This window comes from Scleropages formosus, chromosome 24 (genome assembly GCF_900964775.1).
Source record: "Scleropages formosus chromosome 24, fSclFor1.1, whole genome shotgun sequence".
Lineage (NCBI taxonomy): Eukaryota > Metazoa > Chordata > Actinopteri > Osteoglossiformes > Osteoglossidae > Scleropages > Scleropages formosus.
The window spans coordinates 16,755,368-16,979,714 of record NC_041829.1 but is presented as its reverse complement, the minus strand read 5'-3'; the positions used below and the strand labels follow the sequence as shown (position 1 = coordinate 16,979,714).

Below are 224,347 nucleotides of genomic sequence, written 5' to 3'. Positions count from 1 at the left end.
AGGAAAAGGGAGTAGTATTTACAGCGTAGTAGAAATGTAGTATACATGGATTCTGGTGTCTTTTTAAATGGACTTGTCCGGTATCTAAATATTTTTGTGCATGTTCTTCAGAAAGCTTTGATGCCTTTTGTTTTGTACTGTTCTGTGTATTACTGTGCCATTGTGCTGAAAATTAGAAATGAGTTTTAATAATCAAAATTCATGTTGCTGTTCCTGAAACTTGATCATGATTTGTCTGGAAAAATGGGAAGGTATTGCTACCTGTAAAACTGAACTTTATATTAATATATAAATCTGATGTGTTGATTTAAATTTTTTTTGCAGTAATGTTGCCATTTGTTCATTATTTATGCTCTCTGAATAGATGCTTTTGATTTATGGAGCTGAAATAATATAAGCTGATCTGTAGAGATGGCAAATAAGCAGAGTAGTGTTGTGGCAACTCAAAGATGAGGGACCCTTTTCCATTGGGTGGAGGGTGTTAGCTGTGGGACTCTGTAAAAGGTAACTGACACAGAGAAAACACCTCATTTATGTCTCCAAAGCTACTTACAATGTTAGTCTCCCCACAATTATTTACCCATTTATCCTGCTCGGTAAGTTTTACTGGAGCAATTTAGGGTAAGTACCTTGCTCAAGGGTACTACAGCCAGTGGTGAGACTCAAACCTGCAAGCTTTGAGTCTAAAGGCAGCAGCTGCAACCACCCCACCATCAGGTGTCCCTACATTTGGTGCCTTTGGGCAACATGGTTGCACAATGAGTAGCTCTGGTGTAAGAGGGCATGGGTTCGATTCCCACTCAGTCTGTGTGGAATTGGAATTTGCATGTTCTTCCTGTGTCTGTGTGGGTTTCCTCTAGGTGCTCTGGTTTCCTCCCACAGTTCAAAGACATGCTGTTCAGGTGGATTGGTGACTTAAGTCACCCGTTGTGTGTGTGACCCAGCGAGTGTGTTCCACTAATGTAAGGAGGAGTAACTCATTATAAGTAGTGTGTCTAGCAGTGTAAGGGAATAAGGTGTGTGTGCGGCCTGGTAACACTACACAGAGTTCATTGGAAGTCGCTCTGGAGAAAACCGGCTGCTAAAAAACAGGCTGTACTCCTTGGTCGGGAGCGTATCCCTAGATCCCCGCTGTCAGGGGCTACACTACTGTGAGCGCTTGTTCCCGGGGGGCTGAGGTTCTCCCCCAACGTAGCTCCCTCTAATGAATGCTACTGCTCTCGTTCAGAACAAGCCTGACGGGGGAGATCCATCAAACCGGGCGGGCAGATTGCCTTGGCGGCGTTTATCCGGCCTCTGCCGTTGGCGCTTGATGAGAATGAGTTAACGAGTCGCCCTGGAGACGTGCAGGGAAGTGCCTTTGGACAAAGCTTTTATTTATATTTACATTTATTCATTTAGCAGACACTTTTCTCCAAAGCGACATACATCTCATCGAAGATGCAATGTGTGCATTATATTAGCAGGAAGAGAGACTTAGATGCAGTTTCTTTCCACTATATAAACCAAAGTTCATCACACAAGTAGCTGCATAAAAATATCTGTATATTGATTCCTGATCACTTTCCTCTTTTTTTTTTTTTTTTTTTCTTTTTTCTTTTTTTCTTCCTTTTAAGATACACAAACATTTTATCCAGGCATCATCATAAAGTTATGATGCACGAACATCTACACCTTACATCAACTTAAGAGATCGGGGGCGAAGTGAGTCTGGAAGAAGTGAGTTTTAAGAAGATTTAATTTCATATTTAGGTTATGCTGTTGTCCTGCTTCAACTGAGCAAACAATGTGCTTGAACTGAGAATTTACAGTTTTGAAGGAAACAGGAGTAGAATTATATTGTATGGCTATCATTGGTAGGGTAAAGGACTCAAGTTCCACTTTTTTTTTTTTTTTAAATTTTTTTATTATTATAAACTCTAGAAGCTGTGTGTGTGTGTGTTTGTCAGGATCAATCTGTTTAGCCGTATGGTGTCAAAGCCATTACAGTATTTCCTTGGGGGATTTATGCTGGGAAAAGATTTTATGTCCTCCTAAATCATTAACTCCTCAAATAAGCTACATAAGTGCTTTGTTACATTGGCGCGCACTCACTCGCTCACTCACTCACTCACTGTCTGAACCCGGGGTCGCAGTGAACTGGGCAATGCGAGGGGGGAGGGGGACACCCAGGGCAGGATGCCAGTCCATTGTAAGGCACCCGAAGCGGGACTCGAACCCCAAAAACATACTACCTCACATGTTAGTATTTTCCCCCATATTGTTAACTAATGGCTGATTGTACTTTTATTGGACCTACAATATTTAGGTGATACTTTACTGTATTACTACTGCATTCACTCAGGAGTGAATATAATATAAATGTTTAATCGCCATAATTATGATGGTTATAGAAAACTTTCTCGGTCTGAATTTGTTCAGCATTTCATACTAAGTGGTAATGGCTAAATGTTGCCTTTTTTTTTTTTTAAATTCTGTTAACAGGACAGAGTCACAGCAACATCGGCGAGACAGCAAGTACACCCGAGGGATTGCACGTGTGTCCCTTGACAGCGTCAAAGGGTTGCAATATATCTATCGCAGGTGTGATTGTGCGGCATGTTTAATAACTTCCAGAAGGGTCTGCGGACGTTCCGGAGTCCTTCGGAACTGTCGTGCAAATTAAATCTGAACGCTTCAGCCGTCCACAGACTATTTAAAGACGGAACCTCCGGAGTCGACCGCAGCGCTGAAATACATTTACCTGCAAGTGCGTGACACAGTTTCTCCTACAAGCTACAGGATCATCACTAGACAAATCTGGGTTGTGGTTTAACAAGAAAACCCAAGACAAATTAGGGGCAGCTGGTAGTATAGTGGATCATGCTGTTGCCCTTGGCTCCAAAGGTTGCAGGTTTGATCCCCACCTGTGGCTGTAGTTCCCTTGAACAAGGTGCTTACCCTGGATTGCTCCAGTAACATTACCCAGCTGTGTAAAGAGGTAACTAATTGTAGGTACACTAACATTGTCAGTTGCGTTGGGGAAAAGTGTCAGACAAGTGTAACTTGTTCTTGGGTGGGTGTGTGTAGCCTGGTTCAGCAAGCCTGTATGTGACCATCATGTTTGCAGTGATTGTTCCTGGATGCTGAGGGAGGTGCAGGTGGTGAAGACCTCGACACATATGGACGACCGTTCACGGTCACCGAAAGACATGTAAAAGGCCTCCGTCAGGGAGTTAGTAGCGGTGCTTGACAAACAGTCTGTAATGCAAGGATCATAGGGGGTGTGGTGGCACAGCAGGTTGGACCAAGTCCTGCTCTCTAGTGGGTCTGGGGTTCGAGTCCTGCTTGGGGTGCCTTGCGATGGACTGGTGTTCTGTCCTGGGTGTGTCCCCTCCCCCTCTGGCCTTATGCCCTGTGTTACCGGGTAGGCTCTGGTTCCCTGTGACCCCGTATGGGACAAGCGGTTCAGAAAATGTGTGTGTGTGTGTGTATGCAAGAATCATGTCGTTTCTGGAGGCCACTTTCGGTCAGGGCCGAGACCGCCTTACTCCGTTTCGCACCCCGTCTGAGTGACGCAGCGAGTATTTGGCTCCGCGCTCCCCCCCCCCCCCCACATATTCCCCAGCATCCCACTACATGGCATTTCCTCTATCTGGACCACATGGCACCTGCGATGACGCCATCCACGTGCGGTGCCCACGAGACGGGCCCGTGAACACGCCACGTGACTTACGGCGAGCGCACCCGCCCTCCGGGGCTTCCTGCTGGGGAATCTGAGAGCGTTCGGTGTATTTTCAAGCGTAGCCTTAACGGATCGCCTGTTTTTCTTTCTTTTTTTTTTTTTTTTTTTTTAATACCTCAAACAGCATGAACGAAGAGCGTGAAAAACACGATAAAAGCGGACAAGCGCTTCGCGACTCAGCGAGTAGCAAGGAACCATTTTCGCACCCGTGTAATAACACTTGTGGCCGCTGGGTGGCGCACTCGGACCTCGAGATGCGCCACGTTCCCCGTCCAATGTGTCTCGTACGTTTTTCTTACTATGATTATTAGGGGCATGTATTAAAAATACATCTATTTAAGAGTCCTCTTAATAGAAGGCGCAGGTGATGCTCTTGGGTAGGGGAGTAAATTCCAGCATTTAAGGTTAGGGCTAAGTGAGGGTTAGGATCATCTGGTCTAGGCCAGCCCAAAGAAAAATATCTTGTTGTTGGGGGGGGGACGCTGGGTTTGATTTGTGCCCGCTGTGTGGCAGGTCTGGGGTTCGAGTCCTACCTGAGGTGCCTCGCGGCGGATCGCCGTCCCGTCCGGGGTGTGTCCTCTCCCCTGTCCAGTGGCAGCTCTGCGGAAGGTGACCCTGAAACGGTGAATGCGCTAAACCGGTTGTGCGATGGCTTTTGCGGAGCATCCTCAGCTTCGCTACAACAAGCTAGTCGGGAAGCCTGGTTCAGTCCAGGGAGTGAAGCTGGACTCCCAGGTGGACCAGACACAGGCACTAAACTCCAGTCCAAAGAGCAGTTTGGATGTGCTTATATATCCTCTGTCTATGTGTATGTTTGTTATGAATTGTGTGCTTCTGCAAAAAAGCTGAATTTTCCTCTGGGATTACTAACATTTTCTTAAGTCCATTCATTCATTATAAATATTTCACAGACACTGACCTTTTCACCTTTTCAAAGCCAGTGGCAAATGTGCCGTTACCGTGTTGTCCATCGGGGGCGCTCTACCCCCATCGTGGCCCTGGGTTTCGTTCTCTCAACACAGGGCTTGGCAGGTGGAAGAGATGACTCCACCGGACAAACGGTTTTGACTGTATGCTGTCAACCCCGAGAGAAACTCTGGCCAAGAACAGCGATCCTGTCGCTTCTTGGAACAAGAGTGGCTGATGAATGAGAAAAGTCTCCGCTTGCGCTTCGGTTCGGACCCAAGGTGACCCTTCCCCACATTCGGGTACGAAACTCAGGTCAACACGTCCGGAGGACTGTCTGCCGTTGGCACTGTTTGTTCCAGGCAGATACTATGACGGCAGGCTTATGAGAAACCGCTTCTGCATTTTCTCTCAGGACGACAGTGGTGAAGAACCTGGACTTGGGTTGTTTGGGTCAGACCTCTTAAGGGCCCCGGGTTCTTAACAAGTGCAGGAGCCTCAAAGCGCAAACTGCTCATCTTAAAACGTCGGCAAAGCAACTAAGTAACGCAAACAAAAGGGCGTCTTTCTGTCGCTGCTGTGCTGCACATCTGGAAGGTGACTCACGAGGACCTTTGAGAAATGCAGCCCTGTCCTGTCCTGCCCTGCGCTGCCCTGTCCTGCCCTGTCCTGCCCTGTCCTGCCCTGTCCTGTCCTGCCCTGTCCTGTCCTGTCCTGTCCTGCCCTATCATGCCCTGCGCTGCCCTCTCCTGTCTTGTCCTGCCCTGTCCTATTCCTGTCCTGTCCTGTCCAGCCCTGCCTTGCCCTGCCCTGTCCTGCCCTGTCCAGCTTCGTCCTGCCCTGTCCTGTCCTGTCCTGTCCTGCTCTCGCTAACCTCAACACAACGACTTTATGAAGTACACGATAAGGAATGACTGCTGGACCCGAAGGGTTTTGCCAAGTCCTCGTATGAAGTCATGCTGTAGTGCTACTGAGTTCGGTTCGCACCCACGGGGGGGGAGACGGGGGGGCGTCGCTCCCAAGTGCCGTCGGTCTGCTGCGCTCATCTCCTGCCCTTGCTGTAACCCCACTGCAAACAGGGAGGACTGCATGGGAATGTGGTTGTGACACCATGACGTTAAACCAGCCCACAATTACCGCGGTCACACGGGCATTTTATTAAAGAGGAATGGTGTGTGTGTGTGTGTGTGTGTGTGTGTGTGTGTGGGAACAAGGACCGGGGGTCCGTGATGGACCTGTATGAGCATGACATCTGTTCCCACCTACCGCACTGCTAAAGCTGATTGGAAAGAAATGATCATGTAAACCAGATTGCGGTTAGGGTTTGGTTAGGGTTCGGTTAGGGTTAGCGTTAGGTTGCTCGAACCCTTGATTAGGTTTCTTTCCATGATACAGTAAAAGTTACTCAGTTATATAAACTGATAAATAATAATAGGGCTAAGTACTCAAACTTAACATTACGAATTGCTTTTTACCAAGTGTGATAATCATAACAACAACCTCAGGAACAACAACAGATATTTTCCATTGGGTTAGGGTTAGACCAGACAACCCTAACCCTAACCTAACCCTAACCGTCATTACAGGAATTTACCCCCTCATGTGACAGTACTTTATCTTCAACAGTAACTGTGCAGCCAAACATGATGTATAGAACTTCTCGCTCTTTATTTCACTCACACACACACACACACACACACACACACACACACACACGCACACACACACACTCCCATCCACAGAAACAAAAGTTCAAGAAAAGGTCAGTTTTACCGACTTACTCGCTCACCCTGTTTTTATCCTTTCCTCTGAGTGTTTCTAATAGAATTTATTTTTTTCTCTCAGTGGTCTGTCACCACCTTGAGACTGCTCAGGTGGGTGGGACTCTGTGTGTGTGTGTGTGTGTGTGTGTGTGTGTGTGTGCCCTTTGCATTTTGCTGTCCTTGAAGGCTGTAGGTGGTGATGCTGGGGGTGGGCTGGGTGGGGTGGGTGAAGCAGTGTAACGTCCACACTGACCCATAGATGAACTTTTGAGAGATTTCCTGTGACGGCCCTAGACAGCGTGCACCCGGAGCGGGGGGTGTAGCAGGCTGGAGTGGCACTCGATGCGGAGTGGAAACATCATCAGTCCTTGCGCTGCACATCTACAAGTTGCGAGACCGAACCCTTCTTTAGTGCTGCTGCTTCCTGTGGCCCCCCCAGCCCCCAGCCCCCAGCCCCCATCCATAGAGGTTTGCTGCAGGGCAAACATCCAATCTTCCAATACACACAAAAACACACCGAGTCTTCTTTAGAAACAGCTATGGTAACCCACATCATCCCTAACCCTAACTCAACATCGTCCCTAACCCTAACCCTAACCATAACCTACATTGGCGGAAATCTAAAGGGAATCCCTGAAAAGGACCATGAAAAGCAGAGCAGTTAATGTGTAAAAGCGACATCAATAATGCATTTCTCCACCGCTTCCGCTAGACAGCAAAAGCTCCCTGACAGCCTATCTGGAGTCGGCGGAGCAGAGCCGCCGGTGGACGGGTGTGTCCCGAGACAGCGGGGCACCCAAGGCAGTCGGTGGAGACAGCGCAAGCGAGACGCCCCTTCAAAGCGAGCGGACGTGGCGCAAACTGAGGCGGGCGACGGCAGACGGCAAACCTCTCTGGCTCCCGGTTACCTTGGCTCATCCCGGTCCCGTCGGACCCGACTGCCTCGGCAGTTTGGGTTAAGGGTCAGAAAGTGACCGGAGACCCACACAGGTGGACCAAGTAGAAGCACCTTATGGTTTAGATTTCTTTACCTATTATTATTATTATTATTATTATTATTATTAGTGATGAGCTTTCCTTCAGCAACCCATTTGGCTCTGGGTGTGTCTGCAGTGTCCTGCGCAAATCAGAATTTTGCCCAAATGGACCCAGCTTCCACAAACGGTAGTCATTTGAAGCCCTTGACTTGACGGCCAGCAATAAAAGAACAATGTGGGGTCGGGACCTCATCCTAATTACAGAGCGAGGAGCGGACCTGCGGTAGAGCGCTCTGCGACCACCCCCAGCCGCAGCTCTGATTCCCGCCTCTCCCCCCTTCGCCCCTTTCCCAGGTGAACAAGGGGAGGGGGGGGTCGAGCGTGTCGCTCTCGGACCCGGAGCTTCCCCGGGGCAGGTGCCGCGGGCCCGCGGTGTCCAGGAGGAGGAGGAGGAAGGGGGGGGGGGTGCGGCTACGGGCTGGACCCGGTGACATGGGTGACTCAGACATGCGGCTGGGGTGTGAGGCCAGGGCAACGAAAACATGTCAGGAGCCCCATAAGTCAGCGCGCCGCTCTCGGTGAACTCCTGCACGCTGCGTGACCTGATGTTATCTGCCGCTTTCACACTCGCCGCAGCTTATGGTTGCAATTACACGGCGTAAAGAGCATCCTGTAGGGGGGGAGGGGGGAGGGGGGTGGTCTTGCAGGGCCGCCGCAGCGAGAGCGCCGTACAGCGAGAGGTGTGTGTGGGGTGACAGCAACCTCAAAGTGACTTACTGCTACATTCCTCCTGGTTTTGTCCTGAGCTGTTGCAGCACTAGTCGAACTTCTGAGTGTTCGGCCTCAGAGCCGCTTTACTCTTATTTCACCTTCGGGCTTCTTTTCGGTATGTTTTTCAGAAATCCTTTTTTTTTTTTTTTTTTGCTATAACCACAATGACTTAGTTACATTGCATTTATTTATTTAGCAAACTCTTTCCTCCAAAGCGACTTCCAATTAACTCTTTGTAGTGTTATGAGCCCACACACCTTATTCACCGTGGTGACTTACACTGAGTCACTCATCCATACATCAGTGGAACACACACACACTCTCTCTCTCTCTCACTCACTCACTATGGGGGAAGCTGAACAGTATGTCTTTGGAGTGTGGGAGGAAACCAGAGCACCCGGAGGAAACCCACGCAGACACAGGGGGAACATGCAAACTCCACACAAACTGAGCAGGGATCGAACCCACATCCTCTCGCAGCACCTTCGTCTAGAAGTAATTGATTGACTTGATGGCAAGTAGGTCAACACGACTTCATTTCGGTGAAAACGCAGTAAAATATCGAAGAAAGAGGGCCGCGAGGCTTTCGGTAGAGGAGCTCTGCCTCCCGTTCTGGGCTATTTTGATGTATTGGCAGTGAAATCTTGAATCCCCCGTCATCCTGAGCCCAACGGGCGGAATATGATAAATTTGTACGACTCCTTTGAATACATGAAGCATCGCGTGTCGGGCGTAAGCAAATTACTGGCAATATGGTAAGAAGGCGGAAGTGCCAGGGAGGGGGGGGTGGGTGAAGTCGGATAAGCGCTTCCTCGCGGTGCTCGGCAGGCGAGTTCTGGGAACCCGGGGGAGCTCTGCTGAGCTCTACCGAGGCTCCCCCAACCGTGAAGCCGCTTGAATGAGGTGGTCCAAGTCCAAATGTTACATAATCTGCGGAGGTCCAGAGTTGAAAGTAGTAAATAAAGGTTTACTTTATTCATCAGAGGTAATTTATAGCGAAAAAGGGGTTGCGTGGAATTCGGAGGCGCGGACTGTCTCGGCCCAACGCGGTAGGCTTTGAACGTGCAAAATTTATGACAGCTGATGCTTTTATAGAGATCGGTTTAAAATGCCGTTACAATCAGCCTTTTGTTTGCGACCAAGCTGGCAGCGCTGGTTTACTGCCGAAGTACAAGGGAACGTTTTGGGGTCACTTCACAAAACATCGCCGTATTTCTGCCAAAGTAGTTCAGTAGGATTATGCGGCTACCTCTCGCCTCTGGTTTCGATTATTGTCGAAGCCCGATTCGCTCGCGAATAGCCGAGCCGCGACACGGGGAGTTTTTGCGCTGCGATTCGAGGTCAACGCGTAACGAACCGCCGCTCGAGTCGCGAGAGGCGCCGGGTCGTTCGGGAGCAAAGCGGGGTTCATCTGCGGTTCAGGGTAACGGCATCGGCGCTTCGGAGACGGACGACGGACGTTCCGGTCGGCGCTTCGTGCCGAGGGGCCCTCAGACACTCCGGTCGGGGACTCGGCTCGACGCGGCGGCTCTTCGGCACACTTTGCCAACGCTCCCTGTTGTTCCGTGTCTGCGGAAGGACTTCGATTTCGGTTCTCCACCGAGACGATGATACGGACGCGAGGAGCCAGCGGCCGGACTCTCTGCGCTCCTGCATCGGCACCGACTCTCCTGCAGTTACGGGCTGCTAAGTTTATCCTTGATTTTTATTTCTTATTTGCAACAGGAGCTATTTTCAAAGGTGCTTCGATCGGAACATCGGCCGAAGGCCCACGGAAGGGAAACCTTGGGGCCGCTGACTCGTTTCGTTCTAAAGTTGGGCAATTGCCACGACGGTCGGGTGGGTGCAGTTCAAGGACAGAGCCACCCGTGCGCTTGCGTTTCCCCGCCATCTTCTGCAGGCTGTGAAAATATTATTTCTTTCATTCGTCTGCTTCACCGTCGAGAAGAAAGTGAATCCGTCGCTAATTCACGTCCGTAATCCCGCTCCACCTCCCCCCATCCGTACCTTGGTACCGTACCTCGGTCCTTTCGCTCGCTGAGCCACCTGAGGATCCCCAAGCCGAGCCGAACCGTTCGTTCCTGCGCTCGCGTTGATTTGCTTAGAATTCCACACAGAGTCCGCAATGACGTGAACTGCTGCGCTCATTGGGCCACCAGGTGGCGTAGCGGTTGAGGATGTTGCTGGTTCGGATGCTCCTGCTGCTCTATTGCCCTTGAGCAAGGAACTTACCTCACATTGAATTGAAATCATTACAAAGTTGCTTTTCTAACACTGTAAGTCACCTTGGAAAAAGGTGTCAGCTGACTAATAATAATAATAATAATAATAATAATGATAATATACTATGGTAATTTTAACCACCCCACTTTTGTAATACTGAAAGTCGTCTCCAATTTTTTTTTTCACAGCAAATGATCATTTCTGTGGAGGTATCAAATTGGAAGCTGCTGCTTCACAACACCTGGGCTGTTTGGATGCTGGTTCAAAAAACCAGCTCGGAGTTTGCGGGTTTCTGCCAAGTGCTCTGGTTTCCTCCCACATCCGAAGACATGCATTTCGGGTTGTTCGGTGACTCTAAACTCTGTGTGTGTGTGTGTGTGTGTATGGCTACCCTGCTATGGATGGCAGCACCGTCCCAGTCACACCTTCCTGGAAACCCAAACTCCTGCAGGTCTCCTTGACCACCAGAGCTGCACTGCACCTGTTGGCCTATTTGCTGTTATTTTTTTCTTTTAACAGACATCAGACCCTCTCACATCCATCCAGCCGAAACAATAGCAAATGATGTCCTCCTAACTTCCATCTTCACACGTTTCACTCTTTCAGGGCCCCTTCGCGTGCTGTTATTCGCTCGCTCAGGCCGAACACCAAGCGCAAGATCCATTTGTCATTTCCGACGACTTTAAATCAGCCAATCCGGCGTCCCGTTTCCCTTCCGACGTCTTCTTCTGGAAGCGTGCGTGAAATTCCTCGCGGCTGCCCTCTCGTTGCCTCTCCTTTACAGATCGATTTAGCTCGGCGCTTCCTCTCCCTAGATTAGGAAGAAACAGTTGAGGTTGAGCGCAACCCTTTGGGCGCTTGGCTCAGGAAGCGTGGAGGTGCACAGCTGAGGGATGCGGGGACGTGGCGGCCCCTCGGGCCGAACCGCGGGGCAAACGGGCCGCGACGACCGCGCCCCTGACAATCGCCGGGCGGTCGACGTCCGCTGCTCACAGCCGCCTCTCTGCTCTTGGACAGGGGGCGGCCGAGCTGTTTTCTTTCCCTTCTTTCCATCTTTATCTCTCGTTCTCCTCTGCGAAGCAGGCGGAGCGACCCTTTGATGGTGACAATGAAAGATGGGCGAGGCTAAAGCAAACAGTCCGCTATGATTGATCATGTGATGCGTGGCTTGAGCGAAAAAGTGAAAATGAATGATGAACGCTGTGGCAGGCGCACAGGGGGTGGGGGTCTCTCCCTCGCTAAGCGCTGATGGAAGTAGCGAAGCCTTCTTGGCCTGTTACCTGGAGAAGGTCTTCCGGGACTGCTGCGGAGATCCCTTGGGAATCAAGTGAAAGGGAGCAGCGTAGAGCTCTGGATTCCTGGAGCTGGGCGGGGCTTTCGGGGCTCCTTCGCGCTCGGCCCTGCGACCGAAGCGCGCGCGGGCCGCTCTCGTGCGGAAACGCACGCTGGCCGTAATCCGATTACAGGGCGCGGGAAGGAGCAGCGCTCCAGTGTTTATCTAAAGGCGTCTGAGTATTTTGCATCTCTTGGACATGTTCGGCATAGTGCACTACACACACGCTTTCTGAACCGCTCGTCCCATACGGGGTCGCGGGGAACCGGAGCCTACCCGGCAACACAGGGCGTAAGGCCGGAGGGGGAGGGGACACATCCAGGACGGGACACCAGTCCGTCACGAAACACCCCGAGGGGGACTCGAACCCCAGGCCCACCGGAGAGCAGGACCCGGTCCAACCCACTGCACCACCGTGCCCCCCACCATAGTGCGCTATTTTAATGGAAATGTTTGCAGTGGCGTCTCTTTCACAGAGGCACGTATTCCACGTGGACAGCCGTCCGCCCCAGACACGCGGGCATCACGCGCACTCGTACCTCTCGCCCCTCGATTTCCTTCACAAAGGAAGGGAAGCTGTTTCTCTCCCTCTGCACTGGAGGTCTCGCTTTTTACTCCTTTAAATTGCTTTTTATGTGATGTGTATTGGTGACATGTGACAATTGACACTGGGCCAAAGGGCACCCTTTAAGCTTTAACTCGTAGGGTGAAGTAGCGTAAAAATGTTGAAAGGGTCCGAGAGGGCAATCCTTCCACACGATAGTAATTAAGGGGGTGCGTCCTCTTGACCGCTGCGTCTCTACAACCGTTGAAGGAGCTTCACCTCCAAACAGACCCAAAAGTTCCGTCTCGGGCAGTAGAAGGACCTCCGTTACGACGTGTGTGTTTGTGTCAGGCGTCAGTCGAGGCGGCGTAAAATGTTCGAGACATAGTGAGAGTTGAGAAGGGGTCGAAAGGCCTTGGTGTCTTAATAGGTGGACCTGCATTGTCGTTAGTACCTCTTGATCATCCTCACGCCGGGTACGTTGGGGGAGGCGCACAATCGGGACTCCTGACACCTCTATGCAATGCAGACGCCTCCAAGAGAGACGAGAGAAACGACCAACAAGTGACCCACCGTCCGGCTTCCGTCCCCACCTTTACCATTGTTCTCTCGCTTGTCCAGTTACACCCCTTCGTCGTCCCAGAAGGGCGCTGGACAATTGCCATCTTCAAGGCTGACAGGAAGCTCGGTCACCCAGGCACAATAGCATCACCTACACACTTTGTCTCCTTCTTAATGACAGCACTCAAGAGGTACCACTTCAGACATCCGCGGCAAGAGCCAGACCACCAAACGACACCCTCCACAAAGTTATTGAGCTGTTGCCCCACCCCTTTACCCACCCCTCACACCCCCAGCGGTCACACTTTTCGCTTTAAAACAGTTTGATGGGCTCCTCCTCAGTTTACGAGTAAAACAAAGTGATTCCTGTGAGTTACCACCTTTTTCCGGGAAGGTTCCCTGCGTCCCTTTCAGCTGATCAAAAGTTCGGCGATACTCAAGGTCATATCCTGCATCGACAGTTAAAAAATGTCATTCGATCGTCATTCCGGTTATGTTTTTCACCGGAGTATCCCGAAAGTGTAGAGTCTATATTTCTTTCTATGACTTTACTTTTCATTTTCTGGTGACGAACAAAAGTGTTTTTTTAGCGCAGTAGAACTTTGAAATGTTCATCGCTGGTTTGCGGAACTCGTGACAAATGCAGAGGTGGTCAGTATTTTGGGGCGCCTGCAACGCATTCCACACGCAAGAAGCGGTGTCCTGGAGGTTGCGTCCTGGTCAAGAAACGGTGACCCGAGACCATACTGGCAGGACAGAGAGAGACACTGCACGCTTTCCCTGCTCACTTCATTTCCAGCTGCGTAACCAGCCCCCCGTCACCTGTCACCACCTGTCCACACCCGGGCTGCCCTGCAGACCCTGGACATTCATCAGAACAGGTCCGCTGATTTAATCAGTGAGCGCTTGTGGCTTTCAGTCCATTAAGACAAGCTTCCACCTGCCAACTCAGTGAAATGGTTAATCTCTAAGATTGCATTTGACAACGAATCCCTAGTAACATCAGGCCTCCAGAGAACCAGTCAGACAGGAATTGGCTTATTGGTTACCATGGAGAGTCCTGCTGACCTTTATTGACTCTGTCCCTTTTGGCAGCTGTTAAAATGCAGACGTGACAATCATACTGAACCTATCAAGTACATAGAGCAATTTTATGGAACGCGGGATGAACTGATGGATGGATGGATGGATGGATGGATGGATGGATGGATGGACGGATGGATGGGTGGACAGACGGGAACTTTAGTGATCCTGAAGAAAGTTGTACAAGGCTACTGCAAGACATGTACGACAAAGCAGTGTTAGAAGACACTGGAACGGCACAGCCGAATCAGGTTATTGCTGAAGGTGCTCTTGTCATTATCCAAAGTGGTGTGTAGAGGGTGAGAGATGTTGTCCATAATGGCTAATGGTTTGTTTAGTGTCTTTTTTTTTTTTTTTGCCATTTCCTCCAGCGAGCCAACCGCTTGTGTTCTTTTAAATTGTCGTTGAGCCTGCAGGGAGGACCACTACTTTGGAAGCCATCCTGTCTCATCCCAGGTCCAAAGAAACTCATTGTGTTTTTCTGCGAGATGTACTTCGCTTTGGAGAAAAGACTAGTGTAAGTGTAAATGTAAACGTACAAGATGTGCCTGTGCTCTCTGAATGACTACAAACCAGTGGCTCTCATGTCACATATTATGAAGCCCTTAAAACGATGGTGCTTGCATAGGTCACACCTCTTGATAGAGACCACCAAGAAACCCTGAAGTTTCCTTGTCAAACCCATATTGGTGTGGATGACTCAGTCACCTAGATGCCCTACCTTGCTTATTCCCACCTGGTGAAAGCCAGTAGCACAGTGAGATTTGTCTCTTGAATTCTCCTGTGCCTTCAACACCATGCAGCGATTCAAGTTCAACGACAAGCTCATGAAAAAATCTGTAGATGCACCTACAGTGTCCTGGAGTTGGACGTACTTTTGTTACGCTTTGGGACTGTGTCTCCGGCGTATTGGTGAACAACACCTGTGCGTCCCAGGAATCAGTCATTTGTCACCATTTGTGTTCATCCTCTAAACCTCCAGCTTGCACTGCATCACTTCCAGAAGTTCTCTGACAGCTCAGTGACAGTGGAGTGTATGGAGGACGGTGGTGAAACGGAGTACAGAGGTCAACTTGAGGACCTTGTTTCACGGCGTAAGGTAAACCGTATCCAACTCAACATCAAGACAAAGGAGATAGTGGTTGATTTTGGCTATGGTGAAGAACCTCTGTGCCTGGTTACCATCGAAGGTGCAGATGCTGAAGTTGTTCCCACGTACACGTACCTGGGGATCCATATCTACAGTAAACTGGACTCGTCTCAACACGGATGCACTGTATATTGAAAGGTGGAGCATAACTGCACTTTCTTAGAAGACTTAGGTGTTGGGCTACCTGTGTAGAATCATTCTTCAAATACTCTACCAGAGAGTAGTTGCCAGTTTTGTCTTTTATGCTGTTGTGTTGTGGGAAAACATCTCATCTGGGGAGACCCAGAGACTCAACAAACTTGTAAAGAAAGTGGGTTCTGTCATATCACCCCCGGCTCAGCGACGGCAGCGGTAAAGGCCAAGACGTGGAGGTAGCTGGTATCCAATACGGACAGTGGCTCACATCCCCTCCGTGAAGTGATCGCCGTGAGCTCCCGTAGCCACCAGATTATTCAACCCCAATGTGCGAAGAAGACTTCTAGGGGTCCTACTTACCAACGGCCATCTGCCTACATGATCTCAGTCAAGGACCTTTTAGTTCAATTAGCAGTTCATGTTCAGGCCTTTTACAGCATTCATCGCAACTCAGTTATTCTTTAAAGATGGACCCAGAGACACAGCGCTGCCAGACCATTGCTAGATCTACAACTAGTGACCATGCAGCACAACAGCATTTGATGTCACGCAGTGTCCCACAAGCCTCCGCATTTCTTTTATACTGTATTAGGGAGTATATGTCTATAGAATAAGGGACGTAGTGGCAGAATGGGCACTGCTGTTGCCCCGTAGGCCTGAGGTTTGCATTTTCTCCCCATGTTTACACCCCACAGGTATGTACAGAAGAAGACAATGGCAAACCGCATGTGTTCCCTCTCTTGCCTAGTAAACCACTCACGTGTTTGCTAAGAGATCCTGGTTATTGTCTACAGATGCATCAATAGCTCCCAGCTATTTACAAGACTTGATCAACCGCTACACCCCAGCCAGACCCCTTTGCACATCTACTTCTGCTCGCTTGGTGGCATGAAAGGTAAAGCACAGAGGTTCTCGGTTCTAGCTCCTTTGTGGTGGAACGACCCACCCCACTCAGAACTGCTGAAACTCTGTCCACATTCGAGAAGGGTCTGAAAACTCACCTTTTCCGGACTCACTTCGCCCAAGATCTCTCCAGCTCATGTACGGTGTAAATGTTCATGCGCCGGAACTTGATGAGCGTCACCAGATATAGCCTTTATTCAGCCACTACTGCGGCATTGTATTTGCTTGCTTGTGTATCTTATAATATTTAAAGAAAAAAAAAATTGGTAGGTGAGAATTTGTCTATCCTGTGTTTTATGCACCTACTTGAACGATGAACATCTGTGCAGCAACTGGAAGGTAACAAACTAGGTTTACTTGAGGCTTTCATGTCTGCAGCTACGTCTCCTTCTCTTAACGTAATGCATAGATTGTACTTTTGCTGAGATGTGCGTCGCTTTGGACAAAAGCATCTGCTAAGTGAATAAATGTAAATGTAAGAGTCCCCTTCAGCTCAACGGCACCGACACAGCGACTGACATCCCATCCTGGCTATACCCTGCCTTGCACTCAGCGGTTCCTGGAGTAGGCTCTGGACCACCATGACCCTGAATTGGATTACTGAAAATGATGCGTGGATAGATGGATGAATGGACACAGAACATAGTGGAATGTAAACGGTGAGTAATGCGATGCTTTGATGTCATGGCTTTCTAGTGAAGTGTGGCAGGTAAAGACTGATGATGAATTATTGACTGGCAGCCACAGGTTGCTCAGTGTGTGAGACTGTAAGACAAACCTTCCTGCTCGAGCGCTGCTTTTCCTGGGAGCCCGGAGACCCGTAACCGAACGCAAGCTCGCCTTTAAAATACACGACGACCCCCCTGCCCCACTGTCAGCCGCTCGATTCGTTTTGGTGACCGGAACCGAGAAAGGCTCCGCTCGTCTCGGGGCCTGGGTGTAGGATGGAGAAAATAAGGAGCTCTCCAACGATTAAAAAGTCGAATGTCGCGTGTGGACGAGAAGCTCGACGGGACGCCGTCTCCACACCTGAGCCTCGATGCGTGCCGCACACCTGGATAGTGCTATTAGGGACACGTCCTCCAGACAATAAATCCAGACAATACTTTTCTTTAAGTGCCGCGAGTTTCTAAACGTGCGGGCTGCTCTTTTGTCGAAACGTGCGTTCTTCTCCTTCGCCCTTGTAACTCAAGAAATTCCAGTGACAGTTAAAAAGCCGTTAAACTCTTTTCCCGGGTCTTAATATCTTTGCAAGTGCAAAACCGTGTTTTGTATTCGCCGGTAAAGACTGCCCGACAAACGAACCTGCTCCCTTTCCCTCGACACCACGATGAACCCATTAGGCACGGGAGCGCAAAAAGACAACGGAGGCTCGAGTCGGAGCCGCGCTGACGGAACGTCGCTGGAATGTCGCAAAGAGCGTTTCTTTCTCTTTCGGCCGACGGGAGGCGTGCGAATGTGAGCGGCTGTCACGGACTTGCTGCTGCCGCGTACTGCTCCTGCCCTCCCGGTGAACCGACGGCCGCGAACGGCGCCCCAGGCGGCGCCGCGGTCCTCGGCAACACGGGCCGCCGCGAGAAGCCGGCGAACCTTCGCGACTCCCCCGTAGCGCAAAGTCACGTATCGCAGCGGCTGAAAACGAACTGCCCCTATCAGATGGTGAGCGTGATGGATGGAGGAGCACGTTCGCGCTGACCGTTCAGAGAGGCGCGTCACCCTCTCTTAAAAGCCTTGCAAAAAGGTGGGCTTCAACGAGAGCAGTCGCCAAAGTACCTGTGCCAGGTGTCATGTTCACTGTAACAATGTGTGGTGCAGATAATGGTCCGCATGTATTTGGAGGGGTTATACGGTGCGGCTCGAAAGCATGCGAACCTTAAAGGGATGCTCTTTATTGTTGCGTAAAATATTAAAAGAAACCTAGAAAATCTCAATGTTTAATATTAAACTTATCATGTTAATAAATGACTGTGATTTACACTCCCGACTCTACTTACCTACTCGGTGTAACCAGTTCAACTTGGGCTTCGCTGATTTTTACACCTGCACTACTTGTGTGTTTCTACCACAGACACGATTTCCTCCAAAGCAACATATGGAATTGGTCATCACACACCTATTTATTTCACACAAGAAACACTGACTCTCTTTCAATAACCATGTACGTGGTGAGGATTGCTGTTGCGTAATACGGTATATTGCATTTTCAAGACACGTCTGACAGATGTTCTCATTTCGCTGGGATTAAATGGTTGCTCCTGATGTGTTTGTCATTGCTATGAGTGATTTTCCTTGTAGCTCATACAGAAAAGGTGGCTCAGCCTTTGTGCTACAAGGTACAAGGGGGAGGGGAAGGGGCTGGCTTTCGCACACATCTCCAGGTACGCACACTGACATCCACCCGGTGACTTCCAGTTGTTCCCAGCGGACTCCCTCCCTCTCTGCCGACCGAGCCACGGGATGAGCGCTGCGGGGTGGGGGAGGACACCTGCCGACCACGACCCCAACGGGGAGTCTTATCAACCAGCTGGTCCTCCTCAGCACCACGGAGAAGGAGGGAGGGGGGGGGGGGGGCAGCGAAAGGCGAGCTGAGCAGCTGAGTTCATGTGCGGGCCACGCCGCGCTGCGGGGAGGGCTGCGGAGCGACGGACGGGAGGCGGGAGGATCCTCGGGGCCGCAGACCGCCGGACCCCCGAGGGCACATCCGCACTAGCCGACGCGGCGCTGAGGTCACGGGGCGACACTAAATGAACAAGAATGTCATGTTATGAGAGCAACAACAATTAAGAGGAAGCCGCCAGCGCTAATAAAGGCTCAAGAATCATTCCGAATACTCTCACGCCGCCTTCGCTGACCGAATTCGGACGCCTGTACTTTGGAGAAACGGTTCTGGTTACACCTCCCTTCGCACACCTGGGTGCATCAAGACCGACAACATAAATCACGCGAGTTGCTTCGGCGGGACTTTCCCGGGACCCGCATCCTGCGCTCGAGGGGAAGGTCCGGCCCGGTCGACGTCCGTTCCCGTGGACCGACGCCGCGTTGTCTGGCAGCGGCTCCTCGCCGATGCCGAGATTAGGCTCGCCAAAATGCTTGGCCGGGACGCGTGGCCCTTATCTCCGCCCCGGGGTCTCCGATTCGCTCCTCGCCTGAGCGACGGGGTCCTCTCGGGGTTTATTAGCGAACGCCGGGGCCGACGCGCTCGTATTATTTTATGATGATATGAGAGAGTGGAGGTAGGTGGATAATTGTACTAAAGCAATTTAGGGTCGGTGCCTTCATTAAGGGTGCTACAGCCACAGCTGAGATTTGAACCTGTGACCTTCGGGTCTACCGGCGACCAGCTGCCCCTTCGCGTAGGGGGTCTGTACTAGGCTTGTGCTGGGTCTGTGCTCGGCACGTCGTGGGTCCGCACGGTGCCTTTGCGGGACTTTTACTGGCCTCATCGGGGCGAGGGGGCAGAGCCGTCGCGCGTAAATAAACACGCGCCACCTTTCAGAAGCGAAAGAGGACGACGTCAGAGAGTCGCTGTACGACCCCCCACGTGCGACACGGCACGGCCCGACGCCGAGCACCACCGCGGTCTGAAATAACAGGGCGGTAGGCTGGGCTTTTTACGGCTGGAAATAATGCCGGTGCCTTTCACGGCGGTGCGAGGACGCTTCCTGACGGGCAATCGCTCAGTCGCTTCGCTATTGTGGCGTCCTTCAAAGGGAGACGCTCACACACACACACACACACACACACACACACACACACGTCACGAAGGTGTCACATCCTTTTGCGGGGACTCTCTTCCGTTTTTTTACCGCTCCGATGGGGTCCCGGCGCAAGGAATCTGACCGGGGACCGAGAGCGGATCCCGAGACGTTTGCGTCCGTCGGCAGCCCAACTGGAAAAGCTATATGGCTGTATTATCTTTAAAAATAATTTTCTTCATTGACCAACATTTCCACCTCCAGCAGCCTGTTGTTTTGTCTCCTTTATCTCATATATATACATATTTATAGATATATACATAGACACATACATATACATATATATCCTTATCTATATACTTACATTTACATCGATTTACATTTATAGACTATCAATTTACATATTTATATAATATATACAGAAATATATAGTACCATTTACACATATTTATATTTAAGTGTTACGTATAAAATTAGAGGCATTTTAGGATCTTAGTGTAATCACTTGAAGCATTTTGTGTGCTAAGTGTAACATGCTTAAATTAAACATTTTATATATATTCTATATATATAATCCATATTTATATATTGATATTTATTTACATACTATCCATAGACACAATATATATGATATATACATATATACAGTATAATGTCATATGTAGGAATATATAAAATGTATAATATAATATAATATAATATATGTATATAATTGCACAAAAACATTAGCGAAGTGGGGCTGCAATAACAGCGTGCGTTTGTTTTCATTCCTGAGCCAGTTAGGCCCCGTCCCGGTTTGCACAGCCCGCTCAGACGCACCGGCCTGGAGGTGACACGCATCCTGGCTTTGAACAAATACGCAGGGGTCACGACCCTCTTGTTTGGATTTAGCTCTTCGATTCCAGACGGAGAGAAAAGCCACCCTCGGGACCCAGGGACGCGAGCGCGAGCGCGAAACGCGCGGAAAGAATGCGTCCGAGGGCAGGGCGAAGCCCGGGCCTCCCCGACACGAGTGGACCTGGAGCCGAAAGCACGCGCGCTCGCACACGCTCCGTCCCTGAATAGCCTTGACTAAACAGTCGAGCTTGACCCTCATTTGCTCTGACTTTTATTTGAACTCGTACCATCGGGGGGCTACGCGGCTTTGTCAATAATGTCAGAAATGCTTCACTCTGCTCTGCTGTCCTACACTCTTATGGTTATTTCAATCACACACACACACACACACACACACACACACACATTTTCTGAACCGCTTGTCCCAAGGGGGGGTCGCGGGGAGCCGGAGCCTCACCCGGCAACACAGGGCGTAAGGCCGGAGGGGGAGGGGACACACCCAGGACGGGACGCCAGTCCATTGCAAGGCACCCGAAGCGGGACTCGAACCCCAGACCCACCGGAGAGCAGGACCTGGCCAAACCCACTGCGCCACCGCACCCCCTTTATTTCAATCACATCACCTCATTTTGAATATTTTGGCTCCAAACAGGTACCTTGGGTACAAGTGAAGTCTGTGGGCCGGCTGGTTACACGGTGGTTAGAGCTGCTGCCGCCTTTAGACCCAAAGGTTGCAGGTTTGATTCCCACCTCCAGCTGTAGTACCTTTGACTAAGGTACTTACCCTAAATTGCCCCACTGTATATTGACATCATAAGTTGCTTTGGAGAAACTTGTCAGTCACGTATCGTAAATGTAATATCTCACGGGTTCGAAGGTGACTCAGTTTGTCCGGAGTTTGTGTGTTCTCCCCGTGCTCTTGCGGGTTTCCTCCTCCAGTACGAAGGCTTGTATTTCAGGCGGCCTGGTGTCCCACCCAGGGTGTGCACTCCCTTGCACCCTCTGCTTCTGGGATAGGCTCAGGACCACCACGCCCCTGAAATATATGACACCTGGTGCATTTTTGTAACTGCGCTGCAGAATTCTTGGGAAACACCTCTGCCGTGCTCAGCTGTCTTCGTTAAGAAAGCTGACGGAACGAGCAGTTGTGTGTGTGTGTGTGTGTGTGTGTGTGCGTGTGTGTGTGTGCGCGTGTGTCAGTAAGTGCAAGCTCACCTTCTGGGCCTCCGAGAGACTGTCCTCCTCCCCTCTCCACGGGAGAAGCCTGCTGAGCTCCGACAAAGTTCATGGTTACGCTGAACTTTTGAACCAATCACGGTATGTGACACAGCAGTACAGTCTAAATCAACCTCGCGCCGCTTTTATAGCATAAACAACAATGTTAACGACCCCGTGGTTTATTTGCACTGAAAGATATAGGAGATCCAACGTTTTCTTTCCATTTGGCCACACCACCCCACCCCGCTCCCCACACACACACGCAGCTCCAGCACATCCTCTTCTTTCGGAGCTCACGTGCAGCCGCTTCGACGAAAGGCGTTGCCGTAGATGCGGATTTACCGGTTGCTCTTAAACGTTTCGATGAACTCTGGGCGACCTCCCGGCGCAGGTTCCCCGGGACGCGCCGGATGGGCACTCGCGCTTCCTCCGGGCCTGGGAGGTCACGCTGGCGGTGCCTGTCGGGCACAGCGGTTCGCGCAGCCCGTTTCTAAACCGGTGAAGAAACAAGCAAAGCCGCAGCCGTGTCAACGGAGCAATCGCTTACAGGTGCTGCTTGCTTCTTCCCCCAGCAAGCTGAGCAAGTGTCCCCCGCAGGGGACAATTTCACTGTAAATGAACTGGTTGGTTCACATTTTCTCATTTGGCTCATGCTTTGGAGAAAAGCACCTTACAAGTATTTACCCCTTTGTACAGGTGGGTCATTTTACTGCAGCCGTATTAGGGTAAGTACCTTGCTCAAGGGTACTACACCCAGAGGTGGGAATCAAACCCACAACCTTTGGGTCTAAAGGCCAGAGCATTGACCCAGCTCCAGCTGCAGCTGGTTTAAATGTGCATATGAGAAGTCAGGTGTTTTTGGAAAACTTTAAGCTTCTTTCCATGCTCAACGCCACTTCTTTCTTCTCTTGAGTTGTGTTTGGGAACAACCTCACGTCATGAAACGCAAGCATGAGAAAAGTTGTTGAAACCCTTTGGAAATGGGTTTGACCGGTTTGCATTGCTTGGTGACAGCAGAAAATATATATGCAGGTAAAAAATAGCTCATGGAAAAAAAGCAATTTGCCACAATTAGGCCTTTATGCCAAATATCTTGAACTTTTTGTACCAATTCCAGAGCTCCGGTTTTGGATTTCAGAAGGAGTTCGCTCATACCGACACTCATCTGTTCTTGCAAAACGACAGTTAAATCATTTTTTATCTGGAAGGATCAATCTTTTTTTTTTTTTTCCTTCTCCTTCTTGTCACATTTTCATTTCGTGACTGCGAGCCTCGGAGACGTAGCCAGAGGCCTCTGTCGGTCGTGAACTTGCGACAGCGCCTGAACTCGCCTGCAGGATTTCAGCACGGCTAAGCGAAGAAAGGCAGCAATACACGATTCTGCGCGCTTCAAATAAAAGTGTTTCCTTAGTTTCTATCGGATCCAACTTTTATCGATTTCTCGCTCCCGTTATCAATGGTGGGTCGATGGGACCCTCGGGGTGGACGCTGTACAGGTTTTGCAGTCGCTGTGTCACGTGCGGAGACTGCAGGCTGGACAGATTTGGGGACGGCGGCGTGTTTCTTCCTAGTTCCAACCGGACACGAAAAACATCTAAACAAGAGATGGAAAAAAGACGCTCATTTGTTGGGTTTTGCCGTAAACCGTCACTCGCTGCTTGTGCTCTGGGTGCTGTGTGTATAGGACAAAACCCCTTTAGGACAAATAATTAGCTAAATTTTTATTCTTCCGATTAATTCTAGTTTATGAACACTTGTCTGGGTTATAAAATACAACATTTATTATATAAAGAGACTGCAATAAGGAAGGCATTATGAGTATTGCATTGTAGCATACATTAATACTTGCATTATAAATTTACAGCTCACTGTTTTGCAACAAGGGGGCACGGTGGCGCAGTGGGTTGGACCGAGTCCTGCTCTCCGGTGGGCCTGGGGTTCGAATCCCGCTTGGGGTGCCTTGCGATGGACTGGCGTCCCGTCCTGGGTGTGTCCCCTCCCCCTCCAGCCTTACGCCGAGTTGCTGGGTTGGGCTCCGGCTCCCCGCGACCCCGTCTGGGACAAGCGGTTCAGGAAATGTGTGTGTTCTGCAACATAAGATTATTTGTATGATCATAAAAAAAGCATAATTAAAAACATCATATCGTATCTTTAAAAAATAAAAAAGGCAACATTAAAAACATCATTGAGTGTTGAGGTTTATTTAAATTTCATTTACTACCACCCGAGGCCGTGTCCTTCGCCATTCGGAAATGATCCGACGCAGAGAAAGATTATAATATTTTCTAGGATTGCTTCAGTGTTACTTTACTTAATTTATATTTTTTCTTCTAATTATAATGGTATTAAACGGCAAAAACAGAAAAAAAAAAAAAAAAAAAAAAACAGGGGCTTTTGTCATTTGTTTATTGAAGTAAGAAGGTTTTGTTCTACTTTGTGTTTCAAAAGAGGGGGTTTTGTCCTAGGGGGGTTTTGTCTTGGCCCCGGGTCCAATAGATGACTATTTGTTTCACAGATACGTCTCAATACAGAGCAGTTTGGCTGAAGATATGAAACCGAAGTGGCACTGATGGAGAGGAAAGATGGACTCCAAGGGCTCGGTGTGAAGTACGAATGCGATCTGGCTGCGTTCCCAAACTCGTGTCCCTCGGAGACCCCACGGACCCGGTCGACGTACGAGCGCGTGCTGGACGATGCGCGGAGCGAGGCCGGACCCCGGCGCTCCGCTCCGCGCTCAGCAGCTGACGCACGCGGCCCTCAGAGGCGTATGGAACCGGGCCGTTCGTCCCTTTGCGACGACTCCGTTGCCGCGATGACGGCGTCCGCCTTTCGCCGCAGCCGGGGTCGCGTGGGCGGCCGCGAGGACGACGTGCCGTAAATGATGCCGTGGCTCCGGCTACCGCTCGGCCAAACCTGGAGCGGGCGGCATGCTGTCCATGTGGAGGGACGGAAAAAAAAAACTCGGCGATCCCCAAGAACAGCTGACGTGAAGTTGTTTGAAGAGGCACTCGCTTCTTTGCCAGAGAACAGAGACAAGTTGTTTTCCACCGGCAGCCTGAACCGCTGATGGACTGTTGTTCCCGCCCCGCAGATGCAGAGGATGGACGATGACTATCTTTCGTACTCCGGTCTCCCTGAAAAGGGAGAAAGCCGACATGGCGTCGGCACTCGAGCCTCGTAGGACCGGCGCAAACGCGTTCCGTTACCGTAGGATTCCTCGCCGTCGGGTCGCTCCCACAAATAAGTAACGAGCTCCTTCGGTTCCGGGGTGGACCGCCTGCGGTTTGAGGGAAGAACCGCGTTAATCTAAGATGCGCGGAGAGGATTCTGCTTCGGCGAGTCCTCGGGCCCGCCGTCGTCCGTGCTGCAGTTCCGAGAAGTTCCGCTTTCGGCCTCGGACGCGCACGCGACCCCATCGTTCGCTTGCGGGGCTTCGCATCCTCCGGTTGCAAATCATTTGCACGCTTTTATTTACGACCCGAAAATCTCCAGAGTACCGGATGACCAACCGGAAGGCGACCGGATGACCAACCCCTCTTCGATTCGCACCTCCCGTCGTTTCACGTCACGCCGTCAAATTTCCGGCCGAGCAACTCGCCAAAAACCGCGGTTAGACATCGGAAGGCTTACAAAATGATCTGTGCGAAAGCAGGCAAAGCACCTTCCGTTGAACCTTAGACACGGTGTGCTCCGACAGAACCCATTTCCCCACTAGTCGTCTTTGCCCTGAAGCCTCATCGTCAGCTTATTAGCGCAAAAAGTTCTTTTTCAAACGGAATGCGTCAAAAACCGGAGGGAAGGGTTTTCAGAGTGTCGTCAAATAAGTCACGTGACTTCATAATAAAGACCACACATGATTTGCATAAAAGGATTAGTAGCACCCCTTGATCTCGTAGCGGTCACTGCTCATGAATAATGGAACATAATATCATCTGTACAGAACATATCAGTTGAATATTCCAGATATATGAGCCGCAGGCAATATCAAGTTATGGTGATGTCACAGCTCCCTTTATCGCTGAACTTCATTTGACCCCGAAAAGGCTCCCCTGTGTATAAATAATAGCAACGGGCCGCTAACAGGTCGTTGTACCGAGAGTTAGAAGCTCTAATACGATTCAGAGGGAGGGCAATAGTGCAGCATACATGCAAACTACGTTACGTGGATTTCGTTGACTCTTCCCGTAGGGAACGTCGGTCGACGCGGATCAGTCGTCTCCGCGCTCACGGTTGTCTCGCTCGCTTGGCCACACGGGCCAAAATCCCTTCTGCAACTTCTGAGCTCCAGGCTCCCCCCACCTAAGTACCGTTACATTTACATTTATTCGTTCAGCTGACACTTTTCTCCAAAGCGACTTACAATGTTAAGGTTACAATTATTTACCCATTTATACAGCTGGGTAATTTTACTGGAGCAATTCAGGGTAAGTACTTTGCTCAAGGCTGCTACAGCTGGAGGTGAGGCTCAAACCTGCAACCTTTGGGTCCAAAAGCAATCACTGAAACCACTATGCTACCAGCTGAAACATCTGAGAGGGTGGAGGAGAGGAACCCGTGGCTTGTAGAAATGTACATTCCGTGGCGCCCTTACTTTAGAAAACAAGATGAACAGTAAGGTTGGTGGCATGGTGGCACAGTGAGTAGTGCTGCTGTCTCACAGTGCCTGGGTGGTGCGAGAGGATGTGGGTTTGGATCCCCATTTGGTCTGTGTAGAGGTTGCATGTTCTCCCTGTGTCTGTGTGGGATTCCTCTGGGTGCTCTGGTTTCCTCCCATGTCCAAAGACATGCTGTACAGGTTCCCCCATAGTGTGTGAGTGACAGAGAGAGAGAGTGTGTGTGTGTGTTCCACTGATGTATGGATGAGTGACCCAGTGTATCTAGCAGTGTAAGTCACCATGGTAAGTAAAGTGTGTGGGCTGATAACACTACATAGAGTTCATTGGAAGTTGCCTTGGAGAAAAGCATTTGCTAAATAAATGTAAGTGTGTGTCTTCCTGCCTGGGATCTGTTTCTGGTTCCTGCTCAAATACACTCCTCCTTTGACAAGATGCAGGGTGACTCTTCCCGTGGGATGTAAATGGCTTTCGGTACGTTTGGCTGCTGCATTTCGTTACAAACAAATGCGGCTTGTCCGCGCTTCGTTTCGGAGTCCTGAATACTTTCCGTGCTACTTTCACCGCTGCGATGGAACCTCTGGGCGAGAGCGAAAGGCCCAGCGGTTGGAGGGATGGAGACCGCGCCCTCCGAGGCGGGACCGCCCTACGGAGTCCGGCCTCGGCCGTTAACTTCGGCTGTTTTCGACACTTTCGAATATCGAGTTAAGAGTTTGGGTCTCTGTTAAAGACACCTGTTTCTAAAGAGGGGCAGAAGGAAAGGTCCACCCCAGAAGATGCCAGAACCTTAGCGTGCATGTATGAGTTACTGCACGTAACCACCATGTGTGGGCTTGTGCCGGCAATGAACACCCCCCCCCAACCCCATATTTAGAATCGAACCTCAGTTCTCATCCGTCCACCTCACGACTTGTGCTCTACTGTGCTAAATAACGAGCGCCAGAGCGCGCGAGGCCGGTCCCGCAGCAATGCAGGTCCAGTCGCAATTACATTGATTTACTCGGCACAGTGCTCAGCCCCGCAGACAGAATAAAGAGAAGCGTTTCTCGCTTCTTTCATTCCGGCCCTATAAATTACACGTATGCTCGCAGATTCAGACACAAAACCCCCAAAAGGCTCCGGCAATTGAAAGTTGCGAGAATAAAAGTTTTGTTTTCCCCAGAGATGTTAAACAATGGGCGGCGGCGGACGTTCTTTACAAGGTGATAGGAGGAAAAGTTCAGCTGCATCCATCACGGTGGCCAGACCTGCGGGGATAGAAGGGAGGGACATAAAGGTGTCAGCGGCAGAGCTGTGGGGGGGGTGTAAATTAGGCCGTCTGGAACGGGGCAGGGTTAGGCTGCAACGCTCGTCCTCCCGGCGTCGCACCGGGACGCGTCCCTTCCGGATGACCCCCGCCCGGGCCGGACTCGGCCGCCCGGCACAGCGGCGCCCCCCGGCATCGCCGTTCAGCTATTCGAGCGTTCGCGTCGCGAGAAGACAGCTCCCGGGGCTGCGGTGCTCCATCTTCTCAGCGCTCCACCCCGTTCCATTCACCCCGCTTATTCTCATGGCAGCCATTGGCTAAACCTTTATGTAAAGCTCACAGGGTCAGGATACATATTTTATGGGCAAATCTGCAACAGCATCTCTGCTTTTGCTTGGTTACAGCTGAGAGGGGGGTGTGGTGGCGCAGCGGGCTTGACCGGGTCCCGCTCCATGGCGGGCCTGGGGTTCGAGTCCTGCTCGGGGTGCCTTGTGATGGACTGGCGTTCCATCCTGGGTGTGTCCCCAGGTTAGGCTCTGGTTCATTGTGCCCCCACTTAGGATGAGCAGCTTCAGACACTGTATGTGTATATATATGGTTACAGCTGTTGTGCATTTTTTTTCCCCCCCACAATTCAGATTTTGCCTGTGGCTTGAAGGCCAGAAAATTAAATAGAATGAAAGCTTTTTTTTTTTTTTTTTTTAACGGCTATTAAGTGACGCGTTTAGTATTGTTGACATGCGTAGGAAGCACATGGAGTTCATCGATACGCCCCACGGGGGTAACATCCTCAAACAGCATACCCTCCTTCTGGAAAGGAAGGCACATTACAGACGGGAAACTTTACAGTGTGTTTGGTTCCCTATTGGCCTGTTTTAGCAGTGTAGAAGGTTCTAGATGGATTTTATGAATAGAGAGTATAACAATTAACCGCAAATGTTCAGCCACCCTTGTTAAGGAAAATGCGTAAATGCTGGTGGTGTGGTGGTTAGAGGTGCTGTCTTTGGACCTAAAGGTCACAGGTTTGAATCTCCAGCCGTAGTACTTTCCCTAAACTGCTCCTGCAAAATTAGCCAGCTATACAAGTGGATGGATAGTCATAGGTTGCTTATTGTTAAGCAACTTTGGAAATGCAGGGCAGGTAAATAAAATGTAGACACAGTTTTCCCTGAAAATGTTTAATAGAACCCATACAATGATTTAAATAAGTTGAGTAAATACAAAATGCAATACCCACATTACAAATGTACATTATATACACGTTTTAAAAGCAATGAGCGAGAGCTTCGAGACGCATTTAACTTTGTATACAAAAATACACGAGTTCATATAAATATCGATTAGATGTACACATCAAGAAGTAAATTACGCGGCCGATTCTAAAGCCGAGTACAGCTTTTTACAGCGCGGCGCTAACACTCCTTATAAATGTATTTCACAAACTTTGTAGGGAGGTTGTCCACCGGATAAACCGTGGGGCCAGTTTTCATTGTCGGGGGTCCGTTGGACAGAGTCCAGTTGCACCGTGAGGTCAGCTCCACTAAGAAGGTCTTCAACAGGACATTGGCAAACTCCTTGCCCACACACATCCTGGAGCCTCCCCCGAAGGGGATGTAGTTGAACTGCGATGAGAAGTCAGGAGATGCGGTCATGAACCTCTCTGGCTGGAACACCTCTTTAGCAGGGAAGAGGTCCGCAACGTCGTGGGTGTCACAAATGCTGTAAATGACATTCCATCCCTTGGGAATCTGGTAACCCTGGAAAACAATTTTTTTTTTTTTTTTTATTAGAAAGGAGAAACATTCAAACTTCTGAAAAGTAATTTCTACCATTGAAAGATTAGTTAATGGAGCTGCATTTAAAAAGTCTCCTACTGAACCCTTTGACAATGCATGCATCTCAGTGGGGGGGTCAAGAAACACACACACTGTCTGAAGCCACTTGTCCCAAGTGGGGTTGCGGCAAACCGGACCCTAACCCGGCAACACAGGGTGCAAGGCTGGAGAGGGAGGGGACACACCCAGGACGGGGAGGGAGGGGTGTCGAGAAACCAGACCTCAAACTAACCCACATGACCATGTCTACATTAATGATCACACACTTACATTGAGCTCAAATGTCTTGAGAGCCACACGGAAGCCTCCTGGCACCGGTGGGTTTAGCCGCAAAGTCTCCTTAATGACACAGCTTGTGTATTTCAGCTGCTGCAGTATCTCCAGGTTCAGCCTTCTCTCTTCTGAGCATTTTCCCAGTAACCCCTATGGATCGGGGGAGAGTAAAATAAAAATTCAGAAGTCCCTTTATCTAGGCAAGGAAAAAATGATCAGATCATGATCACTTGAAGCTTCACTTAAGTGATGAGCAGTGTTTCCACCCATACCTTCTCCTGCAGCTCCTGTCTGATGCTCTGGACAGCCTCCGGGTGTAAACTGAGAAACATCACCATGGAGGTCGCAGTGCTGGCTGTGGTCTCATGACCACCAAATAGCAGTTCAGTGGCAGACTCCTTAATCTCCTTTGGAAAAACAGTCAAGAGACACTGGCATCAACACTCCACTCGCCAGAGCGCCCCCCCCCCCCACACCCACACTCCCAAGTACCGACATCGCTACCTGCATGCTGAGCGGCTCCTGGCTTTTCTTGCCGTTGTCAATCAGCAGCTGAAGAGCATCTTTGTGCTTTGACGCATCACCTCTCTCCCGCATCTTCTTTTTTATGTTTTCTTCTATTTTCGAGTGGATGACGTTACGAGCCTTGAGACCCTTCGGTTGCAAGATGGGAAGAATTTAACGCGCGGCAAGCAGCGATTTTCCGCGCCAACGAAAGCGGGGGGAAAAAGAGGCGCGACAAGTATGAGGAGACTGACCCGATACAAGCCACTGAAGGGGACATCGATGGGCAGAGAGAAGAGGTTCTTGATCATCTCCTCAAATGCCTCCACCAGCTGCTGCTCGTTGGCCTTGATTTGCTGAGGCTCGAAGCCCAGCAGGATCCTCATGGCGATGCGGAACATGAGGCGCTTCATCTCGGGGTACACGAGCACGCACGAGTCGCAGTGCAGCCACTCGTCCAGGGCGGCCCTCACCTCCTCCTGGATGACGGGCACGTAGTGCTCGAGGGCGTCACGCGCGAAGGCTTTCAGGATCGCCTGTGTGCGCGAGACGGGAAGCTTTGATGATGGGCGCCGGCCGGTGCCTCTGATGAAAGAGGCTGGCAGGACAGACAGCCCACCCACACACACACCCCACGTAACAGCATCTTGTGTCGGGGGGAAGAACGGAGGCACAATGAAAGCGCGCTCGGCGTGGCGGCTGATGAGCGGAGACGGCGCAAAAATGCGCTCCATCAGCTTGGCGTCGCCCCTCCCCCCCCCACGCAACCCCCACGCGCCGGGCACCTACCCGCTTCTTGCTCTTGTGCTCGCTGCCGTGCATGTTGGACAGCGTGTTGGAGCCCAGGATGGTCCTCACGGACGCCGGCCACTGCACCTCCACCAGCCGGTGCTCTCCACGCAGGATGTGCCGCACGTTCTCGGCTCCCATGACGCGCACGGTGGGGTTGCCGAAGAGATGCGTCTTGTAAATAAATCCGTACTTCTGCCGCTTCATCCGGAGGAACTTTCTCCTCTGCAGCGGGGGAGAGAGAGAGAGAGAGAGAGAGAGAGAGAGAGAGATCGGCTTAGAAAAGAAGGGTGACAGTTCCTCAGAAGGTGACCCACGTGCACGGCAGACCCTTACAAAGTAGAGAAGGAGGAGATGATGAATGCATGCATGCACCGAGAAGCGCACTGCAGTGAGTAGAGCAAGGTTTACGTGCACCCCGTCCGACGGGGTCGCGCTCGATCCTGCCTGGTACTTTACCTGCAGAACCAGCTGGAGGGTCTCCCCAAGGAAGGGCAAGCCCATGGTTCCCGGGGGAAGGGGGCTCCGGCAGCTCGGGTCCCGTTTGCGCACCATGTACACGTCCCACAGTTTGACGGCCGCAAGGAAGAGCAGCACCGGCAGCACGACGGTGCAGAGGAAGGTGGCGAACAGCGTGCAGAAGCTCATCGTGGCGTGCAGGGGGGGGGGGGGTGGGGTCAAAAGCTGGAGATGCGCTCCCCCAAGACGTGACCTCGAGTGGTGAGTCGTTCTCTTTATACCTCCTTTTATACCGGTTCCCCGGGTCTCGGCCTCTTGTTACCTTTTGCTCCGATAAATTAGTTCACGCAAAGTTCATCTTTAATTGCGGAGTCATGCCGAGCCGCGCCGCGCCGCCAAGCCACGCCCCGTCGCCAAGCCACGCCCACCGCCCCTCTGCCCCGCCCACCGAGGGGGCGAAGCGCGCGGCTCCGCACCATTTGCGAGCGCTTTAGCGGAGACGCTTCACCGGGCTTTCGGGCAGTGGGTGCTCCTTCTCCAGCACAGCGGGAAGCGCCGGGCCCCTGTGTGGTACGATATGGTAAATGTTGCACAGTTTGCCCCATTTCTGTCTGCCATGTCCCAACAGCAAAGCCAATGACTGTGTCCTGGAGTGTTAAAAAGCTCTTTTGCACCTATAAATAATGTTTTATTGAGTGTATCCGTGCTTGTGCACTTGCTGTGTGGCTATAGTATAGTTTAAACTGCAGTGCTGCTGCCTTTAAACTTTATTCTTTTGCCTGCCACTGCTTTTTAGTTTTTTTTTTTTTTTTTTTTTTTGTATTTCCTTTTAGCTTCACCTTGCCCTCTCTTATTTTATTTTTCTTTGTCATAAGTACAAACTATAAAAATACGCGGAGACATAATGACAACACAGTGATGAATGTTGTTACTGTATCTTCTGGAAACACACCCTGCGTGTGTATCTTCTCCGGCATACAAAAGCTATAAAAAAAAAATAAGTTGTGCGGGTAAAATGAGGCCGTCAGAGAGCTGTGGAATTTTAATGAACTCGCGACATGATCTGTTTATTGTTGGCAATATAAAATTAGACTTTAGCCCCACGTTCACCCGTGGTTTACAGTGTCTTATTTGCGTGTCTCTCCGGGAGACTCTGATCTGGCTGGATGTATAAAAATAAGATGTGTCAGTTGTGTCGGGTTCAAACCCGGGTCAGTTAGGAAAGTGAGGGAGCACAGCAAGGTTACCGGCACACCAAAAGTAAACACTCAGCCCCTGTGCCACCCACGGTACGTGGACTCGCTTTTACGACGAGCTCTGATGTGGGAAAAACTCGCAGCCAGAAGCGACACGTTGTTTCCAAATCTCTATATTTAGCTTCTTTTGGCGGGACGCGGGGGACAGAGGACAGGGGACAGGGGACAACGTGGGGACTCGTCCCGGCGCTCACCCTCCTCACTAGTGTACCGAGACCCAGCAGGACGGAGCAGCTCCTGCATGATGATGACGACTCGCTCTCGTGGAGCCTTTTTTTTAAACGTCCGTTTCAGCCGCGCGGCGCGTCTCGCGCACACCTCGTGTCCTCTGAGTTGCCGGTTAAACCAGGAGGTCCCGTTGGCGAAATATGCCCAATAAATACAACTTAATCCTCACCTTGAATGCACCAAACCCCCCACCCACCAGAAAGCGCGAAATAGTTAAGGTATTAATATCCAGCTCCAGCCAAGTGCGCCCATGCAGACGCTACCTGAAGTTCAAGTGTAGTTCATTCCTGCCATAAAAAACGAATTCTCGGTCATAAGTGACAATGATTGACCTGCCAGAGCGCGCGCTCAGCTGAAGGCGTCACCCACACGTACCGTATGTTTTTTTTTCTTTCTTTCTTCTACTGTATAACATGTATTAATGCTCTGACGCGACTTACACTTATTTACCCATTTGGGTAATAGAGTAAGTACCGTGCTCGAGGGTACTACACCTGGCTGGAGGGGAGACTCGAACCTACGACCTTTCGGTCCAAGGCAGCAGCTCTAGCCACTACACTGCAGCTTTATAGCTGCAATATTAACGGTGATCGAGTTAATGCCGTTGGCGGCCGTTGAACAGACTCCATCATGGCTTTTTGTGTGGGCTCTAATCCCACAGAAAGAATTGTTCTCAGAAACCCGTAGTTTTCCTGTTACGGTGGCACAGCGCGAGGTAAGGTAAAGTAAGGTAAGGGAAGTTCAATGGGAGTGCAAGCCGGGCGATTTGCTCGGTGTCTCTTAATTAGCTGCGGACTGTTGGGTCCATCCATGTGCGTGTGAGCAGGGTGGGGGTGCTCCTTTCCCCTCCCCTCCCCTCCCGAGGGCTGACCTGCTGCTGACCTACAACACGGACCCTGACATCGCTGTGAACCGGGGCGCAAAGCTCGCCAAGTTCACTGTCCGTCAAACAGCCGCAATTACGGCGGGAGCCTCTTTATTCTCCGCACAGACGTCTATTCTGCGCCTGTCAATCGCGCGAATGAAATCGAGGCCACAATTAAAAGCACTTCGACTAGTGGTGTAACTGGGTCAAGAGATAAACAGCCCTTTTTTTTTCCTCTGGTTTGCGAAGGAACTGTTTTTTTTTAATCGCTGCTAAAATGGACCCTTCGCACTTCAGCTCTGTTTTTCACTGCTTTTATTTTTAACTTCTATATATATAGAAGCACATTTAAATAGCCTCCTAGCTGCAGCCTGGTATTAAAAAAAAAAATCAGTTACGTGCACTGCACTAAAATATGACATCGCGTTGTGGGGAAAAAAAATATAGCAAATTGTAGATGTAAAGTTGTTTGCTTTGTCACCTCCCCTGGCTCACGTGGCATTTTTACAGTGAAACTTGAAGTTTTGCTCTGCTGTGGTACTGGAGTGAGATCCTAAGAGGAGAGATCTGATTAGTGCTCCATCACGTGACCTAAGAACTGGCACCTCAGGAGGGGGGTCAGGAGGGCACAGTTTAATGGTTCACCAAGGGGTCACCCTGCCAGGCCTTTCTCAAAGCGTAACCTCTTCGCAGGTGTCGTTGCGCCGAGCTGCCGGGAAGCCGCATGAAAGCGTTCCGCGTGTCACCGCGGACACTTCCGGAATCTCTACGCGATGAGCTTGTTGCACTCAGTACTTCTCTCCATGCTGAGAAGGACCCGCCTATTTTCATGAGAATGGGAGGAGGATGTGAGCTGCGGATGTGTGCAATTAGCAATGCGATGGCTCTCTGTGTCACGCTCCTTGAGAAACGCTTGTGAATTATGTCGGTACAACTGACACGCTTTTACGAGCGATGGGGTAAACGGTGTCACTTCCTCTCGGATTAAACGCACACACATTTGGCTTGCAGGTGAGAACAGCTCCAATGAATAGTTGTCACACACTCGCTATTTAATCATTGCTGTCAGACGCAGGGGGGTGCGGCGGCCTTGGCCGGGCCCTGCTCTCCGGTGGATCCGAGGTTCGAGTCCTGCTTGGGGTGCCTTGCGATGGACTGGCGCCCCGTCCTGGGTGTGTCCCCTCCCCCTCCGGCCTTGCGGCCTGCGCTGCCGGGTTAGGCTCCGGTTTGCCACGACCCTGCTCGGGACAAGCGGTTTCAGACTCTGTGTATGTGTGAGAGACACAGTAATCTACTGGTTTCAGTAATAAAGCTGATATTACCTGGAGGTGATCCAAACCCATTAAAAAAGATAAGGCCAAATTATGCAGTGACCTTTAACTTTTCCGTTTATTTCCATAAACTTGACAAGAGGTGACTATCAACACAAGAGACAGGATAATTCTGGAAGTTCTCAATATCTAACTATAGTCCAGTCTTTTTGCTATATTTAAGTTGAAATACTCATAAATGTAAGTAGGCTTGTAGGGAAAATACAAAATATTTGAGTGGAGGTTAACATCGCGTTTGATTTAAAGGCCTTTTTTTTTTTTTTGAACAATTTGCATTACCATTGTTCTAAAATGAATGCATCAAAAACATTTTGAGTGTCAATTTCAGTTTTCTCCTTGCTGTGTAATATAATTCTGTACATAGAGGAAAGTTCAGCTCAGTTTTTACATGGCATATACCCCGTGTTCAAAAACAAAACCTCAACATTTGCTCAGACCAAGTAAACATTCAAGACCCCTGACCGCATAGAAAAACACTGCAGATTTATTCAAAATAAATACATGTGACAATAAAATTATTGAAATAAAACACCCGTGACATGGCAAAGTGCAAACCCGTTCAAAACGCAACATAAAGTAGTCTTTACTCAACATTGACACCAGAAAATGTATTAAAGCACCTGAATGTAGGATGTATTAAATTAGACACAAGTTCAAACATTACTAATTAACAGTGACATGTAAATAAGTGACCGTTGCCGCAGGCACCGCATATGAATATGTACAAATGTACAGCAGGAAGGCGTCACGTCACTGATGCGCGTGATCTGCAGCGTTGAAATAAACGTGCAGTCCGTTCACGGGCCGAACAACGGGCACCGTCTGCATCCTGGGGAACGTTTCCGTCGCCAGCCTCCACTCGGCAGCGCTCAGTAACTCCACGGCGAGGACTTTCAGAATAACCCGGGCCAGTTCCTTCCCGATGCAGCTCCTGGTGCCGCCTCCGAAAGGGATGTAGTCGAAGCGGCCTGCCGAGGCCTCGTTCCGGTCTCGTCCGAAACGATCCGGGTCAAAGAGCTCCGAGTTCTGATAGGCGGGCGACGTTTCGTGGGTGTCCCGGATGCTGTACATGACGCTCCATCCTTTGGGAATCTGATATCCCTGCGAATGAACACGAGAGACCGTCAGGCAGGACAGCAGCGTGCCAACACGCACAAATTGGCATCGCCGCTGTAAAAATACACACATTTTACACCCTTCGGGCTCCTGCTGACCGAATATCTTCGGCGCCACTGGGAACTGTTTTAGATTGTTGCGCCACGGCTGTCGCATCTTAGCCCGTGTCTCCTCAGGTCTATGATTTGTGGTGATCTGCTTTATCAATCTATGGCCATCATCTGTCTTCAGTAGGGGGCGACATACAAGCAATATGGACCAATATCATATCAGGAGCTTTTATATCATATAATAAGATGAGTACCGCTCGAGCCCGCTTATAAAAGTGTCAGATAGGATACAACACAGGGATCCGTTATGTATGCAGCAGGATTACAGATTTATACTTTTAAAACCTTGCGCTGTAATTCCAAGAGAGGGACACTGCGCATGTGCGAAGGGGAGCGGCTTTCGCGCGCTGTCACGTCGGAGCGGCTGTGTGGCGGTGCGCGTGTGTCCCGCGTGCGGCTGGCACAAAGTATCCAAATTGTCACCAGCTCGTTTATTAACAGAGATTTAAAAGTAATTAAAAAACACCGTCGAGATGCTGAAAGCACAACGCAGAGGAAATGCGAAGGGTCTCGGAACAGCACCGCGCTGCACATTTCATTTGTGTGACTCGACGCGCACGCGCCACCACTTTAACGGGGAAAACACACAGAAATATTCGGGGCCAAACTTCATAGTGACACACAACAGTAATAGGCATTATTGGGTCATATATATTGATGTCAAAACATGTAGCGCGGATGATCGACGCGCGCGTTCCCGCGCTCCCGGTGCAGCGCGTGCCACGTGCAGGGCCCACAAGGAGCGCGGTTACGGTCACACTCACGTCCAGTTCGAAGGTCTGCAGGGCGGTTCTGTAGCCGCCGGACACCGGGGGGAGACACCGCAGGACCTCCTTGACCACGCAGTCCAGGTATCTCAAGCGGCTCAGCTTCTCAAGGCTCATGCGAGGCGGACGGGCGGCGGGGCGCGCGCCTCCCTCCGTGTGCGCGCCGCGGGTGCCAGGGTTCGGATCGGGGGTCGCGGTCTGTGTTACGGCCCCCTCCTTCTTCTTCTCCTCTTCTCTCTCTGTCGACCTGGGCTGAGCGCTGCCGGGCCGCGGGTTCGAGCCCAGGTATCCGCAGCTGCGCAGCTCGCTCCGCGCTTTGGCCGCCACCCCCGGGTGCCGGAGCAGCTGCAGCACCAGCGAGGTACAGGCGCTCGCCGTGGTCGAATGGGCGGCGAACACGAGCTCCACTGCGGTCTCCTGGTGGTTAAAGCACCAGCGGGGAGAGGTTCAGGTCCGCTTTTATTGTCGACCAGCTTCGTTTATCTCACACCTTTACAGTGTTGGATCATGAACCTCGCAGCGGTCCAGCTCGGTATCCCTTGCCAGTTCTGTGTAAGACCTTAAACGAGGGTACTAGAGAGGGGTGGGATTCGAACCAACAACCACTGGCTGCAAACCAGCAACCCTAATCACTATGCGACCCGGCGCCTCTGAACACCCTGGCTCTGGGAAATATGAATTCTCTAAGGTACAGATCGTGCGTGTGCGTGTGTGTGTGTGTGTGTGTGTGTGTGTGTGTGTGTGTGTGTGTGTGTGTGTGTGTGTGTGTGTGTTCCAACGGAATGACTAAATTAGACCAAATATGTCCTATAATAATGAACCCGGAGGAAAGAAACGAAAATGAGATAATTATGTTTTTCCCTCCATCGTTAAAGCGCCACTTCTGCGTTTTCCAGCAATAAACTGAGACCCTCCGTTCAGCGAAGGTTCGGAGCGCAGACGAGCACATTTAACCCCTTCCTTACCTGCAGTTCTTTAATGGATATTTTCTGGTTGTTTTGCTTGGCGCCGCTCAGCATGTAGTCGAACGCGTCCTTGTGTCCCTCCGCCAACGGGCTCTGCAGTTTCTCCTCGATGATTTTTGCCATAAATTCGTGAATAGTTTCACGGGCTTTGATGCCCTGTGATCATAAGAACGACACGAGGCGCTTCATGCTCTAAAATCGTCACGTGCGCCCATCATGTTGGCCCCATGTTTTTCTGCTCGCATTTCATTATGACTTTAATTCAAAATCAATAATGAAAAATTCATCTGCAGTCAACAGTAGTGCATAACTAAGCAGAGACTTTGTTTTAATTAATATAGATAATGCATGCATGCAGATAGATTTTTATGCCTGATGCTCTCATGGTAGTTTACCATAAAATGCCACAGTGGCGGTGCGGGTGTGTGGCCGCACTCACTTTGCGGAGCCCGCTGAAGGACACGTCTATGGGCAGCGAGAAGAGGTTGTTGAGGAGCTGCTCGAATATTTTGGACAGGTAGCTCATCTGGGCGTCCTCGAGACTGAGGCCCAGCAGGACACGCGTGGCAACGCGGAAGGTGAGAGTCCTGCAGGCGTCGTACACGTCGACCGGGTCGCGCTCCGAGCACCACCTGGCGAGCTCGCACTCGACTATGTCCTGCAGGCGGGGGATATATTCCTCCAGAGCCGTGCGGCTGAACACTTTTGCTAAGACCTTTGGGAGGAAAGACAAAGAGAAGTTTCACCAGAAGTCCATGGAGCACAAAAGAGCCGAGTGAACCTTGTATCACCTTAGGATGTAGACGTGAGCCATAATGCTGGCCATAGATTTTGACAGCTGCCTCTAAGAACAGTGGAAATATCATGAATGACTACATTACCCAGTATCTTGACTATGTGGATATATAATAATAATAATAATAATAATAATAATAATAATAATAATAATGGCAGCTCTGTGGCGCAGCAGGTAGCACTGCTGCCTCACAGCACCTGAACTACGAGGAGTTTGCATTTCCATGTTCACATGGGTTTCCTCCGGATGCTCTGGTTTCCTCCCACAGTCCAAAGACATACATTTCAGGTAAAACGGCGACGCTAAATGGACGGGTGTCCTGTCCAGGGTTTATCCTGTGGTTCTAGGAAAGGATCCAAACCCTGACCTGGGCACGCGGTTAAGGAGCGAGTGAAGAGTACTCACCCCACCCCACCCAGAGTCTGAAACCTCTTGTCTCAAACGGGGGTCATGGCTAACCGGAGCCTAACCCAGCAACACAGGGCACAAGGCTAGAGGGGACACACCCAGGATGGGACACCACTCCACCACAAGGCACCCCAAGCGGGACTCGAACCCCAGACCCACCAGACAGCGGACCCGGCCAAACCCACTGCGTCACCATGGTGGTGGTAATAAAAATAATAATAAGAAAAATAAAAATTGTTATATTATTATAGCTGTCACTTGTCTCTAAAGCTATTTACAATGTTTAGTTTTTCCTCTAAGCTCCTGCAACTTCTATGTTAAAAGCTCAGTAGGAACACGGTACATACAGCACGGTATTACGCCGGTATCACACAGTACCGTCCCTTACTTTTCTCTTCATCCTGTGCAGGTCCCCAGTGGAGTTCACCAGCGTGTTGGATCCCAGGATGATGCGCGCACTCAGGGGCCACTGCGCGCACACGAGCTTGTGCTCGCCGAGCAGGATCTTGCGGATGTTTTCGGCTCCCGTCACGCGGATCACGGGCTTCCCCAGCAGGTGCGTCTTAAACACGTTTCCGTACTTCTGCCTCCTCGAGATGTGGAAGTCCGGACCCTGTCGGAACCCAAGAAAAGAAATTGACGGCAGTGATCCAATAACCACACGAGAAAAAGGGGGGAAATTCCAAACAAAATCCAGCCGTCCACGTCATTATGAATTGGGGTTACGATTCGAATCGGTGATACTCTGTGTTCCCATTTGCTATTTTCTATTGTATAAATACGGCCCGCGGGAACGAGGAAGTGAAGGAACCCGTCCGTGACAAACGCAAGAGCGATGAGCGGCACCGGGACACACTGCTGGTGCGAAGCAGAGGCTGCGATCACCTGGAGCAGCCAGTGCAGGGTTTCTCCTACCACGGGCCACCCCATGGAGCCTTTGGGGAGGGGCAGCTGGCACTCTCTGTCCCGGGTTACTGTCCACCTCAGTCTCCACAGCTGCCAGGACACGGCGAGCAGCAGTAAGACGGAGAGGACGGATGTCAGTGTGGTGTCCAGGGCCGGGGAAACGAGTTCCATGAGCGAGGACATCTTCACGGTCCAGCGTGGCTCAGCTGATGCTGTGGGTTTCTCTCAATAATAGTCCAAAGGAAATATGAGAAGCTGAGCCTTTGATGAATCTGATGATTCGCCGCTTTCTTTGTCCTTCGGATGCCTACAAACGTAATAACATAATGTGGGGAAAAACAGCTTAGAAACATCTGAACTATGAAACTAACGTTTTCAGTTGAGCGCGCGCGAAACCCCCCCCCCCCTTCAAAACTAAACACAAAATTAGACCATATCGATTATCTTACACTCATTAATTTTGCATGCTGAAAACACAGACTGCTGTGGATCCACACCTGGAGGAAGAGCTCGAGGCGCGCAGTCGGACTGCTAAAGATCTTTAATAATTTAACCCAAACTTAGAGCGCTTATCTGTAGTCCGAATAAAGGGATGAAACGAGTCGACTGAGCGATAATTAATAGCATCGTGTGAGGAAATGTGTGGAAAGGTGACTTACTGTGTTTTTACGGCTCCCGGGAGCTCGTCTCGGCGCGTTTCTCTCACGCTCCCTCCACACTGACTTACTTAGTTGCGGCTAATTTTCTGCTGTGCGTCGCGCGTCGCTTTATAGAAATTCCCACCCGGGACGATCCACCTTCAGGTGTGACGTCGCGTGTTTGGGGTCTTCTGGGGGTGAATCGGACGGGATGGGATGGGATGGGATGGGATGGGACGGGAGCCTGCGAGGCGCAGTGGGGTGAGAAGGCGGATCAGGGGGTGGAGTAGCAGATTACTGAGAAGGCAGGTAACCACCGGGGTAAACACGGGTCAAGCAAGAGCGCAGCCCTCGTCTCCTGCTCCGCTGCGAGGCCACGGACATGCGCACAACAGCGGTGTCACTACATGCGTGACATGATGTATTCTGTTGCGATAAGCTGTTTTTAATGACTTCGAAAATATGAATGTATCTTATGTCGTGTTCCCATATAAAAGTCAGTTTGTTAAAAAGAAAAAAAAGATGCTGAAAAGCGCTCAGCGATGATGCTCGGCGCTCCATTCACTCGTGATGCGGAGAGAGGACCGGAGCAGAGATGCTCACTGCGGAGCTCCTTCGGGTGGCAAAGTTCTCACTCCTCTTTGTACGCGAAGTTAATCTGGGCTGGAAATGACACGGTTTTGTTTTAGGATGTTCTAAAAATGCGCGACAACAACCTGATTTGGGTCACCTTCTAAAAATAGGAGGGAGTCGCCACACTGGAGTCATAGTTCTAAAGCCCACAAACCTCGGAGCAAAATAGTGTAAGGAGTGTGTCACTTCTGCCCTGGAGAGAATGGGGACGTTTAACATGCTTTTATAGCCTTAAATAAGACCGGATACACTGCATCTCCAATCTGTTATCTTGTTTTGAAGTTTAAAAATGGAGACCTATATGGGAAATGTGACCCGAATCATATATCGAATGGACAACCCAAAGCCACAATTCTAAATTGCTTAAATTTCTAGATTCTATTATTAAATATTAAAACCTAGAGATATGACATTCATGTCAGTGCATTATAAACCTGAGAATGTCCCTAAAAATCTCAAGATGCATAGAAATACATATGCAGCATCCATATTTATTTACATAAAATTTCATTTCCTTACATTTAAATAACATCTAAGGAAAGCAAAAGGGATGTAGATTTATTGCAAACACCAAAAAGCAAATATATACAGTATGAAAAGTGCAACTGACAACTTCATTTTTTTGCTCTGCTGAAAGTCGTCATACAGAATTTTTACAAACATGTTTATGCTCAAAAGTCTGGTGTTAAAAGGGTCCATTTTGTCACATTACTCGATGAGAGCACTTTAGGGTATTGGGGGGGACACTTTACATAAATTAAAAACAAAGGAACAAATTCAACAGTTTACTTACAGCAGACTCTTCTGAGAACTTTCACAGATGAAACTTTTCACAAACAAATGCCAGCTCAAATGAAATGTTCCTTCCGCTTACAAAAGGACAAAGAAATGACTTTGACTGAACACTGAAATGTATCTTTCTTCCTTCAGCAGATAACTGAAATTTTATCACACTTTTATGTAATTACTTTACAAGATTAAAGAAATGTATGAGTGAACCCCTCATTTTTGTAGCAGCAGAATAGTCCATTGCTGTTGCATTTCTTTTTTTTTTTTTAAATAAAATGTGCAGCCTGTAAATATTCAACATAGTCTATAAAAAAAAATTAAACCTTCAGTGCAGACCAAAAAGACAAAACCCAATTATGAACCATTAAGTCTTCATATTGTTAGAATTTCTGCATGACATGGAAAAATAACCAGTTATTGCTTTTTATATTTTACCATGAAACTGTAAAGCCGCTGAACCCAAAAGCTGACACCCTGAGAAAAAAAGTAAAAATCAGAAAAAGCTTTTTCGATGCAACTATTTTTCCTGTAAATTATCAAACTGAAATTCTATTTTTTCAAAAGTACATAATTTCCCATGAAAAAGGAAACATGTAAAATTAGTAGCAAATTATTATTTTTTTTCAAATGAACAGAATCATGAAAGGTCCTTTTATGAAAATGTTTGCTAATCAAACTCCATTCCAATTCAGTCAAGACTAGGGGATGAGGGGTACTGTAGTGTTAAATAGGTTTACATGTATTTACAGTACAAACTCCACTGGTATATTGCATTATTCAGGAATCTCTTTGAACATCAGCCTCATTGTTAGACATCATTATCCAGCCTGTTGTCTGGGCAGTACATTCCCACTGATCTGAAAACATCAGCCTTTGTGGCGTTACAATCATTGCACATTCACAATATACAAAACATATTTTTCAGCCATTAAAAATACGTTTAAAAAAAATTTTACTGCTCATTTGTATAAGTGTTCATGAAACCTATTTTCCCTATGTACACAATATAACCAGTCTTTTACAGATCAAAGGTAACCTTTCTAGAGTGAAATGCATAAATGAAGTGGTCAGCAGGCTAATGAAGACTAGGGATGCTGTGACATTCCGTTGACCAGACTTCTCAGCTGCTTTACCACGGTTTCGATGAGTTTCTGTTTGTCGCGGTCATTCTTTCGAAACTGGGAGAAAATGTTGTTCTTTTTACTTGTGTCCTTCATTCTGTGGGAGCACAAAAGTGGGTTCCATGGTTACAGCTAATAGTAATTCCCTAGAATATCGTACAATTTAAATAAGACGGAACGACTGTAAAGTGTTGCCAAATTTTTTTCAAAATAATAAGTATTTTTGAATTTACTTACATTTCACATTGAACTTTGCATGACAAGGACTTTTAAACTTAACATGGCCTGGATGTGCGATTATTGAACATTTAAAACTTGTGTCAAAAGCATTACCTAGCAATTTACATTTAAATAAATTCATTTTTTTTAAAAATCTAAACGAATATGGTTAATGCATGCTCTTCATGGATATTTCTAAGGGTGATGCCAAACCAATGAGAGTAAACATTTCAAACAAATAACTGAGGGGAAGAGGAGAAAAAAAAAACAAAAAATCAAACTCAAACAAAATACATACCCCCGGTAGACTCTGGTAAGCATGTTAACAGATTAAGGAGGGTGAACAGATTTTAAGCGCATAGTTAAATATCTTTATACATTTGACAGTACACATATATCCATACCTAGAGAGAATGCTGGTTTAAAGGAACAAACAGTTTAGCAGTTCTATAGTACTCAGAATTGTTTTTACAGCACACAGTTCTAAACATCACTTTCAACTTTATGTTTTTAATAATTTAAGATATTGATGTGTTGCGACTACTACAACTATACCGGACTTCTGAACAATATAGCAATGCAGAAAGAACAAACAGCAGTGTTCAAAGACTCACTTTTCCAAAAGCGCAAGTGCGGTCGAAGGATTGACCCTCAAATACTTGGAGTTTGGCTGTCCATAGTCGGCCAGATAGGTGGACCAGTCCCACACCATGAAAAGGTCCAGGAGCTTAGTGGAAAAGACACTTTGTTCAGTCCATCAATGGCTTGCAGTTAACAGAACAGCTGCAAGCGAAGTCAGAGTATCGTTTACAACCCTAGCAAAGACTTAACGTTGAGTTCTCAACTAGCGCTGTGTTTTTAATGTGATTTCAATAATGCAATGCTTTCTCACTTGGGTTCAGTAATGAAGAGCTCAGCTGGAATGAAAATGAGAAGGCCCTGCAGCCTCAAAGAACCAGTAGTGCTGATCCTTGCTCTAGAACAACCTTTCATGTAAATGATGTCCTTCCTGCGTGAGGCTCTCCCTGTGCAATGGGGTTTTTTCAGAATGACCTTAGCTCTACAATGTAGCAGTCTTATTAGGTGCCCATTCAACTGCTCCAAGGGCTGCTGAAAATGATCACAGGAAATGTATATTGTGAAGAACCTGTGAAATGTAAACATGAATGTGAATCATAAAAGGCTACTCACTAAATTGAATAAATCAGAGTAGATATGACTAAACTTTAATTGATCACATTTGATCAAATTGTTTTTAAGCAATCAGAACTATATTTGTATGAGCACAATTGAATGAAAGAAACACCTTGTCAGTGTATACAGTGTATTTATGCTGGTGTGTATGTGATGGGTAATTGAGTGGTGACCTGAGCCCTTATTTCAACAGATAAATTGGTTTCTCATTGGCTGGAGGGTGATTAGTAGGAGTGGGTGGAGAGGCTCAGGAACACAAGAGCTAATCCACACAAGAGAAGGAGGAGAATCCCCCTGCGACCCTTGGATAACCTATGGCACAGATTAGGTCACTTCCACTCAAGCCAATGGTCACGCTGTGGCTCCACACCGATGTCCCCACAAGCTGTGACCTTTACACATTCAAGCGCTGGCCTCTGGGTTGACTTTGTTTTGCTTTCAAATCTAAACTGACGAGAATAGTTCTCTGGGATAAGTAACTATGAGGTTGCAATAAGGTTAAACAGCTCTTGTGGTTGTGTATCCTAAGATAAATTGATAGTTTAGGGCAGTACGTTGCTTTTGTGATGTATAAAAAAAAAAAAATTGAAAAGAGTGGCCTCATATCTTACATCATTTTTAAACCTCATTTTGAGCTCTGATGGAGTCTACCACAAAAGCCTAGGTTAATGAATATTTGCTGTTCCTGCTGAGTCAAGCCAAATTTTTATCTTGGCCCTCTCTAATGTGGGAACAGACATGCAGTACACATCACACTTCTAACCTCCCATGGGGATTTTAGATGACATTACTGGCGAAAGAAAAGATTTCATGACCAACTGGTTATCTTATCCTAGCAATCCTCTTTCCAAACACCAAAAAAGTGAATAATATAGAGGGACCATGGGAAAATATCCACACAAACAGACTTCATCGCAGGCATATCCACCTGATATCCAGCCGCTCATTTCTCTCCACTCTAGAGCACACATATGTGTAAGTGAATCTCCCAAAATGGAGAAGGTGCAATGCTAATTCCTAATGCACACTAGAGAGAACATTCTATGCTTTAAAATGATAACACAAGTTTGGTGGTAGGGCTTGGACAACTTCCTACAAATCATGGAAATACATTAAAAAGATATTTCTGGTGGGTCTCATGTTAAAGAAATACCTGCTTTCTGACAGCAAGAAAAACCCAGCTGAATTTCCAAGGCATCCTTCAGATGTACAAATACAATCATACATAGCTGTATCTGTACCACCTCAGTAAGAGCAGAATTCTGACACTATGCCAGGAGCAGTCACGGTTGTTTCTAATCCTTTCTAAATTGTTGTCCCGCAGGGGCTGTGTACTTGTGGCAATTGCTGCCCTCAGCTAAAGGCAGCAGACACAGCCCACGTTACCTTTCATTCCATAGCTATCTGTTCAGGCTCTGACTTCTGAAAAGTAAGAGACAAAATTTCAAAGGGGCACTCTGGAATAGGGCATATGTTCCTTTACATGTTCTTTATATTACTTACTAATTCACAATCAATTACTGCTTAGTCTAAAACAGGGTCACAGCAGTCCAAAGCACATCCTGAAAGCATAATGCATTAGGCTAGACAGAATACGTTACAAAGGAACGCATTCCATTCTAGGATAGATATACGTAGTCATTCACATATTATGGACAACTCAGCGTGACCAATCTAGTTAACTAAATTTTTTGCTGTTTTTTGAAAAGATACAAAGTTAGAAAGGACAGCCTACTGGAAGAAGGCACATACGGTAGGAAGACAACATTAATTTATTGCAGCCAAATCAGAAGACACACTGGGTGCAATATGGGACTTCAGGATAAAACTGAAGCCTGTCTATTTCTCCAAAAGCACATCCTTTATTTCTGACTAAAAGTATTTCAGCAAAGCCCTACAGGCTCGACAAGATATGGTTGAGATGCTAAAATGGTTATAAATATTAGATTTCAGTAATTAAAACGGAAACATTGTATGGTAAATAATATACAAAACCCAAACCCTTGGTCACATTCAGATTAACAAAGTTTGAGTTATAGTCAAAATAGTGACAAAACATAACCATGTAATGGAGGTGTAATAAAAAAACTGCGCTTCTGTATTTTGCTCATTACAAATCTATTTACTGAGAAAAGCCTGCTAGCAAGAACCTGCAGGCTACCTGATTCTCTTTGTAGCCTAGGAATCTCATACCTTACAATCAGCATCATCATATAAAAAATGCACAAGAGTCAGCAGATCAAAGGGAAAGTTACACTCTTATGGAAACAGAAACTCATTATCGGGTTGAAATTATCCAGACAATTAAGGCTGCCAAACTTCAATATTATTGAAATGCCAAGAGCTTTGAATTTAATGTATCAAATTACAATAAAGAACGAAAAAGGCAAGATTTTGCCTGACAAACTTAATTGCGGTATACATATAGATGACACTTCAAAATACAATCAAATATACTACTAGTGCTTGTCCATAACATTCCACATGTCTGGGTGATCAGACAAAGACTGAAAGAGATTTACAGCAGGCTTGAACTTGTGCAGGAGAGTGTCCCAATTCTGGAGGAAAGAACATAGGAAAAGAGGATAGACAAGCCCGACAACAATAGGAGAATGGGTGGCGGAAAAAGCAAGCTATTATGAGGAGAACTGGGTTCCAGTAGCAAGCAGGCAACTGGCAGTGAGATTCAAATCTTTCAATGCTGGGTCAGTTCCTTTTTAAAAAGGGGCCATTCGCACCGATCTGTCTGTTAGCTGGGTTCTCTCATCCACACCCCTGCCTACCGTCTCCCCTTCTTTCATTTCTGTTGAGGAGGCTTATCCTCATTGCAGCTACTATCACAATGCAGCAGTCATTCTGACGGGTATTGCGAGTGCAGCGATGCTACCCCTGGGGCCAAAGGGGGGTTGTTTGGGGTAAGGTTGACCACTGGGCTTCCTTATCCCAAAGAGGTAACCATGCTTGGACCAGGATTAAATTGAAGCCCTGGTCGTAGCTCCCCGGCCTCTGAAAAGGACAACTGTGGAAAATGAGTGTAATTCGTCCCATTGAAATTCACAAGAAATATTAAAAAATACATTCAAGAGGAAGTGGAGACATAACCTGAAATGAAAGGAAGGGAAACTGTGCAGACAATTAGTGCACTGAAACTTTTGCTGTATATTCAGACCACCAAGGGCCAAAACTCCACACCACCTCTCACAGTTCTCTGAACTGTCACTTGATATTCTTGACCAGGCTGACAGAGCACAATGAAATGACACCTTAATCAAGTTCATATTTCACACCTTTGTAAAATGAAGCCTGGCTCTGTGTAACCTGGTGGTGATGTGAACACAAAATGCCTTTATTGTCGGAATAGCATGTCTAATTCAGACAGGTCTTTTGCATTGAGGAGGAAACATAGTCAAAAGCGTGATTGTGCTACTCCACAAAGTGGCAATTAGGCATCTTTCACACCCATGTCAGTTAACATATTTGGAACAATGAAGACTGGTCTTAAGTGTCTCAAATTAGAAGAAAAAAAAATACAACAGTATTTTTTATCGTGTGGCATGAAAATGCCTCTCACAGAATGACGGTTGGCTTGGTAATGTTTTATAAAGTGCATGTATTAAGATGGCTGTGAATATTTAATCTCTAAAGACATTACATTTATTCAACAACATTCCACATGTACAAAGGACATTTAAATCCCTAGAAGGAGGAAATGTACAGGAGAGGCTCTGCATCCCTGACAAAATTACTATGGGATACACTAAAAGTAACTCTCTGGTCAGTCAAATGGAAACTGAACTGGTAAGCATGTCTCCATCATTTGATGTTACAGGTTAGAAGAGGGCTCAACAAAGACAATTTTCCCTGCATCATCACACACAACCCCAAGAGAAGATGTGGTGCATGTGAGCCCTCAAGGCTCTGCAATGACCTCCTCCAGAGTCAAAGGAGGTCAGGGGCTCACCTGTCGAAGGTCAATAAATGCCAGCTGCAGTGTATCCCCTTGGAAACCAGGCACAGGCTCGGAGCTTGCAAAAACTGCAGGCAGAGACAGCAACAAAGGAACACATGGTCAGGAGGAACACAATAACAAATTTAAATATGTACAACGTTTTTCACGGGCACACTGAGGTTACACTTACTGAAATTGTTGGAATGCAAACCTCTTGTTACGGAATAACCACTCATTGTACAGCTTTTATTTAGCGCATCTAATTTCATCAGTCTTTCATTACAAAAGCTCTGTACAAACTTTAAATATAAGTCATCACACCACTTTTTGACCTTTTCTCCTATCCCCTGGAGAGGTGTGAGTACAAGTAATTCTGAGGACAGTGGTTCCTTCACTGTCAACATATTTTCGCATACATTTTTGTTGCTGCATCTCTGCCATGAAATCCTGCAGCACCGCACAGCAATTAGAGGCAGACAGTGGGTGGGAGCTGGCCAGGCATGCAGACAGCTGGGCACAGAGCTGCACACAACCCAGGAGCCACTGCTCTGGAATGTCTGTTCCTGTCTTTGAACAGTGTGCGTGGGTTGGAATTTCACCACCATCACAACACCTTGAACAGACTGATCTGCTGATGCAGACCCTTGTATACTGAGCAGACACACACTGAGAAATGACATACAAAAGAGGATGATACTTACCATGTTACCAAACCCTTTTAATTACTTTTCTTTCTTAATGACAGAGCAGGAGCTCGTGTTACTTCCAGCAATGACTGCAATTCACTGGCAGTCAGAGGGGCTAAACAAAATGATCAACATTCACACTTGTCACTCTTCTGTTCCAGTATATAGCTTATGCTGAAATTCCACTGTGGAAACACAGATGCAACTGTACAACAGTTTCTGTAGACCCAGCTATGTGACCTTGATAAAACGGTAAAGGAGCTCCAAATCAATTTATCACTTACAACAGGAAGCTGTAAGCCCCACTACCCTCTGATGCTAACAGAAACATCACACTTGTGACTGTGTATGTAGGGGGTCATGGAGGAAGTCCCACGGTGTAAATCAAGCCTTAAACAAGCCAGTTTGCGGGACATACTCCTGAAAGACTGTTAATGACAGCCCCCACACACGGCAAGCAACTACTCTGACTCCCACACAGCAGTCCCAGGCTCATTTTCCTAAACCAAGAGGAGACAGTAGGAGTGCTGAAGCCTAAAGGCTTGCAGCAGGGGGCTTCCAGAATGTTCTGTGAAAACGCGCCTCCTGCGGCACACACAAAGGATCATAAATTTCCTTTAACAAGTGCAAAGTCCTAACATGTCCCAGTCATGTTTTATTTCATTATCAGGCCTGATGAAACAGCCAGAGCTCAGGAGGTTAAAACTTTGTCACAAAAATCTATTCCAACGAATCAGTAGGGTACTGCAGAAGACTGTATTAGTGCCTGAGAGCTCCTGGGCTGTGTTTTTAGTGTTGGGTTTGCATCCGGCTCAGTCTGTGTGGACTTTGCGTGTTTTCTCTGTATCTGAGTGGGTTTTCTCATACTGTCTTAAGACAAGTAGGACATATTTCAGGTGAACTGGTGTCTCTAAATTGCCTATACTGTGTGTGTCACACTCTATAGAGACAACAAGTAGACAGTTGAAAGTAGCTTAGTATAATGCATCTAGCATTTTAAGACACTGCACAAAGGCATTAGCTTAAATACAGCCTAATAATAATATTAACAGCATATCTAACAAGGACAAGAAGCTGAACAAGTAAGGCTGTTCTTTGACTGGAAGCACAGATTATCTCTCCTAATGCAAAACTAGCATTTTTTAAACAAGGCTGAGAAGAGGCTTCAGTTATGCTGGAAATAGCTTGGGGAAGTTCCAACTCCAGAAGAATGGGCATTGAGATGACTGAGACAATATGTACACCGTATGCCTTAAATTTGCATCAATTTGTTTCATGAAGTTGAAAGCTGTAATTACTTTTTCAGATGGAAACCCACTAACAGTCACACTGGTATTTTTAAATTGCATGTGGTACAGCTATAGTGGCACAGCGAATGGTATTGCTGCCTCAGTGTCCAGGTGGTGCAAGAGAACGTGGATTTGATCCCTGCTCAGACTGTGTGGAGCCGCCTGTTTTGGATTTCTTCCAGGGACTCCAAAGATATACAGTTTAGGTAAATTGGTGATGCTACATTGCCTGTAGTCTCAGCCACTGGTTTGTCACACAGTGAGTCCCAAGTCCATGTAAATGATGAGGAATGACATCAGGACAGGCAATCGGTCGTAAAATGTCTGTTCAAACCACACCTCAAATTGCCGCTGCACGTGGAGGGAAAATAGCCAAACCTGGGTTCTCCAAGAAAAATGTGCCGTAAAACTGAGGAGCACTAGTATCTGGTGCAACTACAAATCACCAGGTTATTCAAGATTATGGGTCAGACTTTACAAATTCTTCTTGCATATATATATATGAGATGTGAAGGAGAAGTAGAACTTAAGTGGCTTCCTGCCTCTGTTCGATACTGCTAGGCTTACAGTCCAAACTTACGTTCACACTGAATAACATCCAAGTTGAACTGCTGGATGGCGCCCATGCTTATCTGCTTCAGCTCATTGTCCAGCAGCATCTGCATCAGGGATGTGGACAAGTGTTTGCAGGCCGACATGCAGGCTGTCTGAGCCACCTTCCCCTGTAGAAAGAGAAACATAGGGACAGGACCCCTGTGAGAACCTTCTAGCCTCAATGCTACACACAGAAGTATCTACAAGGTTACTACAAAATAATGAACATAGACAACAGAAGGAGATGGAAGAGACCATCATTACCATGCCTGTGCTGCAGGGTGTGTGAATGTTTACGGATACACATTGTTTTGTTACATTAAACACAGGCATCCACAGTCACACAGTCGCCACATAGGCAGGCAGACACAAAGCTAACAGCTCTGAACACACTGGATTGAAATGAGCAGGGGTGTAACTGTACACGGGGGGGGACATTCAAACAATCACAGAGACATGCACTCCTATACCTCGACACATGCCAGTACATGGACAGCAACAGCTCAAATGATACGTGTGTTGGTAGCAGATGCCACGTGTCCATCTGGTCAAAGTCTTATATTAAAAAAACCATCTTATTCAATAACAACTTTTGCACTTTGGAGGTGGACGGTTCTGCAAAGCAACATCAAATCCTACTTCTCAAAGAAAACAGGAGAACAGCATTTCGAAAAGCCTCATATATGCTTCAGTATTAGACTATTTTCAGTGTGGAAATCCTTAGGTCAAATGCATAATGTTCAGCTGTAAGCTGAAATATTGTATAAGATTTTGATAGAAGTTCAAATTACAAGTTTTACAATTAACCTCCTGACATTCAACTGAAGTCCTTTTGTTGCCAGCACACACTACTCACTTGAGTGTTTAAAACACTAGACCACCAGGCAATGTAGTGATTAAGGGCAAAGATTTGTAACATGGTTACTGTCTCTCCAAATAAGAAGGAGAAGTCCTGCTATGGCTTCTGCAGGTGAGGTATTTCAACTGTTTGGCTCCTATGAAAGATGAAGCTTTACCCAGCCTTATAAATTTACTGTGCTGCAGAAAAAAGCATATGATAAGCAACAATTCTATGCACAGAGAGCACAAGTAAATTAAATAACATTCTTCTGCATTTTAGAAGAAGAGCATTTTACAATAAATATGAAGACATTTACAGTGCATGACCCAACGTGCAGACTATGAGATCCTTTGAAAAAATATTTTTGAGAGCAGGGTTTATTCAGTAAGTGGAACATAAATGGGAGAATAAATGACACACACACAACCTGTGTGGCTACTGTGTTATGGGTGGGAAGCATTCATGACCTAACAGCATGCATGGTAAATACAAAACTATTATATGTTGTAGCAGGTTTTATATAAAGGCAGAGCTCCAAAGCTTTGAATGAAAGATGGCAATGTAAAAGTAAAAAACTGAGGTGCTTTACACTTGTGGTTACATGGAGTGTTATCAATGGAGGAAATACTGCACAGTAACTTCACTGGTCTGACTACTTTTTAAGAACAAGATTAACTGTAACTGTATGCTCATTTTTACAGCCCTTGAAATTGAATAAAGGACCTGTCAACTGTATGATACTTCCCATGACTGACAGGTACACAACAAAACACACACTTTTGGAGCATAAATGCTAAAGTAAGTGAGCAATAGCCTGAGGTCTTATTGTGAAGGCAAGTGGACAGATTTTCCCTTCTAAAAGCAGCCCCACAACAGGAAAAAACCTGCATGTCACAGACTTTTCTCAGAGTGGATTGAATGAATGCATAAAACAAAGCTCTCATACTTTACTATATTCGTAGCTACCTAACAGTTTAACAATGGACTACTGTGTTGTTTCAACTACGGATTGTAATTTTTTTTTTTTTTTTTTTTTTAAAAAAAAACACATTATAGGTGACCATTGTTTCGAAGTCCTGGTCCCTTTTAGAAAAAGTGTTTTTAAATCAAAGGACACAAACCCTGAGTGTTAAAAGCAATTCCTAACAATAGCGATACATTAACAAAAACAGTTCTACTAAAAAAACCTTTGTATAATGGCATTTAAGTGATGATTAAGGGAGAAACTGACAGTTACAAATTTTGTACTGTTTTCTAAAAAAAAAAAAAGTTCATATTGGAAATCGTAGGTTGTACAGTCATACTAGTTGTTATGCTTATTGTGCTTTTAATCAAACTGACACACAACTCAGAGTAAACAAAAGTGCACTTCTTAAAGTTATAGATGAAGACTCAAATCTCTACTGGATTCTTGAACTAAAGGTTGTCTTTCTCACAACTGACAAAAGTAAGTGCTATACAGTATTTTCTGACAAATAGGATAATATATTAAAGTTGAATAAACTAAATATGCTTTTCTAACATAAAAATGAACAGAACTTAAAAATTAAACACATAAGGAAAATGCATAATAAAAAAGATTAGATATACTAGAAATATCCCAAATTCATCCATGCCTTATCTGAAAGCTTTCCTTATTAGTAATAAAAGATGATGGCTGTAAAATTCAGGTGTCTTCCAAGCTCTTTGGCAGGTACCTTGTGGCGATTATTTTTCACTGTGAATGCCAGTCAATATGATTTATGTGCTATCCTAAAAAAGATTTCTCAGGGGCTGAGAGATGCAATGTACCTGTGGGTGTGGTGGACTGTTTAGAGGTGATCTACCGAAAAGGTAAAACTGGCACTTTGCAGGAGAAACAGTTCCTTCTACATACTTGTGGCTACAGGTATCGCAAACACCTGAGATGTTAAGAAGTTAAGCACTGCACTGCTTCTCTGAAGGGGCAAGAGAGACACATAAAATTAATGATTTCGCACTCTAATTGGCACCTGTTCAGTTCCACTCGTTGATCTGTGAGCTGCACTACCGGTGGAGATTTCAGGGTTCGTCTGACACCTATCTAAGTGGTTCCACCCCATGGCGAGAGGGTGGAGGTCCCATTCTGTCAACTCTTACACAAAACCCCTGTGCTCCTTAACTCATATGCTCATCTGGAAATTACAGAGCACAACTGTTCAAGCTTTCATCTACAGAAGACTGATAGTGTAGCAAGTGTCCTTCCTTAAGCTTTAAGCTTAACAAAAGAAACGTCCAGAGTGTAACCAAGGACATGTTTTTCAGCCAAGCAATAAACACGACTGTATCATTTTGGTGCAGATGATACATTCTTGGATATTTTGGTTTCACACCACCCAAGGTACAAAGACAAGGTGAGGAGAAACAATGTGACACACTGGTCATTGCTGGCCGATTGTGTGATTAAATGTGGAGGAAGCGACAAGCCTGAAGGCAGGCCCACAGGACTGACAAAAGCATGCGGTTCCACCTCTGCTTCAGGGCAGTTACTCACCGACATCGCAGCATGATCATTGTTGTTATTCTGAGCAGAGCCCAAATTTCAAATATGAACAGGGAAAGAAAGTACGGTAACAATAAATAGACAGAAAAGAAATTCAGAGCCAAGCATGTCTGGTAGAAGTAACAGGGAAAAAAAAAAAACAAAACATTAATATGCAACTCAGTGTAGAAAAATATTATTATGGGAACAGCAAATATGAAGAGCAAGGAAGCAATCCACACTGAAGAAAACCCAAAAGTTCAATAGTCACTAGTGAAGTATGTGACACATGAGAACTACATGACAACTAAAAGCAGAACCAAGATATATGTGTATAATGAAGCAGCTAGCACTGTTATTCAGACTGACGGAATAACTGTCTGCTTCCAAAGAAAATGCCTGAAGTTCCAGAAAAGGTAAGAGCTCACATATGCAATTTTATTTTTCATCACAAGACACAAAGACATAACTCACATCCATGTAAATCCTTTCTGATTTTATTTTTTCTTTCTACATTCTGTCTCCTTCTAGGTGGTTCAACTGTGTAGTTGTCCATCTGATTTGGAACCCTCAGTAAGTCTTTCTCCTACTCTGGAATTTCCTCTACAAAGATAACATGACTTTCCACATCCTAGCTGAAGCTCCGTGTGAACTGAGAACCGCATAGACAGAAATAACCCTTCTACACTTTCTGCATTTTGTTTGAATTCCATATCCCTTGCCCAGCCCCAACAGAGACTTAGACACAGACGTCTACAGAGGAACAAGACAGTAACTGGAGAAATGAGTCAACCATCACAACGCCAAAGCAGAGTGTGAGGAGGAGCTCCAAAGTCAGGAAGAAGGAACTCACCGGAAGGTGTGTGAAGACCTGGAAGGTGCTGCGAAGGAAGTTAATAAGGTCCATCAGATATCCACTAGCTCGTCCATCGGACTCTGACATGCTCCACTCATAGTCAGCCAGCTGGATGAACTCGTCAATCTTCTGGTTCAGTTTAGTGTAGATCTCTCCCTCTGCTGCATGTCTGGCATCCTAAACAAACAAGCGGACGGTTTTCTTTAACCTCCACCGACTCATCTACAATCATATGTGCTATAAGGCAAAATTCAGAGTGCATATAACTAACATGGGACTTTACAGATCAGCGTACCTTAAATGTGGAGAGCCCATAAAGTCTTGTGGTGTGGATGGTCTCTGGGGAGACATTAGTGATGTTTGTGATAAAGTCTTCCAGGTACCTGCAGGCTTGTTCCAGGTGAGTGGTGTTTATGATGATCTGTACCAGCTACAATACATAAAAATGAAAAAACATCATCTGGTTGGACTTGACTTCAACACTCGCAGCATCTACTTAAAAGTCATTGAAAAGGCACTACCCTGGAATTTCTTACCAGGTCTTAACCACAGACACTAGGTTTTTCAGTACAACAACATAACAAAGCAGAAATTTGAGTCAGACCAGCTTTTAAAATTATTCAGTTTTGAGAGATGTGCTAAACATTGAGTTGTTTCTATAGTCTTCTTTGTATTACAGTATAATAAAATTTCTACATTCAGACCTCTAAGAAAGTCATGCAAAGGGATAAAGACATGAAAGATGAAAAAGAGTCCCAAGGCTCATCGCTAAAAGACAAATACTATTTTGTTCTGTCTCTCTAGAGAGCTCATATAAATGGTTTTGAGTTGCACTCTTTCAAGAGTAAAGCTGGGGTCTCTAGCCAAAATAAAGCTGGTTTTACACAGTAGCCATGGTTACCTGTTTCAAGAAGATTACAGATGTTTGCTGACCACTGTTACTTAAGTCAGAGATTTATTTTAGAGGACATATTTTCATGATAAACAGAGTGGACATAACAGACTACTGTATCACTGCAGATCTTAGTTCCAGAATAAGTACAATAACCATAAGTTGTTCTCAACAGCTGGTTTGATTTGCAGCTATCAACAGACATCTTTAATCCTTAAACTGGAGACACAGTAGTACATGAAACTGACTGGGCCATAGATTTTTGAACCCAGGCCTGGAGACCCCTGATGTGAAGGTTCTCACACTACCTTTAAAAGAGAATTCAAAAGCAATACCTCTGTCAGGCCTATATGAGGTTTCTTGATAAGGTTCTGCAAGCAGCTGCTCAGGGTTCTTGTCAATAACAGGTTGGTGGACTTCCGTAACATGTCATCAATCTCTGTTGAACTGAAGTCAGTAGAGAAAGAATTTAGGTTCAATATTAATTTTCAATGGCCCAAATAAGACTTTTTTTTGTCTCTATGAAGCTGAGTGGATGAATAATTCTGGGAGAAGTTCAAATTCATGAAGTGTCCTCAGTTTAGAATAAAATGCCACATTTGCCTTTGTTGTCTTATTTTTAATCATGGGCAATTCCCTTTCCAAGAAATATTTCATAATTCCAGCATTTCTGGAGTTGAACTGTTCATAAAGAATGTTTACCAAAGAGCTGCTACCATCTCCATGCCTGTAAGAAATGCTTCTGTGTTTTTTTTTTTTTTTTTTTTATAAACCTTCTCAAATTAATAGAAAAGCAATTAGTAGTGGTTCAAATCTCACAATTTTTGATAAATTTCACTCAGTAATCTCTGAGGATTTTATCTAAACAAACCTCTGTGAAATCCATCATCATATACAGCTCTTGAGAAACACTGTTTTATGCTAATTTGTGTAATAAAAGTATATAATCATTGGGAAAAATAGGCTTGGGGCAGAGCACATAAAATACAATAACTATCTTCAAAAATGCATTTCAAATAAATTACAAAGCACATGAAAACAATGACAGCATATGCAATTTGTGACACTTTTTTTTTCTTCTTTCTGTAGGCCATAACCTACAGTTTGCAGCTATGGTGAGGCAAAATTCAGCACTGCTAGTATTTACACACTGCTGCTGATGTTTGTTGATTCAGTAGAGGCAGGAGATGTGTGAAACTATTACTGGAATGGAAAGGGGCAGGTTAAGTAAACATAATATTCGTCAACAGTCAAGCTGTTACCAAGTATTTATAATCAAGAAAGAATTAAGAAAGTGTGAAGATATCCATTAACATTGATTATCAGTAGGCTGGTGGCAAAAGTCTCTAAACAATCCTGAATACTAAGTAATGACAGCACAGGCATACTCTATAGGAGAAGAGGAACATTTGGCTGCTGATAACTAAATTGCATGCAACTACTCAGATACAGTGAGTCCTCCTTTTTCCAGTGACCCTGCTATGATATATACATGGAAAAATGACTGACTTACTGTTCCCATCAAAATAGTGAAATGCAGCTGAAAATAGTCAAAAGCAACAACATGTGAGGCAGTGTTCAACACCAGCAGCAGCACCTCATCTCTCTCTGCAAAGATGGTTGTCTTTGATGTGGTCATCATGCTTGCTCAATGTTTACATTAATACAGTAGAGCAACAATACTGTGCAATAGTGTTTAGTAGCATACATGGTCACTGACCTTACAGTATATGATCCCAATATAGGTATCTACTACATGTAGAGATGTGTAGGTACAGATTATCCCATCTGATCTCAGGAATGAACAGTCCTCAGATAAAGAGGACCCAGTATACTGTGCATAGCTCAGATATTGTTATGACTTTGCCCTTAGTCCCTCTACATCACTCTACCCAAATGACAAGACTCCTCTGGCTGTCTCCATCAGAACTTTCTTCTGCCTGGTGATTTGGCTGTACAATCAGCAGTCAGTGATGGTAACCTTATGCCTCATGCAGCCCTACACTGAAGTCACTGGAGCAGTGAGCCATGCACAGGGTTTCCAGGAGTGGCATATCCCCAACCCAACAGCGATACTGGCGTGCATCGGCAGAATCCCTAAGCCCTAGTGGGCGCATGGGAGGATGGCTCTCCTGGGAACGGATTTGGCATGCCAGCAACAAGCACAACACAGACCCCAAACAGCACCGCTACAAAGCCGTGGAGCTTAAAGAGAACAAATATTGGCATAAAGGATACAAGTGAAGAGGGAAAGAAAGCCAGGCCTTGATCATAACACTGGGCCTAAGGACCACAAGCACAAGCTGTAGCTACACCAATTTCTCCCTCAGGTCTATCCTTATTGCAGCCTTTGGAGGTATAGACATAACTGCCTGGAGGAATAAATCCAACTATATATTTCAACAGAAATTGCAAAGCTGTTTTTACATATTGCAACACAAAACCCAAACTAGAACAAGCTTGAAGACAATGACTTTTATGTTCTTCATTCCAACTGTCAGTGTTTGTAATGTCCTGGAAATGTTGGACTATAACTCAATATTTGTATTCCAAACATTCAACTTCATTTGACAAGACTGTACAATTGTGGGGCCTTGCAATGAGATTAAGCTTACAGAAGATGTCTAACTGCTGCTGACCTCAGGTTTTGTATATAGGTATCTGGTAAGGCAAATAGACATTTTGCCCACAAACAGTATTATGTAAACAGCTTTCAAGAATGCTGAAAGCATTTATGTTGTATTGCTTTGGGAGTACTTCCAAAACTGACACGGTTGTTTGCAAAAGCTGGGCCTTTCTTGCAACTTTCAGCCAGGTCTTGTTATTCATGTAGACAAATTTCAAAGACAGGATGAGATGTATGTACAAAAAATAAGTATAATACATGTTTTCCATCTTTTTCCACAGAAACACAGGACATTTTTGCATAAAGATAAACATTCATACAAATACAACAGGTACAGAAGAAAAAATATATACATTAAATAGAGAGATTATTAATGAAAATTGCATTGTAAATGCTGAGGCTCACTTACCTGCGATGAAGAGACTCTGAGAACTTCAGGCTGGCATAAATGAATTCCTTCACCTGAGTGTAGATTTGAGGCACTGACTGTGACATTGGAAGCTTCTTTGGAAATGGTTGCTGTTGAAAGAGAATTCAAACAGATAATTAAACTTGAAAGAATATTCACTCACATTTATACAACAGACAAGCCTTGACTTATGAACTCCATCCAAATAAAAATTTAGGTATGAAAAGCCCTTATACCAGCACGGTTATTCCAACACCCAAATTTTGATTTATGGAACAATAAAAATTGTGTAACAAAATTCATCCGAAGTGTGTACAAAAATGTGAAAGTTGCAAGTATTATGGGGTATTGTGGGAAGTGTATGAAATTCCAGAGGTGCGTCTGTTAAATATTTGGTACATTATTTAATTAAATAATTGCACCGACAGCAGAGCAATTATCAGCAAAAGATTAGCTGACAGTCTTTCAGGTTATGTATGCATATTTTGCCAACAGTGCACAGTTTTATAAAGTTATTCACAATAAACACGATGTGCTTAATGTATCTCTGCTTGATTTATTGCTCATCCAGCGCGGAACTTATCAATTTAAAAGAAAACTAGGAATTACCCTGGAACAGTAACTCCAGCTTTGTAGTTTTCAACAGGGACAGAAATCTGCTCTGGGTTTTCCTAACACAATTTAGAAGAAGGACACCAAAGGCAACAGGTGTAATGCACTTTTATATTGTTTTCTGAGATGTACATTGCTTTTCAGAAAGCTAAATAAATAAATCTAAATGCAATTGTGTTTTATATTATGCTGAAATCATGAGCTGATAGTTATATAGGTCTTTTATAGCATTATAGCGATATTTGGGTAAATTGGTTTGGGGTTATTATTTTTCCCCATTTAAAACAATGGGCTTTTGATATTCATAATTTTGATATCTGCACTGTATTCAGCAACAGACTAATTTTGTAAATTGAACATCTGTACATTAAAGTGACACAAACAAAATTATTTTAAAAAAATTAAGAAATTTTCCCTATTTTGAAAGTCATACTAAAATTGCTTTGTTTTCTTCGTACTCCACTTACACTTAACAAACTAGTTTTGCTTGAGACTTTCATGTCTGCAGCTATGTCTCCTTCTCTTAATGTTATGCATAAATTGTACTTTTGCTGAGATGTACGTCGCTTTGGACACAAGCGTCTGCTAAATGAATAAATGTAAATGTACATGGTTTTCTTTATGATAACCCTGAGCAAATTCAGATTAGAGCTGATTTTAAGTCGAAAATAGTCTCATTTCATTGCAATACCTCATTTATGCCAGAATGCTCTAGTTTTTATTATATGGAAACTCCTACTAATAAAACTATTACCATTACCTGGTAAGTGTAATTGAGAAAAGCATTGAGTGTCATGAATAAACCCATGAATATGGCAATTGGCAATATGGCAATAAAGACACAGGATTCTTCAAAGATACTCTTCAGAGGTCAAATGCAGTTTAATGAAAAATTCAAAGTCTGAATGTACTCTGAAATCATGGTCTAATGATTACTCATGTACCTTTTCAATCTCTGCATCATGGAATGGAAACCTGCTGATGACAGATTTGTACTCTTCTTCACTCTCCACGGGGATGGGGCTATAGTTGTCCTGCTCAAATATGTCCCTGTTAAACATAAATATGGCAGAGAATTACACAACAGCAAGCTGCTTGCTCTCTGCAATTACCAAGTGAGGACTGACATTTATAACCGCCCTGGAAAGTACGAAAAAAACAGCAGGCAAGCAACCTCAGCAGTGTCATCCTGAATGCCAAGCAGAAACAAAAAAGGATGTTTTTCTAGAGCCAGACAAAAACTGATGTAAAAGTGCACTGAAAGTTCAACATCCTTTCATATACAGCCATTTAATACCTTCTTTTGTATTTTACTGGTAAATATGTGCCACACCTGGTGTCTCTCTGGCGTGAAGCTCGCCAGAGCAGAATGTATAAGCTCACTGTAAAACACAGAAGAATTTATCATCTTTGGGGACAACTCTCCACCAGTAGTCTTTATCTTCAGATTTACAAATGGGCTTGTTTGAGGATGGCAGAGCCAAAAGAGCTAAAGCTGTTGGCATACTTTGTACCTAGGGTTAGTGCATATCATGTTATAGGATCCACTGTGGGGTTTTTGCATCTTAGGGAAACTCTTTATGTGTGTTCTTCCTACAATAGAAGGTGGATAGGAGCATGGTGTACAGAATGTGATTTTCACTGCAAGCCCATCCCCAAGAAAACTAAAAATGCTATCCTGGTAAGGTCTACATGAATGCATATAAAAACAGAAGATTCTTCAAAGATTTGTAACTAAAAAAAGAGACAAGTAATAACCTTGTAGGTGAACTGACCTGAACACTAGAGCCCATTTCTTCAACAATGTTTCATTGTACTGATCCCTTATCTCAAACAGAAGGTCAAAGAGCCTGTTCACAGGAAATCCATAGACCTAGAGGAAAGTCGGATTAAAAAAATAAATCATTCAATTAACAATTAATTGAACAGAATTTCTTGAAACGCTTAACAAGTCAAAATTACAAGTAAAATCTTAAAATGTCTGATAAAATAATGTAACATAACAGACAATGCCTGAAAGTGCAGCCTGTGGAAACATAACTATGCAGAGCTCCGCTACACAGCAAAAGAATTTGGAAGTGAACTGTTCTGAAAGCTAGTAACATCCCTTTTAGAACACAGCAAGCTGATAAACCCTTCAAATGACTGTATTAGTACAGAGAGAGTTAAAATGTCTTTTAATACTGGAATTAAACTTAATAAGTCACTTCAGTCCTAAGGGAAAAGAAAAAATACACAGCGAAGGTGAATATATCCATACAGATGTTGTCTTATAAAATCCAGCATATGTTCTGGCAATGGAAAACACTCTATAGTCTGCTACAATATACCATTATGGTCTGTTTGAACTTTCCTCATGAGTTTCACAGACCCTCAGAGTAGCTTCTAGCTCTGTGCAGAGCTTCATTCTTAGATGTGTGTTTGAGTGCTTGAGGAAACATTCAGAATAAAGAACAATTATTCATTAGGAGCCAACTATTAACCATTTTAACAAAATTTAAATAAAAACAAATGTGTTTAAATATTTGGACCCACCTGCAAAGTGTCTGCAAAAATGACAATTAAGTTCTTCAGCTCTAAGACAAGGTCAGGATCATTGCAGTATGACTAGGAGTGAAATGAGAGGTCACTGAATAATGCAGCACTGGCTTAATCACAAGAAATTCCAAAATACATAGCTGACAATAAAATCACAAAAGTCAAGCTGCAACAAATGGACGGCCAGTCAGAATTTGTAAATACAACTCAACACAATGCAACTAATGAGATGCTCCACCCCCCACACAAAAGTACAGATTCCCTGACCTTATTAAACAACTGTTGTGGAGGAAGGCCTGGTCCAGGGGTTAAGGACTGAGGAGGGGTTCGTAGCACTGATGCAGCCCTGAGAGTTATGGAGGTCAGATTGGTGGACAGACTGTGTGGCCAGCAATGGGTCAGAACTTACCTAACGTACCACAACACTGTCCACGTTGTTACTTCAGAGCACTCAAGAGCGTGAGTGTAATTCATACATTTTTGTTTGATTCATTTAATGTTTTTATTTTAATTCTATTTGCGTTTGCTGTACCCTGAAGTAGGTGATACCTTAGGTAATAGATCATTCATAAAGTTGGGTTTTATTTCTTGCTTTCTTCAGTCTGTGATGATGCTTATGATTTCTACTTCCAACTAAGTGTTTACTTAAAAGCAAAGGAATGAAGGAATGTTTTACTTTACGTTATATCATTCATTGCATCTTTTATTATTTTACCCTGTTGTTTTCATTTATGTCTTTTGTGTTCTTTCATTACATTCTTCTCATATTATACATTTTAGAGTGACAACATTCATTGAAGGTTCTAAGGAAGCTCTGTAACTGGTAAATATCCACAAGCAGAAATGTGAGACTAAAAGGATTGATTTTTGTTTTGAAAACAAAAGTACTAAGTCTTGCATTGCATAAGAAGAAAGCACAAAAATGTGCAGGTGAAAGAGTAATAAAACATTCTTTAAAGTTTATTGTGCTTCACGACTGAAAAAGTAAATGGCAAATCAGGCAAGTGATAGAAATCCTTCTAATCCAACATTTGTCTTTAGTTAGGAACTGCAAAGATGATTATGCTCAACTATAGACTTTAGCTTTCCACAAGCCTTGTCCAGAAAAATAGCTGCAAAAACATCTTAAAATGCTTAAAAAGCTATACAGAGACTCAAGTGTCACCTGAACTGATCTAGAACAGCAAAACTTGCATGGTGGTCTGGTTACAGCAGCTTTTGCTTCTTGCTCTCTTGCTTGTCTAGCAGGCCACATTGTGCTATGCATAAATTACCAGGTAAAGCCTTGCAATCATTCATGGATTTAGCACCAATTGAGGAGAGTGTAGTAGACATATGAACCAGGGCTGCTTGCTTCTGTTTCTGAGCTGTCCCACTAAAAGCCAAGAATATCTGAATATATAGCAGAACATGGCTGTTCACCTGCTGAACAGATTGCATAGATGTGTTTCTGTGATTGTAATAACTCAACTTTAATTTTCCTAAATTTCAGATGAACAAAAAAGTGTCCTGGCAAAGAGCCAGCCAGATCATGCCCGAGAAAAAACTGGGCTCATGCAAAGGTCATTTTTCTTTCTAATCACTTGAACCACTCCTGGTGGTCCTTTCCAGTGCTGAGTGATTCAACCCTGATCTCATGAAGAGGTCATCTGAACCTAATGAGGACAGATTGCTGCAACAACAGCAGATTAACTGTGAATATTCTAAACTGCCCAACTAAGTGGACGTTTGGAGGGTCCAGTCAGATGTAAATCATGAGGAGATTATGCTTATGACCTGTGGCTGTGCATCACTGCCTGGGACCCCTGGGGTAAACAATAGGATTGTCCTACCCTGTTATACAGCTAACTTTTTGTTGCAAAAACTTGTGGTCACAGAGGTGGCTCTACTTTAAGGATAACACGAAAACTCACATTTTTGGGACAAATGGCAAACTCCTCTCACCATCTCTTCCCCGCCTTTTCAAAAGCAGGTATGCGGAGACACTCACCGAGTGGGTGCGCAGCACAGCGATGATCTTCGACAGGGCCATATTCCACAGCTCATCAGTGAAAGCTCTGGTCACCAGACCCTGTGTTGCATGCAATATGTGGTCCTCCACTACAAAAAATCTAAAGGAAATACAACCCATTTTAAAGAGTTAAAAAATTGTTTAATGAGTAGGTAATTTTATGAAGATAATTCTGGACAGTGTGGTGTTTTGTACTTGGAACTAAGAACTCTACACCTTTAGATTCTAATCCTACATAGCCTCAAATTTGTACCATAAAGCCAAGTTATTCACAAGCACTTCAACTCCATTTATGGCACCCAACTGTGTAATGAGACTTGAAATTCAAATGAGATTTGCTAATTAAAGAAATTCTCCAGAACTCACCCAACAATCTGATTGAAGTATTTTCTGTATCCTTCAACGGTCTCGTGCTGGAGCAAACACAAGAACATAAGTGAGATGACTGTAAATGCTCTGAATTCAATACAATGGAAAACAGGGATGAAGGTGACCCTACTTACCATGCTGGACTGTGGCTGCAGCACAAGTCTTGCTTGTTTTTTCCTTTGCTTCCTGTAGTAGTTCTCAAATGTTTCTCTGTCACCCTACAATACCAAGACAAAAGTGGACACGACTAATTATGTAGTAACAACAACCTGCTTGACTTTTCTTCCAGAACCTAGATAAGAAAAGTGTGTGACCTTTGTTTAGAGTGTAGGAAGGCAAAATTTACAATTTTTTTCAAAGACCCACCAAGTTAACCATGCCATAAATTCAGTGTTGGAGACAGAACTGGTTAGGTAGAGCTCCCCTCTGGCTAGCTATACTCATGCCATAATTGAGCAGTTGATTGCTTCAAGATTGAACTTAAAAAGGTTTGTGGAAATGTTTGGCTTGGAATAAAGTCGTTTTGAGCTTCAGGGATTTCGCCGGCTTCTAGCAAAAAAGCAAGACGACGAGTTCAATTTTTGGGCAAGAGGGTCAGACATTGGAAACTGTCCAAAGTTCTTAAACTTTAAAATCTCACACTTAACACAAACTGGACATGAGGATGCTGCCAAAGACTTTCAGGACAGGCTGAAGTGTATTATTGGGGCGAGAAGTCCAGACAGAAGTTCAGTGCTCCCAGAAAATGCATTGATCCCTTCACGTCTACAGATCATGAGTGCAAAATAAGAAATGGGAAAAGATGTTCTGTGTGGAATTTTTTTTCCTCCAAATTTCATCTTAAGATACAGTGACAGTTGTTCAGAAATCATAGCTAAATCCAAGAACAACAGAGCCCAGAGGCAACAAGAACCTATTTGAAGCAAAACCCTCAAGTGTTGTAATTAAACTTCCATCATGCTCCATTGATTACTGCATATTGCAAAGTAGCCACCAAAAATGACACCGCTAAAAATAAAGACAGATTTTAAAAAAGCAGGCATTGTAAAGGTATAATATGTTATTTGAGCCTGTGAACAACTGGAGAGATCAGAGGTACTCAAAGTTAGTGACGGATAAAAGAGTGGTGCATACAGAACTGCAGTGCCCTCATCCCAGGCTCCTGCAGGATCCATGAAAAGATCAGAAAAGAAAACTGAGCAAATGGAAGTCAGTGGTATAGCTTCAAACAGCTTCTGAAATCTCATGCCCAGCTGCATGGAAAGCATGCAGAAATAGCAATACTGGACAGCACATCTAGGAGGTGGCACCTCACCTCAAGCTTTCCTGCAAGAGCCATTGGGGCTCTATCATTGCAGCCAGCATGCCCATGCTCTCATTAAGAGAGCTGCTCAGGGGAAACAGGAACCCCCCTCCTACACCCACTGAATGTGCCGCAAATTTGTGCACAAGATGAATGCGGCAGCTTAGCATTTTTTATGTTTTGTTTTTGCGGCCAGGGGTTACTGCTCGGTCAAACCTATTAGACACTGAAGTGTCCACGGACTCTCAGAATGCAGGATTTACCCATCAGATACGGGGCTTAGCACTGCTAAGCTACCTCCCAACATCAATTGTTTTAACTCAGTTTAACACAAAAATAATAGCAATTTTACGCCTGCAAAAACAATGGAAATCCAAGGCTTATGTAACACAATGACCTTAAATGAACCTAGGGAGAGGGGGACACTGTACTGCAACATGTTTGTAGGATGACACTTAAAAAATCCAGCAGGTCTTTGCCCCATTAAACTGTACCATATGTAAATCTAGTGGCTGAAAAGTCCCTTGGTTTCACAACTTGGTTCAGACATTCCTTACTGTTAAATTTCCTCCACAGTCAAGACACTGAAAATAGGTGCACAAAATTTAAGATGTACAAACATTTTTAAAAACATTAATGACTTTATGTACTTGTGCCTCACAGCTACTGAAAGGCAAACAAATGGTTATCTAAATGTGTAGTAAATTTAAAAAAAAAAAAAAAAAAAACTTACCAAAACAGAATAGATGTGAAGACAGCGGTACACAGGAGAGAAATCAACCAAATCTGGAGCTGTTAAAACCTTCAGATACAAAGAAGGTTATCAGTCTTAAATAAAGGTATCTTACAGCATGTTAAAACAGTACGATTAAACTTATAATTGCAGTGCACATTATAAAGGCATTTTTCAGAAAAACACCAGAAGGCTTTGGGAAGTTCATGCTGCTGTGTCCAGTTTTGGAATAATGGGCTAGTGAATGAAGATAAAAATGTGTCCATCCATCTTGACAAAGTGAGCATGCAGGACTGAGTGTGTTTAGTGTTACTCAATGCAGGAATATTAATGCAAAAATGCCAACCTCATCATCTGCGTCATCCTCATCACCTCGCTCCTCAGCAGCAAGTTCATTTTGTCGGATGCCTATCCTACTGTCAAGTGAGTACAGTGGCTTAGCGAGACCCACACTCGCCTGTTTCTGAACAGCACTGTTGAAGGTTCGGTGCTGCTGAGCCTGAGAAAATAGGTGGGAAAGTTGGGGGAAGGTCTGGAGATGTGGCAGTAGGTTCCTTCACACAACTGAATACTACCTACCTGCCTCAACCGGGTTAACAGGAGAGTTAGGTGGAACAGCAATTCACAAACAAGATTTATACCTGGTGCATTCCCTCCTCCACTGCAACTTTGGACACAATGTTTTCCTTGTATTGCTCCACCAGCATACATCACATGCATACATGCAACATATAACACATGCATATGTAGAACATACAGTATTATAAGAAAAAAATCCAACCCTGTGCATGCCATTTTGGATAAAAATATTGCCTGAAGAAGTCTGTCATGCACGGAATGTAAGTTCTCACTGCTGTAGGCAGGGAAAGTCCCCTGGTTTTCATTTTAGTCATAATTATCTAAATTAACTGAATGTTTTTGTTTTCTTTTTTTTTTTACATGAACCACTGGCTGAACTAAGCCCTTGTGAAGTTTAAAGTGAAAAATAAATTTGATGCATCGAAGCCCTCCTGACTCAAAGGCAAACAGGCGAGGTATGAGAGCTGAAATGGGTGTCATTCCAACCAGGACAGGAAATTTAAGAAATTTTTCATATGTCCAACTGCATGATTTCTATCAATTCAGATGCAAAAAAAAAAAAAAAACAGCTAAGTTTCATCATTTGATGGTCTGACTGATGGTGAATTATAAAGGTTTGACTTCTCACCTGTTTCATGGCTGTTTGGCCAATCTTATCTGAGTGCTTGCGGATACTCTCCAGAAAGTCTTTCAGGTCTGACATGGAAATCTCTTTAATTTCTTCCCGTAGTTTGGGCAGGTTTTCCGCCATAATCTGACAGAAACGGTACTGGCTGACCCGAGGAATATAAATGTTTTGAAGCTGCTCCATTGTCTTCAAGGCAGCATAGTACCTGCATAAGTCAAATGCAAAATATGAGAACTTAATATAAGACACAATTCACATCCACATTCTATACACTGCAGCAAAAGCACTGTACCCCCCAGAAACTTGGCCACTTACTGGTCCCACTCACAAGAGGTTCCAAACAAAGTCTATACAGTCTTGGCTTGGGCTCCAGTATGGTGGAACAAGCTACCTCTGTCCCTCAGAGCTGCTGAATGTCACCCAGCACTTCCAAAGGGTCTCACATGTATCTGTATCAGACCCTCTTCTCTCTTGACCTCCTAAAAGCTACATAAATTAGCATAACACCATCTGTACCAATCACCTTTGTTTTCTACCTGACTCTCAGTTTTACAGGCAGCTACTGTAATGTGTACCTGTAAAAACTTTGGTAATGATCAAACTGTGCTTTAAGAATCAAGTCTGTATCTGAAGCTCTTCATCTGTCGTGAAATGCACTTTATTCTACCCAAATTGAACATCTCTTCGGACATTAATAAATGTAAAGAATATATTTATATCTAAATGAATAAAAGCCAGTATAATATTTCTCAGGAATGCTGCTTTCTGAAATCTCCAAATCTGTGTTGCTGAGAAAAGATGATTAGTTTTAAGACATAAATTCATTTGTTCTAAAGAATAAAATGCACATTTCATGCAGCATGTCTAGATTTTCATGAATGACACACAAGCGCTTTCCTGGAAAGAAATCCTAACTGCACTCTGGCAATCTTAGTAGGGATTTCTCTTGGATAGAGACTTAAAGCAAGCCAGTTCATCCCCCAGCAAGCAAAAGAATGGTAAACCCTGAGAGACTCTAATCTCCTTTAGTGTAAGCAAGGGATTCTATTCCAGCAAAAATGAAAGACCTTTTCATCCCCTGGTGATTCTGAGCATAATAAATTTCACAAACACTCACCAGTCTCAAAAACCCTGCTTTTCTTCAACAATAAAAGTTCTGCATGGCCACAGACAGGTTATGCCCTTACAAAGAGAGCTGCCAGACGACTCTTCAATATGAAGTAAATCCATAACGGCACCAAAGTCGTATCAAAGGTTTTATTCAAATGATTGAAATGAGCTTATTACTACAGTTAGCTCATCTAGTGAACAGGACTGTGGTTTTTCTGTGATCAGCATTACTATAATCCAACTCAAATCCATTCAAAGAAGCCTTCCTAATTACACCTATCTTCGGCACAAGGGCTTGGCCTTTTAGCATTAACTGTTTAAATATGCACCCTTTTGATTGCAAAAGTAAATTAAAGGTCAGGATTTCAATAGCATACATTTTGCATATCATTTATACCACAATGACTACAGTTTCTTCCACTTCTGAATTTTAAAGAATCTGATTGTACAACAATTCTATGATATACTTCATGAAGACTGGTGTTGTACATTACTATAAGTGTGCTTCTGATGTGCAATCATTATTTGAAATATTCACGTTATTGATCCTGTGGGTAGATTTCTTCACAGTGAATGTTAATATTCAGGATTTGCAAGAAAAACAATGAATTTCCTTCAAACACAGGAAGACTTGTTACAAAATAGTTTAAAGGACAAGACCTTTACTAAATTTTTTATTAAAAAACTAAGAATATGCAATAGAAATTTGCTGTGTTAGTATTTACTGTTTACACTTGCTTTAATTAATTTTTATATTCAGAAAGTGGCTGTGCAAATTTATACTTGATACCAGATTCTAAACATTTATTTAGTATCTTAATTGTGAATCATAAAATGCCGATTAAAACTGTTCAAATACTATATAATACATAAAACGTAAAATAAACAACGACCAGCAATACAATGTTTAGTGAAGTATTAGATACATAAATGAGGTTTAATCTTTCTCGGTTAAGAATTCTACATTCTGCTTTACGCCAAAGTAAGAGAAAGCAACAAAAAAACAACAAATCCATTCATTCATTCAACAGCATAGTCTTAGATTGTCTCAAAAATTGATTATTTTTAGTAAGAATATTACAATCACTAATACGCTTACATCTCAAGTCTCTGCAGCATAGCGAAATGGCAGATTTGTCAAATTCTGAAAGAATCCGGGCCTGATTAGACCATGTCCCGGCCCAGTCATTAGTGAGCAGAGGAGACACACAGATTAATGGAGAAATGCATTGTACTAATTGCCTCAATTTGGTAGAAGCCTGTGACAGCTCTCTGGTGTGTTGCACTGCTGTGAAGAAGGGCATACATAAGGTCAATTGTCTTGCCTTTGAACAGTAAACTCATTTATAATGTGTTTTGATTGCTTATGAGGACGTTAATGAACAAGGAAGGGTCATTATTTTCAGTTTTACAATGTACGTTGCAAGAAAAGCATCTGCCCTGCTGCTGTTTGGAGTTATGAAACTATTCACATTTTACACAAATGAGTTTATGTCTAACAGCATAAATGCGAAAAAGTCATTCAGATGTGTTCTAAACCAGGACTCAGCAATGGTACCAACAAAACAAATATTTTTCATAAAGTATTACGTAATAAAAAAGATTTCTGTGAAATAAAATTACCTTTTAGAGTCCAGCTGCTCCTTCAATTTGCTGTACATTTCCAGAACTGCAGATAAAGAAAGAAACCAATTAGTAAAGAAAAAAAACAAGCTGGAGTCAGACTTGTATTTATCGTTGCCACGAAAAGGTTTTAACATTACAAACTGATCAATCAGAATCTAAAAAGCTAACAAACACAATAGAATGTGTGACTGAATCTCAAGTCCAGTATATCTGAAGAATGTCTAATTAACGAGCATATTTTAAATGTTGCAGTAACATCTCCCGGCCACCCTTTCAAACACTTCAGTTCAAGTCACTTCATTCCACTTTTATAGAGCACTCTTAGCAAAGTGATGCTGAGAGCTGAACAACTGACAACTTCATCACTTACAAATTGCTTAGTGAAGTTACTACTAGCTGTGAAGGTAAAAACAGGTCTGATGTGAATGGCAACATTAGACTGGTATGTGGTGAGAACGTGAGCGTGGTAGCATCATCCTCACCGGGGATGCACAGCTGCAGCTTCTCCACGGTGGTGACCATGTTCCTCTGCTGAACCCGGCAGCGGATGACCTCCTCCATTTGGGCCGTCACCTTACATAAGGGAGATCAAACAGTGCAAAGGCCCTGCAATTAGTGAGCTGACGGTCCTCGGGGCCTCGCGACAATCTATGTGCTGCTGTTGCTTTCTTGCTGCACACATGCTGAGAGAAAGAGGCTGCTTTTTTCTTTACCTCTTTCCCGGCCTCTTGCAGTCTTCGGTTCGTATCAGTAACTTGGCCCTTAAAAAATAATATCACTTTTGTTAGACAAATAAGCACACAATTCACTGTTGTGACTGCTCACCCTTGTAATCAGATCATACTCCATGAAGAGTCAAGGACAAAGGGATGCAAATTCAAATTAAATCTGCAGCGGGGACTTGAACTTCTGATCGCAGGGGCCTTTCATGTACTGTAATCACTTCTGACAGCCCTTTCCAACAGATTCTGTGACAAACTTCTCAATTTTACTTGGGATTTTTGAACTTTTCTTGTTCCTCCAGCTCTGTCAAACAATTCAAATCAATGACCCAATTGACCACTGGTCCCTTCTTGATAACCTCAATGAGCTCTATACGCTTCCCTTTGTCCAAGAAGAAATGCAGATTGCATTTTCTGGTAATTAAACATTGAGATTTCTTCTGAACCCAGACAAACACGGAAGCGTCAGTGCAGCGGAGTGCAGTTTCCATGGCGCAGGTGCAGGGATGGCTGATCCCAAACTTTCCCACACATTAAGCAACTCATTAGGTCATTGTAATAAGGAAAGCACACTGCAGTTTATTAAAAAATCTCATTCATTTTGGAACAAAAGTGCTCAGCGACCTCACTGACGCAGTGACGCTCCCTGGTTATCTGAATATCCTTTATATAATGCCTGTCTAATTACAACCTTGGGTGAACTACTCCTGCACCATTCCCTGCACATATTTCATTTTGAGAAGTGTAAAGGGAGCTAAAGGGAATTGGCTTAAGCTCACATACTGGTATCCATAATCCAAATAAAACCCCCTAATTAAGTATATAGGTATTTTTAGTCATTTAAATTAACAGTCATGCATGTACCTCACATTCTAATGGATTCTAAAAGACACAAAACTGGATGCTCAATAACCGATGATATAATTAACAAATAAAAAATAAACCTACTGGATTTACATTTTTCACTGGATTTGAGATCACTGGACTATTGGATATTTTCAGAGACAAATGTACAAAGAAAGCATGCCAAACTTCCTAGGGCTGTACATTCATTACAAGTCCAAAATCAAAAGTTTGTATGTTCTCAGTTTTAGCTCCTGTGGGGTAAAATGAGCTCCCTCTCTCTCTCAGAAAGTCTGAATTCCTTCTAGTATTCTAGAAAGGTCTCAAAACTTTCAATCCATTTCTCTCCTGATTTCACAACAGGTCCATAAATTTGCATCTCTCCGAATCGCATTTGCATTTCCTAATTGCTAGAATAATATGCTCTGACAAAAACAGCAATATCAAACATACTGTGCTTCAACAATCATGTCTTTATTGTATGTCTCTACATAAAGCTTCATTTGTCAAAATATGCACTTTTGCATACTCTGAGTTGTACAGTAGTTTGGAAAAAATCATCTGCTACATGTATATAACAAATGTATGTAAATGAAGCTCAGAGGAGACTGTTCACCTTTAGAAGGGTCACTTGTGGTGTAGCACTCTGAAGCTACTGATCAATACTGAGGGAGCAGCACTGAAGCTTTGCCCCAACCGGGGACACTTCCTCAGTCTCACCAATATAAATGCTAATAGGGAGTGGGGCTCTGGACTGGGGTCATGAGGAACCTACAGGGCTCTGTAAGTGACCCCACAGGAGGCCCTGAGCCAGGAAAACATGATAGCCATACTGCTGATGGGATTCTTTGCACAGGGTTTCAAACAGGGGGATTAAGAGGCTAGCCTGAGGAGATGGGAATAATGTGCTCCCTCCCTAACGTGAAAGGTATGCTGAGCTGTTGTCTGAGGCCTACATAGGTGCAATTCTTAGATGGAGGTCAGTTGAGAAGCCTTAGAAAGAACAACCTGTACCTCTGTGTGTCGATGCCAAGACAGACCCTTAGCATGCTGTGAGCCATTCCTTCAATAACCACAGCAAGCACCCCCCCCCCCGTGTAATGTAATTTTTACACCTGAAGCACTGCACTGTCCCCTAATTAAGGACAATTTTGCCCTCTCAGCACATTCTACTTACCATTAACTTCTCTGCATCAGCCCTGACTTTGAGCAGCTCTGTGATGGCATCTACAAAACCCTGATGGTGGAAATTGCACATCTTTTCAATCTCTCGATCATGGTTTCGTATTCGGGCATCAAGTTTCTCCATAAACCTCTTGTGTGCATTGGGTTGGTCATCATACACAGATCTGAAAGACAAATGAAAGTTTAAATCATTCTGCAAATTAACTTACTTCTCTCTTCAAATTCTAACTTAAAACCATTTTCAATTTTTTTCTACTGTAACTGTTTTTAAATGACAACTTAAAACAAAAACTAGTGAGAACACAAAGTGAAAACTAAATTCAGACTTAACATCACAATTTTAGCACTAATCTGCATTTTAAAAAAATATTTTTTTTTAATTGAATTAAAACTTCCATTTAACCAATACTTTAATTTTCTGGGCATTACTTTTCCAACCTTTACAAACAGAGCTAGAATTTTGTCTATGAATTACCACCCTCAAACTGAGACAGACAAGAGGCAACCTTAAACTGGTAACATTTTAGCAATACCCACATACACACAGTTCCCAGTCTATGAGTGAACAGAAAAGGCTCAAATATGCTGTAGGGGGAAGGGATTGTTCTGGGGTCCCCAGAGTCTCTCTTCTCACATATGAGGAGGTTCACCCAGCAGCCACTGTGCTGCTCGCGATGTTCCGAGTGCAGTGTCACATCCTGACAATTTTCTACATGCAGGCAGGCCGAGCCTCTATATAACTTCTAGTCGATGGAGCGCCGTTCCCCGTTCCGAGTGGCCCAGGAAGGAGAGACACAGGGCACGCACACTCGCACACACCGTAAGGTAATCAGTAAATTCCTGCAAAACCTTATTATCTCAAGAGGCTTATCACAATGAAAGACAGTTGGAGCAGCTTATCATGTGGGGATAGATGAAAGTGTACCTAGACAGGTAAAGAGGTCTCAGGTTATCGGCCTGCTTTTTTCTGTTGCTTTCAACTTTCAGTAAACCACCTCTGCTCCTCAAGCAATTGCTTGCTTCAGGAAGGTTTCTGTAGTATGATGCATTGCTGATCGCTGAGGTAGGGATTCAAAGGCCTTCTAGAGCAATGGCCCGGTTTCAACAGACCCAGACAAGAACGCAGACATGTTGCTGTTTAAACAGAGGACAGACAGAGCCTTGAGCTTAATTCACCTCCTCCAAGGGCGATCGCTTTATGGAATGTAGACAACTGACAATGAAACATCATATCAGATTATTTATGACCATATGGAATATTTTACTGTTCTTAAGCATCCGTTGTCTGTAATTTATCTTTATTTATATAACACATTCAATCAGTATATTATAAAGTGTAAATTACTATACTGGCAAATGGACAACTTAAAAGAATTCTAAAAAGAAAAAATGGTTGAGAACGTAAAATACACCAATTCCCCGGTCAGTCTGGGAAAGTTTAGTCTGCCTCACCATCAAGCAGGCTTTTTTTTTTTTTTTTTCTAACAGCCCTGAGCACAAGGCTTCCCACTTCTGACCAGACCAGAACCTTGTTCAAAGCATACACTTATGCATAAATTTCATGAGTTAAATTATTTAACACACTTAAAAAGAATAAATGTTTCTGCAACTAATAAGACATCTATTTTTTTTAATGAAAAAATTTTTCTTTGAACTAGAAATTTATTTTGTAGCAAGAAACGTTAGTTCTATTAGTTTGTCACATTATGACATCCAATAGTATATTTTATATTTACATTTATTGATTTAGCAAACACTTTTCTCCAAAGTGACATACTTCCTAGAATCAGAAGGACTAGAGAACCGTTCAACTCCATTCCCCTGGCACGGTACCTATAAAACTATGAATTTATTGACAAATTAAACACATTTAGTATTCAAATAAAACCATTCAACAGGAAAATGACTTACAGAAATCCTACACTATGTAGTGACTCCCTCTGCTGGCAAAAGAGGAAAATGCAAACAAGAAAAATTTAATTTTTTTAAAGAAACATTTTTTTTTTTACATTTTATAGGTTCAAGAGCACTGCAACCCTGCCTTAGAGTAACAGGTTATCTATAGTGAGTGAGGGTATAAACTAATTATTTATTTAAGCTGACAGCTTTGCCAAAGACAACCAACCAACAACAACAGTATTTATGTACTGTTTCATTTCAGAGAAAGTACCTTGGTCAAGGGTACTACAACAGGTGTGGGATTTGAATCAGGAAATTTCTTACAGTAACCCAAAGCACTAATGACTACACAACCTATTGCTCCCTTGTGTATATTTATATAATTATATATTCATAGGGGGTGCAGTGGCGCAGTGGGTTGGACCACAGTCCTGCTCTCCGGGGTGCCTTGCGATGGACTGGCGTCCCGTCCTGGGTGTGTCCCCTCCCCCTCCAGCCTTCCGCCCTGTGTTACCGGGTAGGCTCCGGTTCCCCGTGACCCCGTATGGGACAAGCGGTTCTGAAAATGTGTGTATGTGTGTGTATATATTCATAGGTTCTTTCCCCATATGACAGAACACTGCAATAATTTCAATACCAAAGAAATCTGAAACCTGACTGTTACGTTTTAAAATCTCTGTTACTGAGTTCCAATCAGTTTCAGCATTACCACCTCAAATCCAGGCATTCAAAAGACAGCATAGAACTAAGCCGTTAAAAGAACATCACCTACATAAAACAGTACAATACACATATATATGCAAATATTCCAAATAAATTATTTTCACTAAAAAAATGCACATGCATCCATAGTGAAACCCTAACAAGCGCATTCGAGTTACAAGAATTTTTCTTTATGGGGAGTTGCATTTAATACTCTGACTTTGGCTTATAGAGCACTTTACTTTTGCAAGTTTCGAATTTGGAATTTCAGCATCTCCCAATAGCTGAAAGAGCAAGACATTTACATTTATTCCACTCAAGTCCCTACAGTCTTCAGCAATGTAATGTCTACACACACATGCATACACACAGTGAGTTATTCAGAGTCATCAGTTCACCTGAAACACATCTTTAGACTGTGGGAGGAAAGCAGGGTACCTGGAGGAAACCACTGTAAACAGGGGAAGAAGATGCAAACTCCAGAGAGTGAGCAGGGACCAAACACATCGAACTGCAATGACCAGGTGCGGTCAGACAGCAGCTCTACTTGATGCACCTCCATGCCACCCAGACCAGAAACCAGCACCACCATGTGGTCTTCTAACCCATTTTAGTTTGGTTCCTGCTTTATGAACAAATTCTCAGCCTCAACTTACCCTTGCTTGCTAGTTATAACAATTATTATAATTTCAGTATTCAGTATATGGAGGCCATTTGGATTATTCAAACGATGTCAGTTCATTTAGGGAGTGTGGGTTCCTTTGGGCTGTTTTCATTGATTTATTTTCTCTTAACGGATCTGTTTTTGCATTAAAGGTTAAATTACTAGATAAATACTGAGTACTGCACATGTGTATGTTTTCTTTGTGCTTGTTAAATGTACGATACGTAAGAATTACAAAAGAGCTAAATGAGCACAAGTAGATAGCAATAGAATGTTAGCGTAATTAATGAAGGAAAACTGCTTTGCTATGTTTATATAACTAATGTTAAAGTAATTGTGTCCATTTAATGGTATCTTGTGATATTTTAGCATTAATGGGTGTTAATTTCTAAAGTAATGATAATTATATCTTTGTCTTATGAGAATTCACATTACAAAGGGTTTTTCACATTCTTCATAAAGTGGAGAAAGAATGTTGTTTAAAAACATTTTTTGAGAACAATTCAGCTTAGCGCCACAAACAAAAATGCACCATGTACAAACTGCTAACTTAAGGTTTTATTAAAATTGGGCAGTATTTTACAAGGTGAAAGTACTATCAGAAACAATTAGTGCAGGAGACACCCGCCTTCATTTGTGCTCCAATGGCGCTACCTAGTGGTAAAGAAAAGAAGAAAAACAGAACAAAGGAGTCAACAGTACACAAACAAAATATTATCCTATCCTAAATTCTGGGAAGGAAAGACTTACCAATAGTTCTGTAACTGCAGCTGGTGACTACATACTGTTTTAAAAATGCAGCTACTACAGGCTAAAATTCCTACATGCAACAATCCAATTACAGAATACAAGGGCAACAACATGACACAATAACAGGCAGTTCTGCAAGAATGGCCTTCCGCAAAGGCAGCACCAAAAGTTCACCAACCGTTGCACTTGCAACACTTAAGATGACTTTCAGCAGCAAGCAACAGGGCACAGCAAGCAGTTAGCCTTCAATCCCACATACTGGTTATTCTAATTTGCTCTAATAAAAATTACCCAGCTGTATAAATGGGTAAATCACCCTAGGTAGCTTAACATTGTAAGTTGCTTTGGTAAAAACCATCAGCTAAATGAATAAATAAAAGTATAAGGAAAAGACCAATCCATCTCAACAGGCCCACAAATGGCCTGGTTATCAAGACTAAATAACTGTGAAAGTGGTTGTACATATTTTTACCTCAACAGTAAAGGGAGCAAAGCGAGGTGAAGTGGTAACAAACTTCACCACCACCATGTAAGTGAGGAACTGAACTGAGACATGTTTCACAGCATTTGGACAGAGTTACTAAGAGACTACATTTCTAACCTCAAGTTCTGTAAATCCTAACTTCAAAGTGGTATACAAGACACTAACCTTATACATTGAATTTAGCTGACACTTTTCTCCAAAGCAACTTACAATGTTGAGATACAATTATTTACCTATTTATACAGTTGGATAATTTTACTGGAGCAATTTAGGGTAAGTACCTTGATCAAGGGTACTACAGCTGGAGGTAGGATTCCAATCTGCAACCTTTGGGTCCAAAGGCAGCAGCTCTAACCACTGCACTACCAGCAGCTTATTTTTATAACATAAAATATTTTGAAAGGCCACTGCTTGACATTAAGACTAAGATACCCTTGGCTTGGTCTGAGAAACTCCGGCATTGCATCTGACAACTTGCAGAAGGTCCAACTATATACAAGTGTCATATCACAGTCTCATGTTAGTAACCAAAAGCTGGCCACTGGACCCTTATCTGATAACAACCCAGTGAGCCGTTGAACTTCTCAAAATCCACAGAAAACCAGATGAACCCCGACGGCTCGTTCGTAACAGACATCATCTTTGGAGGCATACATGTACAAACAGGCAGAAGGTTGTAAGTTCAAATCACTCTGGTGTCATTAAGTCTTGGAAACAGGACAAAGGAGGAATCCAAACTATTAGCCATTATGGAGAACATCTCTCACCCTGTGCACACCACATTAGCTAATGATAAGAGCACCTTCAGCAATAAACTGATTCAGCTGTGCTGTTCCAAGAAGCAGCACCTGAAATCATTCCTGTCAGTAGCCATTAGGCTCTATGAGTCCTCACGCTGTCGGAGTGGTACTGAGCTGTCTGTACTACTGCTTACTTTTTTTTTTTTACACTTATTTGCATAGATTGTCCATTATTGCACTTTTTATCTATTCCTGTGGTATTCCACTGTATAACCCTGTCACTATTTATATTGATGCTACTGTAGCCTTACGCAATTTCCTTTAATAACTTCATTCTAACATCCAGTGAACACTGCAGTGTTAGGCCCAATGTGTCTGAATTAAAAGAGGTACTGCATCACTATCATTATGCTGCTGCCTTCTTGAAATAAATTAGAAAAAATTAATACGTAAAGTTTATGTTACGGGCCACAGAATGATGCATTACACAGCACTAGCGTCTCACAGCTCTTGGGCTCTGGGTTCAGCCATGGCTCTGAATTTGACTAAGTCCATGTTTGCATATTCTATTCTCCTTAGGTTTGCAGTTCTTCAGTTTTCTCTGTGTGATCCAGCTTCCCACCACAGTCCAGACATGTATTTTAGATGAACTGGTGATTGTAAAGTATGTGTATGAGTGAGTATGTGCCTTTAGAGTGTTTAGCTGTGCATGAATCAGTGTATAACTGTCCAGTGTATGCCCTACCTCACACCATAAACTTCCTATATGGGCTCCAGACAATCAAAATCCTGCCTTGCACAGTTACTTATAATGGGAAAAAATGCAATGATTACAGTTCTACAGTAGTGACATTTCTGACAGATCCACACCACCTTAAAAGTAAGGCTGGATTACTGGGAACAATGTCTTTGCCATGCCAATAACTGGGTTTCAGAATCCTAAGATACTTGGTAAATTAAAGCAGGTCTCAATGACAAAAATATAAATGTACTGAAAAGCAATTACAATATTAACTAAAACACTAAACACCCGGGTGTTCGCAAAGGAGAAACAAAACTGTGACTATGAAACTATTTTTGATTTATCATAGCTGAAGGTTTGTTAAAAGCAGGAATATTATGTTAAGCATCCATTGCTAGAACTGAATTAAGTTTTCCGAGGCCGGAAGCATTTTGCCTCTGGTTTCGCAGATTATCTGACTTGATAAACCACATAATACCTCTATTGTGAAACGAAAGGAACATATGGGGTGCTATCTTCAGACCTCACCAACAGACTGTATCATATCTATAACTCTGTGGTGAACATTCCCATGGCAATTAAATATCAAAGTCGTTACAAAAAAATACAACCAATAACTGCAAAGAGGGTTTAAAAAAGTGAACCTAGAAACTGAAAGTCACAGCAGATGTATCAGAACTGTTAAAAAAAAAAAAAAAAATACATTCAATGTTTATTCGAGGATGTTACCATAATAATGTAGTTAGTTTCTTGGTATCACATTCTCTTTACTGCGGGTAAAGAAAACACTAGAAACACCATAGAAATAAGACATAAATCTGAACTAATTACTGTACATCACAATCGCAGTAACTGGGGCACATATAGACAAATATCCATCACCATTGTGTCAGATATAAAAGATGTGTAACAAACAGCAATTTAATAAGAGATTATAAAGCCAATATAAGACCAGACCAGCCAGCCCTTAAACAGTGAACGGGATAGCTGCTTAAGAAAAAGAGGGGAAAAAATTGTAATGGAGCTACATCCACAGTTGTGATGTGGTTTTCAGATATAAAAAAAAAAAAAATCAGGACCTCTATGAGGCTGGCATTTACGGTACGGCTGCCATATGAAAACTACTTGCACCAATAGGCACCAAAAATGGGAAACTGTAATGTGATCTAACAAGTCATCTTCTATTCTTTCCTACATGTGTAGAAGTGTATGTTTGGACAAAGCCATGTTTTGGCACTGGACTACACTGCTGCCTAAGAGCCAAGGAATACTAATCTATTTTTGGCAACCAGGGGTTACCTATGATACAAATAGTTCCCTCGTTTATTTGCATACTCCCAACACTTTTTTATTCTTTCTTCTCCAAAGCAATTTATAATATTAAGCCACTTACAATGACTTTCATATTTATGCAGCTGAGTAATTTTTACTGTTAATTCAGAGTTAAGGCAAAACCTTGATCACCACTATAGTGGAAGCAGGGATTTCAACCCGTATCCTTTAAGCGCAAAGCAGTGGCTCTAACCTACTATGCTACCTGCTGCCCCCAAGTATGCACTAATAATCATATTTAAAAGTGATTTCAGGAATACTAATATGAAGATAAATTCTTTCCATGGCTTCCCCAGACACCAAAACAAGATATCAGTGAAACTTTATGGGAAGTTTTGGAGGAGAGAGAGTAGAGAAGATTTTCACTTCCTTCATTCCTCAAAGAACGGAAGGCTTTGTTAGTACACTATCCCAGTACACAAAAGCTTCTCTGACAAAACTGCAGAAACAATACTATACACTGTTCTGTAGATACTCATATTGCTGTTAGACAAGGTAAGAGCTCATATGAGATTATAAACATCTCCAAGTAACCAAACATAATGCTGGGAGTGTTTCTTATGTACAAACTGTTTTAATAAAATATACTACTGTCATTTGTTTAGTTGTTCATTTATTTGTTTAGCTGACGATTTTGTCCAAAGCATCTTACAATATTAGATTTACATACTAAGCAACCTCTAATTCTTATACATGGGTAAATTTACTGAAAATATTTAGAGTATTCATGGTAAACAACTGACTCAGGAGCACTACAGAGGGAGATGGAATTGGATCCCCAGTCCATTTATTGCAAAGCAAAACTTTCTGATCTGATGTTACATATTTCACATTATTAACCTGTTATCAACTAGTTGGCTATGTTTAAAAATTATCATGATAAATGATTAGTTAGCCAACAAAATAAACTTAAAATTCTAATCATTTATACAGTAGGATATTTTAAAGAAGGAAATAAGGTTGCTGAAGCATACAGCTGGGAATTGGAGGCAGGTACTTTCTGGTTAGTAAAAAAGGCTTTCGGAAAACTAGCAGCACACCGTGAACTCAGGATTCACAACTAATTAGGCACCAGTTTATTCTGCACACAAAAATTTCAGGGAAATCCAATACTGGCCATTGGATTAACCAGTGAATACAGGTAAATCTGAACAATGACTGAACCCACTCTGCATTGCTCAACATGTATACAGACAGTGAAAATCCCATGAACACTCTCCAAAACTTTCACACTCCCCTCTGCAAGGCACCCAAAATAGACCTATATAATATCAGATAAGAAACAAAGGAGCAGGAAGAAGCATAAGGTGTGGCTTGTACATTAACACACCAAGATCACTGGAATTAAGGGAATTAATTTGTATGTATTTGACACAAAAAAGTGCTTAAGTCTATTATACAAGGCTGAGATCTGCAACTTGTGATCTATTTATAAATATTTTCTCTAATTACCTTGTCTGAAAAACAAAGACAGGGCCCATGCCAGATGATAAAACGCAAAGCGGTCCCCTGGGCACCAGATGTTTTCCTCCCTTCACAATGCAGGACAGCAATTTCAGTGGAGTCCTCGCCTCAAAGTTACTTGGAAAAACAGCCCATCTTTCAAACGCCCTCTGCTTGTTAAGTTATAGCTGTACAATGGCAATTGAGCGAAGTCCAGAGTGCAGGTGCTTCCTGTACGTGCAGCGGCACCCTCATCGGTTTTTTGCTGCCCACGCCACTTACACAGTGACCCGATGCACAGCTGCATCGGCCATTCTGGCAAACAACCCTGCCCTCCACTAGTCTTCACACAGAGTAACAAGCAAGTACAGGGAGTTGGTTGCCTGCCAGATGCAATGTCTCCAGACACTGAACACTGCTAATGTTGAAGCTCCAGCAGTCCTACAGAGGGAACAGGTTTTCATTCGCTATAGTCTTTCAGAGCAATGGAAAATTGATGTTATCCTCAAAAGGAAGGCATACAGAACTCAAGTGGTACTCTACTGTCAGAAGAATGACAAATGGATAACCTCCACAGTAAGTTGTGCAAGTTTTAATATGCTGAATGTGTACTGAAACAAAAAAAGTCTCTTACATCATGTCTCAATATAAAAACTATGATCCACGGTAGGAGGCAGTGCAGACAAAACTAATAGCGACGATCATTGTTATGGAAAAGCAGGCAACTGGTAGTGAAAATGTTTTTTAAAAGCAACTTTTGTAATGATCACCAAATGCAGCTCTCACAATCAGTAAGGAAAATCTTTTCATTTGACGGGTAAACCAAATGTTTCCACTGCAGCCCTGATGTCTGACAGCAGTAGTTATTTACTGAAACTAGTTCTCTATATCTTATCAGTAGCTACTGATCATGAGGAACTGTGCAGTTAAAAAAAAAAAAAAAAAAAAAAAAAAAAAAAAAAAAAAAAAAGAACTATCATACTGCAAGTTTGCCAGACTTGCTCTCTCCATTGGCTTCCTGTTCGTATCAAGACTCTGGTTAGGGTCTACAAGATAGTGAAAGTATCCACCCCTTCCACAAGACCTCATCACTACCTACAAGCCAGCAAGACCACTGCACTCCTTCATATTTGACCATTTGGTGATCACACTCAAAAGGGATAAAATGAAGAGAGAACTCTATCTCTCTGAACAGCTGAGTCCCTCCTGAATTTAAGGGGGTCTCAAAATCCTTTTAAACCAATTTTTGCTATCAGACAAATTGTGGGTTAACAATCACGTGTTTTCATAAAGCTCTTTTTCTGTGTGAAATACGCTTTTGTTCACCCAGAGCTGTATGTCATTTTGAAAAAAGTATCTGCTAAATGTATAAGCATAAATACTTGCCCTGATAATTGGAAAGGATTCATAAAATTTCCATTTTAAAATCTGACTTATTTGACTTCCAGCCATTCTGTGACAGAACTAGTTTTTTTACTCTCCTGATCATCAGCGTATGCTACCCAACACTCCACCACTTTGTTTTCCTGCATGCCTAAATCCTGTAAATTGTTCTCAATAATAGTATCCTGTTTCCATGTGGAGGAAAGGGCTGGGAGCAATGTTTCAGTTAACATTGCTTCCTATAAGCAGGGTCAACACACCCTTGTAATGACACCGTCGCCAAGAGTGTGCACAAGGCCGAGCGACACGCATTACACACCACTCTTAATGGATATCCTCTGCACACAGGGCCCGGGCAGTAATCAGCAGCCCCACACTTGCAATAAGTTTCCTCCTTCCTGTTTTCTGCCTCCGCACCAAGGAGGATGTGCCTTCCTGCCAACCCACTGGGGTCACTGAGGGGGAGATAAAGGGAAACTACCCTGAGAGTAGAAAACAATAAGTCCCCTTCCCACATCTCCTCACTCAACCTGAACAAGTGGAGGGACAAAATGACCTAATGAAAAAAATTAGAGGAAAAAACAGGTCTTGAAGATGTCTTTCATGCATTGAACAGAACAGAGTACAACCATTCTGATGTATACAAAATCTAGTTCACTTATCTTTCGGAGAAATACTGAATAAATCAGGAGTAGTGACCACAAGGATCAACTATTTGTTACCATTCTCAGGATCTGTGGCTTAACACTACACAAAAGCAAGAGTTACTAATTATATTGTCTCAATATTATATTAGAATTTCAAAAATAGAAACTTTGTATTTTACATTTGTCTTTTGGTGCTCTTGTCTTTTGGTGCTCTTCTTGAAAAACTATAATTCCAGTACTATTTCAAAGGTAATAAATCTAAAATTACAGTGTGCATCTACCAACTAACTGTTCTTCCTGTAGGCTTTCCTTTTTGGATTCCTGCAAACTGTGAGTCTGGCCAGAGATTATGATGATAAACACAGATACAATATAATTAGTCTAGGAACATCACTACTAAGTGGAATTATGCTGACAGAACTGTTGGCTAAAGAACCATGCTTTGTGAAAATGAAGAGTGTATTGTGCAGATGTTTTTTTTTTTTCCTTTACCTTGGCAACATATTTCAAATATTCCTTGACAAGGAGGACAAAACATTTTCCTCTGTAAAGGGTGGTGACATGTCCATTGGACATTTTTGTGCTGCAGTGACAGACTGTGGAATCATGGTGAGACGGCAGATGCTCCTTGGAGGAAGCCTTGCCAACATAACATTTGGGCTGGACCTGACAGCACTCTTTCCCAGCAAGGGTTTATGTTCATTACCCATAGTCCTCCGAAGCACAGTTTTAGGGATATATCAGTTTTCAAAAGTAGTATTCTGTGGAAACGTACACTGAAGTTCTTGTTTACTCTGAGCTGCACACTGTTTTGGAAGAAACCATCTGATAAATAAGAACTGTACATTTTAATGTAATGAAGCTTTCAGTGACAATATTAAGACTCAACTCCACTTAGCAATGAGGGAAATATATTCTGCATATTGAATTATTCCCCTACTACAAGGAATCATCTGATTTGAAATTACACAATAAAAAAGCATTATCTCGCTATACATCATGAATTCATTTTCAAAAGTGCTGATCCTGGTTTGCATTATGATAACTGGCAGTGCAATTTTTTTCTTATTACTTCACTGTATTATATCTTACGCCACCTATCGTACTAATAAACCTGAGTTCAGGTTATATTCTTTAAGAGCATAAAGCTAAACCCTGTCAAGGAGCTGAACCTACAACCTCAGCTATAGAGGAATAGTGTTCTAATCACATTACCATACACTGCACTTGTAGGGCATACATTAGTAAGGGAAATATTATCTACAATAGACAAAAAGGCATCAATACATATTGAGGATGTCAATATACTAATGTTCCTGCTTAGTCAGCCTAAGCGCATCTATGTAGCAGTCTATAGCAGGGGTTCTTTAAAGATAAACCACCGTTGGTTAATGGGGCTTTCCTGACACATAATCTAAGCTGGCCATTTTTTATTCTGCAATTTTATGGCTTAACACAGAAGATCTATCTTTAGTGTTGCGTGAGCTACATTTTCAATGTGGCCAGGGTCAGAACCATGCACTGTACATCAGTCAGACGAGTGAAGAAGCCTGATTATAACCACTTCGTCTTGAGTTCGTCTGTAAATCAACAATGACTCAGAAGCTCTGACCCAATTCAGAGCCAGCAACTAAGATGTACCCTCAGCTTGTTGTTAACCAAATAATGTCCTCTGATTTCCATGTTGTATTTTGTGTGGAAGATGGGTGCTGTATTCCCCTTGCACATCCAATGTCATCGACTGTCCTGGTGATTCACTACAGGTCAAGAGGTGAGGTCACAGTGCAACCTGAACTGCTGCAGTAGTACCCTTACGGAAAGAACACCCTGTGACAGAATACACACGTCAACATCATTATGTCAGACAAATGTGATGGAAAAGCATGACGGACAGGGAGCTGAAAAAGGTTAGGGAGGAAGGGTAGTCAGGGTTACATTAGCTCTAGGTTTGGGTGATACTGGGTTAGGATTAGCTCTTGGATACAGATGTGCTGAGGTATTTTTTGCAGGTTAGCTGATGGATACAGATGTGCTGAGGTATTTTTTGCAGGTTAGCCGATGGATACAGATGTGCTGAGGTACTTTGTGCTGTTAGCCATTGGATACAGATGTGCTGAGGTATTTTTTGCAGGTTAGCCGCTGGATACAGATGTGTTGAGGTACTTTTTGCGCTGTTGCATACAGATGTGCTAGTATTTTGTACTACTAGCCTAGGTTAGCTCAGCTGGAGGATGGATGGCTGCAGGTTTCCATGATGATGTTGTGTCAGCTATTCATTCTTAACCGTTACTGTATCCTTCTCTATATTCAGCCCGGCGGCGATTTTCACCTCACCTCAGGCGTCGTCAGAAGCCATTCCACGAATGGGTAATTATATTATATAATACACGCTTCTATTACGTGTGAAATGCTGACGAGCCGAAAAACATGTCCTCGGCCGGGGCGGCGGTTCGGAGCGCCTGCGTTTTGTCGAGAGGAGAGTCCTCCCTCAATGGCCGCAGCCTCCCCGGCGGCCGTGGTTCGGGAAGCTAATGGAACACAAAGCCAAGGCCCGCCCGCCCGCCTCGCACCTCACACGCGGACACGGCGGGAGAAACGTCAAAAACAACTGACCGAATAAAACCGAGTAAAATCGGGTCACCCTACCGGAGCGTGGGACCGACGCAGGCCGTGTCCGTGCTCTCGATTTCCTGCAAGATGCGTTCGTGCTCAGTGACACTCTCCAAGGTTTCGCTCTCCGCCATGTTGGAGGAGTGACTGCGCGAGGGAGGGAGGGAGGGAGGGAGGGGTGGAGGAGAGAGGATGCCGTTCTCGCTTTGGCCGTCAGGGGGAGAGCGCGCGGCGCCCCGCGCTGCGGCCAACCGCCGCGCGCTAGAGTGCAGGTGTTCGCCCGACGGTTTTAAACGCGGCGCGTGATCAAACTTCTCCCCCCCCGGCGTGGGCTCGGCGCGTGGGCCATAGCGAGGCGGGTGACGTCACCTCACGCAACATATTTCAAAAACCAGGTTGCAGCCTCTTAATGTACTTCATTTACATGTATTTGCCCAGTTTAGTTCAAGCCGTAGAATGTAGCAAAGTGTCTTTTCCTGAATTGCACGGCAAGCGACGTATCTTCAAAAGTAAAACAAATAATAGGATAAATCTGAACGAGCTCTTAATATTATTTATTATTCTTGTCCTAATGTAACTGGTACTTTGGTCCATGGTACCCTGCAGTGTTGGATAAGAAGCTCTCGCCTTCTGTACAGCAAGAAAGATCTGGATATTTTTGTTAATGAAATACCACAGCTCATCCCCAGCAACCAGTAATATCATTCATAGCACTAATTATGAAGCCTGTTAATTATTTGTAAATTATCTGCTGTTGTCCAGACACAGTTGCAGTATAGGCAGACTTTATTTAAGGCTGCATTTCTGCGTGCGTGTTATTGGCTTTACCTTAATGTCGTTCCTAAAGGCAAATCCACGGATTCGAGTTCGGCAAAAGCGTTTCCCCAGCCTTTCTCCTCTCTGCTGTCCTCCTTGGGGAGGCCGAGCGCTCGAACCTGAGCTCCATCGCCCGTCATTCCAGCTCCGTCAAGCCTCAGCCTGTGGCGTTTCAGAGAGACCCCCGAGCGCCGCTGGATCCCGGACGCCGCGCTTACTGGGATCAGCAGAAAAAGAGCGAGTGCAGCAGGAAAACAACCTTGTGATCTGCAGAACTTTGAGTCCAAGAAGGTGGACTTTATTGCCCTTTTTGTTAAATATTCATGCGCTCGGCCTACGCTCTTTCCACGTTTTTAAAGAAGTCACTCAAAGCACGAAGGAAATTTTTTCGCCTGGCGCTGAAATACGACAAACACACTTATTTATCCAAGTTCACGTTACTTTAAAGACTAGCGCAAGTAGCTCGTGTTAACTTCCATTTGCATTTTAAAATTTTGCTGCACATAGCATCCCGTGCTCGTGTGTTGCGCCCCGTTTGTTTATTTTAGTTTGTACAAAAGAAAAAAAAACGGTTCGGACAAAAAAATGACACTTAACTTCGTCTCATCGGGCACATAATCGTTATCATAATGTGTTCCCTCTTTTACCATCTTACTTTCACAAATATGTATAATGGCTAAAAAATCATTTAAAAGAAACATTTTTTTTAAACAAATCCTAATTTGATTTCAAACAAAATCTCTAACAATAGGTTTCCTTATTGCTTTGGCAAAAACAAGAAGCCGCTTGTGATTGCACACATCAGTAACGGAAACGTGTCTGAAGTGCAGGAACTGCAGGCGGGAGGATGGCATTGTAAACCCAAAGTATTTTCCTGACACTTCTCCCAGAGGTCATTTATCAGGCGGATACAGTGTCAGCCCTAATGTTACATCAGAACAAAAATACCCCGATAATGAAACACGGCCGGAATCTTGGCCATTCCACCTTCAAGATCCCACCGGGCCGCACGGAGACCCCCTTTTTATTGTGCCACTCATCCTTCCTTGCCTTTATGTTTGAGGGCCAGTCATACATGGCCTGTAGATGTACTGGAAACAATGACACATCCATTCATCCTGGACATTTTCATAGCAAAACTGCAGTTGTTTAAAAATATTAATATTTCCTATTTAGCTGATATACATTAATGAATTTGGGGCTCTAAACTGGACCCTCTAGGGGACTTCGAAAAGACAACACAATACTTTTATTTGCCGGCCGCTAATGGGTTTCCCGGACCTTCCTCATCAGGTCAAACAAAGACAAGGTACAAATGACCCTCCCTCCCCAATTTATCTTGGTTACCGCTATTAATTCCAGATTCGGAGATTGTCGAGACCTTGTGCTGTGGCCAGAACCCAAACACCGGTCAGATTTGATCATTTAGTTTAGATAAAGGCTCTATTTTCCTTTGTTTGCTGTGACTTCACTTCGGAGTTTATTGTGCTCCCTGTCAATCCAAAAGATTAGATTAGCTCAGGATTCTCCAAAAAATTCGAGAGAATCGATTTGCTTAAATGTTTTCTGCATGGGAAATGCATTCTCGGGATCACGCTCCAGGGCACGGAACTCGCTTCTGAGCGTGACTAATTTTCACAGTGACTGTTGAGTGCGTTTTTGTCCAAGTGCGAAAATGTCATTTTGTAGTTAAGGACGTGGCGTCTCTCCAGCAGAGGGCATAAGAAAGAAAAGCAGGAAATGACAATGAAAACTTCAATAACTGTGAATATGATAGTAATCACATAAGAATATGCTTTTTTCATACCCACCCAGGCTTTATCTGACTCAGAAATATGCAAAGCAGTTCTGTGAAATCACCTGATAAAGGATATTTGGTGTAAATTTTGTGGTCTGCCACCACATTGGGTGTGTGGCAGTGCATTGCCTATTCTGAAGCCTTTCAACGACAGAATATTATTTCAAGTGCCGCTGATATTCATGCAGTCTGCTGATGATCGCCTTACGTTTAAGTTCTCCTGAGCATGATGGCGCATGATGCACGTGTGTGGGAATTATATCACAAAACAAAAAGAGATGCGAAGTGTTCCTGGGTGGGCTCTAACAACACGCCTTTCACCTTGACCCCATATTTGAGAGAAAGAGGGAAGAGTATTGCCATTTCCTGTTTTCAAAGCCTCTTCTACACTTAAACGAAGTCTCCAGACAAGCCAAGCCTCAGAAAGCTATTTTTTCTGCAATGCCATTGTCATCTGTGTCAAAGAAGAGCATAATTCAAAGGGTCCTTGAAAGACATTACAGTCCCTGTACTCCGATGGGTCTCAGAGTGGTTAGAGCCCTCCAGAAGTGCACACAGAGACCGGACCGTGATAAAGAGGGCCTCTCGGGCGGAATGGAGAGGCCCTTCAGGACCAGTCGCCTATCGGAATGGGATGTCCATCATCTCATTGCCATGTTAAACACCAGGTACAAATATTTATCCCGGAAAAGCAGTCCCGCAATCTAGGCAAATGTATGAGACCCTTCCTGGCAACTTTTTCCTGCCATGAACAGTGGAGAGATTGTCTGGTCTACCGTTCTACGCAGGAGCTGTTTTTAACCGATGTAAGCACATTTCTTGCACTACGATGTCGAATTTTCCAAAACTTTTATAAGAATTTGCACTCAGTAACACAAATTTTTGTTACCACTGTTGAAGTGACCACACGGATTAAGCAGAGGGGTTCAGAGTGAACTATGAGTGCGTGCCAAGTGGCCCTTAATGTACCACTCAGCCTACATTAACTGGAGAATGGGTACGTGGCAGAAAAGGAATTTTAAGAGCTTATGAATTTCTGTCTCAGGCTACACCCTTTGAATCGTTTGTATATGCTCAAGTACGGGTGCATGGCGGCAGAATGCAGAAGAACACGGAAGGTGAAAATCTAATTTTGCTTATCATCCGTCGGCGTTGCCAACTTATTCTGCTTCTTCCTCGGTACTCAACGTTGTGCGAGTTCAACGTTGCCAAGTGTTGTGTTGTGAAATGCTTCTGTATTACTGCGTTCCTTCAGAAACGAGAAGTGAAACCCCGCTTTCTGAAATCGTGTGTGCTGTTTAGAGCCAGTGCTTCTAACAGTTCGGCCGAGAGATCTGTCACCTCCTGATAGAACTTGTTTTGATACACGAGAACATATGCAATAAGATGATAGCAAATCCTGTGGGCCCACTCTTTTGATGAGCATGCGGCACAAAGGCTCGCTCTTAATGCAATCTGATCACATGACGGAGTCCTAAACAAACTACGACTGTGAGGAAGTGATAAACAGAGCTTCCTGTAGCAAGCTGCCCAAGATAACACTTTCCATGGACAGCAAAATAAGTCAAAGTTCTTAGAGAAACGGCAGGGTACTGTAACAATGGTGTCTGTGGTGTATTGTGTGGCCACTGTTCCCAAACTGGGGTTATGCGAAAGGTTAAAACAGTTCATGGCAGTTACAAGTTTTCAGTTGCTTTGAATAACATGATATTTGTAGATAATGTCAGAACTTTCAGTGAAAACAGGATTACCTTAAGTGAGCCAGTACTGTGCCCTGCAAGACTGCGACACGCAATTACTTGTATAAACAGCGAAGATATTGCAAATATTTATGATTCGGAATAAAATTTACGCCAGCTGTATTACAGGACTTTTTTTCTTTGTATCAGAATATACAGCGTATAAGCCATGTGTCATATGATGAATAAGTAGCACGCATGCAAAAAATATCAACATACACACACTGTCTGAAACTGCTTGTCCCATGTGGGGTCGCGGGGAGCCGGAGCCAAACCCGGCAACATAGGCGAAAGGCCGGAGGGGGAGGGGACGCACCCAGGACGGGACGCCAGTCTCTCACAAGGCACCCTAAGCGGGACTCGAACCCCAGACCCACTGGAGAGCAGGACCCGGTCAAACCCGCTGCACCACCGCACCCCTCTAATATCAACATCTATTTCAATATATCTCTCTTCAACAAAGTTACTGTCAGTGGTGAAATCTGGAACTACCCATAAAGAGCCATATACAGCGAAAATCAGCTCAGTCGTCCAGGACTCTTTTCAGTTAAGATCTTTTCATATTGCACTTTCGTAACAAGACATTCTGTACTGTGAGCCCTCTTACTCGGTGTCTGTTTATGTATATCTGCACTGAAACTGTGCAAAAGCCTGACACCGAACCCATTAGATGTTACGGGAAGCTTATTTACCTGGAGGAAACAGGTGGCTCCCTGAACATTTTCGTGTACCATACTGGTAGTCTGTGCTACCATAGTATCGAATGCCATTTGATCACAAGTTTCACAAGGTGAAGGTCAGACCTCAGAAATGAGCTCGGATACAGTGGCAGTGAAGGAAAATATGACTTTGAAGTGAGTAATTTCGATCTACTGGAGTCACTACGATGATTACCTCTAGGCTGCCAGTTGAGAGCCGTATTTCTTATGAGTAACGAGAAGAAAAGTTATTTTTCCATTTCCTTTTGGCAAACTTGCATCCGACCAGTGACAGGATTCTTTTGTCGAATTTTCTTTTTTTTGGCATTGAGTAATAGTTTGGGATGTCTTTCAGTCAAGTTGTATTTAAGCAATAAAGGACACTGCTGTAACTACACTGTTGCCGGATTAGGCTCTGGCTTGCCGTGACCCTGCTTGGGACAGGCGGTTTCAGACAGTATGTGTGTGTGTGTGTGTGTGTGTGTGTGTGTGTGTGTGTGTGTGTGTGTGTGTGTGTGTGTGTGTGTGCGCATATCTATGCTGGTCTTCTGCAACCACAGTAGAATGGCCAGGAGGCCAGGAGGCATGGGTTGCCACTGGCACTTGGACCTCCCAAAGTTCATTTTTCTCCCCTTCACCATGGCTCTGAGTCTTTTGTTTTCCTTTCCTCAGCTGCCAGCTTTCAGTTTTCTACCCAGAGAGCATGCTTTTTTAATTTTTCCACCGAGAGAGCAAAAGGAGGTTTCTGATGAGAAACAAATGTAATGAAAAATTTCATTACCATCACTAGTGCAAGAAATAATGAATGTATTTGTATAAAAGATATGGGTCGTTGAGTATTCATGTGATGCAGCCTTTTCTAGACAGGTGGAAGTCTGCAAGCAATGGCTATATTTCTAGTCTATTTTTTATTTTTACTTTTTAAACAATTACCCCATTTCCTCTAAGGAATTGCAGCAATTCAGAATACGTCTCACAGATGCCCATCCAAGGCTATGTTTTGGATGCGATGCAGCTTGCTTGATTATGTTTCTCCCTGCACCGTGCAGGAAACAGAACTAGTCTTCCATCATCTCCCTGTTTCAAATGTCTTGAGCCTTCGGTCCTCTTTCATAGATGAGGCTCTCTGAGGGGTTGTGCAAGAATCTGAAAATCAGGCATGAGGTAGCTTCTTAGTTTCAGGGGAGATATGTTCCTTTAGATGCATCTCAAGTAGATCCAGCTCTCGGATGAACAGCCGCTTATCCAGAAACAACACTACAACCGAAAGGGTTAATATTTAAGCAATCTATCATTTGTGTATGGTGATGATGAAGATAGCTGGGAAGAGTTTGAATAGTGTGAACTTTTGCTGAAATGATAATGATAACACTAATAACAAGTCAGAAGAAAAAAACTGTTGCACAACATCCTCCCCCTTACACCCCACTCCTTCGTCCCTGCCTCCAACCCTTGACCATTTTATTTTCTAAAAATATTGTCTGCACTGTGTTAAAATTAATGGCTGCGGGCAGCTCATGGGGGTTCCCGTCAATGAACACCTTGTCCTTCTGAGTCATGTCTCTGAAGGTACAAGCTGTCGATTACTCCCTGATGTCATCCATGAAACTTGCCCCAAGAACAATGAATTTCCAAAAGGTCCTTGACACGTGCTTCCACACAAAAACAACAAATTAGTTGTCCTCTCAAGATAGATATTTTCCATCCAGTAAAAAAAAAAAGAAACATTAAAAAAACAAAGTGTGGTCAGTCCGAGATGGAAGCAACTGATGGTAGCAATGCCAATGCGTTGGGTCAACCCAAGAAATGAAGAACATTTCCTACATGTTCCACCTCCATTGGCTCATCACCAGAAAACATCGGGGAACTTTTCTAGACATATCCTTGGAGCCCCCTGACCCATCTGAGAGAAACCCCGTGCCATGCCTCCTGCCTGCATTCCTCAGCTCTCGAATTAAGGGTGTTTCCTTGGATTTTCATCTTTGTTTTCACAGTCTTCAGCCGGGCAAAAAGGAAGCAAAACAAATTAACGGCCATTGTTCAGAGCCTCTAGCTCCCCCAATAACATTATTTGTGGAAACATACATGCAAGAATAACTTCCTGAGTGAAAGAGATTAATTTTTCTGTCCAAAGCGGATGTTCCCTTTGCAGCAGGGTCCCTGCATGCTGGTCCCGTCCCAGAGCCTCGCTGGCACGTCTCCATGGAGCTGAGTGTAGAGGGAAAAGGGAGCTGTCATGAGCCACGGCACCTTCTCCGCCAGCCCTGAAGCACAGAAAACAGGATATGTTCCCTCCACAAAACTATTTTTCGTTTGTTCCCTTTCTCAGTCAAGTTCTGAGTGTTAGTTTCTTGTGATGCGCGTGGGGCACCGTGAACAGGACAGCGAGAAACGTTCCAAGGAAAATGTTCGATCGCTACATTAACTGAAGTGTCTACCCTGTTTCTGAAGTCTTCCAACCTCTCTCAGTTTTTTTGCTCCCCATTTCTTCTCCTAAATATTGCTGTTGTTGTTTTTTTTCCCTCTTCTCCAACAATGTAAAAACCTTACTTTGTTTCAGCAAGTTTGTGGCTCCCACTATTTCATAGCCAAACTCAACTCTTTACAGTGAATGAGTCATTCATGAATTCCAAGAGTGACTTTTACCTGAATACACTCCCTGTGTAATTTAAAGCTTCAACTGCATTGTTATTCACTTGTGACTGAAGAACTTGTATACATTATATGATATCACACACACTGGCTGTGCCAAGCGGGGGTCGCGGTGAGCCAGAGCCAACCCTGGCAACGCAGGGCGTAAGGCCGGAGGGGACACATCCAGGCCAGGACACCCGTCTGTCACAAGGCACCCAAGCGGAACTCGAACCCCAGCCCCGCCAGAGAGCAGGACCCGGCCAAACCCACTGCGCCACCGCGCCACCGCACCCCCCTAATATCAACATCTATTTCAATATATCTCTCTTCAACAAAGTTACTGTCAGTGGTGAAATCTGGAGCTACCCATAAAGAGCCATACACACCGAAAATCAGCTCAGTCGTCCAAGACTCTTTTCAGTTAAGATCTTTTCATATTGCACTTTCATAACAAGACATTCTGTACTGTGAGCCCTCTTACTCGGTGTCTGTTTATGTATATCTGCGCTGAAACTGTGCAAAAGCCTGACACGTATATGATATACTTGTATGAATTTGGTAAACCAGAGCGAACGATTTTCAGTGCCAAATTATTTTTGCTGAAATCCTTGTATGCATCCTTTTCAGGATAATACCAAAATAATACCATGGTATCATACTATCTGGCCCACTTAAAAGTGATAGATAGATAGATAGATAGATAGATAGATAGATAGATAGATAGATAGATAGATAGAAGTGTTTTCACTTGCAGAGGTTGCGTTTCCACCGCAGTCCTTTGGATGAAAAACTGGCACCCCTTTCATGGGCAAAACTGTTTGGTCCACATGAAGAGGTTCTTCAGGTCCATTATCACCCACTTTCCTGACAAGTGCTGTCTTATTTGTTTAACCCCTAGGTCAATGCTTTCTTTTTTCAACTTGCTGGGACATAGCATTTGTACTCCATGTCTCCAGCCTCGCTAGATATTTCTCTCTTTAACGCCTTCTTCTTTCGTTGTATCGTCTTGCATCGTGAGGCCTTCAACAGCCTCATTGCAGAAGAGCATCTGCGCATTGAAAAGTGCGTCATTGCAGTTTACCGTTAAGGGCTCTTTCCTTACACCTGGCTGAGCAACAGGTGAAATATCATCTTAAATAATCAGAAAAAAAAAAAAAATCTTTGCTGTCGTGGGACTTTTACTTCTCAGCCAGCCAAAATCAATCAGCAATGCCTTGTATCGTAAACCAGCACGAAATCGATAAGCTTTAAACAGGCTAGTTGGACATGTTGTCGGGGGGGGCGATGATAACGCCGTCTGTATTTTCCTGCCGCAGGTTTTCACTTTATGGCCAACGTGAGCTTATACAAACGTATTTCGTCAGATAAGATTGTAGCCACTGCTGTTGATCCAGCTATTTAGAATTCCACCACTTTGTTCACCGCGCATTTTGCGTTACATCTTTTGCGGGAAACCTAAATGAACTCCTCCAGGAGAGGATTTATAACCGACAGCCAACTCGGAGCTGGTAAGAGGTGCGGCTCAGTTCCGCTTCTTAGTCTCCCGCAGCTCCGCATCTTCCGAGGACCTTCACGCGGCCTAAAGAAGGCTGACATACAGTAGAGAAGCAGTCCAAAGTTTAAGTAAATTTCCTGGAAACTTGTCTTTTTTTTCCATGTTTTCCACTTTTTCACATTGTCGCTTTGCACGCATCACGCGGCGCTAAAGGGGAATTTTACTTTGTTAACCCTTCATTTTTCCGTTTGGGTTCTCATCCGCGTGTCAGCTAAACAATCATGGACGTGAACATGCGGCGAAAGACAAGACTGCATCTAAAATCACACCACTAACCCTGAATATTGATTTTTTTTTTTTTTTTTTTTTTTGGGAGAAATTCAGGATCAGCAAAGATCTGAAACTTTCTTTTTTTGCTGCAAAGACTCTCAGCAACCGGCAACAGATTTGTAGGCGTATTGATCTCGTGCGGTCTAAGATTAACCCTACGTTTTCCGGTCCAGCTTTGCACGAGCCATTGAAAAGAAAGTTTCCAAGAACGGGTTTGAGGTTTCATGAAGTTGCTGTAAAGCACACCCAGAGCCCACCCTCGTGCGCACCTCGCGCTAGTACAGAAAAGTCGCTGTACAATTCTATGGTAATTAATCAGAGGGGAGTTTATAGACATTAGTTAATGTGTTGTTATAATTGAACGACTGTGGAATGCGGCCGCCGTGGTTGTTGACCTTGGATAAACCGACACCATTATCTCTCTGCTCGGTGATAAATTAATGAAAGGACAGTGTTTGCATTGATACTGTATCTCTTGGCTGTTTTTGAAACTCCTGTCATTGACTGGAGTGACACAGATGAACCTAACGCCCAAATAAATGAGGGTGAGTGCGTGGACAGCCCCATTACCAGGGTATAAATCTGCAGCTTGCAGTAATGCATTGTCCATTGCACCCCTTTTCTTTTCATTAGCTCTGGGGAACAAAATGTTAAATTATCCGTGGAGCAATTAGTTTGAAAAGACGGCAAACAGTGGTTCATCTGGCCTGCGGGCACCGGCAGGACGTGCTTTTCAGTTCGGTACTGCAACTTTACCTAACGGTCGCCTCCTTTTATTGCATTAAATGCGTGTGGGACAGAGACCTTTTTACGACCTAACTGGGACTTTACACTTGTGCCTAGATTTACCGTTCTGTAATACTTTTATTTAATATTTTAATTTGTAACCCATAAAACTGGTGTTCTGGGGCAGTATTGCCTAAGGTTAAATTGTATTGCTGCTCTTTTATTTAATGAATTAATCTCAGCTCACCCACTTAGTTATGCTGTAGAACTCAGTGTCCCATCAGGTAAATAAATAGCAAAGACGAATGCGTACTGCAGCCTGTATGAAGGGCCACGGGCGGTCATAAAAAAAGTGATTTCGCTCGCATTATTTTCTCCGCATTGGTTCCCCTCACTGTCGTGTCACCATGCAGTTTTTTCATAACCGCTGAAAATATGATATTATCTAAAAGGTTTGGTAAATCGAATGAAATAACGACAATTGACACACTGATATTGTAAAACGAATATTTCCTTTATTATGTCACACTCGTGAGAAGTACCGCTGATTTTAACTTCAGTTTAATGAGAGAATCTTCTAGACTTGTTTGAGCCCCGGTTCAGTGTCACGTCATCGTGGAAAGGTTCGGTTCATATTCTTGCACGCGCATCTGGAGCACGCACAGCGGCACGTGACCGCTCGAGGATCACTTAATGACGGTTTACCGGTCCTAAATGACCCGAACAGGGCCTGCTGATTGAGCGGCAGCGCAAAGCTTTTCTTTTCAATTAAACAATTAAAACAGACAGCAGTGGTCGAAGCGTCCGGGACCCACGTCTTGCTCCTGAGCCCGAGTCAATATTTGCTTAGAAGTTGTCACAGAAACCACTTCCCCCCCGTGCTGCGAGGACAACATTAAGAGCGTCCTTTCTGAGACATTAAATCATTAGGCCCGGCGCTCCTTTCGAGCAGTGGAAATTCTAACGAAATGCGGATTCCATTCGCAGCTAAGGAAAAAGAAGTCCGTCGTTTTATTGTGCACTCGCACATATTATTTGCTTTTCAATTAGGAGCAATCCAAACTAAGATACGGCATTTTAAATGTATTCATGCACCACTTTAAATGATTAAGGGATTTTCTGCATGAGTATCCAATTTAGATAACATTATAATAAAGATTACTTGTTTAAACACAGTAAAGAAAGCGCAACACACTTCTGCCGTAAATAATACTACCCAAACAGTGCAAACTCCTATCTTGTTGCTGCACACATAAAATAAATAAGAGCAAGTTTGACACAGAAATCACTCATAGGACAGACTGTGCAAAGAAATAACAGCAACGTCGTTCCCGCAGAGGCCTGGAGCTGCATTAACGTGCGCGCGTGTGTTTGTCGTTTCGTGATCGTTTAAAACGAGCAATTCGGAGAGTCTGCATTTCTCGCAGTTCTCGAAAGGCTGGATTAAATGAGAGTTAAGTTTGTCATTTTTAAACTTTTTCAGATTTTCAGTCTTTTTTTTCCCCACATTTTCTGCAGTACTTTTGACCTCACCAATAACTTCACCTAATTTAACTTTTGCACAGAAGCCAGGGTAGTACAACTTATCGATGTTTCAACCTATCCATGTATTTCTCATTCTGCACCTTGAACAGCAAGAAGCCAGTTTAACTCACCAAAACTCCTTAGCTGCAAGAAACAAAACATATTCGAGCGTAACAATCCCCAGGATTGTGAAAAAGGGTGGCTCATATTCAAAAACTGCCTGGATTCCCACATGATTTGGCAAAGGTAAACTTTAAGCCCCATCAGTTATAGCTGATAATAAACCCCTCTCTAGCTTCTTTAAATAAAAACAACAGGCATTCTGTCGTGTTGCACAGTTTTCATTCTCACCATGTTTTTGCTTTAAGGAAACTATTTTCCATGATAGATGCAGACACAGTGCTTCTCGTTCGTATTTATAAACGCATTGATAAATTGTTTGCGTTTCATCAGCGAAGGGCAGAAGATTAACCGAGTGTCTCTGCGTGAACTTCCCTTGAGGTTGCATATGAAGAAAAAAAAAGTATTGCTCCAAAATGAGGAAGACTGGTGACAATATTGCGCTAGTATTGCCGTATACAAACTGAAGAAGACATTGTTCGGTGTAAAGTGATTCCTCAACTGAAAACCTCAGCAATTTTACACATCTTCTCTAAAACGAACGTAAAAACCCTTCTGTGCCTTACATTCAAGGCGGGATCATGGATCTTGAACCCAGAGTTAAGAACTGCGGACGCACATAGACATGTTGGGGAGAGTGGAGCTGTGGAACTGTGTACAATTTCCTTGGCCCTTTGGAACCCAGAACTGACCAACCCGTTGAAGAAATGAATGTTTCACCAAGCCTTGTCTGCAGTAGTCGTGTGTTTTTCATCCCAATGTTGGTCTTTCGTTTGCATGATCTGTGAACCATTACACAATACAGTAAAAATCGATGCACATACTACTGGTCTTGGAAAGGCTTTCCATGTGTGGGGTCATTGAACCAAATGAGTGGGTATGCAGGTGCAGACAACTAAAGGATTAATCAAACACTCTGCTTCGACTCGTGTCATTAAAACTCTTCCAATCATTAACATTGTGCTTACCGAAAACTCTTCACTGTTTGCCTTTCTGCTAAATGATAACCTTTTTGAAGTTGAATCTGCTGATATAAGAGTCAAACACAAGTGCAAACTTGTGTTGCAAGCCACAACGTCTTGCTGATTCAAGAGGAAATGGTCTCCTTATAAACTGGCAGAAGAACCCCAAGAGACCCAGGAACGAAGATGAGTCACGGCGATTTAAATATCGATGAAGCATACGTTGTAAAAGAGATCAAACAATCACAACTTTAACACAAGAGTTTCTGAAGCAACATGAGTCACCCAACAAAGTTTGCTTAAAGGGTAAATAGTTGGTGTCTGAATAGCAGGTGCATAGGCCACAAAAACTGCAAAACTGTTGAACGTGGCAAGGGGACCAGTATCAGAAATCACGACGGCGTGTACCGAAAAAGGGAAAGCTGCCTCGAAAAAGAGAACATAGGTCATAAGTTGAAGCTCGTCGACAGGGATGGGTGGAAACTTTAAAAGATGACTGTTAAATTCATCAAGCGACGGCCTTGAGAATTACCGTGACGCTGGTTTGGGCGGTGTCGGGCTGCTGTGCGGATCCAGAACAAAACCACACAACCTGGACCACTGAGCAGCGTAAAAGTAACAGGATCCGAATGAGTTGCTTGTTGACTTCTTTTTCCTACACGTGCATGAAGGTTTGTCTGGAGACAATCAAATGATGCCAAGTGGTGGAGCTATAATGGTATGCACACCAATCTCATGGGAATCACAGGACGCTATTATTGCTCTGTGTGATCATGTAGCAGCAAAGCAGTATGAAGACATTTAACTATTTTAACAACCACCATTTTCTCAAGTTCCTGTATTCCAAGACGGTATTTCAGCCACGCACGATGCTAAATGCTTTCAACAGTTGAAGAGAAGTGCTTTCCATGACCTCATGTATTACCACATCCACTCATATACGAGACCTACAGATATATAAGGACACAAGAATGAAATATATACAGTATATGTACTTATAAATGAACAGTGTATGTATACTTACAGTACATATGTAACAGCTATTATGAGCTGTAAAGTATGTATATTGCTTTTTGCAGCATGGTGTAATAGTTCACAGATGATGCAAAAGCAAAACCAATGTTGGATTCAAACAAATCGCAGAGAACCTACTAGAGAATGTCTTGGGAATTTTTTTTCACCCCAAGACTGGTTTCAGAAGCTGTCATCAAAATACATGGATTCTAACACAAAAGAGAGCTTCTCATTATTAATTACATACAAAAAAAACAAATGACAAAAAAAAAATAAAATCATTCTCTGATTGCAGTGTAATTTGAAAGAAAGTGTAATGATGCTTATATTTCTTGGTTCTGCCATCACTTAAAATCTGCATGACTTTGCCAGGGCTGCCACTCAAAGGCGTAAAACACAGCAAATTTAATGTGAAATGGACAAAATTGCACAGTTAAGCAATGACCTGTAACTCAAGTGTTTATCTTAAAGGAAAAGGTCAGTTTCACAATGTCACAGGAAGAACTGAACTTCACGGTTCTCTTATTAAAGGGAAATTCAGAAACACTATCTGATGTGATATGCATTTTTTTGGCCAGCTTTCTCTATAATAACGATTTACATAAAACCAAATACTTTCGCCAGATAAAATTCAAAGACCAAAGGCAAAGATATTTCAGCCTTTATTTCTTGATAAATTTGAAATTCATTATGCATCTGAAAGTAATGCATTTCACAATGTGCAGGTATTTCATGACAGAAAGAAACAAAACAAATTCAGACATGACACTAGTCAAAGTGAGCTTATCAAAAATATTTAGAGAAATTTTCAATCATGTCAATACTTACCGATAGAAACATTAATTACAAACTGTTTTTCTTCAACGTTGTACTGAAGATATATATTTAATTTATACTGAGGAACAGCTTTTCTACTCACAAAATATACAGACATATATACAAAACTTGGATCGCCTATTGAAAGTAATAGGAGGTCCAAAGGGCAGCTTTCATTGTGCAAAGACCTCGCCCTTCCAGGAAAAAAAAAAAAAAAAATTAAACGTGGCTCATATTTGCACTTTTCGAGAACAGTCTTCCTCAATGTCCAGTTCTTGGTCGGAATCGTCTGAGATGTCAGATTCGAGGTCTCCCTGCGATGCGGGGGACGGTGAGCAGGGGATCTGGCTGTGCAGCCCCTCGCTGGGTTTTTGGTCGGCACTGACCCCTAGCTCAGGTCTCTGTTCGCAGGTCCTCTCCGCACTCTCACAGTCCAGCTCTCTCTTACTGCCCTGCGGGTTTTCCTGCGGAAAGTGAAAAGGGACATTCATCAGCTTGACTAAACACAGCGCAAATCCTGTGGAGGGCATTTTTAGGTGTTTAGTCATTTTCACTCCAGAATATAGTCAACTGTTTTATTTCTTTCGTTGACTTGAGCCTTTGTTCAGCGCTCTGCGTCACTGTGTGAGAGTAGCGCTCCGTAAAAATCAATTTAAATTAACCGCATTTAATTTTAGTCCTTTTATTGTGGCTGTATTTCTGTTCACTGATAAAGGATACAAAATCCGTCACTCATCTCTTATTTTAACAGATATATACACTCCTGATTTATTATAGATATTTGTCATAGACTGTACTGCTGATTTTCAGCAGAATTTAAATATTTATATTTGGTCATTTGTTATTTAATTATCTAGCTGATATGTGTCTCTGAAGTGAATTGCAATACTTGGTAACAATAATTTTAGTCGTGTAAACCACTGGGTAACTTGTACTGGAGCAATTCAGTAAACAACTGGCTCAGGGATACTACAGCAGGAGGTGGGACTCGAACCCGGAACCTTCGCAAGCAAGGCGACAGTTGCAAACGCTATCGTAATTAATTTGATATTGATAAATGCAAGCTCATTATGGGAATTCGGTCGGTTTACATTTCGATCTTGGGAAGCTCTCATATTTCCTGGTAAATACGGTGTAACCAATGTAAATCTGCACACTGTGTACACCTGTACTGGTGCAGCAGGTACTCTAAATGGTCAGGGTTCTTCTCTTGAACCCGAAATCCACCGATACTAGTGTACCCTTGACCAAGGTACTTACGCTGCACTGTACGAGTACAAGAGTACTGTAGTACAGCGGTTACAGCTCGGACCTAAAGGTTACAGGTTCAAATCCCACCTCCTGCTGTTGTATGATTGCACAAGATATTGAGCCTTAAAATAACTTCGGTAAAACTAGCCACCCCTATAAACGAGCAAATAATCCTAAGTACCACATAACGACCAAATTATGGTTGCAGTATAAATTATAAGAGATTGGAGAAAAGGTGAGCTAAATAAATATTATATACATTTAAACTGGTGCACAAAGAAGAACCCGCTCTGAAAACTGTCAAATTATTATTTCAAAATGAAGAATCTAACGCTTAAATCGCCTGGGGCGGTGTGAGAAACTGCGACTTCAAACGAATTAATGCGGACAGACTAAAAACATTAAGTATTTTCACTTATTTTCACTTGGGTTAATTCCTTTTACTCCGTCAAATCACAGCACGGTTACGTTCATCGCCTTCCGCGCGTTTCGTGGTTTCGAGTCGTAACTTTTGGTCAGTAAACGCTCGTCGACGATTCTAGATTTCTGTTATTACGCGACAGTCGTTTTCGCGGGCTTCTGCGGGCCGCGTGAGCCCGCAGGGCGCGCGCCGCGTGCCTCGCGCGCTTCTTCGCGGCTTACCGGTTGCGCGGCACCGCTTCGACGTGCTTTTAAAAAGCACGCTTTTATTTTCAAATCAATAACTGGGGAACAAACAACGGCGCACGCCGCAGTGTAAATGAAATATGACAATATCGCGATGACACCTTTGTACGGTAAAGTGTTTCTAACGTCTCACCTGCTTCAGCCGTCGCCACTTGGCCCTTCTGTTCTGAAACCACGTCTTCACCTGTCAATCAATGTAAAAATAAAAAAATAAAAAAATAAAACGTTTACGTTAACGTTACACTACATCCATTTACATCGTACACGTATTACGTATTTAAATAGCATAATTAATGTTGTATTTTGAACATTTTATAGACGAAATCGCAAGGGCAATTCATACGTTACATATGCAATATATTAGTATTAGAACAAAATATATAATTTATAGTTTTCTACTGCAAAAATAAAATCGAGAAAAACGTTACGAAACGTCTGGTCTGTTCTTGAACGAAAGCCGGGCGTATGTACTGTAGTGTACATATATATTATAAATTAACAAAATGTTGTTACAATAATAATGATTGTTGGAAATGAATGATTGTTGATACACAAAATATTTGTTAAATTAATAACTGTTGGAAAGGATTGTTTCCCGGTGGGGAAAAGAGCGGCTGGAAGTGCGCGGTTCTGCGGACCTTCTGGGGTCGGTTTGTCACAGCAGTAAATAATAATAGAGTAACAGTACAGTACGCGCGCGGTATTCTAGTCAAGTCACGGAACGAGAGAAGGGAACCGGAACCGGAACCTGTCTTTCGCTCAGCTGCAGCATCTTGGCCAGTCGTTTTCGCTCCGGGGGCGACAGGTACTTCTGAGTGTCGAACTTCTTCTCGAGCTCCACGGTCTGGTCGTTGGAGAAGCGCACCTGGCCGCCCTTGCGCTTGTGCAGCGGCCTTTGTATGAAGGGGCTCCACAGCAGCGGCTTGCCTTCGGAGACAGCACGGCCAGCATGAACATGATGAACATGATGAACACAACCGAAGAAACAAACAAAAAAGAAAACAAAACTCTCTTATACTCCATTCAAAACACCATAATTATAATGATTAAACAAAAACGCGAACATCACGTATTAACGTCGCTGCCACATCACGAGTGCACAACAACTGCGCGTGTTGCGTCATTCGCAGCAGAAACCACAACAAACCCACACCTACGGTTCAAGTTAGGCAATTTTCACTTGATTTTTTTTTTTACTTTTTTTTTTTTTTTTTTGCTCCTTCTCCCCCTTCTTCTTCGCGTTTTTTTTTTTTTTTTTTTAAGGCAGGAGGTTTAGGAACTTCTCGAACATCCGTTTGCTCTAATCTTCTGAGGAAGGCTGCGAGGGGCCACAAAAACTATGGCAAAATTTCCGTCAATGTGTTTCCTGTTGGTTTATCTTGCGAGTGACTGCGCCATCCGTCCAATCCATCAGTTACACATGTGTAGGAAACTGCGATTTGTTTCATTTATTTATTGTTTTATTTGCTCATCCATAGTCGCCACGAACGTGCAACCTCCTCCCTTTTAAGAACAAATGCTTAAAATAATAATAGCCATCACAGTTGCCTTCATCTCGCATTTCTTATTTATCATATTTCTCCCTTTTTAAAATAAACACAATCAACACGTGCAATAAAAACAATAATCAATCAACAGAGTTCATTTCGCAGTAAGCCACACACATATATATATCACTGTCAGCCAGTCCCAAAAATCTCTGTTTCTGACTTAAATCATCAGTTTGAAATTTGCTACACATAGTGTGTGAACAATAACAATTTATATTATCGCCGGGGCAACGAAGGGCATCCCTAAATTCCTAAAATATTTATTTTAGAACTCCTTCGAGTGATGCTGCTAATCAACAAAACGATCATTCTTGGTCACGCAGAACGTGACAATTCATTACGCTACTTATTATGTTTCTTTTCATGTTCAACGCACCTTTGCTTACTTTTAAACGCACGTTAATTTCAGCTAAATTACTGAAATCAAAATATGTAACATGATACTGGATATATAGAATTTTACGTAAGATACTACAGTGTATATGAAATGCTATATGCAGACACACCCATAAATATCTACAGTATATATATAATATATATGTTCTTTGCTTATGAAAACTATTTTGGTCTATTTTGGTTACCTTAGTATTTCACACATATATGGGATTTTGCGTATGCTGTATATTTTTTCCTTCCCTTGCTAATGAACTAAATCGAGTTTATTTTGGTTTGTGCTTTTTTCACAAATCCCCTCTCTTGCTGTTCGTACTCTGCGAAAAGGCGCTCCGTCTCGCTCCGACTTGCGTCATTTCAAACTCCGTTTACTGTGCGGTTTTGAAAAATAGGAAGCAGCCGGTTATTTCAGCCGCTATAAAGTCACATCCCAGAGAGAGGAAATGAACAATATCAGCAGAACGGATCCCGGCTATCACAAGTCGAGTGTTTCCTGAATATGTCTGTATTGAGGATGTCGATAAAATAATCAGCGCCGTGCACGACTCCCGGGCAAAAACAGCGCTTAACAGCTTCTGAGAGCAGATTTACTCCTATCGAGAGCTCAAGGTTTCCTGAATGGGCGGAACAGGAGGCGAAGCTCGCGAGGGCGGGGGTCGGGGGTGGGCGGTGGGCTGCCCCGCACATCCTCCCTCCGCAGGGCCACCATGGAGGGCCACAGACAGGGGCCCCAGAGCTCAAGGCCCTCCGGAGCGGCCCCGACCCCATAAACAGAGCCACCGATCTGAAACCTCAGCTTTACCCTTGTCCTTGAATATAAAAATACTTTTTTTTTTTTTTTTTTTGGGGGGGGGGGTACTTTACTGAGGTCCAGATTTAAAGACCATTTTTAGTCACCGCTCCTTTGTTCGCGAACAGCACTGTGTCATAACGTTATGAGTGAAACAAAGTAACGCGGTGACGCAACTTTGTCGCGTTTTCGGGCCGCAGGAGCGTTTAGCAGCGGCCACCGTGTGTGACACACACTTAAGGGACACACACACACCGCACTTCGGCCAGCTCTCCTAAAAGCGCCTTCGGTGAAACCCCAAACACAGGCACAGATAATATGAGGAACATTAAATACAGACTAATAAACATCACACACACACAAACTCGAACAGGTGAAGGATCGCATTGTGTATATTTCGTTCAGCAAATAAATCACTTCTTTTGATTAAGGTCTTTTTTTTTTTTTTAAATGTCAAACATTCATTTAATTCTCCGTTCCTGAACGTTCTAGAGCAGAGTCCACGAACGACATTTAGAGTTAGTGGTTAACAGTAGTCTTGGGTGAAAAACAGCAGCAGTAAAAAGTGTATTAAAATCACACCGGTGACGCAACCGGGTCGGAGTGCGCGGCTAAAAATGACACTTTCATCGCACGCGCTAATGAAGACGCGCGTTTTCCAAGGATACGCGTTTAGGGATGTGTGTACATGAACACTGGAATTACGCCGGCGGCGCGCGAGCGCCTCGAGCCCGACTGCATTCTCAGCATCGTCTGCACATTAAATTAATTTCTCGCGGTCAATCATCGCCGTTTGGGTTATCAGCCGCCACCGACCGAGGCGACACCTGCACCCGCGATCGGCGATCAACTTTACCAGACTAGGGACTCGATCCAACAACCGTCGCGTCGGACAGCAGCCCCGTGTTCGCCGTAGGTCCGCTACTACTGTGAGCATCGCCGCAGGCTCAGCCGGTGGTACTCACCCAGGGGGTCGTGCCTGATGAGCGCGTGCGGGTAATCGCCGCGGTGGAACGGGTAGAACGCGCCGGGGGGGTACGTGGCCGCGAAGGAGATCGCCGGGTGGATCGGGGTGGGCTCATAGATGGGGGTCCGGTAGCCGGACACCAGGGTGGTGAAGGACGAGTTGGGAGACGGCAGGGTGGGCGCGGAGAGCACCGCGGGGGACCCCGGGGAGCCGCTCCTGCCCAGGATGTCCTCGATGTAGAAGGGGGTCGGGTGCACGGGCTGCACGGGGGTCGGCGCGTACAGGGGCGCGTTCACGTTCACGCCCATGGCCGCAGGGCCCTGGTGGTGCTGGTACTGCATGGCTTCTCCGACGCTCGGACGGCTGCAATCCGGAGGCCTGAAGGCTGCCGAGGGCTCTCGGGTTCTCACACGCTCGCACGCTCAGTCGCACACTCAGTCACACACTCGCTTACACGCAGAGGCGCGCGCGCGCGCCAACACTCGCCGAGCTGTCCATAGCCTACGGGGGGGAGCGCGCCGTGTGCGCGCAAGTCTCCCGGCGCGACTGGTTTGTAAGCGAGAGGCGAGAGGGAGGAGGTGGCACATGAGGTCCTCTTCCTGCGAGGCCGCGTTCTCATTGGTTAACTGTACCTGTCAGATCTCTCTCTCTCTCACTTACACAAACACACACACACACACAAACACAAACACACAGCTGCGCTCCATGCCAGTCGCGCGCTTCTCCAGCACTTGGCCGCTTGCAGGCGAAAAAATAAAGAGCACAAAGCTTGAGCGGACAGTTGAGCTTCAGACATATTATAAGCAGAACTTTTCCTATTTTTCCTATCTATTCATTAAGCTGACGCTTCTCTCTAAGGGCTCATAATTATTCATCCATTTTTACGCACTTAAGTGATTTTACTGTAATAACTGAGGGTAAGGACCTTCCCCCGGGGTGTTACAGCGAAAGGTGAGATTCGAACCTGTGCTCTTTAGGAGTAAAGGCAACGGTTCTAACCACGACGCTACCAAACAACAGAGGTGCTTATATTTGCTGACTTATAAATGATGCAAAATTAATTTTGCCCAGAAACCGGACGTCTTGCGCCGCTATAATTTAAGGCGCACTTTTTTTCTCCTTCACACAAACTTGCTAACAAACATGCATGGAAATATTTTTATTTGCAGATGCTTTTCTCCAAAGAAATGCAAGTTCATTAAATTGTGCGTGCATTATATTGTCTATATTTTTACAGTATAATTAAATATTTAAATTTTTTAAATAGAAAAAAAAATGGCAGTGTTTGTAAAGGCATCAGCCAGTTTAGAAGAGATTTACTTAAACAAATACAAATGCAGCAGGAATGGTCCACAGGACACACTTATCTTCTGAGAAGTTAACTGATGTTGTGTTTGTAGAATAAACCCTAACTGATTTAATTTCCCTTCAGTTCAAAATTATCTACACCTACAAATGTAGTCAATGAAACAGTTTAGAGAGCTTTACCTGCAGGAAATGTGTTCATCAATAATACAGGATACTTTTCCCTCCCTTTATCTACTTAGACTGGCTTTCATTCTTTACCACAAAAACATATGGGATGTAACCAGATCATAAAGATTTTTAAAGTTTATAATATAGAGACTCTACTAATAAAAGCCTCTACTTGGCACATGCAGCAGCTCTGTAAGTAAGGTTTCCACACACAGCTCATAAAATTAAGACTATGGCCAACCATGCAGAAAAACATATGTTTACAAGGAAGTTTAAGAAATAAATACGAGAATGTGCATCACCTGCTTCTGGATTTCTCTGCCAAATAAAGTTCAGTTTCTAACCACATTTAGATGACTTTACTGCACCGCTTCTAACAAGAGAACTAGATTTTTGACCAAATGTTAGGTGTAACATTTTCACTAGAGTAGAAGCAGAGTACAGTACTGGTGTAATATTTAATACTGGTGATAAAGTTCATTGATTTGTCAGGACTTCAGTGAACAAAAAGCTGAGAAAAATGGGAAACATCTTGATCACATAGTCTGTGGAGTTGCTCACGGGTGATTCTTGACACCATGGGGCCATTCCATGCTTATTTTTGTCCTACCCACCCCACTGTAGTAAATTTCACAAGTAACAAATTTAACTTTTCGGTTGATACAATCTCAGATTCCAGCTGGTCATTTATAGGCTGCAAAAACACCAGAGGGGAAAAAAAAAACAAAAAAACACTGAGATGGAAACGGTTAAAGATTAGTTTACCTAAGGTCTAGTTGTGATGACATCGCAGAAGCTTTACACCATTTTAAATAGTTCTCAACTATTGCCATCCTCTAATTCAAGTACTTTATAATGAATTGTGCTTTAACCAAATTTTGAATAATCAGTGTAATCAGAATCAATATTCAGGGGCTGTCAATTACTCAAAACATAATGAATATTGAACTAAAATACACACAACCTTGTAATTGCAAAGTAAACCAACTAAAGGAGAATATTTATATTCTCATTTAATTACTTTAAAGAAAAAAGAACCCAACTGAACAGTACTTGCCTATAGAGCCACAATGAATCACTTTAAGGACAATGTACTGCAACACACCTTAGTTGTGCAAACACTTTCTAGGATATAGGAGAATATTGGCTTGTAGATGCTTTTAAAAAAATAAATCCATTAATTATTGTGATTGAACAAATAATGATCTACAGGGTGGCCACAAAGTCCCCCCGTGTGTTTGAACAAACTTCATTCTCTACATGACCCTTACATCCTCTGCACATACTTTAATCTCTTCCCGTGTTCTTCCATGAAGCAAAAATATGAACAATGATTTAAAAAAAAAAAAAAACCATTCGTAGTGGCCACGGTACTTAAGCCTGTTTGCCCAATATATAAAGAAACGCGCATGCGCCCTCTGCTGGCCAATGTAGGGAGCTTTGAGCATTATTGTTTTTACATGTAATCATCTAGCGGACGTTTCTCTCCAAAGGGACAGAGTGATCAAATTTGTATCTGACATTTATTCAAGGTGATTTAGAGTGATGGGTACAGCGCACTAAAGCTGCATTCTCTCTCACACACACTCACACACACACACACACACACACACCAGGTTATTGTATTCAGCATCACCAATCCACCAGAAACTCATCTTTGGACTGTGTGAGAAAACCTACACAAAGGGAGAACTTGCACAGGAGATGGAATGGGCACTGAACCCACACCCAACTGTGGGGCTAAGGCACTGCAAGATCTACAGTCCTCCACATGAACACATAAAAGCGGGTCTCATTTGTGTTCCCCCCAAATCACTGCCATCCCGTCACTGTATGGTGTTTGAACCTAGAATTTTTAACAGAACAACTTGAGACCAACTGTAAAAAAAAAAAATCCTTAAGTTTTATTGTTAACCTGTCAATTTAAGAAACTTTTACAAAAACATTAAGTGATCCACTTATTCAATAGCTAAAACTTTAATCCAGGAAAAAAAAGTGTCAAAAAAATTAGCATTAGTGACAACTGTGACCAACAAGTAAAAGGACAGAAATGATCAAACAATTAAAATGAGACATACAAATAAAGTTTCTTATATGATAATTAGTTCTGAACTCTCAGAGGTAACTTGGACCGTGGGGGTGTTGACTGCTTCTCATTTTCCATCTTTGATCGATCAGATTTGTTTTCTTTCTTCCCACCTCTCTTGTGCTTCAATTAGGAAAGAAGTTGAGCTCTCAGTACAAATGGTGGCAGATTAGTCACAAAACAAGATTTTGCAAAATTTTGATGGAAAAAGGAGCTCAGTCATACCTTAAAAAAGGGAGCCCTTCCACTTTCGTTGCACATCATGGTCTCCTCAATGCAGGAATGCTCTGTGATGGCACTGTCATTGCAGGTGCTAACCTCATCCTCCAAGGAGTCCTGTACAAAAACACAGCTCAAAGCAGGTTTCCAAACCACACATGGAGCACTGTGCAAGAGTGATGTGTCATGTCTCTTTATACCTGATCGACTTGCTCCTCCTTTACAGTCTCATATGTCGAGAGAGCTTCCTGGAGCTCCTGCTGCTGTTTTCGGAAGTGTTCCAGCAGTTCATTTCGGTTCTGCGTTTTCTCGAGGACTCTGGGGTAGACGTAGTCCTTGCGCTGAGGAGTCTGGCCTGGAAGGATGGGAAAAAAAGTAAAGGGCACAGTTTAGGCATTTGACTTCCAGTAAAGCTGGGAAAAGCTGCAGCTCATGTGGAGCACTCACCTGTGGGCACGTCCCGTTTCAGCTCCTCCGTCAGGAAAGTGTGCACCTTGGAGAGGCCCCTGCTTGTGCTGTCAGACAGCTGTACCTCATACTGCTGCGCAGTGACCCGATCTGAGGTGATGTGCTTCTCCAGGAAGATCAGGGTCTCCTCCACAGCGGAGTGCCTCAGTTGAAGCTGCCTTCTTGCCTCCGTAACTGCGTCTTCGCAGCTTTCTTCCACACACTAGTCACAAACACTCACATGGGTTCAGGTGCACAACATTACGGGACACATGTATAGGACTAGTGAGATGACAGAAGGCTGAAGTGCATCTCAGTTGCCAAACTGAGAAGGGGGGAGGGGTTGATCATGTTCATTTCCCAAAGCAAATATCCACAAAAATAGTTGAATATAAAAAATAAAAAAAAAAAAAAAGATTGAGACAAGCGCATGGGTTTTGGTGGTGGTGATTTTTTTTTTTGGAAAGTGGAATTTAGCAACAAAAATCCTGAATTCTGTACCCTATTAAATTTTAGAAATTCAAGGAAAATATGAAGAGCCAGCACCTACACTTGCTTAGACTTAACCGGAGGCACGTGTCCTCTGAGTGAACGATGAGTCTCCTGCTTCTTCACACTATATATTACAAGCTTCCCCAGGTGAAACAGTAGAAGACAAACCCCATGCCTAGTTGCACCTGCTGCCCTGTAGGGGCTACTGCTGGCACACATACACAGGCCAGCTTGCACTTCTCCAGCCTTCTAGCACACAGTACCCGTTTGGGCGCTGTGGATGAACTGGGACTGACCCAAACTACAGAGCACATAGCAATTTACCAACGAGCCACTTGAGTTCACATTTGTTACTGTGAAAAGGTGTCACTCACCTGCTTCATGTCCTGAGAAGATGCCTTGCAGGCAGCAATGTGCAACAGCTGCTCCTTCGTGAAGGATGCAACGCTGGCCACAGCGGCCTCGTGCCACAGTGCGCTCTTTTCAGCCACCTGGTTGACAGAGTCCCTGAGGAAGCCGGACTGGCCGGAGAACTCCTCCACTACCTGCTTCCCTTCCTCAGCCACCTGATGGACTTTGACAATGAGTTCGTTGGCAGAGGACTCCAGAGAGCTCTGACAGGCGGCGGCGCTCTTCTGTGCTGCAGTACATTGCCTGTATGAGATTTATGGGTTGGACTGTCATAGCTAATAGAGACAAAAAAAAGTGTGCTATATGAAAACTTTGGCAAAAGCAGTTCAGATCCTTATGGCTGCTCGGTTGTCCTACTCACAAGTTACCTAAAATCAAAAGCCCAATTGCTGGTTCTGTCTTGGCACTGATTTGGTGGAACAAAGTCCTTCTTTCTCAGAGCTGCTGAAGCCATTCCTGCTTTCAAGACTTGTCTTTCTGTCCCCTTTCCCTCCTGTACTCCTGACAGTTTCATAAAGTAGTCCACCTCACTGTCCAATTTAACTATATACACAAAGTTATGCAGAGTGTAAGACATGACAATGTTCCATAATAATGGAAAACTATCAAGTGATATTAACTCAGTAGTACAAGATGAAACAAGATTTTTCGTTTAGCTTGCTTCCCCCCCAAGACAAGTTATGATGTTAAGCTATTTACATTTAACCACTTGAACTGGGGAACATTTGCTGTCAATTTAGGGTAAGTACTTTGATCAAAGGCACTACAACAGGAGGCAAGATTCAAACTAGGTACTTTGTGTTTTAATAGAAATAAACTTGTAACTATCAACTGTCACAAAAGTCAATGGGTTATTCCAGGAGCAAAAATAAAACATTTTCATTGTCATGCATACAACTCCCTTTGGTTATTTAATGTTATTTGGCAACTGTCACCCAGGAACCAATTTTTTCCTGCCGTAAGACGTTAACATGATTCCTTCACAAACAAGCATTTACTTATTGAGTTTCACAGAATTATCCCTGTTCAGTGAAGAATGAGCATTTTTTTTGTTTACGTCTCTTCTATAGGCAGCTACTTAAACATGGGTGCTAGGAAATGGTGGCAAACACCAACTGTGCTTTAATTGCAAGTTTGTATCTAAGGTTGATAATTGTTAAGCCTGCATTATACATGCAGGAAGCATAAACGTAAACTAACCCGAACAGTAGGACTCTGAACCTTAAGCTAAAAAAAGAAGTCACAGCTGCAGTGACTTAGCTGAACCACTTCCCCTAGCCCTGCCCACTAGTACTCACGAGTGGACATCCTGCTGGAGACGCTTCACTGGGAGCTGGACAGCGTTTGACTGGTTCAGCAGCTCTCCAAAGTCATTTTTGGTGTCCATACCCAGAAGGTTCAGCTGATTCTGAAGGCATGAAATGACCTCTGCTATGCCCTGCAGATAGGAAGGAGGGGAAGACAAAAACAGGCTGGTACCTATACAGGGACAGAAAACAATTACACACTGCTCAAAGTAAAAGCGGACCACTGACTGTTGCATGCTTCTCATTGGCCTTGGCAATCTGCTTCCTCAAGTTCTCTTGCTCATCCTGCAGGGAGCGGAGCCCTATCTGTGTGGACTCTTGTATCATGGCAAGTGCGTGAATGTGCTCCCCAAAGAACGAGGCCATCTCGCACTTCATGCCCTCCAGCTGAGTACCAAAAAAAAAAAAAAAGTTGCCAACAAGTGTTCATGTTTTACGCAAACCACGACACTGAAAAGAACGGACAATAATACATGGCAATTTCAAAGGATGACATCCTTCACCTTTCCAGCCAAGAGGGAATGGCAGTGAAATGTTTGCTTCAGAGTTTCATTCATCTCCATCATGGCTTTGAGACCTGGCAGGATAATTGCCAGTAGCCCTTCCTCCATTTCATGCTTATGTTCATCCTGTGAAGCAACACCAAAAATGGTCAGCAAGATACAAATATGCACACAAAACTTGTTTTCCCACTGGTTTTGTGGGTTTCTTCCAAGTTCAAATGCTATAACTGGTCACTCCAAACTGTCTGTAGTGTGAGAATGTTTTGTGGATGTGCAGAAACTTCACTCTAAGCACTCGATCTACAGTAGCACTGTAAACCACCTTGGAGGAAGGTATCAGCTAAATATAAATGATTAACAGGGGCAGACAAAACTGTTCATGCATAAACAAACATGCCACTATACCATGAGAAAACAAGTCTATGAAGTTACAGAGTAGTAATTTGTACAACTGCATCATTACATTAGCAAACTACAAAGTAAACTTTAAACATTGTGTTCTTGTGAAGCTTTAACATAAAAGTTCAGCTGATGATGGTAGGAAGTTAGGCAACTGAACTTTCACAATGCAGAGTGCACACACACATGCATACACAAATAGGAAGTTGTTGCTGGAGTTACATTTGCATAACAGGCAGCCAGGGGGTTTTGAAACTTGTCAATAACACCTTTAGAAACTAAGGGCGGGCGGGGGGGGAGAATTTTTTTTTTTTTAAAAACCTCTGCAACATTGGAAACGGGTCCTTACCAAAACCTGCTGAAGCTTGTCTTTGGCTGCTTGACACAACAACTCCTGTTCCACCATGTCCGCGTGGCATTTGATCACACTATTACTGACAAGATCTTTGATGCTTTTAAATGATCGTACAATGGTTGATGTGGCTTCACTGAAAGCAGTGCCATTTCGATTCAAAAGTTCAGCTGTTGGGACAAATAGAAATCACTTGCATTTAAGTAGTTCCACAGACTTAGAGTTCCTATTTTACCGAAGCAATTGAGGTTAACTGCCTTACTCAAGAGTACATGAACCAGGCCCAGTCTTCCTGGAACCTGAGTTGTGCACCTGTATGTTAAAGTGAAACTCACCCACTGATTCTGAGTAGAAGTCAAGCATCCCCTGATGCTTCACACTCTGTTCTTCAATAGATTTCTGTATGTGACTGAAGGAGGCCTCCATCTGGTCAGCAAAGCTCTGCTGCATGGCTGCATTATGCTGCTCGACTGCCTTCTTGCGATCCAGTTTCTCGTGCAGACCAGTCACATCTTTTGTGCTGACTTTGATGGTGGACAGCAGCTGAGGCGAGGGGGGGAGGAGAAGAGGGGAAAAAAAAAAAAAAAAAAAAAAAAAAAAAACAGATTTGACTTTAGGCTACAAAAAAAATGCTGCCTTCACCGAAGGATTTCACCCCAAGGGGTTCAGAGGCACCACGCTGTTCCAACCTGAAATTTACACCACAATGCCAAAGCTCATGGTTGAGAGTTACTGGTTCAGATTGATTTGTCTTCATCCATTACCTCCGTTAAACAAAAACCCAAATTGTCTTTTGAATGAAAACATTTCACTACCCTTTTTCTACTGCAACCCTTTGTTCTTGAGCTACATTTATTTTCTTAGCATACTGTTTTAGTTTGTGTCACTGGGTTTAAGTTCTACTGTGAAACTTTAATACTGAGGGAGAAGTGCTTCATTGACATTTAACGATGTGCACTTAGCAAAACCCAGTCATATTCATATTATGATCAGTTACTTTCTTACAAACAGCATCAAAATGGGAAAGTTTTAAAGAGGTGACAAGTTCGATAGACATTCTGTGTAGCAAAACAGAGGAGGCTTGAAATACTCACCTTGCCTGCAGTGTCGTACAGTTTGCTCTCTGTGCTCTCCAGCTCTGAGACGAGGAACTCCTCCTCGCTGAGCCTCATCCTGGTGTCCCGAAGGTCCTGCTGGGTTGCTTCCAGCTGCCTCCTGAGCTCCTGCAACTCCTCCGTACAGAGCTCCAGGTCACGCTTGCTGTCAGAAAACAACTCTGCCACCTGTGTTTAACCGAAAGACAGTCGAGGTCAGGAATAACTGACCTGTGCAGTGGTAAGTGTACAGCTTCCTCGGTTCAAGATGTTAGCAGAAATTATACCCTCTTCATTTCTTCTTCCAGGGCTGAAATCTTTTCTGTAAACTCCACTATGTGCTCCTCCTGTGCCACCAGTTTGCTGTTCATAATGCTATGATTTTGAAAATTGAAATATTGAATTAGAAAAATTAATGAAAAACAAGCCACTTCCTTTTTAATTACTTGGTATTCAAACATGCTCCAACTTGAAATTCAGTGTCAAACTGCAAGTATTAAATTCCACATACTCAAAGTTCTCTGTTGACAGATAGACACCATTCTTGTCCCGAGCTGCAGCCAAATCACGTTTGAGTCTCTCAATTTCCTCAGTGTATTCCTGAAGGGGGGGGGTGGAATTTATACATACTTCTGAAAGCATCCAACAGTTTAAGTGTAAAAGATGAGGTCAAATTTTATTCAGCCGCTACTCCGGCATTGTATGTGACTGTGTATCTTATAATATTAAAAAAAGTGGTAGGTATCAGGATGTCTACCCTGTGTTTTATGCACCTGCCTGAACGATGAACATCTGTGCAGCAAGTGGAAAGTAAACTATGTTTACTTGAGTCACATGTCTGCAGCCATGTCTCTTTCTCTTATTGTAATGCATAAATTGTACTTTTGCTAAGATGTACGTCGCTTTGGACAAAAGAGTCTGCTAAATGCAGAAATATAAGGGTTGCAAAATGTATTTAGAGAAGATAGTGACCTTGATAAGTGCCCTCTTTGTCAACTTCTGATTCACTTCAGGTTTGTTCAGGATATTCTTTGCTCTGCTGGCATACTCCAAAGTACTTAGAGTTTCCTGTTTAAAATAAAATTAAAAAAAAAAAAAAAAGAATTCAGCATCACTAGAAGGGTCCAGCAAACAAAATTACCCCCCCCCCCCAAAAAAAAAAACCCATCTCTAAATCTTAGTGGATAAGGACAGCTAGAACTATGGACAGACCTCAAGGTTGACAGATGCAGGAGAGACTGTGGCAATGATTGAGGTCTTGGTACGCCCACCCAAGGAGTCTTGGAGGATGCGCGTGAGCTTAGACTCCCTGTAGGGCACATGTGGAGTCCTCTCCACCAGTGCAGTAATCACTCTGCCCAGGGTCAGCAGGGACTGGTTGATGTTTCCAGCTTCACGGGCACGTTTGTCCACAGCACCCGATCGGCCAATGTTTTCACTGCCAGCAAGGTCGACCTGGAAGGGTAAGTGACACGAATGACTATCACACAGTTGCTGCAATATACCAAAAGTCAAGGCAAGAAACAAAAGTAAATGAAGCTCACCAAATTGAGCTTCCCAATCTTGACCAGCTCCTCTCCATCAACAGTGGTCTCCTTCATGTGGATTGTGATGGAGAACACTGAGTGAGAGCGACTGAAACATAGTGAAAAAAGTCAGTTTCTTCATTCTAGGGAAAAGAAAAAGCATCCAGAATTGCATGGTTCTCAATGCCAGCCAGTACCTGGAGTAGGCATTCATCAAGGTAGAGGCAGTTTTCCGCTTGGCAGCACCACGTTCCAAGATCTGGTAAACCTCATCCTTGTTGTGCACAGATACTTCCTCAAGTCCCTTGATTATGACCCCACGCTGAAAACAAAAAAGGATCAGGAAAAGGCTTTTCTGAACTGATGCACAAGTATATCCGTCATAAAGTTAAAGCATTCATAGAAATGAATGATGGTAGAACACAAAGCTGAAGCACTTGAAGATTGAAGACTAAGTCATGATAAGTGAGAAACCCAAAAAAAAAAAATTCCCCAGGTAGAGGAAAATGCTGGTTAATTCTAAAGTACTTTGCACTGCAGCTGAGAAGTAGTATTCACCATACCTTGTTACGTGGATCATCAAACATCTGGAGCCTTTCGTTAACATCAGGAGAGGGACTGAGAAGATCAAACAGCTCCTCATTGTAGATTTCCAGCAAGGAGACCTTGACAGAAAACTCAGTTCCGTTCTCTGACAGCTTCTCGAAAATCTGATGAAGTGTGCGTGGGATGACACCGGCCAGAGGGTCCTGGGGAAAGCAGTAATTTGTAAGACTAATTTTTCAGTGCTAAAAGAATAAATTCCAAAGTGTCTGGTTAATTATACCTTAAAAAAATTGCAAGAATACAAAAAACTGTTGAGCATGTATTTACAACTAGTGTAAAAGGAACTGATGTTCAGACTTAAAGTAACATCAGTAACACTTAATGATATCTTAGACATGCACCTCTTCCCAAGTGAACTCTTCATTTGGGGACCTTTCTCCTTCCATCGTGAAAGTTTTTCCTGTTCCAGTTTGACCATATCTGTAAACGGTGCACAGTAACATTCATATAGATGACATTTTGTTCCCCCAAAGTACTTAACAACATTAAGCTGCTTACAGTGATTTACCCCTTTTCACAGCAGATAAGTTTTACTGCTGCAATCTGGGATAAGCATCTCATTCCAAGGTACTATAGCAGGATGTGGGAATTAAAACTGGTTCAATCACATGCAAGCGCTGCAGCTCTAGTCACTGCACTGCATTTATCCCTTTAACAAGACATTAAATGCAAGCCACTCAAGTTACATTTGAAGCACTTGTTAAAGTAAAACTCACGCAAAAACCGTGCAGTTGTAGCCCATGATAACCTCATCCAAAATGGGGCAGACGACACTCCTGTAGACCTCAATTTGCTTTGCCGATGGCCCGAATACCTGCGTGGAAAAGGTGCTATAGTAACAACATACTTCAGGGCTCCTCTTTGAAGAGACATTACAACTTCAGTCATTTATAGTTTTTGAAACATCATCATGGTTTTAAAATATTCAAAAAGGCTTTTAATCTTCTAAAAGAAATTTAAAGTTGCTTAGAGGAACAAAGAAATTTTTTTTTTTTTTTTTTTTTAACCCAAAGCAAATTTACAGTATCTGAGTAACATGCTGCAGGGTAATTTTTCAGAAGGGTAGAGTAAATCAACAACACTGCAGCCGGACAATGAGATTTGTACCAATAGCCCTCTGGCTAGAGATCTTCAGTTAAAAAAAAAAAAAAAAAAAAAAAATCCATTCTGTGGACATAACCTACCATGTCAAAGGTGTAGGTCTTCCTGGCCGACTTGTCACCGACCCCCCCTGTTCGGACCGTGACCTCTCTTCTAGCGTGGTCGCATTCGACCACGGAGTGAGAGGAAGACTTGCGCTCCGCCATGCTGAATGGCCTGCAAAGCAAGTGTGAGCAGATGGTTCGATGGGAGACTAGATGTGACAGGTTGGTTCCACACAAACCGAACATCCAGTGTATATAGTTCAGATCCCCCACAGCCTGCAGCAGAAACCCACTCATTTACCTGCATCTCACCACCACCTGGATGTTCTTTGCCTTCTCCTCTTTCTTACTGATAAAGGAGGAGCTCCCAGACATTGTGACTGAACCTGAGTTTAAAAAAAAAAAAAAAAACCCCCCAAGTAAACACAAAGGTAAAATTACTACAGTAGACGCATTTAAAATTATAATGTTAACTTAATAGCAATAAAACCAATTAAAAACAATAAAAGGAAGTGATTGAAAAAGGAAAATCAAAATAAGAACTGGAGCACGAACTCAGTCAGTCTGAGTGTCGGTGTGACCAAAAACGAAGCGTAAAACTAGTCAACATCTGACGATCACACACGCACGTAGCAAGCCTCGTATTTACAACCAAAACCAAATGTTTACACGCCCAATAACCCATAAAAAATACAAAAAAACCCCACAATTTTCGATTTAGCGCTCACTTAATTGAACAAGTTTAAAAAAATATATACATTTTAAAAAGAAGCAGACAAGGGGAAAACGTCAACGCTAGCTAAGTTTAGCAACAACTTGACTTAGCCTCTGTTTTTGGCGCTAACACCGGGATTCACATGAATTAAATAACTTGAAAGGTTACCTACCGTCCTCCTCGTCCCAAAAGTTATCTTTGAATCTTTGTGAGGTGGAAAAACGCAAAATATAAGATTAAGTGTCCGAAAACCAATTAAACGCAAACCCTAAATTGACAGGGTCTTTAATTCTGCGTTTCCCCCTTTTCTCCTCTCCTCAGTTTGTAAAACTTTGAATGTGGCGAGTCCGTCTTGCGGAACCAATCAGCGACGCGCATCTCAGGAGCGGCCATGCGATTGGTAGAGACGTACAACGCATGCGCAGAGGAACATCGAACAGTTCCTCAAATTTGAACCATTAAAATAAATGAATCGTTCGGGATTAAAATGATAAAGGTAGGCTTACTGGTCATATTAAAAAGAATTAGATAGGCATGTCGAGTTTGCAAAACGAGATTTGCCCAATCATCCAGGTGATATTTGCAAAGAGGACACATCAACAGTCGAGAATTGTCCATAACGTAACACACCCGACACCGACTAGCATTTCGCTATGAAAAACTTTTATGACATTTCTGCTAAACGATAAGTAGACAATGCGGTCCATGGACAATTGAACTTCGACAGGCCAGGGCATTTAAAATTATTTAATTCAATAATAAGAACTATCTCTGTTTCCGTTACTTAATTAATTTGGTCCATAGGCCTATGCCGTATCTAAAAAAATAGCTAGCCTATACACAGCTTCAGAAATTTAGTTGGAAATATTATAATGAACCACACCTATAGATTAGGTGTATCTAATGGTGTTGTTACAAAATTAAATATTAATGATAAATTATGGATGTGCACTGATGGATTCGGGCATTCTGAATTTATTTTCCACTAACCGTTAGTCTAACGTGTCCTGAAAATCATTGCTGTCTTATTATTGATTGTAACATTGTGACTGTGTATTACATTTTTACTGTCCTGCGCTTTCATTTTTGTAACGAAAGCGGCATAACCAGTTCCTTTTGCACGCTTCTGGCAATAAGGTGTTCTCAGTCTAAGTTGCACTACTGAATGAAAAAAATAAAACTGTCGCCCCCTCGAGCGGAGCTGAATGCCGGAACCGAAGACCGAGCGCACCCTTCGTGCGTCCGCCGAAATCTCTGCACGTACGTAATATTCCGTCTCATTAAAGCTTCCGCCCACCAACAGAGCGCTTTGGTTGGTTATTTATGGTTCCGCCCTCCGTCGTCCAGTCTTTGACACTGTCGTGCAACACCATGTACCGCTCCCTCAGAAGCGTCCAGCGATTAAACTGCAGCCTCTTCGCCCTGCAGAGGAGCATTGTCGCTAGAAACCCCAGTCACTGTGTAGGGGCAGCTTTGCTTTCCTCAAGAATGGTAAGTTAAATCCATAATTTCGCGGGGCATTCCTCCAGCGCATGGGCCCGGGTCGGGATGACCTTTTTCTGAGGAGACATGATGATGATGATGATTAATAAGAAGCTAACCGCTAACTCGGCGATTCTCGGTGACGAGGTCCAGGACCAGGGGCTATTATTTACGCGTCTCTCAGTTATTCAAATGTTAAATTGTCGTAAAAATGGGAAATGATTGCACCTATGGAAACCAGCGTGTTAAAACCGAATGGCCGCACAAATGTCTTCAGGTCCTGTTTATCTGAAAAGGTCAAAGTCAACAGTCCAGCAACGAACGAAGCCTTCGTGATTGTTTTGGGGGGGAGGGAAATGTTTACCCCCGTGTTTACGTGTTTACGTGTTTACTGCATTGACGTTTGCATTTCCACGTGTTTCCTCAGGCGAGTTCAGAGCCGTACCGAATCGAAAGGGACACCTTTGGAGAGCTCAAAGTTCCCAGTAACAAATACTATGGGGCACAGACTGTCAGGTCCACCATGAACTTTAAAATTGGTGGCGCTACAGAAAGAATGCCAGTAAGTTGCGTGATGTAATGTTTTGGGGGTTTTTTTGAAAAAGTTGTTTGCTGAATTAATAAATGTAAATATAAATCCTAAGACCTGCATCGGTTTCTCATCTATGAAGCATCACGGTGGTTTCTGAAAGCCGTGGTTGTGGTGATTTTTAAAGGCTTTGCGTCAACGGTCACAGTGCTTGGTCTGTTTTTGATAGTATTTTTTAAAAGGGGTTACCTGTTAATTGCTACCTTATTGCTACAGCGACCCTAGAAAGACTAAGCAGCTAAGAAGATGGATGGATGAATGGATGGATTACTCATTAATTGCCAAAGGATTTACAGTTTGTGTGCTCTAGATGGTCTCCTACTATGGACAGTTAAGCACGATTTCTCGCTTTTTCCAACACCTCTCACAGATCCAGGTGATCAAAGCTTTTGGGATTCTTAAGAGAGCTGCAGCAGAGGTGAACAAAGACTATGGCTTGGACCCAAAGATTGCAGATGCCATTGTTAAAGCTGCAGATGAGGTGCTTCAAAATTTCTCTTGCAAAAGATGAGATCCTTCCTGCTCTGGAGAAGTACATTATTGATGTGAAAATGACGTTAGAAATATCTTATGTCACATATGGCTTCAATTTAGTCCTAAACTTTGTAGATGTGTTTTCTCTGACTTTCATTGCGTAGACTAATTACTACACCTATTGTGACATTTGGTCATCTGTGCACTTCCTATATCAGGCTTTCGCAATTCCTTGGATGAAGATTTTAGCTGAACAAAGGTTATTGTAATGATGTTTTCTGATACGCAGTACTGAAGTGACAGTATGTTTCTTTGAACTTTGGTAATATCTTATATTCATCTTGTTTTCTCTGATGGATTTTGCTGGTGATCATTCTTAGGTCACTGAAGGGAAATTGGATGACCACTTCCCCTTGGTGGTCTGGCAAACGGGCTCTGGCACTCAGACCAACATGAATGTGAATGAGGTCATAAGCAACCGGGCCATTGAGATTCTGGGTGGCAAATTGGGTAGCAAGGACCCAGTACATCCTAATGATCATGTCAATAAAAGCCAGGTAACTACAGAGTAGTTTCAGCACTATAGAGAGGCCACCGTGCACACAAAGAATACATTTTTGAATCTCACCTCCTGTTGTATCCTGTAAGAATGATTACATGTGCTACCACTGCAGGAAGTGGGATTCCAAAATGGGTTCGAGTGCAAGGTGACAGCTGTTACCGCTATGTTTCTATCTGCTGTTCAGGTGAAATAAATCTATGCTGTAAGCCTGCATGCAACTGTCAGTGAAGCAGCAGCTATAGTTAAAAATAGGACAATCTGTTTTGTGCTTCCTTAATTTCTGTAGGACATGCTACTTTATTATTCAAGAAAATGACTTTTTTGTCATTGAAATATTTCTTTAGGGATTTGTAGTGGCACAAAAGGTTACTTGTTAAAGATATAACATGAAATGAGAGGTCCATCCCCAGGGTGTTTGCTTAAAACTGCAGTGTGCTGTGGGCTGATGCTGCTGAAGGAACAGGCACCACGGAAGCTGTCTTAAGCAGTGTGCACCATTGTCCCCTTTAGAGCTCCAACGACACGTTCCCCACGGCCATGCACATTGCAGCTGCCAAGGAAGTCCATGAGGTTCTACTCCCAGGCCTGCAGACTCTCCACGATGCCCTGGAGGCCAAGGCTGCAGAGTTCAAGGACATCATCAAGATAGGGCGCACTCATACCCAAGATGCTGTGCCCCTCTCACTGGGACAGGTACTGCCCTCTCTGTTCACTTTGTTGCATGGCCTCTGAATACCAGTTGTAGGGTGTAAAGCAGGGTACACCATAGGCAGGACTGTCAATCTGCTGCAGGCCGACACCTTAATGCACATATCACCGCGGGGGTTTTGCACTGGTTGCCTCTACCTCAAACTTAAAACATATGAAATATCCTCAGAAAGGTATTTGAATGTAGCAGTGAGGTGAAGCCGCAGGTTTAGAACTTGTAGTTGTACGAAACTTTTTCTCCCCCCCCTCTTTTGCAGGAGTTTGGGGGCTATGTTCAGCAGGTGAAGTACAGTATTGAGCGTGTTAAGGCGGCCATGCCAAGAGTTTATGAGCTGGCTGCAGGGGGCACTGCTGTGGGAACCGGCCTTAACACTCGCATTGGGTTTGCTGAGAAAGTTGCAGCAAAGGTGTCTGCTCTCACAGGTACTGTGGATCCTGTCTTCACTGTATACCATCTGCTACCACTGCCCCTGCATACCTAACTTTATCATATGCAATATCTATCAAAAGCTTATGTACACCTGGGTCACCTGTGCAACACGTGCACAGAACAAACTGGACAGAAGAGGGAAAGTAAAGTGACACAAGTGTCCTCCATCTCTGGGAAGTGCTGCAGAAGAGTTGGGAGGACATGTTGGCTAGTTTCCTGATCAAACTTTTTAACCCCGTGCTTTATGAAACAGTAGTTTCCAGCAAGGGAGCTCAGACTTTTATTTGTATTGCATGTTCACAAATAATATTTATCATACAGTGTAATTATGATTCCCTGTGTAAGAAGTGACCCAGAGAACTCAGATCATGGTTCGATTTTGGGCTGATTCATTGGCTGCAGCTGGGAGTTGGACCAGTGAATTCTGATAGTAGAAGTTGGTGCTGGTGGAGGGTATGGAACTGGCATGGATTTAGCCCTCCGCTACTCTGACCTCAACATCAGGTGCTAGTGGATTACTAGTTGTTGGAACTGAGTTGTTTCACTCCTTCAGTTAGCTTAGTCCTTCAGCACTGTGGCAGTTAGCTAGCAATGAGAAAACAAGGAGGTCTTAGTAGGGAGGTGAATCAGAGAAGCATCCTTCAGCTGCCTTCCTTAAGCTGATGTCCTGGTGAAATAGAGTAAATAATATGGGAAAATGAATAAGCGCATGAGTTCTTGTTTTTGAAGTGCTATTTTTCTGTACTTTGCTTAGGTTTGCCCTTTGTCACGGCGACTAACAAGTTTGAGGCACTGGCAGCACACGATGCCCTGGTGGAGCTGAGCGGAGCACTCAATACGGTGGCCTGCAGCATGATGAAGATCGCCAACGACATTCGATTCCTGGGCTCGGGTCCGCGTTCCGGCCTGGGAGAGCTCATCCTGCCCGAAAACGAGCCAGGAAGCAGCATCATGCCAGGTGCGTGTTCCGATTTGTCGGTCCTTCCCTTTGTCTGTTTTTACATCCATCTTTCCATTAGAGAAAGAGGAATATGTACCATTCTACATGTTATTAAACTATGTCATTAATTTTTTTTCACCGCCTTACATGTATATTTGTCAACAATATCAGTTGCCTAAAATAAATTTTAGTCATGATGTCATAGTGGTTAGAACTACTGACGTCACCTTGAAGAACCTTGGTTTAAATCCCACCTCCTGCTGTAATATCCCTGGTTATGGTATTTATCCTGAATTTCTCCAGTAGGAATGACTCCATTGTTTGAATCTGTTAATAATTGTCAGTAGCTTGACATTTTGAGCCCCGTTAAAGAAAATTTCCAGCTAAATAATTGCTATGTAAATGAGCACAAGGTAATTGTTCAATAATAGGAAACTTTTTCAGAATTTGAAGAGCGTGATGGTCTTTTCTACTTCTCATAGACACCAGTACATCAGTATATTCCTAAAGTTCCATGGAATCAGTTTCTTTTTGAATACGCATCTCAGTTTTGGGTTACCACTGAATCTGTCCATTGCGGAGATCTCATACACACATTTGCTAAAACATTTGTAGACCGGACTAGTGAGGTGTGGAAGTACAGGGAACACAAATTGATCCATGTTCCCTTGGACTGGTCAGATGGCTTCACTCCTCTTTCCACCGCACACTTACGGTGGGTGTCTTCTGCGCTACAGGTGGAATCAGACAAATCACTTTGTCCTACACATGTTATGTTACCCAGTGAAACATGTTACAGGGCATGTAAAAGCAGTACAGCTTCCTGGGTTTCTTCAGATTGCTTGCATAGGTGGAGGAAAACTTAGTGAAAATTTACTTTTTAATTTCAACTAAGCACCTCTTGGGAGGGTTTGAATTCCTGCTTTTGGTGGAGGCAGCAGGTCATTCAGCAAAAGGGTCCGTTTGGGGACCCCTGGCAGCTGTCATGGTGGCGCCCTGCCATTGAGATCCGGTTTCACACTGGGTTTGGTTACTCTCTGGCCCTTTTTTGAGTTCACCCTAAAGGTTGCTGAGAAGCCAGTGTTTAGGGAAGTGGCCAATGGAAATGGTTTCAAAACATTTTGTTAGTGTCACTAGCTATCCCAGCTGCGTTTGCAAATACGTGTTTTCCCTTGCAAAACACCTGTGAATTGGTTCAGTTAGCCACACGTGCTCGTTTCTTCCTACTGAACAGGGAATTTAGTTAGTGAATTAATACCTGTGCATTATCTAGTAATGTAATAGTGAAAAGTTAAACCAGTGAACTTCCAAGTGAGGAACTGTAGTCTTTGAAATTGAAGTTGCCTGGAAACGGGTTGACGGGACAGGTAATGCTGAGCAACCCCCTCCGATTCTTTTCTGATTGGTGGAAATCCTTGCGCTGCAATAGATTTGACAACCTTGTCCTCGGCCTTGGCTGAAACATAAAAAAGAGGTTGCTGACATTTGCCCCAGGTGCTAATCGTGATACAATTCATTTTATTTCTCCTGGTAGTGCGGTAAGTCAGTGTGTGGCAGAGAAGCCCCATCGGCACAAGATTCCCACTCTGAAGAAAGCCCCTGCAGAGCCACTGTCCTTCCAGATATCAGAATATGCTTCATCTTGCTGACAATTAAAACAAATTTGCGTAATGTGCCGCAGTGAGCTTGCATTCCATCAGGAGGGGTTGCTCAGCTCATGGGAGTCTGTTCATCTGAAGATTCTCTTGCTGTCTTCGCTTTTGTCCTCAAATGCTGACTGTGTCCTGATTCAGGGAGTGATTTACAAAGCTTTGGCACAATTTAACATTTGCGTTCCCCCCCAGGGAAACTTACATTGAAATGGAGAAATGACTAAAAAACTAAATTAATAAAGGGAAAAATGCTAAAATGTTAGGGCTTTAAATGCTGCATTTGTCATTCCGTCAGGGAAGAAATGGGTTTCATACCCACAAAATGTTTGATTCAGACCTTGTGTGTCACATTAACCATGTTTGCCATTTCTTACCTTGAGAGCATGTCCTGTATGAGGTGTGTTTTTCTTTTGTCAATCCCAGGAAAGGTGAACCCCACCCAGTGTGAGGCCATGACTATGGTGGCTGCACAGGTAATGGGCAACCATGTGGCTGTGACCATTGGTGGTAGCAACGGGCACTTTGAGCTAAACGTCTTCAAACCCATGATGGTAAGAGCGAGACTTGAGATATGGGAAAATTTGCAGATTTTCTTTTAATTTCTTTGTCTAGTTCAAGGCCATAAAATGGTCATCAGTTTCCTGTCCAGTTAAAATGTTCAAACCACAAGGGACAACAGGTAAGGCCACTGAGTTGTAATGACAATGTTGCTGGGTCAAATCGCTGTCTTACAACTATTGTGGCTTGAATTGTTCCATTAAAACACCTACTGTATTAATGGATCAAAACTGTAAGTTGTTTTGTAGACATGTTTCAGCTGCATGAATGAACATCAACTTTAATGTGAAAGTGTTATTTTGAAGTATGTATTTTGTTTCAAGCATAAAAAACAAAGACCACTTGACCTCAGGCAGGGTTACAAACTTGTTCTGCTTTAATGACTTCAATGTCTGTGGGTAACCATTACTGAAAGCCCAGCAGTACCTCACAGTACTATAATCACACGTCTAACATACAGTTGAGTCAGTTGCATATGTGTATTATATAAGCACTGACATATATATAGTTTAGAGACCATGTAACGGATGACATCATACTGCTTGGCCCAACAGCAAATATAAAACACAGAATGATGGAAAATAGCACAAAGATGCCTCGCAACATCTCAAAACACTCTGTACGCAGCTGTCAATAAACAGATCTCCCGATCCGAGTGAAAAAGGTTAATTAAAACAATACAAAAGGATGGTGAAAATGTCTACATCTTCATGTATAGATCTATGAGATATATGTTCGTGTACAAATACCTCCACATACTCATAGCGACAGTTTTAGCAAATGCAATAATGAAGACTGGGCGAAATAAAAGATACGTGGCATGAGGGGCTGGATATAGATAATGTATAAAGATACTAGAGCTTATTAAAAATAATTACCATTCCATGGTGAAAGCATGTCATGACCTCTGAAGTGTGTATAGGGGCAGCTGGTAACATAGTGGTCAGAGCTCCTACCTTTGGACTCCAAGACTGTAGGCTCAAATTCCAGCTTCCAGCTGTGGTACCCTTGAGCAAGGTACTTACCCTAAATTGCTCCATTACAGTTACCCAGCTGTACACACACACATTGTCTACAACCGCCTGTTCCAAGCGGGGTCGCAGCGAGCCAGAGCCCAGCCCGGCAGCACAGTGCGCAGGGCTGGAGGGGGAGGGACACACCTCGGACGGGATGCCAGTCCACCACAAGGCACCCCAAGCAGGACTCGAACCCCAGACCCACCACACAGCAGGCCCCGGCCAAACCCGCTGCACGATTTCATATATTTGTGAATCTTTCAGCAAGTTCAGCTTTTCAAGTCATCCTTTCATTGACTGCTGTAGCACAGGTAGTTCTGTAAAGTGTAGCTGTAGTACAAATGCTCTTTTCCCAGTCCCAGGAAATAAGCTGTATTGATGCTATATATGTACACATGGTATATGTTTTCTGATTTTACATAATCTCATAATCCTGTTACCCTAGTTTATTCCAGATGTTTTACACGATTTTAGTTATACATGTTAAATATAAAATGGTGGTTTTGTTTATTTCAGTGTTGTACAATAAGTTTTCAAATGACACTTGTCATTAAAAAACATTAATATTAAAACATTAAAAACAGCCTCTGAAGGTGGATATGCTTTTTACAGCTTCATACTCCCCGTCAACATTGACAGTGTGAATTTATTTTTAATATGTCCACACTTGTGCATCACAATTGGTGAGCAGCGAAGACTGGTTGATTTTGCCATGCTGATTTTTTTTGCTGCATTGCAGAGAGGGAGAGCTGGAGCCCATCGAACCTTAGTCTGATGCCTGAGACTTTAGGCGTGTGCTCTCGCCTCCACAGATAAAGAACGTGCTGAACTCGGCGCGACTCCTGGGAGACGCGTCGGTCTCCTTCACCCAGAACTGTGTGGTGGGGATCCAAGCCAACAGGGAGCGGATCAACAAGCTCATGAACGAGTCGCTCATGCTGGTCACGGCTCTCAATCCACACATAGGTGAGGGAGGCTCCACCACCAGGGGGCATTTGTGCACAAGAATTGCATGCCAAAGTCATTTCCCCCCCCCCAGGCCGCGGCTTGCCCGTGCATTAAACCTTCATTCAGTATGGTTTTGTTTCTTATCCTTCATTCCTCCTATGCTGTGATTATACCTGTCGTTGAAAACTCATTTGCCTCACTGCCTTAGCTCCATTAGGACAAAATTTCTAGAACTTAACCTTAATATTTCCTCTATTGTGAAAAGAAAAAAATGACACAGGATCAATCCCCCCGCCCCACCTTCTGTTTTGCGTTGCCAGAGTATGGTGGAAAACCAAGGGCTTGTTATGGCAACAAATGTTGCTGCTGATTGATGATGTTAATGAGACTTGCAAAAAGACATGTAACTGATACCAAGACCAGTTGTCCCCAGACAGTGTTTTTGTTCATTTGTTACACTAAAGTCACAGGGTTAATGATCAGATGTGTTCTGAGGCAAAAAGAATAGCATGGTTATGAGTCGCATGCAATTGGCTGATGTTCACCCAATCATCTGTGCCCGATAGATTAGCTTTAACCTCTCTTTATAAAACCCCATATATTAAAATGAACAGATTAGTGTTTTCCCTGTAACAAGATCAAAGGCTTTAATCGGGATTTAAAGGCCCCCCCCACTCTCATATTTGTCCGGAGCCACGCTACTGTACACTACTACACTGTAAATACACAAGTCTCAGTGTAATTCCCTCCTGCAATGCTTAGATCTTATTAAAACAGCCTCTTTTACAGCAATTCGAAGGGGGGGGGCTTAGTTAAACCGCTTCAGCTTGTACACCACTGCAGTGCTCGGCCCTGTTGCCTGATTGAATTAAAGCATTTCGCTGCTCTGCCTGAGCCTTTGTTCTTGAAAAAGTGGAGATGAGAAGGCAGCTCCTGGCTTGCAGCCATGAGTGTCTAGACCGGCTCCTTCAGAGCTAAACAAGTGTCCCCTTTGCTCTGGTACAGGCTATGATAAAGCTGCCACGATCGCCAAGACGGCGCACAAGGAAGGCTCCACGCTGAAAGCCACCGCCATCAAGCTGGGATACCTCACAGAAGAGCAGTTTGACCAGTGGGTCAGACCCCAGGACATGCTGGGCCCTAAGTAGCCTAGGTGTGCTGCACTAGGGCTAGATTATCGAAAAAAAATTGATATCTTTGTACAATAAAATTAACTGTTGTGGAAAAGAATATTGTTGGGTTTTTATTGAGATTTATTTTTAAGCTGAGTAGTATTCTTCCATTTTCAGATCTGTAGTTTGTTGATGAAAACGCATAGATGTTTAAAAATGATATTTTCCTTCATACATTTGTAATTGTCTGTAGTTCTCGCATGGTTGTGTTGAGCTCTTGCTCATTGGCTTACAGAGATGCGTTTCTTCCCTACTGCAAATGCACTTGTTATGAACTATTCATTATATTACATTATGTAGCTGGTGACTTGGAATACCTGCCCCTTTCGTAAAGCCAGATTTATCCTGCATCAGGAGAATACTAATGTATCTTTAAAGTGCTATAACAAGAGTTACTTGCCTAAAAGTATCTTAAAGTAATTTCATGTCATTCTCTAACTAAAGCCGTTGTTCAAAGTGAACAAAATCATACTGATGTATATAAAAAGAACTGTATTAAAAAATTGTTCTGTCCATGAGAGAGAAAGAAGAACTGATTATGGGACATTAGTCATTAGTATTAGTAAATGAATCTTTATTTAGCAAAAACACATGTGGGAAATGTCTGCTTTAGTAAAGTCTCTTCTAGGGATCAAGGCCAATGAGAAGTAAAAGGTGGTGAGACTTTTCTGTTAAAAACCAGTGTCGATTTTAAGTAAGTTGGGAAAGACTTTAATCTTGTTACCATGGATACAGGCATCCTTTTGGATTTTCATCCAGCTATCTGACAACCTAATACACTACTAAGATGACTGTGTATACACATGTTCAAGAACCTCATCAGAAGGCACGACAAACTGTCACTGTGTAAAATAAAGTGCACGTACGGTGAAATACCCTGTCATGGAAAGCAATGATAGCTACGAGGCGATAACACTCAAAATATGAACAGGCTACTCTGGTAATGTAATTTTCTGAATTTTACGTAATGGCTAATTAAACTCAAAACCAAAAAAATGTGTTGTTATTAAATAATGTGTAGTAATCTAATTTTGGGAGGTGACAGAAATTATCTTAAAGCCAGATGGTGATTGATGTAAACTAGATGCTAGTGGGAAGCGTGCGATCTGAGTGCCGTGTTAACTATAGTTTTTGGAACGATCAGATTTTTTTTTTAGGTGGTTGATTTAGAGCTCAGGAGTTTCTGATGTGGAAAACACTGATGTTAATTCTAAATTGTCCCTCATAATGACTGCTGTAAATTGATTTGGCTTTCTCAATAACAGGTTAAAACATGGTTTATGAAAGGTTTATGTCTTTATATTTATATCTTTATTCTGTTGTTGGGAACTACTGGAAGAGTTTTCTTGCCGCATGGCCTTCACCGGAACGTCAGCAGCTCTTCAGGGGCACAGCTCACCTGTCGGGGTAGAGTCACTGATAATGGACATGGGGATGCGGTTGGAGACGAGCTGCAGATTTGGAAGCCTGGGTGTAGGCCGAGGTTCTCCTAAAGAACGGGCCTGTGTCCTCGTCTGCATGTTTCCATCTCAGCTTTCACCCAGCAAGCCAAGTCTGCAGGGGTTTGAGTTCCGAGTCGACAAACTAGCGCCTGCTCTTTTAACGACTCTCTGCTAGGAGAGACTTTCTCTCCTCCCTTCTCACCTTTACTGACCTCACATGTTCCCGCAGTTCACACTGACTATCTATCCATCCTTTATCAATAACTACTTGTCCACTGCAGGTGGTCTGGAGTCTATCCTCAAAACACAGGACATGAGGAAGGTACACCCTGGACTGGACAGCGCTCCATCACAGGGTGAACAGAGTCATTGACTCACACAGTCACAGCAATTTTATCAATTCACCAGAAATGCATGTCTTTGGACTGTGGGAGGAAACCAGAGCACCCAGTGGAGACCCATGCAAACACGGAGAGAACATGCCAACCGAAGACTGGAGCTGGACCCACGTTCAAACAAACAGCTCAGGAGTTATGAGGCACCAGCGCTACCCTCTGTGCCGCCATGCCAGCCTTCCTCCGACTACATTTCTGACAAAACCGGCCTTTTCTCCCAGTTGATTGGTCAACAGAACAGTGACAGAAGAGCCAGCAGATTATTGCTAAATGAACTGTAGACCCTAAACCCAGTAAGTCACAGCTCATTCCCAAGAGATGGAATGGGAGAGACTGAGGTTCAAGCCCAAAGAGTTCGGCAGGGGAAGGAGCGCGATGCTGCTGAAGGTTGTTGCTAGGTGGCGCGGTGCCCATACCATTAGTCCTGCCTGTGAACCACTGCAGCCTGCGTTCCAGCGGGAAGCTGAGACGGCCCACTGAACGCAGCCGCTGATACGCCCTTGACCCCACGATCACCTTTTAAAACGGCTTTAGCCTGTCTGAAGATCTCCGTCGTACGCTTTCCCTCTCACCACCTCTTACCGCCCTGTTTCATTCTTGGAATTAAAAATTAAAGTGCTACATTTACAGAACCCCATGCTCCTCCTCTTCTCCACTGTCTGAGTCCCAAACATCTGCACTGCAGTACATTTTTGACATGCAGGCGGCTTTCTTCTTTATAATACATTAATCGCCGAATACGCAGCCTACGGAGAAGTGCAAAAGTGGAAAAAAAAATGTATGTATGACGTGTGAGGCCATTAAAATAAATCAAGGAGCTGTTACATAAATCCTCTTTTTAGCAGCTAAATGAAACGTAGCTCATTTTATTATTTATGCAATTTTTAGGAGGCTGATAACTAACTTGCCGAGCACATAGTAGGGGGACACACACACACACTGTCTGAACCGCTTGTCCTATATGGGGTTGCAGGGAGCCAGAGCCTAACCTGGCACCACAGGGCATAAGGCTGGAGGGGGAGGGGACACACCCAGGACGGGACACCCCAAGGGGGACTCAAACCCCAGATCCCGCCGGAGAGCAGGACCCGGTTCAACCCACTGCGCCGCCGCGCCCAGTAGGGATACATACTGTATGACATTCATGTGATACTCATCAATGTGTGTTGACCAAAGGAGAAATGTCACAGCGATGTGACTGAGTTAGAGGTGGAGTCTGTGCTGCTGCACAGCCCCGGGTTTGAATTCAACCACTTTGAGAAACTGTATATCCTAACCCGAACTCTAAAGTGTCCCCAGGGAGAGGAGGGTAAAAAGTGGGTACGCTCTGCACTGAGCTCCGGTCCACCTAGGGTACACACATTCACACACCAACGCCAGCTGGAAGTCAGCAAAATTGCAAACATTCTTTATAATGTGGCGCAGAAACAAGAGAAACAAGTGAAGAGTCGAAACCAGATTCGAACCCACGATTGTGAGAGACGATACTGTATATTGTTATCTATTAAGGAACAGTAGGTGGTGTAGTAGTTAAAGCAGCTGCCTTGTCATCAGTTCCCACCCCTTGTTGTAATACCTACCCTCGATCAAGGTACCTACCTTGAACTGATCCTGTAAAAATGACTCAGCTGGGCAAAAAATAGTAAATAACTTAATGTTCAAACCTAACATTGTAAGCTGCTTTGGAGAAAAGCATCAGCTAAACGAATAAACCATAATAAAACAGACCTTTAGTTGTGGGCAGAAACACCTACACAAATCAATTTTTAGAAACAAACAAATTTAGAAAGTTATCCTTCTGTAAGAAATTCGGGCCATTTAAAGATTATGCAGATTTCTTGAAGCGGTGTCACGATATGCTATCATTTTTAATATCTCTTTTAATTTGTTTCATTTAGTTTTAATGTGTTTTGTCTGGGTGGCACAACAAGTAGCGCTGCTGTCTCACAGAGCCTGGGTGGTGTGAGAGAGTGGAGGTTTGATCCCCGCTCAATCTGTGTGAAGTTTGCATGTTCTCCCCATGTCTGTGTGGGTTTCCTCTGGGTGCTCTGGTTTCCTCCCACACTCCAAAGACATGCTGTTTAGGGTCCCCCATAGTGTGTGAGTGACAGAGAGAGAGTGTGTGTGTTCCACTGATGTATGGATGAGTAGTGTATCTAGCAGTGTAAGTCACCATGGTGAATAAGGTGTGTGGGCTGATAACGCTACACAGAGTTCCTTGGAAGTCGCTTTGGAGAAAAGTGTCTGCTAAGTAAATAAATGTAAATTTAAAGATCTCTGATACACAGCATATAACCTTTAATCATTTTTTACCAAAATTCTAGATATGTAGACTTTGCTGTTTCATGAAACACATCTATTATTTTTATGCAGGTGTCTTATGCAATAAAGTTAGCAAATCTTTCATTGCAGTGTGGGCTGCTGTTCAGTATCATTTTCTTTGGCAAGATTAAACACTTTGACCCCCCGGCATAAATGTTCCAGACGGAAGACACAGAACCCGAATTAAGAGCCACTCTTGCTGTAGTTGCTTTCTTTGTTTTACAGTGATACATGAGACATTCGAACCTCTCTCACCAGTCGATAAGTGAGCGCTGGCTTTATAAGGGGAGCTCATCCTCTGGAGCTGCTGACTCTCTTGTCCTCGGTGTTTACCGCGTTTTACAACCGGAACCTTCCTGACTGCTGGAGGAAGACCGCTGTGGCCGTACATCTTCCGCACAATTCTCCGGAGAACATGAACCCCTACGCAGGTAAGAGCCAAACCGGCTGTAGGGTGTGTGGGAGACTGACCTGGAGTGTATGACAAGTGCGGAACTTGGGGGTGAAATAAATCACAACCATTATCAATGGCGCTGGAGAAACATCAAGGGAGCCGTCAGCAAGATGATGGAAAACAATATGTTAATGCCCTCTACGAAGCAGAGCAAAGACCAAAACAAATCGCAGTCCTCGCTGGTGTAGTAATACAAGCTGCAGAATATGATCCCCTCTAGGGGCTAATATTTCACACACACACACACCAGATAAAGATTTTAAAGTTGGAAAATTGTACATCTAAGAAGAGCGATAGAAAGTGGGGAAATTATACACATATGACATTATGTCACAATGTTTCCTAAAATCTCATTATATATGTGTTTGCATGACATTTAAGTTTGGCTCGCAGCATTTTTGTTTAATGCAGCTGAAACATTTGCATTTTCTGGCCTGTGTGTATCCCCCTTTGTGTGTGTTTCGCCCGTCCCACTAGACTTCCTTGCCTCCACAATTTCAGACCACACAGCAGCTCCAAGGCTACCTCCCCTCCCTCCAGAGACCTCCTGATGAACTTTAAGGGTTCTTATCCGAAAATCCCAGATGGCACCAAGAGCCTGGCTCGCCTTTGTAAGCACAAGTCCATCAAATCCCATCCCATTCCTTGTAAGTCAATCTTGTGTCACTGTGTTTTTTAATAAAGGCTTCTTGTAAGCGGGTTCATGGCAGCACAGCAGGTAGCGCTGGTGCCTCATAGCTCCTGGGCTATGTATTCGGACATGAATTCGAACCTAGTTTGCACGGAGTTCACACGTTCTTCCTGTGTTTGCGTGGGTTTTACTCTGGGTGCTCTGGTTTCCTCCCACAGTCCAAAGACATATGTTTTTGGTCAATTAGGGATTACAAATGACCTGTAAAGTGTGTGGGTGTGAGTGTTATTACCCTGGGAGGGCCTGGTGCCCCACCCAGGGTGTACCCTGTCTCATGCCCTTTGCTTCTGGGACCCTGCATTGGACAAGTAGTTAATGAAAATGTAAAAAATAAAAATAAATAAAATTTAACCATGAGACTGAATTAAGGGATTCTCCCACTAACTGAAGGAATGCAAAGATAAAAAAAAATTACACTTGAATAAAGCTGCCTAGCACGTGTGCTGTAATAAAGTTACAATAAAAGCTCTGGGCTCTTTTTGTCTAGTTTTCTGTTTCCACCTGAGCTGTCTGAAGGGAAAAAAGGCTGCGGGAGGCTAATTTAATTTTGGCACAAATCCATTCACCTCAGATTCAAGAGTGCTCTATGGCAGGATAAGTGAGGAGCAAAGAGAGTATGGTATCAAAAGGGAACTCAGCGCTGAAGATGTTTCCCTGGGCACAAGCAAGATGAAGGTCCTGACACAGCAGCTTCTCCTTCTGTGGACATTTTCTATTAATGTGCTTTCAATTTTCACTCGGCGACACACGTTCCTTCGCAACATTACTGACTGACTAAATTTGCTTGTTCAGATGTAATGTAGTGATATTCCAGAATGAGATATACAGTATAAAGCAACAGAACAGCACGGATGTCTTGTCAATCCAGAATAATCTGTTTTCACCAATAGGAGCAAACATATTTCAATGGATAAATGGAAACATAAAACTTAACTGCTTTCCTTAGTGCATTATTTTTGGAGGGAATTTAAAAGCAGAACAAATTGTAATATAATAATAACATGAAGTTGCAGGTATGAAGCAAGGACTTAACCCAAAATGCAATACTCTCGTAGGATGCAGTGATCTGGAGGACATAAGAGGAAGCTAGCAGTAGTATAGCTGGTGGTGTAGCGGTTCAAGCTTCTGCATTTATACCTAAAGGTCACAGGTTCAAATCCTATGATTATCTGTAGTACCCTTGCACCAGGTACTTAGTCTAAAAAAATAGCTCTAGTAAAGTTAGCCAGTGGTATAACTGGGTAAATAATTATAAATTGCTTTGAAGAAGAGCATCAGGTAAATGAATAAATGTATATAACTGATAATGTGAACTTGTTCAAGAAGCTGTGGGGAATAAAAGTGTCAAACAGTTAAGGGAGGAAAAAAAAAAGAAGGTCCAAGGATGGATCCTTGTTGCACACCCAGAGGTGACTGCACGAATGTAAACTTTAAAGCTGTCTGGAAATTTTGAAGGCAAAATCTGTTTATTATTTCAGTGGGAAGTGAATGAATGAATAACTTTTTTTTTTTTTTAACCAAACTCGTGTACAGTCAGAACCACACATATTGATAAAATGAATTTGTCCAGAAAAGGAGGTCCACGACATCTCCTTTCAGAGGACGGGGAACGCAGTGAGTAAAGAGATTCTTTCAGGAGAGGAAAATTCTGTTGACTCTTAAGACAAATTAACTTATTTAAACTGAATTGTTCTGATGTTCAAATGTTAAAATATGGATGGATTGCCTCAGAATACGATGTTCAAATAGTAAAATATAAGAAGGATGGTGGATTGCCTCAGAATACGACAAGTTTCGCAAACATTTGATTATATCGACACAGACAAAAAGGGAGGAAGACTCTTATATTACGAGTTATCACCTCAGCAAAAGCAAAAATTATAATAGCCACGACGGCTTGCGACAGCAGCAGAACCGCGCTTCCCCCCTGACGAAAAGTAGGTTCCTGAAGGCCAGCTCGCCGCGCGGTCCACAGTTGCCTAGGCACTTCGAGAACGTGTCGGATCCTCGCACGTGATTGGTCAGAGGTCGCCGCGCGCTCCCGCGCGGCAGCCGTGGGTGCGGCGCGCGCCCGCTGCCTCTCGCTACCTCGCGCTGCCTCACTCGGGTTTGAAAGGAGAGCGAAGCGGCAGCGGGGAGACGCAGGAGCGCCAGGTTTCCAGCGTTTCCAATGAATTTCCACCGCATTCCGGCGTCCGCCAGCTGACTAGCGCGCTGCGCGTCCCCACCCCCCCCCTCGAAAAATAAAGCGGATTTGGTTTCCCAGCCTGCTTGCGAAGCCTTGTTCTCCTGGAGGTAAACCACACGACGACGCTGACGTGAATTAATTTCGCCCTTTGCGTTTTGCGAAGAAGTCAGTGTGGTGGACTACCAGCGCCCACGGCTGTGCCTCGACTGCCGTTGCCTCTGCATGCGGAAAACAAAAGCTAGAATGCATCTAGTGACTAGATTAGTCTATTAGATGCATGCGGTGCGTGCGCGTCGATCCATATTATATTCAGTTATATTCATGAGGAATGAAATTGCAAAGAAGGCGTGAGAAATTGTCATTTCAAATGACATTTGAGCATTTCATTGCACCTCGTCGTAACGTCGGGTGTTTTAAATGAATTGCAAGCATTGCCTTCGCAGTTGTGACAAGCCTGTGTGTGTGCGCGAGGAGAAACACGTTTCGTGGTCCTGTTCCGTGGCACCGTGTGTTCCGGTGCGCTGCCCATGCAGAACGAGCAGCATCCCCGGCGTCCTCTGCTTTGTTATGTTTGTGCTCGCAAAACTCGACATTTGAACACGCTTTGACTGAAACACACACAGCACACGCAGATGGACACGATAATAGGGGTGTGTTACTCTTCTTGGACTCGCAGCATCATCCATCACGGTGTCCATGTGTGTTGCACGATACCCACAACACAATGAATGCATACGTGACACATGATTAATACTGACGACGATTATTGTTGTTGTTATGGTCGCACTTGCTGCACTCCCTAAGTGTTGCTCCGTCTGCCGCGATACCCAACCCTACGGGTCTCTCCCACCTCCTGTCTTCCAGCGGTACCCGACCCCGGCCGCTCAGTATCCCGGGCTATGGCGCACACCAACAGCAGTTACGGACAGAGCAGCAGCAGCAGCAACGGGGTGGCGGATGAATCTCCAAACATGCTCGTGTACAGGAAGGTAAGTCGCGACGCGCCTCGAGCGCTCCAGTCTGGGCTTACAGTCAGAGACACTGGTCGCGACATACGGCGAGTGGCTCGCACATTGGTCACTACATGCGACGAGAGGTCACATATTGCATTGGTGGCGATATACGGTGATAGGCTAGATTGGTGGCGGTGTACGGCGATAGGCTGACATTCGATTCGTCGCGATTTACGCTGATACACTAATTATATTGGTCGTGATATACAGCGATTGGTTAACATTGATTGCGAAATATGATAGGTTGATTTTTGGTTGCCCTATACTATAGTATACAGTGATTGGTTGACGTTGGTTGCGATGTACAGCGATTAGAGGAGTTGTGTTGCGATATATCGCAATAGTCATGATTTAAAACCTTTCTTGTTTTATGGTGTTTCAGGGTTTTGTGTTTAGGCGTAGCCAGGAAATGCCTTCTGGTGCAAAAATCATGAGTAGTAAAAGTTTCACCATGTTTGAATTGGTATGGAAACTCATCTGCTTTGTGTAGATTATTGTTCCTGCACTGCTGCTGTATCTGTCCATGATCATGGATAAAAACTCCATCCATGGTGTCCATTGGGTGTTTCTGTAAAAAAGGGATAAAACCCATCCATGTCCTTGGGTGTTTCAGTGTAACCCTAGCTGCTTCTTGCACTCAACTTGGTTGGAGAGTGTGTGGTGTTAACCAGCAGTGGTTTGTCAATTTTGCCTCCTCTTCATTCTAGCCATGTTTCAGATTTGGAATTTCATGAATTCCTCTGCCATGGATTAATTTGTGTTTTACAGTTGTCAAATGGGTCATGTTGTTCCATGATTGGAACATGAAGACGTTGATTGCTTGCGCTTATGTGTGCGTGTGTTTAATCTCTCACCGGTTTTGGGCTAAAACTCTATTTTCTTTGTTCTTTAAGTGGTCCCAAGCAGCAGCTTGGATGTCAAATGAATGTTAATGTTTTCATTAGCAGGATTTTGTCCACGTCATACCGTGTTGCGTCAACATTATTTACAGCTCGCGCTATTTCCAGCTGCGCTCGGACAAAGTATGTAACTGTGACCCATCAATTAAAGGGGTTTAAATTTCTGTCTAGTTGACATTGTATTTGTCAAGCAGCTTTCTTAGTTGGTTAGGGTGGTGTTTTTCACTCTCTGCACATCTTCTCTAGCCACCCTGAAGTCCTAGAAATCACTTTACTCTTGAATATGTGTCAAGAGAACCAAATTATCTCTACCATGTTCCCTGCTGGGTATTCTTGTGGAAAGCAAGAGTATAATAATAATCCCTACACATCTGAATGCTCATTATCGAGACTGCGACCACTTGTACTCCTAAGGTGCATTACATTCTTTTGACCTGCTCCAGGTGCTTATTACTGGGAAAAGCAGCTGTTAGTTCTTAACATGTAAGATTAATGATATGCAGCAACACATCAACTCTCCATTTCTGGATAACGTGACCTTCAAACGGCATGTTAGGGAGGTTGATATGCCTTTTCGCTCACGACTGGTGCTCCATTAAATATTTTTTCTAGGGGAGAAATCAAGTTGAGCAGATGATCTGAGTTATCGTTTATCATCGGCAGTGTTAGATTTCCCATGGTTTTGGAGATTCTGTGTGAATTATATAAGACATGTCTTGAAAATAGAGGAGGTATTATTAGATAATCCTCTGTGGCTACTGTGACGGCGCTATCAAACCGAGGTCATTTGCATGGTGTCGGTCTTTTTGATAAATGGGTGGGAGATGTCATTGGACTGTGCTGCTTTGCTCCCGTGGAAGGTGTTGCTCTTTTCTCATAGGGTGTGATGGTGCTTTTTGGGGGTCAAGTGAAAGGATCGCTTCTGGCCTGGAACCTTGGTGTCTGGCGATGTCCAGCCGGGTGGGGCGTTTGAGTGAACGGTGGACAGGTGGACTCGGCATACCTGGCTCGCAGAGCAGAAGAGCAGCCTTCGTGTCGCTGGTCATTTAGTGGGATCTGAGCAAGTAAACTGAGCGGATTACTGCGGAATATTGGTAAAACTGGCAGATGGCAGTGTATAATCTGCAGTTGTGGTGAGACTGGCGTTCTGCGTGAATAAACACACTGCATTGTCTTGTGGCTTGCGCTCATCTGATTATTTCATGGATGCAATCTGTTTTCAGAGATCAAGTTTCAGTTTGACTGGAGTGCTTTCACAACTGACAGTCCATGTTTGCAATTTTACTGTTTTGGAACACTGTAAATAAATCCAGTTGGAATGCTGAAATTGTCCTAAAGATTGAAAGAAAAATATGCGGTCAGATTTAGTGTTAGACACCTTTGTAGACAATGCCTTACAGTTTTAATTACCAACTTTTAAATGATTTACCCTTTATATAGCGTGGTGTATTTACTGTTATCAATTCAGGGTAAATACCCTGATCAAGGGTACAGCAGGTGCTGCTCAAACCAAGGACCTTCATGTTGCATAGGAGATCGTGACAAAGGTAACGTCCCCCCTTAAGATTTTGGGGTTAATAATGTTTATAAAATTTATCTAATAGTTTTATACTATATAGTACAGTTTATATTGTTTCAGAAATGGATACTGCAGCAAAGGAATGACCTCAAAGGTCACACAGTGTTTTTTGTTACAGAAAGTGTGCATGTGTTGTTATTGAGCACAGTAGTGTTCCATAATATCTTGATTAGCGCTACGTCATAATGCTTTTTAACTATAGTGCTCTTTATTTTAGTCCTTTGAATAAGTTTTTCATAACTTAGCATAATAATAAAAAAAAATTGAATGACATCTTACAGTGGCCAATTTTCCTGGGATGATAACTGAGGTGTTACTCTATGTATGACCTTGTCGAAAAACTGCTAATAGAATTTTGAGAACTCCTCAGGGCTCGCTGACAGAGACTGAAAGTACATTTGGGTGATGACCTCTGTGACCTTTCTGACTCGATGAAAGTAATTTGGGGTAATTGATATAGAAATGAAGAAAGTGGAAGTGGGATCAGTGATCAAGTGCGGAAGATTTCATTTGGCTGTGTGTCGCCATCGTCCTGAGTGACGCACAAAGGATCCGTGATCGACGCGGCGTCGGTCGGGGCTACGCCGTGACAGCAATGTCACCAAGGACATTGTGTCAGCTAAGAATCACACAGATGAATCACACAGATATCTCAAAGGCTATTTGATCTCCCCACGGCCCCTAGGGATACTTACTCACGTCGCCGGACTGTTAATTTATTATCTTCGGGCTGGGTGTTGCCTGGGATCTCACGCTGTGACCTTGACCATTCACTTCTTAAGAAATTTTTTTTTTTTTTTTTTTTTTAAATTTCCAAGTGTTGCGCAGCTTTGCAAAGACTTTGTTTCAGCCTTTATTGCCGATCAAACAGAGATTATTGAAATGATATAAATTAAATTTTTTTTTTTTTTTAAATGTCGTATCCCTTCAGAAATTCTCATCACGGGTTCCACTTCGTGTTAGGTGGGCCCACCTGAACTTGATATACTTGCATTTAATATAGCAAAGCTCTGTCTGTATTGTAATTTATTTCCATATGGAATGTTCTGATGTGTTGGGTTTATTCTGCTGCTGTCCCAAGTGTTGGAGAACTTTGAGGGGTAAAAATGTGGTACTCTTGCGCATAATGTTTTATATATGTGAGAAATACATTTTTTTTTTTTTTTGAAATGGCATCACCAAGTGGTTAAAACAGTGCTGTCTGAAAGTATTGGATGAAATGGAATATAAAATTAGGCAGAATGAAGCTAGATGTCTGGGTAAATGGTGGAGAATACTGTAGTGTGTAATTTCCTGTAGTCATCAGGACACAGGTGTCAAAATACTCTCCTCAGTGATGCCATTTCTTGGCATGTCAGCATGATCACGTTGTGCATAATTTTAAGACAATCAGATTCTTTCATTACATATTGGAAATCTGTAATTAGACCTCTTGTAATGTCATGGTATTCCTGACTTCCTGTATAAGTTACCCTTGGGTGGGGCAGCTGGTAGTGTTTTCAGAGTCACCCCCTTGTAGCTGAGGAACTGGGTTTGAATCCTGTTGCTGCTGCAGTACCTGTCAGTGCTTACCTTGAACTGGTACAGTGAAGTATTTACAGAGCTGTATAAAGGGGTAAATCATTGTAGGGAGCTTTGTTTACAAGCCTAACGTTGTGAACTAAAAAAATAACAGTAAAGAGTAACAGTAGCAATAAAAAGCAACTGTTCATTGTGCTGTACCACGGTAGTATGTGGGTGCTGTGTTACGTGTGTGTGTGTGTGTGTGTGTGTGTGTGTGTGTGTGTGTTTGTGTGTGTGTCACATTTATTTGCTGATGTCCCCGGGAAGCCTTTTGGGAAAGCGAGGTCGTTTTCTTGAAACTTGCGCAACAGCAGCGAACGTTGGATTCCTTCGGAGAGCTTCACCATTCGGATGTGTTTAACTATTTGTGATATTTATAGCGGCAGGAAACTTTTCTTTGTTCTCTCCCTGTCCGTGTCACGTGGTGGTGGGTGTGCTGAACATGCAGGTCGAAGCTGGGGTGGACACTCAGCAGGGTGGTGGTGGTAGGCACCCTCGTCTCCCGGAAGGGGCCGGAGGAGGGTCTTGCCGGGGTCGTGCCGCGCCTTTTCCTGGGCCTTCGCTGGGGTCACCTCCCGCCCGCTCTCTTGCCATGACTCCGCCATCTCTCATACCCGGACCTGAAGATGGCGACGCAGCTCCAGCGAGGAGCAGGTAGAAGGGGGGGCTGCGCTGCAGTGCCGTACCTCAGCTGTGAACAGGCGTGATTCATCTCTCTCAGAACATGCGAGGGCACCGTTACGCATCTTCTCCGTGCCGATGAAACCGGAGGCTCCACGTTGGAACAGCCACCTAGCTCCCTGCCCCCCCCGTATATTACCACCTCCGCTTGTCCACATCTAGCTCTGTTACACGTCACCCCCCCCCCCCCCAGCGTTACTCAAGCCATGCTTCTTAAAACCAAAGTGATTTCCTTTTATTATTATTTTTTTCATGTCTGTGAATAGCTGCTCTTTATATCGCGTTTGTGCGGAAATGCCGCCGCGTAAATACCGCCGGTTTATTTCAGAAGGAGGTGTGCGCCGAGCCCTCGGGAAGGGAGGATGTGAAAATACACATTTATTCACGTAACACGTGTCCTCCACCCCTCTACACTAGCACACACGGGCAGGCTCTGTTCCTATCAGGGATTGGAATATAGATTAATCGGTCCCAGGGGGGTTGCTCTTCCAGTACGGGCGAAACACGAGTGCCGTGTATGGTAGGCAGCGTGCTAATTAAAACACTTTGCAGTCCTGGGTTGACTCTCCATACTGAGAGCTGGCGCCACCCTCCACCAGTGTGCGGTTGCTGCAGAGATCCTGGTGCTGCAGAGTCCAGGTCAGAACCAAGAGTTCTTTGGACCTCACCTGGCTAGAAATGGTGCACTGAACTCCTTGCAGTCATTCACCCACCTATGGAGGAGAGCAGTGTAATGACTTCTCTCTCTCTCACACACACACACACACACACACACACACACGACTAACAGATTACAGGCTGTTAAGAATCAGCAGTGTACCTGAAACATGTCTTTGGAGTATGGGAGGAAACCCACGTAGGTTCACTGACTGATCTGGATTCCAAACCTGTGTCTGAATGCACAGCCCAGACAGTCACCCAGCGTGAACATGAGTGGACGAAGGCATGCGCTCGCAGTGAATGAAGTTGGGTGTGTGTCTGGAAAAAAGAAAAACTAGCTTATGTTGTATGAGAGCAGCTTCTTATTAGCTGTCGTAATCAGCTTTGGTTAAAACACACACAACATTTATTACCGTCAGCATTATTAAGCGATCCATTGTGAGAAACTCCAGTGCGCGAACAAAAGACCCGTCACTGTCAGTCCCAGTGCACCGCTCATACTGAACGTGGTATTTCTCGTAATTCCAAGTGACTGTGAAACACGTTGGTCGATATCAGCCATCTTACCGAATTCTCTTGCTGTAGGATCTCAAGGGATGTGCTGTGGAAACTGCGGTTACTTTCACATGGTTAGTTTCTCGTTTCAGCTTGAATAAAGGCAAATGTATTATTATTGAGCAGGGGGAGTGTGAAGTGCAGTACTACCTTGAGTAGCGCTACCTCGTGTAGCTTTTCATGATACCGCTCTTATTTTATTTCATGAAATGACTTGTGCTGTAGTAGTTAGAGCTACTACCGTTGGACTCAAAGGTCGCAGGTTCATATCCCACCTCTGGCTATAGTGCTATTGAGCAAGATACTTGCCCTAAATTGCTCTAGTAAAATTACCCAGTTGTATAAATGGGGAAAATAATTGTATGTAGATTAACATTGTAAGTTGCTTTGGAGGAAAGTGTCAGCTAAATGAATAAATGTAATTTTTTGTAGTTTACCATATTTAAAATTACATCTTACAGTGGCCCATTTTTCTAGAATGATAATTGATGTGTTACTGTGTGTATGACCTTGTTGAAAAATTCCTAATAGAATTTGGAGAACTGCTCAGGGGTTGCTGACAGACTGGAAGTACATTTGGGCGATGACCTCTGCGACTTTTCTGATGTGGTAAAAGTAATTTGGGGTAATTTATGTAGAAATGAAGAAAGTGGCACAGGGACCAGTGAGCAGGTGCAGAAGATTTAATTTATTATTTGGGGAAACATACATTTTCAGTGTTCATATGTGCGGTATGTTCTCAAATAATGCACGGTGTGAGCAACGCGATAAAGCAGCATGTAACTGAGTACATAAAGGGTAAGGACATTTATCATTTGTTTCACTAGGTTTCTTATACTGAAAAGGCTCTGCCAGTTCTCTTTGACTTGTCAGGCTTTCCGTTAAGTTTATTGTATTATTTTTGAGTACCGATATTTGGCCGTAACATCTGACGACGAATGCTCGACCTGCTGCACGTAGCGTCGGATAATTGCGCTGCTGCAAGGCACCATATTTCTTATTGACTCAGTCTATCAGCCACCTTTAGCTGCACTGAATTGTTTTTGTCCACTTTTTATTTAAAATGACTGGCAAGCAAAAATGTGTGTTCAGGTGGTGCTGAAAAAAAGTGATTGTACATCTTGAAATCAACGTGGAAATAAGTGTAGCGTGAAAATAGAACTATAATACTGTACTGTATTATTCCATGTCAGGGTTATTTTAACATGAATGATGTGCGAAAGATCTTATGAGTCTGAAAGAGGTGAGCTTTGAAAGCCTTCTTGAATGTTGAGACGGATTCAGCAGTTCTGGGTGACGGGGGAGGTCAATACACCACTTCAGAGCCACCACTGAAAACCTTTGATTTTGTGTGTGGGACCACTAAGTGGGCAGAGGTGGCGTGAGTGATCAGGTCTTGTAGATACTGGGGAGCAGATCCATTGATATCCAATGATATTTATCATTTTCACATTGTTTTAAATTAGTGGGGAAAAAATAACATTGACCCTATTATAAACTAACATTCATGTCTTTTTTTTTTAGGTTGTTGGACTGGAATGGAACTAACTGTTAGTAGCTTGAAATTGTAAATCACTTTAAAGAAAAGTATCAGCTAAATGAACGAGTATGTATACTGTGCGTATGGCGGAGCGATGATACTTTGGAAACATGGTGTTGTGGTGCTGTACCGTGCCCACAGCTAGGTAGTCTTAGACCCCCTTTCAATAACAGTGTCTCATCGAGTTGTCACCATGTCGCTCCAAAGAGCAGGTCCTTGAAGTGTCTGTGGGAACAAATGTTTATTTACAAATGCTTAGCGCCGTAATTGTTCTGCAGTCAGGGGTCATGACGGCGCCTCCTCTCTGTACGTGTCGCTGGGCTTCGTGTTTATCTTCCCACTGAACGCTTTACAGCTGTTTACTGCAGTAGTGGCGTTGCAGCGATTCAATTAAATGTACAGATTAATTTGGTCAAGACCTTACTGTGGTGCGTCTGTGATGTGGCGCTGTCGTAGACGGTTGGTGGACCGTAAAAAGGAAGCGGCACCTGGTGGGCTGTTGGAACGTGGTGTACAGCCAGAAAGTGGGGGGGGGCGCTTGTGTCAGAGTCAGCAGTGGCCTGGAGCTCTTCTCCGAGAACCTGTCGGGGGAGAGAAGAGGCAAGATCCTTTGGTTTCTATCGGTGTGGTTGAGCCGCGAAGAACCCGGAGAGACGTCTTCTGGCTCCGTCACGGATGTTCGGCGGCACTGCGGTCTGGCAACAAGGAGGGCCCCAGAAACACGTCTAACAATGTCCTGCCGCTCCTCAGAAGAGCTACTTGGTGGCGTGTGCCTTGAGGACATGGGCCATCGTGGTTCTCTGAGAACTTTCTCCCAGGCGTGGAAAAAAAACGGTGCATCGCGGGAGGCAGATAATCACTCAGGATGGTAATGTGTCACGCTGCAATAGCCGTGTCTCGTAATGGGATGTCAGGATTAACCGGGCCACGTTGGCAGAACGACCCCCCCCCCCCGCCCACTTCCTAATGCTCACGTTTTTCAACACGTAGCACTGCATTGACCGTAGGCTGCTCTGCTGTGAACCTCATGGTCTTCCGATTCGACTGGTTGCTCATGCGACTTCACCTTTGAGGCAGACGAGTGTCTGCAGGTCCAGGCCTTGGACTCACTTCCTGAAAGAAGGGGCCACAGGTAGTGTATTGGTTAAGGGCACCAGAGGTTTGAATCACACTTCGGCTGTGGCGCCCTTGGTCGAGGTACTTAACCTGAACTGAAACCTGAAGTACAAGATATTAATCCTTTGTGATTCCACAATGAGTGGAAGGACGAATAAACGGGATCACTACTGCAAGAATATCAGACATCTTGAATGAAGGTGCCCTATAAATAAAGGTTATTGTTAATAATAAGGAGCTGTTTGTCACTCCTCCCCAGGATGTCGTCCCTTCTGATGCACGTCTTTGTGACGCCTCCCTCGTCACTGCTCAGCCTCATCGACTGAACATTAAAGTCGCCCTCGGGAAGAAGCTGGTGCTGTTTCAGAGGCCATTTACGTGTGCAGCGGTCAGCTGCGTCAAACCACTCATTCTGCGGACCTTTAGTCGACTGGTGCACCCACTCTATAAAGTCGCGTTCTGAACGCAGCACCTTCACCTCTGGTGCAGTGGCACGTGCGTTGCTACTCTGCCACGAGGGCCGACTCCCATCGTTGGCTTTCGAACAGAGACCCTCAGAGCCAAGAGGATTTCGATCTTCCCCGGTCTTATCTGGGCTTGGGCGTTCGATTTGTGCTCTCACGGTAATGATGAAGAATCGCCGCCTCGCGCTCCTCAGACGATGCGAGACGGGATCAAATGTGAGGACTCGCAAGGCTTCCGAAGGAGACGTGTGGTCTGTATCCCCCTAACCCCATCGTTGATTCATGGGCAAGTCCCCTAGTGTGCTCCTTCTGCTTGCTGCTGTACCCTTCCGGCGTATTCCCCGTTCGAAGGCTCTCGCTGGCAGGGCCCACAAGTGAATCGAGAGTCTGCTGGCCTGGTGGGACTGAGCAGGAGACCTAAATGCGATGATTGCTGAGTGGTCTGTACGGCATACATCGCCGCCAGGGATATCGGAGCCACTCCCATGAGGGGAACCCGTCCCATTTAATGTTACTAACAACATATTCCTGAATAATGATGCATATTTGTATCCCAGAAGAAATTATGCAGGTGTTCCCCATATTATAAGGACTTTTTGTGTCATTTGAGTGGATGAAAGAAATTTTCCCATTCTGTGGCAAATGGAAGGATTATTGAAATTTCCATTAAATTGCACTGTAGTTTTTAGAAAGGTTTCACTGGTACTAACATGGGGGGGTACGGTGGTGCAGTGGGCTTGGCCGGGTCCTGCTCTGATGGGTCTGGGATTTGAGTCCTGCTTGGGGTGCCTTGCGACAGACTGGTGTCCCCTCCTTGGTGTGTTCCCCTCCCCTTTTGGCCTTGTGCCTTTTGTTGCCAGGTTGGGTTCTGGTTCACCGTGACCCCGCTTGGGACAAGCGATTTCAGCCTGTGTGTGTGTGTGTGTGTGTGTGTGTGTGTGTGTGTGTGTGTGTGTGTGCGCGCGCGCGCGCGCGCTACTAACAGTCCTAAGCAGGTGGGCCACTGAACTCCACCAAAATCCTGAATTGCTGAGTGGTTATTTGAGTATCGGTATTTTTACATAGTTACATCTTCAAAAAATCTCGAAATAATTAGGAATTATTCCTTCCTTTGTTTTTATATTTTAGTCTTCAGTGTACTTAATAACATAGTTCATTCCAAAGGAAATTGCTCATCATTCAAATTATTCAGTTTACTATTGGAAATGGACACAAAGTAACACTTGCAGATGTCTCTACATATATAAACAAGTAACCCTTAATTGTGTGTATTACAAACATTCGTGTGTGTGTGTGTGTGTGTGTGTGTGTGTGTGTGTGTGTGTGTATATATATATTTTATAAATTTTTCACCTTCAGTGTAAAACCCCTTCTCATCTGTAAGGTGAGTGCCTCCACTGTAAAAATCTAACTGAAGACAAGTATTTCTTTATTAATTGGAACTATGTCAGAGAAGCTGTACAGTATATCAAATGAACAGCAGAGAAATAGAATACACAAAGATAGACAGGCCATCAAGAAATACTTAAAAATGCAATTTAAAGATGGATTAATAATTTGATAACAATTGTGATTTTGAGAGTATTATTCAAATTAATAAAATGCTCAAGAGGGAATGAAAATAAAATAACAAGGTGCAGATGTTTCAGGATTGGCAAAAGTGCTGCTCTGCCGGATGATTTCCATATTAAAGGGGAGAACAGACAATGTCAGCTTGCAAAACATTGGCACGGAATGGGGCCTCTGTCCGCTGCAGAAAACGAGCGCACACACACACACACACTCTCTTGAACGGTCGGCCCAATACACTCAGAGCATTAACACGTTGGCAGAGCGGGCTACGGCACCAACACCCAGTACCCATTCATGGGTACCTTTTCAAAACAAATTTAAAAAAAAAAAGTGGAATATGAGCCTTCTTTGTGGTGACAAAAAAAATATACTTTCTGTAAATAAAAGTATCTACTCTGTATGAATATCTAAGTAATGTGAACATAGGAGTGGAAACAGTGGCAGGTACAACTGGTGACAGGTAAATATTTTGGCATTTGTGCTATGCAAGTGTGAACTGCGCTGTGTTCATTGAGGGACTGGATACCAGCGTTATCGTGGTACTTGGGGTATGTGGGACCCGTTGAATTTGCATTGCTTGAGGAAAGCTATTGTAACACACTCCTGTGATCCGACCCTGCACTTCCTCCTATTGGGCAGAAAGGATGGAAGTTTGTGGGCAAAACATAACACAATTTACACTGTAATAGTAATCACCATATGAATTTCTAAAGTGAGAACAGATATCTTAATAAAATAGTCATAAGTGTGTACTTTACAGTAAACTTCAGATTACATGTTGCCCAATGAAAAACTCTGACAGTGGGATTCAAAACAGCAGCCTGGAAGTGCAAGGTGAGAGCTCTAATCATCATGCCACCTGCTTCCTCAAGTTATAATATTCCTGCCAACGATGCTCTGGTTGTACGTTTTGTTTCGTGTTCGTATGGCGTGTTGGAACTCGTGCCGCAGTTGAGTGAAACTGCATTGCGCTTCCACCTCGCCGGAATGTTCACAGCGCTCCGCAGTGCAGGGCTTCATGGGATTATATTCCCATGGCAACAGAACACGGTGGAGTACACTTGTCTAAAGCGCGTGTGTCAGAATCCATACCATGGGGACGGGTGAGTCAATGCTGGAGATTTTGTTCTGGGTGTTTTTTTATTTTTTATTTTTATTTAAAAAAAAAGAAAAAAAAATCATCTAAAGTGGCCTTTATGCAAATCCCACTTATTTAGCACTTTGCCGGAGAGCCATGGAGTCACCGACAGCTGCGGAGAATGCTGTTCACACGGAGTAAAGATGGAGGAAAGCTGGACTGCATTGATACCTCCCTTGTCCTCATTCTGGGAGTCCTAACAAAGGGTGGGAACCTCTCTTGCTTTTTAAGACGAGGGACATGGGGAGTGCAAGGGGCTCTCAGCTCCCGGAGTGCCGGCACTTTCTGTGGTCTGCCGTCTTTTCCTTTCTGGGCGCGTGTGACTGCAGAAGGATTTTACTTCCCATAGGAATAAATCCCAAGTTTTTTCATACAATTATTCAATCAATTTCATTCGTTTCATTTTTTTTTTTTTGCATGTGATGTCCTACGCTGCCTGCATTTTTTTTTTTCCTCCACAACTGCAGTTTGCAAATTGTTACAAGTCTTGTTAAAATATGCACAACTGCTTATTTTATCGTTTGAGGCAGTTGCTAGTATAGTGGTTAAAGCTGCTGCGTTTGAACTCAGAGGTTTCCAGTTTGAATCCCACCTCCAGCTGTAGTACCCTTGTACTTGCCATAAATTGCTCCTGTAAAATTACCCAGCTGTATAAATGGGTAAATACAATGTTAAGATACTTAGTTAAGTTGTTTTGAAGTAAAGTGTCAAATGTGTGTATTACTGATTACTGTGGTGAACAATTAGGTAAAACCGAAATAATAGGCAGTAGAGAGCGTATTGTCCGAACGGACAATTCACGTCTGACGTCACAGATAAATGAGAAACAGGCCCCGTCGCTGACTTCTAGATGGGTCCCCCTTCATAACCCTTTCTGGAAATTAATTTTTTTTAACCACATAAAACATTCAGTTAATGAGGTTCACTGTCCTCCCAGGTTTTGTGCTGCAGGTCCCAAACGTGGGACACCTGTGTCCCCCTTTGCTTTCACTCTTCTGTCCAGTTTGTCCGACGCAGGTGTTTCCGAGGTGGCCCGCATGCACTCGCACCTTTGGCAGGCGCTCGCAATATTTAGTTCGGATGCACAGTAAACATGCAGCGCAATCGCACCCCTGCCCCGGTGTCCCTGCAGCACATTTTGCGGGACAGTCGAGAAGCACACCACTTGTCCAATAAAAGGTGCACCCAGGGAGCTGAAAGTGGTGCATACACATATTGTTGGTACTGCCGCAGTTTCCCCGACTACTCCGAGAGATGAGACGGAACGAATTACCCTGTGTTACCCTCTTGTTGGAGGTACGGGTGCCCGATTGGCAGTCAAGGGACGGAGCAGGACTCCATTCAGGGTCGCATTGCTGCAGAATCACGTTGTCTCGCGTTTCTCTGTCATGGACGGAAGCTGCCTTTGTTTACTCGGGGTTGGGTGACCGGTCCTGGGCAATGGCTGTCTTGCAGTGGATTACATCACTTTTTCAAATGTCTTTTCACCCAAAGGGAAGCTGTCCCATGTGTTTATTTTCAACATTTTACTTTTGTCAGAGGCATGAGGACTTATATTTATTCATTTAGCAGATGCTTTTCTCCAAAACGATGTACATCTCGGATAGGAATACATGTGTGCATTACATCAGCAGAAAGAGGCTTGGATGCAGACATGTGATTCTAAAGGACAGTCCATTTGTTACTTTACACCATATGAACCATTGTACATTACACGAGTCGCTGCATAAAGGTTTATTCAAATAGTCAACAATTCCTAATCACATTCCTATCTCTATTTTTAACATTTGTATTACATGAGTAGCTGTGACTTGACTTTTGCCTAGGTCAGCTGTAGCAACGTAGCGGCTCAGGCTGCGAGAAGCCAGGGTGTGCGTGAAGCCTCTTTGAAAAGTTTTGTTTTTAGTGTAATTATAAATCCATTCGTTTTCAAATGCATTTCTCACCTTTCTTAGCATTCAATGGAAAATTGTTCTTACAAAATTCCCTGCACTGCTGCAATGACATTGGTTGTGAATGTAATTAGCATCTCCACTGTAGCTAGGTATATGGAAAACATTATTAAAAGTGCTTTTCAGGCAGTGATTTTGACAATAGGCAGAAGATAATGCTGAATATGCTTTTTCCTTTCAACCTAAAGTCCAGGGCAATAAGCATTCAACATATGGTTAATGGACTCGTTTCACTGATTTTAATCAAATGGTTGATTTCGCTTAGTGTTGATTTTGTTTGTATCTGTTTTTCTTGCTTTATGCCTGTGCTAAGTGCTCTGTGTCACTGCGTGAGAATAGCGCTCTATAAGATGAAATTGAGTTGAATTGAATAAAGGCTTATCCGTTATTCAACAGTTATAATCACAAAGTTACTGACCATAAACATTTACACATTAATATTCACTTTAGAGATCAGGGCAGATGCAAGTTCGGAAGAGGTGAGTTTTAAGACTCCTCAAATGTGGTGTGAGATTCAGCAGTTCTGAGTGGCAGGGGAAGGTGATTCCACCACATCTGAGCGAGAACCAATAAGCTTTGTGCTTTTGATATTGGACCTCGTGCATGGGGAGCAGATCCATTGATGGTTTTGTAGGCTGTAACCAGAATGTTGGATTTGATCCAGGAAGCTATTGGAAGCCGATGAAGAGGGGAGAGATGTGGGAATGATTCGGCAGCTCAAACACAACTCATGCAGCAATGCGACTTGTGAGCTGTTGCTATGGGTTACGTGTAAGAATGGTGCCGGTGGGGGGGAAGGGAAGGGAACGTGTATTACGTCGTGACGTTGGGACCGCTAAAGTATCGTGTAAATGAGCAAGTTACTTTTAAATTACGAACTTAGAGTGGCGATGAAAAAAGGCCTGTACTTTTGCTGCAAGTCTTTTCCATTCATAAAACAAGTCCGTTAGGGTCTAAACATTAAGAACAGACAGGAAATGATCATTACCACCCACATTATGTCGCAAGGGTTTCAGAGACTGAACTTTTAAAAGCAGATACATGTGTTTTGTGTTTATCATGTACGTACACACACACGTTATCGGAACCACTTGTCCCATACGGGATCGCAGGGAGCCCGAGCCTAACCCGGCAACACAGGGCGTAAGGCTGGAGGCGGAGGAGACACACCCAGGACAGGACTCCAGTCTGTCACAAGGCACCCCCAGCGGGACTTGAACCCCAGACCCACCAGAGAGCAGGACCCAGTCCAACCCACTGCGCCACTGCACCCCCCCTTGTGTACGTACATTTTCATTTTATTAATTTAGTTGACACTCTTCTCTAAAACAAGTTAGTGTTATGCTACTTACAATTATTTACTCTTTTATGCAGCTCGGCAATTTTTCTGGAGTAGTTTAGGGGAAGTACCTTGCTCAAAGGTATAACAGCTTGGAGGTGGGATTTGAACCTGTGACCTTTTGGTCCAAATGCAGCAGTTTTAACCACGATGCTACCAGCTGTCTCCAAGTATGTGATATATGTATGGGTGGATAATGGCATTGGCATGTGCTGTATTATGTGCTGTTCTGTTGCGATGCTGATGTTTCATTAAAAAGATGTGAATATCAGTGTTCTGTCTCTCATGTAGCTTAAAAAAACTGATGGGGTAAAATACTGTGGTGCTGGTACGAGCAAAGGGGAAATCGTGGTGCTCTGTCAGCTGTCACTTCGTTTAGGGAGACACTTTCATATTTTTGGGTCATTTCTGAGGTTGAAAACAAATGGTCCCACCTGCATATTAACAGTTTACGTTTCTGTTTGTATCCATAAATGGCACTGTTGACCTTTTTTTTGACTAATGTGATGATCAAATGTAGATGTACGAGTCTATTTTTCACAGCATTTTTTCATTTGAATTGAAAGACGTCCAGTTTGTGCTTCGGAAACTTTTACTCAGTGAAATACTCTACTCTTGGGTACGGCTGTTGGGAAGTATGGTGCTCTGAAAATGTCACCTTACACTGCAAAATCCTTGTTTAAGCTGCCCGGTCCTTTTCCAACATAAAGGATTATCAACACCACCTTATTTTTTTTTTTTTTCTTTCGTTTTTCAAGAATTGATGCAGATAATGGATCAAAAAAAATTTCATTGATCTGACACCTTTATTCAGAGTGACAGAGTCTGAGTGTTTGTACAGTAAGCTGCTTACAGTGATGTACTCGTTTATACAGCTGGGTAATTTGTATTGTATCTATTCAGCATAAGTACGTTGACTGATGGAATTACAGCGGTTGTGAGATTTGAACCCAGGTCCTTCGAGGTCAAGGTGATGGTTCTAACCACTACACCTCCTGTTGCCCTCAGTTGTTAAGTAAGGATCGATGTGTGAGCAAAAGCAAGGCACCAGGGACAGATGGTACCATAGTAGCTGGAGCTGCTGCTTTTTTGTTCACAGGTTTGAGTCCCACCTTATCCTAAATGGCTCCAGTAAAATTACCCAGCTGTATAAATCGGTAAATAATTCTACATTAAGTAGATTAACATAGTAAGTTATTTTGGAGTAAAGGTCATCTTAATCAAGCATGTAAAAAAAAAAAACAAAACAAAAACTGAATACAAGGTTAACTAATCGAAGAGACATTGACGCCCACCTGCCCCGCCCTCCCAAAAGTGTCACCATTAACTGACTGCTTTACTATGAAGTGTGTCCATGTTTAAGAGCTGCACGTGTTGCCACGGTACAAACATGGTAGAATCAAAGCTCTGCAGTACATGGGCTACTTTTATAAGTGAGGATACGAATGTGACTTAGCACTTGGAAGAACGCCTCCTAACTGGGTGGATCTTGGCCAGCGACTTGTGAAGCGGTACTAGCAATATTTTAAATAGTTAAAAGAACAAGTGATCGCGTCTTGATTTTTAGATGATCTCGAAATTAGAAGGTGAGAGTGAATGTGATTGGGGTTTTTAAATTATTTTCTTATTTGTTCGTTTTTAAATTTTTTGTTTTTTTGTCTCCTCAAAAAGGATACAAATATTTTATGTCGTTCAGCATGTCTGGCAAGAACATCCCTGGCTGCACAGGACACAAGTACAGTAGAATCCCCACCGCTCCAGCTCGTGTGTTTTGCCCCACGGTCTCAAGACTCCCTTTGTTCAACAGATGTGCGGCTGGCCCCCATTAGCGCCACTACGGACCCCAAGGGCCTGCCGGCGTGCTGCTGGTCTCCGAGGCGTCGTGTGTCGAGCTCCACCCCCTGGATTCCTCTTGCTCTCACGGGAGACCAAATATAGATCCCTTCCCCTACTTTTTGGCTACCTGAGTGGAGTTCGGTAACAGTCTCGAATGAGAACTCTGTACACCATTGAGATTTTTTTCTGTTTTATTGGGTTTTACTCAAAATTGGATGGGTTTGGAAGGGCTGTATTTTTTTTTTTTATGTGAGGGTGGGGTTATGAGACAATGGGTGCAGCTGGTAGCATAGTGGTTAGGAGGTATGAGAGCACTTGAAGGACCCTGGTCTGAATCCCACCTCCACCTGTAGTCACCTTGATCAAGGTACAGTAAAAATCACCCAGCTCTATAAATGTCATCCTAAGTAGTTTAGTGTACAAACCTCATATTTTAAGTCACTTTGGATAAAGAGCCAGCTAAATTAATGAATAACTTGTTAACATTTGCATTTATGAATTTAGCAGACTCCTTTCTCCAAAGTGATGTATGTCCCAGAGAAAGATAGTTCATTACATCAACAGAAGGAGGGATTTGGATGCAGGCGCGTGATTCCAGAGTGCAGTCAACTTGTCACATACCACATAATAAAACAGTGCACATTGCACAAGTAGCTGCATATGGGCTATGCCATTATTAAAGAAATTGTTAGTGAAGGTGATTGAACATAACAGGTACATGTTTATCAAGTGCTTATGAGACTGAGCAGTGTGTCAAATAATAATAAATTTACATTTATTTACTTAGCAGATGCTTTTCTCCAAAGCACCTTCCAATGAACTCTATGTAGTGTCATCAGCCCACGCACCTTATTCACCACGGTGACTTACACTGCTAGATACACTACTTACAATGGGTCACTCATCCATACATCAGTGGAACGCACTCCCTCTGTTACTCTCACACTATGGGTGAACCTGCACAGCATTTCTTTGGAGTGTTGGAAGAAACCAGAGCATCTGGAGGAAACCCCACGCAAACACAAGGGGAACATGCAAACGCTATAATAATGGTGATGAGGATGATCATGAGGGTTGCATGTTTTGGTCCCTGTGAGAGTACTGCTGCTGTACACCTGTACTACAATCCCTTCTCCAAATGGACATCAGTGATAGCAATTTTTTTGTAATCTTGAATTTTTAAAAAAAATATTTGGTTAGTGTCTGTGCAGTGGAGACAGAGCAAGAAAAAGAATACTCCATGGTCACCCCCTCCCTTCTCTTTCTCCAATGGCTGCAGTCAGGCAGTTGTCGCTGCCCGACGGAATGCGGTATTTTGTCCCTAGAAACGGTGGGCGGCCATTTGGCGGTTGGGTGACATGCCCTCAGTGGGCGGCGGTATCCGCTTGCCGTGGAATCATCTCCGTGGTTTAATCAGCGGCCGCCCACTCGGCCGCGCTACAGGGCACTTCAGATGGCACCGGCTGGACCGCGGCTGACGCACACGTGCACCTTCTCCCAGGTAGCCTTTCTTGGGTGATCCCACTCCTTCCCCGACCCCCAGTGGTGGGGACAGATGAGGACCCCTGTATTTTTTTTTGTTACTGTAGTAACAGGTGGTCCTGCACGTATGACACAGCAGATTAGAACCACCTGGGCTCATGAGGGTTGATCCATTAGCATCACATTATTCCTTTATTAGTTCTCTGTTTCTTATTGGGACAGCTCCTAATGTAGCAGTAGCAGTTACAGCTATTGCCTTTGGACCCAAAAGTCGCAGGTTCGAATCTCACCTCCGGCTCTAGTACCCATGAACAAGGTACTTACCCTAAATTGCTCCAGGTAAATGATCCAGCTGTATAAATGGGTAAATAAATGTAAGTAGCTTTACAGTGTAAGTATCAGCTAAATGAGTAAATGTAATTGTATCTCAGATTGTTTCGGTGTCTGGTGGTGAATGCATTTTGTCCAAAAAAAAAAAAAAAAAACTGTTTGCGTTTCCCTGCAAATTACTTTTTATTTTAACTGGTTTACATGCCCATGTGCACTCATACCAAAGTCCACCTGCACACCCTTGAACCCCTGGCCTCCACAGCCTCCACATTCACCTCCGCAATGATGATCTCAGCATGCTTGGAAAATAGCTGAAGGACAATGGTTTGAGTAACAGTGCAGCAGAAGAAGAATAAGAAGATGATGATGATGATGATGATATAAATACAACTGTATTATTATTATTCTGTATTAGGGTTATTTTAAACATGAATAATGTGTGAAATTAGTGAAGCAGCCCATATCTCTTGATGTAATACAGTATATGGGGATTTGAGACAAAGTTGACTTAGTACGGGGTTGTTGGAACGCGGTGCCATTGACTTTGCCTCGAGGAAGGAGAGCAGACATGTCGACGATGAGTGACGACGCAGCACGTACGTGTAAGGAACACACACAATGGGAGGTTGTTGGTAAGGAAGCAGTACAATAGAGAGAGAAATAACGGCTTGTTGCTCGGCATGAATAATATATGACTGTCGCTGTGTCTCACCGAGTGTAAATGTGTGTTATTTTTAGTGTGGAATAATCCTCCTTGTTGGCATTGGGGCAGCACAGCGACTTGTGCGCTCGGGTGCTTGGGGAGACGAGAGCCGCGCCCCCTTGCTGTTCGGACTGTGCTGGGGGATGCATCCTAGGGATGTGCTCCCATTCTTTATTTTCCGCTTACCCTTCCCATTGTAAGGAGGGATGGAGCATTGGCCCTTCGCCGGCAGGCCCGTCGTCACACCCGCTAGCCCACAGAAGTGTCAGATGAGGACAAAATGCTGGTCATTAGGCTGCATGTCGCTGAGTTGCAGCACACACTTCACCATGGAGGGATGGGATGGCAGATGAATCGGGGGCCTGTGGGGTCCAGACTGCTAAATTATGCAGCGGAAGCCTCAAGAGGCCTGCGTGCTTTGAAGGCTTCGCTCTCTGAGGGAGGGGTAGCCAGCTGTGGGCGCTCTCCTGTGACTTTGAGCGGCGATTGTGGAGGCGGAGCACTCGCCCAGGTACCGCCGTCGGCCGGACACAAAATAAAGCGGCGCTTCATGGACCGAAACAAAGGATGAAAAGGGCGAATCTGCATCGCTCTGAAAAGGCTCATCGGAACCCGCGCCAGGCGGTCCTCTTCACAGGGGTCCAGGGGGTTCCCTGGCAAACGTGAAACCCTCCCCAATTTTTACTGTGCAGAAAGTATCTTAAAGGGGTGCGACACCAAGCTCGTAGTGGCGGCGCATTCAGAACGGTGTACCCTAAGGAGGATAGCGGTTGCGGGTGTGTGAGGAGCGATACGGGTGGGGGGTGGGTGGGGTGCTGCCGGGCACATGTTGGTTTGCGCCCAACTCTGGTGATCGGTGCCACTCTGTCACAGCTCTCAACACGGAGGGGCTAGGGGGCGGCTTTGAGATGTCACGGCTGTGTAGTGGTGGGAAGGGAGGAGACTGTTTCCATAGTGACACTAGGTGTGGGTGGGTGATGTGTTGGAGCAGTATGGGTTGTCCTGTTTTACTGCGAGGGAAATAGCCTGCGGTATACTGAAATATAAACAAACAGTGTCACGTATTAGGACAGTTAGCACAAGGGTGCCCCTGGCTGATGTTGGGGAGTGTCGGTAATTGCTGAAAGTAGGGCAAAATGATAATCGCAGTGAAAACCAAGTTTCTACTGAGTCACTTCACTGATCAGTGTACGTACAGTGCTGCTTGAATGTATATGACCCTACAGGGATGTCATTATTATTATCTTGTATAAAATATAAAAATAAAGTTATAAAATTAATGAATGACTGTGACTTACACACCTGACTCTGCTTACCTACTTGGTTTAATCAGTGCAACTTGGGTTTCGCTTATTTTTACACCTGCACTACTTGTGCGTTCCTAGTGCAAACATGATTTCCTCTAAAGCAAATATGGAATTGGTCATTACACCCCTATTATGTCACATAAGAAGCACTGATCCTCATTAAATAACCATTTCCTGGTAAAAACTAAGGGGCACAAGGGGTTCACATACTTTTAAGCACCGCTGTAAATGTTTTATGTTCAATTTAAAGAAAGTTTCTGGTCTTTGCCCTTATAGAATGATGTTTCATGTTTGTTCAATTGACTATATATAAGGTTGGATTTGAGAGGTGCTCACTGTCAAGTATGTACACTGTGCGTATGACCTTAGACACACCTCACTTATAGGAATATAAAAGTAGTTATTGTTTGAGTCGCCCTGCAGAACCAGAGGGGCGCAGAGTTTTTCATTGTGCAACGTGCAATCTGAATTTACTATAAAGTACACACTTATTTAACTATTCTATTAAGATATCTCTCCTCACTTTAGAAATTCATACGGTAATTATAATGTTTCATTGTCCGTGGATGTGCCTCCTTTCTGCCCATTATGTCATGTACTGTTTTTGAAACTCTATGTGGGCAGTGACTCCCAGCAGTGTACTGGAGCTGTGCGTGAGATGGGGGTGGGGTGCAGGTTCATGGTGAACTCACTCAACTAGCGGTATGAATTAGTTCAGGAGAAGGTCTCTCCTCCGTCTTGGAAGCCGTTCGTCGCCTTGATGTTATCCACAGAAGCAGGGCTTCCTCTATTACCTATCATACACAGCAACGACGACATCCCGAGCAAAACTTCGGTATGGACGAGCCCCGCCTCCTGTACGCTGCTGCTCTTGCTCCTTTGGCACCGAATCGTTCTGCATCAGAGGTTGTTGGCGTGGAGATGGCCTGCGGACACGTCACATCCCTTCCCCCTCCCTGGAGAACTGCGAGAGGAGAGCTGGAAATATTTGCTTGATGTCACCAGGGGGGCAGCGGTTGTTTATGCACAGGAGAGTGGCCTACGGGGAATGTTAACCCTGACCCCTCTACCTGGACTTGCATACATTGGACCACACCTTCATCCAGAGATACGTGCAGTTGTCCTGAGTTTTACAGCCACTTTTTCGCTGTAGTGGTTTGATTCAAGAACCTTGATTAGAGTTCAGGGTGCAGGTCAGAGCAAGGGGGCTGTTGGGTCATTGAGATGAATCGGCTGCAGGGCGGGGGCTGAAAAACCCTGTTCCACCCAAGCATGCCGGTTCACTAGATCCGGGGTCGGAATTGTAGAGCTACCCACCTCTCAGGTTGTCTCGAACCACGTCGTTTCGTTTTAGCTGAACTTGGACGAGCGTCGGAGCCATCACTGCTGGGAGAAGATTGGCTGTCAGAGCTACTAGCACGTGTCAGACATCATCAGCCCCCCTAGGGGGTTCCCGTTCCCTGATGTCCTGTCCTGTCCCGTCCCATTCTCTTGCACCCTCCCCACCCCAAGCCAGCTCAGGTGCTCTCGCCGTCTCCATCATGTAACGGTGAGCGATACTCCGAGTTACGTGTAATCTTAAAGGAACAGCAGGTGCTGTAGCAGCTGGATACCCTTGTCCTCATCCATGTTCAAGAATGTTGGTTTTGGTCAGGACTGCTGTACTGGTGGGAAGGTACTTTGCCTGAATTTCTCTGGTACAATACCTATGTAGCTGTGTACGTGCACAGAGCTGCGAGCTGCTTGGGAAAAACATGCAAAACAAAATAATAGTAATAATGATTGGAGTGGAGAACTCAAGGACTGAAACATGAGGACTTCCAGAAGAGCAATTGTGGACACTGATCCATAAGTTTTTCAACTCCACGGCAGACTTTTGGGTACCGCTCTTTGTTGGTTTTGAGGAGGTAGCGCCATTGGACGTAGGTTCAGTCTCCACTCGGTCTGGGTGGAGTTTTCATTTTCTCCCAGTGTCTGTGTGGGTTTCTTCTGGGTGCTCTGGTTTCCTCCCACAATCTGTAAACTTCAGGTCAACTCGTGACTCAATCGCATTTAGCGTGTGTGGCTACGTTTGTCAGTTGTCCGTCACTTTGTGTGGGGTGTGGGGGGGGGCATCTGCTGGAAGAACAAATGTAAATGTGAGTCTGTGGAGTTGGGTCGAGAGAGCAGCGCACCACAGAAGCCCTGTTTGCCAATAAGGAACGAGGATTTACGTTAATGGCTGAGTGACCAGTGACTTGGTATCTGTCGCCATCCTCGTTCCCTGTGGCTGGACCCAAGAAGTCAATGCTGTGTGTGAGCTGCGGTCGGGGGGTTCTGTTTGACATGCGGGTTGCCACGGCTCCCACAATCAACAGCAGGCGTGATGTCAGTGTGCCGGTGTCATATGTTAGCTGTCAGCCCTCGAGCGGTGATTGCCGAATGATGTATATGAGGATTGACACCAGACAAGGTCATGTGTGGCGTGCAGACTGGTCCCGCGTGTCTTTTGTAACTACTAGCTGGATTCTGAGTGTGTGTGTGGTGGGCAGAATATCAGAGTCCAAATGAGTCTGCATGCAGGCCAGTGCTTTTTGGAGAGCTCGGTTATTCATCTGATGCGTTTGTCCTCGTTGTGAGGACAGCTTTAAAGTTTAGGGTTATTTCCCTGACGTGTGTAGCTCGGGGTGTGTTTTGGGATATATGGGACCTCTCTATATGGTCTTTCTCTTCATTTGTTGAGTCTTGACGTGGCACAGCCTTTCTCAGCTATGAACGTGTCTTGAAGGCATAAAGAGGTTTAACACGATTTGTCATAAAATCATGCTATTTCCAACCTGCGATGACATTATTATAACTCACACAGCAAAAATATTCTACCCACATTTCTCTATATGCGGTTGCTATGCTCATTTTTCTCATATTCTCCTGATCCTTTGGCCTAATGATGAAGCAGAATGATGCCAGAGGGGGAATACGTTCAGGAGAAACAACCGTCATACTCACAGGCATGATTTTACCCTGTTGCAGGGAAGACCCGTGCTCGTTTTACATGCAGAGCAGCGAGCATGTGCTGAGTGTCTGAAGGCACTTGTAATTTTTTATTTTTTTTGGAAGACATGGATCCCTCGCTGCTGTGCAACTAATATTAACTTGGCAGAAATCAGAAAACACATTTCTGAAATGCAAGCGAATCAATCAAAAGCCATTTTATTTATTTATTTGGCTCTGATGCCTGTGAAGGATGGGCTGTGTGAAGGATGAGTTGGGAAGGGAGGAATTTGTTTAATGATCAATTCATTATATTTTTTTTCTTTAGTTTGCCAATCTTAAATCACATTTCCATGTCTCAGACCGTATGGGCACAACAGCCCCCCCGCTAAATTGCCCATGAACATTCGAGTATTGAGGACGAGCCATAATGGTAAACTGTGTGCTGCCATTGTTATTTACAGCAGGAACAAAACAGGTGTCTGCATTCATGAAAAATGAACAGGAACATGCTTGCTGGAGCCTGCAGTAACTCTTCTAGTAGGTGCCTGGTGGTGGTGGATGGAGCCCCTGCCCTGCTGGACCCAGGTTCAAGTCCCACCTCCTGCTGTGGTACCAACACAGAATTTATGCAGTTTTTAAAAAAAAAAAAAAGAAAAAAAAAACCCTGCTGTATATATGGGGGAGGAAGTTCAGCATCTTTCTTCTACCTGTGGTGTCAAGGGGTGATGATTTGTTTACTTGGATGTTCGGTAGAGTGATGTGCTCTTTTTCCTTCCTTCCGTTCTCTTTCTGGCAGCCAGACACGCGGAGAAGGGTGGTGGTGTTGGGTAGGGGGTCCTGCTGTGGTGCAGATTCCAGGTGAGAAGGGAGAAGGACACGTCACAGCTGGATAATGTCATCTCTCTGTCTGAGCGTGAGCCTTCCGTTCTTTTGCGTGCCACCAACATGGTATTGACTCCCGCTGACATCATTTAAAGCGACATGTTTCTACATGGACAGACCTTTCGGTTAAGCGTGTTAATTGTCAGTGAGTGTTTGCGGTTGTGCTGCTCCACCTCAAGGGAGGTGCAACGTTGCGCTCAAGCCATATACATGTGGAGAAGCCAGATTCTGCACCCTCCCCCAAGCATCCCTCCACAGTAAAGGCAGCCAGCCTTGTTATATAATGCTACCATTTTCGGACAACGGCCTCGGAGCATCTGCTCCCTGTATGCCACGCCTGCGCTTTCGAGCAACACATCGCAAGCCCATCAAGGCACACAGAGCTGTGCTGCTATTGGACCTCAAACAACCTTGTTAGCAAAGGGTCAATAAATCGGTGTCAGCTCGACCGCACTTGGAGCTGCTGTGGGTTCGTGCTATGATGGAGGTGGTCTGCAGCCAACAGGAGGCGCTCCATTCCGCTGTAGCTTTCTCCCTGTCATCCCCGCTAGGCTCCCTCCTCGCTGCTCATTACCCTTGCCGTGAAGCGAGGTCCTTCTCTTCACTAAAGGCGAATGCCAACTTTCAACCCCTTGTCAAGTGTAATCATTCGCTACAATTATCCTCATTTTTAGCCAGCTGGAAATATGAATTACACGTAATTTAGGAGGTGTTCACTGTAATTATGGCAAGGAAATGGTAAAGCGGTGTATGTAGTTGCTGGGATTGGTGTTAATCCTGTCAAGTGGTGTATTGTTAAATTGCTGTGTACCCGCCAGTGGGAACCCAGGTTCGAGTCCTTGCTGGGACAAAGGGGCTTGGGGAGTACAAACTGGCCCATGTTCTCCTGGGGGGGTGAGATGGCTGTGGTTTCTCTGTCCGGTCACTCACAGCTACACCTCGATTCCGCTCGACACTCTCCTCAACGCATGTTACAGTATGTTATCCCGAAGAAACCTACTGCTACCGCACGGCATTCGTGTCCCAGGAGTTGTATGTGTTCACTGCCTCCACTTCTGTATTTGTGCCATACTTTTGAACTCACACACACACACACACATTTTCAGAACCGCTTGTCCCTTACGGGGTCACGGGGAACCGGAGCCTACCCGGCAACACAGGGCGTAAGGCCGGAGGGGGAAGGGGACACACCCAGGACGGGACGCCAGTCCGCCGCAAGGCACCCCAAGCGGGACTTGAACCCCAGACCCACCGCAGAGCAGGACTGCAGTCCAACCCACTGCGCCACCGCTTGGACAATTATTAAATTTTTTAAGCATTTTTTTTCAAATACAGGACATATATATTTAAATATATATTTGAAGTTAATAATTAACCAGTTTGTGAATCAATAATAATATAACAATAATACATTTAAAAATGCAAAGATAAAAGATATATGAAAGAGACCCTATATCTCTACTATACTAAACATTTGCATGGACCTATTTACAATGATCAGAAATGCTATGAAATATTTCACAATTCATGGATGTCTATCAGAACTGGTCAAATGTTTGGTAACAATGTTTTAGTGCGCACAGAATACAGTCTCGGAATGAACTTAAAATCGTTTTTCTGCATCTTACATCGCTGAATTATCTTTGTCACTCTAGTCTTTCATTTGTTTCTATAATTTAACAAAAAGTGTCCAATACAGTATGTCTCAAGCCATGTATATATATATATATATATATGTGTATATATATATATATATATATATATATATATATATAATATATATATATATATATTTGTTTAAATGTTTGCTTTGGGCAAGTGTCCCAGGGGTACCCTGCCTTACGCCCTGTGCCTCTCGGATAGGCTTTTGACCGCTGCGGTTATCAATAATGGATGGATGGATTTAACAGAACAGACCTTAGTCATAATGTCAGAAATGGCACACCTAGAAACGGCAGGTGCACACAGTTACAGGTAAATACAGCGCCGTGACAAGAAGTGTCGCGTAACGCTGCATGAGAAAATCCGAAAAGCCGACCAAGTGTTTCCTTGTGGAAGAAAGTTATCCACTTGAGTCAGATGTAAATTTGCGGAAGGACCTTCTGATGTGGCCCACAGCAATAAAATACATTCTCTTGCCGAATATGTAAGAACGATCAACTTGGGCTCTATTACTGTGTTAAAAACAACACATTGCTTATGTTATAGCGTTGCGCTTCGAGTCGCTGCTTTTGGACCCAAAAGGTCGCAGGTTTGAATCCCACCTCCAGCTGTAGTACCCTTGAGAAAGGTACTCACCCTAAATTGCTCCAGTAAAATTACCCAGCTATAAAAGGATTAATAATTGAAAGTAGGTTAGCATTGTGTCAGCTAAATGAATAATTGTAAATGTTTGAACAGGTATGTAGGAGACACATCACACTTTTGTATCTTTTCAATGGTAATGAGTATTACTCCAGTAAGATTTTTTCTTTTTTTTTTTTTTTTTTTTTTAAAAAAAAAAAAAAACTGAGGGGGAGACATACCAGTTGGGTAATTCCCGAATGTTGCTGAACTGGGGAGAAATTTCAGAAATCTGATGGCATCTTTTCCTGAAACATTAAAAAAACCCATTGTGTATTTCTCTACCAAGTGTCCCAATTTTCTTGTTTGAGAACATCCTGGAGAGGCGCACAGTCAACGCTTACATATTTGAATAAGTCCAAAATCCTTCTGTGCTGCAATGCTGGCAGCACAACAAATAATGAGGAGATAATGCATCAGTGGGTTTTCTGTCACTCCTGCGATGCTCAGGCTTTGGAAGGCCTGCTTTTCACTTTAACATTTTAGCATTTAAGAATTGCCAATTCTTATTGAAAAACACAAAAACTGGAAAATGTTCCTTTTTTTTTTTTTTTTTTTTTTTTAGATTGGGGGAAAAATAACACATTAGCTGCAGTATCATTTAAAATCACTGGAGGTTTTGAAGGTTTTTTTTTTTTTTTTTTTAAATTTTTTAACCAGAAGTTAGTTATACATGTACTTCATGCATGTTTTGGGCTGAGCTGAATATCCATCCATCAAATTTCAATTAATGCCTGTCCTGAGCTAGGTCACGGTTAACCAGAGTCTATCCTAGAAGCATTGGACGCAAGGCTGGGGGGGTACATCCTGGACGGGACATCAGTCTGTCAAAGGACACACACACAAAGGGCAATTTAGTGTCAGCAGTTTATCTGAACTGCATATCTTTAGTGTGTGGGAGGTAACCAGAGCATCCAAACACATACAGGGAGACAGACTGAGTGGGGATTGAACCCACGTTCTGTTGCAGCACACAATAAGATCTAATTATATTTGCATGATCATGTTCAGATAAAAACTGTGTATAGGGAGATGGACTAATGTGAAGTAATCTAGTTTAGCTTTCCGAAAAGCCAATTACAGATTCTGAGGTGAAGGAGTGCACTGAGGCTCAAGGTGACCTCTGAAAATCACTGCACTAGTTTTGATTTTCATATCTGCATACTGCGGCCTACTCTGCTGTCACAGCCATAGTGGGGCCATATGGTAAATATGCCCGTCCCTACAGTATTACTAACAGCAGGAGCCGAGGCCTTGTATAAGGACTACCTGAAGGTGCCTAGAAAACCTTGTCCCTTCCTGAGGGTTAGCAACCTTATCATCATCATCATCATCATTATTATTATTATTTTTATTATTAATGACTTAGTCAACCTTTTCTCTAATCCAGCTCACATTTATTCACTTTACATACACTTTTCTCCAAAGAGTGGTCTAATAAATGCTAGTATTTAGCTGACACCTTTTCATCCAAGGTGACTTAAAGTGCTGGATACCCTGCAGTCAGTCACCCATCTATATACCTTAGAAACACACACACACAATGGGAAATTTCGGGTCACTGATTGAATTGAACATACAGTATGTTTTTAGTGTGTGAGAGGAAACCAGAGCACCTGTAGGAAACCCACACAAACTCATAGAGAGCATGCAATCTACACAGACTGAGTGGGGATGGAGCCCATGTCGTCTTTCACTGCATGGACACTGAGACAATTGCACTATTCACCGTGTCTAAGTGCCACCAATAACTTAGACTATTAGGTTTGTACACTAGGCTGCTTGCAGTGATTTACAACCTTTGTGTAAGTAAGTGTTTTTGTTGTGCCAGTTCCGGAGAGGGTCCTTGCTCATGGGTGTGACAACAGGAGGTGGAATTCACGCCTAGGACCTTCGAGCCCAAAGGGAGTGGCTGTAGCCACTATGCCATCTGCTGCCCTCAGGTAGCCGAACTTGTTAGAGATTTTGGTCTGGAATAAAGTCTGACCTGTTTCATGTAGCTCGGTATTTCTCTGGAGCAGCTCTGGTTAAGTACTTTGTTCTGGGGTACTAGTGAGGCCTCTCCCTGGGGACGTGAGCCCACAACCTTCTGATTACAGGTTTATCTCCTCAATGGATTTGCCCCCACATCACACAGAGCACCGAGTCACCAGGGCAACCGTTGTAGTTGACACTAAAGGTATTTGTAGCCTGAATTATTTTGGTTAATGTCTAGCGATATAAACGGGTGCCAACAACAACAGTATTATTACTGTGTCTTTTATTTATTTATTTATTTTTTTAAAGTTTGTTACTTTTTGCCTTACAGGGAGGTATTGCTCTGGTTATGTGGGACTATTTATTGAGTTTCATTATCAGCTCCTGCACTGTCTTTGCATTAAATTAACCTGCATTTGAACCGGTGTACATTCAGCCCCCTTAATGAGCGGCTTTTGTCAAGAGCTTTGCCGATTCAGAGCGAAATTCTCTCGAATCCATCCTCTCTGTGACTTTTAATACACGAACAGTGTCGCAAGATCCCGCACAGTAAAACTGTTCCCAAAAATTACAGCACTTGGTAAAAGAGTACACTCCGTGGTAGCACTAAGTGAGGCTTTATACCACCTACGTGCTGTATAGCTTGTAGCTTATGTCCCTTTGAAAATAATATTGCTTCCATACATTCATTGCACAATGTAACAGATTGTTGGTTTCTTTTTTAAATATAAATTTGTATACATAACTACTTGTCCTGTGCAGGGCTCTAGTGGTCCTGAGCCTATTAAAGAAGCTTTGCATGTGAGACAGGGTACCCTTGGTTGGAAAGAAAGTTCAGCAGTGCAGTCTCTCTCATACATACACACAATAGACAGTACAGAGTCACCAGTCCACCTGAAGCACGTCTATGAACTGTGGGAAGAAACCAGAGCACTCACAGGAAACCCTTGCAAACATGCGGGGACACTCCATTCCAGCCAGCCAGATTTAAACACATGTCCTAGCACACAGTCTGGGAGCTGGTGGGCACCATGGCTACCCACTGTGCTTCTCAATCAAGGAAATTCCAGCCAGTCTCCTATTCCTGTTAAGGATGGAAATAATTAGGAAGGAGAACCCAGCCGTGTAAATGGGGCCTTTGCTACAACCAATGGTGTAACTTGCCTCGCACCTAATGTTGTTGGGGACCCTACTGAAATAAGATGTTATTGACTATAATAATTGATGATAATGTATGGAGAGATTTTTTACATAACATGTAATTTACTGGGAGAAAAATGCTTTTTTTTGTGTGTGTTGCCAGTGTGCTGTTGAATCCATGGAGGTCTTAGTTATGGATTTGCATAAACGCCCATTTATTATAATGCTGAACTGATTTCAAGGTTAGGCAGGAGGAGCTCGGAGAAACTCAAGGGAACCCGAGGGCTGAAATACGGGTGTATGTTTGTCCTCCTTTGATCCGAGAGGCGGACCTGAGCTGGGCGGAGACTCTGACCGAGGCGCGTTGTTGCCTGTACTTTCACAGTTGTTACAGTGGCATCCCTGTAGCCGCTTTGTACATTTATGGTGAGCTGAGATGAAAACGCAAAGGGTCGGTTTGCAGGGCTTATTGTTCTCCGGTCTCCTTTGGTCTTTTCAGATCATGTTTAATTACTCATGCTCCCTCGTATTCTGTGGAATACCTTTATTGAGGATGTCTTTTGTTCCAGCCTATGTTTAAGACATTAGGTTCTAATTGTCATTGTAAGAGGCTTCACAGTCGAGCTTTGTTCTGCTGTCAGATTTTTGTCTTTTAAAACGCGAGTCTGCGGGAGTGAGAGGAGCACAGATTCTGGGCGAGCGAGGGGGAAGATTATAGGTAAATTAGCCACCGCTCTGAAATTGCATGCGACTTGCAATTAAAGCAAACTGTTATTTAGGGCTTAATTATGTAGCCAAACAGTGAGTGGTGTTGGAACAACACTGCGACAGTGAAGACACCAGCGATTCTTCTTAAACTTTAATTAGAAGAGCCCTTGGCGCACTCCTTGCGGATTTCAAGAACTTCCTCATTGTGGGGGATGAATGAGCAGGAAATGTTTGGTTGGGGGGTGGACCTGCTAGAATTGATCAAAAACTGGGACCATCCTGGGAAGTAGCTCACGTAGTGGTGAGAGTTGCTACTTTCCCCTCGATGGACATGCTCAAGCCTTAGTACCCTTGATCAATGCGCTAACCCTGAATTGATACAGTAAAAAATATACTGCTGTATAAGTGCATAAAATCATCTGTTCAATACCACTTAATTGTAATAACTTGGTGGTTGCGTAATTTCTTTGTTCTGAATCTTTCCTAATCGCAGTCCCCCGTCAGTGGTTAAGGGTTCGGGAACATAGCCCTCCCGATCAGCTATGATGCAGGCTCAAGTTGTTCAGCCTCCGGAGGTTTTCCAGCAGTGCCGTTTGTCTAATGTATTACTTTTGACGCTGGGGCTTTCAGCTGCGAGAGTTCGGATAGTAGCGTAAATGGGGCTTTTTTCTCCTGTGGCTCCATTCGTTTTCTCCTGCTCTTCTCACAGGGGTCTGGTTGACAAGTTCTCATGGAATGCAACCACTTGTTTTAGCCGTCTGCATAGCCGTTTTTCGAGATAGAGTAGAAACCATAGTACAGGCTGGATGATTTGGACTTGCATTTATTTATTTAGCAGATACTTTTCTCCAAAGCACCTTCCAATGAACTCTATGTAATTTTATCAGCCCACACACCTTATTCACCAAGGTGACTTAAGCTGCTAGATACACTACTTACACTGGGTCACTCATCCATACATCAGTGGAACACAGGCTATCTGTCACACACACACACACACACACACACACACACACACACACACACACACACACTATGGGGGAACCTGAACAGCATGTCTTTGGACTGTGGGAGGAAACCTATGCAAACACGTGGAGAACATGCAAACTTCCCACAGACTGAGCGGGGTTCAAACCCACATCCTCTTGTACCACCTAGGCACTGTGAGACAGCAACAAACTACTCGCTGTGCTGTCGAGTTGTAATACCTTATCAGTATTGGTGTCACCTTTCTGCTTTATGTTCATCCATCCCTTATCAATATCTGCTTGTACAGGGTGTGTGACAGAGCACACCTTGGACACGCTACCTGCCCGTGATGGGCTGTCAGATAATCGTTCACTGATACTTACTCACAGTGTGAAATTCAGACTTGCAAGTTCACCCAAAACACATGTTTAGACTGGGAGGAAAAGAGCAGCCGGTGGTGTAAACTCCACACAGGCTGAGTTGCATTCAAACTCGCGTTTGAATTCACAGCCCAGGAGCCGCGAGGCATCCGCACCCTGAACTTTGTGTGAGCGGCTAAACTCTTTCTGCACGGCGGGAGAGACCACAGTTTGTGCCGCGACGTCCTTCAGCGTCCGATAGGATTTGTGTTTTATGCCAAGCCACGTCCTGAATGAGAAAGCCCGCTGGTGGTCTGACACACGGTGGCGCTGAACAGCAGGACTGTGTGGCCTGGAGGGCTGGGAATCTGCGCTGGAGGTGCTCAGGGTACTTGTCACAGGAGGTCTGCCCATTCACCATCGCCCCCGGCTCATTTGCCACTTGTAAACAGTGCTCCTCGGAGACAGCGCTTCCAGGGGGTGGGACGTCCCCAGGGACTCTTTAAGCTGCTGTGATGGACACAACCATCTTGCTTTTTTTTTTCCCATGGTCTAATTAAAGAGGAGACCTGCAGGCACATCTACATCCACTGCATTTTCCTTCCAGGATGGAAATAAATGAGGCCTTGTCATCCCTGTGGAAACAGTAGCCAGGCTAACTAGGGGAGAAAGCAGGACTTAAACTAGTAATCTTTAATTAGGAGGAACTTGTTTCCTGGTGATGGGTGAAGTCAGCGGTCAATGTCAAAGTAAATTTTTTTTCTTTTTTTTTAAAAAATATCTTCACATATGAAGAAATGAGTGGGCCCTGCGAAATAAAGCTGACCGCAAGTGCAGCGGTGTGTACAGAATATTGCTACGCATTGGGCTGTAGTTATTCAGAGAACGCGCACGCACACACACACACACACACACACACACACACACACATTACCTAATGAGTGATTCTATATATGCTGACAGTTATGTTTATTCATTTAGCTGAAGCTTTTCTCCAGAGCGACTTACAATGTTAAGGTATTTACAATTATTTACAGATTTATTCTGGCAGAAAGTTTTACTGGAACAATTTTAGGGTAAGTACCTTGCTTAAGAGTACTACAGCCGGAGGTGGGAATCGAACGTTCGACCTTTGGGTCCAAAAGCAATAACTCTAACCACTGCACTACCAAGTGATACTTCGAAGTTTTCATTGCAGCACTGAGCATAGCGATTTACCATTTAGTTGAAGGTATTTCAACAAATTCAGTCCTCCTACTTTGAATTGTACCGATATCTCAGTTGATAATTCTGAATAGAAACTCTGTATTGCTGTAAAACAATATCTAGTTCCTCCAGCTTTGAGCTGGGCTTCCATACTGCTCTTTAGGTCAAACATCTCAGCTCAGAGCAGACCTAGTATCTCTTTCATCCGTTTTACCACACCTTGCTCTGAAGGTGAGTTGGTACAACTGGAAATGGAACGGGTGGCCAGACCTGAAATCTCTTCTTCATCAAAGCTTCAGTGGTGTCCAGAAAAATGCTCTTTGGTTGTGTGCTCGGTCGAGCCTTTTCTCTGTGTATCTTTCCTTAGTTCTTTTCCATTTCTGAGAGCATCTTGAAGAATCCAGTAGTCCTTTTCATCCTATTGTGTTCTGTCAATTGTGGCTACTTAAAATCAATATGTTGGTCCCTGTAGGGGAGCTAAAATTTACCTGCCATCTTAAAAAAGAGCCATGCGTCCAACCCTTATGTTAATTTCTTTCATTCATTCGTCATCAGTCATTATCGGTAATTACTTGTCGGGTGCAGGGTTGCTGTGAGATTAGGGCACGAGATCTAAATATTTTTAGAATTCTTCTCATGTTTGAATCCTTCCTGTAGCTGTAGTACCCGTGAAGAAGGTACTTACTATAAATTGCTCCTGTAAAATTATTTGGGTAAAGCACTGTACATCACTTTGGAGAGGATGCATCAGCTAAATGAAATAATAATAATAATAATAATGATAATAATAATAATGATGATGATAACTGCATATTCAACACAGCTATTATTTTCATTTGTGATCTTAGGTTAACATTAATTGATAGTTGTGATTGGCTGAGGTACTCAATATAACATTCATACTATAAACAATATTTGCCTTACATTGTTATTTTTTTTTTGCATTTCTTTATGCTTTTATTACTCATTATTCTGCTTTTATTAGTAAATTTTGTGTGATGTGTAGGTTAAAAAAAAAAAAAAAAAAGGGGGGGGGATCCCAGAGTCACAGATGAGCACACATCCTGGTGTGGCTCTGGGAATGGTGCTTTGTTATGCTTTATTTACAACATCTTCAGTGCTGGAGGACTCAAAATACCCAGGTGTGCCCTGGTTCACCAGAGGGAGGGGCTGAGAGACTCAGACAGTCCACTGTGCCTCTCTTTGCTTCCAAAAAACCCTGCTGTTGCCTCCCACCTCACGGAGCTGTCCAGGGTGCTGACGCTTACATTGCATTTATTCATTTAGCAGAGGCTTTCTCCAAAGTGACGTACAGATCAGACTAAATGAAAGTGCATTTCACCAACAGGCAGAGAGATAGAGGCATAGACGTATGATTCTGGAAGAACACTCCCTTAGTCCAATTCCACCGTTTTTGGCAGCATACATTACACAAGTACGTGTGTACATAATGTATGACGAGTCCCTGGCCCGCTCCTTGTTGCATTCGCTGTAGGAAATTTTAGAGTAATGGACCAACTCTCTGTCCAAATAAATTTGCAAGTAGGGGACCAACTGTAAATATATTTGCCGGGCATGTACGGTAATTTATTCCTCGTACTTCTGCATTTTCTTAAATTGTTGGTTTCACCAAGCAATCTCTTGACCTTGATACTGCAGTTTTAAATCCTTTTGGAAATGTTCTGGACATGCTAAGATGTTCTGTATAGGAAATTGTTCCAGCCGTGTCGCCTGTGAGAGATGGCGTATAGCTCAATGTTAGGTTGTTATATAATTGTACGAGTTTGGGGCAGAGCTCTGTGCCAGAACTGTCTTAGTTACTCATTTATAATTCTTTGTCAATATAATGCTTTTAAAACACTTTGTGATGCCTTCATAATGTGACATAAAAGCTGTGCAAAGGTGCCTAATCACGTGACTTCCGCAAAGCACAATCGCGCGTTTACTCGGTTAATCATCGATTCCACCGTTTCATAACCGTTTGTGGTTTTGTGCAGTTTGGCTGCTTTTAGCATTCCATGTTGGATGGCGATGATTTTTACAGTAGTGAGTCACTGGGAAAGCTCCTCCCGCCTCCAACTTGTTTCCCCCCCGCAAGAATTATTTTTTTTGCACCAGTTGAGGTGTGTGTAACACTTTTGCTGGAAAGTGTCTCTTCCTGGTACGGATGGGAGCTGTCTGAACCCCACGTTGTCCATTTTCCGCAGTATTTACATTGTTGCCATAGTTTACCGCGTGCGTCATACAGCACTTCCACAACAGATGTCCTGGGGGTTTGGAGCAGCAGGAGGAATTAAAATTTGACATATTCAAGACGGATGCTTCAATTTGTCCACCGGTCCTTTTAACATTTAATACCTGACTTTGCCCTCTGCGAGGAAGTGCTCAAGGTTGTGTATTAGACATTTTACCTTGTTTATTTCACGCTGGACCCTACAAATGCTTATGTGACTGACGGGTGGGCTTCTCGCCCCAGATCATTATTCAAATGTCTGAAGCATTCAGGCTCTCCATGAAACTGGAAGCGCTCTGCTGCCAGTGCGGTACCGATGATGGAAAATTCTGGAAAGGAGCTTTCTTTTGCATCATTTATTCCGGGCATAGCCGCATGTAGCTTTAAGCTATTAAACTGTTCTTTTGCTAGCTGTCTTTCTGGGAATTACACAGTGGTTATTACAGAAGGACCTTCTCCTGTGGCACCGAGTCCCATTTACCCCATGAACACCCTTAACTAACAAATGGGCACATTGCTTGGAGCCCCTTGAAAGGCAGTTAACCGTCTAACGCGAACACAGTTATGAGATTAATGCTAATGGATATGATGAGTTTTAATTACTGACATGTAATTCTCGTTCACACTCTGTGGGCAGAATGAGCCCTGCCGCAGCTGGAGGGACTGTCTTCTTCCTACAAGATGTACTTAATATTGTAATAAGTGAGTAGCTGTTGTCTGGGAGGATCATGTGGGGCACAGGCCATAGAGATTCCGTGTGTTTGTCTTTTCTTGGTCACTCTTCCTGGCCCTTGCTTTTGGGTCAACTGTGGCAGCGACTTTTGCAAGTGCTGCTTTGCTTTAAGTAGTTGGAGTGAGACTGGGGACAATTTGTTACAGTTACTTGTGCTTCTGCAGCGATTTTCACGATCAACATTCACCTGGGCCACAAGACAATGAAAAGAGGAAACATTATATTCATGGAAATGTATATATTCAGAAGCAAGGTCAGAATCTCCTATTGAGGAGTGCCAAGGTCAGCCAGTATCCAAAGAAGAGTTGGAAACACTTATCTGAGGGCTTTGCTGTGGGTGGAGGAGTACCAAGGTCAGCCAGTACCCAAAGAAAGGTTGGAAACTCTTATCCGAGGCTCTTACCGTCGGTTGAGGAGTGCCAGGGTCAGTCATTACCTAAAGAAAGCTTGGAAACTCTTATCCGAGGCTCTTACCATGGGTCGAGGAGTGCCAAGGTCAGACAGTACCTAAAGAAAGGTAAGAACCTCTTATCTCACCTGTGAAGATACACATTTCCATGAGATATACATTTATCTCAGGAGATCAAAGCCAGAAAACTTACCTCTGGGGCCCGTGATAAAACCCACTGATTTCTTTGCCCTGGTTGTGTTTTTCACATTTTTTAGTCACGGTAAATCGTATCGAAAGCACACTGTTCCCTCTATTCATGACACAAGTCTGTACATTTCACGTGCCGCGAAAGTGGAAAACAAGTTTAACAGAACAGCTTTTTGGGTGGTCCCTTTGCGCTCAGTTTTTCAGAGCATTTTCACAAGTGCAAGGGAATAATGGGACACGTAGACGGAGCTGAGATGCGAAACCTGTTTTTGGGTACCGGCTGATATGATGACTGAAGAAGTGTCACTGTCTTGGGAGTTTTGGCGAAGCATAAGACTGCGCTACATTTACATTTGTTCATTTAGCTGACAGTTTCCTCCAAACCAACTTACAATTTCATCCTACTTACAATTGTTTACCCATTTATACAGCTGGGTAATTTTACTAGAGCAATTTTAGGGTAAGTTTCTTGCTCAACGGTACTACAGCTGGAGGAGAAATTCTAACCTATGACCTTTGGATCCAAAGGCAGCAGCTGTAACCACTGTGCTACCAACTGTCCTGCCCCTAACTGTAACTGCAGGTGGTGTGGCACTTAGAGCTGTGGTCTTCTGATCCAAGGACCTGGGTTTGATCAAGTTCCCCGCTAAAGCAATAATTCTGTAGATCAGGGTTTTTCACCTGAATAGATATAGTAGAAATTACGCTGCTGTATGAATAAGTAAATAGGTTTTTTATACTAAGCTACCGAACGCTCTACGTCACCTTGGCGGAGGGTGTCATCGAGGTGAATAAATAATAGTAATAAGTGCAAGCATTGCTGAAGTCACTGACTATGTGTTCTACTCCTTTTTGTCTAGATGGAAGACGTCATAGCACGTATGCAAGATGAGAAAACTGGAATCCCTATCCGTACAGTAAAAAGTTTTTTATCCAAGATTCCCAGCGTTTTTTCAGGTAAGGCAAGCAAAACAATTTCTGCCTTTTACTCGCATATGTAATTTCAAGATGACATGTCAAATTTCTGAATGGACAAAATCAGCGCAAATACACTTATGTAAGACACTGTAAATGATTGTGTTCCCGAGCCATGTGAAGGCAGCGTTGAGAAAGACGTGTTGGCTGGGGTTGGGGCTCACGAGGTCAGCAGTCTGGCCAAATAACGACTGAGTGCGAGTCCTGCTAACCTGTTGCTGCTGAACTATCCATGTTCAGCAAACTTATAAATCAGAGTATGAGTCATATGTGATTTGTTGCGCTGATCTTCGTGTAGGAGGAGCATCTGTCTCAACGGAAAACGCAAATCTAGGACAACGTGAGCGAGTAATTAAAAAATCACAGCGACGTTGTTGTCATTTCAGCTGTTGTGTGTTCAGGCTCCACCGTCGTGTGGCAGAGAGACATCATTACGTCATTTGTTGGTTAGATGATGCCACCTTTGCACTGACCTTGGTGTGTACCCTGGTGTTTAATGATAAGTGTCCTAAATGAACCGTCAAAGTGGCTGAGTGGTGTGTGTGTCTGTGTGTGGGGTCACTGTCAGTGTACTCAGTCACAGGCAGATGCGGTCAGGCTGCCGTCATCAGTTTCATCCATGCGACAAACCTGAAACCTCATTAACATTCCCTTCCTCCATTCATGGTCGGAATTAGAGCCCCCCCCCAAAATGTTTATAATTTTATTACTTGAAATTTAAGTCTAGTTTTTCTTTCAGATTGTGCTGGATTAATATTAGTTTTTTTCTGAATGATTTTTTTCTTTGTTTGGTTTTGGTTTTTAGCAAAATAAAGGTAGAAAATTAGAGGTCACTGGGACCTGTTTTTATATGACTGTAGCAACCAGTCGTGTCAAAAAAAAAAAAAAAGTTCCATTAAATCACAGCCTGTCCTTGGTGATGGTCAGTTGAAAGTCAGAATACCCTGGTAAAACCATCTGTGGTTGGGTATTTGCCACAAGCGTGGCACAGAATAAGCAATACAGTGAGACAGTTGCAGTGGCTTAAAGGGAAGAGGCAGCAATGCAGTCCGGTGGAGGGGAGAGAGCGAGGGGCAGGCTGGAGAGATGAGCTCCAGGGAGGGGAAGACAAAGACATCGAAAGGATAATACGCTCCTCAGCTGAACACCTCTTTGTTCCACAAAGGAGGTAAATTCAGCTTAAAAATAGAAGTCATGAATCCATTGGCTGCCGAGAGCGAGAGCTACTGCCGCCTTGTGCCGTGATGCAAACATTCGATCTCCGTCCTTTGTTCTTGCCATGTGACTTGTTTCAGGATGCTGTTTTCAGGCATGTGTGGTGGCCTCACTCTGGTGAGTGTCTTTCTTCCCACTAAATCCCTCTCGTGCACCACACGCTCCTGTCAAAAATGGGATGCTGTCACTTTAAGGGTAACAATGTTGTAAAGAGAAGCTTTGAATGAAAATGTGCACCAGGTGTTGCACATGTGTTGGTCCTGAGACAACAGAGGGTGGCAGGTAGCACAGCGATTAGAGCCACTGCCTTGTAATTGTGAGACCTGGGTTCAAATCCTCTTCCTGGAATACCCTTGAGCAAGATGCTTACCTTGAATTGATAGAGTAAAAATTACCCAGCTGTGTCAATGCGTAAAGTGTACAGTCCTAACATTGTAGGTGGAATGTACATACTAAATGGATCAATAATGATACTTTCAGAAGTAAGTCAAAATTCAGTGGTATTTCTGTAGTATCCATAGGACGGGGAGGTCTTGCCTTGCAAAATACACCTCATGAACAGAAGAAGGTGTTTGCTGAAGGGATTAATTGCGGATGGATCCCTGTTGGCAGGATCGAGCAGCTGTCACTCTAAAACGATGTTTAATAATGCATGAAGGACTATGAGACGCAAAGCGGAAGTCTGTTATCTCTGTGCTGTTTGAGCTTGCAGGAGGAGCGGTGCAACCATGGTGCACGGATTGCACCCAGGCACGCTAGTTTAATTTAGTGATCATCGGCTCCGTGAAATGCGGTCCGCAAGCACCAAAGTATAGCTCACGGCGGTTTAAGCACATGAAATAGTAATGGTGTGGCGCCTCCCTAATTTCATGAAGGACCGAACTGCACTGATTTCAGGGAAGCTATGGATATGAGAACAGTCTGATGCTGCCCCATTTATTCGTCATGTTGATAGTTGGCCATAGCAAGGTTTGCTTTCTGTGTTATGTAATGAAATACCTTACATAACTGTGTCTAATAAGTGCCATTGGTGCGGTATGTGTGTCTGAACGAGGAGTCGTCAGTGGCGCTCCGAACACTGCAAACAAGGCACAGCAGTGCGGCAGAGATTTGACTGCAAAGAAAAACATTTGCGGTTGCCAGTGTGCAAAAAGGGCAGTTAAGTTTCATGGTGTAACAGTCAAGGGGAAGACCAATTATAGGCCGCGGTGAGGGGGCCTGACAGTCATGGAGAAGACCAGACATGTGCCCTGCTTGGGGGGCGTGGCCGTCAAGAAGACCAATATATGGGTCCCACTGAGGGGGGGGTCCTGACAGTCAAGGGGAAGACCATATATGGGTGATGGGACAGGGAAATCAAGCTTAAGACTATATATGGGTCACACTGAGGGGGCGGAGCAATCAAGGGGGAGATCAGCTTACATCTTGAGCAAGGCAGCTGGCTGAAGTTATTTAACGGGCACTTTTTCTCTACAGCAACTTAGTGTTAGTCTCCCTACAATTATTTACCCATTTTTATACACAATGTGTCAGTACAATGATGTTGTTGGAGCAGAGCATTAATATACTAATTATTTGTCCAGACTTTATCAGTAACTGCTAGTCCAGTCCTGGGTTTCGGTTGTCTGAAGCCTACCCCAGAAGCATATGGTGTGAGGCAGGATAGCCAATATTAACAGGAATATTATCAGTTAGATTAAATGTAGATTTGAATACTGATTCATCCGAAGGTTAGAGGGGATTATGAAAGCAGATGAAATGGTCCGTTTTATCTTGACAAAAGATGAATTATTTTGTGCCTCGGTAATTGAGGATAATGATCTCAACTTTAACTCATATTGATAAAACTTTTAATTCACGCTTCTTTTTGGGCAGAACTGTGCCATAAACCTGCAATATAGGTTAAAAAAATCTTTGGCTGCCAGGACACTCACAGCTTGACCCAGTTTGGGATGCTTCTTTAGTCAGGAATATGGATTTTCTTCTCGGCGTTACCATAGACTCGCCCTGAACGCTGTCTAGGGTCCTGAAATGGATATCTTCCAAATCAAGCAGAAGAAAGAAATGCTTTTTTATCAGACCTTTCAGATCACTAATGCCCAGGTCGCCAACACGTTTCAGGTCAGAGGCAAGAAGTATTCTCATCTCCAAGTAAAGATGAAAAAGCACACATCTTATTGTTTCGACGCTCACACTCCATTACCGTGCCATATTCACTCAGATTGAATCTCGTTCTCAGAAGATGCCCCAGGGGGAGGGGCTGGGGTGCTGTGCCAAGGGTGAGGCTGGCTCTGGGCATGGTGCTTTATTATGCTTTACTTACGACATCTCCAGTGCTGGAGGATTCAGAATACTCAGGTGTGCCCTGGTTCACCAGAGGGAGGGGCTGAGAGACAGACAGTCAATCCACTGAGCTTGAAGGGGTGGTGGAGATGGCGAGAGGTGTGCAGCCTAGTATGGGCACAGTCGGGGCATCTCAGAGTCTCACAGGTGGAGCTCAGGTTTCCTGTAGGTGGGTGAGGAGCTGAGAGGAGAGAAGAGGAAACCACTGGAGACTTGGCAGCTTGTCAGAAACAACTGCCTTAGCTCTGGATGGTTGTCCCTGTTATCATGGTCTGTACTCTCCTCCAACGATCCTGCAGAATGGATCGCGTTGTTATTGATCTGAACTGACTGGTTGTCTCATTTGGGGAGCAGAGATCACAACAGAAGATATTGTCATTTATTCATTTAGCTGACTGTGTCCTCCAAACCAGCTTGCAGTGTGAGGTTTGTGGATACTAAGTTCCTTACAGTGATTTGTCCATTTATACAGCGGCACGGTGGCACGGCGGGTAGTGCTGTGGTAACCCCCAGATTTGGCTGTGGATGCATACATAGGTTTGAATCTGACTTGATCTGTGTGGCGTTCTCCCCGTGTTCGTGTGTGTGTACCCTGGGTGCTCTCGTTTCCTCTCACAGTCCAAAGGCATTTTTCAGGTGCATTGGTGATTAAATTGCCGTTAGCGTGTGACTGTGTGTATGTTAGTTACTTGGCTCTGCTGTATAGATGGATGAATCACTGTAAGGAATTGAGTACAGTGTATCTATCACTGTAATTCACCGTAGATGCATGTCAGCCTAAGACTTAATAGTAATACATATCATACATTAGAGTAAGTACTTTGATCAAGGGCAGTACAGCAGGAGCAGGGATTTGAACTCAGGACCTTTGATTGCAACCTTCTGGCTCTAACCACTACGCCTCCTACTGTCCCTGACAAAACACTGCTGTTTCATGCATCTGTTGGGGTCCTGCAATAGTACCCTTGTTTAACCTGCATTTCCTTTGCTGCTGGGTTCTCTGAAGGGGTTGTGCTGGTGGCTGTGGACATTGCTGTGATTTCATCACAGATGCACCCCCCCAACCCCCAGTGCACCACTGCTGTCTAAACAAACCGTTTTTGTTGCAGATGTAATCTAAATTGGAGCAAATGAGCGATTTCCCGGAGTATCCACTTGTGTGTGGGCGATATTCAAACAATTACTTTGCACTGTAGTGTTACTTGGGTTATTAATGCGCTAATTTATTTACAGCCGCGGTTGCGATGACCTCTGACAACGGGAGCAACGCTTTGCGATTTATCCTCGCGGTGTCACACAACAATCCAGAGATTATTTTCCACAGTGTCGTTTCAGCCATCGGGCGTCAAAGAGTCGCTCTGAGCTTTGCGAACTGAAAGTGGGTCGCTGCCCGGCACGAAGTGGAAAACAGAGGAGTCCAGCGCCGCCGATGCATTAATCGATGTTAAGTCCTCGATTGCTTTCATTTGGGCGCAGAGGAGTGTTTTCCGCAGCCCAAGGAAGCTGTGCTCTTAATCCTCCTGCCTGGCAGCGCTCCTAAGGATTTAATCCAGAAAGGTGGCGGATCTCCTAAAGTAGTGACTGCATAGTGGTGGGGCTGGGAGGGTGTAAGCATAAATCTGGAGGGGGGAGGGCTGCGGGGGCGTTCTAAGCAGTAATGCTGAAGTGTTTCTCCGGTTCCATATGGGCCTGCAGCTTTTCCCCCCTCGTGCCCATAGTGGCGGTCCCGCTTCCAAAGTGGGAGGAAAAGAAGCGATAATTAAAAGAGTATAAATTTAGCAGGAAGAAACAGCTGGTGTTGACTGGTGCGCGAAGGCGACGGCCAGCGGGTAGCGGTGTGCCCTGTGCGTCCTGCTGCAGCCTGCCGCTTTGGCTCTGGAAATGGCCTTTAACCCGCAGGTTTCGGGACGTGGCCTGGGGAGGTTGTTTGAGCTATTTATTATTCTCAATTTATTATTCCTGCTTTATTTTTAAGACTCCATGTTTTCTGAAATTATTACTAGTTAACAGGATTTATCTAATATTAAGCCTTATTTATCTTAGGCAACTTGCAGTGATAGGTTTTCTGGTAAGCAGCTTGCTGTTTACATTTATACAGTTGGGTAATTTTTACTCTATTAGTTCAGGGTATGACAGCACGAGGTGGAATTTGAACACTGTTCCAGGTGACAGTGGTGGCTCTGGTCACTCTGCCACCTGCTGGCCCCTGTGGTGCAATAAGTGACCTTTGTGTTCACAGCTGAGTGGTGTAGCCTGGCCCAAAGCGCGAGCCCGTGTCTGTTGAGTTTGTGTAGCTCCAATTAACCCTAAATCCAAGTTGAACCCCATGAGCACATTTAATCTTTAATTCTGTGGCGCGGAGGACAGGCACTTTCGCTTTGTCAGGGGAGCCGATGGTGTCTGCTGTGATGGATGAAAAAGCGAGGCTGATGGGCTGCGTCTCTGTCCCTGCGTCCTCTGCCACTTTCGATGAAATGCCGAGCAATTCCTTGGGGGCGCTGGCAGGAAAAGTCCCGACAGACCAGCGTGACCTCGGTGTGACGGCCGCCTGCCGTTACAGGTGGACTTTGTGTGTTTGACGTAGAACTTCCTCTGGTCAACCCAGTGGCACCATAGTCACAACCCTAGTACCACCATTTATTATTATCGTTGTTGTTGTTATTAGTTGTGTTAGTTGTTGATTGCTCACATGCCTGTCCAGAGCTACTTTTACTGTACATTATTATGCATCCCATCCCATAATGCAACCCAGCTTATTCCTTTCAGTTTTTAATACTTAGAGAAAAGATTTCACAAATTTTATTAGCCTGTTATCCATCCATCTGCAGGAAAAATATGATGCATCTCTGTAGATGTCTAGTAACTTTTTTTTTTACTCATTTTTTTTCTTTCAGGTTCTGACATCGTGCAGTGGATGATCAAAAACCTGAATATCGAAGATCCAGGTGAGGCGCATTTTGTTTGATATGTGATTTCCATAGCGCCAGTGTTATATGTGGAACTTGACGATGAATCATTTGGCGAGGATGCGCTGCAAACATCTGGTTACTCACCACATGTTGGAAAGCAGGTCCGGCTGTGACTGAGGAAGGTTCCAGCAGCAGGCAGCTCGATTCTGGCCCAGTGCTGAACTGAACTCATTAATGGGGTCTGGGTCTTCATCTCCCTCCTTTTGACAGGCTGATGGACTTTGGGTGGCATGACACCACCTGTCGTGGGTTATTCTGGGTTAACACTTGAATTGCTGCTGTTCACATGTCATGGTTGTTTATTATTGTAATTAGTATTATCTTTACTTATCCCTTTAGCTGACCACTCTCTCCAAAGCAAATCACAATGTTAGGTGTATGATGCTGGGTAAATTTTACAGTATCCATTCAGGATAGGGGCCTTGACTGAGGGCACTGGAGCCGCAGGTGGGACTCAGACCTGGTTTTGTTGACCTTGAGGCGATTACTATTACATTCTCTACAGGGGCTTAGTGTTAAAATACCTACAATTATTCACACATATCCAAAGCTGGGTAATTTTTAACTGGAGCAGTTATAAGGTAAGTACCTTTCTCTGGGTGAGATTCAAACCTGTGACCTTCAGGTCCAAAGGCAGCAGCTCTAACAACTATACTACCAGCTACTCCTTATTGCTCTTACCACATTCCCACATGTTGTATGATACCTTAATATCTTTGGTTAATTGGTTGATCACTGAGTAGTTGTAACCCTGGTACCTTCTGGGTGCCCTTGGTAAGAACAGGATGGTTATGTGATTGTGTTCTGTGGAGTGTCGACCCACTTTTCGCCGAAGCGGAGACCTGGTGTGGTTTTTCACTCTGTTAAAGAGCCTGAACACTGTGAAGTATTGCACTTGAGGACTGGAGCTGTGTCTGTAATTGCTGTACAAGGGAGGTGTGATGGAAGGGTGCCGAGCTGCCGATCGCCTTCTTGGGTTTGACAGCATTGGCCTCCAAGCCCCTTCCGTGAGCTGGTCACCAACGTGCTGTGCAGCCTGTTTTCGCCCGCGAGTTGGGTTGTGCTTTTGAAACCTTCCATAGACTGGATCCCAACTGGACTGTACTTGCTGACCGTGAGTCGAATGTAATTGTGACGACCCCGAGTCGCCTCGGACGACGCTGTTTGCTGCGCACGAGCTGCCCACACGTGACAAAGCTCTGGCTGTCACAGAGAGATCTTTGAGTTATTGAGAAAGGGCCTGGCGATGACAGCTTTAATAAATGGCGCAAAGAGGAAATTAAATCACTGACATTTAAGACCGAATGCGCGCTAGTGAAATATTCTGCTTTTCCTCTTTAGAGTTGATTGCAGTTGTACTTCATTGTCGAAAACCTAATGCATTTTTTTGCAGTCCGTTGCAGCGCTAATTACCGGTGCGATGCATCTTGAAGGATGGTTTGGATGTGAGGGGGGCAGCAAAACTCGTCTTTGACCTATGTGTCATTGGCTCATCGGTGTCCCCATGGACTACGTGTACAGTGCAGTATGTTATCATTGTGGCACAGTGAGCTGTGGGCGTTTGGCTGTGTGAAGAATGCTTTTTCACAACACTCTTTGCATCTCTTTTTTTTTTTTTTTTAGCCTTCCCTGGGCCAACCTTTCATATGCATCATATTGCTTGCTGTGCCAAGAGGTTGTAATGTAGGATATTTCAGTTTTTTTTTTTCCCCTCCCCTTTTCCTTTTGAAGTGAATAGCTTTGTACCTGAGCGTTTGTCTCTTTCAACAGTGCTTGATACAAATAAATTTTTGCTTAGTGTAATCCGACAACCGTATGGTCGGACCCCTTAATTTTTTGGTCTCACTGTGATCTTTGAGGTGTCCGTCATCCACATTACTTCAGCATCTGTGGGGTTTTTTTCTTTTTTTCCTAAGTACTTTGTACTTTGTATTGTTGCCGTTTAGCGAGGTGCCACTGACAAGGACGTACCTATCAGGTCTTGGGCAACAGCAGGTGTAGAATTAATACCAGGCCGGTAAGCGGGAGGATTGTGGGGTGTGGCCAGGGGGCAATCTGCAAAGGTAATGAATTGAAGGCATTTTTCTGCGGCCCAGTGAGCATTCATGCTCCAGATAGGTGTGGCATCAATCTTCCACCTGCCAGCTGTCCTGATGTTGTTTGACTACCCGCCTGATGAATAAACCAACTGCTACGGCCTCCTGCCTCCCGCCTCTCGCCGGGGTGCCTTTGAAAGTACCCCTCCCGCTCTTTTTTTGGGACTGACCTTGGACACAGAATGCAAACACCCCGGATGTCCGCTGGCAACAGGAGGTGATGGGAATCTGTTAAAAGTTAAAGGAGGACAGCTTGATCTTCCATGTGGGGATGCAGTCTCAAAATCCCCCCTCTGGTGAGTCTGCGTGGCCTCCGCTTGCTTCAGCTGCGGTGCGCACATCCGTCGTCCCCGCATGCTTTTCTTTCTTCCGCTGGCTCAGCATCCAGCTCCTCACCCCCCTCCGGTTGCACAGTTCGCTTCCTCTCCACTTTGGGAAGCACAGAGGTACCATTCTGCACCCTGTCGACTGCAGGCACTTTAACTACACAGAGATTTGTACAGTGTGGTTGAGCTTTATATTAAAAATCCAATGTTGGGGCCACAGGTGGCGTCGTGGCCTTGTACTCAAAGCTCCCGGGTCTGAATCCTCCTTCCTGCTGTTGTACCTTCGATCAAGGTATTTACCTTGAATTGAAAATAAAAAAATTAGGCAGCTGTATATATGGGTAAATCATTGTAAGTTTACTTTGGCATTGTGTTAAATAGGTTACCAGCCACACAGCTCACTGGCATATCTAATAAAAGGCAGGAGGCCTGCGCAGCACAGGAGTGCTGGAGCACCTGAACCAGGTGTAGGACAGAGAGGGTACCGTGTTAATGGTATGGGGCGAAGCTTTCAGCAAAAGCCAGCCTGTCGGTGCTCTCACAGGGACTGGCGTGCCATGGCACCCAGTGTTGGTCCTGCAGCTGCCACGGCGATAACAAGAGGGCCTTCAGCACAGCTGATTGCGCCAGCTGCCGTCTCCTCCTGCTGCCCGTGCAATGTGACACAGGCAAACACGTGAGCAGGCACACGCAAACATGCACAGCAATGTCATTACCGTCATAGTTGCCTCCCCCAGGGCACCTTCTGGGGCCTTACCATTTTCGGTCTTCTTTTTGTGTTCATGGTTATTTATTTAACCAACATTTTTTCCCCTCCAAAACCAACATACAATGTTAGGTTTGAACACTAAGCTACTTATGGTGAGTTACTCATTTTTACACATGGGTAATTATACTGTATTAGTTCAGGATAAGTACCTTTGATAAAGGGCACTGCAGCAGGAAGCAGGATTCGATCCTGGGTCCTCGAAGCCCAAAGGCAGTGGCTCTAACCACCCTTTCATCTGCTGTCCCATGTAGATGGGTGGACGTTGATTAAATTTGTCGGAAACACAGAAACCAATTGCGGCCCACTTTTGTGAGACATCATGGTTACCCTGTAAAAGATAAGAGCTCCTGATTCCATTCTCATGTTGTACGCAATGAGATGGTAATGGGGGCAAGCAGAAGGCTGTAGCTGGATCATGTACTGTGACCCGGCTGCGGTCGGATCGAAGATGGTGGGCTCGGGCATTGCCAGTGACGTGTCCACCATGGATTGTCCTTCCAGTTGTTCCACCTTCTAAAGCAGTTCTGCTGAACCCCTGCATCTTCTTGCATTCAAGTGACGCACAGTGCTGTAGCCCCATAAGCTGTGTGTAAAAGGAAAACGGGACCCCATGACCTGCTGCTGCAATGTGAGGGAACACTGTGACTAAGCAATGAAGATGGAGTCACCCTACAGTCCTTGAATGCGACCATGTAGCTTCCGAAACTGCTGCTGATGTTGCACTTGCAGGTTTGTAGGATACTTTGGAGAATGCAGAAAGATGTTAAATAATTCATGACATCTGCCTTCATAGAAATTTCATCGTCTTTGCTGGAGTGCCGCTGAGGAGCAGGGACTTGTTGTAGCGTCGGTGAAAGAGGATCGCAGTGTGGTACTGCCAGTGCTCTTCCAGCCTCGTAGTGCGTTTCATTTACTGCACCATTAGGATGACACTTTAAGCATCCCTGTCAGCTCTGACTGATATAATCTGAACCATCAGGGAGGCTGGATCAATACATTAGGACTTTTAAAAAAAAAAAAAAAAAAAAACAGATTAATTAATCACTGAGTTAGAGCTTTAAACAGAAGCATTTTGTCTGATTTAAAGTATCAGGACATTTGCACATCAATCAAGAAGCATATTTCTTTAAGCACAAGCCAACTGCATCATGACAGAATGATAATACAGTCCATCTGCAGAACAGTGAACACTGGAAGAACACATTTTTGGAGACAAAGGGTAGTGGCCAAAAAACAAAAATTATCAAAAAAAAAATGGAAAGAGAAAAATTGAAAAATATATATATAGAAAAAAATCAAACCCGACAGAAGTGTTAGAAACAATACATTTTTCAAATATGTAGAAAACATGTGCGAATGTACATTTGCATATCTGTTGGCGTTTGTGCAAATGTTTGCAAAAACACGTTGTCGGAAGAGCCATTCGTGTCAACCTGTCTCAGCTCCAGCTATATGAGCCAATCAGAGCAAGCCTAGCGCACGACCCAGGCTTAGCTCCTCCCTCCCAGAATTTGCAAAGCAGACACGACAGAGGTGTGTTAATGGTAAATGACAGATTGCAGAAGACGTTTTTCAGGAATGAAGGTCAGCAGCCTCAATGACTATTGCTACCTGTGTTTCAAGAGCACAGGCAGTTGGAAAAGTGAAATTAAAAGTGACGCCACAAAGAAGATCACATACTGAGACAGTCTGTGCCGAACTAATGAGCTTCTGCTCTAAATCACAGTGGTCAGTGCCGAACGCAGCATCACACAGGTGGCCCCAAAGTGACCACCAGAGAAGAGCCTGCAGTGTCATCCTGGACCCATTGGACCATACAGAAGTGAGCACTAGATGGGAGACCATCCGTCAAACTGCAGACACACTGGACCATATCAAAGTACACATGACATACATAGCAGGCAGTGCCATTCCTCTCATGTTCTTCCACCCACCTAAAAACATGGTAAGCTGGACAAAGGAGATGGCTGACTGGAGATGCTTTGTAAAGGTGATGATATTTCACTGTTCTTAACTCTTTTGCATAGTTAATGTTGAGAACAATTGCTTTTTACTACTTCCTCAGTGAACCAGAAGGTCACGTTTTGTCATGGGGCTGCATTCTGAGCATAACGCTCCTTTTTAAGCGGCGCCAACTAATCTCAGTCAAAGACTCCGCACAAACGGCCTCGCTTTTCGCTTTCCGTTTCTTTTTCAGAGCGTGGCAGGAGTGCACCACAGAGCTACCGCTGCAGGGCTCTGAGGACACGGGTGTCAGCGGAGCCTTCAATTCGCTCTGTCTGTCCGCTGCCGCACAGGGCCCTCTTTTTATGAAGGAAAGATTGCTTAACCACTGCATCTCTAGAAGAGAGGAACACGGATCTGTTTGGCGCTGTGCGTCTCGTGTCAGTAATTCACATTTTCTGTTCTCATGAGTGTTAATGAATTTTGCATACAGGTGGGGAAGGAGGCACATGCACCGCGGTGCGACCCAGCTTCGGGAGGCGCTCTGACATTAGCGAGTAGATACGCTGAAATATTCATGCCGGCTGTTTTATTAATGCGCAGCCGGGGTTCACGGCGCTTCTAAATGATGCTCCCGCAGTGACGTAACACTGGTGTCGCGCTGTTGTTTTCTGCAGTGGAGGCCCTTCACCTCGGCACGCTGATGGCCGCCCACGGGTACTTCTTTCCCATCTCGGACCACGTGCTCACCCTGAAGGACGATGGCACTTTCTACAGGTTTCAGGTGAGCGCTGCCCCACCGCGTGAGCTGTGAGTGCAACCAGAGCTAATTCCCGAGCGGTTTGCTGATGGTGCTGCCTAACCCTCCCCCCACACCCCTTCATTAGAGGTTAACAGCTTGTGGCCCCAGTGGAGGGGAAATGTGTCATTCTGTCATTTTCCATGTGGATCTTTGGCTGTTTCGCACTCAAAGCCACGGCAGAGTGGAGCCAGTTGAGAAGATTGAATTCCACACGTCGTGAGCTTAGACCTGAAATTTATCGACTCTTACAGTTGTGTAAGAATACAAATTGTGTGCGATTGATGCTCTCTTTGTGTACGGTATTCTCCCGACGTTTCTGGATAATCGAACCAACCTGGGTTGTTCCAGCGCTGCAACATTTAGTAATTTGCAGGCTCGGCAGGGCCGAAGACCGCTGGCCGGATTTTCCAAGTCGCGCTTTTTCCAGCTTTCAGAGACAGTGCAGGACAAAGTGTGTGTGTGGCGAACACACCTCACACATCAGGGTGTGTTAACAGGACTACTGGAACCTGAAAGTGAGCATACCCTGGTGCCTATTTGTGGGTCTGGGTGTGAGCTGGTGTGTCCAGAGGAGGATGTTCCAGGGTAAATGAGCCAAAAACAAGGTCCTGTATCTGCTCCTCTGCACATGCCAAGAACATTTCCACGATGATTATGGACAGTGTGTCTGCAGTGATTTTTGGTGTGGATACAGCATCTATAATAATATAAAGTAGCTCTCTGTGTATATTATTAACTACCTTTGTCTGAGGCCCTAACCACTACACTACCCACTTGCCCATATCTGCCGGATACATTAATATATTTATTCATCCTCTGAATATGTATGTACATTTCTCATTAAATTGCCTTCATGGCACTCTATTCTTACATATGCACATTGGAGACTTTACACAATAGCATGTGACTGGCTGTGTTTGTGCTCTTTTTTTCCCCGTTTGGGAAGCTCCTAATTCTGTTTTTTTTTTTTTTTTTTTGTGTCGCCTCCCACTCAGACTCCTTACTTCTGGCCATCCAACTGCTGGGAGCCTGAGAACACGGACTACGGTGAGTGTGCTTGCTTTTTTTTAAAGCCTTCTTGCATGAATTCTCAGGATTTACAACCATAGCTCTGATAATTTATTATTATTAATAATAATAATAATAATAATAATAATATTTATTTAGGTGATGCCTCTGTCCAAGGTGGCGTACACTGTTAGGTTTGTTGACTAAGCTACTTACCATAATTTAGCCATTTATACAGGTGGATAATTTTTACAGGAGCAACCCAGGGTAAGTACCTTGATACAGGTACCACAGAGGGTGGGTGGATTTCAACCCGAGTCCTTGGGGTTACAAGCCGACAGCTCTAAGCACGCTGCCCTCCTTGCTGTCCTTGGTCATGTATGGGCAGAAGGTCAAAGTTCACAGCTCCACCTGGTTCCCTCATGTTCCTTTGTTGCACTCAATGGCAAAATGTCATGGCTGGTGTTTTCTTTTTCCTCCGCTATGTTCGGAGTGTCCGTTGCAACTTGGGAAAGGTACGGCTGCAATGGGCTGATTTTTGCACAGTCTGTGAGATGGATAAATGGTTTATTGGCGAGGCTGCCGTGGGGGCGGCTCGTAATACCAGATACCGCCGGTAATGCTGTGGTTAACGTCCCGATGCATATTCTTACATGTAAATGTTTTTCCTCACGCAGGGGGCGGCTTCATTTGATGCATGTGGGAGCAGATAAGTGCCTCTGAATGTTCCCGTTTCAGGTCTTTCTGCCTCTCGCCCGGTGCCGTTACATAAATGTGGTTGAAGCGCAGGTTGCGGAGCCAAACTGTGTACCAAGTGCTGTGGAGAGAAGGCGGCCGGTTTCTCAAAAGCAGGCATACAATTAGCTGCGCTCTTGTGGTGCTCTGCGTGAGCGATTCTTGAAAATTCAGGAGAAGGTTGCGGTGGCCCCTGGCCTCATCGGATTGGATGAGCCGCCTGTACACTCGCACCCGGACCCTCCTGGACCAGCCTCTCCTAAATGTGCTGGATGCCTCTACCTATGCCAAGGGAGCTGGGTCAGTTCGGGTCGCAGTTCACTAATTGACACACCCCGAGAAACGGCCTTGTTGTGCTCATTTGCTGTTGGCGCCGTTTCTGCGCCATTTCTGCGCCATTTCCTCCCATTACGCCTTGCTTTCAGCTGGACCTTTAATCAAGCTGATGACCGTGCCAGTACTGCGATGGTGACCGTTAAAGACCGCAGGGTCCCTGCGCAGTTGCTGCAAGTTACCTTCGGATCCCGTTCAAGGAATCAATACTGGTGACTGTCCTTTTGCAGCAAGCACATTGTTACAATAGCTGCCAGTGTTTACTGCGTCCGTCCGCTGTGGACGAACAGTAAAGTGTTTCCTGCCGCGTCCTCTTTGATTAATCGATATGGACGTCTTGCTTTTTTACGTTCTCCCCCCTTTTAATCCTTTACTGTTCGCTCATGCCCATTCGGCGGCCGTCCGTTTTCGGACTGTGGAAATCCTATTGCCGAAGCAGTGTCACATTTCAGCCCTCGCTTACACCCACAGGCTGTGTGTGTTTTCGCCCCGGTCTTCTCAGACCTAACAGGGTGTCACTGACAGGTTCTATAATGAAGTGTAACAGCAAGACTCTCACTAACGTTTTATTCACGTTACATAAGCTCCCGATCTTAAGATGTTCAGTTCTCCTCCCTGTGGTGGAGATGCTCCATGCAGCACTTGAGCTAGACCTCTAAATCAGAGTGGTCGATAGCAGCTCCTTTTTCCCCACAAATACCAAAAAGCCGTTTGTTATTTAAAGAAGGCTTGATGTAACCTACAGCAATGGTGAAGTTGGCTGGTTCTTCCCGAACAACTGATCCCTTCAGTCCACATCTGCTGTGATGTTCTGGGCTTCATAGATTCTGCCAGAGTGGAAGAATTACACCCAAAATACCACTGGCATCTTTATCCTTTAAAAATCGTCCACTTGTAAGCTCTGCTGGTCAGCGTCCTTAAGATACCCACAATTATTTACCCATTTATACAGCTGGGTAATGTTACTGGAGCAATTCAGGGTAAGGGTAATTTCTCATTTCTCTGCACTGGCTTCCTATAGCTGCCTGAATCAAATTTAAAACCTGGTTACTGTGTACAAATGCATCAATAGAACTGCTCCCGGCTATTTACAAGACTTAATCAACCGGTACACCGCAGCCAGGCCCCTTCGCTCACCTACTTCTGCTCGCTTGGTGGTCCCGCACACGAAAAGTAAGGCACGGAGGTTCTCGGTTCTGGGTCCGTTGTGGTGGAATGACCTTCCCGTGTCGCTCGGAACTGCGGAAACTCCATCTGTTTTCAAGAAGGGTCTGAAAACCCACCTTTTCCAGACCCACTTCGCCCAAGATCTCTCCAGCTCATTCATGGTGTAACTGTTCACGCATCGTAACTCCATAAGCATCCCCAGATACAACCTTTATTCAGCCATTACTCTGGCATTGTACTTGCTTATTTGTGTATCTTATAATATTTAAAAAAAAAAAAAAAAATTGGTGGGAGGGCATCGGGATTTGTCTATCCTGTGTCTTATGCACCTACTTGAACGATGAACCCGACGAAAGTGTCTGCTAAATGAATAAATGTAAATGTAAGTACCTTGCTCAAGGGTACTACAGCTGGAGTTGGGATTCGACTCTGGTGCCCAAAGGAAGCAGCTCTAACCACTATGCTACCAGCTGCCCTAAAGCTGCCTTTGAATTCTTTTCCCCTCTCTTCTTGATCTTGTTATACGTGTCTCGTGTACATGGTTCTTTAGTATTCTTTTGTCAGCATTTTATCCAATAATCTAGGCAGACAGGAATGCGAAAAGATATTTTTATGAAATTTAGTCAAATGTCTTTCCACATGGCCCAGTACTGTCTCCCCTGGTCAACGCGTCCTTCGAGCTCCTTGAGACTATCGACTTTCCAGCACTGCTCTTACCTTTACAGAAAACTTGCATAATCAACGTGTCATTCCTGGGTCATTGGCGTCCCATGCTGCCGGTCCGTTCCTCCAGGAGGGAGCGATTTCTTCTTGATGATGTGTATTGTATTCTGAAACACACTCTGCTTTTTTGGGCACCTTGGAGGCCGAGATCAGGTGGATCAATAGCAAATACGGGGAACAATTTGGGGTCCTCTGCTCCGTCAGCTCTTGTGATACCTGCCGATTCCCCAACATCGATTCACGCAGCCGGGTCCTCGCAGAGTCACTCAAGTGGAGTGAAGATGTGACGCGTGGCTACGGAGACCGACGAAAACGCATCAGAGTCAGAGCTCCGGGCCTTCTGTGGTCGTCCTCAGAGGACACGCTGAACCATGATTGTACTCTGATTTTGCCTGCCCTCTGTCCAAGGAGCCTGTTGGTTAGCAGTCGTCCTCTCTGTTTTTGTCATCGTCGTCATAGCGATGCAGCGAAAATGTTTGAATGTGTCCTGTCTATTCGACCTTCACTGACCGTCATTGATGAAAATCATGACAGTGGGGCGTTGCTGTTTACAGCTCTGGTTTGTATAAATACCGTCCCCCTAATTCCTCGGAGTCTGGGTGAGAGAAGCTGCGATTGTGTCGCCGACCCTCTCGCGCTCCGAGGGCTGCGGTGCCGGACGGATGCTTGCCGTGTGGAAAAATCGGCTTCGATGCTTGACGTTTTTCCGGGATGGCGAAGCAGAGGCCGAAATTGTGAGGCGTCAACACGACCTGATTATCTGCGTTGCGGGGATAAAAAATCATGCAAATCCTAAATAAAGCTTGCCCGCGAATCGCTGAACTGCTTCCTCAAATTATCTCAGAGTTAAATATGCTAATAATTGCCAGAAGGATGCAGATTGCATTAGACAGAGACATCTGACGGACTGCCCTACGTGCCATTTCTCAGCTTTTTTTTGTGATTTGCTGTGGTGCAATGGCGGAGATTAATTGTGCTTGAGTGGCCTTTCCTTATTACTGTGGAAAGCGTACGCAGGGATTCCACTGAGACGTGTTAATTTCTAAAATAAAATAATCCTCCACAATTTGTGCAGGCTTCGCCGAATGCCAAATTAAGCGTTCGTATCTGCGATTTATATTATCCATTTGAAGATGAGCTCTTTCCACTTGTTGCCATTTCCAGAATGTTCTTAATGTTAATTGACCCTTTGTATTTTTAGAACGAAACATGTTATGTTACTTCGCAAAGGGTCGTTAGATTCATTCCAAGTAATTTTCTCCCATGAGTCTGAGTACACATTTCTGAGAAGCACGTCCCATATGGTGTGACGTGTCCTCCTCTAGATGTGTGGGGTTGTCTTTTCGCTGTTTCTTTTCCTGTGTTTCCAGAAGGGACGCCGAGCAGCCGAGGGGTGGTTTGAGTCAAAGAGTCAGGTTCAGAGCGCCAGTTTTATTTTGGGGTGTGGGAGGAAACCAGAGCACCCTGAGGAAACGGTCTCTGCTCATTTTTGTCATCTTCTGTCCTGTCTCACAGCGGTTTACCTCTGCAAACGAACAATGCAAAACAAGGCCAGGCTGGAGCTGGCAGACTACGAGGCCGTAAGACTACATCTCTTATTTCTTTTGTTAGCCTTCATGAATACTTCCCTCCCTTTACTGGACAGATGAATTGCCTTGTGAAAATGTACACTTTAATGAAATGTAATGAACATATTCCAAACACTTAAATACACGCCATTTCCTAGGGTTTGGTATAATGGCAATGTTTGCACTCTGCTGTGGTAAAGTACGCAATACAGGCAAAATAAAATTTTTTCTTCTTTTTAACAACATATTTCTGTGACACCTCTAACTGCAGTGCCTTGTTTCTTTGTCTGCGTGTGTGGGTGATTTTCAGGAGAGCTTAGCCAGGTTACAGAGGGCGTTTGCCCGGAAATGGGAGTTCATATTCATGCAGGCAGAAGCACAAGCAAAGTAAGTTGCGCCCGTATGATGTAATTAGCGGGCACAGCATTAACTGTTCTAGCTGCCTGGTAATTACTCTGGTGTCAGAGCCACTCTGCTCTGGTGGCCGTGATGCCATCACTACCGCTGATCCCTGCCCACCCCGTGCAGGACAAGGCCTTCAGATGCAAAACAGGCTGTAATGTCGTTCTCTGTTGCGGGGTGAGAACCTGTTGAAGGCGTTGACATTCGTCCCCTCTCCTGATGTCGCCCCCCAGAGTCGACAAGAAGAGGGACAAGATTGAAAGGAAAATACTTGACAGTCAAGAAAGGGCCTTCTGGGATGTGCACAGACCTGTGGTAAGTGTGTCTCTTTCTACACGTCTCTGGTACTGCACTGAGAACTGGACCCTGATGAGGAACACGTCATTTATTGATGAGGTGGGGGACGCTGGGGCTTTGCTGCTCTGCCACTACATTGATGTTCCCTCACCCCAGTCGATGGCATTACGGTTGAAAGGGCAGCGGGGACAAAATGCAACCCTGAGCTTCCGGTCGACGGAATTGTGGGGGGGCATGAAGCCTCATATTTTGGTCTTTTGGGAGCAGAAGCTGCCAACCAAGCGCCCTTCCCCCTTTCTCAGGGATGTGGCCCATTTGCCGTGTGGGTGTGTGTGCGCGTGCGTATGTGTGTGCCTGTACCCCACTTTGCACGCAACATTCTTAGTATCCGGACCACCGCACGCCATGCTCCCGATGGCCGAGGATCGATTTACCCCACCCCACCCCGGCTCTGTGGCACACCATCGATTTCTGCTGCACTGATTTGCCCTTCAAAACCGTGTTACGTTAGTGTGTGACTGGGACTCTGTTTGGGCACATGGCTGAAAAGCATGTGCCGCGCACTTGTAATTTATGGTAAAATGTGAGCCTGAGCTTGGCAACAAAATATTGGATTCCTGATCCACCAATTAAGGCCCAAACCTTAAGTGATACTTAACGACTAATCGATGAATTGAGGCTGGCTGCTTCTCCTTAGCTCGGCCCTGCAATCGGGAGGTAATTGCTGCAATTTTTCAGCGTCACGGAGGTGTCGCGTGACGTCACTCTGCATGCATCCACCATTGTGCATTCAGCTGTGACAGCTGCAACCTTCTGGAAGTTTCCGTGCATGTCGGCATCAACGGTTTGTCATCGGTGACAGGAAAGTGCTGTTTTTCTCAGGAGGGGCTATTGTGGTTTTACTTTAATTAATGGTCACACCCTGGGACCCCCAAGTGACGCTTTACTGGGTCCGTGTCTAGACGGTTTCCAGTGTGTCGTGTCAGTTCGGCTGTTTCTCCGAAGAGCTGAATTTCGAGCATGACGTCTGTAGCTGCCCTCTGCATCCTTCCTGAAGAGCCCTGGGCTTTGTGGGTGGATGCTGTTTTCCAGCGTGTTTCGTCTCCTTGTTGCTCTCCGGGTCCCATGTGCTCATTAACACGTTAGCGCTCGGCAGGGGGGGCCGCGCTGACGTGTCATCGAAGTGCCTCTCAAATTGCTGTCTGTTTTGCCCCCGAGATCAACTTGTGTGCCGTAAATTGGAGGTGGCAGATTAAATTTCGCTGAAAACATCTAACAAGCTTGAATTATTTGTCAAATTATCATTTAATCGTATTTTCTAATCGGAGCGTCCTAATTGAAAAAGTGTGAATTGCGGTCACTTTTCTTGTAGATGTGCTTCGGAGGAACAATATATCGGTTTATTGATTATTCGGCCTGATTGAACACACTGAAACATCTGTTTTTTTCCTATGCAGCACTGATTGAAAGTATGTGAAGCCCTTGCATCCCTTAGTTTTACCATGCAATGGTTATTTAATGAGGATCAGTGTGTCTCATGTGACATAATAGGTGTGTAATGATCAATTCCATATGTTAGTTTAGAGGAAATCGTGTGTGTAGTAGATACACACAAGTAGTGCAAGTGTAAAAATAAGTGAAGTTCAAATTGCATTGGTTAAACTGAGTAAGTAGTATCAGTTGTGTAAGTTATTAATTTTCTAAATTTATTTTAACAATTAAATTCTGTAAGTTTGTTTTAATATTTCATACAAGATGATAATAATGTTAATAATGACCATCCCTGTAGGGCCACATACTTTCAAGCAGCACTGTACTTACACTGTGATCGGTGAAGTGACCCAGTTTTTAAGTTGAATTGGTTAAACCATGTAGGTAAGTAGAATCAGGTGAGTAAATCATGATTGCATTTTAATTTTATAAGTTCATTTTAAGATTGAACGTTTAGATTTTATAGATTTACTTTAACGTTTTATGCAATCATAAAGACCATCCCTTTAGGGATCACACACGTTGAAGTAGCGCTGTATAGTTGAAGGATTTGATGCTCTTGCCATTAGGTCTTTTTCCTCCAGATTAGATTGTACAAATGGGTGACATTTTCACTAGTTTTTAAGAATAATTTGGTTGACATCTTAATCTAAGGCTATTTACATTGTGAGATCAGTACACTAAGCTGTTTAACATGATTTTTCCTTTTATATAGTTGGGTAATTTTTACTGTGTCAGTTCCAGGTAAATACCATTACCAAAAGCACTGTTGCAGGAGCAGGGATTCGAACCGGGGTCCTTTGAGCGTGGGAGCATGCTACCCGCTGGCATGGTAACACGTACAAGAAGGCAGAGAATTTTCAAATGTGGTGATGCACTATAATAAAACGAACGCGAAATGTAACATTTGTTTTCTGGTGTTTTTTTCACTTTTTACTCGAGAGGGAAGCAGTAAAAGGGCTTACAGTGCAGTAAACACAAATGTATTTCAAGATGGGGTGGGCCTGGAGGCACAGCAGGTAGCGCTTGTGCCTCACAACTCCTGGGATGTGGGTGGAATGTCTGCATGGAATTTGCGCAGTCTCCCCATGTTTCTCTGGGTTTCCTCTGGGTGCTCTGGTTTCCTTCTGCAGTCCAAAGGCATGCATTTCGAATTCATTTGTAAGTCTAAACTGCCTGTTTTGTGTGTGTGTGTTAATGAGCATGAGTGTGATTTCCCTGTGATGGACTTGTCTCATTCATGCCCGGTGTTTTTGAGCTCACTTTAGACCCCCGACATTGGGTACTGGACAAGCGGTTGATGGTAACAGATGGAAAGATGGACACGTTCAAGGCAATGCTGTGCTGTGAAGTGTTGCCTTGATGGTGGTCTCTGCCAGCCTTCACACCTTGATGTTAAATATACACACCACCTCAGGTATTCCAGCTGCTTGATGTCCCCTACGTAGTACACGTTAGTAAATGATGGTATATTTAATTATTGGTATAATTGATTAGGACTGGATCCTGCACCCCGAGTCGAATACCAGTGTGCAGAGAGTACGTGAGGGATTCCGCTCTGCTCATGAACAATTGACGTGTTACCGTATTGGCGCTACTTCATAATATAAAGTGAAACGGTAACATGGTATTTTATTTCGGTCAGATTTTGAAATTTTGATTCCGTATTTTCTGAAGAGGGGTCTCAGAACAGCAGCCCTCATGTGGTGCATTCTTTCCCTTCCTCTCTACTGTTGTGGGGGGTTGTCTCCCCCCCTCCCGCCCTTTCTCCAGTACAGCTGACAGCTCCAGCGCTCCCCAGAGTCCTCGTCTACTGGCCCTGCTGAAAGCGCCATCAATTCTCAAAGAATGTCTGCCTGTCTCTGAAATTAATTAGCTAACTGGACGCTGATGGGTTCCTGAACGCCGAAGCGACTCCATTGTGTTGTGGCTGCCCTCCGCTCCCTTCGCGCTGCCTCACACCTGCTGTTCCTGGTCACCTTTTGTGTCACGGCCTGTTTTGAAACTAATCGTTCCTCGTGGAAAGTAGTTTACTGTTCGCTGTTAAGCGATCCAGGTTATGAGACCTCACAGCGTGTTGGGGCACTTAATTCTCTTGTGTGTGTGTGTGTGTGTGTATATATATATATATAAATTTTTTTCGTACAAGTGATTTATATGGCAGAAATATGTGCGCCCTTCAAGCAACGGTAAACCTTACGTGTGTGTATGTTGTCAGGTTGTGAGACCGACGCTCCTGTCTTCCAGTTAACGTGACTGTCGACAGTAAAAAGCAAAAGCCCCTCACATCTTAGATAAACACATTACATGCAGTTAAATATAAATAATTAAAGAAAGTGACATGACGGTTGAACACAACAAGTTTGCTCGCTAATATGGGAGAGTGAAGTGCAGAGATTTTTCATTCAGCCCAGTATCTTTAATGAATACTTTAACAGTGGGACTGGAACACGCAGCGTGACATTATATTACATTAGGAGATAATAAACTACACAATATCCTCTGTGGTTCAGAAATCATTGTGCGCTGAAAAATCAACATATACAGTGTAAAAATTGTTAATGTAAATGTTTCTGTTAAACAGAATCACCTTGGAACATTTAAGACTGTAATGCTACTCTGAATCCTTGGACCACACTAAATATTTAATAATTGTTCTAATTTACTGCATGCACATATATGTGCTGGAGCTACACTATAAATGGCAACAAATGGTAATAAATCTCTAAAAGGTCTGCGAAACGTAAGATGGGCAACCGTGACCTGACCTCCTCCAGCAGGTACCTCATTGTTCCTGAGCCGTGCCGTGTAAGTGGCCCCGTCTCGGACTCGTCTCGGATCGTTGACACGTTATGAACGTCCGCTGCGCAGAAACAAAGACGGGCGGCGCCGTGCAGGCCCCGTTGGACCGATGGATGGGCGTGGAGCCAGGCTGCCAGCGGGCGGAGCAGAGATGGTGATTTAATGGCATGCCCATGTGCGCTGGATCGCGCCCTTATCGCACACACCGGCAGCGTCGCGCTTTGCATCCACTCTCTGCTCTGTGAGCACCTTGAGGTGACAGCGTCGTCAAGGACTCGCTGCTCGTTCGCTCACTTTGCAGACTCTCACATCGCGCTCCTTGTGACATCGCGTTCACGGAATCTTGCTCTGCGCACTTGTTTTTCCGTGTGCTTCATGAAATGCTTGTTACATTTACTGTACTGTATTTTCTACCCTATGGGTTTTCCAGCCCCTCACCCATCCAGTGTGAATATTCCCTTGTCCAGTACAGGGCTGCAGGGATCTGGAACTTAACCTGGAAGCATTGGGTGCGAGGCAGGGTGCATCATGGATGGGACCCCAGTCCGAACGATGCAGGCTCATATCTCTCTCTCTCTCTCACACACACACACGCTCACACACGCGCACACACACACCAAGGGCAAGTAAGTGTCACCAGTTCACCTGAAACACATGCCATTGGACTGTGGGAGGGAACCAGAGCACCTGGAGGAAATCCACATGTATTTTTTGCAGTAAGGACCTTTCCAGAAGACTTCAGGGTACAAGTCTTTAACTGCGGTGCCACCTGCGTCAATATATTGCCGTTCTGTAGGCGCAAACCTTTGTGACTATAGAAAGATTTTGAAATACATCTCATCATGTAGCTGTTGAGTCATCATTCAGTTTTCAATGCTCTGCTGTACTAATTGCTGAATAAAAAGAAAAATGTTCATTTACATTTGCTTTTATTTTCAACGTAGAGGTGTTGTGATATATTTCAAAAGTCTCCTCTAATGTCACGCACTGGAAAATAGATGCTTCTTGTCCTGTTTTACATACTGTATGGCAGTGTTTTACAACGTAGTTCCACATATTCGCATGTATTTCTCAGCATTTTACGCTGCATTGCACGTTAATTTTTGTACATGTTGTGTAATGGTTATTGTGTTTCTCATGCAGCCGGGCTGTGTGAACACGACAGAAGCCGACATTAAGAAGTCTTCGCGAATGAAGCAGCCGCACAAAACTCGGAAGGTGAGCGGTCGGTGAGCACATGGCGTGTGGTGCGGGCGGGGGGGTCCCGCACCGCACTGCACCGCACTGCACTGCACTGCACCGCACCTCACCTCCTCTCGCTATTCTCTCTGTGTTTGTTTCGGGCTCCACCGCGCAGTCCGTGTACGGGCTTCAGAACGACGTGCGCAGCCACAGCCCCACTCACACCCCCACCCCGGAGGTCAAGCAGCCAACGGAGGAGGAGCTACACGACAAGGTACTTGTGATCGAGATACAATGAATAAAGCTGAGGGAAAGAACACAAGTCCCACTAAATCTCACATGTGCTGTTGAGAAGATTCGCGTTCCATTTAGGAGTATTTGAACATGCTGCATTCCTCCTACTTTAATACAATTCACATACTCCGGCGGTAAAAGCACTTCCTGCCCATGTCCATCAGAGGTCCTGGGGGACTCGGTCCCGCTCTCACCGGGGGGAACGGATGAAACCCGTGTCCTGCTGTGTGTATGCGGGGTGGGGGGAACGTCGTCCTGCGACGTCTGACTCACGGTGAAGACGGTCTCACTCGGTTTCTCCACCTCGTTTTCAGATCCAGTTTTGGCAAGTGCAGCTCGACAGGCATCGGTTGAAAATGTCCAAAGTTGCGGAAAGGTGCGTAGCGACAGGTTACCGTGTCCGCTCGGAACGCTCGCTCAAGTGCACTTTTGGGGTTTCAAAACTGTTATTGTGCTGTAGTTTTCAGTAAGACAGCGAATGCTTCAAGGAGCTTGAACATGATCCTAAATGGAGTAGTGAAAGTCAGAGGTCATTTAATGGAATATGGAAAAATAATAGGCAAATTCTGTGCCCCTGATACAGTTTCTTTATATAGTTCAGCCAGTTTTAGTGTCAATGATACGCCAAGATGATCCCATGGTCCACATGATGTGCAAACGTCCTAGTTTTTCCTGTTGTAATTTTTACACTCGTCCCGGGGGTCCTTGTTTAATCGAGGCTTGTTCATCGGTAGCAGATTGACAAGAATCATGGTGAGTTTGCGTTGGCAGGACTACAGGAACAAGGGCATTCTGAGTGTTTTGCTACTTTTCAGCATATTTTACTACATTTGTCCTTGTTCCCTATTATTATTTCTTGAGCTGACACTTTTCTCTAAAGTAACATACAGCGTTACGTTTGTACACTAGACTACTTACACCGATGAACCCTTCTACGGTATATAGCTGGTAAATTTTTACCATATCAGCTTAAGGAAAGCACCTTGATGAGGGGTGCTACACTGGGAGCAGGTATTTGGACCTGGGTCCATTTAGTCCAAGGTTTTAGTGTTAACCACCACACCATCTGCTCCCCCAGTTTCAGTATGAATTTTGTCCTGTCCAAAGATTTATGGGACAGACACCCAGAAATTGTCCTGAGACATAGGGGTGCCCCAGGAAGGCGTTATTGCTGTTGGCACCCATCAGCATCTTATTGGCACCCTCTGGTCTCACACCACTGAGAGCCTCATTTGCATCTTTTGGGCACCAATGGACATTTGCATCCTTATCGCTGCTCTCTTCTGATTAGTCACTGTACCTGACCCTTTGTCTTCTGCAGCACAGATAGCGTTACAGTTTGAAGATGTCAGGAGATACAACGGAGTGGCTTTGGATCAGATATTGTTGCTGAGCAAAGGTGTAAAAATCACAGATTTTCCATCAGCAAAGAACTGCAGTGTATTACCTTCATAATTACCTTCCCAGAATAGAGCACACGTTTTCAAAGTCACATTGTAAATTCACAGAGTAAATGAAATATGTACATAAGAGCTGAAGGAAGTGTAACCCCTTTAATCGTATTAACCCAAGGACATGGGGACAGTGTTCACAAAGTACAGGCGACCGGCCCTCCTCACCGTTCCTATCAAGTGTAGGACGGTTGTCCTTCGCATGCTCTGGTTTCCTCACACAGTCCAAAGACTTGTTTCAGGTGAACTGGTGAATCGAAATTGAGTGGGGGTGGTGTGTGTGGTTGCTTTGTGATGGACTCATGTAAATAAGTTTTCCTAGGTGTAGAGTGACACCGGCCCCACTCTGCGAGTCTTTGAAAACACGCATTTGTTTGTAGACGCTCTCCACCTGCCTGGGACCATGTGCACAAGTACAGTTATTGAGGTCGTATGTGTGCTCTGCGACTTTTCCCTGCCACCCCTGCAGTTTGTTGAGCTACACTGAGCAGTACATGGAATACGACCCCTTCCTCACGCCACCAGACCCCTCAAACCCCTGGATCTCGGACGACACGACATTGTGGGAGATGGAGGCCAGGTATGTGTCCTACCGCACCTGTCCGGGGGCTGTTTGCCGACCCCGCGAGCTGAAAGCTGTACAGTGTGTTTGCTGCTTGATTATTTGTCTGAAGGTCCTGAAAGTCATCATCTTCCAGTTATTAATTCAAGTCAATTAATAGTCAGTCATTAGGTAATATTCCGCAGGAGGTGATGAAGCAAAGAACATGGAAAATACAGGAAATTGTGAAAATTGCCTGACTAGGTATTACTTTTTCTGGTGGTTGTAGTACAACTATTTTTTTTCTCAACTACATTATGTTTACTCTTTATCGCGATTTACTTTTAAATCATTTGTCTTGTCTTGTGAGTATATTGCATTCATTTATGCAATATGTTCATTTATAATTTAATTTGTACTCCACTCACTCCTTTGACTTTGTCACTTTCCTTTTTCTGCCATGGAAATTTCTGGAATGCCCAGCTCCCTGTGCAGGAGGCCTTGGATGGCCTATTCGATGGCCCCAGTAGGTAAAGGAAGGTATAAAGACACAGGCGTGAGACATCTCGAGATGTGTCGGCTAGTTTATTCATTACCGTGCAAATGAGGCTGGTGTCTTTTTAACCCTCTGTGATAGTTGAGTCCTTCCACACCTGGAGTGTAACAGATCTTTCATCTCACTGTATCTGAATGTGAAAGAACTTTGTTACCCTCACTGTTTTTCTTCCTTAAAAAATTTTTTCAAAATAATTTGTTCCGTATCCCCGTCGCCGACCCATTTCTCCATTATGACATGTAATGTTCAGTTGTACGCTGAGCACCTTACTGTGTTGTTCCTGTTTATACCGCTGGCTAATTGTTGCTGTACCGGTTCAGGGACGGTACCTGGACCGCTGCTCCTACAGCAGGTGCTCGGACTTGAACCCGCGTCCTTTGCTTACAAGGGGACAGATGTAAGGCGTGCGCTGCCGCCGCCGCCACCCCGGTCCCGATACCACGTTATTTATTTCAGTATGCAAAGCTGTAATTCTTCATGCCCTTTAATTAGCGTACAAAACCATGGGTCGTTTGTGTTGTAACAAATGTTCTCTGTGGCTGCGAGTGACAAGTTACTTTTTTATTTTTTATTTTTTAAAATGCCTCTTTGTTTGGACAGTTAGGGGTTTATTTTTAATGTAGTTTCCCTGTCTGTCACGCGCCGGGTTTGACTAATCCAAGTGCAGAAGTGCGAATGTAACGCGTCCGCTGGACTGAGTCCCAAAGCGGTTCTCCTTAGCCAGAGGGGTGGGTGATGTTTACACCGAGGTCCAAAGTCCGCCGCTAAACAGGGTAAATACTGCTTTGTGAGCATATCCCTTGCATTATAAAGTAAACAGCCATGAGTGGAGCGTGTTGACCCCCCTCTCGGGACTCGTGCCACGCAGGGCCGGTGGCTCGATGACCTGCCCGTCACTGCGTTTACACGTCTCGTCCTTGTGTTTGCAGCAAGGAGCCCAGTCAGCAGAGGGTGAAGCGATGGGCCTTTGGGATCAACGAGGTGCTGAAGGACCCGGTGGGCCGAGAGCAGTTCCTCAAGTTCCTGGAATCGGAGTTCAGCTCGGAGAACCTGAGGCAGGTGTCCGGCGGAGCAGCGCGATCGTGAGCGTCGGCCGCTCGCTGCGGGCCAGTGCGCTCCGGTTCAGTCGCAGTGCCGCGCACCCACGCAGGTCGCCTCTTTTTACTGAAATAAACAGTGAAGGAGGACATAGTGAACTCTTACCCAGTCGGTTGAAAGCACTCAAATAGATGTTTGCGAAAATACATAATGGACGACAAATCATGATATGTTAGTTCCCAGTTTTCCGCAGATGACAAGTCAATGTTAATTCAGTTGGTTATGTTATGAGGCTGAAATTTAGCTCTGACTCCTGATAAATGTCATAACAATACATTAATTTAATCTGCGCTCGTTTACGGAACATATTCGGATACTCTAGGAATATCACGTATCGACCATTTCATGTAAATTGTGTAACGTGACAATGCTGCTAATAACTAGCATCGATATAGTTTCAGTGATGAATGAAGAAGTGACTTATGTCACAGATTTTGTCTTTTTTTGTTTTTTAGCCCAATAAATCATATTATTTGGGTTTTAGTCAAGTGCTCTGTCAGGAGTTGTAGGGTCATCTGATCAGGATGGTTTAGATTTTTTACACCAGATTGTTGACAAAAAAAAAAAAAAAACATTCTCGTGCAGAGAGAACATGAGCATAATAGTACAATCAACAGAAAACTGAGTAGAAATATGAAGCTGCTGTTAAAATCCACAGTTAGTCCATATAGTGCAGTCCAGGGTGGACAGGCAGACCTCTTCTTCCAAACACGGGCAACCTGTAGCACCCTCTAATGGCTGTGAGGAGCGTTGTTCTGCATGAAGACTTATTTCCAAAAAATCACAGCAGAATTACGCTTATAAATAGAAGTAGCTTTTCATCTCGTCCCTACAGTGAACAATCACATTAATTGACTAGTTTGATTCTAAATGCAAATGGTTTATTACTGTTTTTCTTTTTCTTAGCCAACACTTTTGTTCAAAGCAAGTAACAGTTTCGCTCATTTATCCAGAAGGGTGTTTATTCCCCCGGACAATTTCAGGTGAAGTACCTTGCTTCAGTGTGGTACAGTGGGGTCCCTCGCAACAGCCTTCTGTTTACCTGTTCATATGGTGAAAGCTCTGCGCCCCCTGCCATTGCTTGTCAGGTTCTGGTTGGCTGTCCAGGAGCTGAAGAAACGGCCCATACGAGAGGTACCCACTCGGGTCGAGGGCATCTGGCAGGAGTTCCTCGCTCCCGGTGCCCCCAGTGCCATCAATGTGGACTCCAAGAGCTACGATAAGACCACGCAGAACGTGAAGGACCCTGGGCGCTACGCGTTCGAGGATGCGCAGGTTGGTGGCTGTGAGCGCAGTGACAGGCATGCTGAGCCCCCCCCCCCCCCCCCAACATGACCGCTGTCTCGCCTCCCTTTGCAGGAGCACATTTACAAACTGATGAAGAGCGATTCCTACAGTCGCTTCATCCGTTCCAGTGCCTACCAGGAGCTGCTGCAGGCCAAAAAAAAGGTACAGCTGCTGGGGGCTCCAAGACAGCGGTCGAGACTGGATGTGGATGCGCTGGGTCCACTGAGGGCGGGGAGACACCGGAAATCAGCGTCCACACTGTGTAGTTCAGGGTTTAGAGAATCGGTCGACGTCCTGTCATCCACCGCATTCATACCTTTGCATGTCAGCTCTGTCATATACGGTACTTTACTGCCAAGTTTAATTTAAGGTAATTTTCTAATGCATTTTCTTTTGGGTAAAATTTTAGAGCGACAGTTCCATTCATTATGTGTAAGTGTGGCCTTTCCATTAATCATCTTTTTCTAGGATTCTATTAAAGCAGCTTTTTCTATTAAGTTCATTTTGCGTTTCATGTCTTCTAGAGAGGCCTTATTTGCTTGTTCTTATTTAAACAAATCTGCGTCAGCTCTAGTTTTGATCTCTTCCCAGAGCTTAGCTTGCATCCAGTCCTACCATTCTTCTGTTTAGCTTGGTTTTTTTCTTGCATTTTCTTTTTTCTCTATTGTTTTCTTCTCATCCATTGTTTTAATGGAAAACATTCAGGACCGCAGAACCTCATTCGAGAAATTCACCCGCAATGTGGTAAGTGTGGACCCCAGCCTGCGGTGATAAAGTGCGTGCCGATCGCGCCCCCTCGGCCTGTCACTTTATGCCCCATCCTTGTGTTAGAGGTCCCTCTCGATCCCGTCCTTAGTCCCACCTCACATCTGTTTTGCACCGCGCCGCAGGCTCTCCCACTGTCTGGCCCTTGTTAGAAACTCTTTGTGGACCCAGAACTTGTCCAGTCTTTCGGGGATGTTTTTCTGTTTGTCTGTTTCGAAACAGCAAATTGTCTTTTCTGCAAACACGTTTGTTTAGTAATGTGTGTGGAACTAAAGGTGAGCAAGGCGTGGCTGTGACCGGGTGACTGCATGACTCTGACTCTATGAAAGTGACCGACTTTTTGACTGACTGTGACTCTATGGCACTGACTGTATGACTTCATCTCTGAATGACTTTGACTTTATTACTGTAACATTCTATGACTCTGTGACAGTGACTGTATGACTATTATGACTGAATTATTATGACTGTATGACTGATCCTGTATCTGATTATAACTGTATGACTATTATGACTGTGTGACTGCCGGTGGAATATCACCGTGGAGCCACGGGGGTCTTCATACTTGTGCTTTCTGTCATCCTCAGAAAAGCAAGAACTTATTTTGAAGGAGCTTGCTTCCAGGTAATGTTCCTGCACGTTCCCTCCCTCTTTATCTTTTTTTGTTCTGCACATTGTTTCTATATTATTCACATATTTCTTTCACAGTACACACAGGATATTAATACAGCATCTAAAATTTGTGGCTGTTTCAGGTTTCATAGAATAAATATTTACTGACTACATAAATTTAGTTTGAAAATAATCTCTGTAAGCTCAGTAGCTGGATGACTAAGGCTGCACATCCTGTCACTTTACACATTTGATGGCAGACGGCTAAGAAATGTTAAGCAATGTTTTTTTTTTTTTTTTTTAAAAAAAAAAAGAAAAAAAGGCACAAAAATATCTTCGCTTTGGTGACAAGTTTATAGTTCCAACAGCTTGTGCATAAATGTCCTACGGCAATGCGGGAAATGTCAGGGATAAGAGTACTTTTCCTCCGTGCTGCAGATTTGTCATCTGGAGGATGTATGCAGTGGCTTAAAACAGAACCCTTTATCCTCGTACATTTCTGAGTATTTATGGGTATATTTCTGGTTACTCCGGTACAGGCTGACAGGACTTTAGCCTACAGTGCTGTGGAAGCATGGCAGTTTACCACAGTGGAACAGTAACATGGGGTACTGGAGGAGCTCCAACTGCTGCTCCTCATGTCACTGTCTTGTGCTCACAAAACATATTTCAAAGTGTAAAATGTGCATTACGAAAAGGTCAGAACATTCCAAAAACGCATAGAGTACATCATACATATTTTGCAGCAAGCATGTTGTGCTGTATATGTGACATTTTATTTAGCAGTAATAACTGTATTTATGCTTTTGGGCAGTTTTTTTATACCGGTGTTGTATTCCAGATTACAAATGATTTTTTTTTGACTGAAGTCAAACTTTGAAAAAGCACCAGTTCAGTTTTTTGCGCTGCTTTAAAACGGTCGCCAGAGATTTCACCAACATCGCGCATCTTTAAGAGCGAAACGTGTCGCGGTGGTTTTGGTGCTTTGCTCGTGAAAGAGCTCTTTCCTCACAGCGATCTTATGGAAGAGGTACGAGGGCCAGCAGCCTCCTGGTTTCAGCACGAGTAGAGGACACACTGAATAAAGTATTCATTTGATAAGCTCATGACCACTAATAACTCATATAATCTCAAAATCCAGGTCCAGGTTATTGCTTCATTTTTAATTACAAAAAACACAGACCCTTGAATTTCATGAAATGTGTTACACTTGAGAAGATTAATTTTCCTTCTTTTCTTTATTGTAGGAGAGAACTCTTCAAAGAGGCTAAGTCTTGTGCAGTCATGCTAAATTACAGTCATCTTTTAGCTTGGAAGAGGACCATAATTTCTACATTGTCGTAGTCTACAGTTCATCCAGATGAACCACTTGATAGTGGACCAGATGTTTGCATGTCCAAGGAACTTTTATTTCAAAATCTTTTCCTCGGTGTGAGAAAAGGGCATCTTGGACTTCTAGCAGAAGACGAACCTTCTGAAACACCTTTTACAGAAAGATGTGTGTCTGCTCTCCTCCTAGTTACATATCCACCAAATCTGTGTCTTGTGTGCAAGATGGGAAACGTTGACGTGTTTGGAAAGGAGAACAATTTAGCCGTCACTGGAGAAGCTTCTGCGTAGGAACACGTCCCGAGTCTCCGGCGAACCCGTTGCAGTATGGAAACATTACTATATGCATATATTGCATTTAATTGGCATTTTAATGCACTACTGATATTAGCAGTCTTCATCGCACTTGTAAAGTCACGTTCTGAAAAGGAGAAAAGCCGTGTTTGTCCTCTGTAGTCTGTATGTTTCTTGCATTTATTTTTATACCATATTTAAAGACACGTTTTACTTAAAATGTATTAAAGTTGGCCCTTTATCTGTTTATACGGGTACATTTTCATTTCTTTCATATGGATGTTTATATTGCGTGATTCGCAGCTCTTTGGACACTTGAAAGGAATTTAAAATCAATTTCCTGACGTCACTACGGCAATTCGTAGAAAGCCTTTAAAAAAAAAAAAAAAAAAAAACGAGATTACCTGGGTCCGTTTGTGTCCTGTGTGCTGTTTGTCTGCAAGAGAATCACTGGGTTGTCATTCTGGGCTAAACGTGGCTGCGTGTGTATGTGTGTGTTGCTCATACGGGGTGTTTCGACGTTCCTGTCCCTTCAGTGAATGTTCTCTTCCACTGGATCCAGGGCTTTGGGTGACAGCGCAGGGAGGCCCCCTGAGGGATGTCCCACTAGTACAGTTGCAGCAGCAGTGCTCAGGAACTCATGTCTGAGTGCTGTTGCCCACACAGCTCTCCCCCCCCCCCCCCAAGACAAGATGTGTTTCCTGGCTCCCAAAGGGATTCAGACTCAGCACAGTTTATTAATGTTTTTGACATTGTAATTTTTTCATCGCTTAGCTCACACCTTTGATCCATGCACCTCTGCAACGTTCCCTGGAACCATTCAGTATACGAGAACTGACATCCTGCCCATTACAAGTTGTGCCCTTAACCACTGTGCCCCTTGCTGCTCTAATAATGAAGCTAACTGTGTTTTTAGGCCTTCTCTCATAATCTGTCTGTGTGAAGCGTCTCGTCACGAGAAACATTTTGTGTTCCGAAAGCAGCTCGGTCCGAGGAGTCCGGGGACCCTCTGCGGGGCGGCGACGTGCCCGAGCACGACGGCACGAGGTGTGAGCTTCCCTTTGCATTGCAAATGAAATTTAAAGTAGTTCACACTTCCTCTCCAGATAATGTATCTTTTTACAGTAAGGAAGACATTTCATAACCATCCTCTTTGGATGACTAGATCTTGTTTGATTGTCCTGTCATGGGATGAACGTATTTTTTGTTGAAACTGCGAACCCGGTAAGGGAAGGAGGCTGACTGACGCTAACGGGCAATAATGATGAAACGGCCGTTGTTGCGCCATGTCATTTTCTTACTGTCTTTAGTACCTGCAGCCACTAGATGGCGTCAGTTGGGTCTCCTCAGAGAAGGGGGACCTCAGGAGAAAGGTGCCCAACACCAGAGCTCTGAGAAAGTGTTCAGTGTACAGCCCTTGGGAAGTATGCAGGTAACGGTGAAAATGTGAGTTTTACTGTACGATAATGTATATATTACAGGTACAGAGCACAGTAAAACCCTGGGAAACGTCTGTAAGTTAGTGGAATAAAGTTGGGGTGGATGGTGTAGATTTTCTGAGAAGGACATGAAAATGGAGCATGTGTGTAACAGTGTTAATGGAGAGAACATCAGTTCTGAGGACTGTGTATTAGGAAGAGTAAAAGTCCACCAAACATGGTAACACACTGGAGTTTGTGTGTAAGCGTGTGTCGCAAGTACTCTGGACCCTGTTAGGGCTGAAATGCTTCTTAGTGTTTTGGGAAACCTTTGTCACATAACTGTCACGACTGCCAGCTTCATATGTGCTCAGACTGCACACCTCAGTGTAAAATACTCTGAATAAGAGCTGGTGGTTATTGTGATTGTTACTAAGTGCTTGCTTTTCATTCATTCATACATTCTGTTATGTTTTAATTTATTCAATCTATTTTTTTCTTTTTCATTGACTGCTTCTGCTGTGCAGGTGGTCCAGAGCATATTCTAGAGTAATAGGTTGTGAGGCAGAGCATACCCTGGACAGGACATCACTCCATCGCAGGGCGATCTCTCACTCACTCACTCACGATACTTTAGTCACTGATACCAGAACCTGCTGGCAGGATTTCTACACCCAGGCAGGACAACAGTTTTCCCTAGTTTGCTGTGGAGCCCAAGGCTGAATGATCCGCTGAAGGCAGGACTTGAGGAGATGAATCCTGCCCGTGGTGATAAGTGCCGTGTGCCGCGTCTGCCGAACGTCAGGCATGTGGAGCTTCGGCAGTGACGGGGGTTGCTGTAGCGCGCTCGTCGTCCGGGCTCAGTAATAATTGAGGAGGAGGAGGAGGAGGAGGCTGAGACATGGAGGCTGGGGGGGGGGGAGGTGGGCTTGCTGGGATTTGTTTAGCGATCGGAGCCAATAGAAAGCTCAGACGGCGGTAATATTTGCACACCGGTGACGGAGCGGGCCCAGAAGGGGAGCTGGAGGCGCAGCAGGGACAAGTGAACAGCGGGGACACCGACGGGACCCCCGGTGCTGCCACACTTGCTGACCCAGGACAGCGGGCGTGAGTCCCCTGGACGTCGCCACCCCACGACGAAGCTGCCCACGGTGCTCATCTGCGAGAGAAGCTCGCGCTGCAGGTACATCTCGAACCCGTCTCACCTGCCTGTCGCCTCTACCACACCCCGCCAGAGCTGTCTCAGCTGTTCGGACAGTTTTGGTGCATTTTAAGACAGTAACACTTCGATGAACAGCTTCCAAATAATCTTGTTAGTTATTTACATGTCATATTAATATTAACAGGCATGAGGTCGGTTTAATAGTACAGGAATGGTGGGGGCGGGGACTGGTACCAGCTGTGTCTGCTAAGCTGCACAAGGTGTTAATGGACCAAGTTGTGCTGATTTCTGCAAATTGTCCTGGATTTCAGAACAAAACTTATGTACATATATGGCACTTCAAAGTCACACGTCAAGATGATTTTCAGCGGACGGTGTCTGTGAGCACGGCGGCTCACCGCGGGTCCAAGGTCCAAATCTAAACACTCCTCCTCACACACTTGCCTCATTTGTGTACAGAAGGTTTCCGAGTCTCTTCTATTCATAATTCCTTCAGTAAAAACAGGTCCGGTGAAGCTGATGGTGCCACCATAATCTTTCAATATTCTGAGGAACATTTATGAACTGGGGCAGTAAACATGGTATCAGTCAAGCCTCTTAGTTTCCAGCATGAAATACTATTTCTGGAGCTCTTCACAAATACTGACCTTTTGTAAGCTGCTATCTGTCTGCATTTCACACGTATATTTAAATTAATATATGTAATGTCCTTAAGGAAAAGTGACAGCTGTATTTGTGCTTTGAAGTTTCATCATCTATGACTGTAATAAGGCAGCAAACTTTTGTAGTTGACTTTTCTGGAAAAAAACGACTAATAATGAAATAGCTGATGCACGCCTTAGTTAAAAATAGAACACATTCAGTGCTCATTGATTGCATGTATTTGCAGACATATTTCAATTTATCGGTTTTTCTATGGTATTTATAGGCAAACTGTAAGGTTCTTGACCATGAACAAAGTGTTTGAAGAAACGCACGTGTCAGATGAAGTGTTTTTATGCGATGCTCTTCTCTGTACCATGGTACTGTGGCCAGCCTGTGCAAGGGTGGTGTGGGGTTCTTTAGTTAATGTTTTTCCACAGATGTGGTTGAATGTGCAACAGCAAACCTACCAGAAGGTTTTAACTACCGTGGCCTCGTGAGTCCACCTCCTGAGCTGGGAGCGCTGGGTTTTCCCCTTTCAGTACTCTGATACGTGTAAACAGCGGCGGCGGTTAGGGTTCGGAGGTGTCGGAGAACCAGTTGAAGATGAGTTGGATCAGAGCGTTTCATCCGAGTTCTTGGCCTTTGAAAGAGACTGTGTTTATGTTTAACGTTCATAAGTGCACAACTTCGGTAGGAAATAGTGTGTAAACTGTGCCCATGAAAAGAGCCATTTGTGATGTCAGTGCTCTTTCTTACATCATTGGATATAAAATAGTACCTTTTCCAATCTTATATAGCACTCTACTTGACACTTGCTCCACTTTCAAGGTGCGAAGGGAACATATCCATATTTTTCCAGCAAAGGCCCAAAGGCCCAAAAGCGCATTTCCTGCTGCGATGCTCCATAAGGTGCCTGCAACTTCTGGATCAGCATGGTGTCACATCCCTGACAAGCAGAATCCACTGCTTGTGGTGCTATACCTGCGGAGTGAGACAGGTGTGTGTGCTGGATCAAATTGGGGAGCGCTGCCTCCCTTCAGGGGGTGGCTTCACTCGAGTGTCTGTTACAGGAGCCAAGAGCTCTTCTGTTTGACTCTCTGCTGTCAGGTGACAAGTGTGGGACTGGAGGAGATGTCCATGCCATGACGCTCCTGCTGCCCGTTCCTACTACATCTCCGGGGTATTTTCTGGAGTCTTTTATGCTGCTCATTTTAAAATCTGGGGAGGTGCCCTTTGCATGGCCATCTATTCTAGAGCTTTGTAGGTCACCACTGAGGTCTGGGAAGTTGCTAGGTTTCCCTTTGACTCATGCCAGGGCCTCTGCTCTCCCCTGGTGAGAGTTCCTCTGGTGCCATGATGCCAGCTCAGTGCAAGGCTCGCAAACACCGAGTCGGCGAAAGAGCCTGGAACCACCCGATTGTCCTCCAGCTACCAGGTGGCGCATCCCTGCTGCAGCTTCGCCCAAGCTGGCTGGCGAAAGCCTAAATGTATCCCAGAGCTCAAAGCAATCCTCTGTAATAGCAGCCCCCTCCTTTACTCGCTGCTCCCTGGGGCACATGAAGATCTCACAGGATCTGTAGCATTACAGAGAATCCAAACCCACTGCAGGTCAGGCACAAAAACTAAGCAAAAAGGCAGGGCATGCAGGGACGGGGCTCCTTATTCATTTCTGACCATGTGTGACAGTGAAATGGTTGCGAATCTCTTTCAAAACAGAAGAAACAGAGTGGCATTAGAACATTAGAATTATCTCTCAGCTGGGGGCAATTACAACACGGGACGGGGTGCCAATGTCCAAACAGCCTTGGGGCCGTCTCATTATAACCACATTGTACAGGTTCTAAGTACCTTGAAATCTTGTTTTCTTTGCAAATGAGCTGGAAGACAGGCTTTTCTGCCAGTCCTATATGTTTCTGCTAAACATTTAAAAAACATAAATCTGATTATTGAGCTTTTGCTGTAAATGTTTTATTAGCTGGAGCCTTTGGCAGTACATCAGTTGGTATGATTGAAACAGCGGCTTTTTTAATAAAGATACCGTTCAACACTGCGCATCCATCACTGATGCCCTATAGCTCAACAGCTGTAAAAAATGGAATAATGAATGTACAATTAGTCCCCTACTTCTGAACTTTTGGGTAATGAAATTTTTGCTGATGCAAAGTATTTAGTATATTTTTCCTTATAGTATAGATAGCTATCATGAATAGAAATGTATGCCTTAACATTTTCAAAAGAGTGGAGAAGGTGTAAATGAAGTAAAGAGAAGATCAATAAGCTGTAGATGATCCCCTGCCTTCTACCAGTTTTGAGCCCATCAGTGAAGAGCCACCTCTCCATCATCCTGCACCTCCTTGTCACACCCCTGACTGAGCTAATGCACTGTTGTAAAAAACATAGAACTTAGGTTGTTTTAATTCTTATGAATATGCTTATATTTCTAATTATTATTCTTGTATTGGGTATTAGTGTATTTTGTGTGAGCTAGCAGTGAGTACCAGCACTATGATGTAGTTCTTAATTAGGTTTTCTAATTTACAATTTATTGTAAAAACTCCTAGAAGGCGACTCAGAACAGAGGCACGTGCACGAGGCATTCTGGCTCACCAGAAGGAGGGGCTGGGCGAGAGATACAGTACTGCTCAGCTGACACCTGAAAAAGGCCCTGTTGTCTCCCATCCTGCAGGGCTGTTCAGGTTTCTGACAAGTACATTATGTTTATTCTAAAGCCACATGCAACTCAGAGTGGGAAAAAAAAAGTGCATTTCAATAACATGGCAAGATGTACATAGAGTCACACAATTCTCAAAGTGTAGTAACATAGTCTAATACCACCGTTTTTGCCAGCATACGTTGAGTTCCTGCACGTGAAACTGATAAGCTCTTAGGGACCTGGCTTTTTCTGATGCACAAATGTAGTCCAGCGTCACCAGGCCCTAGTGTGGTCACATCTCCTTTGTAGCGCTTCCCTTTGGGCTAGATGGTGCAGCCGCTCCCACCACAGATAGTTCAGCAGTTGGCTGGGACCCCGTCCCGTTTTCGTTTCTGACAAAGATATTGAAATTATAGTCAGGTCAAACACTGTGAAATGTTAGAATTGGGCACAATAAAATACCTACTCCAGCAGAGGTTAGGTTGCACATATTCAATTCAATTCATTTTTATAGAGCGCTCTGCAGTGACACAGAGTGCTTTAACACAGGCATAAGGCAAGAAAAAAGGATACAGACAAAGAAGACAGTCGACTAATGGCTACCATAATTAAGTACTTTTATAGAGCTCTAAGTATGCCTACTGGCCACTGGGGAAAGGAAAAAAAAAAACCTCTGGGGGTCTATGGGCCAGTGGTTGCCCAGCCCTCCTGGGCATTCTAGAAAGTAACAATTGTAAGCCAGTGTAACAAGTAATAATGATTGTGTTGCAAAATGGCATCTTGGATCCCCAGCTCAGCATGGAACGTCTCGTACGTCACGGCAGACGGACATCATCCTCTGTTAGCAAGGGATTTGTCTGTCACCACTGGCTGGCCTCCTCAGGTCTTATGTAGCAAGGTAGTGCTGAACAAGAAGGTAGAACAGAGTTAGTAATTTACTTAAGTAGATTTAATATGCATTTTTATAAAGGTGATAAACAACCAAGGCATAGTGTCATGTTTGATCTCTTGCCTCTACAATGAACAACAACATTGAACTAAATGTAATCAGAAGAGGGGCACCAAGCAAACAGCATAGCGTTCTACTTTTGCCAGCAGTGACCAGTGTTTCTCTTATTACCACATCTGCTGCAAAGATGTCTGTCTGAATGTCAGAATTCTTTCAGATCCTGGCTAATAATTATTTGGGTATAGAATCATTGTTCCTGTCGAGCTTGACAAAGTGACAAATTAAACTTAATCTTCTTCTTCCTGTCCTTTTTAGGAAAGTATTTAAACTTGTGGAATGCTGGGGGGGGTAGGAGAGACTGACCCTGTGGTCCATGTCGGGGTGGCTGGGGGAATTATGGTGTCCGTAACAGTTTTGTAGTTTTTGTTTTATTTTTAGCATCCAAACAGCAGAATCGATGTATTTGGTAGAATAAAAGTCCGTGCTTAGGCACCACCAGCATAGCTGGGATTGCTGCATCCGCTCTGTTGCAAAGCTTTTCAAAGTTTTGTAAATGATATTCATGCGCTGCGGTTAAATGTTTACATATTTGTATCGAACTCTGAGGCCAGACTAAGCAAAACGTTAATTATTTTGCTGGGAGGCGCTGTGACGACAAGGTTTCTTCATGAATCGCCTTTGATTAACAGTGGTGTTTATTTGCACTGGTTTTAGAACTGACAAAACAGCAAATAGTACTAATGGCTCAATTAAGTCAATTTTGATTTAAGATGACAGATTAATTTCCCGTTTTAAAAGGAAAACAAATAGGCCCCCATTAAAAGAGCAGTTATAGATACACTTTCATTTGAACAGCACTTCAGTATGAGAGTTTCTCCTGTGACAGATGTTTTACTTCCTTGATGTATTAAATACTTGGATAAAGCACTTGAGGGAAAATTACAAAATAGAAGTTTTAAAGGCTGAGGGGTGGTGGGAGGGTGTGTTTTGATTATAGTTGGCAAGATAGTTGAGTCGATGTTTTCCACCGAGTTCCCAGTGGCTCTAGGGTCAGGGCTGACGTGACGGTGGACGTGTCTGTATCTCAGCGACTCCTTCACCTTCACCAGTCCTGCGGGTTTAACACCATCCCTGTTACTTTCATTTAATTCCCCTCGTTGGGTCAAAGGTCAAATAGATCAAAGCTGCATCTGAGGTCAAGGAAGGGCTCATGCCACGTTGTGGGTGAAATTATTTCTGCATTCTTGTGAGCGGCTTGACTTTCTTGGTGCGAGCCACTGCAGGAGGGACATGTCAAGGTCAGAACAGTTTCAGAACAATTACTTTGGGGAGAACACTTGACTAACTGGTCAAACTGAACCATGTCCTTCCGTTTACTCGGTCAGCCATCAGCTGGATGTGTTGCGTTTGGTTGAATACCCTGAACGTTCCCGACAGCCATCCGACGTGTTAGAGTAAAAGGGTCATCTGTGACAGAGCATTAGGGCACCCTCAGTGGCTTAGCAACATTTGGATTCCCAAATATGCTTCCTGAATTTTTTTCAAGAGATTGTTGCCTCAATCCTCTATCCTTCTTGCCAAGTCACAAGTTGCGTGGTGGTCCTGAGGGCCAGTGATCAATAAGATGATAAACGATGTACGTTCATCAGATGAATTTGTCAACAATCAGAACTGCATAGCAGTCTGTGGAGACCATGTATTTCTGTTTTCACTAATTTTAATGTAACAAGGATAAAATTACTTTCACAAAAGTTACTCAATTTTATTTTTATACTATTTCGGATAGTGGATTAAGGGCTGCCTATATTGGGAAGTTTTTATACGAAACAAAACAAATTACAAAAGACCAGTTGTTTTCTTAACCCAGGGAGGCAGCGTATAAGTGCTGGAAGAGGACCAGACCTTTAAAGCAGAAGGAAGGCTCACTGTGGCTGTGATACGTTGGAGTATAAAGAGCAAAAAACAGCACAAGTCAATAACTGTAGTTACATTTTCTGGACAGTAGATCAAGGCAAATCAAGAGACGACAATGATTTAAAAGAACCAAACCAACACCCCGCCTGAGAGGTAATATTTTGTAGTGCTGAATAAAGGAAAACCCTCTTGGCCATGAAAGAATGGGAGCTTGGAGGAAGGCGTCATAGCGCAGAGTAGAGACTACTAATCTGATCAAGGGTAGGTAAGAGTACAGCACTTTTACTATGCGCAGTCAGGGCCCTCACCGTTCAAAAGATTCAGTAGCCTTTGGGGTACGTCTGCTGCTTCAGATAATTTCCTCAATGACATTCCACACGGATAATATGGATTTGGCTGATGTCCCTGATGTAGTTTAACTGCCGTTTTCTAATTTTCCAATGATACAAATCAGTATCAAGATTAGAGCGCTTACCGCCTGTCACATAAATGCAGTAGGTCTGATGAGTTGTGCATTGTTGTTTATATATATGTTGGAAAAACACCCCCAGATTGGGATACATAGTAACAGAAGAGCCGAAGCGAAAATTAATGCCTTGGGCAGAGTGAACTTCAGTAACGAAGGGATTTATACCTGTGCTGCTTTTTTTTTTTTAAACTTAGCATTAAAAGCTTTCAGTTGAAATGATTTGGATTACCGTAATAGGCAATGAAATGTGGGGGGGGGGGGAAGATGTGAGGAAAATCCATAAAATTCTATTTTAGAATGGGAGGTCAGATTTGGTGTTAGGCAAGGCCCAGCAGGGTGGCACATGTCGTCACGAACCCTTGTGGCAGAAACTGGTTTAGGAGGTTGAGAGATACCAACTAGATATAGTTGGGCTCATCTCCACTCACAGTGTTGGTGCTGGAACCAGACTCCTCGATGAGGGGTGGTCTCTCTCCTACTCAGGAGTTGTGCAGAGAGAGAGAGAGGCACCGGGCAGGTGTGGGGATACTCACAAGCCCCTGGCTGGCTGCCGTACAGTTGGAGTTTGTCCCGGTGGATCAGAGGGTCGCCTCACCGTGACTATTGTGTGTGCTTATGCACCAAACAGCAGTTCAGAGTATTCGACCTTCTGGGAGAGAGTGGGTGGGGTTCCGGACAGGGTCCTACCTACAGACGCCATAGTCCTGCTGGGGGGCTTCAGTCCTCATGTTGGCAGTGACTGGGAAGAACGGCTTGCCCGATTTAAACCTGAATGGTGAAATGTTACTGGACTTCTGTACAAGCCATGGTTTGTCTATAACAAACACCATGTTTGAACACAAGGATGCTCGCAAGTGTACTTGATACCAGAGCTCTTTGGGTGAAGAGAGGTGCTGAGCTGGGTCAGATGGCGGGGGAAACAGACAGACGCAGTAGACCCAAGCGCATAGTGAGGGTGTGCTGGGAACGACTGTCGGAGAACCCTGTCCGGAATGATTTTAACTCCCACCTCTGTGAGAACTTCTCCCATGTCCTGGAGGAGGTAGGGGTCATGGAGTCCGAATGGACTCTGTTCAAAACCTCCATTCTGGAAGCAGCCAGGCGCAGCTGTGGTCAAAAAGTTGTTGGTGCCAGTCATGGTGGCAACCAAAGAACCGGCTGATGGACACCGGTGGTGAGGGAAGCAGTCAAGCTGAAGGAGGAGGAGGCCTTTAGGGCCTGGTTGCCTCTGGGGACTCCTGACTCAGCAGATAGGTATCAGCAGGCAAAAAAGGCAGCAGCGGTTGCAATAGCAAAATGAGGAGCATGGGAGGAGTTTGGAGAGGCCATGGAAAATTGTGTGAAGTGGTTGGTATGAGGATCAGAATCTCCAAGGCTAAGTCCATGGTTCTCTCACAGAAAAGGATTGCATGCCCCCTCCAGGTAAGGGGAGAGAATTTGCACCAGGTGGAGGAGTTAATATCTTGGGGTCTTATTCATGAGTGTGAGATTGGCAGCAGTAGTGCAGTTGCTGTACCAGACTGTAGTGGTGAAGGGGGAACTTAGCCATAAGGCAAAGGGACGAGACCCCGAGGTCATCCCAGGACCGACTGGAGAGATTATATCTCCCACTTGGCTGGGGATCCCCCTGGGGTGAGCTGGAGGAAGTTGCGAGGGACAGGGACATCTGAGCTTCTCTACTCTCCCTATTGCGACCATGACCCTAAGCAGCCTAGAACATGGATGGATGGTGCTGAGATGTATACATGTCACTTTGCATGAAGAACCAGTCTGCTGTGCCTCAGGAGATGATAGTTCATAGGAATATTTCCTGTTTCACACCATGAATGTGATATACTAAACGACTGCCCTCTAATACTGTCGTTATGTACCTTTGTTGAAGGATGCAGTGGAAGAAGCTCGTGCTGTCGGCCCTCCTGGCTACAGCCCTGTGTGCTGCCGCAGCGTCCAGGAAGTCTCGGCCTCAAGGCTCCATCCCCTCGCCCTACAAGAGAAGCAACAACACGTCCGAGCGGCGCGCACGCAAGCAGGAGGTGCTGGCCTCCAGCCAGGAGGCGCTGGTGGTAACTGAGCGCAAGTACCTGCGCAGTGACTGGTGCAAGACGCAGCCGCTACGGCAGACGGTGGCCGAGGAAGGCTGCCGGAGCCGCACCGTCCTCAACCGTTTCTGCTACGGCCAGTGCAACTCTTTCTACATCCCGCGCCACATCAGGAAGGAGCAGGAGGCCTTCCAGTCGTGCGCTTTCTGTCGGCCGAACAAGTTCACTACGCTTACGGTGGAGCTGGATTGCCCCGGGCTGCAGCCGCCATTTCGCCACCGCAAGATCCAGTGTGTGAAGCAATGCCGCTGCATCTCCGTCCACGTGGGGGAGTCCGGCAAACCCTGAGGCCCCTGGGGCCAGACCGATTCACTAGCTATTTCTTCTTAAAGGAGAGTTCTCACTAGACAAAGACAGATGGGCAGGCGACACAGTTATAGCTGTAGCACACTAAGAAAACAGCAGCCACAGGTATCTGTAGGGGTTAGGAGACCCTCTCCAGACTGCAACACTACAGCCAAGATTAACACTCCCTTGATGAAGAGTGATATAAAGCAGTATGACAGATCTCTCTCAATGGGCATCCTGCCTTCATAGTTTGTAAATACCTCATACTAAATCAGGGTGGGGGGAGAGGGGTGATATGGTGGGAAGTAAGGTGTCAGATAGCTGAACTACCCCCCCCCAGACAGGACTGTGCCGATGCAGCTGCGGTGGCAAGATGGCCATCGACCTGGTCTTTCAAAACTTTGTATTTAAAAAAAAAAAAAAAAAAAAAAAATCCTGAGGGAGAGGTTGCTGGCCCAGACGCAGTAGCAAGCTGGTGCTGAATTGATAGCGACAGGTGTTGCACTTAGCTCGACTTGGTGGGTCATGTGCACCGACTGACAACACCGTGTCTGTGGGCAGAGCGTCAGCCCCCTGCAGCCACTGGGGACCTGGGAACCACATACTACAGACTGACTGACATGTAAAGGAAATTATATATATATATATACAGTATGACTGTGGTACCATATGTTACAATTCAGTATATATCTATTTAGAGAAAATTAACTATTAAATCTATTTAGAATAATGTTTGTGTTTTTTGTTTGATATGACAGTCCAGCTGTGCACAAAAACAAAATTAGTAATACTTACTGCATGTGGTGGCTCAACCTCAAAGGACTGCAGGGTTGTTTTAATGAGTTACGCTGTGTGAAAGATCAGCATGCGAGTAAAAATGAACAAAAACGTTCCAGCATTTGAACACGGTGCATCTGCGAATGCTCCGGAACACGACACTTGGCAGCAGCTGACAGATGGCCTCGGAAAGCCGCACTCCAGCAATGGTTTGACTGAACCTACAGACTTTTGTACCACTTAGGGGCTGGGGACGACAAATGAATCGTCAATCTCCCATCAGGCCTACGCTGTGCTCACGAAACAGGACAAATTGCTGGCAATTTGTCAGTGTCACATCATTTGTGATGCATGCCCTATGAACCCCCTCCAAGTGTTGCACGCCCCTGTAACAACATGAACGGTCCCCACACATGCAGTTTCTGTGGTGCTCAGGGAGTAACACTCGGCTTCAAAACCACCATCTATACCCTTAAAAGACAGGTATCATAAAAAAGCAAGGTATCACTGTGCAGCTGGAAGACCAAAAAATACATCCAAATTAATATATATATATATTTTAAATTGTAAGGATTGTGGTTTATGGGGTGCTTGTGTTGGAGGTGAGAGGCCAGCTATTGGGCCCTTACATAGCCGTATGACACAAGCAATGCTGTTTCCTTCATGCCACAACACCGTCAATTACATGGATTTTGTCCCAGTCCAGCCTCTTTCGTGTCACACATATTTTCACCTTTCTACTCACAAGAACACACACACTTCGGGTTTCATCCTACCTACAGTGCTTTGTGATGCTTGGTTGCTGAACTACGTACTTACTAGGCTGCAGAAGTCACCTGAACGCACAGTGTGTTCCGGTCACTTCTGCACCCTAGTAAGTACGCAGTTCATTTGGGATTCTATGCAACTGTGTCAGCACGTGTGGATTTTTGATGATGTGAATTTTGGATTTTCTTCACAGATTGTAGCTCACCGGGCTCTACCAGGTCACGTTTGATACCTCCTACCATTTAGAAGATAAGTGCACAGAGAATTAACCACGGGGCACCTCGTCCTCAGAGCCATGCTCCTGGAGGACAGCCACAGACGGCGGTGGATCCATCTGGCAGGGTTACGTGTTCTTAGCGCCAGAGAGAAATATGTGAAGTTAAATTTAAAATCTAGACTTCAGTTCTCACTTTACCGTCAATTCCTTGAAGTCCATAAAATGTCCCAGTTCCTGATTCAGTCAAATCTTCACGCCCAGTTTGGCTCTCTGTGAAAAAGGAGGAATAGATGTCAGTGTATCGTGTGTATAAATATAGCTTTTTTGGGGTTTTAAAAGAAAAGGAAAAAAAAAAAAAGTGTGGAACACAGAATCAGCAATGCTATACCATAAATCCTCCCTCCTGACTTGAGAAAGGAGCTACAGGCAGCAGAGCAGTTAAGGACACACTTATAGCCTGAAGGTTTCCCTTCAGCAGTTTCTCCAGGGAAAAAGCTAAAATATACTGGTTAAAATGAAAAAACTGCCCAAGTAACACAACTAAAACTTACTATTGCAGAGGTGTGTGCAAGTTTGACGCTTGTGTAATGCACTCCACTGCCACGTTCAGCCCTGAGAGGGAGGCTCTTGAGGGCACACACAATACAGTGAGCTGCACCAGAATCAACTCCAGCCCCTGAAGAGCAGGTAGGCAGTGCCTATAGAGGTGATGCAGCAGCCGCAGCGGCAGTCGTCAACGTAACCGATGGTGCCCCTGAGCCAGGTGGGAGCCTTTCGGTGCGGCGGTGGTGCGAGGTGGGTATTGATTGCATCCCTGGGACCAGACTAATTCTGAGAGTGATGCACTTGACAATGTTAATCTCAGCAACATACCCAAATTTAGAGCAATAATAGAAGGCTGCAGACATGTAGGTCACAGGTAAAAACAAAACCACTTACATTTATTTATTTAGCAGACACTTTCCTCCAAAGCAACTTTCAATGAACTCTATATGTAGTGTTACCAGCCCACGCACTTTATTCACCAAGGTGATTTACACTGCTAGATACACTACTAACACTGGGTCACTCATCCATACATTAGTGGAACACACACACACTATGGGTGAACCTGAATGCATGTCTTTGGACTGTGGGAGGAAACCAGAGCACATGGAGGAAGACACAGGGAGAACGTGAAAACTCCACACAGACTATATGTGAGGATTGAACCCACGTCTTCTCACACCACCCAGACAAGAGGAGACAGACAAGGGCAATGGAGGTGCTTTGGAATGAGAGTTCTCTGTCAGACCTCCGCCTGATGCTGTATCATTCAGACGCCATGTTGGGGGAGGTCCACCTCAGGGACCAAACAAGCAGACCAATCAAAGCATTCCAGACTGAGAACGTCGACAATTCTCGCCGCTACTTCCTCATCAGGGCAAAGGAAATGGCAAAACTTTCATTTTCTCCCGCTATGTTATTAGTGTCATTATTGTTAAGTATGGGTC

General features: G+C 44.4%; 8 protein-coding genes and 1 long non-coding RNA gene across 21 annotated transcripts; 3 read left to right on the top strand and 6 right to left on the bottom strand.

The window, feature by feature from the left end:
• Nucleotides 1-28,858: 28,858 nt before the first annotated feature.
• On the bottom strand, nt 28,859-31,979 carry cyp26a1 (cytochrome P450, family 26, subfamily A, polypeptide 1). Its single transcript, XM_018761003.2, has 7 exons — nt 31,543-31,979; nt 31,084-31,308; nt 30,549-30,830; nt 30,295-30,444; nt 30,063-30,197; nt 29,788-29,940; nt 28,859-29,439 (listed from the first exon to the last, which is right to left on the bottom strand). The coding sequence occupies exons 1-7, from the start codon at nt 31,729-31,731 to the stop codon at nt 29,095-29,097; spliced, it is 1,479 nt and encodes a 492-aa protein (XP_018616519.2). The 5' UTR covers nt 31,732-31,979; the 3' UTR covers nt 28,859-29,094.
• Nucleotides 31,980-35,424: 3,445 nt separating this feature from the next.
• LOC108939510 (cytochrome P450 26B1-like) lies at nt 35,425-41,957 on the bottom strand. The gene is made up of 7 exons (XM_029248944.1): nt 40,950-41,957; nt 40,270-40,597; nt 39,773-39,997; nt 38,620-38,895; nt 38,181-38,336; nt 37,213-37,632; nt 35,425-36,323 (listed from the first exon to the last, which is right to left on the bottom strand). The coding sequence occupies exons 2-7, from the start codon at nt 40,471-40,473 to the stop codon at nt 35,973-35,975; spliced, it is 1,632 nt and encodes a 543-aa protein (XP_029104777.1). The 5' UTR covers nt 40,474-40,597; nt 40,950-41,957; the 3' UTR covers nt 35,425-35,972.
• An 88-nt stretch (nt 41,958-42,045) lies between these two features.
• exoc6 (exocyst complex component 6) lies at nt 42,046-88,206 on the bottom strand. Of its 5 annotated transcripts, none has more exons than XM_018761100.1 (24): nt 88,010-88,206; nt 73,778-73,949; nt 71,749-71,796; nt 71,518-71,608; nt 71,033-71,078; nt 68,300-68,504; nt 67,439-67,591; nt 67,093-67,161; nt 65,191-65,274; nt 65,054-65,100; nt 64,667-64,787; nt 62,674-62,745; nt 61,914-62,011; nt 61,083-61,188; nt 59,527-59,636; nt 56,827-56,938; nt 55,895-56,029; nt 55,597-55,776; nt 54,756-54,785; nt 51,389-51,530; nt 48,846-48,919; nt 44,305-44,417; nt 43,989-44,000; nt 42,046-43,568 (listed from the first exon to the last, which is right to left on the bottom strand). In XM_018761100.1, exons 1-24 carry the CDS (start codon nt 88,135-88,137, stop codon nt 43,436-43,438), a joined length of 2,481 nt encoding a protein of 826 aa, XP_018616616.1. In that variant the 5' UTR covers nt 88,138-88,206; the 3' UTR covers nt 42,046-43,435. The 5 variants fall into 5 exon arrangements, with proteins under 5 accessions (XP_018616616.1, XP_018616617.1, XP_018616620.1 ...); XM_018761101.2 differs by lacking the exon at nt 88,010-88,206 and adding an exon at nt 87,218-87,345; XM_018761104.2 differs by lacking the exons at nt 54,756-54,785; nt 88,010-88,206 and adding an exon at nt 87,218-87,345.
• A 13,571-nt stretch (nt 88,207-101,777) lies between these two features.
• On the bottom strand, nt 101,778-108,007 carry hhex (hematopoietically expressed homeobox). The gene is made up of 4 exons (XM_018760873.2): nt 107,469-108,007; nt 104,519-104,697; nt 103,904-103,954; nt 101,778-102,317 (listed from the first exon to the last, which is right to left on the bottom strand). The coding sequence occupies exons 1-4, from the start codon at nt 107,809-107,811 to the stop codon at nt 102,084-102,086; spliced, it is 807 nt and encodes a 268-aa protein (XP_018616389.2). The 5' UTR covers nt 107,812-108,007; the 3' UTR covers nt 101,778-102,083.
• Nucleotides 108,008-111,047: 3,040 nt separating this feature from the next.
• Nucleotides 111,048-120,563, bottom strand: kif11 (kinesin family member 11). Its single transcript, XM_018761009.2, has 23 exons — nt 120,421-120,563; nt 119,835-119,919; nt 119,573-119,705; nt 119,105-119,202; nt 118,730-118,808; nt 118,346-118,531; nt 117,980-118,104; nt 117,801-117,891; nt 117,469-117,711; nt 117,229-117,324; nt 116,768-116,856; nt 116,544-116,631; nt 116,257-116,445; nt 115,498-115,705; nt 115,160-115,332; nt 114,412-114,537; nt 114,137-114,295; nt 113,900-114,039; nt 112,565-112,844; nt 111,699-111,921; nt 111,452-111,606; nt 111,258-111,368; nt 111,048-111,155 (listed from the first exon to the last, which is right to left on the bottom strand). Exons 2-23 carry the CDS (start codon nt 119,906-119,908, stop codon nt 111,048-111,050), a joined length of 3,174 nt encoding a protein of 1,057 aa, XP_018616525.2. The 5' UTR covers nt 119,909-119,919; nt 120,421-120,563.
• Nucleotides 120,564-120,668: 105 nt separating this feature from the next.
• Nucleotides 120,669-130,824, top strand: fh (fumarate hydratase). Of its 7 annotated transcripts, none has more exons than XM_018760862.2 (12): nt 120,669-120,744; nt 121,386-121,508; nt 121,637-121,739; nt 122,158-122,292; nt 122,690-122,800; nt 123,174-123,350; nt 123,866-124,048; nt 124,321-124,486; nt 125,248-125,451; nt 127,509-127,636; nt 129,472-129,625; nt 130,613-130,824. In XM_018760862.2, exons 2-12 carry the CDS (start codon nt 121,414-121,416, stop codon nt 130,753-130,755), a joined length of 1,599 nt encoding a protein of 532 aa, XP_018616378.1. In that variant the 5' UTR covers nt 120,669-120,744; nt 121,386-121,413; the 3' UTR covers nt 130,756-130,824. The 7 variants fall into 7 exon arrangements, with proteins under 7 accessions (XP_018616378.1, XP_018616381.1, XP_018616380.1 ...); XM_018760864.2 differs by having other exon boundaries at nt 120,702-120,744; nt 121,445-121,508; nt 121,596-121,739; XM_018760866.2 differs by having other exon boundaries at nt 120,704-120,744; nt 121,445-121,508; nt 121,677-121,739.
• A 7,298-nt stretch (nt 130,825-138,122) lies between these two features.
• On the top strand, nt 138,123-209,742 carry rgs7b (regulator of G protein signaling 7b). Of its 3 annotated transcripts, XM_018761202.2 has the most exons (18): nt 138,125-138,378; nt 139,136-139,260; nt 176,982-177,078; nt 183,549-183,599; nt 189,436-189,542; nt 190,556-190,607; nt 195,042-195,106; nt 195,405-195,481; nt 195,730-195,811; nt 201,230-201,304; nt 201,444-201,542; nt 201,877-201,938; nt 203,483-203,593; nt 205,040-205,165; nt 206,297-206,483; nt 206,568-206,657; nt 207,848-207,884; nt 209,120-209,742. In XM_018761202.2, exons 2-17 carry the CDS (start codon nt 139,171-139,173, stop codon nt 207,866-207,868), a joined length of 1,392 nt encoding a protein of 463 aa, XP_018616718.1. In that variant the 5' UTR covers nt 138,125-138,378; nt 139,136-139,170; the 3' UTR covers nt 207,869-207,884; nt 209,120-209,742. The 3 variants fall into 3 exon arrangements, 2 of the variants coding, with proteins under 2 accessions (XP_018616717.1, XP_018616718.1); XR_003797300.1 differs by having other exon boundaries at nt 138,123-138,378; nt 206,568-207,884; XM_018761201.2 differs by lacking the exon at nt 209,120-209,742 and having other exon boundaries at nt 138,123-138,378; nt 206,568-209,102.
• A 434-nt stretch (nt 209,743-210,176) lies between these two features.
• grem2b (gremlin 2, DAN family BMP antagonist b) lies at nt 210,177-221,732 on the top strand. The gene is made up of 2 exons (XM_018761335.2): nt 210,177-212,096; nt 220,588-221,732. The coding sequence occupies exon 2, from the start codon at nt 220,589-220,591 to the stop codon at nt 221,090-221,092; it is 504 nt and encodes a 167-aa protein (XP_018616851.1). The 5' UTR covers nt 210,177-212,096; nt 220,588; the 3' UTR covers nt 221,093-221,732.
• Nucleotides 216,243-220,856, bottom strand: LOC108939745 (uncharacterized). Its single transcript, XR_001966528.2, has 3 exons — nt 220,787-220,856; nt 220,577-220,689; nt 216,243-216,277 (listed from the first exon to the last, which is right to left on the bottom strand). It is a non-coding gene; the product is annotated as an uncharacterized LOC108939745 (long non-coding RNA).
• Nucleotides 221,733-224,347: the final 2,615 nt, after the last annotated feature.

Coding starts and splice junctions, on each gene's coding strand:
- cyp26a1 (XM_018761003.2), bottom strand. CDS start 31,731: ATGAGCTTCTGCACGCTGTTCGCCACCTTCCTCTGCACCGTCGTGCTG. Junction 31,309..31,542: donor CCCTCCAGCTGGTTCTGCAG/GTAAAGTACCAG, acceptor CCCCCGCTGCAG/AGGAGAAAGTTCCTCCGGAT. Junction 30,445..30,548: donor CCTTCAGTGGCTTGTATCGG/GTCAGTCTCCTC, acceptor TTGCAACCGAAG/GGTCTCAAGGCTCGTAACGT.
- LOC108939510 (XM_029248944.1), bottom strand. CDS start 40,473: ATGTCCTCGCTCATGGAACTCGTTTCCCCGGCCCTGGACACCACACTG. Junction 38,337..38,619: donor CCTTCAGCGGGCTCCGCAAA/GTGAGTGCGGCC, acceptor TTATGATCACAG/GGCATCAAAGCCCGTGAAAC. Junction 37,633..38,180: donor TATCCATTAAAGAACTGCAG/GTAAGGAAGGGG, acceptor TTTAACCACCAG/GAGACCGCAGTGGAGCTCGT.
- exoc6 (XM_018761100.1), bottom strand. CDS start 88,137: ATGACGGGCGATGGAGCTCAGGTTCGAGCGCTCGGCCTCCCCAAGGAG. Junction 65,275..67,092: donor TTCACATCTATTCTGTTTTG/GTAAGTTTTTTT, acceptor TTGGTATTGTAG/GGTGACAGAGAAACATTTGA. Junction 65,101..65,190: donor TGCAGCCACAGTCCAGCATG/GTAAGTAGGGTC, acceptor TGTTTGCTCCAG/CACGAGACCGTTGAAGGATA.
- hhex (XM_018760873.2), bottom strand. CDS start 107,811: ATGCAGTACCAGCACCACCAGGGCCCTGCGGCCATGGGCGTGAACGTG. Junction 104,698..107,468: donor CATCAGGCACGACCCCCTGG/GTGAGTACCACC, acceptor CTGTCTCCGAAG/GCAAGCCGCTGCTGTGGAGC. Junction 103,955..104,518: donor TGCAGCTGAGCGAAAGACAG/GTTCCGGTTCCG, acceptor ATTGATTGACAG/GTGAAGACGTGGTTTCAGAA.
- kif11 (XM_018761009.2), bottom strand. CDS start 119,908: ATGTCTGGGAGCTCCTCCTTTATCAGTAAGAAAGAGGAGAAGGCAAAG. Junction 118,105..118,345: donor TTGATGATCCACGTAACAAG/GTATGGTGAATA, acceptor TTTTGTTTTCAG/CGTGGGGTCATAATCAAGGG. Junction 114,040..114,136: donor CCAATGAGAAGCATGCAACA/GTCAGTGGTCCG, acceptor TCCTATCTGCAG/GGCATAGCAGAGGTCATTTC.
- fh (XM_018760862.2), top strand. CDS start 121,414: ATGAAAAAAATAAAACTGTCGCCCCCTCGAGCGGAGCTGAATGCCGGA. Junction 122,293..122,689: donor GCGCTACAGAAAGAATGCCA/GTAAGTTGCGTG, acceptor CACCTCTCACAG/ATCCAGGTGATCAAAGCTTT. Junction 123,351..123,865: donor ATCATGTCAATAAAAGCCAG/GTAACTACAGAG, acceptor TGTCCCCTTTAG/AGCTCCAACGACACGTTCCC.
- rgs7b (XM_018761201.2), top strand. CDS start 139,171: ATGGCGCACACCAACAGCAGTTACGGACAGAGCAGCAGCAGCAGCAAC. Junction 177,079..183,548: donor GATTCCCAGCGTTTTTTCAG/GTAAGGCAAGCA, acceptor TTTTTCTTTCAG/GTTCTGACATCGTGCAGTGG. Junction 195,482..195,729: donor CAGGCAGAAGCACAAGCAAA/GTAAGTTGCGCC, acceptor GTCGCCCCCCAG/AGTCGACAAGAAGAGGGACA.
- grem2b (XM_018761335.2), top strand. CDS start 220,589: ATGCAGTGGAAGAAGCTCGTGCTGTCGGCCCTCCTGGCTACAGCCCTG.